Raw genomic sequence first — 278,958 nt, 5'->3', positions numbered from 1 at the left:
TGTTGCAGAGGAAGGGGAAGTGAAGATACTTACTGAGAATCTATTCTAAAGCCACAAGGCTTTTAATTAACAGAAAATAAAGGCGTTCTAACAAGAACACATAAAAGCCAGTTACTAACCTGACCTACTCTCTCCAATCCAGTTCGAAACCACGTGCGGGTAAATCTGAAAAAACCTCCATGGACAAGGACAGCAACGCAGCAGCACTTGCTTCCAAAAAGCCACAATGGAATGGAAACGCGCCCAACACCGAGCCAGCGAAACCTGCGAGTCCTTTGGCAAAACAAGAGGTTAAAAATAGTCCCAGAGACACAAAGAGAGAGATGGCCAGCATAGAAGGAGCAGCCCTGACCGAGGCAGAGGACCACCCAATGCTGGAAGGAGAGGCAGCAGAGTCCCAGTCTCAGAAGGTAAGGAGACCCCCAGTCGTACTTACAGTGCAGAACCTTGGCTGGTGTTTAGCCAAATGCTGCCTGTTGTCTGGGGGTTGCTGCGTCTTGGTAATTCGGTTCTGCACGTGGCGTTTCAATGGAAGCAGCTTTCGCGGTAGCAGAGCTGCCAAAACCCACCACTACCGTGTCTACCTGTAACGCTGGAAATACTCCCAGGTGGCAGGTGCATTTTACTAGGAAACACTGTAGACTGGTAAAGATTTTAAAATGGCAAAAGCTTCTCTGTCACACGCAGTTTCTTACTTCTATAAATATTGCATTTTCCAGTTTCATTCCTTATTTTTTGGAGCAGTTTCTTGTACGGAGAAGGATGCCATCAGTCACACCTTCCATAGCTTAGCAACAGCTAGCGACACTGAAGAGGACTTCGGCAGCTCCCAAGTTCTCTAGTGACACAGCGCGTTTGAACCCAAGTGAAGACTATCGGGGGTTGCCCTGAAAGATAGAAGTGTATTTGACATGGTAATTGCGGAGCTGGTTCTAGGTCTAGAAAGACGTTAAATCGCAGTTCTTCAGCAAGCCAGAACTCGATGGAAAATGTTTGTGCGGGGAACGGCATTTCACAAACACCCATTCAGAGAGTCGGGGAAGGGGAATGTTTGCTGTTCGTGTTTAACCACCAGCACTGGGCACTCTAACACTGCTAGATGCTGTCATGATGCAATATAAATTTAGGTCATGGTTAACTAGATTTGAGCTTCACTTTGGACGTTCAGCTCTCCAGTACCTTCTCACCAGAGAATTCAAACTGGGTTATCACTTCAGGCAAATTAAGCTGCTGTTGTGAGGTTCAAAGTGCTGGAAAAATAAACCCATCCAAACACGTTATTGCTATAGAATAGCTGGTATTTTTACAGAAACGTTGTAGAACTAGCATTTAACTGAATAACCAAAGTTGTCATAGAAATGCATTTAAAAAAAAAAATAAAAGTGATGTTTGACAGCATGAGTTTGAGGCGTTTGTGTTCCAGACCCGCGTTATTCCTTTCCCTCTCCTGCCTCTTCCTCCAAACGCGCGTCTGAGAACACGGTGCCAGGGTCCAACAAGAGCCCCCCACCCCAAGGACCGGTGGCTGCGCATCCCTGCGCCGCCAGTGACATTGCTGCATTAACGAACAGAGCTTTGGCAGTCAACTTTACTTTAAAAAACACATTTTAGTATAAATACTATATTTATTAAATATCTTTACAATTCATTTAAATGTATTTACAGAACTATTCCTGCATAAGTTATACCTCAGACATGAAATTCACATAATCGCCTCTTAGGTAAGCATAGATGATAGTCTCATTTTAACAACAACAAAAAAGCATCCTCATTAGATACAGACTCAGATTCGCTTCATTATTTCAGCTATCTTTGTAAGAAACTACCTCATACAGTCTGTTTCTACACACACAATCTGTGTTTTCCCCTGGAGAAGGGACGTCCGTTACCGAGAGATGGAGATTCCTTCACACAAAATCCTTCACATCTTTGCCAGACCTTCGCCTCCCCCTTCTCCTTCACTCAGTCAACTGTCTGGTCCCAAAATCTATTTTTTTTTTGTTGTTTTGGTTTTTTTTTTTTTTGGCCATACCTTCTTCATAAACACAAAGAAAGTATATTTTGAGGGAAACTGTATGCTGCAGGTCTCCCAAAGATAGCCATAAAAGTAGCAAGGAACCACAGAGTTTTTCCCGATTCATCACATCTTAGCCCTGTTTTACCCAAATCCCCAGTAACGCCGCTGCAGAAATCCCAACTCCTGCCAGTCCTGGGACGTTACGCAGTTACTGGTGTGCAAAACTCTTCCTTTTCCTTCAGATCCCAGCTCCCGAACCACCAGCTCCTGACAGCAGAAACCCCCCCGCCCTCCGCAGCAGCTGACGGTCAGCCTGTGCTCCGCTCACGCGCGCTTCTGTGTCAGGGAACACCTTTCTTGGACGTTCCTCTCGTGAATAGTCACAATAATCTAATTCCTAGGAAGTGTTACTGCTTCATGCATCGCTTAAAATTATTTTGATAGTATGGGCCCTGTCATTTCCTTTTCCAAAAAATCTGTTGTGCGCAGACAGCTTAAGTTCATAGGAAGAAATTAGGTTTGATATGTTTAGAGTGCACATCTTAAAAAAAAACAAAACAAAACAAAACAAAAAAAACCCAAACAACCAAAAACAATCAAGCATGTGATAAAAATATCAATTCTTTATAATACAGTATTGCTTTATAAACAGATGGAAAAGCTATACGCTTTACTGGTCTTTGGTGTGTCCAGTGAGGGATAAACTCATGATTCGTAAATCAAAATCCAAATTTGTTCTTTATCAAAAAAAGAAAAAAGTAATCATCAGGGTGTGTTATGAGGCAAATGGCTTTGGAGCTACTGCTCGGCCAAGAGCGGCGTCAGCGTGGCCTCAGGCCGGGCAGCAGAGTCCGGCCTCGGCCTCTCCCCGCGGGGACGCCGGAGCCCGGCCCAGCAGAGGCAGCACCTTCCCCAGACTCACCCTCTGACCCCCCCCCGGCTCCCAACAAGGAGTTCGAGAAATTGGTGGGGGCAGAAATAACGAGGGCTGGGGATGAAGGTGCCGAGAGCGAGGGGTCAGAGTGCAACGCAGTCCAGCTCCACAGGGGCAGCCTTTAAGGTAAGTTCAAGGGAAATAAGAATTGATCAAATCCGCTCTAATGGAGAAGCTGAGGGTAAATACTGGAGAATAAAATGTCAAGACACCCAGATTTGAGAGACCCCCCCCTCCCAAATGCTAGAAACAAAGCCCTGTACTGCAGCGTGAATACATTCCTCCTAACGAGACAGCGAGACACAGCTTGTTCAATTTAAAAAAAAAAAAAAAAAAAAACCAACAGAAAAACCCCAACAAGGACTGACAATTTGTGCAAAGTTATCCACCGCTCACTGTTCTATGGATGGCAAAACTAATTGAGTCGTCTTCATTAATATAATCCTCCCCATACCCTCACCAAAATAGTATTTTGGTCAAGTTAGGGCAGTTAAGGCATTTTGACAAGTAATTACAAGGTGATTTAAAATAGATAGCTAACGTTATGCCAATTTAGGAATAGCAGATAAATTACCAAAGAGCTTCCAAATTAATCACTTCTTCTTATTATAAATGAAATGCCTGTTACAAGCATGATGCATTGAAATATAGTAAAATGACATGTACATGGTACATGTTAAATGATCTTAAATAAAAGCTTGACATAGTTACGCAAATATACAGTACAAGTCCACAAAAATTCTTTAAACAAGTTGAGGTAACCTCAAACTTAAACAGTTTTAATACAATAAACCAGGTCGTAAAAATCTCCTCTTGAGAGCAGGTAAGATTACTTACTGACCAAGTTTAACTGCACTCACCTAAACAGCAACATTACCCGACTTTTCATATATAAAAACATGGCTTTAATTTATTTCTACATACTTTTCTACCAGCAAAAAAGTTAATGAAAAACTGACCAAAAATATATATATCTTTACAGCTATCAGCTTTTTGTATGAACCTCAGGAAAAGAAAAGGAAAGCTCGCTGGAACGGGGGGGACAAACGTGAGCTACTGTAATTCAAAAGGAAATGTAATATTGCAAAGTGGCTGTTAGATACCTGTAAACATCGTTAAGGTTCATTCCGAAACCCCTAAACTTTAGTTACTGAAATGTAAAGTTTTGCTGATTATTCATGAGTAGTTTTGATTTCCGTACTTGCTGCTGCTGCCACAGCGTAAGCAAAGAGGTGCTTGTTTGAGAGTCAGGAAGATAAGGATCAACTGGACTTCAACTGGTGCAGCAGACTCTGTCCTACACAAGCGAGAGTGGCAATTATTAACACAAATTATGTTTCCTTAACAACAGAATTATCTACCGAAAGCGAAGACGTTTGGAGTCGAGGATGATCTGTTCTTTGTGCAACCTCCTGCTGCGGCATTTCTGCCCTATCGCCCCGCGCAGGCGAGATGGGTTAAAATGCTGAAAGGACCTCAACTTTGGCCAGCTCGGCCATTTGAGACCGAGGTAAAATTTTTGTTTTAAAAAAAAAAATAAAAATAAAAATATCCACAGCCAAAACATCCAGATACCAGGCCCATTATGGACGAATGATCTGCAGAACTTTTAAGATCACAGTTAAGCACCTGAAATCACAAACACATTTGCATCCATATAACTTGAACTAAGTATGATTTTCTTTTTTGAAATTCGGTACTAGAAAAGGCTCCTAGGCCGACACCATGGATGGCAAGAGCAGAATGTTTACAGCAGTTATAAATCTCCTGAAAACTGGAGCTTAGAAACACGAAACCTCAGCTATCACTGTTAACAAGACTATGCTTATGAAACTGTGTTCTGTAACATACCCTTTAATGAATAGTGAATGTTTCTAGTAAATAGAGTAATATGCCCTCTTGTAGAGGTTTTATCTATTGAATCTAGTTTGAAAGGTGATAAACCAATTCTACTCCTTGGAAAGTAAGTCACATTTCAAACGCAGTTAACGACGCGGGATCGATCCTCCCCCTTTTAAGGACAACGACAAAGCTCCGAAAGACATGCTTCAAGCCTTGGGCTTCTCCATTTCTTGCTGGCAGACGAAGACCAGTGTAGCAGAGAGTGGTTCTTGACAAGCACTTCACTTGCGTCTCGACAGGCGACGAGCTCGAGAACCGGCTGCTGTGATCAGCCGGGAAGGAAGGAAGGAAGCAATCCTGCCAGCAGGAGACCGCACGCGTGACGCGAGGAGCTCGGGGACAAGAAAACGTCAGAAGGCGACGCTCCGGGCAGATCAGTCTGTGTACTCGGCTACGATAGACAGAAGGACGGTGATGTCATCTGGTTTTCCCCCTGTGATAGAAGAAAAATGAAACTATTTCATCAAACCACGGTGGGCCATCTTCTTATAATCTGTGACACTCCCCCGTGGAAAGCCCTTTAAAAAAATAAATATTCAAACACTGCTTTGTGTAGACACAAGAGCTCTGCTTCCTCCGCCTCCTTTCCAAAATGCAACCGAGGGGGAGCGATGACATTTAACAGCAAAAAAGCGCTCTCCTTTGAAGCTGTAGTGAGAACACAAACTACTAAAAGGAGTACGGAACTTTGAACATTGTTGTTAGCCAGCGGAGCAGAAAGCCTGTTTTCTAGCAGACAATTCAGTGTTTGGGTTGGTTTTGGTTTGGTTTTGTTTGTTTTTTTTTAAATAAGTGTACAACAAACCTGACATTGCTTTGTTACAAGCAGCAAACTGCCATAAAAAAGTATCTTCTCAGGAATTTACTGTAAATCAAGCACCTCTTTAGCGTCTCCTCTAGCACTATAGTCCTGCATATCCAGAGGCTACTTAAGATTTTTAGTAGGCACTTTTCAAACGTCAACAGTGAGAGCAAAACACTCAAATCCCAGAGAAGCAGCTGAGAGAGGGGGTATTCTGTGATGCGGGGAGTCAAACCGCTCCCGCGGACTCGGATCTGCAGTTTCATGACTGAACCACTGAGCTCTGCAGCAACATGGAGCCTGAGCGCTACAGCTACTGGCTCGACCTTTAGGGAAGACACTTATGGGTCTTGCAGGAAATCCTGCCCTCCTGATACAGAGATTATGAATATCTTTACTAGCAGGATTATATTTATTAAAAAAAAAAAAAAAGAAGAAAAAAGAAAGGTGCCTGATAGGACCCTGAACTCTGTCAGGCGTTAGGTATTTCTTGAGTGTAGGAAACAGAACCAGAGAGATCAGGATGGGGATGGTACAAGGGTCAGAAAAGTGAACCAAAAAAAACCCAACCCAACACCAAAGAGCAGGCAGAATCTTGACTAAAAAACCATCAATAACGCTAGACCTTAAAAACAAAAAACAAAACCCAAATCACACCGTCCCACACAGCACCACCCACAGACCCCAGTCGAGGAACAAGTCAAGTACAGTCTCCCCAGGAGCCTGGAGAACTTGTGTCAGGCAGGATTCCTGGGGCAGGAGTGTACATATTAGATTAAAAAAAATAAAATAAAATCGAATTAGCATGCTGCGTTCTCTGCGTTCCAGCTGCTTCCCCACAGGAGGCTTCTGATCAGCCGCGGCCTGGGACGACCTGCGGCAGGAGCTGGGGTCCTTGCCAAAGCCGGTGCAATAGATTGGCGCCCTGCTGCCAACCACACCTCCCAACGCTCTGTTTTCCCACCAGATTTTGGAAGACCAGACCAGAACTGCACTTCACTTAAGGGTTCTCAAAGAAGGCAGCAGCGGGAGGAGGAGGGAAAAAAAAAAACCCCAACCTCTTACCTCTCACATTCAATCCATTGTCACATGCAAACTGTGCAAACGGCGACATGTAAGTGGGATCATATGCCAGCTCGTGAGCTTGCTCAGCAATGCTTCTTGCAGTCTGCTGTATACTCTCATAGTTGGAGTTCTAAGTTAACAAGGAAAAAAGTTTATTCTTACAAAAAAAGCCTACCGGTAGTTGCTTTGCTGATGCGTGTCAGTTTTACGGACCCCCGACTGCCCAGCCTCTCTCCCTCTCGCAGATGAGGGACCAGTCACCACCTTCTCTTCCAAATGGAACCCTCACCATCTTCTAGGCTTTACAAATCTGGGGTAGAGCTGCAAAGCTTCACAACTGAAGGCCAGAGCTCTGTTCCCTACCAGCAGCTACAAGACTTGGTTTTGGAGGATTTATAGAATTTAGAAACTTCCAAGACTAGTTAATACTCAGGCTAAACAGCCTCGCCTGCAGGACGCTCTACTGGCAGCTCACACCCAAAGAGCCGTCCCTCCCTCACACGGCAGGCTCTGCTGAAGGAATTACGTTTTATTTCAAACGGGAAGTCTTACTTCTCTGACCCTCTTACCCAAACCGATGAGAGCACACCTGGGGAGAAGGGACATTTTAAAAGTTAAGATGAGGAAAAATTTATTGAGCGTGAAAACTTTCTACAGACTGCGTTTTACTGCCATTTTGTTTTCCTATTTCAGTAACTCCACCGCTTTACTCCAAGACTTTTCTTGCTCAAGCCAACCATCACCCTTTTTGTTTGTAACTATTTTAAAACGCCTTGTCATTTCAAGAGCATTCCCCGCAGTTTGGGGAATTAGCAGGCATTTGCATGATTAACTTTTGGCTGAACCTCACGGGGAACTTCAGTGCCTTTCCCAAACGCGCCAAAAGGTGGAGCTCAGCATTCTTCCACAAGGAATTCCGTCTCCAGCATCTGCCCAGGCTTAACCTTTCGCAGCGAAGGAAGGTGGGAGCAGAGCGGAGAGGGTTGGTCTGGCTATAGCCGCAGTCACAGCCACCCAGGTTAGTGACACCAGGCCCTTCCCGACCGCGCGCCACCACACCTTCGTCGCTGTCGTTACCTTCACTAACCAGACTAAAGGCTCTGTGACAGCTTGTGCTGCGGAACGCTCACGTTTTCCACTCCGCAGCACAGCTCTACGCTTCTCCATGTCAGACCTAATACTGCACCGAGGAGAGTGACAGCGGGGACTGCAGAGGGGGGGACACAGGAGCCCGCCTGACGCGCAGACGCCTCTCAGACAGTTTGTCGGTAAGGACCCGCTCTCTGTCTGACGCCACCTCTCAGTTATGTAGCTGCAGGATAACAGCAGGCAAAATTTTTTAAAACCGCACTATAATTCCACGTTAACCTTATTTGCATTTCATAACATCAAAATAGTTTCCTCGGGGAGGTTATACATATTGATACCTCCTAAGTATACTTTCCTTTCTGTAAGTAAACAGCCTTAAGCTAAATGTTCTCATCCAAATTAACATATTTTAATGTATTTTTACTATTTAAAAAGAACATTTGTGGCCACTAACCTGCAAAAGTTGCCAGGAATTTTGTTTTAAAGAACATTAAAGATGCACACGCAACCCACAATTCACACAGCCCACACTTCTTTAGAATTACTACTTTATAAATCTCGAGAAAAGCTACAAATAATTTTTAAGCATACAGCTCACCCCCTCAAATAACCCGTAAGAGAATGCTGTATTTTCCTGTATATAACCTACAACCTGCGAGCACAGATAAAATGCAAGGTGCGAGCAGCTGGCCAAGGGCAGCTCTTCCTCCTCTGCCTCCCGCCACCAGTCAGTGGCGTGGCATCGCCGGCCACTCGCGAGTTTATGCCCAACCTGCCGCTTCTGGGCTCAGCCTGGTGCAGAGCCAAGAGACAGCGCTTTGGGGTCGACGTCCCTTTCTGCTGCTCACATGTAGGATTATCTCAAAAGTCTCTGAACAACAGCACTTTGTCGTGTGTTTTTTACTTATAAGACAAAAGTTACGCACATAAGAAGTAAAGGTAGTAACTAACGAGGGATAGATAACTGCGAGCGATTCGGAATACACACACTCACCTTCAGCTTTTTTAACTCCTGCAGAATCATGTAGTCAGGCATGTTGTCAAACAGCCCATCCGTTGCAGTCAAAATAATGTCCCCAAGTTGGACATCGAAAGAAGTACTATCGGCAGCATCAGGGCTGTGAAAATGACAGACAGGTTAAAGAAAAGGACTCCAGCTTTCCCTAAGGCACCAAGCGATGGCCATCGAGCTCGTGAACAGCTTTTGTCATTCACTACTGTTATGTGTTTTGCTGCAAAAGGAAGAAAATAATCACTAACTGTGGAGCTTTTGCACCAGGATGGCTTGTCAAGAAAGCTACAACAGAAGAACTGTGATTGCAAACAGGTAATGTTCCAGCTATTACACAAAGGATTTGCATTTACAATTCCCAGATGAACAATCCTGCAAACTAATCTGCTTCACAAGTGTATCTCCATGGAAACCATTAAGCAGAATGGCAGCTCGGGGCCTCCTTCTCACTCATCTTAAATATGTAAGAGAGCTATACTTGAAAGGACAATTCATAACAGGAATGGCCAAAACACTTAAGGATTTTGAATCACTTTCTAACGCGATGGATTATGAAATGTCTGGAAATCGCTACCAGGAGACCATACCTGGTTGGTCTACTTATGTCTAATACATTACACAACACCAAGAGGAGAAAATATCTACTTTGGCCATGAATGTTGCTGCAAAATCTCATTCTCAGAAGCGGCATAATGACAAACCCTTCATTTTTAAAGATTCTTCGGGGGTCTTTAAGAGAAACTGCGGCATCCCATGCCACTTGGCTACGCCAGAAAGCAGAAGAGCTGCTTCGCTCAACTGATTCCTAGCTCCAGGAAGGTTAATAGAGTCAAGATTGCCTGCCTATTCCCATATATAGCCAAATTTAACATTTAACTGGGACAGCAAATAAAAAAGAAGTACTGGAGAAGCATTTAGACAACACGCATGAGTACTAATTAACGTCAAGAACAGTGCAGAAACTAGCCAGAAAGCTATAATCATGATTCAGAACTGAAGTGTGGGAGCTCATTTATCTTGTGCTTTCCTTGTTACATGATGACTCAGATTACTTTGCTTTCCTGACTTCCGCTGGACATTATCAATTATCCTTGTGCTTTCTGTTTTTTGTCTTCCAATGGATGACATAGAACCTCGGAAAAATTAAGATTTTTATGGTTCTGGAATTTTGAACAATCGTTTAATTTTAAGCTAATAAAGAGGTTAGATTATTTAAGGTTCTCCTTTCAGAGCTCTACCCTAGCTTCCTCTCTGCAGTCTTATGATGAAGTAATAAAACCACATGCAAGCATGGTCAGGGGTTTCAACAACTTAACCAACATTTTCAAAAAGAGTTATTTTGGCATTGAAAGTTATAACCTTTACAAGGCTTTAAATATCAAGACTGATGGGGTATCAAAAACTTAAGATGCCTATTACATTCCTTGTATACTGCGGTCACTCTGAAGACGCCTTTATCACCCTCTTGTATTCAGTGCATATAATGAGTGTATAAGCACTGATTCGAGAGCTGTATTTTAATACATATTTGAAAGCTGGTTGTTTTATTAAAATATCTTATTTTACTGGTGAAACTTCATGAAGTCAAAGGATGGATCGGCCTGACATTCTAAGGGGAAAACACAAGTACAAGTCTGCCTTTGAAAGGACTCATTTCTGTGAACAGATTGTCCCTTCCTAATACTCTCGTTTCCCAGCTTGATGTTCCGCCAAACCGTTTTTTTTTTTTGCTCGTTTTGGTCAAATACAATATGCTGCGGGAAACACAGCTATTTGGAAACACAAGTTACAGTCACATGTCCCTCTGCTCTATTCTTCAAGTACTTGCTACCTCACTGCCAAAATATCTAAATTAGCGTACTCCAAACCAGTCTCAGGAGAGTACAGACAGGGACTGGGAACGAAAGCCACTGATAAGAAAAGCCACTCATGCAGGATGGCCGGTGCAGACACCAGCTGTAGGCTTACTGCAGCAGCTTTATTGAGTAACGCCTTTCCATGCGTGCACATGCCTAGTGCACACCGTAGACTATGGGAATATGCCGTCATGAATGAATAATCATTAGCCAAACATATTTAGACTGTGCAACAGCGGACAACGTTTGTTAAGCACAAGGTGAGAAACGTTCACATTACCTAAAGAGAGGGGGCAGGCATAAAACCCTTTGACTCGGTACATGCTTAAATCCCAGGCGCTACGCTGCCTGTAGCAGCAAAACTGCAACCTTTTGGGAGTTATCACATACACAGATTAAAAATTTAAGATCCTCTCCCATCTTACCTGTCACTTAAGACAACTCCTTCTGCTTCTGGTGGAGCTATTGACAGTTGGAACGGAGTGTTGAAGTAATGCTGTTGCTCATCAGATCGATGTACTACTTCTCCTCCTCTAACCACCAAAAATCCAGAATCTCCCAAGTTGGCTGTATGTAAACGATGACTTGTTCTGTCCAGAACTACTATACACGCTGTACTGCTTCCTGGAAGCAAAGAGAATACGGTAACTGGAGTTAGCCTTACAGAAATTGTTTGTTCTTTCACCGGTTTAATTCATTAGTCAACTATTCCAATTATTCCAATATTTATCAAAGCTTACAAATCAGGACAAATGGAAATACTCAATAATGCCAACATTAATATATACTAAAACCAGCAAAATGCTAGAAATCTTTGCCAGACAAACTATGATTTTTATATAGAACTTATTTTTCCTGCTTTGATTTCGGTAAACACATTATGCTGACAAATACCTGTTTTGTTCCACTTTATTTACAGTTTTCCATCCCAACATATGTCAGCACATTCTGCTATAGGACTGGGTTTACAGAACTCACATAAAATACTGAAATTCCAAAATCATTGAGATAATAGAATTCTAGTAGCATCCATACAATGCTAGGTGCTCTCCACACAGTTTCACTCATCAGCTGTAAATAAATCACACCAAGTAAAGAACTGCTTGCAATTAAGTATTACGTATTATTGCATTACTCTTGTCAGAACACTAAAAAGCTTTTCTTCATAGTACGGCTCTGTAGAGCTATCTTCATGTTTAAAAAAATAATAATGCTGTCACATCTTCAGGATACTAACTTCACAAGTTTAAAGAAAATACGTTTCAGAGACAAATACTATTCCAGCTTAAAGTTAAGACAGAACAGAAGCATATCTACTTGTCAGCCACGCTCAGAACTATCCCAGGCACGCTTGAGGGCACTGAGGAATTCTTGATTCATTCACTGGTAAGTAGCCACCAACTGTGCTTGGTTGCAAGCCACAAAAATAACTGTATTGCAAAGATACCCATCCACAGACTGAGTCCTTCACAGCAATCAGCAATCGCTTAATCTCTGCAAGTACATCCACCAAAAGAACTTTCATTCCTGAAGAGAGTGAAATACAGCTAAAGCATTTCTTCTTGAGTGCTGCCTCTAATGCAAATCCCCGTATGACCAGCTGGTGAACAGTCTTCATCCTCTATCCTAACGTTCTTCCAGCAGAAGTCTCCAAGCGCAGCTACATGTTGGACAGGCCACAAGCTTGCAATGAGCTAAACTTGCAATCAGGCTTGCTAGTGCGGGAGTCCAGCTGGCTCTAGGCATCCCCTATTCCAGATGTTTCCCTTTCTAATACAGGGAGTTCCCTGCAATACACTTGCACTTAATTTGTTCTCTAGTGAACGTATAGGACCTTCTCTACTCTTAGTGAATGGTAAGTCAAAGCAGTATCTTAGGAAAAATTCAGATTTTACGTGTGACAGCGTCCAAGATTGTTCTGCAATACAAGAAGAGTGTTTAAATAAATGGCATGGTTTCCTCCCACTTCAGTTTCATTTTAAAATATTTGCTAGATTCAATCCTGATGAACTAAGTATCAAGACTTAGAGCACGACAACAAGGAAAAGTTATTGCCTAATGAATCCTCCTTAACGAGGTCATAGAATCATAGAAAGTCCTCTCCCTTCCCTTTATTTTAAATAAACTCTAAACGCTCATTGCTGTGGCAATTCCAGGGTTTTATTTCTACTTCTAAAAATACTGTTCTCTGTTAAAGGAGAAACACTAAGGATCATTAGTTTCAAATTCTAACTCTATTAGCAGAGTGTAACTAGGAGGCCACGTGTGGAATGCAGATCTTGTGACTCAGCATATGCTGCTTTTCAGAATTCGAAAGGTCAAGCCAAGCAGGGCTGCCTCCGTCTACAAAGCCGCTGTGAGAGCTCTCACCAGTGGCCCGCTTTATAGATCACTTACAGCTACATCTGCTCTGCACAAATAAGCGCTATTAAACACGCAAAATCCTAATGTAATTACCAACCACTGCTATTTTAGTGATACTTAAGGTCACTTCTGAGGTTCAAAACTATTCTTTAGGCATATAATGCGAGAACATCTGTTCTGAAGCTCAGAAGACAAGTTAAATATAGCTTACACAGCACTCTTCTGGCATAGAAGTTTAAGGTCAGGTGAGAAGCATGCATATCACGCAGGGTAACACTTCCTTGGTGCACGCAAGGTCACATGCCCTTTAGAAGAGCATTCTGTTTTCAAGGTTGTCAGCTGAGGCCAAATGTTACCTCTCTATCTGCTAACTATTCCAAAGGCAGCTGGATGCGTTGACTAAAATCGAGTTTGACACAGAATACACTAAGCACCTACTTTAGTTTGCTTTCAAAAAAATCTGTACTGATTCCCCCTCCCCCCCCCCCAAGAATTATAAAAATAATATACAGCACCAGTGATCGTATGATATAAGCTACTTAATGAGGTTTAAAGTTCATTGGACATAAAAGGCAACAGGAGTAGCAAGGCAAGGAATGAGCAGAACTGCATCCAATTATCGTCAGAAAATATTTTCACTTGCATAGCTTAAGCAAAATGCCACAACCAACCGTTAAGAGTTTTCAACAGAGAACAGTTATTTATACATACGTAACCCAGAGAATGAGCGCACATGCCACTGTGTTTTCTACTGCCTAACTTGTTTTGCAAACTCTCGGCAAGAACTGGTGAATTACCGCCCTTTTTAAAAAATATATATACATACACACACGTATAGATATACACACACAGAGGAACATTCTCTGTATTACTGAATGAAGATAGTTTTTAAACAAACCTTGACAAATATACATGAGAAAATAAGGATGCTACCAAGACAACTACATTTCTACATTTTTTTTGTTAATTAAAAGAAGGTAACTGCCTGCAAATTTATTGTAGAAGCCGGCAACAGCTAAGCGACCATGACTAAGTCTATGTCTAGGTAACATACAACAAAGATCCAATTTATCTATTTTTGCTCTCTTACCAAGCAAAGGTACTTTGTTCTGCAGCAGCTCACAATAACCTGCGGTGAGAATCCCAACAGGATTACTTGGTACAAACCGTCCTTCTTTTACTAAACGTTCACATGTTCGCATAAGAGTCCCTGAGAACTGAGAAGGGTCGACCCCATAGTCTCTCCAGCCACCTACACCATCTGCTACCCCTAGAAGAAAAGAGAAAACAAGAGTTATATGAACAGAAATGGTTTCCAAAACAAGGTTTTTAATTTGGGACATCATTTGTGATATTCAGTAACTAAAAAGTAGGACATAGCCCTTGCTTGAAAAACATTTTGGATTAAGAAATAAAAAATTAACGAGCATTTATAAGTTCTGACATCAGCTCCTAGACAAATCTCTATAATCTGAATTGCCGAAGAGAAGGTAAAAGTCTAATGCTGAGAACTCTGTCAGGAGACTGACTTCACTAGAGAACAACGGAGAATTTGGGGGGAAGGAGGAGGATTCAACCACATTAACCTTTGATTAGCCCATTGAAAAGCAAGAAGGGTTTTTATTAGTTTTAAATATAAAGGTTGTTAAGATTATAAACAGGACAGAAATGATAAAGAAATTCTTCCCTACTATTTAGCAGCCCAAAGTTTTTTCCTCAAGCTACTTGCTCATACGAACAGTAATGCTTTCTATTTGGCAATATCAATTTCTGTAGAAACTAAACCTCCATTTTAAAAGTGTGTTCAAAAAACCACGTAACCAACACAATGCTGGGACCGACCCCTGCAAGGACAGTTTGCTGCTCACAAATTCAGCCAAGCAAGAGAATGAAAACGGACTATGATCCAGTCAGTTTTCATTCAGTTATCCAAACCAACCTGGATAGCAGAAAATTGGACCCATTCTGCCAAAGCTTGGGAAACGTTTGAGCAACAATAGAGGCAAATAGTGAAAATGCACATAAAAAAGTGGGGTTGCGAGAGGGAGATATGACAGCCTGCTGCCAATGCGGCTAAAGTATTTTGGACTTCCTCAACTGGCTTTAACGATACAAGTAAAATACTGTCGGAAGGTATTTATGAGATAAAAATATTTCTACTTGGAAATTTTTCCAAAATTCTTTTTGATCCTCACTCTGAATGTAAGGGACTAACTATTTCAAGCACAGGTTTCTGTAACGTAATAAAGCTAAAATACTACGTTTATGGTAAAAGCACGAATAGCCAATTTCAGAGCTCACATTCTGCTGAAGAACAACAGCTGCCTCAGAAAAAAATGCCGCTATCATCAAAGGCATGAAAATCCCACTAAGAAAGTAAAACTAAGTTTGCCTCATCTACAAATGCCCTTCACATGGGACACCATCTGAAACTGAGACGGAAGGTTTAGAGCCGACCTTGGCACAAACTATAATCTGACAGGAGGCTATAGCCAGATTCTCAACAGCCTATCAACATTAATCAGATTTCTCCCAAAAATAGTGCACAACCTTTTAGACACCTGCTTTGTCCTTTTGCTTTCTTAGAAGAATGCTATAGGAAGGCAGATCCCTGTATTCACCTCTTCAGACCAGACCCTGGGAAGAGACTCGTAAAGGCAACCCTGACATTCTCGGAAATGCCTTTTCTGGTTTCTTCAAGAACAAATTAATCCTCTCTTTACAGGTCCCACAATTTCAGGTTAATGCTGGATTAACCCTTTGCTTTCCGCTGCCATGTAAATAAGTCTAGAGTAAGAGATTATTAAGAAAAAGTTCTAGATCTAGAACTTGAAATAGAAACTTAGCTTCAGTTTGGATGATAATGCCTGCTTTACATGATATTAACAGATGAGCAGCTTTTTTACCTTTAAGGTGAACACAATCCAGATATACTTTTGCTAGTTGAATACAGCATTGCTTCACTGACAAGAGGGCTAACGCAATGAAAAGATGCTGTTTGGCAAGTATTGTCCAAAGCTTTTAGCTCCTAAGGTGGTTACAAAACAAGCTCATCAGAAGTTACGGAGCTCCCCCGAGCGATCGCTAAACCATTTTTGCATTAGTCTTCTTGGGAAACAGTTAAACAGAAACACTACAGCATTAATATACAGCGCAAGAAAGCCATCATAGCAAGCACCTGACAAGGTTAATTATCAAAACTGATTTCAAATTTTAAAGCAAAAATAAGAGTATGCCACCTGATTGTCTTTGTTCCCTTCTTACTCCAGGCAGGAAATACGAATCCGTCATCATGGCAGCACACTTCATACTCTATCTTGAGCCATGAAATGGCTTTGTCTGTCTGCCTTCCTGTCTGCTTTTTGCAAGCTATAAACAGTTTTAAGGACGCTCTGCCAATGCCTTCCAAAACAATCATCCTCTAGACTGTCCACAAGTAGGTCCTCTGACTTAGCTTTGTACCACGCTTAAGAGAACAGATTGTCTGGTTAAGAATCAACAAGACAGTTGTGCGTTCCTTCTCCGTCGCTGGCACAGAAGCCAACGGGACCATCGCATTCACGAGCAGGCCCTGGAGAACGCTTTCACTCTAACACCTCCATGACACCTCATCAGCTCACTAATTCATGTACTACCGCAGGCATCTATTTCTTGTCCTTGCCCAAAAGGGAAAATGTGGGGTTTTTTTGCAAAGGTTTGAGGCTTTGGGGTTTTTTCCTCTTTTTTTTTTTTTTTTTTAAACTGTATCTCTTAAAGATGATAGGTCAGTTCATTTAATTTAAGCTAAATGACCTTGTTGGCTCCCAAAGCATGGCTCATGAACACTGCCAGAGCAGTCAAATGCTTCCTCCTGCTCCGGCACAGAGCCAGGAATTCCTACTGCCATCAAGATGGATGGCAGTCCATAGGCAAAGCACATTCAAGAAGGCCTATACCACACAGTGCCACCTAGAAAACATCCGCCTTCATTATTTTTGCCTTAAAAGACGATGTTTACATTCCCTAAGATCTTTAGCCATCCTGTCCTACCTTCAGCATGGTTTTAAAATAAAACCATCATCTTTACATTCTACATTCTCAACATAAACTAAACGGTGTTATGGGAAAGGAATATGTGATTTTAAAACAGATTGAATAAACTGCTACTGAAATAGATGAAATGTAAATAAGAATAAAGTTTAAAAAAAATTGTGATATTTGATATACAGCAAACAAGGAGCAAAACTATTTGTGAGATATTTCAAACTCCAGAAGTAGCAAGAACTGAAAACTCAACTCATAAAAATGGACTAATTTTTATGTAACAGCATGCTCTCCCTCTGTCACCAAAGGAAAATTCAAAGGTACTGCTATTGGCAGCATCACTGCCAAGGAATAATGCCAAGCTCTATTCATTTATATTACCTTTGTTTTCATCTAAGACCAAAAAAACCCTTGTAAATACTCAAAATAACTAGTTTTAACAAGTGAAAAAGATTACTCAGGTTTTTATTTTCTTACATTTCATCATAAAACATTAAATACTGTCTTCCAGTATCCACCATTTAACTTAAAATAACCATCTTACAAAACAGGAATCATGGGACATTTACAGCAAACTGTATGGCTAAGAAGAAATGCTGAAATAGAACTGTAAACAACCCTTCATTTTTTCTAAGCTAGTCAGTAAATCAGAAAATTTTATAGAAATAGTATTTCTTTAGATATTCCCTGTTCAAGTCTATGCAGAAATTACACAAATGTCCACGTGACACAGTGACATGCCCGTGGCTAGATGAACAACCACTGTAAATAAAACAATTGAGAATTTCACAATAAATTACTTCAAAAGAATAAATGCTTCTCAAGTGTTTAACTATATTACGGAGACTTTTCAGAATCTTTGAGAGTTAACACTCCATCACATTGCCTTCTGTTGGAAAATACACAAATACTACTGCCAGATTAAATACTCACTGCATGTGTCAGTCCAAAAACTGGCTCTTTCTAACTTCTCAAAGATTCAGCGTATCAAGATCTCTCAGGCAGAGACAGTTGCAATGAAGTTCCAAGGCAAAGCACAAGGGACCGACGCTGCAGTACTGAAACTGAGCAAGTGAACATACTGGCACTGAAACTTGTTAAAATTTATTTCAAAATGCTAAAGGCACCTGGGATAAATACCAGATGAAATGCAAACGTAAAGTTGTTTTGGCTGCCAACACATAAGGTTAACTACAGAAGCCCAGGGAAGAGCCAGCCAGTCCTGAGACTAGTAATATGTGCTTTTCACTGCACGCTTTCGTAAGTCAGATCCAGATGTTCTATCTAGTTCAGAGCAAATATAAACCAAACAGGCTTAAAGTTCAGAACAAAACCACAATACTAATCAAACCCCGTTTAATATAAATAGCGCTATGAGTGGAAGTTCTGGCTAGCTGGCAAACTAACCAGAGTCCAAAAGTATCACCCTGCCCCAAAAACTTCTTGAAAGATGGATACTTTCAAACGTTGCATCAGCTAATAATAATAATCACACACAGAAGCACCAGGCGTGCACAAGTGTGCCAGCAGGAATTGCTTTTGCACGCAACCACAATCAGCTTTGTGAGACACTCCACGCATCCCACTGAACTTTATATTTCATGAGATCCTTCCCCGAATTAGCAATGAATCACTGATAAAAGAACATCAAAAGGATATATTTGTGACTGAATGTGTTTTGCATCAAATACAGAAGAAAGGCTAAAATGGTAACAAAGCGCAACCTGTTGCACTACACAAGTTTGAAATACAGCACCTAATTGTCAACGTATCAGAATTGAGATAAACTGATAAGATTTCTTGTGTTATCAGCAATGAGGTAAATCACACACCTAGACAGGTTCTCTATCAAAGCAAGTCACACGCTCAAAGCCAGCGCTCCCAGCAGCATCACTGGCAGCGTGTACAGGATCATGACGTCACAGCATGTCTACTTCTCCCCCTGAGTTCTGACAAAAAAATAACCTGGTTAAATACAAATCCCTGAAGGCAGACTGTGTGACTGGTAACTAGTTACAAAAGGAAAGGTTATTTATTCACACTATGCATTTTAAAAGTTACAGCAGACCTTAAATTACCCTTGCATGAAATAGAAAGGTACTAAAAGAGTAAGTGGCCAAGTGGTAACGAGGAACAAAAAGCAAGAAGCGAAGTGAGAGATAATACTGAAGGAGGCTGAAGGAGAAACAAGGAACTGAAAACATTAAATTGTGCATCTACTTCCAGGAAAAAGCTGCAGTTCCTTATACTTTTTTCCCCTGCTACAATACACTGTTGTTCCTGAAGCGGGTTTTTACCAGTTAGGTCTCTTACCTGTTTTATTTAAGCATGAGCAATCACTCAGTGGATTTTGGGAGCTACAGGAGAACACTGAACTATTATTTATCTCTGAAAGTTTCATAAAAGCTTCCCTACGTAGTTGTAAACTACTTAATCTCTCAAGGTGTTGAGCAACCCTGGAACTTATTTCGTAGCCGAACTGCTACCGGTGGCTGGCGCTTAGATGCTGAAAAGGGACGGGTACTGCAGAACAGACACCAGCCGAGCTGCGCTGAAATTACTCACAGCCTCAGCAATCTGAGGCTCATAGCATTAATAGCGCAGATGAACCAAAGTAAGCAGTGTGAGATTTTTGCAGCATTTCCTGCACCATAGGTATGCTCGATGTCTCACCTACTGTATTGTGTCCAGCTTTGTTTATTTCCTTCTGTGATTTCTGACAGAACCTGCTTCAGAACCTTCGTTCGAGCTAAGATCTGCTATCAATGGAAAACTGTCTGCTATCAACAAGTATCAATAGCACTTACAATTAAAATAAGTGTTAAATCGCAAACTGTGATCAGAATACATTGCGTGCAATGCCCTTCCAGAAACTGTGGTAAAGAAAAATAACCAGATTTTAGTTTCATTCTCAGAAAGAGAGCAACCACATTTCTAAGAGGTTACATTCAATGCTACTTATGAACAGCTCTGCTGACATTTGGATTAGCTGTATTGACAAGAATGTCAGTGAATGTGATTGTTAATGGGGATGCTTCGCAACAATTTGTAGTTTCTCCACAAGTGACAGTACTTATGCTCCCATGTTAAAAAGAAAATTTCATTTGGTCTGTTACAAACTAAGACACATAAACAATTTTTTTTCAAATCGCTGATTACTCCCTCTAAGATGTCCTAAATTCTCCCGATAAAGTAAGTGAAAGGCTACTCTGAAGCAAGCAGACAACCTGCCCCCTTCAGTGTGATAACTTGTGATAAGGCAGCGATTTCTTTAACAGGTATGATGCCAAATAAACCACTTAACATAGTCTTACATGACCTTCAGGCATCAAAGTAAGAATCCCTTCCTCCTCTATAGTTGCCAGAACAACCTTGACATTTAATCTACAAATCCTTTTACGTTCTGTAGTTTACTTTTCTTGGTGACAGTGAGACTAACAATATTCCAGGGGCTTTGCCACTCTGGAGGTTTACATACCTCCTACTCAGGCTGCTGACAAACTGAATTTTCAAATAAAGCATGATTACTTTCAGTTTAGAGTAGCTGCCCTACAATATCCTCCCCCCCAGTAAAAATCAAGATTTACAGCAGACAGAACAGTTACCAAATTTTAACTTCGCAGTGGACAAACAGTACCCTGCTGCCAGACAGTTTTTTTCCTACTACTGCTGGGGGACAGAAATAGTTTGGAAGACTAGTCAAGTCACACTGGCTACACCCAAACTTCTACCCAGCACAGACATTGTATAAGTGATGCTGTCACGGGATGCGCATTGGCTGCTGTAATGTTTCAATAATGAGTCACACAACAGCCTGGAAAATCCATAAAAAAAAGCAAAGACATCAGGAGCCTGATAAGGCAGGAATAACCAAGAAAACGCAGATCCCAACAGTAGAGAAAAAGATCACCAGCAGGAGACATCTCAAAATTCATAAACAAGCTTGAATGTTTCGTTTTGTTAAATAAGTGAAATGTTTATATAAAGTGTTTAAGTTCATTTTAAAAATTTGTGGTTTGCTCCTTATGCACTAAAAATTCTACTCGCATGCTAATTAGGAAAAAATAGAGGCATTGATTTTTGAAGAGTTTGGGTTTTCAGCTTGAAAAAAAAGTGTTTCTGTCCTTAAAAGTTACAAAGGCATGCCCTTCAGATGTGAAGTAGTACATAAGTCTCAAGAAGATATTAAGATATTTGAATATTTTGAGGATCTGAACAACTAAGACACTGACAGTGAACATACAGAAAGGTACAATATGGTACAAGGAGCAGCAAAAAGGAAACATGGTCCTGAATTGTAAAGCTCTAGAGATTAGCATTAGTAGTAAAGCCATTTCCTTTTCTCAGAGCGATCCCAAAGGAAACACTCTGGTTCTGAGTTTCTTGTTTCTCACTGTGCTCAGAATGGGAGGAAAACATGCAAATTTGATGGGTACATCCCAGAAAAAAGTAAAAATAGGAGACAAAACCTCCAAGGGTTCAAGTACACCAGAAGCAGGCCTTATCAAGCCTTTAACAACTATGGGAGGACTGGAAATAACATAACTCTTCATAAGCTTTCTGTTGATCTTACTATGAAAGGATAAAGCACAGACTAGAAGACACTGTTAAATTTTCGGCCTTAAGACTATATGGTAAAGATATAACAAAAGAAGTGTTTAGCATTTTTCTATCTGCTATAAACACACCGCCTCGTCAACTTTTGTTTGGCCTAAGAAAATGAATCCCCAAGCAGTCATGCCAAACCGCTGGGAGTAGCTCTTTCACTATTACACCACACCCATATCCATCCCACACAGGCATGCTTCCCGTATATTGGTTCTAGAAAAGACTGGCATGGAAGAATTTTAAATTAATTATCTGGCATGGCTTTGTCACTGATGACTACTAGGGCAGACCAACTCTAAGTGATACACTTGAAATTTACTGTTCTCTAAAAGCACTCTTACTGTGTCTAGTGTTCACTTTGACTAAAACCATGTGAGCCTCTTAATTAAACTACTACTGAAAAATTATGCTTGAAAAGCAACAGTTTTGCTGAGGTGCAGAGTTAGGCGGGTATTGAGTTAGCACAAAATGTATGAGGGTCTTTTAAAAATAGGTACGGAATCTCAGATTGTGATGAGAGTAAGAGGAATTGAGGGCAGGAAGACACTGGTGCTGAAACTCTTTTTGCAGCAGTGTCAAAGAGCTGGTTGAGATAGGGAGAGCAGAGAGTTGATCGTAGTAGCAGAAACAAGGCAAAAACTACTATGTCTGTAAACTTAAGAACTACAGATGAAGTAAAAGCATCGAGTCAGATTTCACCAAAACCCATCCTGAGCATTACTGTTTGCAGAACGTACAGTGATCTTGGTTTTTTAGTTAGGTATATTAGAAAAGCAATAAAGAACTAACATGAAAAGAGCCTTACAGGGGAAAAAAAAAAAACACAAACAGCTTTTCTATTTAAATTATTTTCTTCTTGGTACTTAAGACATCCTGGTCTGAAGCCTTCTTTGCTGTTTGATCCTTAAGTGGAGTTACAATTCTGTTTGTTTTCAAGTTGCCATGAAAATTAATGCAAAGACCAACTTAGAAAAGCAATTCTCTGTTGATTCCAGCAGGAAGACAAGACAAGCTGTAGGTCCACAAATGGCAATTACCAAATATGGCCAAAAACCCCTAAACATCACCAAATGGGTCTAAATCTACCCGCTTCCCCATGCAAGGAGTCCACCTACAAGTAAAGGTTCTGCATTTCTGTTACAGGCAAACACCAATTGCTCAGTTATTTATCAGTACTGGCCTAGTATGAACTTTAAAGGCAGCCAGCCTTAGTCACACGTTAAAGTAAGGTTGTCCAACTGCTAATTCTAAGAGAAAAAAAGTTTCTCTGGAACAGGCACAACAGAAAAGATGCAAAGTACATAAAATGCATTGACCAGTTTTCCACATCTCCTTGAAAGCTGTAGCATCACCCTTTAGAGTAACAGCTCCCTCCAGAATAATCAGCAATACTGTTACCTAGCACCAAGTTAGAGCTTCCTAAAAAAATGTCTCAGCTATATTAAATGGCAACCAAGTTACAATGACAGCACCAAACTGTGAAGAATCACTAAGCACCATCACATCAGGAGATACTGCAGAGCAATCCCACCAGTTTTAAATAAAAATTAAAAAAGGGGAGGGGGGGGCAGGGAAGGAAGCTTTTCTTTTTTTTAATGTCAAAGTTTTGGTGAAAATTTACTTCTGTCAATTGCTTGAAAACTAACTTTTGCAGAGCGTCAGTTAGCCCGATTCAACCTTGACTACACGGGAGAAAGGTCACGCACTGTCAAAAGCACTGCTGCTCATAAACTGAAGATTCCATTGATTATCTATAATTATTCACTACTTCTAAAATTTGAACCCTTAAGATTCATTTCGCACGTGAATCCAAACCAGAGAGCGTAATCAGGACAGAACAAACACTGAAACTGAAGTTTGACATTTGAAACCGGTCTCAATGTCACTTTGCCTTTCACTTGACAAGGACACGGCACGCGCTAAAATCAGGAAGTGTCCCTTTCGACGATCCTTTACGTGGAAATGCAACACACACACACGGGGCTGGGACAGGTTTTAAGGTGAAATGCGCTATAAGTTGTTTCTCTGGCTTTCGGGGCCGCTAGGCCTTACAGGCACCTACAGGTGAACCGCCGACGCTGGGCCCCGGCCCCCACACCCCCATCCCACAGGCAGCTGCGCCAGGCAGGCATCGTGCTGCAGACAAGAGCTTTTTCTTTAGAAACTAAAGAAAAAGAGAGAACTGGCGCTGACACTGACAGGCAGGACCGGCTCCTTTGTCTGCGACTGAGCCGCTCCGCCATGTGCGGCTCAGGGAGGGGAGGTGGGGACACACCGACACCGGGGACACACCGAGGCCAAAGCCACCCCCGGGACGGGCCCCGCCGGCACTTACCCAGCACATCTGCCGACCGGTGCCGGGCCACGAAGCAGGCGTCATCCCCGTAGCACATGCCTTTCTTCAGGATGCCCTTGCGGAAATCTTTGCCAAAGCCACAGCTGGCTGTCACCAAGCTGTAGTCACGGGAGTCCGTCTGCGAAAGGCCGCCCAGGACTGCCCGGGCCACCAGCCTGCCATAGGAGAGCACCGAGAACATGGCGTGGGGCGCCCAGCAGCCCAGAGCCAGGAACGCGGGGAGCCACCGGCGCAGCCGCCTCCTGACCTGCGACCGCCCGCCGCAGGGAGCCAGCCTTCCCCTGCCCGCCGGCCGGCTCGCCTCAGCCGCCGCCGCCGCCCCTGCCCCTCCTCGGCCCGGCCCCTCGCCCTCCCCCCCCCTCCGGCCCGGCTCCCGCCCTCGCCCCCGCCGCCCGCGCTGCCCCTCACGGCCGGGTTGCCGGCAGCGCCCCCGCCTTCCGCACCGCCCCCCCCAAGGGGGGCTCTGCCTCCTCCCCGGCCGGCCGGCGCTCTGCCCCGTGAAGGCCTGCGGGCGCCCTGCCCGCCTCGCCGTGGAGCGGCCCGGTCAGAGCCGGTGGTGCCCGCTGCGCCGCCCCCGCACCCCGCCGGCCGCCGCCGCCGCCATCTTCCCCCCCGCGCGTGCTGAAGCCCCGGCACTCGGCAAAGCGGGCGGGGCGGGCGGCGAGGTCAGCCCCGCCCCGCCCCCGGCGCGCGTGCGCGGCTCCCGGCGCGCGCTCCCATTGGCTCCCCGCCGCGCCTCATTTGCATGTTGCGGGACAATAACACCCGGCGCCTCCCGGCAGCCCCCGCGGCCCGGCGGGGCCGAACGCGGCCTGTCCTCCCCCCGGCTGCCGCCCCGGGACCCTCCGCGGCCGCCGAGCGGGGCGTCGGCGGGGAACGGGGAGACGGTTCCCCGGCTGGCTGCCGCTGCCACCCTAATTACTGCAATTACGCTTTCAACAGCCAGGCTGCGCCTAACCCAGATACTTGCCCCTCCACGCCCATATCGGGCCGCGCGTCTCGCGTGCTCCACATAACTCGAAGGGACTCGGTGGCCGTTTGTACTTTCTGGCTATTACGGACGGTTATGTGAGTCATACCACACAAAAATTTATTTCTAAAGAACAACTCGTCCTGTTTTCCCTGGTGGGGCGCGGTTAGGGGCAGTGCCAGCTCACTGTGGCCTGTGATGTTTGTGTGGTTTCTGTGGAAATGCATGAAAGTGCGGAGCATTAACCCATTTTTGGGTAAGGGATATGAAATGCCAAACAAAACCTTCACGAGAAGGCCATAGTATGCAGTCACCACACAAAACCCACTAAAATTATTTTAATTGCAGGTGAGCGTGGTACAAAGGCGGTGAGATGGCTTTAGGGTGTCCCCCCAGATGACTTCAAAGCCACCAACAACTTCAAGGCATCCACACTTTAAAGACCCACCATGTTCAAAAAAGCCCAATTCCTTCTCTTTTTGCAGCTCAGTTTTCCATGCCGCTTGTGGGCGTGCAAAATGGCTTGTCTCTCTGGAAGCTCTGAGCAGGCAGCTCTGCACGACAAGCGCAAATTAATTTAATGCCTCCGCATACACAGGCATAAAAAGGCTGCTACTGCTGCATTCAACAACCTGAGATATGTAAATAACAAAAACAATAGGCAGGTGTAAATAAAGCAGAGGTAGGTGTGAAACCTGAACCCCAAGCTGACGCCAGTGAAAGGAAAAGCTGTGCGGCGTATTCCACCGACCCAACCCACGAGGAACGTTATTGAAGCACGTCATTATAATAGCATTAAGAGATGGTAGGCATTTCACTCGCTGTGTATGTTGACGGAGACAATATTCCTCCCCTTTAAACTGCTAAAGGCTTAAGCAATGCCTGAACATTTTCTGCCTAAAGCTGAAATTGTATTCCAACTTATTAAAAAATTCACCTGCCCATTAGAATGGAGAGAAGGAAAGTGCAGGGAACACAAAGAGCAGCCCAGGCCCAGCCTTGGTGAATTAGGAAACTGCCGTAGAGCCGAATTTGCCAACATGCTGGAGATAAGTGTGCTGCTGCCAAGGCCCGTCAGGGTGTGTGAGATGACAAACAGAAGGTGGATCTCCACAGCAGCAAACATTGCTGCCTCACCCCCTCCCATATCTCTACCGGGAAAGGGAAGCACATACTTCAGAGTTTCCCCCACAGAGTCACTCTTTCCCTGCCCTTATTCTTCCTCCTTCTTGTCCAGGTCCCTCTCAGGGTAAGTCCAGCCTTGCCTAAGGTATTTTTCTTGAATGCAGCAGATTTCAATAATGCCTGAAGTGCCACGGTGCCCTGAGGCAGCTCTGGTTAGCGCAAGGTGATCTGTCCTTCAGCGGCTGGGTGTGCATTGCATCTCAGCCTGTGATCCCCCACCACACTTCCCACTAAACCCGAGTTCTCCGTTCTGCCTCATCGCAACGTGTTCCCCAGAGCTGGACAGGAAGCTCTCCGTACCGCTTTGCCGATCGGCCATGGCTCGCAGATTGAGATACTCAGCATGAGCGCAAGGCTGTCCCACACACTTGGCAGAGCGTGACTCTGTGTTTCGGTACGGGCTCCCAAAGCCAAGGCACGCCGTGAGCAGTTCGTACTCCCTCCATCCCTGCTCACCCACCCAGGTCTGCCCAGACAGCCAAGGAAGACAACATCATTTACATGATAATTAGTAACCTTTGCTGAACTCTTTCACTCCTGCACGATGACGCGGCGCCCAGATGAAAAATTGCTATTGTTTTTCATTCAGAGAATCACTTGGCTCCTGTGAGACAAAGAACAATCATTTTTAGTGAAACAGGACCGAACTGGTTTTTCCCACTGCTCAGTACCAGTCCTGATAGATCTCCCTGTATATCCCTCCCAGTACATGCCCTGCTGTCTCGCTCAGTATTATTCTTGTACCCTGAAGGTCGATATCCTGCCAAGGGATATTTGTTTAAAATTCTCGAATGCACAAATTTGGCACAAGATCTGGGGCAAAGGGCATCCCCCTGGTTACTGCAGCTGGGTGGAATCTTCCCACCTCAAAGTCCAAGATCCATTTACATCAGTTCATTTAAGCTGCAAAACAAAATGAATCCTTCCTGCTAGGCTTGCTCAGACAGACTAATAAATGCAACGGGGAGCGCTAAACAGAAGTGCTGTGCAATGTAATCAACTGTTGAAGGCACAAGCAGTTTTTCAGCTTGTATTAAGACTGATTCACTTGTAGCTGACGTCAATCCGCCCTCCCTACTATCTTAGCCTTGGGACTGGAGTATGATAAATATTACCTGTAATGCCATCTGCTGTACAGAGACAGCCCAGGCTTCTCACTATTTATTTAAGGGCTAATGTTGTGCTAGACCAGAATGCAGTTTATTTCAGCCTTATTTGACTTTGTTTTGACTCTTAATTAAAAATGCCTGTCCACTTGAATTTTTGAAGTCATCTGTCATAGAGCAAATCCGATGTTTGCCTTTATACGACGACGAAGTTCAGACAGAATAGTTAGCTTCAAATAGAAAACTAACATGCAAAGGACAATGATACCAGACTTCTCCACATGGAAGAGTCAAGAGAAGATGCAGAGTCAGAAGATCACCATCTCAGGATGGGGAACTAGGACCTTCCAAATCCTAGCTGTCTGAAATCCCAGAGAGATGATTTATTTTGTGTATCAGTTTTTCCCTCAATTCCTTTAGAACCTCACTCAAGTCATCCAGCTTCTCCATAAAATACAAACTATTGTAGTTTAATGGTGACTCTGACTTTTGGTCAGTGGTAAAATTGTTTTGAATGGCATCAAGCTGAAAATACATATATAGATGGAATAATGCACATAAAAAACTGTTTCCTCTTACTATTTTCTCCTTATTTAAAAAGTTTAAAGTAACAGGAATTATACCAGATCCTAGAGAAGCTGTCTCACAACAGTAACACTGTTGAGCATTTTTTGTTACTACAAACTTCCTAACAATAAAACCCGAGTCAGTTAAAAGCCTTGTATACGGTGTATTCAGAAAGAGCTGCACGCATTCAACCAACAAAGAGCGTGAACACCCTGTCCATCATAATTTATGAAGACCAGGGTTATTAAGCTAATTCCACTCTGAGTTAGTTTAAATGTCCAAAAATAAAATTAAACTGTTTAATCAAAAGGATATATGTCCATGGGCAGAATTTCTGTTGTTGTCCCACTGCAGAGAAGCAGGTTGACTTTACCAGTTTATTCACTTCAGTTTGCATATTTGTAGATATGTTCGGGACAGATATTGATGCACTATTCTGAAAACTCTCGCGTCTTTTGTTCTGAGGAACAGCAATAATTTTGTATGTGTAAAAGCAATTAAATTATTTAAATCTCAAATAATTTTAAAAGCAAAGGGCTGTGGTGAAAGTTATACAGTTAAAAATGTAAATTTAACAGAATTATTAAAATAATCTTGGATGAGAGAAACAAAAATATAAGTAGTGCTTTTGCTTAGTTTTAGCATTTCATAAAAGATGCCTGCATTAGTTTTGTGTTTATAATCAGTTACTTCCCCTGGTTTTGCTGTACTTGATGGGACTTAATCCTGCAATATTTGGATTGCAAATGGCATGCTATAATGCTTAAATGCATATAAAAATCTTGCTACTTAAAATATAATTAAAATAGTAATGCACAAAATCCCTTAACATGTTTTTTAATAGACAGTAATGTACTGCATCTTGAACTGCTTGAATTTTCATTTTCTAGGACCTCCCACATGCGGATCACAGTGCCCTTTTTAATTATTAATTAACTCATGTTGATAGGATAAATTAAAATCTCTCTGATGGAGAACATGCATTATTTATTAATGTCCTGATCTCGTCCTACACGCTGTGGAGTTTGCTTTTTGGAACCTGCTTCAGAAGTCTAATACAAGGGTGTGTTTTGTGGTGGTAGGATTTTTCAAACGGTTTCTCTTATACTCGGCTTTCGTCTTGCCTTTCTTCTCTGTATGACAAAGTAGGTTGGATTTTTTTTTCTTTTTTAATTTTCTTTACGTTTCTTTCTGCAGGGACTTACTACTTTGTGTTTATGTGTACATATTGCTGGAGAGGCATCAAGACTTTATTGAACTATCACATCCTACAGTTAAGGGATTCAGAGTTAGTTACTTAAGCATTACTAACGGAGGAAACCGAAGTGACGCAACAGCTATGGTCATCCTATTCTTTTACAGCCAGTATTTGGGATGGGTTTAGGTGAACTGTTGGTCTAAGTAAAGCCCTAACTTACTTCTGGAATAAAAAAAAGGTCATGAGAAAAACAGATTAATTATGTTACACTTCGCTATTGAACAGTTGACCAGTTCTATTCTATTTCAGTGGCAGATGGAGTAAGAAATAATACCTCCTTATTCATCCAGCTCCTGCCCACATGCATTCAGGGTGCAATCTGTGGGAATAGCTCCCAGGTTTCAGCAAGGCTTGGTTTTCATCTAGGAGTCTAGTCCCCTGTGCACCATCAGCTTTGCAAAGTAATTCTGCATGCAAAAAGAATATATTAAGTTATATTTTCCCTTGTGCATTGTCAACAGCTCTTTTTACTGATTTTAAATCCATCAGAAATGCGTAAACTAACAAGTAGGGAGTCTTTAATACTAATTATCTCATCTCATGACGCTGCAGTTGCACGAGTGATACAGAAGACAGAATACAACCAGTGATGATAAATAATAAACTAAGCACTACTCTCCTGCCAAGCCTGCAAATAAATTCCAAGTTTCAAAATTTACAGGACTTCTAGGTAGGAGAAACATCTTCCTTGTTAACTGACGATATGTAGTATATGAGAGAAGATTAGTCAAGGAATTTAAAGGGAACGTAAGCCCCTAAGTCAGCTTCACCCGGAGAGATGTGTGATCTCAAACACACAGCAGTGAAGGAGAGAGCAGCCACGTGCTCAAACTGTTCCTTCCTGCAGGCTCACCTCTCCCAGCTGGGACGAGCACCACAGCAATTACAAGTAAAACTCCAAAATCTGTTTTACTTTCCCTCAAGCAAAAGGATGCGGAAACTTCACACACTTAGTAGTGACAAAAGTAAAGAGCTTCACTCGCCTTTTAACAGGCAGGAAAACAAGCCTCCTTTACTTCAGGGACTGTTCCCTGCCTAAGGCCTCCTCCTTCTTGAAGCTGCAAGATTTCTAACTCTGCTAGCTGCAAACAGGTCCTTGGCTGATTTCTACAACCTGTGCCTGTCTGCTTTACTAAGTAGGGCCAAAGTGCACCAACATCTGTCCTGAACATAGCTACGAATATGCAAATCTAAGTGAGTAAACTGGCAAAGTCAACATGTTCCTCTGCTGCGGGACTATTAAAGACACTGCTTTTTAAAGATCCCATAACTTCCTCCAAATATAGGCACATATTCTCTATGGCTGCAGCCAGTCCTGGCACAGCCTTAGTGAGAAGCATAAAGGAGGAGTCCTATGATGCCATTTTTACAGTCACTTTTCAAAATGTAAATATACTTGAAGTTACTGTTACTCTTCAAGCCTGAAAAAAAAACCCCAACATTAGTAACATGATTTAGGAGACCTTACTGAAAGGAAATGCATGAATGTTCCCAGGTAAATCAAAATAATCTCAGAAGCAGCAAAGAAACAGACATCAGTTCTTCCCCAAGGAAGGAGGCAAATACAGTAACTTTGGTTTATACTTGTTTTAACAGAAGGAATGCAGAATGGAGACCCAGGTGAGACAATGATTTCATGTAAGGCACACAGAGGTACAATGGAGTACACTGGATTCTCACCTTCATGTCACCATGTCCTTAGAAAATGAGGTCTCTCCGAGGGGAAGGAGGACACCAGGATGTTGCTGTGTGATATGGAGCTATTTCAAACCCATCCTAAGTTCCAGCTCTTTGATAATATAAAATGACCTTGGCAGTCTCATGCTGTGCAAGGCAGAAAATTGTCTTGTGTAAGTCATCAACACCTTTGTTGATAATGGCTCTTGTACAGCAGAGGACAGTGCAAAGAAGTGACAAAGATGCTGTATGCACCATGGAATTATTTCAGTTTTCAATAGAAGCAGCTGGAACATCTTTTAACATACAAAATTTGTACGCTAGCATGAAGTTGGGCTGTTCAGATGTTGTGACTGCCACAGGGAGCAGTCAAGTTTATTAAACATAAAAACAGAACGTGCCCTCTTGTGGTCTTAAAGCTTTTATTGGCTTTCCTTCAAGAGGATAGGAACAAACCTGGTCAGGAAAATAAGAAACACTGTGTAACAATGTACTTGTCAGGCTGATGCACCAACAAATGTTGTACAGTTGCTTTTGATCAGATAACGCACAAAACAAACTTCAGCAAGACTGATTTTAAAAAGTTGTCTCTTAGTTGGAACTGAAGCCCAGATATTAACATTTGTAAGGTACCTTAAAGAACTTTATCATGTAGTCACTCTTTAGCTCAGTTTTTCCAAATTAGCATAAAAATACCTCTAGATATTGCAAGATTACTAACAAATTAATTAATGAATATGCACACTGAGCAGTAAGAACCCGTGGCATTTTCAAAAGGAGAAAGAAATTGGTAAGACTTTAAAAATTAGTTTAAGCAGATTATTAAACCCCAAAATATTAGCAAAAACATGCTAAACAGAGGATTTTATAGCTCACAAGGAGCCATTCCCCACCATTTTTTTCGTGTATGGCCTTCCAATAGCATTTTTACCCAGAACATGTATATGGCTTACATTTATGTAGCTACACCTTAAGCCCTTTCTTAGGCTTTTCCTTCGGCTTGCTACTGCCGGGCCACTGACAGCTGGATTACCACCACACTGGGCTCTTTCTGAAGGGGCTGGGTGGTGCGAGCGGACACCTCAGGCCACCACGACAGCACCAGTGAGTCCAGGCAAGCGGGGTGGCCTCACAGGAGACCAAGTTTAGCCAAAGGCCCAGCGTTCAGCCCCGCCGCGGCCCTCCCTGCGCAGCGGGAGGCACAGGGAGGCGGGAGATGGCGGCCTGGCCAGGGCCCGGCCTCCCCTCGCCGCCCGCCATGGCGCCCGGGCCGCGCGACCCACTTCCCATCATGCCCGGCGGCCGCAGACCCCCTGTTTCCCGTGATGCTCCGGGGCGGGGCGGACACGCACTTCCCGTGATGCCCCGCGCTCCTTGGTAACGGCGCCGTTGCTAGGGGCGGTGCGGCAGCGGCCGCCATGGCTGCGGCGCTGGAGCGCGGGGCCTTCCTCCTCCTCCTCCTCCTCCTCCTCCTCCTCCTCCTCCTCCTCCTCCTGCCGCCGCTCTGGGCAGCAGAACCGAGCGCGGAGCCTGCCCCCGAGCCCGTGGACAGCGCGGCGGGTCCCGCGGCGCCACCGGAGACGCGCGCTGCTGTGCGGACCCACAGCGGGCCGGCCCCGATCACGGACGGTGGGTGCCCGGTGGGGCGGGGTCTCCGGCTCTTCGGCTCTTCCCGGGCCAAGGGAAGCCCCACTCACGGCCTCTCTGAGGCATTCAGTCGTCGATGAGCTCTTGGATCCCCTTCGGCTCCCGTTGCAGCCTGGGAGGCCCCCGTTGCAGGCCCCCGTTGCAGGCCGGCGCCCCCGGAGATTTACCGGGGCTGTGCTGCGGCGCTGCTTTGAGCACCCCACTCCAGCCGGGGCTCAGAGCGTCCTCCGACAGGCAGGCTCAGCAAGCCTCTACACAGCCTTCGGGTACTGGGCAAGCTGATCCCAGCACGTACAGTCCCGTGAGTTGGCGCTGATGGAGGGCAAGCTCTCCTGGCCACCCAGCACCCTGCTCTGAGCCCACAGGGCAGAGCCTGGCTTCACAGAGGAGACCCAGACTCACCCTGTATGTGCTTGGAGATCTCCACTTATACACTGAGCTGGAGGCGCACACAGTTTGCCCCAAGACTCCTAATTCAGCCCCAGCTCTGTGGATATATAGTGGTGCTGTGGCAACATAGATTACACATTTTTGTTATTGTGTTTCCAGAAGGTGTTTTCCATTGTCTTCTAATTGGCAGGTATACTTTTATTTAACTTTTGATTTCCCAGTGTTGTTGCCATCGATTCTGCTTCCCTAGATTACTTGCCAAATTAAACATGTCCCAGTGCACACCTCCTTGGGGAAGAGAGACTTAAATGCCTGATCTCAGAGACATAACTGCGCAATCTGATCATCCATGTTTAAACTTCTGTTGTTTACAAGGTGAGCTAAGGATTCCAGTGTTAAACTCAGCTGACAGAACAGTCAGAACTTCAGAGGTTCCAGGAAATACCTGGATACTGTTCAGACGGTCAGAGAGCATCCAGGAGGCCATAGAGAAATAGACAACAGTCAAGTTGAAATAAAGGAAGCAATAGTTATGAAAAGGAGCCTTCTTTGAAGGTCTTGTGTATGGGGTGCTGGTCTTAATGTTCTTTATTCGGTGCTATTCTCAAGTCTGGACTTGTTACAGAATAGCAACTCTCAAAAACAGTTCAGTAGAGTAATATCTGTTCTTTGAATTTATAAACTTGAAAACCTAAGAATGTTTTAAGAAGTTGCCAAATGTATTTTATCAAGACAGTTTACAGCATTGCTAGCAATTACTTTCTGTATTATTACAATATTTCATAGTATCTAAAGACAGGGAGAAAACACAATTTCAAAGAAGTCAACTATGGTAATGTTGGCACATCAGGAAAATATATTACTGGGCCCTGGGACATGCTCAATACTGGTAAACATCTCACTGCTCTATCAAAATGTTCCTCTTTTTTTTTTTGGTGGTTTATTTCCTAATAAGCTGAAACAAGCAGATAAGCATATCTTGTTTGTATTTCTTTTTTTTCCCCTCTGCAGGGCTGAGTACATTTTCATACTTTCAAAATTCCTATTAAGTTGCTTTTTTGATTTCACAGAGAACACACCATCAGATTTTAGTATGCTCTTGGTTTTGTTGTCGTGTTCCAAATAGATTTGCTAAGTAGCAGAAAAGATGGCTTTTAAAAATGACTTAAAAAAAACCCCAAACCAACACGTGAATTTGGATATAGACTTTTAGCCATTGTCAAAAATAAGGCGGGGTGAAAAATGAAAGTGTTAGGGAACATGCTGTAATGTGTAAAGTTCCAATTCTAATTCTAATTTAAATCCCCTCCAGTTGCCAAGCTGTGTGTTTGTGATCTGTTGGTGGCACAGTGTGATGTAAATTGCTGCTGTGACCCCGATTGCAGTGCAGCCGACTTCAGTCTCTTTACTACATGTTCAGTTCCTATTGTCACGTAAGTGGATAAATAACTATATGAAATGAAATAAAAAAATCTTGTTTTATTTGCTGCATGTGTTTGTATGGGCTATATTCTCCCCTTTTACCAATTCCTGACCCCTCTGCCATCCTGACTCCTGCCTGCCCTTTCACCAGTCCCTCCTGCGCTAAGCCTGTAAACTTTTGGCCCCAACCACACAGAAGAGCAAATTGGCCTCCCACCCTTTTCTCTTTCACTTAGTCCCTCTTTTCTAAACTCACACTCCTTGCTTTTCTTATGTTTCACTGTGCTACTGTCTATGGGCGCTTAGGTGGTGATGCCTTCTGTTGAAGGGAAGAATAATGCATCTTTAGACTTTCATCAATATAATGCAGTGTCTGGAAGTTAAGAAGGCTGATACCATGGGACCATCTGGCCGCCTCTATAGGTCATTGGCAATTTATCACTAACCTCTTTCATTACAGTTTATGATATCAGCTAGAAACTTGATCAATTCAGGGCGTAATGAAGTAGCATGAGCATTGTTCTGATCCTAGTTTTACAAGTTGGCATCCCAACCTGCTGCCTCATGCCAGTCTGTCACTTTACAAACAATAAAATGTAACATCATATCAACAATGTAATGCCAGTAGTTGTTTATTTGCTATTTACATTTTATCTGAAAACACCTTCACCCAATTTCATCTTCTCAAAAAGGAGTTAAGAAAGCTCACTTCAAAATCGTAATGTAAAAAATCTCTTAGTGACTTCTCAGAACACTAAGTACAGCTCTTCAACCCACCTGCTGCATAAATTATGCCAATCTGAACACTGGGGTTTATTCTTAGTGCTTTAAAATTTGAATTAGCAGTCATCCCAGACTGTAGTTTCTTATTGTTCTTGCACACAGCACACAATGACTACTGCTACCCATTTATAGATATTTATATATATCAGAAAGGTCTAATCAATGCCTTCCTGAATGACAGTTTAATTGTCTCAGGTGACAATTCTGTCTTTCTCAACTAGAAACGCATAAAATTAAGTTATGTTTCTTTCCTCAAGTTCTTCTGTGTAAAATGTTCATTTTGCGTGAAAATCCATGGGATTTTCAATAACTGCAAGTATTGTGAATCTCATTATTTACACATCTAGATTTATATACATTTGCATAATTCTGTTAGTTACTGAAAGGGTTTGACTGATCCCAAGTGAGAGGTTCTGTGGCTTCTGAAACAGAGGAGAAGTGGTGTTTGATTTATGATGTGATCCTACTAACAAATGGTTCACCTCATGCTTAAAAAGTAATTTCTAAAAGTCATTTCACTTCTTCAGTGCCTGCCCTTGACTGCTTTAACCCTGCGTGAGTACCTGTTTCCCCAAGGATCATCATCTTGTCTCTCTAGCATGTAGGACACACCAGTACTCTTCAGGGTATGAACTGGCACATTCACTCTGCAGCTACTGCAGTTCTGGGCTGGTGGTGATGAACCCACGGCACATCTACAAATACCTTTCCCAGATTGGATGGGTTATTTCACTTCCCTCTTTCTCACTCTGCCATTTCTTTTACATGCAGCTCAAGCAGGACTTTTTCCTGTTTCCCCCCTCCCCCCCGGCCAGTGAATATTATCGTAATATTCACAAAACTGACCTTTTTTCTGGCCCACATGCCATCACGTTACCCTAAAGGTCATACTTCCCACTTGTGTTGTATAAATAAAAGTGCTTCTGAGCTGTGTATAGCCTGTGGTGCACCCTGCATCTGTGGCGTCTCACACCATCTGGATCCCATCCAACTTCTCATTTTAGCTCTAATATTATTACTGTCAGGCTCTTCCCTTCCCGCTGGTCTGTCTCTTACCTTTCTTCATGTTGCTGCTCACACAGTTTTCTCTGCTAGATAAAACATGTTGGAGAATTCTTTTATTTATTACTAAGCACACAGTATAAAACAATATAAACCTTGTAAGGATGCACAAATGCTATACAAATTGTGTTGAGTAATCTCTTTAGTGCTTTTTTTGATGCTGCCTCAATACCTGAAAAGAACTTTTAAATATGGTCAATACCAACTTCCAGGGGATTATTGATTTTATTGTTATTGTTTGTAGAGGTGACAACCGTCTTTGTAGTCAGAAAGCTGCTATATATTCACTTGATGTTGAAGCAAATCCACCAGAAAGGATATTTAAATTAATTGACCAAGTCAATCCCAGTGTTTTCTGCATTCATGCTACAAACTGTAAGTAGACTTGTTGCCGTTGCCAATATTAAGCATTGTGATGTTATTTTTGTAAGCTCTTTAGGTGCCAGAAACAGACTAAAATTAAAAATAACTAAACCTGTCAGAAAACTGGGTATTCTGCCTATGTTGTAATCCTTTCACTTACGAAACTATGCAGTTAAAACACCTCATAGTCCTAACTTTTAGTCTTCTCTGTTAAAAAAAATAAATATGCTTTTTGGAGTGGGTTTGATGTATTTTTTTTATTTTTTATTTTATGTAAATAATTTAGCCTCCCCAATAAATCACATTAAAGTTCTCATGGGAAACCAGCTCCTTCCTGATCTGTTACTGTAAGAGGCACTGTTGGCACTAATCCTTTATGGCCAGCTTCGAAGTCACTTGCAGGGAAGTAAGAAGTGACCAGTGCTGTGTTCTCTTAAGTTAATTAAGACTGTGCAGTAGTCATCTGAATACTTAGCATTGAAACTGTAGACACTAATTGGCATGTCTTTGTTCTGGAACATCTGATGCTGTTAGAAACCATGATTTTGAAAGAAAGAGACTTACCTCTTTCCTTAAGTTTAAGTTTGTGCTTTCATAGATCTGGGTGAAATGATGAATGAAGACACTGCCTAGGTTTTCTCTTAAAGGAAAGAGAAAGCTTTCCTTAAAAAATTAAATAAAATGTTTTGGTATTTTTCTTTCACTGTGTTTTAGCAACTCCAGAAGGAAAAATATTACTAAATAACCTTTCCATATCTTTTATCCTAAAGGTTATCTCATTCTTTAAATAATGTTTTGACAGATAAAGAAGCACTCTCCTTCAGTTCCCCTCAAATGCCTACTTCTGAAAATTTTGATCAATTGCTTAAAGAGTTTGAAAGTGCTACTTTCAGTGCTGAGCCTGACAGCTGGAATATGAACACAGATGCTCAAAGTCCTTCTGACGCAAATGAAACATATAGATATGAGGTAAATAATTACATGATTCAGTTAGTATTATATTGTTTCATAAAAGAACAAGTGAACATTGTTTGCATATGCTTTTAAAAAAATTGCAGTTCTTCTGGAAAAGACAAACTTTATTTTGGTCTTTAAATATAGAAATGTAAAAATAAGAAGTGTAGCATTTTTTGTTAGTTTACTTAAAAAATGAACTAGATTTTTTAAGATCTGTGAAAAATACGTAGCTGGTTGCTATCATAAACGAAGCCGTAGCTTAAGAATTGATGCATAAAGCAGTATACAGCATTGAAAGATATAGTGGAAATAAGAACTTCTTTTATTCAGATTTATTGTTAATATAAATGCTCTAAAACTTCACATGGACTGAAACACACCTGTATACTTGAATGTGTTGTTTTATTCGGCAGTATGGTGTTCCTATACAGACGGTAGATGCGTTTCTAAGGCTGCCTAGTCCTGTGGTCTCCTCTTGGTGCTCTGATGCGAATCCTGCAGGTTGGAAAATGCGTTTGAATTCCAGTTTATTTGCTTTAGAGTGTTCTGCTCTGACCTGAACTTGATCAATCAATAAATTGTCACACACACAAATGTAAATTCAGATAGTCATGAACAAATATTTTCCAAATAGCCTCTGTTTCTCTGGTGGTGGTTTTTTTCTTTTAGACATCGATTGGAAGTTGCATTGCATCTATATTAAACATTCAAAGTTAGATATGGAAATCCTTGAGAGTCTTGTTAATGGGTTGTTTATCCAACAGCAAAACATCCTATTTGGCATAATTGGTTGAATAAAATAGTACAAGGGTGACACCATGAGGGAAGAGGGTATTACACAAAGCAAGACCTAACTGGGCAACTTCTGTAAGGTGTCCCTCTGGTATAACGAGGTTCCTTTCACAGCCTGAATGCAACTCAAGTCAGACTTGCAGGCTTGAGCTCTACATTTTAACCTTTCACACAGTTTTCTGAAAATCAGCAGGGGGGAAGGGGGCGGGGGGGAAGCCACAACCACAGCCAAACCCCACACCTGCGTTTTCCAAACCCCACTGTTATTATTAAATAAGGTATCATATCAATCAATCATGATGATGATGATAGGAGAACCAAAGTCTCTTGTGAAAGAAAAAAAATAATCTTATGAGATCTGAAAAATGAAGTCCTAAATCTTCTAGCTTTTATTAAGCTTCTATTGTTAAGAAGTAATATTTTGTCTCATAGCATTTTGGGAGAATCTAAGAAAGTATCATTCTTTATAGCTGACATAAAACCTTATCTGCAATAGAAATTATGTTTACTTTCACTTTTGCTTATATTTGAAGTTTTTATATTGTTTTTTATTTCTGCTTTTTGTAATTACTCTTTCATTTCATTCAGTAATACTTTGTGCTTTTTTTTCCCCAGGGTTTTTAGTAAACCAGGCTACAAAATGCATTAGATCAGTAAGTGTGGAAAACTGTGGCAACATTCAAGCAGTTAGTATGCTATTCTATATCAACTCCAGCATTTTAGCAGTAAGTATGATTTGAAACACTCATATAGATGATCATTGATATTATGTATTGTTTTGTGTCACCAGAATTAAGTAACTCCTATTTACTAAAGGATTTGGTTTTTTTATTTGGATTTAAATTGTGCGTTGGGAAAAAGTCTTATACAGAAAGCCTTTGGAAATGTTTTTACTTCAAGCTTCAGGAACAGAAGAATTTACTGTTCTCTGCTTAGCCAACAAAAATAATGGTCTTGAAGAGACAAGTCTGTGTCACTGAGCTAACGCTTGCTGCAATGGCAGCACTTTTGTGCTTTTATGCACGTCTGAGCTTTTTCCAAGAAGCCTATTACCAGAGTGCATAATTCTAAGAAGTCTAGGTTTTAAAGAGCTGGTAAGCCTTTGTACTTTAAGAAGAGCCTGTAAAGTTTAATCCTCTGCGTATATACTTTTGTTACAAGCCTCAATTTTTAATAGTGAGTTATTGCACACACACACGAAGCTTTCCTTATACTCCTCAAAGAACATGACATTTTACCCCACTGAGAACAAATTTGTTTGCATCCAACCTACTACCAAATCCAGTGTGTGGTTATTTTTCAAAGCTAAGCTTTTTCATTCCTTTTTGAACCAGAGGATGACATCTTATGTATAAATAAATGCCCTTACAGATATTCAGGAAGACAAAAGAAATCACACATGCAAAATTGAAACTGAAATACAGAGTACCTTAAGCTGACAGCTCCTTCCAGAAGCCAAAGGTCATCAAGAAACAGCCTACTCTCCCCCATTAAAATTTTTTTAATTTATGTAATTATTTACATTCATTTAATGAGTGAGTCACTACTTAAAGACCCCTTCTAGTCCCTCAGATTCCAAAGCTATCAGCAGTAAAGGGAAGCCCACTAAGTAGTTCACAGTCTCACAGGTGGAATCATTCTCCTGCTCATTGAGGATCTCAAATCAGCAAAGGGTTGTTCACAAATGTTATCTTCCCCTTTGTTGGGGAAGAGGTGGAGCAAACTCTGTCTCAGAGGGGTTTTGAGTGTTCCCATGTGCACCTAAAATTAGAGTTTGTGGTGGCTGCAGAGCCAGAAAAGAAGCATGCCTCAGGACAGGCTCCAAGCAGGTGAATGTTTTTAAATTAAAAGATGAATTCCCCTTCGTCACTAGAACAGTACATAACACATTACCCACGTGCCGCTTGCCAACTACAATGGCCCAGTTTAAGAGAGGTCAGATTTCTGTCCAAAGTATGTTGGACGTTCAGAAAGGATCAAACGCAATAACTGGAGAAGGCTGAATAGGTGCTAGAGATGGTCTGTAGGAAGCTCCCATTCCCAAAGGGAGCTGAAGATGGGATATGACAATAGAAAAGTGACTTGGCATTGGGGACAGGGTGGTCACAGGGCAGAGCAGGGAGCCCTGCCAGTGCCAGCAGGTGGAGCTGCTGGCGAAAGAAATGGCAAAACACATCAACGCAGGAAGGCTTGCTGGGAGCGCTGGGTAAGAGGACTGGTACAGCAGTTTCTTCAGAAAACCCCGTCATTATGAGCCCAGACTCACTACCAGGCTGGACAACTTGTGTGATATGAAAGTCCTGGTAATTGTGGCAGTTAAGCTCTGCTCTCTACCCTGTCCTGTCCAGCAGACCCAAGGGGCATTGGGGATGCTTGGAACCCCCTGCTAAGATACTCACAACATGATGCTTCACACCATGGTTAGCGTGTACCGTGCAGCTGCCAAAACAACGCGCTGCCGCCTGCCCCTGCTCGCCTCCCTGGCTGGTGGGAAGATGAGTCAGTGGGAGGCAACACTGAGGCTGGAGTCCTGTCTGCCCGTGACTGACAGAAACACAATCCGTCACCCCAGCCACAGATAAATAGAATTTTAGGTGTGATCATTCCCTCTACCTTAGTCAGAAAGAGCATGCTTCCCTGAAGGACGAGTCTAATCTTTATAAACGCATTTATTCACGCAACCGATTCTGATGGCTGAGCTGTACCTCAGCATGTTGATGTAAATACGTGATAGTGTGTGACAGACTTTACCTGCATCACCTTCAGGTCTCCATCTCATAGGAATGCGTTCTCTGACAGAATGTTAGATGAGCAGACTGGTCTTTGTATCCTCTTGTAATTCCGCAGAACTTGCTTCATGGTCAGAGGTCGATTTCTGGTTCCTTCCCAAAGATGTGAATCAAAGACTCATTGGGAGTCAAAAAAATAAAACTTTTGAGAAAATGGTGCTCTGTGTGAGTATTTTGCAGACCTGATTGATGACCTTGGTCTGACATTTCTGCCTTTCCATGAAAATTTGGTGGAAATTTTCCAGTGAGGCGAGCGTGCATGCTGTATAACAAGAGGGATACTTGCTTCTCATTTCTTTGTTTAGAGACTGTGAAACTATGGACTCGGCACCTTCAGAAAAAGGCAACAAAAGCTCCTCATTTCTTCGGGTACGAACAGCCTGGCAGGCTATGAATAGTTCCAAGTGTTTTTGCACAGATCTGCAATAGGAACAATGTTCTCTGACGCCCTCAATAGGTCAAACGCTATGATGCACAATAACAAGCCATGACAAATTGAGATGCCTTTTTTTGCACCTTTCTGATGCAAGTAAACTTTTTCAGTGTTTCCTAGTTCTGATGTGCAAATAGAGTGTCCAAGGGAAACACTAGCTGTGTCTACTACTTATTGAATGCATTGTATATTTATTGGGAATGTAGTCAAAGCCTGATGGAAAACTGATGCAAGTCACTCAGAAATTTTCCAGTTACTGTGAGAGGAAAAAGAGGATTGGACTGTAAGATTTTTGCCTACTGGCCACAAAGAAGGACAGTTATTTTCACACTGCCTGGATACTGTAATGTATATTCAATCACTTACACAATGTAAAAGCTATTGTAATGATAGAGAGTTAAATAGGCAAAGCAGTTAAGCCTTAACTGCTACTTGTAATAGGTGATACCTTGGCTGCTGTTTGAATTTGTTCTTTTATTCTTCTCTAGGTGCCTAAATCAAGTCAGATGGTAAGTATCCTTCTAACTTAGTTGGAAGAGCTGGGGGAAAAATCCTTAACTATAGTCAGTGGGAGTTTTTCACTGATTTTATCAGAACAAGGACTTTACCTATAATCTTTACATTAAAAAATTTCTATCATTTGTTCCATCATCAGTGATGGTACTTAGCAACGCCAAGATAATATGCTACCTGCAAACATTAAGCCTGATCCATTCCCCTCATACAAAACACTCTCTTTGTAAGTAACTCTCTAGTTACTTAAAAATAGAATCTTTTGTTGAACTTCATCAATACACGTAACACAGTAGTCGTTCAGAGGATTATTGGCTGCTGCCTCTGTAAAACAGAATCTGGAAGGGCCACAAATATAATAATACAGAAAAAGCAAAAAATAATTACACACAATATTCAGAAATGATATTAATTTGTTTTTCAGGTTAATATTACTGTCCAGTCCGTAGTTGTCCAGTCTCTGAATGGAATGTGGACTTTACTTAATAGTAGTGATGTCCTCAGGCTCCCTATGATTTTGGATGAAGTGTGCATAAATATCGTTCTTGGGGTAAGTATGGCAGGTCTCTTCTTCCTCACGTTTGACGGCAAGCATGTATGCATCGAATCACTTCTGATTCACAAATTGCAAAGCTGTGAGAAAGGCCTTGCACAGTTTCCATATATTGTGACATCTCCAAAGCAAATGTGCTCTGAGAAATGCCGACTTTGGGATAAAAGAGAGTGTTTTGCAACAAAATAATAACTACATGCAACATAACATGGAGACAGGATGAAATCCTTTTCTAGTATTACTGTCTTTATGACATAACAGACAATAACGTGAGTTTAGAATCTACATTATGCTTGGGAGAGGCTGACTTCAGGCACAGTGGGGCACATCATCTCATCTTTGAATCTTGAGTAGTGGAACATTGGGCTTATGCTTAGGAGAGGTTTATCAAGAAGTCAGTTTTGAAGAGGCTCCAGCCTCTAGAGGATACAGTGTATTTCCCGACATGTAGTCGAGTGTTTCTTAAGCAAGGAAGAAAGAAAACAATACTTACATAGTTTTAAATTCCTTTTTTCTAGTTTCATACTCTTATGCATTTGTTCTAATTGATATCTAAAATGTTTAATTTTCAGGTGAGTTATCACATTACATACACAGATGCAGGAGAAATAATAGAAGCAGCTGCCTCTTTTGTTTTGGGGGCAATTAACAAAGAAGCACTTTCAATACAGCAGAGCTTTGAAATCAGCTTTACTCAGGTAACTGCTAGAGACGTTACGGATGACTTGTTGAAAGACATTTAATTACAAAACTTATTAAACTTGAATCAGATGAATTGTTAGCAGCAAGGTAAAATGTAACTTGCCCTGGGTACGCAAATGAGGCAGAATTTCAGAACTGGGCAATAAAGGTCTCCAAAGTCTGTTTTTTCACATTTAGAAGAGTCATCTTGTGACTCCGTATATCCAGTGAAAGCAAAGCCTGCCCCAACGTTACAGAGCTGTTATAATCTCATTGAGCAGAATTACTACTGTCATTGTTCAAGGCAGTTAATAATCCTAAAATATGTGAAATATTTCTGTGTTTTCCAACCATTTCAGTACAAGAACTAATACTATATGTTTGCATTGCAGGTAAATACAAAGCCAGTTCCTCTCAGTGGTAATCCTGGTTATGTTGTCGGACTGCCTGTAAGGGCGGGCTTCCGGCCACAAGGATATCCTTTCCCTGTTGAAATTTTGTTTGTAGCACTTAATCTGGTCCATCTACACAAACCCTTTCTAACATGGACATCTGTAAAACGTATCTGTTCTTTATCAAAAGTAAAAGCGTGCTTCTTTGGCTGTGTTTTAAAAGTAGCGAATGACTCAGTCCTGACTGCAATCTCCTGGGTCTTTTTAGTGAGGTAGATTTAGACCTTCATTGTACACTCTAGTGCTTCTTCGCAGTGGAAGAGGAGTCTTGAGCTATTATAGCGTTTTCAGATATATTTTTAGGACATGATTAAGGATTCTTTCTTCACGGTATACATTACGTATTGAATTTCCCTTTGACTGTGTGTTACATCTGCCATCATTCAGAATACTAACAAATATGGTCAACTTACCATTCTGCAAAGTACATCCAACCAGGACTGTCTGGCGGCACAGGGAGCCAGAACGCCAGTATTATTTGGTTATAACATGGTATCAGGCTGCAAGTTACGGTAAGAGGACATTTCTTTTTTTTATTTATTTAGTGCTTTTAACCCTGTGACAACCCTTTCCATTAGGATCTGTTCAGATCCTGGGACATTTATACTGCTGTAGGAGTATTTAATTACCAAAAATGTCATTTAATTAACAATGGTCTTTCTCTTGAAAAGCTTGGCTACATTAGCAACTGCAGCCAGAAGGCTGGAACGGTGCATGAGAGCAAGGAGAAATTATGACTGTGCCCAACCAATAGATTTTGCTTTAACTCATCCTTTTTTCTTTTTTTTTTTCTCTGGAAGAATTACTGCAGCTATGAAATGTCAGCCTTTGACTCAGACCCTCCTAGATTTACTGAAAGGACAAACCTTTCCTGAATACGTGGCCTCATTTGGAAATTCTCGAGCCCAGGATGTGCTCGACTGGGTGCCGATAACTCACTTCCAGACTTCAGAACAGGTGAAAGTTACACCACTACCACTACCATCACCCCCTTCACTCTTACTGCCCTCTCTCCTGAAATCTGTACCTCTGCTGCAGCATCAGCTTAGGTTTCTCAGACCTACGGGGAAAAAAATAGCAGAAACAAACTGGAGGAAAGTCCTCCTGGAATATTCACAAATGACAAGTTCACTCTTGCTGTAGAAGACAGGTTTCCTTTTAATCAAGCTGGTATCCAGGCACCTCAGTTATGGATCAGGACAACGTATTAGGTACAAAATGAGTTCTAGCCACAGTTTAGAGTCTTGCTTTTCAGATGGGATAAAGCACAAGAGGTAAGGTTGAAAGAGTGAAGAGAATCGGTGTTTCTCCTTGGTGTTCTTATGCCAGGTTACAGGAAGATAGCAAGAATCCTTTAAAGCATGAAACAGTATATTTGAGTGACCCAAACACTACGTTTATTCTTAACATCTTCTATAGTAGCCCTTTTCCTCCCGATGCAGCGCAGTTCCTGTATCGGTGGTAGGCAGTGCTGCTTGGCACGTGGTGACTGACAGCACCTCCTCAATGACAGCTTGTATATAGGTTTCTTGTACGCTTCTGCAACTAAACAGTGAATGATTTCTGTAACCAGAAACTTGACAGTCCAAGAAGAAATACCTAAAAGTATTTAAGATTGCAGGCTTCAAAATTCTGCCCTGGCAGAGTAAAGGATTTTCTAGCAGTATTACCGAAATAAGTCCTCCTACTAAAAAGAGCCAGCTCAGCACTATCACGAAGAGCCAAAGTCCTGCCCTACACAGGCAGAACAGCCCTGCCTGAAGCACAGGTACAGAGTCGGTTTGTCACCTATGGAGAAACAGCAGGGACAGCCCTGGGCCAAGGCTGGAAGCACCTGTGCTGCCTGCACAGGCACAGTCCAGGGCACAGGCATGGCGGAGTTGCTCTGGTAACCTCCCGGAGCAAGCTTTCTGCGGGCATTCTGCCAGTTTAATAAGATGAATAATTAACGTGGTTGCTTCTATGCAAGTCAGACAATGAGAGAATTTATAACACTTTTCAGAGCTCATGCCAAATACCAATATCACTTGAAATAGAAGTGAAGTGGACTAAATATGGATCCCTAGTCAATCCACAAGCCAGAATAGTCAACGTTACAGCAACGATCACTAGCACCACATTGAAGCAGGTACGTAATTAAATTATAGGATTTAAGACAAAAAGAATGGCTTGTTTTGCTTCGGTATCAGCTGTGTAAGTGTCCCAGTTAATCTCTTTATCTAAAGGTAGCACTTCATATTAGAGCGTATTACACCTAACAGTTTCTGTTCCAACTCAAACACAACTGTGGGCTGCTTGCCAAAACACACTTCCATAAAAATCTATACATCATTCATGAAAAGAAAAATCGAACTGTATATGAAAAAAAAAAAACTTTTTACAAATAACAGCTGAAAATATAACCCAGGCCAAACAGAGCGGTCACACGAAGAGAAGACTGAAGCTAATGTCCATTTCTATTTTCTTTGCAGCTTCCCTCAGGAAGGGAAAGGACTATTCCTATAACAAGTTCTGTTGTTTTCACTGATATTTCTTCACCTGCAGAGCCAGGCTATAAAGCTTGGCCCACCATTAATGTCAAGTTACCCTTTGATTTTTTCTTTCCGTTTGTCTAAGGTAAGTGTGCATCAAAAAACCCCAAACAAACCATATTTCTGCTTTTTCTGCTTTTTATCCCATTTCCTAAAGAAGTGGGGCTTATACAGTCACTGTGATGGGCCATCAGTTTCTTCTAAATTGTAGACACACTGGCTTAAAATTGGCCAAGAGAAAAAGGGTGAGCCCTTGTGAGGGTTCTTAGAAGTTTTAGGGCAGAAAAAAACCCACATTAAGTAGAAAGTTCCCAATTATACCTCTGCCAAGAGGAAAAAAAAAGGCTGCAGTATGACCTTGGTGGTGGCTCCAGCTGGCCAGTCAGCACACGTGCAGCCACCAGCCTTCCAGCACCTCGGCGGCTCTGAAGCGGCGCCAGCCCGAGCTGCCTGCCTCGCAGCGCGGAGGCAGGAGGGGAAGGGAGGAGCACAGGGACACGGTGCGGCTCCCCCAGAAAGCAGGCTTCGTTGTTCTGCGAAGAGCAGAGCTAAACTGTTAATTAAAGTAATCATGTGCTATTAGATATTGCCTCTGCTCTATCTATTTTCATAGATGAACAAACTGCATATTTCTAGCTATTTTTCCCCAAACCACTAATTAATTACCTTTCTTTAAAAATCCGAACAGTTAAGTGATGTTTTCAGAAAAGCTCAATGACCCTTCCAGCTGACTCTGGCTGAAATCAGTTGGAGACACCTGCTACAGTCAACACCTTTCAAAATTCCCACTTATTTAATCTTACTCTTCAACTTCAAAATAGTCTCAACCCCAGGGACCTTCTAGTACCTGAAAAAGTTCACATTGTGTTCGAACACCAGCCTGGTCCTTTAGAATATGCTTCGAATGGCTTCTGGAGCCTAACTGTTCCCAGCAGTCCACTCACCTACATCTGTTCTTACACATTCTAATTCTTTTAATGTGCTGATTTATGACCTGTGGAAGCAGAAAGAACTTTGCAAACCAGCAGGCAGCAAACGAACACTTAAAATGGAAGAAGAGATGAGAGAATGCAGTATCAGAACTCAAATCTGCTGCTGAGAACCAGGCATTTGTTTGACGTAAGATGGCACGTGTTTGCCTCTATTTTGGTGCTGATTTGATTGTCAACTAAAGGAGTGGTATGTTGGTATTTTTTTTTTAAAACGAACGTTATATAAATCACAAAGTGGCACAAGCAGCAACAGAAATGAGGAAACTACCAACAACGTGAAAAGAATGGTTGGCAAAGAAGAGACGTACTAATGATGAATGGCCAGCTTGTAGAGAAGAAGTGACCTTTTCAGCTTGGGTTCTTATCGTTTGTACTGCAAGTTTCTACAAGGTGTAGCAAACAGAGAACATTATCACGGAAAAATTCAATTATGTTAAATAAGTGGTACTTTTGTGGATGTATAGCTTGTGAAGATGTGTCTTTATTAAATTACTTTGCAGTTTTGACTGTACAACTGTACAAGAAAGGTCTTACGAAATCACTGTTTACAGGGAATACGTGTGATTAATTTTCCAGCAAAACTATTTTTGTGATCCCAAGATCTAATCAAAGAGTGGTCAAATAGAAAATGTTTATAGACAACACTATACAAGAGAAAGCAGAGAGACAGGGAAGCCTTTCAGGTCAAACGGGTAGACATCAACACTGCACTCTCCAGGGCAGACCTCCCCACCTCAGAAAACCGGCCTTCTACGTTTGCTCGCTGAGGAGTCCGTGCTGTTTTAATATCTTGTTCAGCCTCTCGATTTCTTGCTCCTGTTGGAGACAAAAGTCAAATCATTAATACGGCCCTTACATTTCAGCGGTGGGAAGATCTGTGGGAACCCGAGAAACTCTTTTAAGGCACCTCCCTGCAGTAAAACAGGACAACCAGGCTAAAGTAAGTAGGACAGAGGCAGCCGTCGGTCCTTTGCAGCAAGAGGAGGACAGGCAGGACAGGCAGGGCTGTGGTTCACCCCACGACTTTCTGATGAGGAAACCAAGCTGACGGTGGCAACCTTGCAAAAGGATCCCAGGCCAGCTCGTCCCGGGGAGCAGCCAGCGGGTAAACCTTGTTTAAATTAAAAGTGTTTTCTTACCTTCTCTATGCAGCTGCGTTCCAGTTGTTCGACCTTTGTTGCAAGTTTCAGGTTTGCTTGCTTTAGCTTGGACACTTGTTGTTCAGAGCGGGTCTTTACCGATAAAATTATTCCTGTGAAACAATTCACAGTGGGTTGGTTTTACAATGTAAAACAGCCACGAGCAGGAGGTTAAACAGTACGCAGGGTCTGTGCTCAAGGAGTTAAACGTGTTCCTCCCGAGCTCTGGTTCTGTCATCTTCAAACCACCCTTCCCAAGTGTTTTTCTTAATGAGGAGGGTTTTAAATGAACGACCCTGGGGATTCAGATACCGATACTCTGCTGGGAAGAGGCAGTCTGGCCTCCGAGCTGAATTAATCAGGCAGACTGTCATTCAAATCCTGAATTTGAATTTGTTCCCTTGGCAGAGCCTGGGGGGAATGTAACTGGCAGCTTTGTTGTGACGAGGGGCTGCGTTTCAGCCGGTTTCATGGCGTCGGGAGCCTTGCTCTAACAGCACTGCGTGGCACAGCCTGGGGCACGAGGCTCGTGTCCCCCGCCCCGGGGCCGATGGCTCCTGCCAGCTGTAACGGGACGTGGCACATCCTCAGGTCCTTCAGGTTTTGGCTTCACCTTGCGCGGCTGCAGAAAGGGCACGCACTTTCTCATTACAGCAGAGGTGTCACTTCTCTGCTGACATATCGTAAGGTTATTACATATGAACTCAGCCCCCACAGCAAAGGCTTTTTCTTCCCACCCTTTTCCAGGGGGAAAAAAGAAAAAATAGCTCGGTAAGAGCATGAAGAACATCACGTTCTTCCTACCCGACAGAGCTCTCCTCCGGCTGTTGACAGAACAATGTGCACGGAGGCAGGCAGCAACACGTGCCCGCGCTTCTAGCGCTACAGGCAGCAGCCTTGGGGTTCGGGGGTTCATTTCTCTGAAGACAAAGCAAGCGTGCTGCTTATTTGCATTGATAACATCAAACAGTCCCCACCTGCCGTCACCCGGTCCCTCTCAAGCCACAGGGACTGAAGGCAGCGAGCCATGCCTTGGCTCAGACACGCAACACAAAGCTTGGGGCAGGTTTTCTTTGTCCCCTCTGTTGCTCCAAGTGGGCAGGCAAGGTGAGAAGCTTGGGGGGAAAACCAGGAACACCCAAGGGTAAGGGGATTTACTTGTTTTTCTGCTGTAAAACAGTGTGTTAAGAGACGCTGGGGTTCCTGTGTCTCACCCAGCTGCACACAAATCCGGTTTCTCTCTGACTTTCACTCCGAACTAAGAGCCACAGTCTGCTCTCACGCCTCCCCTTGTCCTGGCCAGTGCCACCGATCAGGCACGTTCTCCCCTTCAAAATGGCAGTGGGGGCTGCAGGTGACAGACTCGCCCCCAGCCATCCTTTCTTTCCTTTTATTCCAACTAAAGACTTTCATCTGCATCAAGTACAGAGCACTCAGCAAAGCACACACGTAGGCACAGGACAGCTCTTGGGCTGAGGTTTCACACAGGAATTAGGGATAATCCCACTCCCACATTTTTTGAATCCCAAAATTCTTTCCCAGAGAAGGAAGGGGAACCGGATGGGTTACATCCAAGAGTGCTGAAAGAGTTGGCAGACGTGCTTGCCAAGCCACTTTCCATGATCTACCTGAAGTCATGGCTAAACTGGGGAGGTCCCAATGGACTGGAGGGTGGCGAATGTAGCGCCCATCTACAAAAAAAAGGCAGAAAGGAGGATCCGGGAAACTATAGGCCTGTCAGTCTGACCTCGGTAGCAGGGAAGGTCACGGAGCAGATCATCTTGTATGCCATTAGAAGTCATATAATGGACAAGCAGGGGATCAGGCCTAGTCAGCATGGGTTTAGGAAAGGCAGATCCTGCCTGACAAACCTGATTTCCTTCTATGACAAGATGGCCAGATTATTGGATGAGGGAAAGGCTGTGGACACTGTCTACCTAGACTTTCGAAAAGCATTTGACACTGTCCCCCATAGAATTCTCATGGAAAAACTGGCAGCTCATGGCCTGGATGAGCATACGATCTGATGGATCAAGCACTGGCTGGATGGGCAGTCCCAAAGAGTGGTGGTCAATGGAGTTAAATGCAGCTGGCGGCCGGTCACAAATGGTGTCCCTCAGGGCTCGGTGTTGGGACCATTTCTGTTCAACATCTTTATTGATGACCTTGGTAAGGACATAGAGTGTATCACCAGCAAGTTTGCAGATGACACGAAGCTAAGCGGGAGTGTTGATCTACATGAGGATAGGGAGGCTCTACAGAGAGACTTGGATAGATTGGACCGATGGGCCAGTGCTAATGGAATGTGCTTCAACAAGGCCAAGTGCCAGGTCCTGCACTTGGGCCACAACAACCCCATGCATCGCTACAGGCTTGGGGCAGTGTGGCTGGAGAGCTGCCTGGCAGAAAAGGACCTGGGGGTTCTAATTGACAAGCGGCTGAACATGAGCCAGCAGTGTGCCCAGGTGGCCAAGAGGGCCAATGGCATCCTGGCTTGTATTAGAAATAGTGTGACCAGCAGGAGGAGGGAGGTGATCGTCCCCCTGTACTCAGCACTGGTGAGGCCACACCTTGAGTATTGTGTCCAGTTCTGGGCACCTCAATACAAGAGAGATCTCGAGGTGCTGGAGTGAGGGCAGAGGAGGGCAACGAAGCTGGTGAAGGGCCTGGAGAATAAATCTGATGAGGAGCGATTGAAGGAGCTGGGACTGTTTAGTTTGGGGAAGAGGAGGCTGAGGGGAGACCTCATCACTCTCTACAACTACTTGAAAGGCCACTGTAGAGAGGTTGGTGCTGGTCTCTTCTCACAGGTCATTAGCGATAGAACAAGAGGGAATGGGTTCAAGCTGCAGCAGGGGAGGTTTAAGCTGGACATGAGGAAAAAATTCTTCCCAGAAAGAGTGGTCAGACACTGGAACAGGCTGCCCAGGGAGGTGGTGGAGTCACCATCCCTGGATGTGTTTAAGACTTGTTTAGATGTAGTGTTAAGGGATATGGTGTAAGGGAGAACTTTGTAGAGTGGAGTTGATGGTTGGACTCAATGATCCCAAGGGTCTTTTCCAACCTAAATGATTCTATGAAGAAAATGTTTCCAGCTACAGTTGTTTCAGAAGTGTCTGAATTTATACTTATTTGCAAGTTACAATTACAACAGCAGAGTCAGTGAAGTCGGATTTTGGGACGTTTATGTTCCTCTTTTTACAGTGGGCCCTTTGAATCCAAGCAAGAAAGATCCAGAGTGAGATTGGGACGTTCCCTGCTGCATCCCTGGGGGGGATGACAGAGTCACAGCAGAACATCAGAGCAGGAAAAGCCGCTCTGCTATAGAAGTACATTCAGAAGGGCAGGGTTTTGCCCTGCTCCCCTGTTAGACTGTTGCCAAAAGGATCCTACGATGCAAACTTAAGAGGCGAGCCATTCCCCTCCAGGAGGGAAGGATACAAGAACAGAGATTACGGGTTGTTTTTAGGGGAACGTGCCTGATGCTGCTGCGATAGAGTTGGGCATCTCCACTAGCCCAAGCCACCTGCTGTGCCCCCGTCACCAAGGCATCGCACCAACACAACCAGCAGATTGCGGCTGCTCCAAAGAAATTCCAGCCTAATTAAGGCCACACTCCAGCACTGAAAACCACACGGGCAAAACTCTGAGTTTGCTGGGAAGCAAGACCTCAGGGTCCCGCAGATGGCTTTGAGAAGGGAACAAAGATGCGACCCCAAATAATTCAGGTGAGGTTGGCAAATCCATCCCACGCGCAAGGGAAAGCTCCCGACCGGCCGCACGCACCTACCGTTGATAATCCTGGCCACACGCCACAGCCGCAGCAGGATCAGCAGCCCGACAGCTTCAAACTCGTGCTCCCGAAAGATGAGGACGATGTCGAGGATGAACGACACGACGACGACGATCCCGTCCAGCACTTCAAACTTGTGGTGGAAGAACTCCCGGCGGTAGACAAAGACTTTAAACCCCACCTCAACCAGGAAGATGGTTAAAATGGAAAGGGAGAGGTAGTGGAAGACCTGGGAAAAGACAGCGCAAGTTTAGGGCCAGGAACCCTCCTGTGTGCGTGCAAGCGGAGCAGGATGGAAAACCTCTATGGCTCAAGGGCACGGCTGATCTGACTCTACAAGGAGGAGTGCTGGGGACTTTTCTTCTGCTCTAAAGGACAACCAGAGTGAGCACATGGCAGCCAGTGGCTTTGCGTAACCCGGACCAGGAGGTGTGAAGTCAACTGGGAGAAGGGTAGCGAGAGCGATTCAGCCGCAGCCCAAGGAAACGCGAAGCTACTGCACAGACTGACATGAGCCGAGCCAGGTTGGCCCCGCTCGCCGCAGGGCTGTCACACGAGTCCCTGCAGGACCTTTGTGTGCCTGCGACTGCCATCTCGGCAAAGCTGAAGGTCCAGGTCCTGCCTGCCTGGTCATCCCACCTAGTGGGCTTTGAACCATGAAAGACGGGAAAATTGCGGTTCACATTGACATTTCCCTGCATTTTACCTTTGGGGTTATGTTATATTTGTCCGGATGGATGATTTTCAAGTCCATAAGCAATTCCCCGAGGACCAACAAGGCATCCAGGATGACCAAGGAGACAACCAGGATCTGTTGGAGGAAAAGAACCGATGTGAACCCCTTCCCAGCATCGACAGATCAGCAAGAGGGGCCAATGCAGCCTTCAGCTAAACACGCCCCGAAGTCCCCAGTTTGGCTGGTAGTATTTCACGGGGCTTTCTGCTGCTCCCACCCAGGACTCCCCCAGCCCCTGGTCGCTGGGTTATTCCTGCAAAGTCTCACCTGTACCAAACCGCTCGGCTCCCCACCAAACCCAGCTCTTTCCCACCGCTTGGCGTAGGGGGGTCTCGGGAGAGCACGTGCCTCCACCCACACCGTGACGAGCGTGCACCGAGGCTTGTCGCCGCTCAGGAAACATCTGCGCCTGCTTGTTTCCGACAGGACGGCCCAGCTCGGAGACAGCAGCTGCTCTCACAGGAGCCGCAAGCGCTCACAAGCTCAGCACTGCTCCCAGCCCGCCACTGCACGCTCCATCCCACACCAGCTCTGCTGCAACAGAGCCCTTGGCCAAGTCTCACCCTCATTTCCCTTCGGCCTGCGTTTGTTCTGCCTCACCTGAAACCTGTGAGAGCTGAAGAGCTTTTTCATCATGTCCTGGAAGGAGACACGGCTCCTGGTAGGTGCCAGCTTCATCTCCGAATCCGACTGCTTCTCCCCATTCTCCCCAGCCTCCTCCTCCTCCTCCCATTTTTGATAGTCGTTGCTCCACTGCACGGGGTCGTCGCCCACCACCGTGAAGTGCTTCAGGTACCTGGACATGGCTCTGGATCAAGCTGGCATCACCCTGCCAATGTCTGAGGGACAAGAGCAGAGCGTCACCTCCCTGCTCGGGGCTGACTGAGGATGCCAAATCTCCCCCGTTCCACCACAGTGAGCATGACAAGAGCATGACATTTTGTTCAGATGTGGCCGGGCAGCGTGGACGGGCCCTGCTGACGGGAAATTGCTTAACGGTGGTGCCACTTGTTTTGCATCACCTCCCATGGCGCGAAGCAGAGCTCCCACCACCCTCCCTGGTGCTGCTGGCACCCCGTTGGGCTGCGCTACAGCAGGGAACTTCCTCGTGAGGTATTTCCAAACATCTCAAAACAAAGCATTGATTACAGGAGAAAAAAATGCCAGCCCTTATCTCGCATCTCATGATGCAAGAGGAGGCAGCTGCCGATTTCCCGTTGGAAAGAGCCATTGTGTTTCTATTAGACACTGATCGATGGAGGTTATCGGTCAGAAGCTGGAAGCAGGCGATTTCCTTCCCTTCATTGGCTCTCTTAGCCCCTATGCACCGGGGCAGGCTGCTGCTAGCATCGAGCCCCAGACAAACCCTCCACCGCGCTCCCAGAGCTGCCCTTGTCCCTTCAGGTGGCAGCGGTTGCAGCCCAGCTGCCCCCGGGTTAACTGGAGCCTCCTCACCCTCTGGCCACACCACCAAGCTGAAGAAAAGCCATAATTCCCCTTCATTAACATCAGGGGCCACTATTATTTCAGCCTTCGCAGGCCAAACAAGCAGGGGATCCCCACATTTCGGCCTGGCTGGCGGGTGATGCTGTCCTCCCCCATCTCCTCTCCCTGCATCCTCCAGAGCTGACCTCACCCCGAAGCGTCCCAGCTTCAGCCCGTCCCTGCGGGCACCCAGCGAGGGGCAGGACCAACCCCAAACGACCCCGGCTGCAGGAGAGGCTCCATCTGCGCCCAACTCTCATGATCCTCTGTCGCAGCCCCACCAGCTCATCCTTCCTCTTTGGGCATCCCGGCGAGGCTGCCTGGCCCACAAACCCTGCCGAAAACCGCTCCCGACGCCCGCAGACAACCACATCCCCCGGGCTGGCGGGACTCTCCGTCCATCCATCCCGGGCCAAAGCCGGCCGGGATGCCAGCACAAGCTGCTCTCGCCCCGCCGGAGCCGCCGCGGGTCTGCCCGTGCCCCCGGGCTGCCCTCCCTCCCCTCGGCTCCCCGCCAGGAGAGGTCCTGGGGGGCCACGGTGGGATCCGCTCCCAGCGGCGGTGGCTGGTGGGGGGCGTGTGGGCTCCGGGCCACCCCGGCACCCGCTGCGGGGGACGGAGATGGCCCCGCGCCCCCCCTTCACGGCGGCAGCACCTTCATTCCCAGCCGCGGGCGCTGAGAGGAGCCCCCCCGGGAGCCGCCCGGGGCGGCGAGCCCCCGGCCCCTTGCGGGACGGCCTCGGGGCTCGCCCGGGCCGCGGGGCCTGGAGCCGCCGCCGGCGGGTGGAGCGACGGGGACCGGGACCCCCCAGCCCCCCCGCGCCCGCCACGCCGGCTCCCGCAGCGGGACGCAGCCCCGGCCCCCGGCGGGACCCCCGAGGGGAAGGACGTGGCGGCCCCGGGGCGGGGTGGGGGGGGCGCCGCTGCAAACCCCCCTCCCCGGGCCGGCACCCACCGCGCCGAGCCCCGGCCGACCGCCCCGCCCGCCGGCCCCGCTCCCCCGTACCGTCCGCGTCCCGGCTGCGCCCGCCGCCGCCCGCCGCCTCCCCCGGCGCCGCGGGGCCGCCCCCGGCCCGGCCCCGCCTCTCCCGGCCGGGGGCGGCCCCGGCCCGGCCCCACCGCGCCCCCCCAACACCCACCGCACCCCCCCCGCTCCCCGAGCGGGTCCCGGAGCCCCCGCGCCGGGGTCGCTGTTCCCGGGTCCCCGCTACAACATTTTCCGTTTTCGCAGCTTTTTTTTCCCCCGTCCCTGAGTGGGAGCTGCCGGAACAGAACACACCGGATGGAGTTTAAACTCTTCTTTTTTTTTTTTTTTTTTTTTTTTTTAAATTTTTAAAAACTTTTTGTAATCGGTCTCCCCCAAACCCGCCCAACGAACCCAGCGGACATCCAGGGAACGGAATGGGGAGCCTCTGGCGAGATCAGGGTCGGCTGCTGAGCGGGGACACAGATTAGTCCCACAAAGAAGGGTGAGGTTCAGGGATCAGGAGGATTACAAAAACCTAATTCCTAGAAATTAGGCCTGGATTAACCTGCCTCCATTTACAGGCTCGTGTTTTATGGGCTCTTCTTATTTAGGGTCCCCCCCATCTTTCAAACACAAGCTGGTTTTGGAGGTGCCCTGAGCAAACTCAGCTGCAAAAAGGATCAGGGACCAACTCCACTGCACGTCTCCTGGGAGAAACCTGAAACATTTCCAATTCTCCCCTAATGAAGAAACACCTCACTCTTTTTACACTTTTAAAGACTAAAGACATTTGTTTCTTGGAAAGCGTTTCTTCCTGGAGAGCGCCAGAACTTTTCCTGGATCATGAAAATTTTCCAGCGCCTCGTCCCAAAGCACACAGGCCCATCCCCCTCCTCCTCCCTGGGGCAATGGGGAATCGGCACAGGCAACACCCCCCTGGAGCTCCAAAACCCCCGTCCCTCACCCCAAACCACCCACCTGCAGAGACCAGCCAGGAACCTGGAGTTGGACAGCAAGGCCAGCAGCAGGGAGGAGCTTTATCCTGGGAGTTCCCAGATAATTAAGGCATTTTGTTCTCAGCTGACTCCAGTAAACACCAACACAACCAGCTAATGATGGAAGGCACCAGCTCAGGACTAGCACTGCAGATGGCGGGTCTTCTCCTGAGAGCTCAACAGACCCAACCCCCTTTTCAGTAAGGAGTGCGGGTTTTAAGGAGAAAACAGGCCGGTTCTGCTTCTCCATGAGCTGAGTCTTCTGCGTACCCAGTGGGCTCACCTGGCCCTGAGCACAGCTGCTGGGGTGATCACAAATGTGAATGAAGCCTCATCCCCAGAATTTAAATAAAATCCCAATAATCAGCACACGCATGCAGAGCTCCAAAGAGCCATGAAGCTCTTGGTGAGGACCAGGCTGGTGCTGGACGCGATTTAAGGGCAAATCCAGCGTTACAGGACTGGGGCAGGGGGAGCTCAGCTGCCTCTCCCCGGGGCCTCACCTTAAACCTCTTCCCAGCCTGATGGTGGGTTAAACTCCCCATTTCGACCCCTTTTTTTTTTTTTACAGTAACAGCATGCTTTTTGACAAGCGAAGTCAAACGCCCACGAAAACGAGACCAGAAAGATGTGGTCGAGCACAGAGACCCCCAAGGCTCGAGCCCCTCTTTCAGTAGAAGCAGGAAGGGTAGAAAACCCCGACTGCTTGGAAAGAGCGCGACCTCGGCAACTCACCAGCTGCCCAAAATCCCCAAGGAGAGCGCGCTTTGTGTCATACCTCGCAAGCCACAACTTTGAGTAAGAACCGCTGTAGGTGGCACCGCCGGGGCAGCGCACGGGTAGCTCAGCCCACCTCCCGCACCCCCCATCGGCCCCTCGCCCCCTCCACGGCCCAGGTGCTGCAGGGGCCAACTCTCATTCAACAATTCCTGTCGGTCAGAGTTTAAACACGGGTCTGAAGCACACGGTACACATCGGGGCTCGTGTGTCCGAACGCCTGTGTCCTCCCGTGGAGGCCTGAGCGCCGTTAGGGATCACGCCTTACACTGCAGGCGAAGCTAATGCCTTGTTGATGGTTTTTAAGTAGCGCAGCTTCACCCAACAACTCGGGACTGAAAGCCACGATGGCGCTGACGCATCCTAAAGCAAACCAGGAACCGCCAGAGATGCCTGTGCTGAGAAACAGCCTTCCCACGGCCAGACGCGAAAGGGGCCTCGCCTCATTTCAGAGACTCCGCTCTCTAGAGTAACATCCGAATCGACAAATAGTGCCTCAGATCTTACCGCGCTTCTCCAGAGTGACACAGTGACGTTGGACGCAGGCAAAAGATCTCCTGCAAGATCTCCTGTGGAGATCTCCAGCAAGGCCTGGGACCCTCCCTGCTGGTTTGCCCTTCAGGGCTTCTGCGGAGCTTCGGGGCAGCAGGAAAAGGCAGTGGGGCTGCGGAGAGAAGGGCCTCAGGAGGCTCATGTGCCGCTCTCTCCATTCCGCATGCAAACTAGATGTTCCTACAAGTTTCATCACGAAAAAAAATAGGAAAAGGGCAGCTGCTGCTCCTTCTCTCCCTCCACTGATCAAAAAACCCGTAAAAAGAGGCATAAAATGTGCCTCTGAACCTCTGATCACCAACCGTAGCGAGATCAGCAGGTCTTTCCTTCCGGCCACGACGGCGCGGCAGGAACCTTTCCACCTCCACCACCGTGCCGTGGGACTTCCTTCACCCCGAGCAGCTGGGGGGACATGAGCCACCCCAGGGGAATGCAGCCAAGCAGAACACGCAGCCCAGAATAGGCGCCTGTGTCACTAAAACTGCATTCGAGGAGAGAAAAAACAAGTCACGGAGGAAAAAGGTGTGACACGGTGACACACGGAATGGTTGTTGAACTCATGGTGGCGGGGACAGGTCAATGCATTCCTCTGGATACAAGTCAAATAAAAATGGGTTCCATCTGTGCGCCATTATTCACCCGATCAATAAAAGACACGCACGTTACTGTTTTACAAGGAGGGAGAAAAATTATAGAGCTATGAAGAAAACCCACAAATGTGATTTAAAGGGTGAAAGTTAAGTTTTTGAGAAAGCCTTTAACAGGCAATCTCTGACACCTTATCTAATGAGCTCATCAAAATTTGCCAAGAGGTGGTTTGATTAATTAGCTTTAGAGGAAGGGAAAAAAAAAAGCTTTCGGAGTAGAAAAAAGGTTCTTGGATTTGTCAGAGAAATACATGAAACCCCCAAATCAATGGCTGGGGACTGCCCAGAAGATGCACGTTTGTCAAAAAAGTTCAGCTCGTTCCAGAAGTGAAGGGACACTCATGCGCTAAGGGGGACGCCAGAAGAGAGCTGGTGGTTTATGGGAGCTGGGGACTTCAGTGGCAGCAGCTCCTTCTTCCTAACCAGACTCCACCAAGCACCCGCCGCCCACCACCGCAGCTGTTCTGGAACAGGCCGAACAACCCACCTCCTTTGACTACTAAAAATCTCGCAGTATGTTCCACAAGGCACGCGAGAGGAGGCAGCGGATGAAGGGATATGGACCAACGGGGCACTCTGGCCAAGGCTGAGAGCCGACTGCCCAGAGCTGGCATCACACCTCGTCCATCACCTTCAACTCAATCCGCTTCAGGTGGCGTACGCCAAGCCTTGCTACCAGGACAGACAGCAGTGGTAAAGTCTACTCAATTTCCCTTCTTTACCAAGAATTTACAGTTCTTTAATTAAAAACCAGAGGAAATCTGTCTTTTCCTCAGCCAGGACCCTCTCAAGTCCGTGGTCCCAACACAGCAGGACTTGTACTCAAGGCAAACCCCACTCAAAACACGGAACAATAAACATGAGCGTAGATGAGCGAGTCCTCCCACGCACATGTACCTCTGGGAACCGCTGCCGCCCTGACCACAGGGCTGTGAAAAACAGAAGTTCAGATACCGGCGTCTTCTGTCGCTGAACTGCAGCGTCCTGACTTGCCTGAGAGCTCTGCATGGAGCGCTCTGGTAGCTTCATGCCTGCGCCCACCCCCTCTGGTGGGAGGGTGCCTGTATTTAAGGGCAATATGTGCATTAAAGCTCCAGAAACAGGTGTGGATCCAACACTCCTGTTTAAAAAACGTACCTCCAGTGCCTGCGGCTTAGACAAATCCAAACCAAGAAGTTGTGGGTTTCCAGAACAATTTATTTATCTAAGTCAGCTCCTCTGATAGCAGTAGTGTATATGTTGTGATAAACTGACACTGAGAAGATTTAACAATTTCTTCATTTAATAAGTGATTTTCACTACATGGTATTGTACACTGTTATCTGTTCAAAAAAAGATTAACAGTTTTTAAAAAACAAGATTCTGTGAGAGATTTATATAAACCGGTGATCGAGATCAACGCCTCTGGTTGGCTTATCAAGCTATTTTCTACGTTTCTTTGTAGAACAAAGTCCTTCGGCTAAACCGCATGAGCCCATTCAGGCAGATCTAGAACCATCTCCGTAACTCCCATCTTTCTGACACTGGCTGCCACAGGACCGATGCCCCTGTAAAACGGTTCACTTGATCCAAACATACGGAAACTGTACAAAAATGTGTTTACTTTTGCCAGGAATAGAATAAACAGCACAGCATTTCTACTTGCTATTTCAAGTCAGGACTTCCTTTTGTCTCCAGGAGGAAGGCGTGAATGGAAAGCCCTGCCAACTCTGCGTGGTGGGTCGTGTACGAACAGTTTTCTAAGCGAACTTTGGCTTCAGGAAAGACACAAACACTTAAAATAATGGCTTTAATTGTCATTTGAAGTATACGGAGGGGGATGTGTGTCTGAATTAAATATACATCATACCAGTGATGCTGGCAAGTTGAAGGTTATTTCTAATGTTGACAGCAATAAAACTAACGTGTACATGACAAGACATTAAAAGAAATGCAATCCCTTTAAAACAAAATTTAACGTAAAAAAAGTTCACAGTGGTTTGTATAAACAGTATGTGATTTCTGACAGTAACAAATTTCTACTCTCACAGCACACTAGTGCCCTCTTTAGATCCTAAAGAAGAAAAACAAGCATTTACACTACTCATTGTACAGATTCAGAAAGTCAGTTGTACAATTACCCATAATGACAGGATAAGATGCTGTGGAGTGTACAGCTGTAACACCAACGAAAGGGAAGTTTAAAACTCTTTTCCTGGGAGAAAAGTCTTTCATTCGCTGTTACAACCAGCAAATGCCATTCATCAAATCAAAAGGAAAACCACAAACACATTATCTATTTTGAGCAAGCTGAACAGTACACATTACAGTTTTAAAAATGGAGGTTATATACTATAATACAAGTCCCAACAAGGCAGCGCCAAAGTGACTATTTCTTTGCTTGTTTTGTGATCATACCCCTGGGAGGCGTTACAGGTCTGCTGGAATTGGGCTTCTTTTTCTCTGCCGGTTTCAAAATCTGAAAAGATAGTGCGGTCACTTAGCAAGAAGTTTTAGCTTTCTTACAAACAAGCAATTAATTCACTAGTAAAGGCATTATACAGGTCAGCTGGACAAGTCATAAATGTGCCAATAAATAAATGTTTCCTACTCACAGCTACAACAGAACTTAGAGTAGCTGATCTGAGAGCCCGTGGCAACGGACACAGGCTGACAGCTTTGCTGGGATGATTTAATTGCAGGGTAAAACAGTTCACCTACTCACACCAGCAAGGGCTTATCGCATTTTTGAAGACACGAGTGCAAGCACAGCCCTGTCTACATGTGGTATCTGTAAAGATCTATTTGACACAAGCATTACGGTTTTGTAACAGTAAAGGATCAATTCAAATTAGAGCAAATTTAAGTGTGACTGCACTACGTAGGAGGTAAAATCTTCAGATACCATACCTGAAAAGAGCACATTAGAGTTTCATCCACACTCATCATGGCACCCGCATTATCAAACTCTCCACAGTAATTTGGGGCAGAAAAGAGAGTTACCAATTGCCTTTTTGCAAAAAACTCATATCCATCTTCAACAACCTTTAGAGAGAAAAGCAGAAATATTAGACTGGACAACTTCTTTCTGCCAAGATGTAAAGCAGCTTTAACAGAACCAGCAGTTAAAAAACTGTCTACAACTAAGGAACACGAGTTCCTAACTTTTATACCACAACAGGAAGACCACTGCAGGATCCAGTTCAGCAACAGAGTCCATTAGCAATAAGAAAACCAGGATTCTGCTAGGCTCAAGACAATCTTGTTCAGGCATCAGAGACTCAGTTTATGTGTGTTAAGGGAAAAAATGTTCATTACAAGGGTTGTTAAACATTGGGACAAGTTGTTCAGAGCCAGTGAAATCTCAATCCTTGCATATATTTAAAACTTGGCTGGAGAAGACCCTCAGCCAGTCAGGCTTACACCGGTTTGTCCTGTGTTGAGTACATGTGTGTAGGGTTGGAACAGATGACCACCTCAGATCCCTCTGAACCTGAATTATTCTATGGTTTAATGTACAAAATTAAGATACCTGATGAGCTCTACATATGAGATCCAAATCATGTTTATGGAGAAACTTAGCAACCACTTCAGCACCAAAAGTGAAGGACACTCCTCTGTCATTTTCACCCCATCCTAAGACATCCTTGTCCGGGTCAGACCACAAGAGATCACAAAGTAGACCCTGATCTGGTACATCAGTGGGGCGCATAATTCGTCTTATTTGTTCCATTGACTGAAGGTCTGGTGACAAACCTGTTCAGAGTTAAGACACAGACAGTTCACATTTTAGTCCAACTTTGCTCTGCAAGACTGAGGTATTAATTCAAGACCAAAATAATTTGCATTCAAACTGATTCACCATTGCAATTTTACGTCATTCAGTGGCAATGTTAACTGACATTTTCTTAATCCAGCATTTGTTTTAAAGCTTTTGTAACAGAAGACAAGTCACTTTCTGTAAGATTTACTAGAAGCAAGATAAGCAAAGCTATTTCCACATTTTAGAGGATTACAATAATCTCACTGTAATATTTTGCAAATGTCTGTTAAAAGAGCTGCTAAGTAAGAGAGGCATTAATACTAGAAATCACAGGATATGTTTATTTTAACGATCAGGCCTAGCAAGATGAAATACAGCATCAAACAGACCCCATACTATTTTTCACTGATACGTCTCCCTGGGCAACTGTAATTACTTGCAAGTGATAAAGCATTTAAGGTGCAATATGTATTTTATTACTTTGAAAAGTTGCACGAAGCGGTATCACATAGCATAACAGAGCCAATTGCTACAAATGGAACTCCAAACTCACCAGGTTGAACGGGGCTTTGAGCAACCTGATCTAGTGAAAGATGTCCCTGCCCACGGCAGTGTGGATTCTACTAAATGATCTTTAAAGGTGCCTTTCAACCCAAACCATTCTATGATTCTATGAAAATGCACATTTTCAGAATGTTCGTAAAACTCCTAGTCATGTAAGTCTAAAAAAACCTACAAGGATTTTTTACTCAAAAGGAGATGCTATTAAATATGCCTTTTGGTATAAAAGGGAAAGCAGATTATTGTATCTGAAGTTACAAAACTACCAGCTCAATGATTCACAAACCTGACACTAATCAAGCTCAACCCTATCTTATACTTGACCCAAGTCAGAGAAAAATCCCTGAAGTTTTGAAGCTTCAGAAACATAAACATGAAATTGCCATGACTGATACTAGGGTATTACAGTTTCTCAAATATCAACTACAGAACTGTTACTTACCCCCATGACAGCAGAATATTTTCTCATCCACAATAGCTGCAATTGGTAAACAGTTAAAACAGTCTGTGAAGGTTTTCCACAGCTTAATGTTGTATCTCCTCTTACCTAGAAGACATTTTGGAGAAAAAACAGTCAAGATACTTTTCTAACACAGCTACAACCAACCTAATATGGCTGCCCTAAGTTTACTAAGACTTGCAACAAGTTAGCATTAAAGCCTACACACAATTTGTCTTCTCTGATATCCACTAATACACTTTATTGCTTCCACGAAAGTTGCAATGGTCTCCTTCAGTGTGGCAGGGTGCTCTGAAGCGGCTCTGAGGATAGCCCAAGTCTGTTCAACAGAACGACATTCCACTGTTGGCAGCCAGACTCTTCAGTCCCAACTTTGCTTTGGAAAATTACCCCTTGGAGAATTTGATCCACTTCAGAAAACCCTGCCATTTGCTGTTTTTTTTTTCAGGGGAAGAGAGCAATTCTTGGAAAGCACATTTTCTTGAAACTTCTGCTAGTTCTTTGCCACCTAAAGTCTCTCTACGCAAAGAAACAGGACTGAAAAATGAAACTGCTACAGTTTTACTTTCACAGGGACTCTTCCAACAGATATGAACTCTGAACATATTTGTGATATATGACTAAGCCTGTGATTAATCTCTGAGGAGTCAACTCTGAAATACCACCCATCTTTATTTCCTCACCGAAGGAGAGCAAGACATGGCAAGTACATCTTGTAAGCTACAAGCCAAGTATGGCCCATAACACAAGTTGTGAGAATGCTTCAATGCACAATTAGTTTAACAATTTAATCTCCTCTACATTACCTGGATTTATTAAGTCACATCTTTTGAAACATGAACATACACTTCTACTTCACAGCTAAATTACTTGTTATATCAGGGTAATGTCTACATACAGTCTCTGTCACAATAGACCTTAATGCATTCTGCAGTGACAGAGCTGGTACGTTAACTGCATAGCAACATTTGTTCAAATGGAGTGCTCGTGATGCCAAATACATATAAGCACATTTCTTCATTAAAAGGCTGACGCACTGGTTCAAGTAACAACTTCTGCAGCTGAAGCCACCTACTGACAGAGCAAGTATCTGGTGCTCAATCCAAGCATGCATCACACTGAAGGCTTCACACATGCTTTGCCCCATTTAGCAAAGGAAATATTGGTTTTGGACAAAACTAGCACACAACACAGCAGTACTGCATCCAGAGAAGGGCAAAGTCTTTTTTTTAACATTACAAAGTTACAGATTGCAAGCAGCATTAACATAACCACAGTAAAGATCAGCCCATTCTCCATGTTAAGTTATAACACAAGCATGTGTCATCATCATCCCTCACATGAAAGAAACAGAGGTGAACTTTTGTAGGGCACATCAAGTAAAATTCTCTCATCTCTCATTAGATGACCGTATCTTAAGAACTTCAACAATATGTACTGGTGAGAACTGTTAGTTAACATAGCAGCCAATAAATAAAATTACCCACTTGCATGCTGCTTTGTACTGTGAGGACTGGACTCCAATACGATTAGGGAAAGGACATGTTTCCCTTAGCACAACAGGCTAAGGGCCCCCCTGAAGTGCCCAAAGGGAACTGCAAGTTAGGAAAGAACCATTAACACCACAACACTAGCACCTCCTACCCTGCCTTCCCAAGCCAAAGATGCACACATCATCACTATTACTTACATTCATCATAAAACCCATAAATTCTATTGATGCTGGCACATTCATGGTTCCCTCTGAGGAGGAAAAAATTCTCTGGATATTTAATTTTGTAGGCCAATAGAAGACAAATTGTTTCTAAAGACTGTTTTCCTCTGTCAACATAATCACCAAGGAACAGGTAGTTGCTTTCTGGTGGAAAACCTCCATATTCAAAGAGCCGAAGCAAGTCATAGTACTGTCCATGGATGTCACCTGTAAATAGTATTCAGAAGCAACATATAAGTGACTCTTTGCTACATTCTTTGATTGAATCTAGAGAAAGAACAAATACATGACACTTCAGAAAGAAAAAAGCTTGCAGTTAGATACTGCGCACAACACAATTAAAAATTACAGTTTATCTTATATAAAATGATCACATTCTGAAGTTTGACACCTATGTAACGTAATGGTTAACTGCACTAAGATGAAGTATGTAGCTACTTAAAAATATTCATACGCGTCTAAAACAAAATCAAGATTTCAAGAAACCAAGTGCATGTTCAAATGAAAATCTGACATCCAGTTAAACCCTTTACTTGACTAGTAATGGCTGTGAGATCAGGAACCTTTACCTCAGTGTTGGTATTTCCACACAACATTACTAATACTGATGGAAAACTGACCACCTGGGGAACTTGCTTTCCTTTGTACTATCTCTGGTGCATTCTTGACACAACTAGTAATTCAAATTCTAGCAGTGAGGTTGTACAAAAATGAAACTGGCATTTCTGTCCTTGATTTAAATCATGGATTTGTTTCTGACAAGCAGAACACTAAATCATGGTTTTAGACTACCAATGTTATAAATACTGAACAAGCTACTTCAATTTGAAGTAAATCCTCAATGTTAGAGTACGATAAGATACCGTTTGCTGGAAGCTTTTTAAAGTGCATTTATTGAGGCTTTTATTTTGACATTCTTCATTCTTTTAGCATAACTACATGTGTATGTGTGTGTGCAAAATGAGCACCACTGTGTACAAGTACAGTGAAACCAAACTAGAAGGTAATTCCCAGAAACAGTACAGAAATCTAAGTTTCCAGAAGGATTTTAAAATATTGTCAAACCACTGTTCAACTCTGAATAGCAGCTACAATAAACTACTGTAGTTCTCCTTTGTTTCCCCTTGTTTAGTCATGACTAGGACAAACATTATTTCATTGATACAAAAACTCCTTTCCAAAGCTTCATGTGAATCCCCTCCCCAAGAGGCCTGGTGAAACTGGACCAGTTACTTTTTGTGTTTGGATTATTTTGGTCCCCACTCCAGTTCCTATGTTTGTTACCTTTTCCTCAACTCCTCCACCCTAAGCATGCAGCAGGGTTTTATCTTCCCTTTGTTTATTAGTTCCACTATTAATAAGTGACAGGAGCATCTGGCATTTGTCCTCTGCTTAAGGTCTGCATTTACCTGGCACCCCTGTCCCCCCAGGCATCAAATCATAATCTCAGTACTCACCACATATTTTCAGTGGAGCTTCAAGTTCTAGTAGAATAGGCTGACTCAGAAAGATTTCTCTGGATTTCAAGCACAGTCCTCTAATTTCATTCTCTTGAAGTTGAACATTTTTGCCTGGTTTTGATCCTCGCACTGTCAGGAGGAGTCAGAAGTCAGTTATCAAAATCAACAACATCCCCAATGTTATTTTAAGAGCCTGACTAAATGCCACTGTAATACAGAATGAGAAGATAACAGGGTAGTATCAGTCTGCTGAGGTGAAACTGCACTGCTGTGTTACCAGAGAAAGGGTAGCGTGTTCTGTTTCAGTTGTATGTTACTTTCATTTAACAGAACTCATGGCTCTACACTTCCCCCGTTAAATGACACATTTTAAATAGCATCAGTTTAGTCCTATTTAATTATAAAACCTACCTTGGACAATGTGACTATATATATGTATTATTATTTTATTTTTTTAAAGTGAAGCAGTTATACACTTGTTCTCTGGAAAGCTGTGTGAACTTGAGAAAAGAAAGTCTCCTATTTAATCATCAATATCATAGCTCATATGTGCAAGCTTCCAGAAAACTACCATATAACCTTGCCTAAGACAGTATCTAAACAAACAAGACTACGGTACCAATAAATACTGTACTGCCCCATTCTAGACTGCAGTTAGCAAACATGGAAGAAAAACAAGCATATGATTAGGTCAGAACTATACATAAAGAAACATTTTTGGATCACAATGACAAAACTTGTCTTCTTATCATTGCCTTTGAGTACAGCAAGACAAGCTAGTAGTAGATCTACCTCCCAGCCTCAGACCTCAGAACTTTAGCCTCAGATGCCTGGAAACAGCCTGACAACACTTCCAGAAACAAAATCACTACACTGGTAACATTGCCTAGTCAGGTGACCTACTGTGTGCAACCCATATGGTATTGAGACTGAAGAATATACGCTCTTATCCAAAAAGGCTTGGTCTTTACATCCAAAAAACACAAGCAACAAGCTCCACATCCTTTCAAACACAAGAACCTATGCAATATTACCTTTCTGAATTTCTAAATCACCTCTTAGATAGCATTTCAGTCTAATGCCCTTGACACTGTTTAACCTCAGAGTGAGATATCTGGAAGGTACAGATGACTCTAATCTCTGTACTGTCACTGTGGGCCTTGCACTACATGAAATCAAGAAGTGAGAACTGCAGTAGGAAAACACTGGTGGGGGGGCAGGCAGGGGGCATGTTTTAGAAAAAGTAAGAACGAAACCAGTTGTCTTCCAAAGGGATTACAGTTTCTCATTAGCACAGAACTTTCCTACTTTTGTACAAGCCTCTGATCAAGAGTAGAGAACATTGCTCAGTCAGCATGCATCTTATCTAGATCGAGAATAAAATGGTTGTATAATACCCATCCATAAAATCAAGCGTCATTGGACACAATCTCTACCAGCACTTACAGTGTTACAACCAAAACAATTCTACCCTTCATACTGACTCCCAGAGACCCTAGTCATGGTGGCACAGGCTGCCCTACAGAATCACTGACAAGACCCTAAACCACACAACTTTTCCTCAAGCAAGCTTCAAAATTAAACTTTAGTTCAAATTACAATGTATACCAACAGTGACATTAAGTTAATTGTAGGTCAAAAGTCACAGCTTTAATAATGCTATCTTTCAAGCAATACATGCTTCTTTATTATTCACTGCCTATGTATTATCACTCAAAGCTGACATTACACAGCAACACTGGGAATTACCACTAAACTTCATGTCTTCCATTAAAATATTCAAAGTAATGAAGCATATAAATGAAAGTTAAATCTTTGTCACTGCAGTTTATCAGGCATGAAGCTTTTCATCCATACAGTAATTTTCCAAACACTCCTGAGCAATGAGCAAGTTACTCAAAATGCCAAATATCCAGAAGCAATAAAGAACAGAAATTCACAGTATAAAGTGATCAGCTGGCTGAATTATAAATGTTAAATTTTCCCCTACAATTCAACTTTGTTTTTGAGATAATACAATATACTTGCATTTAGTTTTCTGAGAAGCCAAAAGAAATAATCTAACTTTCCATGATACGGTCTGGTTAGAAATTGCTAAAACCAAACTCTGTATCTCACATCCATAAATTAAGAAGCATAAAAATTATACAGACTACGTAATGCACTGAGTCACTAAAGCTCATGAATAAAGCATATGCATTCATTTTTGCTGAGGATTAAATGAAAATCTGAAAACTGACTGTTTCAGATACAAATTTCCTATGTTTCTCCAATATACTTTCATTGAACCAGTATAATCTTCATGCAGTCTTAGTCATCTGCTTGTAGAAAACCCTGACAAGATCAAATAATGCTCTGATGCAATTCACAAATTCACTATCACAGATACCAGAAGGATGAAAGAAGAATAGGACAATTTGATTCAGTTCTGTAGCATGGTGCCTTGCCAATGACATTTTGACCACTTTCATCCAACATGGAATTGGCACAGAAGAAAGGAGAGTGTTCAATTTCTTCTAACATTGACCTACATATCCTGAAAAGCTGGGAAAAATATTTTTGGCTTCAGAAGAATCAAGTATGCAGAAGTGCATGCTGGTTTGAGGAATCTATATTTTTAGTGCAAGGATTTTGTCATCCACAATGAAAGAGCTGGCAAGGAAATGCAGGATGCTCAGTCTGAATGACTTCTTAAAAGATTTCTCCGAGTCTTCAAGTTACTTAGTCCACTAAGAAAGGCAAAAATAATACCCTATGAAAAAATATGTGGTGTTTACAGTTTCTTTTCTCTGCTTTGGACAAAAACAAGGCAGCTTGTAGAGATCAGACAGTACAATACTAATTGGCAGCTTGGTCATAAAGTCAAAAGAGCAGCTCAATAGTACTGTACATGCACATTTGTTCTTTCAATGCATAAAAAATAGCCTCTCTCAGAAATGACAGTGTGGAACTGACAGTGGAACACGCTAAAGATTCATCAGGTGAAGAAAAAAGTCAGCCCATTTCAAATAATATTTTATTTATGTCTTGTCTCAACATATTGCTGTGCTATTTCCAGACAGTAATATATTCCTATCCTCTTTCAGGCAGAGATGCTCCTGTTCTTAAAAATCATTTTTCGAGAGCTTGAATTTCAATGTCCAGTCTGGGTAGTCTTCTAACAAGTAAAATCTTCGCCACTGCACAAGTATGAGAAGTTTTGGAAAAATAAGCTCTCCACTGGATGGAAAAGACTACAGAAATGATCCCTCCCTGGAGTCTGTATGATCTCTGAAGAGATACTGACTTGAACATCGGTTCCAACTAGGAAAATTAACATTGCTTTCCAAGTCAAGAAGGAAAACTGCTGGAAAGCAACAACAGATACCAACTCTAAAATGAAGGTGCACTATTAAGAGAGGTGAGCGCAGTACGACAGCAGCCGCCCAGCGGGGGTGGGGGGGGGGTGGGGGAGGAAGTAAAAGGAAGAGCAAGAACTTCATGGCACCCCTGTCATTTTGGTGCAAGCAAACAGAGCTAGAACAAAGCTTAGCTGCAGCTGCCAGGAGTCAAAACACCACCTGACACCCAGGACAACTTTTATACATTTCTTTGCGAAGGGTAAGTGGGTCAAGAACTGTGGGATCTAGAACGTAACAGTCAGACGACCACATGCATGTACAGTACAACAGGCTTCTATACCACTTCCCATCACTAGCATTCCTCAATGCTCAGTCTGGTGCCACACAATCCTTTACCTATGCTATTACAGAATGGGTATTACCTCATTCAAGGTTCATATGAAAGGGACAGATACTTAGGAATGGATCCAAAAATAGCAGAATATTAAAAAATACTAGAAATTTCAGTGATCCAAACACCTCATTTTCCTCCAATATTGCATTAAAAGAAGAGGCAGAAATTGCTGTCAAGTGAAGTGGCTAGAATCAAGTTCTTGTACAGAAAATGTTGTAAAGAAAATAGTCTATCAGCAGGTCAGTTCATTTTTTGGCTTATTAAACATTCCCCCAGTTTTACCATATTTTACATTCAGATGTCTGCAGTCCTAGAGACATTTCCAAAAATACTGCAGGTTGTTTTTAATCTTGTTTTTAGCAGTTCCTGATGACAGTTTCACATTCAGTTTTGCACCATAGGCACAAAGGGAATAAATAACTTGAAAGTGGTTGATATAAAAAAGGTTTTACTTTACTGCAGGCATTACCAACTTTGATCAGATCATTTCAAATTCAAAATTGAAACTGAAAAGCAACTCCTCAGTGCCCAAGCCTCTAAAAAGAAGTTGTTTTAGTCTACTTTTTAGTACAACAAAAGTTCACAATAGCACTATCAAACAGAAGATTCTGCATGACTGCAAAATTTTCATCCTGTAACATACTTCCACACTGGAGAGAGCTTCATAGCAACAGGTACTCACGCTGATCACTAATACTCAGAGATGACAAATTCCTCCACTTCACTGACTGGGCAACAGACACGGAATTTAACCAACTTATTTGGATCCACAGCAGTGATAGGAATCTAATCCTCATCTTCCAAATGGAGAACTATTTCCCATTATTAGAAACTGCTGCAACACAGCAGGAAACAATTAACATTAAGCTGCACAAACTATGGAAAATTATATGGTCTGAGGTCAAAAAGTGCTGCTTGTCTATTAAAAACTTTATGGTAGTATCCCAACTCATCAACAAGTGAAATCTAACCACATTTCAGATTAACATCTGTGAGAATCAGACACAGACATATCTCAGTATATGAAGCTAAACAGAAAGCAAGCCTTCAGACTCATCATTGCTGTATTTAGCAGGAAATGTAAAAAAAAAAATCCGAACCCTGCATTTGCAAGAAATAGTCTTCTCTAATGTCAGCATTAGTTTATCCATACTCTTTGACTCAACTATTTTTAATAACTCTTTCCCCATTTAAAGCAAATTAGAGAGAATATCTCCTTGACAGCTATACAACAGGCTTTACCGGGAATAGAAATCTGTGGGTGTACAAACAGGAAAGTTTGAGGATTTGGAGTCTTTTTGCCGATTTTAGCGCACTAACCAGGATTTCAGCTTTCATAATGGCTATCACCATTCTAGCCTCACATGGCTTTATCCAAAGTAGCCTCCATTCATTACTTAGTTTTCTGTTAATAGCGTTTGCAGAGGCTGCAGCACAGAAAAGATTTTGAAAAATGTAATTCAACTTGGGTTCCACATAGGTATGTTGAAATTGTGTTATTTTACCCTGTTATTTATCATTACCATGGTAAGACTAGTACATTTCAATCTTGTTTTCTAGATATGTTACTATGAGCTCCATTTTCAAACCAGACCCTACTTAATCTGTGAAAAACTGCCAACGTGCTAGATGAAGGAAACGGATAAGTTGCTTAAGTTATAGGGAGAACATCTGACATGACACGGAAAGGAAGCCATGCTCACACTCAGGGAATCTCGGGATTTGTCACTCATTCTTTGCCTGGTGCTGAGCAGGAACGCTGCCATTTCCTGGAACCCTTTCCATGACCGTGCCACTGATTTTTCATCTTACGGGGAGCTTTTCTAGCATCTTCTTTTCTACTGGCAGTTTTGGCTTAGCAGACATGCTCAGCCACAAGCTCAGAACCACGAAGTTAGTGCCTACAATACTCCTCCTAGGAGAGTAATTCACTCTCAGGTTTGCCCCTTCTTACTCCTCAGTAAAGTGAGTTAGTTCCATAAATATTTGAGCCTTTATCCACTATCAGGGACACTTACGAAATATTTCAATGCTGTCATTTACTATACTTTAGAAGCCTTATTCTTGTGAAAATTATTGTTAGTACAGTTACTAGAAGTGGCAAAATTAGAGAACTTGTACTCATGAAATTGTTCCTAGCAGAACAAAACCCCAGTAGTAAGGAAAGTAACAAATATAAATTCAATTACAGCAAAAAAAAAATCAGTATGTTCAATGTTTTCACTGTAAGTCCTTCTAAGGCTGAGAATAATGTTACCGAAAAATTATCTTTTTTTCCTGACATTTCAATGCCAAATGGCTCTGTACTATAAACATTTGGAGCAAGACAGACTCTTCAAATATTTACCTTAGAATGAGAAGCTGAATATGTACTTCCAGGCCTTTTAAAGTTCAAAATAATAGTTTCAGCTAACTAGCCTAATCTGGGTGGAAAAGCATCTGGGGGACAAGTAAGAATAATGTAATTTGATCAGAGAAGTCAGTACAGAAAGCAAGTAAAAACCCCCTCACAAATACATTATTAATGCCCTATATTAAGAACAAAAGCAAGAGTAACTTATTATTCACCCTTGAACCACTTCACCTCAACCATTAGACTAAATTCACTAATGGCGTAGCTCTCTTGGTCCCTTCCAACAGTGCAATGCTAAGGCATATTATAAAACACAAATACCTGCTTAACCATATTTTCTCACTGATTTGAAATATTTCGCCACATATCTCCTTAATACTTGCATTTATTACCTTTAAAAGGGGATAACGCCCCCTGTTACATCATTTGCACTTTACTAGCAAAATCACCTGAAGTTAACTGTTACAAAAATATGTAAGTATACAGTTTAAAGACAGCTGTAATCAAATAACAAATTTCTCTAAAAATCAAAGCTTGCACAAAGATTTGGGCAACTCAGTTTGAGTAATCTGATTATTAAAACAGGTTTTGCAGTGTTTTCATGCTTGAGTATGATTTTAATCTGTGTGCAACCTTGTCTGAAAAGGTTATCACTTGAAACAGAGTTCTGGTACAGGCACACCAGACTTTGTATAACTAACACTATGCAGTTGTTCTACGAGAACCACACCAAAAAATAATTTCTTTTTTTGCTCCAAATCTAAGTAGGATGAGAATCCTTACACATACTTCAGATAGTTTTTTCCCTCCATGCAGATCTCCACCTTGGAAGTTCAGTCCAGTCACCTATGTAGCCAGACTGTAGTAATTTCAGGGAAAGGATGAGTCTCTCCAAAGAGAATGGCATTTACACAGTAATTCACACAATTTAGCACTCAATCAAAAATGCATGTTTGCTAAAATGACATATCATTTTGCCCTTTCTGGAAAAAAAAATAAAAATGACAGAATGCCACAAAGGTCAATCATTACTCCGTCTGGCAAAGATGTTTATAATAGGCATTTAATAAGCAACGAAAAAGCACTAGCATAGGTTACTAACACTGGTAATTGTTTTAAATATTTAAAAGACAATCATTGCCTCAAGGAATCCAAAATCCCAGCTGAAATGTCAATAAAGGAAAAAATTTAATTTCAGTTCTGGCAGCTGATGCAACCTCAGGTAACATCTTTAGTTGCATGAACCATCTCTGAAGAGATCTTGTCAGAAAGCTTTCTGAAGTCTGATTTATGAACTCCCATCTCCTCCAAACGTATAATACAGATATAAGCTGGGTAAGAATGTAACATAGTGACAGAGTACATCTTACTACTTTTTGAAACTTTAAACAAGAGAAATAATTCAAATATCTTTCCAGGATTATCTTATTCCATGTCTTTGATATTAAGAACTTAGACTTTGAGAAAACTGCCCTAATTACACTAGGGGAAATCAAGTAAGAATTGTAACTAACACCTGCAATAAAACGGGGCATACATTAATATGACGCCAAACGTATGAATACAGGAGCTGACATCTACAAATTGTACTACTAGAGTTTCAGGAAAATCGTGGTCTAAATTAATGAAGGGAAGCCTTTAAATAATTTAAACCAGGGCAGTTTAAATTCGTAACAGGCAAAACCCAAAACGGATCAGAGGAAAAGCCCTATTTACTTTTACTTATTCTAGTTCAATAATCCCGTAATACATCTACAGGATTTTTAACTCCAAATCATTTCTGGAGTAGCTGTATTGTTCCTCTGCCTGACCTTTTGCTATCCAAGTCATTACACAAGCAAAATCTCGTAAGAAGGAAAGGGTGTAATATAGCTGGAACACATTTCTTCACCATTTCTCTCAGCAACATCTCAGATGACTTTGTGCCAAATGGAAAAAAGTTAAATCCCTGACCAAGCTCTTCAAGCCTAAGTCCAGATGAGATGCCCACCCTGACATATGTGAAATGAGGCTGGATCAGGCTAGCTTCCTTCTCTGAATAATTATGATTTTCCTTGATGCCTGCAAGAAAATTTGCCATTGACTACTTCTTAGCCTTTTGCCCTAAGAAAGATAAATCGATAATTCTAGTCCAGTCCCGACCCCTGCAACTGAAGGCATGATGCCGAAGACACCCCCTGCAACTTTGAAGTCCTCCTTTGATTTAGAAACTCCCATGCAACTCTCTTCAATCCAAACCACTGACAACACAAGACAATAAGCCCCTCCACAAACTGTCTGAAACGCCAAAACCCAACCCTTTATTCGCACCTAAAAAGACACCATATGTTACGAATTAAGAGCCAAAGTCCTACAGTAGCATTAATGCAAGCAGCCCATCAAAGCTAAAACCACGGTATCCTGAAAGCCATGCAAGTCTCCTCCCGACTTTCTGAAAAGCTGCCTCAACAGACTCTTTAAACACGCTAGGTCTTATTTCCAGAGCCCTACGACTACCCAGCCAAGCACAGACCTCATGTGCACGTGTGGAAGGCAAGACAACACCCCAGGGTTTTTTTTAACTCTTTCTTACGAAAATAACACTAAATTAAGCATCTCCTTAGAGCTGCAGGGGAGGAGAAGGAGGGCAGCCGGCTGGTCCCAACGCCGCACCGGGAGCTCAGAGGGGATCGGAGGCCAGGAAGGGCTCGGAAACACATGGTCTGAGGGACAAGTTGGGGCTGAAGGCCAGAGCCGCCCGGGGCGACGGCGGAGACGAGCCCCAGGAAGACAAAGCGCCTCGGCGCCCCTCCATTTTGGTCCCCCCCCGACCCCACCGGGCGGGCAGGACGCGGTGCATCCCCCGCGGCGGTGGCTGAGGTGGGACCACGAAGGCGCCGCATGGACGGGCTCCCGGGCACCGGCCCGGCCGCCACCCACCCCACGGCCACCCGCCCCATGCCTTCCCGGACCCTCACCCTCCAGCAGCCGTTGGATGATGCTGTCGATGTTGAGCTTGTCTATATCCGCCATCGCCTCTCAGCGGCCCGGCGGACCCCTCCCCGCGGCTCCCCTCCCTCCGCTCGCTGCTTGAACGGCCCGACTTCTCTCCTCGTTCTGTCTCGTTTTTCCCCTTCCTTCTCTCCTCCCCACTCTCCTTCTTCCCTCTCTCTCTTCCCCCCCCGCCCCCCCCTCGACCGCCGGTCTCAGCAGAGACCCAGCACTGAACAAAATGGCCGCCGTCTCCTCATCGAGCTCGCCCGGCGCACGGATACTACGAGCGCGACGCGGCTCACCGGAAACCCTTTATAGGCCGGGCGGGAAGAGCGGGGCGGGGAACTCACTGCCGCCGTTCCGCGCTCGCGGGATGCTTCCGCTCACGGGAGGTGAAATAGTGCGGCGGTGCCGCCTCCCGGCGTCGGAGCTGTCACAAGGCCCGGGCTCCGTCCGTTGAAACCTGGCCGCGAGCTGGGCTAGCGGGCCGTTTGGCTTCCGCCGATGGCGGGAGGCGGTGGCTGGGGTCGGGCTTCTGTCAGTGTTGCCTCCTCATAGGACCCGCTGAGAGGCTCTGTTGCCACGACCCGTGAGGCGGCAGCTCGGTGTGAGGCAGTGGGCATGAGGGGTGTGCTTCCCCTCTGTGTAATGGCTGCTTCCCCAGGCCTAAAACAGGGTGAATGGCACCAAAATGACACCTGCAGCTGCAACCTCCCTCGCAGGGTGCTGTGGCCTGTGGGGAGGAAGGCCTGTGTGGGGCCATGCTGCTTGTGAGGTGACCAGGGGAAGGCGGTGGTGGCCCCTTCCAGCTCCCTGTAGGCCCCAGCCTGTGCGACATGGGCCCGCAGGAGACCGATGGACTGCCACTCGGTGCTCACCACGCTCGGTCAGAGCGTGCCCCAGTGCGCGGGCGCTGCTGGGCTGTGAGCTCCCGTCCCCGCTCCTTCTCCGGAGTTTCTGCAGCCTGAGCAAGGCCTTTAGCTCCCGACCAAATCCTGTCTCTGCCCCCGCGAATAAGTAACAAACGTACAGCTCTGAAATCCTTACGGATGAAGAAATTAGCCTACCCTTTCCAGAGCATCTTGCTATTTTATTTCACACTTCTGCTATTATTCTATCTGTAGCTACAGCTTGGCTACAAGCAGATGAGGTTCTGCCCGTAAATTGGCTTGCATTTGCAAGGGAGATGGGCTGTGCGGGCCTTTCCTGCTGTTCAGCTTGCATCTGTGATTAAATATTCTTTAATTGCTTTATTTACTCGTGCTTTAATTTGCAGGGATGGCTCTGTCGACCTCTCTCCTCCTCCTCTCCCTTCCCCGTATGAATTGCTCCCACTATGCATCCCGGATTCCTCCTGCCGACAGTTATACAATATTCATAACAGCTTATTACCCTGGTGGGGCCAGAGCAGAGTTCAGGTATGTGAGGGCGATAAAGTGAAGGACTTGCAGTCTCAGCACACCTTCGATCTGGCGGGAGGAAGGAGATAAGAGGACGCAGAGTCTACCCGAAGCGCAGGTGCGCCTGTTGCAAAACACAGCTTCAACGCTCCACTTCCCTGAGCAAACGCGTATCGTAATGAGCACGCCCAAGCCGATATGCTAATCTCGGTCATGCTGGTGTAAGCCCAAAGTAACCCCGTTGAAGACAATAGAGTTACTTCAGATTTACTTCAACGTGACAGCCTTTGCAGATTTACATCTATTTCTGCCCTGCACCTTCCTGGGGAGCGACACCCCCCCCCCCGGCTCTTTTGCACCGAATGCTTTCCTTCACTTTCAAATCCTTTCTAATTCTGCAGGGAAAGTTGTTCTCTCGGACTCAGCTGAATTATTTAAAAAGGGAAATCGGTTTTATGTTTCCAGAGGAACCTTCCTGGCCTTGTTTTCGTTGCTGGAAGTCTCTTCATCTTATCTCATCTCATCCATCAGCTGTTACCCCCTGTTACTCCAGGGATGAGTCCTGCGAGGATCTGAGCATCTTTGGTGGGGTGCTGAGTCCCTTTCACTCCTGTGAATGCTCTTGGAAACAGCATGGAGGAGGAAAGCTCAGCACCTTCCAGGGTGTGACCAGGGAGATGTACTTGGGAATTCACTGGGAACACTGTACTTCTGGAAGGAAGGATCCAGCCCTTCAAAAGAGTCCCGTCAGGGCAAAGAATGTATCTCACTTGCTGAACCACATCAGCACTGTCAATTCTCTTTAAAACAGGCATAGCCAAAGGGAAGGGAAAAAAGTGACAGATAAAGGCGAATCTGTCGAGCCCCCATCATCACCTTAATAACCAACGTGCTTTGCTACAGCTCCCCGTCTCGACAGCAGCCGCCAGTGCTTGGTGTCCTGTTCAGAGCGGGCTGTATTTTTGCACAGGGCCTTTTGCATTTACATAAAAAATAAGGACCTTTACTTAACAGCAGTAAACTCTGTGACACGCCAGAGATATTAAGCCACTGCAAAATTATCTTTTTAATAAGCTAACTTTTCTCTGCTGGAAATAACAAGCCTCGCCCCACACCAGCTTCTCTGATTAGAAAAGGGACCCAGCCAAGGTGTTATAAATATCCTGAAACTATTTTGTTCTCCGGTGTTGCTCACAACAATGATTTATTTCTAGAGGGGGAGCAATCAGGGAAATCCCTTTGTCCTTAAACCCTGCACATAGGCTTGAAACATTCCATAATTTTGAAGCTTATGGTTCATATATGGCCCCCCCTTCTTTCTATTTGTCTACAATTTGCATTCTAGTTTGCTAAATACATGAGTATGTACGGTTTAGCTCTCTCGAAGCTCTGAGACCTTTGTGTCTTTTCCTTCTCCCCCCCTCTGAAATTCCACAAATAAATCACTGCTTTGGTAACATTCCTTGGAAGCCTCTGTGTAACATATCTTTCCCCACTGATTTGTCCTCACTGTCTCATGCGCATGCCACTTCTCTTTATCGTGTGGTTGCTCATAATCTGGCTGTGTTTAAAAATACATATATTATATATAAAATACCCACCTACATACACGAGCAAAATAAGGAGTTTTTCATTATTGTTCTGTACATATATATACACATAATAACATGCACACACATACATATAGAGTGTGCATAATAGAATATGTATATACAGTATATATACGCACATATGTACGTGTATATATATGCAGCTAATAATGAAATGCTCCTTATTTTGTCCCTGCACGTAGGTGGATCCTAAGAAATGCGAGTCACCCACACTTCCCCTTGCCTTAGATTACATATTTGCTAAGTCCGTGAAATTCAATGTGTTTGTGTACATTTCAAACAAAGATCTACATGGACTGTTCAAACACTGCAAAAACAAGAACGGGTGACTTGTGGGTCAAATGTTATTTTTCCTAACGTGATACACAGCCCCGATTTAAATGTTTTCATAACTCCTACTGTTTGCATCCAGATTTCCTCGTGTTACAATCAAGATAAACCTCTTATGCATGCTTCTTGCCTCTGATGTCTAAAATATTTTTCTGACCTCCACATTTCAGATGCTGCAGAGTTTTGGGGGTAGAGGGTGCCAATTTGTCAGACAAAAGAAGAGCAGCTGGAACATGCCGCGAGGCTGATCTGGAGATGTAGGGGTCCGTGTCCGGTTCGGAAGGGAGTTGATGACGCACAGGCAGGTGTTTTCTTAGTGTCATATTTTATTTACAAAATACACAGTGTGATGATCTCCCTCCAGCAACAAAACCAGCGAACTGCAGGCAGGAGGCTGCACCATGTGGGACCTGGCGAGGAGCTCGGGGCTCCGGAGCCTCTGGCTTTGCCGTGGGGCTCACCGAGGTCTCAAACCATACGCAGAAGCTGAATGAAGCCCCGTCCCCAGATGGCCAGCAGCAGGATGCCTGCCGGGGACTCCGTTAGACTCCCTCTTCTCACTGGTGTACCCCGCATGCCAGAGCCAGGCCTTCATTTCCACTGAGCCGATCGTTTCGCAGTCTCAACAGCTGGTTTCTGTCTGAAATCCCCAACAGAAGCTGTCGACAACCATGACAAGTCCATTTCAAGTTTGTTAAAAATCACATTTTTGATAAAAAATGTTAAAAGATTCTGCTTGAAGAATCTCAAGACAGGCATGGGAGAAATGTGATTTGCCATTCCTCCCCTCCTACTTCTTTTTTCTTTTTTTTTTTTTTTTTTTTTTGTGAAAGTTGATGTACTTCATGGGTTTCTGATGAAAGGTATTTCCAAATGGAAAAATGTTCTGTTGGTGAGTTTTGGAAGGTTCATATTGGTGAAAATACTATCAATAAAATCCTTCTCCTATAAAAATGCCCTAAGTCGCTTTTTTTCTAATATAGCAGTGACCACATAGGATTTTTTCTGCTGTAGCTATTTAGATTAAGAAAGCACAGCACATTCCACCTTCTTGGTGAGTTTCTTATATGAATCTGAATTTTAAGTCTAGAGCAGGCACAGGAGCCATTTGGAGAACTAGTCGATTGATGTGTCCTGCCCCCACTGAGCATCCCTGGGCAAGTGTGGTGGAGGTCTGCTCCGTCGCTTAGAAAAAGAGGAGAAACGGGGCTAAAGGAGGCTTTGTCTTACTTTAAGTGGAGAACAACCGTAGTGGATCAGTTGACGCTGCTTTGGCAAGGAGCGGAGCCCCTGTCTTCCCCTCTTTGGTCAGGAATCTCCATGCTCCGCCAAAGCCTGGGTTTCATAACCAGCTAGAAAGCTCTTGCAGGTTTCCACGGGCCTCAGCTGAGCCGTTCGCAGAGGCGGAAAGGGAAAAACATAGGTGGCAACCAGTACTACATACCCAGCAAAGGGCTTTTTCGCCCTTCTTCATCTGGTTTATGGTGGGATCAGTGTAATTTGCCTTTTCTCTTCACTGCACGAGGGGAGATGCGCTGGGGAGCGGAGTGTCTCTCTGCTCCGCTCACCTCGGTCTGCCTGGATGTGGTTTCAGAGGGATGTGAATTGTCCCTTGGTGCGGAACAGATCTGGCAAGATGGGGGGGGCAACTGCTTCTCAGAAAGATTAAGTGTGGGAACATTTTTGTGCAGCTTCAGCTTCATGTGGCCTGAAGAAAGCACTTTGTGGACGTTCCTTGTTGCGTTGGCCAGAAATGCACGTTAGCAGCGCGGGACGTGGCTGGCTTCTTTGCTTCCTCTCATTTTATCCCAGCATACCTCTGCTTCATGGATGAGCTGCTTCTCTAATTAAAACTGAAGAAAAAGGAGGACCAGGAGGGCTGCCAGGGGAGTGGGAAAGTGGAAATAAGGTGAAGGTCCATTGATTTGCTGTTGGTCAAATGGCTGCTGTGCCTCTGCGGGCCCCAGTGGGAGACACATCACTGAAAATGGGATGCAGGAGCGAGAAAGTGATCTTTCACGCATCTGGGGACCCCTAATTCTGCTGGGGATTTTGAAATGCAGATGAAATACATGGGAAATCCCACCTGCAGGTGGGTGCAGACTTCCCAAAGCTGGCGCACCAAAGCCTTCCCAGGCCTGGGAACAAGTGTTCAGAGGGCAGTGGCTTTGCTGGTCTAGGTTTTGTTTTCCCTTACGCTCCTGAAAATCCAGAACAATCCCACTGACGGCTCTTGGTCACCTAAAGTTTCTGCTTAGACGCAGCGTTTGAAAATGTGGTCCACTGTGGAGGTAGCTGCCACGTGTGCTTATTTATGTGTTTCTGTTCTCACCTCCTCCTTGCTGCTCGCCACTCGCGAGCCTGGCAGGTTGTCAGGAGCTGGGCTGCTCTTACCTAACACTGCACCAAAATCGGTACGAAAGGATTTGGAGGAATCCATGGCTGGAATCACTATTCATCCTTAAATTCCCTTCTGGTTTCTCCGCGCAGCTCAGGCACGCTGTTGCGAGCTGCTGCTTCGCCCTGGGGCGTCCTCTCCCTGTCAGCACCCCTCAGGACCAGGTGTAACGTGGAGCACGAAGTCTCCAGCCGCGCCGCTCGGCGAGTGCTGCCGCAGCCGCCTGCAAGAGCAGCATCTCCCAGCTCCCCGAGAGAGCGTGGCCAGAGTTCAAACCTGTATAATTAATGGCAATTATCCAGTTGAGGCAGTGGGAATGAAACCGATTTAACTCATGCGAAATCCTCAGCCTGAGTCGCCGCGTCCTCGGCTCAGCAGAAATTGCACCCGTGTCCAGAGGATGCTGTGGGGTGCACCCAGCAGGGAGGTGGGCAGGGTTCAGCGCAGCGCCCGCAGCGCTTTGGGTGCCGGCGTGAGCTGGTTTAAAACAAACGTGACCCCCCTGTGTGTCGCAGCACAGACAGACCCAAAGCGATGGAGCCAGGCTGTCTCCTACACCCGTCTCCTTTGGTGATAAATAGTGAGCGTTTCGGTTCCGGTGCAGTGATAAATCTAAGGGCTGCGTATGATAGCGTACACAATAGTGGGTTTTAGCCAATAAATTGGGCTTTTACGTAAATGCTTCCATACACACGTACACTGTCAGGTGGCAGGTGAGACAGGAGAGTCAGAAACATTATTCTGCGGAGAAAAGGGAGCCTTGGAAACTTGCCACTTTTGTTCCAGTCTCTGCTCTCCGGGAACTCGATTTTTGCCTTCTTTTCCTCCATGTTTTACTTCACGTGATTTTTTTGCCTTTTAAAAATAGATGCCTCATCTGCAGTAAGAACACCCTGCGCGGGTTTGCGCAGCGGGCGGGATTCAGCCCAGTGTGAGACTGGGATGGGGTGAGACTTCAGCATCGCGTGGGCTCCGGGTCAAGCAGCCGGGCATGGGGGCTGATGTTAAACTTCTGCCTCAGAGGGAATGGCTGTGGGCACGGGCAGTCTGTTTCTTCCATTTAAAAAGAAAAAAAAAGATGAGAGGACGCGTCCACCCCGCAGCCGCAACAGCTTTGGTTATCCAATGAAGCATTTAGGGTTCAAATTTGTCATTACACCTTGTTACTGAATTCCCGTCCTGCCCTCCCGTTCCCTTCCAGGGGATGCTCACCACTGAATTTTGGCGGGTTTGGGTTTATTATAAAGAAATTAATGTGCTTTTTGGGAAAGGGAAAGGGGTACAAAGGTAAACTACGGGCAGAAAGTGAAACCTGATTGCGTGTGGCCTTGGACAATCACGGCACACCCCAAAAGGGAATGAGCGTTGTAAAGTGGAGAGGACTGTACTGGTCTTTTCAGCTCAAGCACTCAGCGCTGCTGTGTTGGATCCAGCTGTGGCAGAGGGACAGACCTCGCGTTTCCATCCAGATGTGTCAGACAGGACTCACGGCCAGCCACTGGGAGACACATCAGCTTGGCCAGGATGTGCCCCACGACAGTAGCCATCACATCAAAGCTGGAGTGGGGAAGAGATGCTCCATGTGAGGATCTACAGACCCGCGAGGATCACACCAAACCTTCTCATGGCACCTCCTGACACTCAGTGATTCAGCACACGCAGCGTGCCCAAGCCCACCATGGGGACAGGTCCGCTCCTGTTGCACCCACTGCAGGTAGCCAAGGAGGAAAAGCTGATTTCAAGGCCAAGAGGCAGTATTTTAGAAGGAAAGTAGTTTATGAAAGTTTATGCACACCTGAAGGTTTTACCCAATGAATGTATCTTGAACCATCACAGCTTCTCCTCTGTAGCTCCATGGAACACTCTTCCCAACCCAACTGCCTTTTTCCAGATAGTTCAGCCTAAACCACAAGCATCCGGTGGCAAAGCAGGAACATCTCCAGAGAAGCAGAAACTCCGCTGGGGCTCGGAGAAGCCCCACGCACCCGCACAGCCTGCTTCTCTGCACCCTCCACCGAAGGCAAAAGCCTTGGTGGCCTCCAGCCCTTAGGCTCGCCTTTCACTCCTTTTCTGACATCGTTTGACTTCTCTGCACAGAGTTCCCCCTGTGCTAAGCCTGCTGTGAATTTAACTTTTCTAACACGGGGTGAGGAAGGGACCAGTGAGAGCTGCTCCGGGGTAACTCCATGCACAGATGGATTTACACCACAAGCTCCCCAGGATAGGGCTTTGCTCCGGGCAGTGCCTTCATGGGAGATGCTTCACCCCATCTCCTGGCTCAGTGACCCCCACTCTGCAGAGCTGTCCTACCTTGCCACTTCTCCCAACACAACCTCAAACAAGCGTTGGGTATTTTTTTTTCTTGGTAGCATGTAGGTCACTGGAGAGCCTTAGGGACCTGACAGCTGACATTCATCCTTGAGTCTGGATCCGTGCGTCAAGCTTTCTGGAGGCGATAGAAGTGTAGTTGCTGGTGAGACTGACTGCCTTTTGTGTGGCTTCAATTAAATGTCTTTCTCGGCGTGGGATAGTTGCCAGAGCTCTTTATTTTTTGTTGTTGAAAGAAATGGTTTTATATAGATATATGTAGAAAAAAGTCCCACCTGGCTTTTTGGAAGGGTTTCAGCTGGAATGTAACAGATCCCATATTCTTCTATAAAAAGGTGATCCGTATTTTTCAGCTGAACTTTTCTCCCTTTTATAGCTGTGATTTGGCACGCAGGAGGCATCAGCAGCGGCAAGGTCGCCGGCCTTCCCCAGCTGAGGAAGGAAAGCTGCGGCACGTGCCGGGAACTGCAACACAGGGGCAGCTGCCGAGGACAAGCCTGGGGAGGAGACGTGAGCTGTGGGCTGATCCCTGAGACCTGCTCGCTCCTGGGGTCTGCGCAGGAGCTTTGGGGTGGCTCCAAGACCCCAGGAGATGCCTGTCCTGGCTGCTGTGAAGCCTGTCCTGCCGATGAGATGCCTTCAGAGCCATGAGCTCCAGAGAGGACCCATGGGGACAGTCATGGCAGAGCATGTGCTCCTTCTCCCAGCCTTTATTTGCTTTGTCTTCACTGCTCTTTTAAAGCAGGCTAACACCATCTCTCTCTCTATTTTAACAACAGTGTAAGCATGGGCAACAGGTTAAAGCAAGGCAAGCAGACACCGTTGCCTCCGTTTTCTTTCTTCCTTCACGTTTTTAAATTTTGGTTGCTCAGATGACCTTTTCCAGACCTGTGTGTCCTCCTCCCTCGTGATCCGTGCTGCCTGGTGTCCCCAGGTGTTTCAGTCCCCGCTGCCCTCTGCGGAGGAGGAGGAGGTGGTACAAGCCAGCAGCCCTTTGCGCTGGTGTTACATTGCTCGGCTGCAGATGCGTTTTAATTAATTTATTAAATTATTTTTTCTCGAGGTTGCACCTATTTTTAATATGCATTTACTTCTCGAGGGTGCACGTTGCAGTCTCTTCCCAGCCCCAGCTGGCGAAGCAACCTGCCCCGTCCCATCCAGACTCGCTCCTTCCAGCGGCAGCAGGCGATGCCAGCAACGCTCCCAGGAGCCGCAGCACCTCGGCCCAGTGTAACATTTGCATGAGAAAGCAGGGAGCGGTGAGGAAATGAAATCCAAAGGCAAAGAGGTGTGGAAATGAAATCCAAAGGCAAAGAGGTGTGAGTCACTTGGTGAAACTGCAAGTACCGCTGCTGAATTCCCTGGGGCTTAGAACTGAGGAGTGACTGGAAATCGTGGGGTGCAGGCAGGCAGGGTGGCGAGAACACACTCCATCCTTGTGTGCTGGGAGCTCGGCCATGCTGACGAGCTCATTTCTCTTTGGTGTTTTATATTGTGCTCTGATTAATATGGAATTTGTCATATATGCCCATGGTGGGTGACGGCGCATCCCCGTGATTTTACTGGTCCTGCTCTGAAAATGCCTTTTGGGCTGCAGGGTGTCCCTGGCTCTCCTGGGAGCACGAAGCGATGCTTTAAATCCTCCGCTAGCTGCTCCCAGGTTCTCCAGAGCACAGCCTTTAAATGCTGTGCCGTCAACTGCTTGATTAATTAATGCTCTTCTGTTTCACTTGTTTGATGATGATATTCAGTGATGTGACTGAAACTCACCTCCCAGGGCGGAGAAAGTCTCACGGACTGGAACAGGCTGGACGTGTATTTTTGGTAAAACAGTATTTTCAGCTCAGGACTTGAAGTTTCTGGTCATTTCCTCGTCTCAATCTGAGTCACACACCAAGTCCTTTCTGTTGTTGATTGCAGATGTTGAAGGTTACAATAATCCGGGAGTTAAGTGCTCGGCTTTTGCGGGGAGGAGGAAGCAAGGAGCAGGACGAGCTCTCACTGCTCCTCGGCACCTCCTCCTCACCCGAGCTTATGCCAAATCTTCCAGGGTGCTCAGGTTTATATATATTATTATAGAAATAATGTATTGGAAAAGGCACATGGCAGGATTTAAGGCCATTCTGCGTTATTGCTTGGCTCAGATGAAAGAGGTGGGGGATTGGCCCTGTTGTCCCAGCCAGGGGATGAGTGCGGCAGGACTGTCTGTCCATCCGTCTGTCCATCCCGGGCTCCCGCTGGCTGGTCCCAGGCTCCAGCAGCAGGAGGCTCACGGCACCGGAGGAGCTGGGGGGGCTGCAGCGCTGGGTGGTGAGCCAGGGTGCCCTCCTCTACCGCCACTTCAGCAAATATTCCTTAATGTGGCTTCTCGCCTCTGCCTGCAGGCGAGGATTTAAGCCAGAAACGCTGTCAGTCGGGTTTGTCCTGCCAGTGTCAGCTCACCTTGGAGGTGTCAGCCCTGCAACGGTGCTTAATCCCCAATGCACCTCCACAGCCTCCCAGGATGGATGCCGGCACCTGTTCGGGCTGGATCCTAAAAGCTGGATACCCTGGTGTTTCCCTCCTTCCCCTTACGCCCCGGATTTCCAAACTCTTCATCAGTCAATAGACATTCAGAGCATTGAGAAGTTTCAACACAGGGATGGGGCAGGGGGCTGCGGGTTGCCAGCACGCCGGGCTTGTGCCGCAGTGCCAGAAGGGAGCAATGTGCCTGTGGTCTGGTATTTGCCTGCTCTGCTCTGTGCTGGGACAGACTGGTGTCCCCCGGCAGAACCAGCTGTGTCCGGGGAGGATGCTCGCTGACGGAGCTGGGGAGCTGCTGGAAAATCTCTCTCCCAAGCCCAGCAGCACCAGTTTGCCGCAGGCGGGGGGAGCAGGCTGAGCTCTCACGGTTAGGCAACGTGCTCTTCTCGCTCCGGTGCGTCCGTGCTTAACTCGCCGGCAGTCGAGAAAGAGGACACGTGTGGGGACGAGTGTGTGTGGCAATGCGGGGCCTTCCCAAAGCATCGGGCTCTCGTGTTGGGCCGGGGCGGCAGATCTGGAAAGGACCAGACAGGCTGTCGGGAGCATTGAGCATCAAAGATGCCGTGCAGCCGCTGGAGCTTTAGGGCTGGGTTTTTTTTCTTGCTGGGGGTGCATCCCAGGGTGTAAAGCCCCCATTTCTGATGCATGGAGGTCCACAGCCCTCCTGGTGTGCCGGGGGTGGGAGCAGCAGGGATACAGGGACCATATGGCAGCGGGGCCACCCCCTCGTGGTGCTGACTGCCGGCTGCATCGCCACAATCACCCCCAGCTTTGGAGACACCAATTTTTGCCGGAGGGATGGGTGGGATTCCCTGCAGAGCCCAGCTGGGCAGAGGTGCCCGGGTGCCCTCCCTCCCCACCTCCCTTTGGGGATTGCAGAGCCCGTTGGACCATTGTGCAACCCAAAAAAAGAGGTTTTCCCACTGGTGGGGGGCAGCGCCTGCCCTCCAAGAGCGGTCAGTCCTGCCACCTCCCTTCCTGCTCTTGCAGGAGCAAAAAATTCAACACTGAAAATGGAGCTGACGACAGCGGTAATTGCTTAGAGGCAGCATGGTGGCCTGGGGCCGGGGGCACGGCACACCATGGGGTTTTAAAAACACAGATGAGTGCCTGGTGGGATATTTTGCCAGCTCAGAAGGAGATGGGAGAGGGGTCTTGCGCTGAGCCGGGGAATACGCTGCACAGGCGGGTTTCTGGAAGCAGCACAAGTTGAGCTGGTAAATTATAAAATGCCACGCTCGAGGTCTGTTATATAACGTCCCTTTACAGAACCTGGGAGCTAAATATAAAAGAGTTACGTTTTGGGCTGGTGTAAAATGATGCTCCAGAATGGGTTTGTGTGGGAAGGAGTGCTCTGCAGCGCTGCGAGAAGCGGAAAGGCTTTCGGGACTCTGGGTTCGCTCCCAGCCTCCGTCGCTTGTTTTCTCTGCAACCTTGTGAGAAGCATTTGCTCCCCGGGTCTCAGTTTCCCTCTCTTTAAATCGTGAACAATAAAACCTCCATCTCTTTGCAGCTGCGTTGTCAAGATTATTTCATGTTTCCAAAGTGACCTGAGAATCTATAGAAACCTGAACAGTATATCATTATCCCCATCTAAACTTGGCGCATAATATCAGCGAGCCAAATTCCCCTCCCACACTGGAGGAGAAGGGGTTGTGTCAGCGTAGCCTAGAGGAAAATTCCAGCCACTGCTCCTAACCAAAAAATCTAGAAGAGAAAAGCCTTTTCGGGCTGAGACCATTTTGTTTTCCTTGAGGAAGTTCCATCCTTCATTAGCTCCGAGCAGAAGGATCAGCAAACTCGGCTCATGCCAACATGCGGAGGGGGTTAACGGGAGTTTTGGGTGGCTCATCCTTCCTCTCCGGGATGCTAATGGTGATGCTGGGCTCCTGCAGGACTTGCTGCGCCGTCACCAGCTCTTGCAACTTGCAGGTGACAAAGCCAGGAGCATCTCCCATGGGAAACACAAGTGGCAGCGGAGCAAAGTGAAATGCAGAGAGATGCTGTACGTGCTGGGATCCAGCCTACTTGGCAATGACTGAGGGACATTTTGCACTCCGTCTGCTCCTGCCCTTTTTGTCTTCAGATGTATTTTCACCACCAAACCCGGTGTGGCCCTCAACGTCCGGCTCTGCTCGGAGGATGCTCCCTCTGGTCCCTGTTCTCCATGAAATGCTGGGAAGAGCCCAGCCCGTCTTCCTTCTCCTTCCTCTCTGCACACAGAGTGAAGACCATAGATGGTTGGCAGTCACAGAGGAGCTAGGAGGATTTTCAGGTCAGAGTTGACCATTCAGTTTGGGGGCTCAGAGAAGCCAGGGACAGGCTGAAGGCCAGCAGAAGCATGAGACATCAGGGGAAAGCCTGGTTGGGATGAGCAGGGGATGGTGCTGCCGCAGCCTTGCTCCCGCAGTGATGGAGGGACGCAAAGATTGAACTAGGATCAGCCCAGTTCAGCTTCTCTCTCAGCCTAGAGAGAGCAAATGGAGGGCCTGCCCTGGCCAGTGGGACCAGGGAGCAGCTCACCTGGGCTCATGTCAGCTGCTTATTTCCCCCCCCCAGGACAGATCATGCCCCATTCAAGGGTTGCCTGAAGATGGGAGAGAGGGAGACCGCTGCATCCCCTCTCTTTTGCTAGGATGTAGGTGATGCAGAGCATCCGGCCCCTGAGCAGAGGCAGAAATGGGGATGTAGGAGCCCTGGGAAGCCTCAGCAGCCCCCTTGCAGCCCCCCCCGCTGTGCAGTGCCCATCAGGAGCCTTGTTTCGCAGCCCGTGCCTGGCTGCATGGCCGGCAACTGGCCAAAGCGGATGCTTGGCCCCTCCAGGTACCATGTGTCATATCTTAAAACCACCTGATCAGCCAGGCCTGATCCTGCGCCTGTGAAAGCCATCCGAATCGCTGGAAAAAATGTGTTCTGACAGGATGGAGATTTGCAGGGGAGTTGCCAAGCAACTGGCGCAGCTCTGCCGCCGCCTGCTCCTCTCCTCCCTCTGAGCAGGGAGCAGGCAGGGGATGCTGCATCCCTGCATCCCTGCATCCCTCTGCCCGGCCAGCCCAGCACTCCCTGGCCATGCCAGCCTGCCTCTGCCTGCCCAGGGAGGTACCATTGGGATAGTGTTATATTTTGAGAAAACCCACAGCAGTTTATTGTTGTTGAAACAATTATTCTATTGCCCAATGTCCCCTCCCCACCTGGGAAGGGGAACTGGGGAAAGCAAGGAAACATGAGGGTTAAAATATAAATAGACTTAATAGGATAAGACTAAATAATTAACAATAATAATAAAGAACCAGTATCGATCCCAATACTGATATAAGATATACAAGGATTGTACTCAGCCAATCATATCAGCAGGAAGCTGTGCACTCCCAGCAGGGGACAGCAAATGTGGGACACTGCGAGTGCTGCGGCTTAGGGAGGAAGGGAGAAAGCCGGTACCGGGGCAAGAAGTTCTCTGGGCCCCCACCACCAAGGAAGAGAGAGAACTTCGCAAACCTTCTGATTTATATTGAATGTGACATTCGTGGCACGAAATAATCCTGTTGGCAGCTTGGGTCAAGTGCTCAGGCCTCGCTCCTCCTCATCCCTGCATCTGGCTAACTCAAAAACACCGAGACCTTGAATCTCGCATAGCCTAGCTGACTATGAAGTAAGTATTTTCACAAATTCAGACAGTAGAGTCTTCTAAAAGTGTGCTTTTCCCAAGCATTAAAAGAGAAGTTAGTCCTGTGTCGCTCAAACCAGGACAGAAAGGCAGGGACCGCTTATGGCTTGATGGGACAGGATGCTCCTGGCCGGTAGGGATGGCCACTCCTGACCTGACCCATGGTAAATTGTCATCAGCAGCAGGGTCAGAAACAGGCTGTCTCTTCCAACCCATCTCCGAGCTGTGCAGCTTCCTTTTGAACCAGTCGCAGAAATGTGTGCTAACGCAGAGCAAAACACCCAGGAGGACTCATTATAACCCGACTTTGATCAGCGTCACCTCTGCATTTCCTTGGGAGTCGCTTCAGATTGGCACTAAGAGAAATATGCAGACCGAACCCTTGGGGTTTTCTTTTTTAAAGCTTCAATTTCAATCAACTCTTGAGTAACAACCGCCTGTTACAAAAAACAGCCGATGTCTCTCGTAAAGCCTTGGACCTGCAGTGAGGGGCATGAAGCAACGGCTGACGGGAGGGGAGGCAACTAATAGCTGCGATCTTGCAAAAGATCAGTTGCTGAGCGAGTGGCAATAAACAGCAAATCCAGCCAGCTCGTAGAAATGGCAAATGGACCAGACTGTTCAGAACAAACTGTTCCTTCTTCAGAGAAAGGCTCTGGTGCCGGCGGTAGGCTGGGAAAGCGGCTATTCTCGGCATGAAGCTGGTCTGAAATCCTGCTTCAGAAAAATGGCAGGGCAAAGACAGGGTAATTACCAGGAGACGTGTCCTAAATCAAATAAAAAGGCTGCAAGTGGCTTTGGTGGGCTGACTCTTCTCCCGGGAGGTTTGTGCTGAAGGAGCCCTGCTCTGCCTCGTCCCATGGACCTGCTTCGCTGCCGTGCCCACAGCTTTCTGCTCCAGCATCCAAACCGATGGTCGGGCAGGGAAACCCTCCTGATCCACCTCGGGTCGGCAGCCTGCGTTTGTCTGTGCACTTTGCTGTCTCATACCATCATCTCTTTAATCGGGCATTAATGTCACTGAGCCAGAAGAAGAGCAGTTGGTGCACCCAGTTTCTTGCTGTGATTGTTGTTGGAAGGGGACACCCCAGAGTGTGCAAACCTCTCCCATAAAGCCAAAACTGGGGAGACAGAAAGGTCTGGGGGTGTCCATATTGACACCATGCGAGGCTGGACCTGGGGTGCAATCCCTCCAGGCAGATTTATTTCAGTTGTCCTGCTTTCCTTGGGGCTTGTGGGCTCCCCCAGGACCTTTTGCTCCAGTGCCCAACCCAGAGATCAAGTAGCCTTCATTTGATTTGGAAAAGAAAACTAAAAGAAGATAAATGGAATGCAGATGGTGCAGAACACCCATACAGCAGTTTAATTAATTGCCTTTAAATGTTAATTCAAAATAGTTTCCCTGAGTGATCTCATATAGGCAAATCCTCAGTTGCCTTAAGCCACTTCCAGAGTGTGTTCAACTAATAAGGTATTCTTAGTCCTGATCAAGCGCAGTGCACGGGATGGTAATCAGGAATGATTAATTGGAAATAGCTCTTCTAAAACAGGCTGTACTGTGCTACCCAGCTCTGCCCAGAGCTGACGGGGAGCCTTTGGAGGGCACAGGGAAGGGACTCCCCCCGTGAAGTGCTGCTTTCTCAGCCACAGATCGCCCTCCCACCCCTCTTCCCAGTGCTCTCCAGCAAGATCTGGCACGGAGGGTTTCCAGCACGGCATCTAGATCGGCCAACAGCCTTCCCTGGAGGAGAAGGGGATCTGGGAGGTCACAGCAGGAATTTATTAGCTCGGCTTGGCCATAGCCAAGCTCTCCGCTGGACCTTCAGAGCTATTGCATTGCATATCCCGCCCCTGAGCAAGACTGCCTCCAGCTCGGGTTTTATGCTGTAAGAGGGCTGTGTCCCTCCAAAACCGCTGAGGGATCAGCAGCCCTGCTAAGAGCGTTACTTTGTGCAGCTTTGCCTAAATCACAGCGAAAATAAATCTCTGCACAGAGAACACCATTCCCGGTCAAGCAAGACCCCGTGTGACAGCAGCTTCTGCGATGGCTCTGTCCTTGACTCCTCTGTTCTCTTCTCTTGCTTGAGCTAAAATCTTCCCGCGGAGTATGAGTGCTTGCTACGTGCCAGGTTTGACCTCAGGGCAGTGAAATTTTCGGAGGTCTTTTCTTGCTTTCAGACGGCAGCACGTCCTCAGCTATTTTGCTTCTGTGTTTTCCCGCCCGCGGCGGCAGCCTTTGAGCAGTAATTCAGCACGGCATACCTGCTGCAGTCAAAGGCGTCTGGAAGTTAACACAGAGGGATGAAGCAAATCCATGTTATTAGGCTCTGCCGGAGGGGCCGAGCCTGCAGTGGAAAAGAGTTTTACTTTCCCAAAGTCAAGGCCTGGGGAACTTGCTCCTACAATGACCCTTTAAAAAATACCAAGTAATGCCACAAAGGAGTCGGTTCACTGCTGAAAATCACATTCCGCTTAGTGTCAGCAATTCAGAAGAAACCCATCTGCAGGAAATTATGATGACAATTTCCTCTCTGAGTGAAGAGAAATTACAGCTGTAATTCCTCTTCGCTGCAAGCGAGGAGGCAGCGAACAGCCTCCTCTCCCCTTATTTAATACCAATTACTCTTAAAACTTGGAGCCATGTGCCCGTAGAGACGTCTCTATCCCACGGTGCTATCTAGAGGCCGTTGCGGCGGCACTCTCAGGCTGTCAGGAAAAACATACCCAGAGGTGAAAACCAGCTACTTTTGTGCTATTTTGTTGTCTCTAATGATAGATACGCGCTTGTCATTTTTACACTGTAAATTTTCAGTGTGAGAAGGGTGGCCTGCTGCATGCTCGTAGAGTGTCTGGCATGTTTGGCTCTCATTTTGTTGCGATTTTAGGTGTCAAATGAGGAAAATAGCATCAGAAGTTTGCGGTGTTGTTTCAGATGCTGGGCACAAGAGCCTTCTCTCCCCGAAGGGTGCGTGCCAAGGAAGGGCATGCAAGAAGAAGGGGTATTTTGCGGGGGGAGAATGGCTTTGCGTTGGAAGACTAGACGGCGTGTATTTTGAAATAAACCTTTTCTGTAAGGGACAGACGGAGCAAAACTGAGGCCAGTTGCAAGAGGCTGCAGGTCTGCAACTCTTGATGTGTTTGCAGTGCTTTTAGGACCAAAAACTGGTCTTGCCCATTGAAGGCTGGTATGGTTCCCACACATATGAAGGTAACCATTCATCAGAGGAAAGAAATAAAAACCTGGGTAGGGAATGTGCTCATGGGAGGCCATTCCCAAGCCAAGTCTGACTCCCAAGCCAAGGTATCGCTTCAGGTCCACAGCATGACATCTCAGCAAAGATGGACCTTTCAGATGTCTGAATTCGGGACCTCTTCTGTAAGGTTTTGCCACTGGACTGCTGGCTGAGAAGATCTTTCCCTATCACCAGCTGCCTTAGCAGTTGTCAGCATCTTCCTGCTCCTCCCAGCGCTCCTGCTGGAGCTGACGGGAGTTTGATTATGATTTAATCCAGGCTTTTAGAGGAGGGAAAAAAGAAAGTTTTGACAGTTCCATATATAGTGCTCTGACTCACAGATTTCATGTGTCAAACACCGAAGACGGGTTAAGTAGAATTAAGTTCTGGATTTGTTATAAATAGGCATTAAGTAACATGAATTTATTACATTTGCATGAAAATATGGGCCTGATTCTTTAGCTTACCCCAGAGATTTGCTTTGACGTCGATGGGACGCTCCCAGGTAGGTGAGCTCAGATCAGAGCCAGCCCAGCTCTGGCCATCCCCTGCAGCCACCATTTAACTGGACCTGGTGAAGCGAAATCGGGAAGGATTTACGCTCCTCGCACAGATCAGAATTTGGCCCTTAAAATAGTACAAGCAGTTTTAATCAGACCCCAAATCTGCAGCTGAAGGAATAATTTCTCCATGTCAATCAGTGCTAAATGTACCTATTAGGGAAGATGGGTTAAGATTAAAATTGCATAAAAAGTCACTTTTCTTCTCTTTCTCCCAGAAGATGAAGATTTGTTGGATTCAGATGTTACAGATGATCTTGTCCTACTCTGATTACTGTTCTGCTCAGCCACAGCTTAAAGGTCCATCCAGACAATGAAGTCACCCTCACTCAGAGCAAGTCTGACAGTTGAGCATTGTTTGGGTGAAAACAGTCCCCTTTAGTGAAATAAATGCTTCTGCAATGAGTGTGACAGACACAGACTCTACCAAATCAGATCCCTCCTCAATAGGTTAATTTACTGACTTGTTCTTTGCTTAACAATTGAGAATTGGTCCATGGAGAAGGAACATAAAAAGGACAGACAATATGGGCTGTATTTTGAGGCTGGACTAGTCCAAGCCAAGGGGAACCAGGCGTTTGAGCCACCCAGTGGCATTGTTTCTGGAAAAATAATGTCCACCCCTGCAGCTCTACCTTTATTCTGAACTGGAGGTTTGGCCCTATTTCTGCTGAGGGTGAAAAGAAGCAAACCGGAGAGAAGGGATCTGCAGTGTGACACAGCCAGGGCCACCGAGACGGAGTGACAGTCTCATCCCTGGAGAGGTTGTCGTTATTATCCCACGGAGCCGTCGATCATGCAGGAACAGCATGAAAAGCTCTGGGAACTTCCTGCGGCCCCGGTGGGACCCTCAGGCTCTGCCCAGCATCGCTCTGCCCTTGGTTGCGAATTTTCTTATCTAACACCACATTCTGCTTTCTGCCGTGAAAACAATTTCCAATTAAATGCATCCTCAGAGCCTATCTGGCTGTGAATTAGCCTGGAACTTGATGGCTGGCTTGTTAGCTCATCAAAGTCTAGGGATAATGGGGAGGCGCAGCCTCAGGAGCGATGCGCTGGTTGGGGATTTTGCTCATCGCCTTGAGCTCACCACAGCCCTGCAAACTGGGACACGGATGCCCTTTGCTCACCTTCAGCAGCTCTCTATTCCCCTTCATCCCAGAGCTGAGAAAAGCAACACCGAAGCTGCAAAAGACAGCCCTGCTGCAGCCTCCAGCGCTATCTCGTGCTTCTGCCCTCTGGGGATCTCAGGGCTTGCTGAGTCCCTGGGAAGGAGCCGGCCACGCGCTCCAGCTTATGGGGAAGGGATTATCATGGCTCTTGTGATTCAGCCCACTGCTCCCGTGTGCTTTCCTGCATGGAAAAGAGAGAAGCTGGTCTGAATCCTCAATTTGTTCCCTGTATTGGTCCCCGGAGACCTTCCCCAGGTGGTGGTGTCTGGATGCTGAGGGCAATGGCAGTGATGTGGTCACTGCAGCCTCTCCAGGAGCAAAACGGATAGAAACCAGGCAGGGAGCCCACGGAGCCAGCTGCAGGGCTGGCAAGGAAGGGAGGGAACTGCAGCTCCATGTCCCCGAAGTGCTGCAGGGGATGGTTGAGCACAGGGTGCTGCTCTCTGGTTGGAGCAAAAGGCTTCAAGTCCCAGGTTATGGGACGATTGAAACACTCCAAAGAGAAGTGGGAACCAGTAAAATGAGGGTTTCTGCCTGCTGTGGACATGTGGCCAGGGAGACATCGGAGAATGCACTTGGGGGGGGGGGGGTTGGGGCGTGGAAACCCCTTTGGTCCATGTAGTATGGGCTGCCAGCACCCCCCATGCAGTTGGTGGGAGTGCCCTGGCCCCCCCCCCCCCGCTCCATCCTCCTTGGTGACGGTCCCCTTGGAGAACCCATCCACACTCCCGATGTGTTGATGCTGTCGTGGCAACCAGGCCAGTGCCTGTTCCACAGAGCCTGGGGCAAGACAGGGCCAAGGACTGGCTCCCTGTCGGACTCTCACCTCTCCTGCGCTTCCCACTGGAGCTAAGGGCTGTTCCTTGGGAATACCCAACTGCTGCTGCGGTCCCATCCCTTGGCTGGAGAGGAACCGCAGCACCCTGTGGCGGGGTGAGCAGCCTTGGGGGAGGCGGGGGAGCCCTGGGGAGCTGCTGCGGGGCTGGGGGGGACCATCTTTGGGGGGGCCATCTTTGGGGCTGAGGGCTGCGGGGTCGGCCCCAGTGCCCTCCATGGCTGCAGAGGGACAGGGGCTGAATCCAGGCGATGTCCCCAGCTCGGGCTCCCCAGGGGCTCTGCCCACCGGCACGGGGGGCCTGGCCTCACCAGGATTTCTATGGAAACCCAGGTACCGAACGGGGTGGAATAACTCAAACCATCTGTTCTTCCCCTACTTATAAACTCAATAAGAGGAGCGTGTTTCGCGATGACATCACTACAAATGCTCTCCTTTTATTCATCACGCAGCCATCTGTGACGGTTTCCTCATGTGCCAAACACGCGAGCGGGTGCTGAGGGACGGGCAGAGGGACGCAATCACCCCCTTACCCCATGTCTCATTTCTCCCCTTGGAAAGCAGGCCTGGCCCCGTGGAAGCTTCCTTGTGCCCTTCCCGAGACGTCTGCAGAGCAACCGGCGGAGTTAGCTGGCAGAAATGAGGGGCTTAAAGGTAAAAACTCAAGCGCAATCTGAAGCTGACCTTCTCCACAGGTGCTATGGAGGATCTGCCGTGGGGATCTCACCTGCAGAAATAAATGCCACAGTGGGGTGACCAGACCGGCAGTGGGGAGCCGGGCTTTCTTTTCCCAGCAAAGTGTTGGGTTGTGGTGGGTCTGTTTCTGCCTGGCCTCCTGTGCCGGTGGAGAGGCTGTGGTCTGAGATTTGGGTGTTGGGGGAGGCAGGGTTGGGGAATATGGGTCAGCTGGGGACACAGGTAGTGGTGGATCTAACTGCCACAGCTTCAGTGCCTACCTGTTAGGCGGTTTCTCAGCTAGAAGTCACCTTCCCTCAGCCAGGCACGTGAGCACTCCTGTTCCGCTCCTGGGCAAAGTCAGCTGGGCTCATTCATGTCCCCAGCATCGGTGTGTTTGATTCGGACTCACATGGTCCTCCCAGTCACGCTGGGTGATAAAATAGGTGACAACCTGCCGCCACCTGCCCTCCCCGCTGCTGGAGGTCTGCGCCCTGTCCTGGAATTGAGGTGCTGGCTGGGGCTCGGTGGTCAACGGTCAGTGCGCCATCGTCAGCAGGCACTGATTTTGGTTGCTGTTAACACCTCCTTGCCCTGGGGGGTGGTGGTAGCACGGGGGTGGGTTACCCAAGAGCAAAGCACCCGTTGGACTTTGCTCTGAAGTGGATCCGAAGTGCTCATGGAGTTGGTTTGTGTGGCTCAGTGTTTCGGGTGGTAAAGAATATCTTGGGTGGAAGCGAAGAGCTGAAAGTGGTGACAAACAGCTGGAGGTGGTGGTGCCATTAAACCGCTCCCCTGTGTCCAGCTCTGCTGTCTGCTGCTGCTGGTCGTGTTTCCTCAAGTGACCAAACTCTCCCTCTCTGTGGCAGCGGGGGCGGCCCTCTTTGAGGAGGAAGCTTTCGGACTTCCCCGTGAAGGAGCAAGAAAAATTGGCTGAAGCCGATTTCAGGAGACTGCAGAAACAGTTTCAGATAGCAGCGGAGAAGAGGAGATCTTATGGTGCCAACGTGAGGCAGCAAATGCAGGCTCAGGAGTGAGTGCAGCTTCGCTCTTCTGCATTGTGCTTGGAAAGTTCCTCCATGCCGAGATCTGGGGAGCCTGGTGCTGAGGTGGGGAGGGGTAAGGACCCGCTCCGGCATTGCAGGTGGGCTGTGCTAGATGTCATTTGTTGTTCTGTTTTTACAGAAAAGAAATAGCGTCGCTGACTCAAGAACACCAAGAGGTGTCATTAACACTGAGCCAGATCACGTCTCCGAGAAATGCAATGCTGGATGACAGAAATTGTATGGACGTCCAATGCCTCTTGCAGACCAAGTATCAGTATGATTCTCTGATTAGAGACAGAAAAGCCCTGTTAGCTGACCTGGACAACCAGGTAAGAGCATCTGGACCGTCCCCTGGCTCTGGCTGAGCATGGTAGAGCAGAGCAGAGTCACAGAGTGAGTCCTCCTTGATGCAAAATGCATATAATTCAGGACTTGGAATATAATGCTGCCTCCTGGCAAAAGACACATGACAATGACAAATGGGTAGAGCCAGGCCCCCATTCAAGTCAGCAGCACTGGCTGGAAGAGTAAGGTCTGACTCTGAACCTTGTTGTCCCACCGGTCTCTGTAGCTCCTCTTTGATGGCACACACCTGCCTGGGGTCACACAACATCCCTTTGCTTTTCTCTTGACTTTTTTTTTTCCTCCTGAAAAAGAGGCAAAAATGTAACTTTTTTAGTTGTGCTGCCTGAGACACGGCAAATAGAGGAGCAGCAACATCTGAGGGATGTACCATCGCTTCTCCTGAGGATAGCCTGGTCAGATTTGGTCAACGGTGGGCTGGGAGGCCAAGGGAAACCCAGTGCTACTGAAGTGACAGGTCCCTGCAGCTTTCTGCTCTGGACAAGCCACCCATGACAGAAGTCAGGAAACATGTTCGGGTAGTTTAGAGTTGCTAGAGGTGCTGCAGAGCTTTCCACAACAGGGTGAGCTTTCGATCAGGGGTCGCTTGGCTGAGTCATACCTCTCCCACCTGCCCCCGGCTTCGTTGTTCTCCAACTGCTTCATTCTTCTCGTGGATTTATTTCCTCTGGCAGCTCCCCACTTCTGGCAGAAGTTTTCCTCCACTCATTCCCAGGGAGGATTGCACAGATCCCTGTCTGACCAGCACAATACCACCATGAAAAAACCATCCTCGTTGCCTCTTCCACTCTACGCAGAGTGCTGCTCTGCCTTGTTCAACACTTGCCGAATTTCTCTCCAGACACAGCTGCGTTTCCTTCGTGACACGAAAATAAACCCATTCGTAGTTACAGTTTATGTTCCTGCGTGTGCAGGATGGGATCCTTTGGGATTAAAGCTGCTTTTATAACTGTGAGCTCATTAATGACATGGTTGCTGTAGTTCAGGTCAACAGAGGGTATTTTCTTTGGCTAAGTGTCCTGACAAGAGTCCAGACTGTAGGGGTGGAGGTTAAACGTTCCTTTTTTTTTTTTTTTTTTTTTTCTCTGTGTGTGCAGATACTAGAGCTGGAAAAAAAGATTGTGAGGGAAAACCAGATAGCAGCCAAGGTGAAGCAAGCGAACAGTAGCAAGCAGCTGCAGAAGCGGATTGAGACGCTGGAGATGCATCTAAACAATGTAAGCAAATGTTTTGCAGATCTTTGGAGACCATGTGAAGGACTACACTGGGACCCGTGTGCCAAACGCTTTTTGGTCAGGACAAAAGATAATGGTGCAAATGCATTTGGTTGACGCAAGCTGCATAAAGGACCTGGCTTGTTCCCCTGGCCTGATTGCTCCCAGAATATCTCAAAGGCTCCTTCAAGCTTGGTGACCCAAATGCAGCACTTGTGCCGTGCCAAGAAGCCTGAAGGTCTGCACCTGTTTTAATGACAAAACCGAGCTGCCTGAAGCCACCTTGCCTTTGACAGTGCTAGCTCCAGGTCTCTGCCGTGATCGGCCTAGCCTACTGTCGCCTCCCCTGTCTTGGGGAGGAGGATAGTGCAGAACCAACTTAAAATCTCTTGGGCTGTGTTTGTCCCAGCCCTGGTCAAGGTCTTTCAGCAGAGACCTGACCCCCCGAGTTCTGCACCAGCTTCAAACTTTTTGCTTCCCTCTCCCCAGGTCACCGTCCATTTCAATACCATCCTGACCAGAAATAACAAGCTTCGAGAAGAGATTGAAAACCTGCGAATCCGGAAAGCTACTTTGGATAACTTCTACTTGAAGCTCCATAAGAAGCTGGATCAGCAGTGGAGAAGGATGAACACTGCCGTTGAGCAATCCACGCAAGCCTACGAGCAGCGGTACATGGCCTTGTGAACCCTCTGTGTCAAACTCGGCACCAACGGACGATGCTAGTGATGAGTACTGATGTAAAGAGAGACCAATTGCAACTTCAGAGAGAGGATTCACTGCTCTTGTCTAGAGCTGGGTGCTAAGGGTTACGTGCCTGGTCAGTGCAGGGAGGCTGGTATCTCCAAGGTAATTTACTCCACCTATCCTAGACGTTTCTCAGGATCAGGTGAATTGCCCCATGGAGAAGTCTCTTTCTTCTGAGTCCCACCTGAGCCTGCATGGGGAGATGCAGCAGACCTGGGGCACTGGCCAGCCAGCTCCAGTCAAAGTAAGCCTGGCTGCCACAGTTGGGTGCTGTGTCTGAGTACAAAACCCACCAAGAGCTACGTTAGCTGCTCCTGCTGGCCTTGGGCTAACACAGCTGCATCTGGATGAGAGCTGGGCAACGTGCACAGCATCATGGAGGCTTTGCTAGGTCAGGTACAGAGATGCTTGGGAATGGCCAGGAATACAATTCCTTGTACCTAAGCATGGTGTAACCTGCTGGTTTCCGTGTGCAGGATGGAGGCTCTGGCAAGGTTTTCTGCCATGAACGAAAGGCACAGCAAAGACACTGTCCAGTACAATGTCGAGCTGCAGGAGCGGGAGCGTGTTCTTGACCAGGAGACCAAACTGAAAAGCTTCACGCTCACCAGATTTACCGATCGCTCTGAACTGGAAGAACAGGCCAAAAAGAAAAAAGGTATCAGATGAGAGAAATCACGTGCAACTGGGACCGCAAACCAGGAGTCTGCAGGGTTGGCGAGGGGGCTGCTTATAGCACTGCGCCCCAAAGGCAGGACCTCTCCCCTGCCCGCGGGCTCCTTCCCCCACCCTTTGTCCTATAGAAGAAAAGGATGAACAGTGATAACCAAGTGAGGACGCCCAAAACCATGGGTCTTGGGGGTGTCCTTGGGGAAGAGGGAGGGACAGGGAGACAGGGAGCTCCCCTATGTGAAACCTTGGCTCCTTTTATCCTCGTGGGGATGGATCCAACTGTGTTTGCCCCATTCCCATGATGACAGTGAGCTCCCTGCTTAGTTTCCAGGTGAAATTAAGACATCCTCTGCCCCTCTGGTGCTGTTCCCCCCTGCCCCGAGCTCCCTGCCAAATCCCACAGCAGCCGCAGGGGAAGTCTCTGTAAATGGCAGCCTGCAGGTACATGCACAGCCTGGATTCTCTGTCTCACCCTCAGCCTTGAAGGCAGCCCAGCGGGCCAAGCAGAGCCAAGGGGAGAGCTTTGAGAGCCGGGAGGTGGCTTACAAGCGCCTGCTGGAGCTGGCAGAGGACGGGGACATTGACCGGCTGCTGAATGGCTTCATCGAAAAGGAGGAGAAGAACTTTGCCTGCTTCAGCTACGCCACCGAGCTGAACAACGAGATGGAGAAGATGCAGCAGAAGATCAAAAACCTCCAGGTCTGTTCCAGGCTCTTCACCTCTCCCCTTTCTCAGCTGGGGTGCTTTTGGGCTGGGGTGGGTTTTTCCTCTCCCGTGTGTTCAGCATCACTGCCCACATCAGAGCCCAGCTCACAGCCTGCCACACGGGTGGGATTAGGGGAACGCAAAAATATAACTCCCATAGAAAAATGCTGCGTTCTCAAAGCTAAAAGTGTCTCAATGCTGCCACCGTGTACCCAGCAAAAATACTGCAGCATCCAGGAGGGCCAAGAGCTGCCTCTGTTGAGCGTGGGGCTGCCTGGAGCGAAAAGTGCTGTGGGGTCATCACCTACCCTCCTGGCCTGGGGACAGTGGTCGCCAAAGAGGTCAAGTGGGTTGTCCCTGCTCCCAGGGTGGAGAGATGGTCCCCCAGCCTCTGTTAGGCACGTCTGGTGGGCATTCAGCCAGCAGCCCCTCCATGTGCTTGTATTTAAACAGGACGAAATTACGTCCCTCATGACGGACCAGGAATATGCAGAGAGCAGCAGCCTTCACGTCGTGCGGGAGCTGGAGGTATGGCGGCTGGGATTTCCCTCTCCAAGGGCAGCAGACCCCTGGCTGTCCCGGCATGTGTCCTGAGGAGTCTGGTCCTGTCAAAGCTGCTCTGGCCAACAGCTGTAGAGGCACGGGCAGAAAAGGGCCCTGCATCGGCTTCGGCAGCCCTTTCTCCCAGTGCGTGGTGAGAAGGTGACTGCGGGGCTCCTGCTAGCCCTGGTCCTCCAGTGCCTGGGGCCTCATCTGCGACATGGGGAGCTTGGGATCCCCTTCATAGAGCCTTTCCCCTGCAGGGATGGAAGCATCCCACAGTCTCTCCTGGGATATCTCCAGTGTCCGGACTGGAACTGGCCAGCACTGCGGGGGGAGGGAGAGCAGGGGGCTGGTGTGACACCTAGCAAAAACTCTGCTAATAGGAAAAACTAACGGAAACCACTGAGGAAGCCAACTGGTATGAAGACCGATGCAAAGAGAGCAGCAAAGTCCTGGGCCGGCTCAAATCTGGCATGGAGGCCCTGTTCAAAGACATCAACTGCGATGCTACGGACATAATGAAGCAGCTCGGAGAAAACGGGCAGGTCACGGATCTGAACCTGATGCAGTTTTTTGGTGGGTCAGAGCTGCCCATCTTCCCCTGCCACAATGCCCAGACCTTCTGTGCCCATTACCCACTCGCACTGTGTTTTAATCAGTGGTTTTTTTCCCCTGCCCCGTCATGCAGGGGTGTCCCTAATGTGAATTTGAGGTGCCAAATTCCCAGCAAATTCAGGAGCTAACCTGGCTGTATAAACATCCCAGCGGACCCCCAAGCCCTCATTTTGGCTCTGGGTGTGGGACCCAGCCTTGGGCCCTTGCCCTTGGGGAGGCAGGCTGCCCGACGGCACTGCCTCGGGGAAATCGATGGATCCCGGGCTCAGCAAACAATTGGGGGTGGATTTATCATGGAATGGTTAGAGTTGGAAGGGACATTGAGGATCATGTAGTTCCAACCCCCCTGCCCTGGGCAGGGACACCTCCCACCAGCCCAGGTTGCTCCAAGCCCCGTCCAGCCTGGCCTTGAACCCCTCCAGGGATGGGGCAGCCACAGCTTCTCTGGGCAACCTGGGCCAGGGGCTCACCGCCCTCAGAGTAAAGGTGGAGGGGTGCAGGGACCCGGTGCGGGGGCCCTGTGGGACAGCGCTCCCTCCCACCCAGGTCTTGTGGAGAAGAAGACCAATGAGCTCCTGCTGATGGAGTCCGTCCTGCGCTACACCTCAGCGGATGGCTCGCTTTCAACCCCGTCCTTCACCAACCCACTGCTGGATGGCGCCGGGCTCCTCCGGCTGATGGATCGGGGCCGGCTCTGCCCGCCGCCCCCCACCCTGGACGGCACCATCGACGCCATCGACGCTGGTGAGTGTGGGAGGTGGGAGGGAGGGGCCGTGGCTGCGCAGCCAGCCAATCCGCAGTTCCCCCCTGCCTGCCCGGCCAATCCCCCGCTGGCAGCTCCCCTCCCCAGCCAATCCCAGCCAGCCTGCCCCACCCTGCCGGGTATATAAGGCCCACGGCGCTGTGCGTGACAGGGCGGCCATTTTCTTGGGCAGTGGAGGTGCCGCTGGACCATGACCAGCTGCGCCAGCTGATTCTCCAGAGCCAGGAGAAGGAGCAGGGCAACGCCGCAGGCACGGGCAAGAAGGGGAGGAATAGCGTCAAGGTGTGATAGCCCGGCGGGAACAAGTTAAATAAACAGTTTCACTTTTGAGCTCCCCCTCTGCTTTTTCGTCCCGGCTCTCTCGTTCCAGCTCCCTTCCCCTCTGGAAGGAGCCCAACACCTTCTGCAGGCTTCAAAAGCTCGCTGGGTGATATTTCGGCATGTCTTCACCTGCTGCTGACAGCAGCCGCAGCCAGGGCTGGGAACAGCTGCTCTATGGTGAGGTGCTGTCCCCATTGCACAACCCAATGTGCTTCCCACAGCTGGGAATTGCATGGCTGACAGGGAGGAGAGGGGGACCACGGTCCCAGTCCTGCACCGTGCCTGCCCTGAGGGGTCTGGGGAGGGTATGAGGGGACACAGGGAGGGTATGGGGGGATGCAGATGGGATGGGTGCACTTGCTGGGTGTTCCCTGCTAAGGTGGGAGAAGCAGGCAGGCATAAAGAAAGGCTGCGCTCGCTCCTGGTCCTGGGCTGGTGGGACCAGATGGCTGCTAGCCACAGCCCACTGTGAAATGGCCTGTTTGGGGCTGGGAAATGGCAGGGCAGAGGCATCCGAGAGCAGGTGAGGGTGATGTGCGTTGGGGCTGGGAGGCTGGGGGCAGTGGGGTCTGGGATGGGTCTGGGGGCTCCCGCTGGGAACAGATGCATTGCGCAGACACACGACACAAACCCAAGCACCACTCACACCAGCAGCTGGATTTCCTCTCGCCAAAAGGCAGTTTAATGTGGAGGCCATTCATGTGTTTCCCAGGGGGAGAGGCAAAGGGAACCGTCCTTCCAACCTAGAGAGAGGCGATCTCACGGTGCCAGCCCCGGCGCCAAGCATGGGCTAGTCCTTCTCTTCGCCATGCGTAATGACATGGACAAGGTTTTTGTAATCCAGGTTGCCAGACATGTCTGGGGGGAAGGCTGCAAACATCTGATCGATCTGCCAGGAAAAAGCCAGGGTGAAAAGGCAGCACAGAAGGGGTTTGTGGCTGGGGCTGGGAGGAGGGATGGGGTTTCTGTTGGGATGGAGGGCACGGGAGGCTGGCAGAGGGTGGGAAGGAGCTCGTACCTCTTCCTGGGAAAACCTCTCGCCCTGCGTCATCAGCATTTCTTTGATGCTGCAAACAAGAGAGCGTGGTAAGCACTGGGGGGGGGCTCGGTGGGGATGCCCACCCTCCCACCCCAAGCACCCCTGCACTCACTAGGCGGATTTCAGGCCTTTTCCCTCTGGATCAAACACCTTGAATGCATTCAGGATCGTCTCCTCCGGGTCAGCACCTGCAGATGACACAGCCACGGCCGTCGGAGGAGGAAGCCAGCTGCAGCCTCCTGCTTCCCCCAGCCTTTGGGGGGAAGACGGGGGGTGCACTGGGAAGCAGGGAGCCCATGGGAACGCCAACCCTGCAGCTGGGACCTCAAGCACAGGTGGTAGCATGTAGAGGAGCAGATGTAGGGTTGTGGTGTGCCGACAAAGCAGGTGGTGTCGCCACCACCATGGCATCCGGCGTCTATCTAATCTTTTGGGTGTATTTATAGAGCTCCAGGCACAGGCCCTTGGGGCCGCGTAGCCTCCTGGAGATCTGCGGGGAGGCTGCATGCCTTGGGTTGCGTCAGTGCTACAGGGTGCAGCCGGATGGGGCTGTTGGGTCAAAGTCACTCTGTAACCACTCACCTGGAAGGGTGACGGAGACCCCAGGAGTTGAGTGGCTTTCCCAGGTGGGACAGGATATTGTTGGTGGTGTGGGTGCCCACAAACACCCGCCCCCCAGTCTCCCCAGGTGACCTCTCACCCTTGAGTTTCTCCCCAAACATGGTGAGGAACACTGTGAAGTTGATTGGGCCGGGTGCCTCCTTTATCATCTCATCGATCTCCTCGTTTTTCACATTCAGGCGCCCTAGGAGAGAGCAACGTTTGGTGAATCGTTTGCCCATGTCTGGCTGCAAATGTGTGCAGACCTCTGGGCTCTGCTCTATGTGCCGGCGGCTAAAAGACACACCAGGGGGGCCTTCCCATGGAGGTTTTTTTCCACCCAAGGGAAGCAGCACAGTCCTGGGGAGGCACTTCTGACAAGGAACGGCAGTAGCAGAAGTGAGGAAGGGAGAATCATGTGCTAGCAGAGGACAGGTGAGCTGGACATCTCCAGCTCTAGTTTCTCGGGCTCCAGGATCACAGAAGAGAGGGCTGCAAAGGGCTGAGCTGCACTGCTTCCTTCCCTTGCCACACTGCCCCATGGATCAGCCAGCTTCAGCCCTCCTTGGAAGATGTTTTGGGCCAAAACCATGAGTGCTGTGGTCCCCCCAAGTCCCCAGTGTCAGAAGTGAACAGGACTGAATGCCTACATCCTTTTGCCTGAGGTTGGTTGTCTTTGGGACTTTCTGTCCCCGTTACTGGTTTGTGCTGGCCTCCGTGATGCAAGAGCCAAGCTCACAACTTCACAGCTTCCCACAAATCCTGTAAATCCCCCTAATGCCCATAAACCCAGGGATGCCGTGGGATGGGCACAGCCAGGTGCTTCTTAGCACGTGAGGAGACAGGGAGCATTTGGCTGTCTATGATCCAGGAGCTGGCTTTTCTCTCGTACCTGCGGGATTAAACACCCGCTGCTACAGCAGCAGCTCCGAGTCACCCCGCGTGGGATCTCACCGGCTAACAGAAGCGGTTTCAGATCAGGAGGTTTTCCGCAAAACAGGAGATCTGGTTAACCACTGGGGCTTGGCTAAGTGGAGGCTCACAGCTGGTTTCTCACTGAATAGGTCTAACGTCGTCAAAGTTGTTGGGGAGGGGAGGGTCCTAAAAGGGGGCTCACCAAGTGCAGCAAACGTGTCTCTCAGATCCGCCTTGTCGATGAAGCCATCCCGGTTCTGATCCATGATGGTGAATGCCTGGAAGCACAGGAGGAGAGCAGGGAGCTCAGGGATCGCTGTTGGCCTTTGCAAAGGCTTTAGTACTGTCCTCCCTTCGACTTGGGTGGGACAAGGGCACTTTGAGCCCTGCCTGGGATGGGGCTTCAGAGGCCCTCGCCCAGTGAGGGAGCAACAACTCAATCCAGCAGCAATCCTGGCTCCTGTGCCCTTGGGCAGTGCAGGGTGACGGCTTCCTACGGCAGCCCAAGCCCTAATGCCCTACAGACCCTCTGCCTTGGACAAAGTCCTCTCGCCAAGTGGGGAGGGCAGTCTGAGCCATCAGCTCCCCCAACTGGGACCAGTTATCCCTGTAACTGGGATCTACAAAGGACCGTGTGCCAGCCGTGCAGGGTATGAGTCGTGAAGAGCTCCTGGCACAGCAGGTGGGAGCTGGCTGGGAGATGTTCTCCTGCTCTCCTGGATGCTGCCGGCTCCTCTGCGGAGTGCAGGCTCCTGGGAAGCTTCGAGGCAATGCCATATTTAACAATGTCACCAAGTTCTTATTTGCGCTTTTAAAATAAAATGACTCAAAACCGGGCAAGCTGCCTCTTGTTGCAAACCAGCTGTCACCGATCTGAAAGTGCTGAGGAAAGAGCTGAAGGTCACATCGCGTCAAGGACCCTCGGTCATTTCTACCAAACCCACCTACCTCTTTGAATTCCTGGATCTGGGCCTGCTCGAACATGGAGAAGACGTTGGAATTAGCACCTTCAATCCTCTTCTTGGCTTTCTTGGGTGCCTGCAGGGGTTCAAGTATGTATCACTAACTCACTGGCTTTTTATGGTGTGGAATAAAAACATGAAACTACCCTATTCTTAGTTGTGAGTCCTTCAGGGTAGCTCTGAGCTGCTGCTGCTGCCGCTGCACTTGGGTGCTTGGTGGTTTTCCATTGCTCAGGAGCTCTGGGCACACGCAACCCTCCAAGATACTGAGGGACGTTAGGATTCCTGCTTAAATTACAGCTTCATCTTTGCTTTCGTGAGGAATTTAGGCAAATAGGTCTGAGGAAAGATGAGTTGGGAAATCACTTCCCCACCAAAGGCTACGGCAGGTAAAAGGATCGGCACTGGGGCGAGTGCTGCTGGGAGGGCTGCTGAGGTTGCACGCAAGGGCTGTAGTTGGTAGGTGCTTCCTTGCCTTTCTGAGCCTCTCGCTAAGAACACAGCACTTATTAGGAAGTTTACTTATCTAAAAAAATCTTCGTCCTCCTGTACGGAGGCTTGAAACAAGCAGAAATGGCTTGATGCGTCTTTTGAACAGGAGCGGAGGACAGAGCCGCTCGCCCTCCCACCCTGCCCATTGTCCCTTGGTCCGGCCGCGCGCTCCGGCAGCCTTTCCCTCTGATCGGAGGGATCCAGGAGGAGGCAGAGCGGGAAGGTTTTGGGGGACACAACGGCCCTTCCTCTGGCTGCATGAAGGAAGGGAAAGCAGAAAGATAGCATTTGGACCCCAAAGTGGTCTGCGCCAGTTAGAAAGCTCTGCTGGCATGGGAGACGCCTCTCTGTTCGCCATGGGATGCTTTCAGTGCAGCCAGATGCTCCCTGGCTTGCTCTCTCCCTTTCTGGGGCAGGAGGGATCCTTGGCTGTTGCATCCCTGTTGCCTCCATCACTCTCTGCCCGTTAAAGCTACCCTGGTGAAAAAGCTAACAGATTTTGCCTTTTCCCGCCGGAGGTTCGGGCTCTCGGTACTCACCATGGCTTCCCAGAGCTGCCGATGTCGCTGTGAGAGGTGTCTCGGAGGCAGTCCCTCGCTTCCCCTGGGCTGAAACAATAAATACATCCCACTCCGGGTTAAAAATAACCCCATGCCCACTTTTGGCAGTAATAGGTAAGTTAGCCGCCCCCAACCCTGTTGTCTCTGACTTTCTCTGTCCCTCTCTCTCTAATCTGGAATAGCAGCTTGTTGTTGTCACCGGCTGACGTGACATGTGAGACAGAGAGGGTTTCAAGGTTAATGAAGTGCCAGGAGGCCCCGCAGCTCCCACACTGGAGATGCTGACCCGCAGCGGGGACTGCACCGGAGCAATCCCACCTGCGTTTGTCACTCGGGCTGCGGCTGGGCTTTTCCCCTCCTCTGGGACATGCAGGGAGGTCTTGGCCCGGGGGAACCCCTGGCTACAGTCCCCCAAGCTTTGAGACATGGATGTTTCCCCCCGGTCCTGCCAGCTGTCTTTGGGAGCCTTCATGCCCCATCACAGCGCTGGCATGGCAAAGCCAGGTGTTGCTCGTCTGCTGGAGGTGCAGGAGCCCCGCTGCCCTGGGTGCAATGGGGTCCCATCGCTTGTGATGCTCGAAGAGCAGAAGGGGCTGCCGGCCACTATGTCTCTGGACAAAGGGGACCATCCTGCCACAGCGCCAGCTCAGATGCAGCACCCCATCCGAGAGCACCGGGATGAGGCCTGAGGTGGATGCTGAGCTCCCGCAAAGGCACGAAGGGCTTCTCTGTCATGTGTCACCCCCCACCGAGGCATCTGTCACTCAGCTAAGCCAAACACTTGCTCGCCCTGGTCCCGACAAGACGTGCACGATTAACTCTCCCCATCCCAGGCGCTGGCAGCCCCATCCTGCAGCATCCAAGAGTGGTGGCACTCACACTGCCGGCCACTGCGGTCACCAGCCCGGGCACGGCACGGCTGCCCTGGCCAGAAGGAGCCACTGAGTCCGCAGGCAGGCAGGCAGCAACCCTGCAAAACCTCTGCCGGCATCTGAGACTTTTCCCTGGCACCCTCGTGGAGCAGAAACGCTGGCGATCAGGGCGGGGGGGGTTCTGTTTTGTCTTCAGTATTTTTAGCCTGTTCATTTTATCTCCCCTCCCTCTCTCCTTGCCCTGGCGGCATGGGTGTGCTGGGCTGGGAATGGTGTGGGGGGTCCAATGATGCCTGCCAGCCCCCCAGGCTCTGCCATCCCTGCACGGCTGTGGCCCAGTGGCTGGGGCGCAGGGGGCTGCTGGCATGGCTTGGCTGCCCGCACCCCTGCCCGGCATTGTCCCCTCCGTGTGCCGAGGAGGCCATCGGGAAGGGCTGGGACAGGGCTGGGAACAAAGGCGGCGTGAAACAGGATCCCTGGAGCTCTGGGCTGTGCCCAGACGCTGCCCTCGTTCCCCCAGAGGACACAAATATCATGTTTAGTCCCTGGCACTCACTGCTCGGTCGCACCTCGACGCCCGGCCGCCGTGGCCATGCCAGCGAGGATGGCATTGCACAGAGGGTTTAACTAGGCAGCAGGGAAACGGGTAGGGAAAAGTGCCTGGAGAGGAGAAAACTCCTGATCCAGGAATGACTGCCTCATCTGGACGGAGCTGCAGCTGAGGGAAGGGATTTCAGGATGGGTTTTGGGAGCAAAAGGGCAGGCGAGAGAGCTGGGGGGCAGAGCTGGGGCGAGGACCAGCCCTGGGCACGCTGGCACAGCCGGGGATGAGGGGGATCAATCTCGGCATGGACGCTCCCTCCTCCTGCCAAGTTCAGCTGGATTCATCGGCCAGCCGAGCCCAATTACCTTAATTTGTGGCATTAAGGAAAAATCCATAAGCATCAGGGAAGTGATGTGTAGCGGTTTAACGGGACTGGTCGGCTGTGGAGCCGCTGGTGCCGCCTGGGCACTGGCTCCATGTCCGTGCCAGGGCTTGGCTGGTGGCACGGGAGGCAGCCCTAGAGCCATGGAGATTTCCCAGAATTTCTTTTTTGGGGGGGTGAGCATCATTTTTGCCTGCCCAGCCTGGAAGAGACCAGATCTCGGTCTTTCCCCGCTGTTGCCCACGTTGTGGTTGGGGGCGTGATGGTGGCTGGGGGCTTCGAGGGGCCGGCTGGGCACGCAGGGGCCGAGCCGGGCACAGAAATGCTGGCCGGGGATGGGGTGCAGATGGCTGCCTGTGTTTCTGCCGTAATTTGTAAGACGACGCATCTGCTCCGCTGCTCACTTCTTGCCGTCAGATGGAATCCTCCATACTGCACGGGCCGGATCCTGCCCACCCCCCCGCTGAGGACCCCGGTCCAGCCTGGGGATGGAGGCAGCTCCAGGAACATCTTTTCCTTCCCCTGATGTGGGTATCAGGGGACTTACTGGCATCCGGGAAAAACTGAGTGCTTTAAATGTATGTATGTACATATACGCATACGGAGCTCTGTGGTGAACAAAAGAGCTGCTGGGAAGCGGCTGCAGCCTGTGAATGGATGTCAGGGAATAACACACGGATCTGTGCCATGGCCAAATCAAGCATCGTCCCTTCTTATCTGCAAAAGAGCCTGTGTTTTACATGAAAAAGCCTTTCTAATTAATAGGACAGCCCCTCTTGAGCTCGATAAAAAATGGAGTCAAAAGGAGTTGATTAACCCCGGCCCTTTGCACGGCGTGCGCTCTGCCTGAGCGAGACGTGTGCCTGCGCCCGCGCCAAGTCCTGCCCGCGGCCGATAACAGGCTCCCGCTGTCCCAGGGAGCCCAGCAGCATCGTGCCCACGGGTAACCCCAAGTCTGGACATCGACGGAGCTGTTTTGGGGGTGTCCAGGCCCCAGGGCTGGCCGAGCGCGGCCGCGTCGGTGTGCTGGGATGCTCCAGAGCCAGCCCGTGCAGCCGCTCGCCCCACGCCGTTGTGGTTTCCTTATGAATATCTTTTGCTCCAACCGATATTTTTTCCTGCGATCAGATACATTTGACTAAACTAATACATATGTATACACGCCGGTACATTCCCATTCAAACCAATGTAAATTACCTCTGACCAATACATTTTCCTGGGAAATCAATGCATTTTAACACTGGATAATATTTATGAAATTGAATTTTTTATTGAAGCTAATGCAATTCTCTTCTATTTTATGCATTTTTATTAAACTAATGCATTTTAAATTAAACTGTTGTATATTAACTACAATGGCTGTTGGTACTTACAGTAAAATAATATATGTTTGCTGAAATCAATACATATTCCAAACCCAGGAATTTCCAGTTAACAAGGCTATATCAAATATAACAAATGCGCGTAGCTACTTAATTTGATGCTTATATACACTGGCTGGAACATTTGTTTATTGGTTATGATTATTTTTAAAGGGGAAAAGCTTATTAAAGGTAGAAAGACGGATTCCTGGGCAGCTCAGAGCTGCAGTTTGAAGCCAGCAGTGGTGGCCACCCCGTCCCTGGTGCTCATGCCGAGGGGGCCATGGGGGTGGCCCGTGTGGCCCGGTGCTGGCTGGTGGCTGAAGCCCATCTCCTGTGCCACGGACGGCCTCTGTGTCCTTGGACACATCCCTGTGCCTCAGTTCCCAGTGTGGGGGCGTTTGGGAGCATCCTTCCCTTTCCTTGGAATCACCCTTGCTCATCCCCCCCACTCCCCAACCCCGCAGCCCCTTTCTGGGGGTCAGCGTCTTCAGGAGCTTTCTGATGGTTTTATCCGTCTCCCCTCGGTTTTCAGAAGGTTCCAATGTTTAATGGCTTATTCCAGACAGACTTAATTTAGCAGCTTTGCCTGATTCAGCTCCATTTTCTCTCGGAAGGATACATCGCCGCAGTAATGTTCAGGAGGCATTTGCCCAGCTCAGGGGTCTGGGGAAGAGCTGCCGCTTGCAAAAAAAAAAAAAGCTGGGATCTGGCTGGCCTGAGGACAGGGCAGGTGATGGGGACAAGGACAGATGACACCCCTATCCCTGGGCTGCTGGCCCGTCCCGGAGATGTGCCCTGTGCTGTGCACAGGATGCGGCCCCAGGAGGAGGCGGCCGTCCTGGCCTCCCGAGCCACGGCATTGACGGGAGAAAGCCATAAATAGCAGCATTATCGGCTGCGCGCACGCCGAATGGCGCCATAGTTGAGATAATTTGGGCGAAGCAATAAAAGAGGAAAATTAATTAAAGAGCATGTGCTAATTGTAGGGGGAATGTGCCTGGAAATAAGTAGCCTTGGCAGAAACACGGCCAGTGGAGAGGCCCGGGCACCCTCCCCGCACATCCTGGGGCACCCAGGGGGCACCGAGGGCCGAGGCCGGGCACAGCTCAGCGCATGCCCCGGGGAGCCGCGGTGGGCACCGAGGGGAGATGGAGGGGGCTGTGCCCCCCGCCGTGTCTCAACCTGCACTCCTGTGCCCCCCACGTCCCCCCCCATGTCCCTTAGTGTCCCCCTCGGGCTGTCCCCCGGCGGTGACCCGCCGTGCCCCCCCTCAACCCTCCCCAGGGCCCCCCGTGTCCCACCGTGCGCCCCCGCCCCGGCCCGCTGGGAGGCGCTGCAGCTACCGCCGCGGCCGCCAGGTGGCGCCCTTGTAGCGGGCGCGGTGCGGGCGCTGCCCGGTCCCCGGCGGGGCTGAGGCGGGGGGGGAGAGGGATGGGGAGAGGGATGGCGGGAGAGGGCAGGGAGAGGGGCACGGGGAGAGGAACGGGGAAAGGGATGGGGAGGGGGGCAAGGGAGAGGAATGGGAAGAGGAACGGGGAGAGGAACGGGGAGAGGGGCAGGGGGAGGGCAGGGGAGAGGGCAGGAGGAGAGGGGCAAAGGAGAGGGGCTGAGAGGGCAGGGGGAGAAGGACAGAAGGAGGGATGGGAGAGAGGGAGAGGGGACAGGGCAGGGAAAGGGACGGGGACAGAGGAGCCGGGAGAGGGCAGGGGGGAAAGAATCAGAGAGGAGAGGGGCAGGGGGGAGAGGGGCTGGAGGGAGAAGGGCAGGGGGGAAAGGGGCAGAAGGGAAAGGGGCCAGAGGGAGAGGGCAGGCTGCGGGAAGGGGGGAGATGGCCATGAAGCTACATTGCCTGCGGTGATGGGCTTCCGCGCTATCAAACACTTTAAACAATTTGTGAGAATGTGGGAAAGAGACGGGAAGGATCCCGTATCCCCCAGCGGGAGGTGGCTCCTGCTTCCCGGGCTGGCGCAGGCCGGGCAGAGCCAGGCATCGCTGGGATGGCCCTGGCCTCTCCCGCCAGAGGAGGCAGCGACCCTGCACCGGGGGCACGGGGGAGGCGGCAGGACCCCCGCCAGGTTTTCCTGGGCCCCATGTCCACTTGGTGACAGCTGACAGGGGCTGTGCTGCCTTCCCCTGCATGGGACGGGGACGGAGCTCCGGGAGCAGCCATCTGGATCTCCACCAGGGTCTTTCTGCTCTGCGCCCAGGGCTGAAGCTGGGCCTGAGCTCCCGGCCAGCCCCAGGGCCTGATGCGTCCCTGCTCGCCCTGATGGCACTGCTGTCCCTCCTGCTGTCCCCCTGCCCATCCTCGGGTCAAGGTGGCTGAGCAAGATCACCATCACCCAAGCTCGCCACCACCGCCGGCACGTGGCTCGCGCTGCCGTCGCCCCTCGTCCGCCTAATGGGGCCGGATCACCGCACAAAGGACTTATCATGTGGATCACAAATGGCAGGAAGGCGAGAATAAATTAACGCCTGAAATGGGAGTGTGCTGAAATCTGACTTCTTTTTTTTTTTTTTTTTAAGTACACAGAAAAGCCCCTTCCATATTTTAATTAAAAGCCTTTCAGAAGAGGAGGCAAGGGGCTGCCATTTACAACGGGCTATTGTCAGGCGCACAAAGCAAACCGGTCTGGAGACAAACTGATTTATTAACCTGCGCCTCGCAGCGCTGCCCGGGGGGGGTGAGCCCTGGGGGGTGGGGGAACGGTAAGACCGGGGTCCCCCTGCTCTCCCCAGGGTGTCCCGGGGCCAGCAGGGCAGTGCCCCGGGGGGACACAGGGGGAGCAGGTACAGAGCATGCCACCCCGCAGCTCCTTCCCTCTGTGCGGCACCGGGCGCACGCCCTCTCCTCTTCCTTACGGCTCCCATTGATTTATTAATGATTTGGCCAAACAGAACCATTCCTCCAAAGCCCACAATTTAATTTGCTCACCAAAGATGCCAAGTTTAGTTTTATTTCTGATTTATGAGCAGGCTCTTCTGCTCCCTCAGCGGGAGAGCGGGGCAGTGATTTACGGGCGGGAGATCAGCTTTGTGGGCGCAGGGAGAAGGTCCCTTTGCTGGGAACCTGTCTCTGATGGTGTCCAACAGCAGATGCCTGGAACATCTCGGTCACGAACAGAACAAGCCATCCTCATTGCTGGCACGGAGAGGACACCTTGGCATCAAACAGCAGAAACCAACTCTCGCCCCAAGGAAAGGCCATCCATCCCACCTGAGCTTATTGACCCATCGTGTAAACAAACCTCCCCCTATGCACGGTCCTGAGAGAGGGATGGAAATGAATTCCCATGGGGAAATCCCCCCCTTGCACAGCTTGTGCTCTCACCCTTGGCTAATTACAGCCTCATTAAGCCAAAGGAGAAGCACCTGTCTGGCACCACCAGCAGACCCAACCTCACTACAAATCTCAGTGCCTGCCAGCAGTTTGGGCTCTCTGACTTTTGTGGTTGTGGTGTTAAGAGAGCAGCTATTTCTAGCGCTTGGGTTCCCAGGGCAAACTTGGGTGCACCCAAGTAGGGGCAGTGCAGAGGCACCTGATGGTTGCGGTCTCAGAGCCTCCATGGAGTTTGCCACTGACGCCCATGGGGTCAAGATTTCAGCTCTGTGTTTGCAATTGCATCTGGGTTTCGCTGGTTCCAGGTGGATGTGTTTATTGCAGCACCATGTGAGGATCTGCCATGGGAGCCCCCTTCTCCAGCCAGCTCTGGAGGTGGGGGACAGGAGAGAGGAGAGGCTGGAGCAGGGCTCGTGAGGCATCCAGGCTCTCTCTAACACAAACAGCCTTGGCTCTTGCAAATCCTTTCTTTGAACTTTGATTTTCCGTTCATTTGTTCTCCTGCCTGAGGCGTTTTGCAATTGTGGGATTGTGAGCAGCCCTGAGTTTCTCTGAGTGGAAGAGATGAGAAGAACGCGATCATTTCCTAGCTGTTTGTGCTACAGCATGGTGCCAAGGTCACTTTGGGTGTCTGCCTTACCCTTTTGGACAGTTTTCCTGGCTCAGGTGAACTTCAGGCGGCAGGAAGAGAAGGAGCAGACCTGTCCCTGTGGCAGTGGAGCAGGGTGTGGTTTGAAGGACATTCCTTTTCTTCGGTGTCTTCTGAACTCAAATTGTTGCTTTTTAGTGGAATCTCAGGATTCCTGCAACGTGCAAGTGGTGGCAGCAGGACAGTACCTGGGCTGCCAGGTGGGGCCAAGCCCTGGGATGGCTGAGGAGCCGCTTCTATGTGCAGAAGGTGGCTCCAGCACCACGAGATCTGCTGCAGTGAGAGGAGCTGAGAGCTTTGGGGCTGGGGCGGTGAAGGACTGCGAGTGACAGCTGCAGGAGCACTTGTCCTGGGTTTGCTGGCATCCGTGTCCACGGATAGTGGAGGCAGCCCGTCCGAGCGTGGGGATCTCTGCGGCGGCGAATGGTGTCAGGTAAGACAGTGGGGACCAGTGTGATGGTGACCGAGGGAGCTGCTTCCTTTCACATTTGTCCTCTTTGCGGTTTTGGAGGCAAAGCAGCACCTGTGGTTTGGGAGTCCGGGGCAACACTTCAGTACTGCCTGCCCCTCCGTGGCGGGGGTGGCCCCAGGGATGCTATCTGGTGTGTCACAGCCTGGCAGGAGCCCCCGAGCTCTTCCACGTGCAGAGACGTGCACGTGTCTGCACGGCAGCTCAGGGTGTTACCTGTTCCTTAGCAGGAATACTAAAACGCTGCGCTTGCTTGGTCTGCAAATACCCGTCTGCACAACGTACCCGAAGGGGCAGCTTCAGCCTTTCCGCGCTCAGAAGCGAGTCGCGGCCAGCGGCGCTGGGGTCCCTCCAGCGCAGACGCGGCACCGCTCTGCTGGCAGGTCATCGCTTTCCCCCAGGAAAGGAACCGAACGCTCAAAGCCCTTCGGATGTCGGTGTGGTCAGTACGACAGGATATGGGGCAACTTGGGGCAGAAACCATAAAGCTCTCTATTTATTTATTTTTTTGGTGGGGAAGCAAAGGGGGTATTTCTGGACAGGTTTCGTTACTGCCCAAGCGCTACTGGCTGTGCCCCATTCTTCTGTTTAAGTTATTTGAATTCTTCAGAGACCAGCCTTGTTAAGTCATTTAAAAATACAGTCCTAAACCAGTCTGAATTTGGGGATTTTCCTGGCGGCGGTGCGCTGTGAGCGTGTTTGCTGTGGCAATTCCCACCAGGGTCAAAGGTGCTGGCTGTGTCAGGTTAGAGGGGGGAGAAAAAAAAAAGAAAACAAAAAAACAAACCCAAAACAAAGCTGAAAAAGTTTAACCAGCAGCTTCCGGATGGCGATTTTTCCCACCTTCCCGGCGCCGCTGGGTGTTTGTAAAACACGCATTTTTGTATTTTTTTTTTTTTAAATAAATCAATTGCACCGAGGCTCTGCGCCCCTTCCCCGGCGGAGGCCTGGGGGGGGGGGGCGTCCCACGACCCGCATGGGGGCGATGCCCGCGGTGGACCCGGTGTGTGTGTGGGGGGGTTGGCCGCCCCCTCCATCCTACCCCCCCCCCCCCGCGCTCCCTCCATCCGTCCCCGCGGAGCGCGGGCGGGGCGAGGCGGCGGCGGGGCCGCCCCCGGCGGTGGGAGGCGGACGGACGGGCTCCTCCGCTCCCCTCCGCGCCCCTCCGCGCCCCTCTGCGCCGCCGGTCTCCCCCAAGATGGCCGCCGACGTGGGATCGATGTTTCGATACCGGACGCGGTTTGATGTCCGCCGGCTCCAGGTTGGTGGCGGCGGCGGCCGCGGGGCTGGCGGCGGGCGGGGGTGGGGGTGGGGGGGGATCCGGGTGGCCGCCCCCATCCCTCCCTCTTCCCCCCCCCCCCCCCCCCCGGCTGCCTCCCGCCCTCCCTCCGCCCGCCCTTCCCCATCGATAGGTATCAGAAATTGATCCCCGCCGCCGCCGCTCTTTGTTCGGCGCCGCCCGGGAGCATGGAGCAGCGCTAGCGGCAATGGAGCCGCGCCGCCCCGGCCCCCGCCCCGCCGCCCCCGAGGTGACAGCGGGGCCGGGGGGGCGGCCGCCGCTCCGCCCCGGCGGGAGGGGAGGGAGGGAGGGAGGGAGAGGAGGGAAGTTGCGCGGGATGAAGTTGCGGGGAGCGCGGTCCCCCCGCGCCGCTCCGCCAAGTTTCTTGCCGTCCCCGCCCCGCGGAGCGGAGCCGCAGGTGCCGGCGGGCTGCAAAGTGTCCCCGGTGTGCGTGTCGTTCCCCCACCCCGCCGCCTCCCCCGCGGTAACGGGGCCGGCTCCCTAACTGCATCCCCCGCTCGTGGCCGGAGCCGGGCGCCGGGAGGGCAGAGACTCTTCCGTGAGCCGGTGGATGCGCGGTAGCCCCGGGGATGGCGGAGCGGGGCTGCCCGGAGCCCCGCCGCGTTCCCATTGTTATTCAGGGCCGGGGGTTGGCGGCGCCGGTGCCGGGGCTCGGTCAGCCCTGAATGACAAGGAAAGGCGACCGGCATCGGCCGGCTGGTGGTCCAGCGAGCCGGCTGGGGCGAGGGCTGGGTGCCGGCGTTCGGGACGTGTGATGGATGCGGCGGGAGAGAGATCCTTTGTGGCTCTGGGCAGGTCACGGCTGCCGTATCCCGCCGTAGTGCCCTCGGTCTGTGAAATTAACGGTAAGTCCTTTGTTAACGCGGACGAGGGAAGGTTTGGCAGGGGATGCTGACAGTTTGTGACCTTAAATACGCACCTATGTAGCGGGGAGGCGGATAATTAACACAATAGCTCTCCCAACATAATGGGATGAAACCCAACCTGGATCTACTACAAAAGCCGAAACGCTCATTTACATGGATATTAAATGGGTTTATCCCTGTAGGATATTACGGAGTTTAAAATGCAGCATGCTTCATAGGGGAGTAAACAAATTGAAATGCGATTTATGGGGCTTCGGTACTGTATCAACAGTTCCAGCATTTAATACATTTCGGCTTTTAAGCAGATTACGTGCTACATCTGTGATACGCGACCCTAAAAGTAATGCAGGTACCGTGGCCGGTCGGCTTGCCATGACTGCTCATTTATGGCATTGTGGTCGGAAAGGGATTACGGGTCTAAGCGCTTCGGATACAAAAGCATTCCTCGCTACATCACGCTAATGACTTTTCCTGGGTGCGCGCAGACCTTTATTTAAAGACAAATATTGGCAGCTACTTTTCTGTGGGTTTGTCGGTGGAGAGACGGGGAGGGGGGGGCACTTTGCCGGAGGGAGAGGTGGGCTGGGAGCTGGGAGGTGGGCAGCTCTGCTTCCCCACCGTTCCGCTTGGCCGGGTGGTTGTGGCTGGGTGCGGAGCTGGAGAGGGAGCAGTGGGGATTGACTTCTGTCCAGGCAGCAGTTCCGCCGCCTCGCCGGGATCACGGTGGGAAAGGTGACCTTGTGCCAGCTTGGCCTAATGCCCTCTATTTAAAAAAAAAAAAAAAAAGAGAGGAGGAAAAAGAAAAAAACCAAAAAAAAAAAAAAAAGGGAAACAATCCATTTATTCTTCTTCCTTGAGCCTTTTCCTTTTTTTTTTTTTTTTCTTCCCCCCCCCCCTTCCTTTTTAATGCATGTGTCTGAGCAGCTCTGCTGGCCTGGGGCTGGCCGGGAATGGCAGAGTTTGAGCAACCCTGATGAATGGTGGGCATATGTAAAACATGTAGATAATGTGCTACTCGGCAGCACTTTGATGGAAACGGCGTTGAGCCTTTTTACAGCAAATAGTCTCGGAAATGAGAAGAGATAAAATTCTATCAAAGATAATACCAGACATATTTCACTGGGTTATGAGATTGTTTTATTGTGTACATTACTAATGCAGTATTTTTTTTACAGCTTTCTTGTGTATAATAGTCATAGTGGGATTCGTGCCGTTATGGGTTTTTTGTGTTTTAATTTGCTCTCGGTTTATTATGTTCCGGTTAGCATTGTATGGATTACATGCCCCGCGTGCCGGATGCCGCTTTAATCTAACCCGTTCTGTGTTAAAATGGCAAAAAAATGGGAAGAGTTGTGAGCTACTGATTTGGGATAATAAATACAACCGCAAGTGAGGGGAGAGAGACCGATTATAGCCATCTTTTATAAATGTCTTCACATCTCATTATGCAGATGAGCTCTGGCTACACGGCTCCAGTGTTTGGTTCCACAAATAAAATGCACTTTGTTTTATTTCCCGTAATGCAAATGCTCTCCGCGTGCCGGGAGCGGAGTTGGGCAGAAACTTCGGTGGTGGCGGCGGCGGCGGCTCTGCCGGATGGCGATGTGCCGGCAGCCTTGGAGGGCGGTGTGGCTGATGGAATGGGGTTTTTTTTTTGTTTTTTCTTTTTTTTTTTTTTCTTTTGCTGTTCAAGGTTTAGGGGAGGGGAAAAAAAAATAAAATAATGTGGATGTGATTAAAATATTATAACCTTATGATATTCTGAAGTGCATAAATTTTACATATCAGCTACAGAGGGAGTTTAGACATCCATTAAATGATATGACAGCTTGACTTATCTAAATGTGCTATCATTTAACAATGTGTCAAAATTCTTCTTTATATAGACGACAGCAGTAAATAAGCTATCAGTCCTCTTGGCTGAAGCTTAATTCCTGGAGCCTGGACTAGTAAACTTAACTGCACTCTTGCAGAGCAGCCCATGGGCAGGATAACCTCGGGGGGGGGAGGCCGAGGTGTTTCTGGGGCTGTGAGCCGGGGGGGGGACTTCACTTCTGCAAATTCCCTGGGTCTCCTGTGGTTTTTTGGGCTCTCATGGAGAGACTGGTGGGATCTTCCAGTTTCTTCCCGCATCTCCATCACCCAACGCTCTCCGTTCCCGCTCCTGCTCCACGGAGGGTGGGGTGGTGCCTGTGGTCACCGTGTCCGTGGGGAAGAGTGGGGGGAGCCCAAGGGGGCTCTGGGTGCCCCCAACTCAGCGGGATTTCATCCCTCCAAGCGGAAATCTCAGGCTTTGTGCGAGTGCAGCCCATGCTCGGGGCTGGCTGAGGAGCGTTGTGGGGCTGTGAGTGCATTTCGTGCTTTCCAATGGCTCCAGCTGCTCCTTGTGCGTCAGGGCGTGGGCTACAGAATTGTCCTGTTTGAACAATTAATAGGAATTTAGGGGCAGTGGCACTAACGAAGCCTGGTTCTCTGCAGCTGCCTGCCTCGGGACTGGGTTGTCTGGTGGTTGTGTGTTCCCCTTGAGATGCTACCAGTGACCAAGGTGTTCATGATGGCACTCTTCATGCGGATTCTCTGCCGTCTCCTATTGCGGCTGTGCTCTGTAGCCCATCTCTTGGCAGGGGCACTAGCGACGTTTCTTTCCTTCGCCCGGGAGCCCTGTTTCCTTAGAGATCCAGGGCTATGGCAGCTAGAAATACTTGTCCCTTCCATGTGGCACCAAGGAGGTTCAGCTGAACTGACCACCAAAGCGTAGCTGATGCTCCAGCATGGCCCGTTAAAACCTCAGTTGCCGGGGGACATACGTGTCTCTGGATGTCACTATCATTGACCACTTTGTGGTGTCCCCTTCCTCTACCCCTCTGCCACAGCTCCCTCTTTGGGACAGGCTGAGGTGCAGCGTCCATCCTGCATCCCACCGTTTCTCCCCCCCCCCCCCCCCCAAATCCTTCATTAGAAGCAAATACTTGATATTTCTAATATTTCCAGTTTCTTTGTGAAGGGGAGAACGAGATGGCCCATGTTCCTGGTTCCACCTGCTGTTGAGTCTCAGCTTTGTGCATTGGCAGAAAGTCGGACTGTGAAGTTCCTGAAGTGAAATGTGGTTTTTTTGGTGGTGTTTTTTTTTTTTTTTTTTTTTTTCCTGTGGCTGAATAATTGAGATGCTGCCAGACAAGAGGAGAGCTGCAGAAAATGAGAGTTTATCTTTAGCTCCACAGCTCTCACTTTAGAAACTGGTGACCCCAATTCCAGCCTGAAGAGTGACTTCTTCCCTAATTAATAAATCCATTAATTAATTGTGTGCGTGCTGCAGCCCATTAGAGATGTACGCGCTGGCCTCCTGATCCAGTTTAGTGGATTGTCTCTGTGGCCTTGGAAGGGGAGGAGGGGGGAGGGATTGTGACCAAGAGGCAAATAGGGGACAGGGATGGAAATATAATTTGATTTTTATGGGACCAGAGGGAAGGGTAGCAGCCCTGCCACCTCCTGGTGGGTTTATCCAGCTTGGAGATGGACCTGGGGACAGGGACAGAGCGCTTGGGGGTTGTGGTGCCCACCGAAATGGGGGAGAGTGTGGAGGGGGGTGTTCATGGGGTTTGACTCGGACCAACCTGGGCGGCGGAGGAGCCTCCTGCGTCGATGCCCCGCGTGGCTCGATGGCAAGAGCGGAACCATTTCGTTGGGGTCCCCGGGCTGCGCCGACATCTCCCGCTGCCTGGCGGGCGGTGAGTTTGGCGGGGCTCAGCAGGGCTTTTGTGCTGCAGGTGGAGCTGAATGTTAAAAACGTTTGGTGATCCGTATTATTATTTATGACCAGATTAAGCAAACAGTGCACTCCCAGCCTGCGAGTCCTTTAGGAGGTACTTGCTTAACTAGATAACCTCAGCGGAGCATGCAGAACGCGCTATTCATCTCCCTCCATATGTTGGCACCGGAGCTGCTCCCTTCAGTTAATTTTTCTTGCTGTCTGCAGAGACTTCAAATAAAATTGCAGGCATAATTGTTGTGTGCGCTGGTCCCATAGCTACTGTTTTCTCTGCTGAATGGGAAGTTAACTGTTGGCAAAAGAAGCACCATCTTTAAATGCAGAAGGCTTTGCTTGCCTGTGGATTTGAGGGATGGAGCGGCCCGTCTCCTCCCCCGTTTTCCCTTCCTATTTTTGCTGGTTGGAGAAAAATGGTGTGTTTGGGTTCCCGGTGGTGGCTGCCTGTCCCGTGGGACGGCGGCAATGCTGTTCCCTTCCTCCCTTGGGCGCCGGCGCAATCATGGTGCTGTACGTCCCCGGCTGTGGGAATTCCCACGTCTTAAATTTCAGGGAATTATCCCGGGAGCTGCCGACACGACATGGCAAATTGAAAACGCGGGGCCATTGTTTGCAGGGAGGGAGGGCAATGGCGAGCTGCAGCATCCTGCTCCCACAACAGCCTGCCTTGAAACCAAATTAATTTAGGGTTCAAAAGTGAGGGTCTGTGCTCCCCCCTTGCCAGACCTTGAGATAGAAACCACACCGCGGCTCGCCCGCTGTGTTAATGGTGTAGCAGATCCCCTCTCGGATTGGAAAAGGCACATCAGAGGCATCCATTCCCCCCAAAAAAAGCCTGGGTGAAGTTTCTCAGAACATTTTGTACCATCCTGCTCCTATTACCGAAAGATGTAATTCCCCAACTTGGGAGATAATAAGCAGGTATTGACTTCTGCTGGGGTCATTATCAAGATTTATTCAGTCAATATGGCTTCTTGGGTCAATAAATCTTGAGGTTGATAAAGGAGGAATATATACTTGCAGACTTTATTAAAAAGTTTTCCCCTTTTGTAACACTTTCCCATGCGTGTTGCATTAGGATCTGTGACGGAGTTTTTTTTTTTTTTTTTTTTTTTGGTGGTGCATGCTTTCCTGCAGCTTTTGGTGTGTCTTGCCAAGACAGCAAAACCTGGGAAGCAGGATTTGTCCCTGTGGTGGGTCTGGCTTGCTGGAGCTCACTGTCTTGCTAAAATCTCCTTCTTCTGGCTCGGCTTTGGTGATGGGGGCGGGGGGGCTTGGGGAGAGCGGGGTCTGTGGGTGCCTCACCCCATCATCTCAGGGCTTGGTGGGTGGGGAGGATGGGGCTGGGCATGAGGCTTTTCTACAGGAGGGTTAAAACTGAGGATTCCTGGCCCCAGCCCACTGTAAAAATAATGGGGTTGTGTCCCCTTCCCCATCGCAGGCTGAGAAATCTCTGTTATTCGGGATGGAGTGAAACAGCTACGGTGCTCTGCGCTGGGCTGGGCTCTGTCCCACCACCCACTTGCTGCCTTGAGCCATGGCTTTGTGCCTCAGTCTCCCCGCTCGCGAGGCACAAGGGCTGGAGTATTCCTCCAAACCAGCATCTTGGGGCAAATCGCCCCGAAAAGGGACCTGGCAGCATCCTGGCGGTTGTGCCCGTGCCCTGGGTGTGCGGCTGTGCGCTTGTCCATCGCCTCTGTCAGCGAAGGGCCCTCGGAAGGGTTGCGTGTGCCACTTCGGTTGCCCATGCAGAGGATTTCGGGGGGCAGGCATCTCTGCAAAGAGGTCCAGGCTCTATCAGTGCAATGAAGATCCAGCTCTTGAAGCCAGCAAGCTGCCAGCCACAGGGGGTCATCAGCAAAAATCTAACCAAAAGGCTTCGATAGCCTGGAAAGCTGAAGTGCTCGTTATTTACTGCAGTGCTTGTTAATGAGCAGGGGCGCAGCAGCATCCGTCCCTTCCCGGCCAGCGCCGGCACATCCCGGTTCGGCTTTGGGGTGATGGGGAGCCCCGGATGAGGCAGGCAATAACTGCTCACCCCCAGCTCGCAGGCAGGAACCCCGTCGGAAGGGCAGTGTGCGATGATGATGATGGGCTCCTTCAACTTCATCCATATAATTAACACGATTTATTTTGGCCATGTCTGCCAAAGAGCTGCTTTGCAGCATTCCCGCCGTTGGTGGTTTTTCTCTTAAGTTGAGCTTCCCGATTTCACGCAGCTGAACACGCTGAAACCTCCTTCCAAAATGGTTTCAGTGCTCTCTCTTTTTTTCTTTCTTTTTCTTTTTTTTTTTTTTTTTCTTTAGTACGGCCTTGCTGTGTAATTATTTTTTTGACTACTTTGGTGTAGCACTTAATGATTTCCCCAAAGCTGCAACAGGACCCCAGAGTATTGATTTAGCTGCAGTTTAAGCGACTCGCCACTAACGCGTGGCCGTTTTAATATTAATTGCTTGGCGTGTGCGTGCTAGCGAGTTCTTCTGCAAGACGGATTTCTAAAAAAGTAAATAACCAATTTGAACCCCATGTAAATATTCCTCTGGTGGGAGCTGTGCCGTGCGTCAGCCGCTCCGAGCGCGCTGCCGTTGCCTTTGGTAACGCTCCTGCAGTTTTACACCGAAGTCAGGACCTCGGGCATCCTTTGTTTTCTTCCGTCGGGATAACATAATAAAGTATTACCTGGCCCTGGCAGCGGGTCTTGTAATGTGCGGTGTAAGCACAGCCGCTCGTCGGCGCCGGAGCTGGCGTGTTATTGCTTAGCCTGGCTGCAGAGGACATTTATTCTTTATTAATCACGCCGACAGGGAGAGCTGCCTTCGTCTGCGGCTCTCGGAGAGGTTTGCAAACATTGCTTCATCCCCGGGAGCTGGGTAATTATTACCCCTCTCGTCCCCCGGTTTGTCGGCAGAGGGGGGAGCGGTGAGCTCTCCCCTTGGGGGAGCAATGTTGCTAAATGCCCCCCGTGATGCCCACATGGGATGCGGCAGCGTGCGGTGGCTGGGAGGGGGTGATGGGGAGGACGGTGCCCTCCAGGAGGAAGGCTCCTGGCGACCGCTGCCTTTACCCCCCCAGGATAGTGGCTTGCCAGGCTCCCTGGTGGGGCAGAACATCACTCTGCGTCCCATGAGGTCCCCTCAGTGGCACCTTGTGGCCCTGAATTCAGCGCCCGAGGTGCTGGTGGAGCCTCCTCCATGAGGTCTCTCCCCTGGTGAGCGTTTGCTGATGCCGCATTCGCTGTGGGGGAGCGGGATGCCCTGGCCGTGCTGCTCCAGTTCCCTTTCCCTGGCACCGGTGATGGGCTGTGATCCGCTGGTCCCGACCCCCTCCTGGCTCCCCAAATCCCAGCCCTGGCAGAGGCGAGGGTTGTCTGGGGCTGGTGAGTGCCCGGGGCCGGTGGGACCCAGCCCAGGGCATGGCTCCGGCATCCAGGACGGCAGTGGCCATCCAGGGCCAGCAGCTTCGCCCGCTCCATTCTCCGCTCGGCGCACGCCGCAGAGGTAGCGGCGTCTCCTGCCACTGCACTTTTCTTTCAAATAAAAGCAGCTAATTAACATTATTCTTTAATTATTGCCTTTATCAACAAGGGGTCTGGTTTATACCAGCAGGATAGTCGCTTTCCCTTCCACTACCCAAGCGAATGCTTCAATTCCTGTTGCTTTTGAAATGAATTTGATGTCATCTGCCCATTGTCACTTAATGGGGACACTTGGGTAATGATTGCGCGCTCCAGCCCTGTTAGCAGCACTGCGAGCGTGTAATTTAGCCCCTTAGGCAACGGTACTTTTGAAATCTCTGGATAGTTTTGAACTCTCTGTTCTTAATTAAATATGCAATTTTTCACGGTAACCAGGTTAATTCTTTTGTGTTGTGTTGTAATACTGTTAGGAATTTTCATAGTTCTTATTAAACATTATTCAGGCATTGTGAATTCCATAATTAAAAAAAATGAAAAGAACAAAGCTTGATTCACTTCTTTCTTTTCCCTGGTTAATTTATCAAATGAATTTTGCAAATTTTTCTTTTTCTCCCCAGACGGCGTGCCAAGTGTTTTAAAGGGGAAGGATTTAATTGCTCTGTAGGGATTGGTTGGTTATGAAGGATTTGGCTGTTTGATTAGTAAACCCTATTGGGAATGGTTTAATGCTCCATGATCTTAAAAATTGTCTGATTGTTAGGCTCTCCAAGGATGTTTTCTCTTTTCCTTATGTACGGCAACCGCTTCACACAAGTGTGATTATTAGATAGCGAGGAGGGAGCAGAGGGGTAGATGGCCGGTGCCGGGTGAGCCTGCCTGCCCCAGCACCGCCGATGGAGCCACCGCGGTCCCCGGAGCTGGATGATGATGATGGTGAGACAAACCAGCGGCTGTTTACGTGCATCCCTGCCGATTGCGGAAACGGACCGCTGGCTGTGCCGGGATGGGGCTGCTGCTGGGTTGGATCCTGGGCTCAGTTTCTCTTCCAACACTCGTTTCCCATTATCTATCTTGTAATATAATGAAGTGATATAGAAGATGTGATTTACCAAGAGGCAAACCCCTCTGCCTTCTCTGAGCCTGAATCACCCTGGTACCCCACCGGGCAGCATCCCCGTAAGGATGCTGAGGTGCAGGGGGAGGCCTGGCCGGGGGTACCGTGCAGCCCTGGGGCCGGGTGCGCAGCTCCGTGTGCGAGGAGGGATGCGGGGCTGCAGCTGCCAGGGGTTTAATCCAGGTACCCTGGCACAGGGGGGCTCGGAGAGCCCCAATCTGGGAGTTACGTGGGCGATTAACCTGCTCAGACTCCGGAGCCTGGGGATGTCCAGCCTGAAGCCTTTAACTGGGGAGGCTTTAAAGGGAAAAACAACATGAAAATGCACTGTTTCTGTTTTTTTCTCTGGCGGGGATGGTCCCCCGTACCCAGTTCCCGATGCTTTTTTATTTCTCCCATCCCTGCGTAAGAGGGGGCTGTGCCCTGCCCTCGCACCCCCAGCCCCAACGCCTTCGACTGAGATTTGGATGCAAAATCGATGGAGGTGACGTCTGTGCACTGACGTCGGGACCACGGGGACGGGCTGTGACTCCAGCTCTCCCAAACTCCTGCTGGGGAGGAGCCTGGCATTCGCTTCCAGGGCGGCTGGGGAGCATCCCTGTGGGTGCTGCCGCTGCCAGCGGCTCTCTGGGTTATTTTTAAAGTGTGTTTGGTCTTAATATAGGAAAAAAAAAGGTAGTCAATATCTAGTGTTTCTAGCCATGCCATGTCAGCTGGGGTCCCCTGGCTTTCTCTGAGGTTGTGGGGTGAAGGATGGCGATGGGGTTGTTATTATACAATGGAAAAGCTCTGGGGTGGTGCTGGCACCCAGCGGTTTTTTTTGGGGGGGGGGCAGGAGGGGTTTTGCCTCCCGCCTGACACGTGGAGCATCCCCAGGGATGCCGCTCGCTGGGAGATGGCAGCCCAGCCGGGATCGATTGCGGCCGGTCTGAGGGCGCTCCCCAGGGCTTATTCGGGTTTTAAGGGGAGGTCAGAGAGTCATTAAACTTATAAATATATTACGATTTAAGAGAAGAGCCGTCGTTACCTTTGAGCTTGGTTTCTGTGGCGCCAATCTTTCGCTGTTCTGGTTCAAGCCTTTACGCCGGGTGGATCAACAGGGCTGGTGCTGCCTGCGGCCGGGGCGGCACCTGGCAGATTGGGGCAGAAAATCAGTTCATCAGTGCGGGGCAGGGGTTCTTTGCTTCGAAAAGCATCAAAACCTGCACTTAAAACTGCTACTTCTTCCCTCTCCTGCCCCCAAAACTTGCAGAAAGACGTTGATTTGAGGTTTGGGGACCCAAGTGAAGCTGCTGCGGCGGAGATCCCGGCGCGCTCCGGCTGCTGGCAGCGGTGCAGGGTGGGAGGCTGGGGCTTCTCGGTGTCCTGGGTGCTTCTGGGTGAACAGGGATTTTTTGGGGAGGTGCAGGTCAGTGGCGTGCAGGCGCTTGGACTCGGCGCTGGGGACCCGGCAGAGCCTGGTGCGTGCCAGCTGGGTGTCCCTGGGCACGGTGTGACCACAGAGAAACGTCACCAACCCATAAAGCACGATCCAAGAGACAACCCGCAGGGTAACGTCCAGCGGTGGCACCATCCCAGTGCGGTGTCTCCATCATTGTGTTGAGCAGTGCGGGCAAGGAATGCAAGCGGGGCTTAAAAATAATGGTTAAAACTTAAAAAAATCCCAATTTCTGCCCCATTTTCCCTGTTCTGCCATGGTTCTTTGCAGCAGATGTGGCAATGTCAGGCTACGGCTAAAGCAGGGATGTGGAACCGCTTGTTTTTCATCTCTCACCTCTATAAATTTTGCTTAACGGCGGGGACCGGCCGTGCCCACACCTCTGCCTGGGCTCCATTGCAGCGCCGGTGTGGGGCTGCTCCCGGCGGCGCCGTGCTGAATCCAGAAAGTCATTTTAAAAACAAAAAAAAAAAAAAAAAAAAAAAAAAGAAAAAGGACTAGACATTTGCAAGGCGAAGCCGGTAATGTATTCCCAGGCATGACACAGAGTGGCAGCGTGTCGTGAACCGCGTCCCCGGGGACCCCCGGGTCTGTGATATTGGCTTTAACCCCCACCGGCTCCGGTCGGGGCGTAAATTCATCAGGCTTACGGGTATTGCTCTCGGACTACTGAATAATTTACAGTTGCAGAGCCCAGCCAGGTTCAGGTCATCGGGGTTCATGGGTTAATAACAGGTTTGGTTTTTGTTGTCAGCAGCTGCCTTGATAACATATGAAAGAATCCTATTCTGTTGATTAGATTTTGAAATGGATCAATTTTTAATCAGCAGAACATCTGACTCACTCAATAAAGAGTAGTGTGGTGGAGACAGGACGAGGGTCTCGTTATTTACAGGATTGTTTGTTTTTACTAATACGCAAATCCTCGCCGGGGCCTGGAGCCTGCCCCCCCAGCCTTCCCTCGTCCCGGCTCCCCCAAAATAAATGGTCGGGATTATCTGCAGCCTCGCGCCAGGTGTTTGATTCATCTACTGATTCGGTAGGAAATCCATGATGCTGTTTAAGAGATCCGAGGGCACGCTGGAGCTTTGATTTAGCTATCTGTTGTTATCGATGGAAAAACATTTACTTACCCATCACCAAATCTTATGTATAAAAGCACTTTTGGTGGTGGTGGGGGGAAGACGACAGGGACTCACCCCTTCCTGAGCATCCCTGCGGGGTGTCCCCTCCCCGAGGGCCACCAAGAGGCACCTTCAAGATGAGTTTGTGGGTGCTGGGGGAGCAGGGGACAAACCTCAGCAGGATGCGGGAAGGTCCCGGCCACGTTTCTGGGGGGGAGCAAAGTTTCAGGGGGGATTAACTTTGATTTCATCGTTAATAGCAGAAGAGCTGCGTTCCTATTAAAAGTTAAGTACTGTGTAGGGACCTGGGCCGATACTCCCCCCCCGGCCCCCCCCCCCCAGTTTTATCTTTTTGTTTACTTGGGGCACAAAAAGCATCCCAAACTTCACATATTGCATTGCACCTTGATAACCGCACGCGTTTCTTTTTGTAAAGATATGCATAAAATATGGGTTTTTTTCCTGAAGTAGAATCCGCTGGGTCAAAATTTGGACTTGAAGCAAGCGTTAAAAACCACCATAACTGGACTCCCTGTAAATTAAACTCTGTTTTTTTTAATAAGAGGAAAGGTAAATCTCGTAAAGACAACATTTTGCAAAGAGCGTCGCCGGAGTCCAGCTGACCGCGGCGCTGGCTGGGGGCGGCCTGTTGCTGGCACACATCGATATAGATAAGAACTCGGTTACGACGGGAATTTGCCTGGGTTTTTGCCCTGGGTGCTTTGGGATTTTACTTTTAAAATTTGGGCCTTCTGGCAGTCTCCTTAGCCTAAATAAATATTTTCCCTTTTGCCGCGGATCAATTAAGATCCTGGCTGGGGGGGGGGCTTGCTCCTGGCAGGGTTTTTTTTTTTTCCTCCATTTTTCTTTTTTTTCTTGAAAGAGTTGCCTCTTATTTAAAAATACGTGTCTATATGGATTTATATATATAGTTGTTGCTTATTATGAATTTATATAGATATAAATATATAGGGGTTTTGGTTGATTTGATGAGGTAGTGGTTCAAGCACCAGGAAAGGCGCGCTGAAGCCTTGGGCTTCCCTGACCTTCACCGAGCACCAGCCACGCTCCGAGGTCTCCTCCGGGGCTTCGCAGCGCCCGCTGTTATTGCAGCACCACGAGCCCAGGGGCTCATTTCTGTAACCTGGAAATAACTCCGCAGGTAATAGGTGTTTGCCAATGGCCGCAGCGACGGCTCAGGGGCTCTCGCGCCCGTCAGCGGGCACGGGCGATGTGTATCAGTTTCCGCTAAAAACATTAGCGACACCAGAAGGTTAAATATGCATATTATATCATCCCTGGCGGTTTTATTTGCAGGAGAGCAATGGGTGTCACGGGTTCACGACTTCAAAATTAAGTTTGTTTTAGTGATGGGAAACGCGCTCCTCTGTTGAGCACCCGCTGCTTATTTTCCGAGACGAGGTGAAAGAAAAACATTTTTGCAAAGAGTAGAGGGGCAGCTGACCTGGTTTTTCTTTAATAACGGGTGCTGAGGAAGCATCGATGGCGGTGATCGGTCTTCAGCGCCCGGCGTTGGGCAATGGCGAGCTGCCCAGATTTTGTGCCTGAGAAAGGCAGCGGCTCCTCTGGTAACTTATTAACTCTCAAAATTGCCCCTGTGTTTAGCAACTGAGTAAACGAATCGCTGATGGGTCCCTGGGTTTTAGTGTCGTTATTCCGGACAGGATTGACCCCAAAGCTGCGCCGGGACCAGTTCTGCTGGGCCTGCGGTGGGAGCGGGTGAGGAAAATAGGAGGAAATTGCACTCGCAAGGGCTGAAAATGGTGCTTTGCTGCTTCGTTTGCGATTTAAGGGCATGGGAGGGGGTTGCTCCTTCGCAGTTGGGTGTTCGTTTTTGGGTCTATGAATTTGTACTCACAACCCTGCCAGGGCTGGCGGGTACAGCCTCTTGTGCCGCTCGAAGGCTGCGCTGATTTGATCCGGAGTTACCGAGACCAGCGCATAGTCCCGTCCTCTTTCCTCCCTCATTTTAAAGCCGTTTATCTAGGTAGGAAGCTCCTACAATTTTGGGCACCGCAGGGTATTTGGCTTTGTTAAGGGTTAGCCACAGGGGACATGCAGATTGCCTTTTGGCAAAAGTCCCCCCCTCTTTACCCATCCCTTGCTCTGTTGTTGAAGAACCCCCCCTTCCTACCTGAGCCTGGAAGGGTTTCTATGTTTCGGTCTTTTTTTTTTTTTTTAGGCTAATAATTAAACAAGAACCGAGCCCAGCATCAATTTAAATAAAGAGCAGATGGAGCATCCTGTGTCTTAGCGTGGTCCTGGCTCCGACAGTGCCAGCGAGTCCCGGGGTTCGGGGTTTGGACGTGCCCCCCCCCCCCAAGGACGACGTTATTGGGCTGGCAGCGGGCAGCAGCCCCGCGGGACGCCGGCTCTGCCACTCAAAATGCCAAGGGCATCCTTAGGTAGAGGTGAGCCGAGATGCTTTTCCTGCCTTCCCTTCCCATCCCGCGGCTGAATCCTGGCGAGCTGCTTCGAAGAGCACTTTTTGGGCCCCAACGGGTCGTAACTCCTTCCCGCCGTCTGAGTCGGCAAAATCCGGCACGCCGGGGCTGGTCTGGGTGTCGGGCGGCTCTCCCTCCATCCCGCCCCTGCGAGGAGCTGCGGCTTTTACGGTTATAACCGGCGCGGGGGTTTTTTTGGTGACGAATACTTTATAATGGATAAATCCCAGTCTGCTACTTTAAAAAGCTATAAAAGAGAATAGTGCAAGCGCTGGCTGCTGAGCTCACCCGAAGCGGGTTGCTGCCTCCTTACCATCGCCCATGCAGAGCCGCACCGATGCAGTCGGAGCTGCAGAGGGTCTGGATCAATCACCACCAAAATCCTTGTTTTTCCCCATTTTGTCTCTATTTAGCAACTGCGTTGCCTGCCTCCCACGCTGATTTCTCATTGAAATGCCCTATTTTTATTTTTTCCTTAAGCAGCTACAATTGATAATTTAGCTCTGGATAAAGCAACCTTAGAGGTTTTTATTTCTCAGAGGCCAAACATTGATGTTGTGTGAAATGGGAGCTTTGAGGAGGCTTTGTATGGAACTTAGCTTCCTGAAAAATTTATTTACTGCGACTGTGATCTGCAGGAGCGAATTGATGTTTATCTATAGTAGTTCTTGCCAGAAAAAAAAAAAAAAAAATGCATAACTGCACTTTCTTGGGAAGCCTTGAAAGGCCTTTTAAATAAGTGTCTAATAGTAGGCTCTCAATAGCAAACAGCCAGCTTGATAGACAGTATACAGTATATTATTAACTATAAGCAGGCTTAATCTTTTTCTCATGTTTTAGAGAATGCTTTATAACCTTGTGGCCAAAGAATTCGTGATCGCCAGGTATTTGAAGCTAAGCAAAATTATACCGGCTGTTACTGCCGGGCGATCGATACTGCCGGGAAGCGCGCGGGGCCGTGAGCTCCCGCTTGCAGCCGGCGAGCTCCTGCTCGCAGCCCGTGTCCTGGCGGCCGCCGCTCCCAGGCGGCCCTGCCTGCGGAGCTGGGATTTAGGCGACCCTGGAGAAGGATGCTTGGGGGCGGGGGGTTATTTATTTATTCTCTTTTGCAACTGCCGCGCGGGAGGCGGGGGTCCCGGCGGCGTGCTGGAGTCGTGCGCGGGTTCCAGCTCGGCGATGGAGCCGCGTCGGAGGGTGGGATTTGGCGCCGGTGGGATGGAGCCAGCTCGCCTGCCTCTCTCCTCTGTTGGACCTGGCAAAAAAATAACAGCAAAAGTTTTCTGGCCGGCAGCGTTCGCCCCAAGACTGAAGTCCCTGGCGAGCCTCCGATCGCTGTCTTCGCTTGCAGTCGAAGGCCTTTGCGTTCGCCAGGGCGATCTCAGCCGCGCGCGTTAGTGCCCTCATTTGCAGTTGTGTTTTTCTGCTTTTCCTGCCCGCGCTGTATCGGATCCTGGGAGCCCTGGCCAGGAGTCAGGGAATCGATAGATGGTTAAGGTGATAAGTGGCTTTGCTAAAAACCAATTTTGCAAGAGGAGTTTGCAAAGAGGTTAGCGGAGAGGATCTGCATCCCTGCCCCAAATGGCTCGCTCCGGCCAGGAGCTCGCCTCCGACCTGAATTAACCCGGGAAGCATCCTCGGTGCAGGTCACGGATGCTCTTCTGCATCTGTAAATCCACGTGGATCCCACGGGAGGGTGAGCCCGAGGAATAAGTCTCCTTCCTCCAGAGAGAGCGTTTAGGGAAAATTAGAGGGGTGAACGTGCCTGAAGGCAATGTAAAATTAAACAAGCGTAATTTGCTCAGCTGATAACTTCTAGCCAGTCTCGGAGCCGGTGGCTCTGCCGGCATTACGGTGGTGGTGTTTACATAGGGATGAGGTGTTCCCGCACGGCTCCTCCAGTGCGGCCAGGTCTGAGCAGGCTTTTCTCTAATCTCCACCACGGCTGGCTGCTGCTTCCAACTCTATTTTCCCTTGAAGGGACTCGTTGTGCCCACTGTCGAGAAGATCCCGCAGCCCACTTGGGGTGCGCTCACTGGTTTTGGCATAGCTCGGTGGTGCCGGCGGGACGATGCTGTGCAGGGACACCGTCCTGCCTCCTGGCACAAATCGCTGAGTGCCCCCCGGTCTTCTGTCACCACGTAGCCCCCGACCATGTGTTGCTGCAAGAGATGGACTTGGGAGGAACGGGCAGAAATAGGGAGTAGCACATCTCGGGGGTGTTTCACCAAAGCATTTTCAACCACCACCAGCAACTACATGGCCTTTTCAGAGGAGGTGATGCTGATGGCACCTAAGATCTTCCTTTCTGACTACATTTTACAACTAATTTCTGTCCGTTCCAAGAGCAAAAGTGCTCTGCGCATGTGATGAGTCCCTTAAGGCACAATCCAATTTGCTGCCATCCCTTCTGCTACATCCGAGGGGTCCCAGCTCCCTCCTGGGGCTTTGCTGACCTGGTCCTGGTTTCACAGGTGGCTCCACTCTCTGTGGAAGTCCCTGAGCCCTGCCTGCTCCTCAGGGCTGAACAGTTGGGGTGGTTTTGGTGGCACCCCATGGAAAAAGCCGGCTTGGGCTGCAGATCATCGGGCTTGTGATTTATTTGAGGGCGTTGTAACGTTTCTACGGTTCATCCCATCCCTGGTGCATCCTTATCTCCGCCACGCCGGGGCTGCGAGGTGATGAAGGTGTGGGCTGTCCCACCTATGCATTTTATTTTCCGTGGGCAGAGAGATGGGGTTTTTTTAGGCTTTCTGGCATTTCTCAGGCTTGACTCATCTTTTCCCACCTGCCAAGGCCAGGGGTGTCCCCCAAACTCTTGCTTCAAAGCTGGGGCACTGAAGCTGATGGTGGGATGAGCTGGTGGCAGCATCATCCTCCCCTTGGGCAGTGGTTCTTTATTTTCCCTTTTTTCCCGTTTATCAAGTGAGATTTCCCCTTGGCCGGTGACCCCAGAAGGAGCGTCGTGGGATGCTCCTGCGTTGCTGTTGGGCTCTGCTTTCGTGCCGTTATTTATTACTACGTCGCTTCATTAACGCATCCGCCGTTCGAATGCTGTGGCTGAAACCACCTTATTTCATTTTTTTAATCATAGTGGGGAGGCTGTTTCTGGATGCTGATTGATGGAAACATCTTATCTCCTCTAGTCAAAGTGTCTCCGCTTTGCGTGGTAATGAAATAGTTTGACACTTTGACATGAGTGTCAAACACTTTTCCGAGGAAGCAAACGGCGGAGACTTTGATCTAGGTGCAAACTGGTTTCCTTACAACAAACAGACCCCCCCCTTTCATCCGGAAAAGAAGATAAGGGGTTTCAATCGGTGCTAGCTAGCAGCTGCTCTTAACGATTTTAAAAATAAAAATAAGAAGAAAAAAAAATAATAACAGAATAGTTAAGCTGTTATGTCATATTATAAACTCGCCCCAGTGCTGTGGAGTGAAATAAGGTAGGCGTAATACCGACAGTAGGAACGACAAACATGAGAGAATCCTCCTAAAATAAAACAACAGAAATATTCTCTTTTGGGAGATGTTCAGATTTGTTTTTCCCAGTATTTCAAGCGAGAACATCTTCAGAAATGCCTTTTTCTGGAGAAAATGCATCTTGTTTTTCATAAAAGTGGCATTTTCTGTGGAAAAAACCCCCACCACTTCTACTATTAGCTTTCTTTTTAATCTTCCCCCCCCAGATTTTCTCCCGGCCAAGCCTGGAGATATTTTAAGTCCTGGTGGGAGGGTTGAAGGGAGAAATCCTGAGCATACCCTCAAGCTGACAAAATTCTGCTCGATCACGAGCTTTTCTTTTTTTTCAATAGACCATTTTGAGTAGAAATGGGTAAAATTCCTCCCTGCTGTGATGAAGTCGGCGTTAGGCTGTCCTGTGCCTGCGTTTGGCCCGAGTATGTCTAATTAAACGCAGCGGCACCTTTTTTCTATTTCGAGTGTCGAGATTGTGCCCAAATGCCCTGTGAGCAGCTGAAGAGAATTTACGTGACGTGTGGAAACCGTTAGGTTACAGCAAATCCTGAGGTTTACGAGAGGGTTTTCTCTCCGCTCTACGGACACAAGTGGCATCGGCCCGGATGCTGCGTTGTCTTCTCGCTTTGGGAGTTTTAACCGTTTTCGTAGAAATCTCTTCCCTCTGAACATCTTGGGCTAGATGGTCATTGTAGCTCCCTTCCAACTGCACTAGCCCGTGTCCTAGCCCGTGTCCTAGCCCACATCCTATCACGATACTCGGTGCTGGTGGCCCCAGCACTGATTTTGTCCTCTGCCCTTGGGCATTGTCCCCCGAGATGACTCTGCCCAAAGCCATTGGGTGAAGAAGCACGGAGGTGGTCCCACATGGGCAGAAGCGCTTAATTTAGTGCCTCCTTAATTAGCACAGCAATTCCTGCTCCTTGCCCTCATCCATGACCTCTCCATGCCAGGGCTGGAGCGCAGTGAAATCCTCCCCGGGAGATGCTGTATTCGGAAATGACAGGGGATTTGGGGCTTAATTTTAGCCAGAACATGTGGCTCGTTTTCAGATGCTTCTCAAGTCAAGTCGCGCTGGCTTTGTTATATTTGGCAAAAGGAAAAAAAAAAAACCCCAAAAAACCAGAGAGGCGACACGGTTTAGATGGTATCTCTCCACAGATGGAGTTACGGAATTTAATACAAGGAAGCTTTTGCGCGTTGCCCGGTCTGCGTCGGAGCGCGCAGAGCCTGTGTTTGAGATTAAAACTCACATTTCATTTTTATACACTGTGCTTAATCCAATAATGATTCCGTGTTACAAACGGCAATAATATCTTTCAGCATAGTTAATCAGAAGAGACTTAATGCTGTCACTATTTATTAACCTTTGTTGAAAAGCAAGAAGTTTTCTTACTAATCTGCGATTGTTGCTCTTGTCAGGCTCTATCAAGTGCAAACCAGATTTGGCATTCGTTACAGGGGGAGGATGCTGCCGCGTTCCCTGCCGTCTGCTGCATCCGACCCCGTGCAGGGACGTGGTCCCATACGGTGCCGGGGGGCGGCCAGGCTGGTCCCCCATCTCCCATCCCCATACCTGCAGCTGCCAGGTTACAGCATCATCTGCTCCTCCAGCCGCACGGACCCTGGTGCTGGGGTAGAGGCAGCTTTACCCCTCTCAGGGTTATTTTTTGGCTGCCTGACCCACGTTCCTGCATCCAGCCCCCCCGGGCGCTGTTTTCGTCTCTGGCATGGGGAGACGCTCTCCTGGCTGGGTGCCACTGGGGCAGCACCATCGCTCTCTGATAGTTTGAAGAAGGTCAAGTGACTTCCAGCGCCTTCTCCAAAAGCTTGGGGATCCCCCCACCTGCATCCGTGCCTGGGGGAAGGGGGTGCCCCTGGGCGGGCCGGGGGGTGAAGAGGGTTTTGCGAGGATGCGGTGGCAGGGGCTGAGCCGAGGCACGTGGAGGTGGCTTGTCCCTCGCATCCAGAAAGGCATCCCTTGCACCCGAGCATCACCCCGGTCCCCGGCAGGGGCAGGCAGGAGGCTGCAGCCAGCGCTGCCCTTGAAATCACAGCCCTGCGCTGGCGTTCCCAGGACAGGGGCTCGCGTGGCTTTGCGACGCCGATAGTCGAAATGTGGGTTTTGGGGAGGGGAGCGGCGGAGGGTGCATGTTTTTTGAAGCTCCGTGGTGATAAAAGGTCGGTACATGGAGGAATTTAAGCCTTCGATATTCTCCCGTTTGTCTCCTGTTGCAGGGAGGCCGGTGCTGGAATTGGCTTGTAGGAGCACCTGGAATTAATGAGCCAGCTTGGTGCCGTGCAGAAATCGATGCTTCCTGCATTAATTGCGCTGTGTTCGAGCTTCAGCTTTTTATTCTGAGTTATGTAGTTACAGGGAGAGATGTCTCTCTTCGGCGCAGCCTTTCCGTCCCATGGGAAAGGGTCCTTCTCCCGGCGCCCGTCCTGCCTGGGTGTGGGTGGCGCGTCCCGTGTCTCTGCCGGCCGTGGGATGGGGATGCCCAGCGCTGGCTGAAGCGGGAACACCAAAAACCACAAAGGAAATAAACCCCGAGTCTTTGCTACCTTCCTCTATAATTGGCCAAAGGAAGAGACCCCCGTTGACGGTCGGGCTGGGTGGGAAAGCCCCTGGCACCCACCTCTGCTGGGTCCAGCCCTGGTTTGCGGTGGGAGGTGGACGGGCAGGAGCGGGGTGGTCTCCACAGAAGGCTGGCGTCTCCTCGCAAGTGGGTTTGCAGCAGCTTTTGCATTTATTTCCAAATTATTTTGCCCTTAATTGCAATTTATTTTTATTTTTTTTGCAATGATTTGTGATTTCTGTAACCGAGCATCCATGCGGATGGGGAGCAAAGTCCGCCGGACCCTCGGGGCTCCAGGAGCTGTTTTGGAAGAGCGGGCGTTGCTGTTATTTCTTATTTTTAGGGTAGACCAGCATTGAGCGCGCTTCCGATCTCAGCTTGGGCACTTGAACAGGTGCAGCCGTGAAGAATCCCGCTTTGCTAATATCGTTAAAGCCTAAACATGGTATTTATATTTTTAGCAAATTGTTCTTTATGGTATTGATTTACATGTAATGTAGTCCTTGCATGAATAACTACTATAAATCTGGAAGCATTTATTATCCGAAATAGCTGTGAACTCAGTCAAATCCTTTATTTGTTAGACACAGTTATGGAGCTTAAATTGCGAGGTAGAGGGTAAAACGTAAACTGTGTTTTCTGTGACCAGCTCAGAGTTTCTGCCGGCCAGCCCATTGATCTGTCGGAAGAGGTAAGGGTTAAGATAGTTTGGTGAAATGAAAAAGTAGGGAATAAATTACAATGAATGGGATCTTTGATCTGGCCTGTCGATATTGGGGATGGTGCCTGCCTCTGCCTTCCCTGCCCAGCCGGAGAAATTAACTTTTGAACTCGATGGCTCCAAGCTTTTTCTCCCGACTTTGATCCTTCGTGCTGATGGGCAGCGGGGCCGGGCGCTTATTTGTTATCCTAGTGATACTGAGCCCGGGAAAGCCGGGCTTTGTGGACCCAGGGCTTACAAAAATAGTGTAAATCTTGTTTGGTATTTGTGAAACAGTGACCGTAAAAAAAAACCAAACCAAACCAACCACCGCCAGCCCCAGCTCCCGAGTCCTCACTGGTGCCGTGTGCCAGACGCGGAGGGCTGGAGGGCTTCTTGTTCTAAATTTATCCATTTAAAAGAAGATTATGAACTATCCACTTGGGACTTTTAAAAAGGCTTTCACAATAACTCTTGAAAGCCTGATGCCTTTAATCCTGAACTTTAATTTAAAATAAAGAAATCTTTTCAACTCGCCTCTTTCCCCTCCTCCATCCCACTATTCCAGGCTGAGGTTCTCTCCAACTTGCTTACGGAGCAAAGATGTGCTAAGCTCTTTTAATTTCTTATGAAGATATTTATTTTTTAATAGAAAGAAAATCAAGTCAGCCCTCGAGAGTATACACAGCAGTTTACCGCGATAGCAGGAATTAATCAGTCTATAAAGTTCAAAATGTACAAAGAGGGAAGAAAAAAAAAAAACCCCGACTGATCAAACAGGAGGCTCTTCTCTGAGATGCGAAGATAAAAGCCTTTTCCTCTGCGAGCTTCTCCACTATTGGCAGCCAGTGGGGTCAAGATTTATTTTTTTTTTGTTATGGAAAGCTCGAGATAATTAATGTTGTTGAAAGAGGACCGTTGGGTTGGCGTCTAGCAGGCTAGCCCCCGAGTCTGGCATCTTGTGAAGCAGCAGCGAGTCGGAGGAGGCGGGAGGGGGGGGATGGAAATGTTCCCCACCGAGGGAACTGCCAATTTAACGGAGCAATAAATAATATCGAGAGATAAAAAGAGCATTTAGAGAAGGGACGCGGTGCTGCTGTTGCTGGTGTTGAGCCTCTGTTCCCCGGCTCAGCGTCGTGTATGGGTGTTTATGAGGACCGCAGCCGTTTGGGATCTTGGAATGGGCTTCCTAGAGAGGCGGTTGTTGCCCCAAGCCTGGGGGTGGTTAAGAGGCGTTCGGACAATGCCTTTAATATTTTGCTTTAACTTTTGGTCAGCCCAGAAGAGGCCAGGCAGTTGGACTAGATGATCATTGTAGGTCCCCTTCCAACTGAAAATATCCTATCCTATCCTATCCTATCCTATCCTATCCTATCCTATCCTATCCTATCCTATCCTATCCTATCCTATCCTACTCTACTCTACTCTACTCTACTCTACTCTACTCTACTCTACTCTACTCTACCTGCTCAGCATTATTCCTCTGTATGCTTTTGCAGGGCCAAATACCTTCAAACTCCTCCTGGATACCGGGAATTGTCGGCCGAGGCCGTGTAGACCCGCTTGCTGCATGCTTGATGTCTCTCGTCTCCTAAAGCTCGTTTGGACGTGTCCTATTACGGTGCTCGTGTTAAATCTGCCTGCACTAATAATCAATAGACGTATGGTCACCCAGGCTGTTTATGTATCTCTTCTATCAAAGCCCTGACAACACGAGATCAAGATGCGAGCAGGCAGGCTCATACATCGAACGCTATTTAAAAAGCGGGATGAATTAATTACCGCCATTAATGACTGGGGAGAGACTTTAGGAAGCTTCAGCTGATGGTTTGGAGCCTCGAGCATGAGGCGGACTGAGGAGGTGGTATCTTACGGTGCTTTGCGGCTGGTGTTTCAGTCTGGGATGCTGTGGTCCGTGGTCTGCATCCTTTCAGGTGGTGGTTGGGAGACCGACTGAAATTTGTAGGGTGTGATGAGTCCCTGCAGATCTGGGAGGGAATTAACTTGGGGAAAAGATACATCTAAATGCCCTCGTTCCTAGCGTTCCGCTAGGAACGAGGGCATTTAGATGTATCTTTTCCCCAATCCCTTGGGTCCTGCATCAGCGAACCTCCCTCCAACACCCCTGGCCGAGCATCCTCCTGGGATGATGCACGACCGATGGGCTGGGACGGTCCCCAAACATCCCACCAGCGCCCCGGGGCATCGTTCCAGCAGAGAGCGGTCGCGGTTGGATTTGCCCCATCCCGCTGCTTGCTCAAAATTGCGTGAATGGTGATTATTTTTTAATTGCTTTGGGCGGGGTATTTCTGTCCTTTCCCAGCCCCCCTTCGAAGGAGCCGAGACAGCACAGCTGATTGTCCCATCCTCCGCCGCCTTTTCTATTCCAGTTATTTATTATGCAGCATAACCAGAATTGCTCTCAGACAGGACTTGTCAGCTATAAAAGACACTGGCAAATTTTATTAGTTGACAGAAGGGTTGTGTTGTGTGTTGTTTTTTTTTTTTTCCTCCTCCTGAAAATATTAAAAAGTCATTTTAGTTTAGAAACCTAATTTTAATTTGGTTAGGTTTTAATTTAATTTAGTTTTTAAATTCATTTTCCGGCAGAACTCAATTTTTCAAGTGCAATTTGATGCCGTCAGTGGCTATAATGTTTAATGTCCTACCTATAAATTGCGAGGATGGCTTTGAGATGATTTACGGGATTCAGGGGGATAAAGCCGTCTCCTGACCCTGCACGTGGGAGAGGCTGGAGAGAAAATGGTTTTATTGTGGCAGCCGCAGTGGACGGTGCTGTTACGTACAGAAAGATGGAAAAAACCCTTAATTTTCATCCAGCGCTGGCTGGGGATGGAGAGGGAAAGGGATGGGGACTGTGCTGGATGGGGATGCTCCAGGCATATTCCTGGGTATTTGTGCTCTGCCTGTCTCTGTGCTGGGACGAGAGAGGACCCCGACGGAGGCAAAGGGGGTTTGGGATGGTGGCACTACCCCACAAACCCACCCGCTTTTCAGAAAGCGAGCAGAGCCCTTTGTGGGCAGCAGGATGCAGACAAGAGCCGACCGCTCGGGGGGTTGAAATCAGGGCAGACCCTTGGAAAATACAGCGTGATTGCGAAAAATACCGTCCTGCTTTCATCCATCCGAGCGTCGCGTCTAATTACTGGATTAGAGAAGTCTTCAGACCATGTATCGAACATTATAAATGGGGATAAGATTATTGTGGTAATGGCTTAATAAAACAGGGGAGGTAGCTGAGGCTGTCTGCGTACAGCTTTGGGTCGGGGCCAGATCAATTTGGCAGAGGAGGAGAAACCCCTCGGCGCTTTGGAGAGTGTGGCCGTGGGGAGGGTTTGGTTTTTCCTCTTGGTTTTGGTTTCTGAGTAGCAGCAGTTGGCTCCTTCCGCTGTCTGGGGGATGCGCCGGACCCTGGGAATTCTTGCCTTGTGGAATACGTCTAATTTTTTGGAAAGAAGCAGCCAAGCTGTGCGTTCACGGGTAGGAAGGGAGCATCTGGGGGCAGCTCCCCGTGTGGGGTTTGGGGAGCCCGGCGGCGGCTGTGCCTGCCCATGCGTCACCGGGGAGGGCGGGTGGTTTTGGCCATGGGTCGGTGCAGCCATATCTCTTCTCGTAACCAACTTTGGTGCAGTTGTGGTTTTGCCCTGGTAGGACCTGAGACATGTGGTTGCCTCCAAACTCGGTGCTCAGGGGGCAGACGTGATCTGGGCTCGCGCTGCCGGTGCTTTTCATGGCTTCAAACCCACCAGGGGCTGCGGAAACTCATGGAAGTTGCAGTCTCTTCCCAGAGGCAGCCAGTGGGAAGCAGAGGAGGGGTCTGTGTTGGCTGTTCAGACCCCAAATCGTCAGCTCATGCCAAGTGTATGTTTCTCTAAACATGAGAGTCCTTCCTCTGAAGACATGTGTTCCCAGGTCGCTGTGCTGGGCAAAGGTCTCCATCCCAGAGGATACAGATGGAAGGAAAAAAAGCTCATCTACATGGAGAGGTGCAGCCTTGGACCAGAGAGGTGCTGGGACCGCCATCCTTGAGTGTCTTCAGAGCTGACTGAGACGTGGCCCCAAGCAGCGAGGTAGGCAGAAGCCCTCTAGCCGTCCCCCCTGACTGGCGCTTGTGCGGAGCAGGGTGCAGTGCCGGCTCCCCAGCTGTCAGAGCACCACCGGCCCATCACGCGTCCAGCCATGGTGAGCTCCATGGTGTTCATCCCCACCAGCCAGCGCCATGTGCCATCGGGCAGGGAGCCCTGTCCCCTCGTGCCTGGCTTCCTGCAGGGCTGAGACTTGTCCTCGGTGTCCATCCTGCCTCAGTAACGTTGGATTCCTTTGGTTAATTTTAACCCAATTACTGGAGATGTAAATGTTGTAAGAGATATTCCAAAAAATTTAATGAAAATGGGCTGTTAGGGGAAAAAAAACCTTAAATGATTGTCCTCCATCAAGAGAGAGGGTGCGAGCAGCGGCATCATATTAGACACTGGAGAATCCACATGAGTCTGCCATAGCCTGGGCTGTGCCACCGTCCTTTGGTGCCACCAAGCTCTAGAGATTCTCCCAGTGTCCCCACGCTGACTTTGGGTTCCTGCGTGGTCCGTATGCTGCACGAAGGGGTCTCGCCATGCGAACGCCCCCCATGTTCAATCCCAAGGCTGACGTGCCGGCTCCAAAGGTGAAATCCCAGTGCCCCGCTGGGGTGCCCGACTCTCCCGGTGAGATGCCATCGCTGCCCGGCGTCCCCCGGGTTGTCATGGTTACTGACGCATGGGACCCCAGAGACCTGGCTGGGAATTAATGGCAGCCCGGGATAAAGGATTCCTGTCTCAGCCGAGTTGATGGATTACATTGATGTGCCATTTGTCATACCGTAATTGTTCTGGCAAATGTAATACCCACTAGTATAAACATTGTGCTGCTTTGCTAATAAAACTGAAAATAGGAAGAGAAAGGATGATGCAGTGTTATGGTCAGTTAAAGAGACACTGCCTCCACTCCGCGCTGGCACCGGGGGCTTCTGCCTGGAAACCCGCCCCATCCTGCCCTCTTCATCCATGGAAAATGGGCAAAGCAGATGTCGAGATCCTCGTGGGATTCGTGTGCGGCTGGGGCGGCTCTCGACATCGCTTTGCCCATCGCAGCAGTGCTGGATCTGCCTTTGTTTGGGGGTGGGGGGGAGCCGGACACCTTCCTCCCCCCCCCAGTGGGCAGATAGGGAGCCGGGGACCCCGAGGGTGCCCTTACCGGGGGCTGAGCCCGTCCCTCCCCTGCCTTGCACAGGCTTTAATCGCTTTGTGAGAGGTAAACGAGGGCTGCGGCAGGTTTGGCGGCTGAGGGGGCAGCACTCACCTTGGCGGGGCTTTATAAATGAGGGGCTGCCGCCCCCTCCCCTTGTTTCGGGGGCACCAGGGTCTCCCCTGCCCCTCTGTCTGACAGCGCCGGGAGCAGCCGGTGCCCGAATCCCCAGGTGGTTTTGCTTTCTGAGTAATCAGCCCATGGATTAGGAGCCCAGCGGGGATTTCAGCTGGGGCTAAATTGCTCATCCTGCCGTGAGCGGGTCCCGGTGCTGGCTCCGGGGCAGAGGTGATGGAGAGGGGTCGGAGATCCCCTCCAGCTGCCACCGGTCCTCGCCTGAGGGACCCTCCGTCGCTGTGGGATGATCCCGTGCATCATCCCCACAGCAAGGCTGGGTGTTGGGTCGTGATGCTGTGCCCACGTTTTGGGGGCAGTGGCCGGAGCAGGACCCCAACGGGACCAACTCATCCCTGTCTTCTCCTGTCTTGCTGGCACGAAGAGCAATGGGGAGGAGGAAGAGGAGGAAGAACGCCCCATCCCACCCCAAATCCTGGGGTAGTTCAGAGGTGTTGCGGTTGATACAATCATATCTCCGAATGTTTTTAAAGTTTCTGGTTGACCTGATTCATAGGGAAAAAAAAGATAAACACCCTTTCTGTGTTTGCAGTCATATGTAATTTTTATCTCTTGACCTTTAAACGTAAGCAGCAGTAAAATGAAGAACTATGGCAGTCATTTAACACCCTGCCTGTACTAACTGGTTTCTGCCTGTGAGCCGTGGTTTTAAATTGGCTAATGCAGAATACTTGCAGAGCTAATAATAATTCAGATTACTCCTGTCAGCTATTCCGGTTTCATGGGTAATTTAGTAGTTGAATAAATTTTTAAAAAAATTCATTCGTTCCCATGCACTGTTATGAATCAGTAGATGGTTTACCATTGGCAGCAGTAACTGTAAGAAGATTTAAATTGCTACTGAAAAGGATTTGAGTGAAGGTAATGTTTTATAATGTTCTAAGCCATATGCACTACTTTCAGGCCTCATCAGTTTTACATTGATTCCTAGTGAAGTGTTTAATTGCATCATGAATGCAATATAATTCAGTTCTTTTTGCTAATATGGTATATATCTCAAAGTGATATACAGCACTGACAGTGAAGACTCGGGATTTTCTTAGGATTTTAAAACATGTGTCTGTGTGTGTGTGTTTGCACACGCGTGTACACATCTGTGTGGCCAGGAGCTCTTTTCTTGGGGTAACCTCTGGGTGCCGGGTTGGGCGCTCAGTGATGAGGGCTGCTGGCTCTCCTGGGGTGTCTGCATGGGCAGCAGCAAGTAGGGGATTTTATATATATATATATGTAGATAGATAGATATACACATAAAAATATATATAAAAAAAATATAAAAATATCTAGAATGTGCTGATCTTACAGCGTGACTGCTCTGATCTTGACCCATGCGCGAGGCTCAGCTCCGCTCCGGCCCCGATGCTGTTTCGGTCCTTCCCGGTGCCACCGACGCCCGCGGTGGGCGATGGCACCTCGGTCAGAGGCGCCGGGCCTGGTGCCATCGCAGCCTGGTGGGCAGCGGATTAAAAGAAACATGCTTTCATGTTAATGCGAAGACAATTTATTTGAGTCCATAAAAGAGCTAATTAGGGATGCGGCACGTCGCTAGCTGTTACCCGGCCGCGCTGCACCGGCGGCGGGGAGACGTGCGCTGGCGATGCGGCTCGGGAGCCGCTCTCCCTGACATAAAGCCCATTCCTGTCCCGCTGCCAAGCCGAGCTGTGCGGGATCGGCCCCGGAGCTGCCCGTCTGTGCCTGCCGATGGCCCTGTGCCCTTCACTCCTTCCCTGATCCCTCTGCGCCCTGCGGGACAAGGACCTTTCTTGTGTCCTCCCCCCCGCTGCCTCGCTGCTTGTGCTCATTGCAACTTCATCAGCTAATTAAGGACTGGGGTTTTCAGGGCCCTTTGTCATCTTGATGGGGAAACTGAGGCAGGCTCGGTGCTGGCTGGGTTTTCCCATGGGAGGATGCCGGCTCTCAGCGAGCATCCCCCAGCCCCACTGTAACCCTGACCTACCCGGCTGCATCCCGCTGTCTGCTCGGCTTTTAATTCCCAAATTGCCATGGCTTTGCTGGGAGAGGAGCACCCATTGCCACCGGGGACACATCCCCGGGGATGGGTGCTGTTAGGCTGCTGCCATGCGACTGCAGCTTTCGCCTTTGGGAGTCTTTTATTTTAGCTGAACGACTTACTCGTTCAGGATGCGACACCTTTTATTTCGATTCTCATCTCGCCATCCTGAGCGGGGAAACCTGCCCTGGCCGGGACCTCGGCCGGGACCTCGGCCGGGAACCTGGGGGAAATTTGGGGGAGGTCAGTGAGAGCAGGATCCGGCCCCACATTTGGAGTATTCCCGCTGGAAACTCCTCTACGGCTGCGGTGCTCCCCACCCGGCGCTGCCGGGGCCGGGATGCACGCCGGCGGTAGAGCCTAATGCGATATCAAAGTCACTAACATGATTATGCTTATATATCATATTAGGGAAAATGAATACTAATTCAATACAAACTACTAATTCAGTAGAACAGAAAATTGCTGAGAGAATAGAAAATCGCTGAGCGTGCCGAAGCTGGGCATTGCTCGAAGGAGATCCGCTGCCTGCCTCTCTCCGTGCCGGAGCTCTTCGCTGCAGCGCTTGGTGGCATGGTTGGCTGGGGCGACACGGAGCATCCCAGGGTGGGTGCCGATGCCGAGCCAGGAAGCGGCTCCGGAGACGTCTTGCCAAGGAGCTGGGGCGAGAAACCCCGCTTTGCTTCCGAGCCTGAAGCTCGCGGCCGGGAGGTGTTAGGTGGGACCTGTGGGAGAACTGAAGCAGAAGAGCAGGAAAATGGCTCCAGGTGCTGGAGGCGAGGGGGAAATAAAGCTGGTGCGGGAGGCTGAGCCTCGCGGCAGAGGCCGTCTGCCCCAGCCGGAGGCTGCTGCCTGATGGAGCCAGTATTTAAGGCGTTCGGTTTTTCCGATGCATGCATCGTATCTCATTCCTGAGCTGGTGCTGAGCTTGAACTCCCCGCGGTCCAGGGGAGCATCCCTGTCTCGGGGACCACAACGCTCACTGGGGCTTCCCGTGGTCCAGCCTTCCTCCTCAGCCAAAGCTCTGGATTTCCTCCTCCTCATGGCATTCCTGCCTGGGGTTGTTTCCCCCCTTGGCATCTCGGGTGCGATCCCCACGCCGGTCGCTGCTGCAAACTGTCCACGGAGTCTCCTGCTCCTCGGGACGGTCCCGGTGCTGCGGCTGCTCCCATCGGCGCCGCTGGGTGCTCGGGGAGAGGCAGCTGCTAACGCTGAAACCACTCGACAGGCTATCTGGTTTAATTGGATTCCTCTTTCAAATTATTATTGCTAGCACAAGTTTTCAGGCCGCGGTGTTCCCCGGTCAGGGTGGCTGGCGTGACTCTCCATCCACCACCACAGCCGGGGGATCCCGGTCCCGGTGAGCCGGTTGTATGGAGGGGGGAGACCCAGATTTCACTAATTTACTTCTGAATAAGGAATTTTCATTGCAATTTAATGCATCTACTGCAGGTCATCTGCACCGCGAGGGCAGAGCGGGGTCCTCGGTGTCCGACCCTGTGCCACGTCCCGCCGTCCCATGCCTGCACCTTCGGACAAAAACGTGGCTGGTTTTGGAAATGCCGGATATTTACCCGGTTCAAAGAGAGCCGTAACTGGGACACACAGTGTTTCTGTACTAATACGGTAGGAGAGTCTTATTGTATTAGCAATTTCCCATCAGATCATGTCATATTAGTATTGTATTGTATTAGTATTTGTTTTCACTAATGTGATGTGAAAGTTGCTAATATGATAAGACTCCTGCATTGTATTAGTGAAAACAAATATTAATATGATAGGATGGAAAATAGCTAATAAGAAACTAAGTTGCTAATCTGACGTGATGGATCTCCTAAAGGAATTGGTTGTAGCTTTCCTGTACTTTTCCAGAACCACCTTCAACCTCGGGGGCGGACGGGAAGGCGGCGGCAGCGATGGATGCTGCTGGTGGCTTTTAAAGGGGTGAATCCACCCGGAAAGCGAGAGCGTCTCTTTTGGGTTTAAATCCCAAGCTTTTTGTTGGGCGAGGAGAAAAAAATCCCATCCTTGTGGGAAAGCCCTTGTGTGCCAGGAGCCCTTCCCGAGGGTCCTGGGGCGAGCTGGTACCCAGAAAACTGGAGCAAATCTGAATTTAGGCGGAGTAGAGCTATTCCTCCGGCAGGCTGGAGGCCGCCCCCAGCTGCCGTTACGGCACAGTCTAACTATGATGAGAAGTAACCAACAGTTTCCTAATTTTTTTATTTTTTTATTTCCCCAGCCAGCGGAGCACAATATCAATTTCTAACATGGAGAGCCAGAGTAGGTGAACCGGAGCTAAATAAAAATAAACATTAAACAATTATTGGAATTTAGGTTGATTTAAAAAATCAGCAGGGTTGAGGGAAACGAGCCACCTATTAGCGGTGGGGGGGGGCGAGGGAAAAAAAAGCTATTGGGCTTTTTAACAACATGCTGTTTCTTGGCGGAGGCTGGGATTTGGGCTGCGCGCGCGGTGGCAGCCCTGGATGTTATTGATTAAAGATGATGTAGCAGCAGCGCAATTATATCACAGTTTGCGCTCGCCGCGGTGGTAGCGTTGGCCTCTCATTTGTCTGTCGGAGATTGGTTTGTTTGCCTTGCCCTTCCCCGGTGCCGCTCGCCGCCCCGATGGGTCGGGTCCCCCGGCGCCGGCGGAGGATGCTCGGGGTGGATGGCGACTTGGCTTGGTCTCGGTAGTGAAAATATTTTTAATTGCTTCTCGTCCCCCGCTATTTTTGCATTTAACGGCAATTCCGGGTTCTGCGCTGTCAACTGCGTCGATGCAAATAATTGGGGAATATTGTGGTTTTTGGGAGGAATCGAGCTGCCCGGGCCGGATTCACGGTGGCACTTCTCCTGCGCCGGAGGGTCCGGCGTTTCCCCGAGGATGGGGCGGATCCTGCCCTGCAGCCGATGCTCAGGATGCCGTAACGGGCAAAACCACGTGGAAAGGTGGTTTTAAAGCGTTTCCAGAAAATTCTGCACAGATATAGAGGCCGACATAGAGGCGAAGGGGCTGCGCGGCAGCGAGCGGGTAGCTTGCGGGGAGCGTGCATCTTCGAATCAGTCTATAATGCAATCAATTCTGTATATCCCTAGTGAAACAGCAACATTTATTTAACGTCTTTTATAGAGCAGCTGAGTTTTATCACAAATCACATTCCATTTCTATTCATCGGGGACCCCTTGAAGACTAAAACGCACTTACTTTCCTCCGAGGAAGTTTACCAATTCTTCAATAAAGCCCCATTTGCCTCCGTATGTAAAATTGACACATTTATTGAATATTAAACATTTGCTGGTTGCTTCTGCGCTTCTTTCGACTTTATCTGCTGCCCTTAAAAGTCGTTAAGGGGAAGGATATATCAAAGTCGCAATAAAGGCGTGTTTAGGGATGGAAAGGGGATGCTTGAATCCGCCGGAGAGGCTGGTTCATCCCATTTGGTGGCTCCATCCTCGGAGCAGCCCTTTCCTCCGCCGTCTCTCGGCAATAACCATTTGGCGGCGGTTTTCCTCTGATTATTATGAAGGATTTTCCGTGCATAGAAGCTGTTCCGTGTCGGGTGCCGGTCGGGGTTGTGCCGGGTTGCGAGGGATACGCTTTTCTAACCCGGAGTCAGTCGAGCTAATTAGCAGGAGGTCCAATAAAACAAGTTTTTCTTTTATCCCTGTTACTAAGTGCTGTTGTAAATCAATTAAAATGTATTCTAGTAATTCTATTTTTTCCTTGGCGACTCTGTTTAAAGAAATACCGAGCCATTAGCAGTATTTTGTGTATGTTTGTGTGTGCGTTTATGGGAGAATATTGAACTGTCGCTGTCGAGTTCGGTGCCCAGCCATGAGCGTGCCCTGCCCCGCTTTCTTCCCACGAGCCACGCGAGTCTCTGCCCGTTTATTTGGAGAAAGGCGACGGTTTTTTGAAGGTAATAAAGAGGGAATTTTCTTTCCCTTGAGATGTGGCTACTCGTGCCAACGGTCGTCCTGATTATTAATTGCTAAAGATGTAGCTGCGTCCTTCGAGCCTGTTCCCAGAGATGTTTTTGGTGGAGTATTAACTCAGGAGGATGCGAGAGCGATGTCCAACGGTTATTGGACCTTTAGGACCATTCCCTAAAGACACCACAGCCTCTGTGCAGTGGGAAAACCCTCGGTGGCTGGAGTAGAAAATTTGCCAGAAGCAAAAAATTGGGGATTCACACCCTTTCTGCCAGCCGTCGTGCATCTCCCTCTCATTCCCCGCCTTTTCTCTGCTTTAATTCACATTATTTTAAGGAGAATTGACAAACTTGGGCCAGCTTGCCCTGCTTTATGGCTGATTTATCGCAGTCCACTGGCTAATTGAGGGCGCGTCGTTAGACGGGGAGGTGGTTGCCTGGTGGTTTCGATGACTCTTGAATCTCAGCAGGGCACGAATCGCCATTTACTGATGGCCGGCTTGAAGTCTCAAGTAAAGACCTTCCTGCTCTATCATCCTGGAGGGATGGCTGGGCTACTAAATCCCGTATGGAGACAAAGGTCCTCCCTGCCATGGGTTAACTCTTTAGCCCCATCCGGGATTTATACTGTCAGCATTTGGGAGAAATGTCCCCAACCCATCCTGGCCCATCGGACGTGTTTATGAAGAATGAGCTTGATAAATTAATACTTTGCTGAACACTGGGATAGGACCGAACTATTGGGGGGGGGGGGTGTTGCTGATGTTACCAGCAGGAATAAGGAGATTTGAGATTTAGGGGTTCCTTGGTTGTTTTTAAGGGTTGAATTTTGTCCCTCCTTCGGAGCAGGGCGACCCTGGCGTGCCGCAGGGATGCAGCTGGCTGCAGGATAGGGTCTGGCTCCCGCTTTGCCCTGATTGCGGCTCCATCTCTGGATGCTGAATTATAATGCCGGGTTGGAAAATGAAGCTCTCAGGGCTGAGACACCCCAAATTGTCCCAAATGGAAGAGCGAATGGCTGTGCGAGGGAACCAGCCCCCCTTTGCAGCAGAGGTGAATTTTCGGGGCACTGTCCGTATTAATATGTAAAAGAAGCTGGCATAATAAATGTCACCTAAACAGAGCTCCGGTAAACATAGCTCATCTTGAGTGTATAATAAAAATAATATACGGCTGCCTCTCGGCAGCTCCCGTCTCAGTGCCGGCCGGGAGGAGAAGCCCCTTTGCGAGGATCTTGCGGCTGGCATGACCCTCGTCCCCGGCAAGAAATACCCAAAAGCGCCTCCCGGCACAAATAACCTTTCCAGTGCACCGAGAGGCTCTTCTTTATGGGTGAGGGAAAGTGCTTAAAATGCTTAGAGGGAATAAACAGCTTTTAATGAAGTTACATTGCCACATAATGGGTATCATAAAATTGCCTTCATAGTACAGGGTCCCAGGATGGCTTTTATTATCGACTGAGCAGGAATCCTGTCTGTAAAGCTCCGGCAGCTGCAGAGAGGAGAATGCAAAGTCTTCTTAAATTACCTGATTGAAATAACCGGCAAATATTCTGCTTTGCTGCTTTGTTGAAGGCAAAGCTGCCTTTGGGGTGGTCTGTCAGACCTGGTTTGCAGCTTCTGAAGAACACAGGAGTTTCATTGCAGCAAAACAGATGTTCATCTTGTTTCTCTATCGGCTGTTTGATGAGAAATTTATTGCTCTTCTGCTGGGCTGGAGCTCCTCTGCTGCGGAGTCTATTAGGCAGCCCGGGAGCTGGCGGGGAGCCAGGGAAGCCGCGTTTTGATGAAACCCATGAAAAAGCCTCAGCTTCGAAGGCGCCAGTAATAATGCATCGGCTAGACTCTTCGGATCGGGCGATTGATTGCCCGTGATTTGATTTATTGATCAATACCCTCAAATTTGGCGTCTGAGAAGCTGAACTAATCTTTAACTGCTGTGAACATCTCTGCCTGGTGGAGAATTAGAGCTGATAAGGAATGTATGAAAGGAATCTGAGCTTATCTTAATCACACAGTGCCCCGGCGCTGCCTGCGCCGAGCGGGAGTGGATGTGTGCAGAACACAATCACCAGGCAGAACAGAGCAGATCTATAAATTGATGGAATTCAAAGCCTCCAGCATCGATTACCATTATAACAAACAGTGGCGCGCTGAATGTCTGATTATTTTTAGACAAAGATTCTGTGCTCTCAGCAGCAATTTTGCTGATGCTGTCACTGTGTCAGATGTCTGTTGTTGATTGCAATTAGATGCGATACAAAAAAAAAAAATAATTTAAAACTATCTCTGCCTATAGTTTTATTTCCACTTATTAAATCTCCTCCTTTGTTTGCCTCCTCCTAATGTCTGCAGCTGGATGAAATATTGCATTACCAGAAGAGATCTCTTATATTCAGTTGGGTATAATCACTTTACAGATCATTGGATTATATCTGATATGGTTCAGATAATCCTGGGGAAATGTGGGACATTTACTCTGCCTTGGTTAAATGCGCCCTGGTTTAGGGTTTTGAATGCGAATCTGCATAACATTTGGGTTTCTGAAGCAGGTCTGCAACCCTCCCAATGATCTAATTCTATTAAAACACTAATCAATTCCCCGTGACGTCAGTCTGCTTTCCTGCCGGTGCTGAGCGTTAGGTCCAACGTGGATTTATTCTGTCCTTTTTAACCAGCTTTTGGAGCTGCCGCGCCATCGGCTTTCATGGTTTAAGGAATGAACGCCCCGGAGCGGTGACGGGGTGTGGGCAGGGGGGCAGCAGGGCACACCGGGCACCGCGGTTTGGTTTGCCAGGGTTCTGTGTGCCGGGATCCCTCTATGGCCAAGGGCATCCATAGGTTTGATGCTTCCCAGCTTCTCACCAGTGTGTGGCTGAGTGGCAGCGTTTGGGACCGGTCGGTGCTGCTGGAATGGCTTTGCCAGGGGAATGCGGCTGGCAAAGGGCAGTTGCTGAGATGGCTTTTCCCGATGGGGAAAGCTCTTTGGGAACCCTCCTTGAAGCCCAAATCCATGCTGGGGGCTGCGGGTCCATGCAGGGATGCAACGGCACTGGGACTGGGGGGTCCCTTGGGAGCCCCGTTGGACCCGGTTGGGGTCTGTCTCTCTGCACCCCACGGTGATGCCGCTGCAAGATATTTGGAGAATTTCACATTTTTGTTTCAACCCCAGCGGGGAGGACAAGGTGGGCTTTGCCGCGTGGCGAAGTGGTGGCCGTGGCCCTGGCCCTGACCCGGCCGCCGGGGGAGCGGGAGGTCTCCTCTTGAACGTGACCTCATCTTGCGCAGACACGCGCGGCCCCGGGGCTTGATGGAAAAATGCACCGCGGCAGAGGAGTTATGTGCTGCTGGCAGCTGGTGTTTTCTTTCTTTGGGAAATCTAATATATTGATTAGCTTTCTTCAGAACAGCATCAATAAAGCGTATAATGGCATGGCTGGTGCCTGCGGCGTCTCCTCCCCTGGTCTGAGCCCCCCTGGAGCCGGGAAGGACCTTGGCTGCTCCATGCCAGGCTCCGCGTCCCGCCGGCTGCTCCTCCCTTTCCTGGCAGCCACGGGCCCTGCTCTGCCCAGCAAACGTGCTTGGCCAGACACCCCGGTCCTCTGCATGGGGGTTACCCCAGGCAGCCTTCCTCCTCCTCCTCTTCCTCCTCCCATCCCATGCCTCCACAGCACGGCTTCTGCTGGCAGCTTTGGCTCAGTCAGCTCCAGCATGGAGGCGCTTGGCCAAACGCTGTCAAATATCTCCAGGGTCTGGCTACGCGGTGGGGCACGGCCGTGATGTGCTCCTGTCCTGGTCATCCCTGTCCCTGCGCAGCCAACGTCACCAGCAGAGCCACCGTCACCGGTGGTAGCACCGGCGGTGGTGGAGTGACACCGTGCTGGCGGACTCATTGCATCCTGGATCCCTTCCAGGTGCACATGGATGCTCTGCTGGTCCCATCGCGGTCTCCGGCGTTGTACGGACCCTTCTGGCTGCAGCCTGGCCTGTGCTGCGTGGATTGCTGCTCCAGCCCCGCGGTCACGGCCGGGGAAGATGGAAGGAGATACCTTTTCCATTAAAGTGTCTAAGAGAGTTTAGAGGGTGGTTTATTGTTGTTTTTGCGGTTGGGGTTTTTTTTTTTTTTGAGCTGATTGATTGCGATAATGAATGGAGCCCAGAAATCGGCTGGAGCGGCGGCTGGAGGCCGGCTGCTGGATTTAAAGTCCTGGTTGGCTTCAGACCCTCTCCACTATTTCAGCTTTCATCTGTAAAATACACAGAAAGCGAGCGGGATCTTATTTAGGGCTCTCCCAAGCCCAGATCTGCCCTCGGATGCCAGTCTCTGTAGGAGCGGGTGCCTCGTGCTTGTGTTATATACCGTTGGCTTATTTATTTCTCCATGGTTCGCTGGAGAGTGAATCCATCCGGGGGGATGGATTCCACCATGGGGCACCTTGGCATCGTGCAGCGGGTGAAAACAGCAACATCCAGGATTTATCTGGCTTACAGATGCTTGTATTTTTCTTTCAAGTCTGGTCCACTTCTAAAAGGGCTGGAGGAGCATCCTGGTCCCCCAGCGCCCTGGGATGGAGGTGGCCGGGCTGCATCCCGCTGGCTGGGAGCCGGGAAGGGTTTTCTCTGCTTCCTGAGCATCTTGCTGTGGGCTTATTTCAGAGGGAGAGATTTTCAGGGAAAATTGACAGCTGATGACTATGGGAAGATGTTTTCAAAAGGAGAAACAATTTACAATAATTAGAAATTTATAAAATGTCTTTAAACATGGTGGTAATAGGGATAAGAAAACACTTGCTGCAATGTAATCAGTTATTAGCAGCTGATCATTTATCTCGATGGATAGTTGCTGCTGGTACATGAGACACGTAATAAAAGGACTCTTGATTAACTAATTTGAATATCTTTTGAGAACAAATTCTGAGTTCTCTTTTTTCTCCATTGTAACGGATCCGTACATCTGCGAGATAAACACTGAATGAATATGGTAATGAATATTATTCTGGAAGTGTAGCCCTCGAACGCTACCGTCGCCGTCCCAACCCTGGCCTTGGGAAGCCGCTGGAATAGATGTAATAAGGAAGGGGCCCTTAACGATGCCAGCCGGGAGGGGGCAAAGCTGCAGGATGCAGGAGAAGCGTGGCGGGGGGGTTGCAGGGATGCGGGGTCTGGGAGGGCAGGACCAGGCTGGCCCCCTCCATCAGCCCCTCTTTGGCCTCCGGTGAAGAGCAGGATGGCAAAACTCCAGGTCGGTGGAGCTGCCCACGAGCAGCCACCAACACGGCACGTGAGATGGCAGCCCTTGATAGATGGGGTTTTTTAAAAACACAGCCGTTTCCTCTCTCCCCGGGAATGGAAATCTGATGCGCGTCTCAAACCTCTGGCCCCTGCACGATCCCATTACGGCTCTTTTGATAACACGCTGTAAACCCTGATTCCATTTTAGATGCCGAGACCTCGCGGCTCAGCATCTGTGCTGCGGGACCGTGGACCGCTGGTGGCCCCGGGATGACGGGCGGCAGCAGCAGGACCGATCCCTGCTCCCTCCCGGCTGCCGTGCCCGCACGTGCCGGTGGTTAAAGGATGCGGACACAAGTGCGCAAGTGTGGCATGGCCGAAACAGCCAGGAAAACAGATTCACAGAATCACAGAACCTGACAAACATGTATTTCTCCTTCTTGGCGGAGCGGGCAAAGGGAGGAGGCGGGTGCCGGGTGGGTTAAGTGAGGTCCGGTCCCAGCCCCGGTTGGTTTCTCCGGCAGCTCCCGGCCCGTGGTGCCAGCCCTCCGTGAACTCGCCAGCGGCTCAGGAGCGGTTCCCGCTGCCTGTGAGTTATTCATCGTTCTCAGCCGCTAATGGACTCCATTCAAATACCTCTCCCTCGCTCCCCCCTCCCAAGTGTTCTGATTCACATCGTGGCTGAAAGCAGATTCCTTTTGGCAGTGAGAGCCCCAGTTATTTTATATTTACGCATCATTTTCTTCCCAGGATCCCAGTTTTCCCCTTCTTTCATGTCCCCCTACTCCTTTTGGTTCCATCCCGGGTCGGGTCACGCCGTGGCTCCGTCTCCATCACCCGCCGTCCCCTCGGCACATGGCTGTGGGGGGATGCTGCTGAGGGACGGGGGGCTGGATGCAGCCGCTCCTGCGGGGATGGGAAGGTGACGCCCCGAGAAATTGGCCCTGCGCCTCCTGGGTTGTATTTACTGCGGCAAGGAGCAAAGCCCACGTAGCTGTGGATGCAGTTTACAGGTAATTAAACTCAGCTTGGTGAGGATTTAAACATTAATATTGATGCTAAAGTTTTTAATAAAATATAGGTAGAGAGAGAGAGAGAAAGAGGTATCGATTCCTATAGGCTTTTTATTTTTTCTTCTCTCCTGCTTTATTGTTGCAGGGAAGGGTTGATATATGGGTGAGCAAGAAATAAGGATGTCCCGTGCTGGCATGGGGGTCTGCAGGTGAGGACAGATGCGATCCCAGAGGGATTGGGGAAAATATTTAGGAAAATGCATTTGGGATTGATCCGTATGGCGAGGCCGTTCCCTGCCCGCCCCTCCTGGGCATCCTCCGCGATGGGCACAGGCTCATCCCTGCGCTTGGGGACAGCATCCGCTTCTTGGGAACGGTGCCCAGCCTCCGAGGATTCCACGTCTGCTTCTGCATCCCCTGTGTTGCTCTCCAGATCAAGACACAACCCCTTGGCTGCCGCCGCCGCCACCATCCGTGTGTCCGGGCTGCGCCGCTGGCATCGCTCCCGTTCCCAGCATAGTCCTGGTGGGTCCAGGATGGGGGTTCCCGGGGTCCCCCGGTCTCGCAGCCCCACTGCCGTCATCAGACCCCCTTGGCAACCCGTGTTCCCGTACCGCACCAAAGGCCGTTAAAAAGATGCTGACGGCCGTTTTTCACTCCCTGCTTCTCTGTATACACACAGGACTCGGGTTTATCTGCTTTCTTGCCAATATTTTTTTATATAACAGTGAAATATTTATATTGTCCAATAAAAGGCAGTAAGCTTGCAATCTCCCGCAAATTCATTTGAGACCGGGAGCTTCGTTGTCTGAATTTTACACCCGGCAGTGACCCCTGGTAATTGGCTCCATACATCTTGAGCATCGCGGATTTACATAAGGCGTAGGGGCTGATTGATGGCCGGGGTCACGCCGCCTGCCCCACGGCCCATCTAGCAGGGGATGGTGGTGGCCACCCTGCACCATGTCTCCTCCTGTCCCACCAGGGCACGACCTGGCGGGTTTTTTGGTGATGCTGGTGAGAAGGGGAAGAAGGGTTTGGACCCCCGCAGTTTGGGTATTTGTGGCTTAAATCCCCGCAGCGCCAGGGTGGATGGCTGGCTCCGCGCCGAGCGTGGTGGTCACGGTCCTGAGGTTTTGGTGGGACGTGAGGATGGAGCAAACTGCAGGTAATGGAGCAAACTGCAGGTCCTGCAGCCGGGACCAGCTGCTGATCCTGGGGGTGGCAGCTCCCTCCGTTGCAAACCCTGTTTTGCCCCCCAAAGTGCCCAGTTTGGGTGTTCGGGGTGGGCAAGTCGGGGACGGGACGTTTATCGCCGGCAGCCGGAGCTCAGGGCACAGCCGAGCTTCACGCAGTCACCTCTCGACCTCCGCCACCAGCACCTCAGCCCCCAATTTATCAAAAAGCAATTAATACCCGCCCCCCCCACCCCTCAGGTTTTACGGTTTCTGTTTCTTCCCGCCGACTGCAGGGCAGTAATTAGAGTCTGGCTAATGAGGTTTTCATGGGGGGGATACGGTCTCTCGCCCTACCTCCCCACCAGACAAAGGCTTTGCCACCGTTTGTGGGGCCGGCATAAATTTTTTCTGTCTGTTTTCACTGCGATACAAGCCAGATTGGGACCGGGATACCCCCCGTCACGGCCAAGCCACGGGATTTACCGGGAAGCACCCGAGAGGTCGCATCGCATCACATCAACCCCATCATTTTTATCTTTTTTTTTCCCACACACCCCCCTCCCCACATTCCACCAAAATTAAAAAGCCATCTATATCTTAAAAACCTTATTTATGAACACTTAAGCGTAAGTAAGTCATCGTTGGACGGCTTCCCTCCCTGCTGATGGATGTAATCTGGCACCGGGGTGGACCGGGAGGGAAATCTGGCAATACAATATGCTGTGCTTGACTATTTTGACACTCGGAGTGCGATGTTTTTTTTACAGTTACTGATGAGCTTATGGCACTGCTCCTTTTGGAGACGCGAGGAGGAGGCTGGGGCTGAGAATATTGATTAGCAAGCTCCTGATTATCTCAACAACCCTCTCGCCTTGCCTTTTCTTTTGCGAGGAACACAGAATTTCTTCAATTATTCATATAAACCCCCTTGTCGATATTGCCAACACGCCGTGGCTGCGCGACACAGAGCAAAAGCAGTCCGGGGGAATGATATTCTTGCAATCTTAAAACCCAACCCTCTTAAACCACCTTTATTTTCGTTTTTTCCCCTCTTTTCCTCCCCCCCCCCGCCCTTTTGTTTTTGTTTTGTTCCAGAAGGAGCTTAATTCTGTTGCTTCGGCGCTGGCAGCGCGGCGGGGGGAAAGCGCACAGTCTCATAAACATTTAATTGAACTCAGCTGGGAATTTAAGAAAAATGTACCTGAGGTACAGGAGATTTGCTGTTAGAGAATTAACTCGGCAGGACGGCGGATTTCCCTCCCCAGCAACTAGATTTTTGAGAACCATAGATGTAAGTGACTAGCAAGAAGGGAAGGTAATTAGCCACAAAGACAAATCATAGCCCCTAACCTTGGGTTATGGGGATTTCTGGCTCTCGCTGCCTCTGGTAGCCCCTTTGGATGGGCAGAGCTGGGTCCCGGAGTGAGGGGGACACAAGGGGTTCGTGGGGGGACAGAGCATCCGCCTGGATGCGGCACCCGCCTGGATGCATCCCGGCAGCGCGGGAGGAAACTTTGGGTTCCGAGGCGTTTATAAAAAGCAAATGTTGAGTATTCAGCGCCGAGATGCTGGCACCCAACTCGCAGCCCAGATGGGGGGAGATGTGTTGTTTTTTAAAAAAAAAAAAATAAAAAATTTTAAAAAGACGAGAAGGGGGGAAAAAAAGAAGAGCAACTCTAAAATAGCTCTCCTGGGAGGCCGTGCGGGGAGGGGTGTTTTCTGCCTGCCTGGGTGGGAGGAAAAACCAGCAGCGTTAGAGGGGGATGCTCGGAGCAGAGGTGGGCAGGGGAGCGGGCAGGACCTGCCCTCGCCCCCGTGGTCATGATCCCGGCCCCTTCCCACCCCGTCGGCTCTTGGGGGTTGAAATGGGAAGTGGAGAGCCCCAGGAGGGACAGACTGGACGTGGCTTGGTGTGGACAAGGCACAAAGTCACCGTCCCTGACCTCTGTGGGGTTTCTGCAGCTGATAAAATCCTTCTGCTCTGCCTCCGTGCTGGGTGGTCCTCGTGCCACGCAGGGGCAGGGGTGCGGGCAGGGCCCTGATGTCCCCTGAAGGACATCAGGGATAGTGGCCCTGCCTGGAGAGCTTCCAGGCAGGGGAAAGAGCCATCACTGACGGGAGGTGGTGTGGCATGGCTGGGAGATGCCGTGATGTGACCAGGAACTGCCATGGTATGCCTGGGAGGTGCTGTGGTGTGACTGGGAGGTGGTGTGGTATGGCTGGGAGATGCCATGACATGACCAGGAACTGCCATAGTGTGGCTGGGAGGTGCTGTGGCACGGCCAGGAGATGCCATGACATGGCCAGGAGATGCCATAGTGTGGCCGGGAGATGCCACAACATGGCCAGGAGATGCCATGGCATGGCCAGGATGCACCAGATGAGATTGCAGTGGGCAATCTAAGGCAGGAGCTGAGCAATCAGGGTGGGACGACGTGGTCCCAAACCACCACGTTGCTGCAGAAAGCATCTCACTTCTTCATCCTCCAGCCTGACCCAGGTGCTCCCTAGCCCCGTGCCCCTGCCACATCCCCGGGGGCTCCGTGGATGCCGTTTCTTTGGTCCCCGATACCGGTGAGAGATGCGTTGCACTTCAGGATACATCTCCTTCTCCCTGGCTTTTTAATGCTCTCTCTTCAGGGGCTGCTTTCTCTGCTCCTCTAATGTGCTTCGATGGAAACCCCTGGAGAGCTGCCGGTACTCCGAGCTTGCCAGCAGCGACACATTAGGATCTGTCATCTGCTGAGCATTACCTGATTTTAAATCTGTCTCTTTGGAGCTACGGAACTGCATAAGAAAATATTAAAGTAAACAATAAGTGGATTTACACAAATGCGACTGATTTCCATATTTTTCATCACTTCATTTTATTACTGGGTTTACTGATATGCTCATTTATTTATAGGGCAATCCAGTATTGATTCATTCCGATGCACTATGCATAAACACATAAAAGAGAGTGATAACAATAGGAATACATTTTCAGTCTTTTAAATACTGCATTTTTTCCGATAGTCTTCATTAGATCCGCTACGAGAATATGAGCTATGTCCTTCGGGGAGCCCCAGCCGGTCCCTCCGCCCAAGTGGCTCTGGATTTATGGGGGTGTAAGGGAGAGCAGGATGCGATTCCTGCCTCGGTGGCAGCTCCTTCCCCAGCTCTGCTGCCTTTCTACCCCCCCAGGGCTTTTTTCCACAAGAGGTTTGGGGTGATTTTATCCCAAAAGGTGGATTCTGATCCCCTGGAGGCGGGTTCCTGGGCTGCGTCAGTGCCAGGCGGTGCGGGATGGACACTGCGGTGCTGCGGCTGCTCCTGAGGTGGGGCTGGCTGGGGCCTTCCCCCCTCTTTTCCTTCCTCTTTTCCCCCTCTTTTCCTTCCTCTTTCCCCCCTCTTTTCCTTCCTTTTTTACCCCTTCTTTTTTAATCTTTTCTGTCTCTTTTTCCCTTCCCTCTTTTCCCCGCTTCTTCCCCCTTTTTCCCCGCTTCTTCCCCCTTTTTCCCCTCTTTCCCCCCCCCCTTTCCCCCCCTCTTTTTCCCCTCCTCTTCCAAATTTTTTAAAATACTTCCTCAATAGATTTTTTTCCCCCGCAAAGCACACTTTTCAGCGCTGCCCATGAATATTAACCAGGGAGAGCAGAGCGCTACATCATCTGCGTCACGGGAAGGAGCCCATAAAAGCGCGGTGATGAATGGCGAGCCTTCCCCCTCCGCTCCTTCTTGGAAATGGGAAGGGAAGGGGGGGGGGAAGAAAAAACAAAAAAATCATTTTGAAATATTAACCCGGGTGGGGGTGGATGGGCTTTTTTGGGCCGTTTCTCTCTGCCATTCCCAAATCCATTCCATATACATTTAGGTTCTTATATCCTTCCTATATAATTTTTTTCCTCGAGGAAGGAGGAGCAGGGCCAGGAGAATAAACCGTACCCACAGAGAATAAACCCAGCTTTTATTCCCCCCCCCGATTAGCTATAGGACAGTTGCTTTCTCTCACCAAAAGCTGCCCGTGACAGCAGTTTAATGGCAACAGCTTGAGACGGACAAAGTTTGAATATCCTTGCGACGGAGAAAAGAGCAAAGCGAAAGCCCTGCTAATTACAAAAGTTGCTTTATGAAAGATAATTCAAAGCAATAATTTAGCAAACATAATCAAGTAGCGCAGATGGGGATTTTGATGAATAGTTTGCAACATGCAATTAGCAGCTCTTGCAGTTACATATCATTAACCCTCAGAGCACAAAAATTATTTTCTCATTATTAGATGAAAAGGTAAAATTAAGCTGACTAGACAGTAAAGGAACAAACTACAATTAATTACCTTCATTTATTACAGTCATTATTTTAAACTTATTTTTTTTTACTCTGATAGATAGACGAAAACATCTAAATTAAAAGTTTTGTTCTGCTAAATGGGAGGTGAAACTTTGCGATGCTCGGGACGCGCCCGTGTGCCGAGGCCATCCCAGCTCCATCCCGGCTCCATCCCGGCCCCGGGCACCAGCGGGAACCCCCTCATCACCCCTTTTCATCCGCGCTGGGGATGCAGAGCCCCCCGCATCCCTGCCCGTCTCCACCGCCGACCTGGACCACAGCCTTTCGTTTCGGCGCGTGTGCCGGTAGCAGATGGTTTGAAGTTGCCAACTGTCAGCAAATGCACTGAGAAAATAAATTAAGGGGGGAAAAAAAAAAAAATTAAGGAAAAAACCCAACTGAAACCAGCCAGTGTGGGGGGGAAGCGTATTAAATTATGTCGGTGAGGCTGGTAAAATATGCTTGAAATATTTTCCCCGCCTGCTGCGTCGTGATGGGAGGCTGTAGCTCACCTGGGGACGGGCGTCGGGAGGAGGCAGGAGGATGCTCCTGCCCGGCAGCAGGCGGGGGGGGGACAGGGCCAGCACCGATTTGGGGGGTCATCCCAAGAAATCCTGCGCTGCGGAGCAAGGGAAGAGCTCGGGCATCTTTCCCCTGGAGCCGGCCGGGATGGGATGCCACGGAAAAAGAGGTGGGGGGAAAAAAAACCTAATGAGCTGAACGTCCTCTGACTGTGCTCTCAGGAACTTTGCCAAAGCGTCATTGAACTTGTCAGGAAGTATTACAACAAAATTAAGAACCAGCAGCAATTTTCTTGCGTTCGGGATCCTATGCTTTATAAAGTAAATTATTAATGCATTTTTTTTCTCCGTTAAGCAGTTATTTGCAGCAGTCTCGGTATATTTCTCATTAGAAATAACATCATCTGAAGAACTTATATTGATTCTTTTTTTTTTTTTTTTTTAATCTCCGAATCATGAACGTGAACAACATATTTCTATGACGTTCCCTTTAACTAGAATTCTCAGGCTTTATTTTTATATTATTGATCTTTTTGACATGAATTGCTTTTTGGCCTTGTGAAAGCGGTGTGAGCTGCTTCTGCCTTTGGAGGAACGGGCCAGGGGCTGCAGTGGGGGAAGGAGTGGGAAGGAGGGGTGTGATGGGTCTGGGCGTAGGTGTGATGGGTCTGGGCATGGGTGTGATGGGTCTGGGCATGGATGTGATGGGTCTGGGCATAGGTGTGATGGGTTTGTGTGTGTGTGATGGGGCTGTGAGTGGATGTGATGGGTCTGGGCGTAGGTGTGATGGGTCTGGGCATGGGTGTGATGGGTCTGTGCATGGATGTGATGGGTCTGTGCATGGATGTGATGGGTTTGTGTGTGTGTGATGGGGCTGTGCATGGATGTGGTGGGTCTGGGCATGTGTGCGATGGGTCTGGGCACGGGTGTGATGGGTTTGTGTGTGTGTGATGGGTCTGTGCATGGATGTGATGGGTCTGTGCATGGATGTGATGGGTCTGGGCATAGGTGTGATGGGTTTGTGTGTGTGTGATGGGGCTGTGCGTGGATGTGGTGGGTCTGGGCATGTGTGCGATGGGTCTGGGCACGGGTGTGATGGGTTTGTGTGTGTGTAATGGGTCTGTGCATGGATGTGATGGGTCTGTGCATGGATGTGATGGGTCTGGGCATGTGTGCAATGGGTCTGGGCACGGGTGTGATGGGTTTGTGTTTGTGTGATGGGTCTGTGCATGGATGTGATGGGTCTGGGCATGGATGTGATGGGTCTGGGCATGGGTGTGATGGGTTTGTGTGTGTGTGATGGGTCTGTGCATGGATGTGATGGGTCTGGGCATGTGTGCGATGGGTCTGGGCATGGATGTGATGGGTTTGTGTGTGTGCGATGGGTCTGGGCATGGGTGTGATGGGTTTGTGTGTGTGTGATGGGTCTGTGCATGGATGTGATGGATTTGTGTGTGTGTGATGGGTCTGTGCATGGATGTGATAGATTTGTGCGTGTGTGATGGGTCTGTGCATGGGTGTGATGGGTCTGTGCATGGGTGTGATGGGTGTGTGCATGGATGTGATGGGTTTGCGTGTGTGCGATGGGTCTATGCATGGGTGTGATGGGTCTGTGTGTGTGTGATGGGTCTGTGCATGGGTGTGATGGGTGTGTGCATGGATGTGATGGGTTTGTGTGTGTGCGATGGGTCTATGCATGGGTGTGATGGGTCTGTGTGTGTGTGATGGGTCTGTCCATGGGTGTGATGGGCCTGTGCATGGATGTGATGGGTTTGTGTGTGTGTGATGGGTCTTTGCGTGTGTGTGATGGGTCTGTGGGTATCCAATGGGTTTCTGTGGGTGTGCAGTGGGTCTCTGTGCATGTGTGACGGGTTTGTGTGTGTGAGATGGGTTTGTGTGTGTGTGATGGGTCTTTGCATGTGTGCAATGGGTCTGTGCATGGGTGTGATGGGTTTTTGTGGGTGTGATGCATTTATGCATTTGTGTGATGGGTCTGTGCATGGGTGTGGTGGGTTTCTGTGGGTGTGTGATGAGTCTGTGGGTGTGCAATGGGTTTGTGCGTGTGTATGATGGGTCTGTGCATGGGTGTGATGGGTTTGTGCGTGGTCTGATGGATCTGTGTGGGTGTGTGATGGGTCTATGGTTGTGCAATGGGTTTGTGTGGGTGTCATGGGTTTGTGTGGGTGCGGTGGGTCTCAGTGCATGGGTGTGATGGGTTTGTGTGGGTATGATGGGTCTGTGGGTGTGTGATGGGTTTGTGTGGGTGCGATGGGTCTGTGTGGCTGTGTGATGGGTTTGTGGGGGTGTGATGGGTCTGTGTGGCTGTGTGATGGGTTTGTGTGGGTGTGATGGGTCTATGTGGCTGTGTGATGGGTTTGTGTGGGTGTGATGGGTCTATGTGGCTGTGTGATGGGTTTGTGGGGGTGTGATGGGTCTGTGTGGCTGTGTGATGGGTTTGTGGGTGTGCGATGGGTTTATGGGCCTGCCATGGGTCTCTGCGCGTGTGTCCCTGCTCTGTGTCCATGTGCAACGGGTGCGTGCGGCGGGTTTGTGTGTGTGCACCACGGGTTTGTGTGGGTGTACAATGGGTCTGCGGGTGTGTGCGATGGGTCTGTGGGTGTGCGATGGGTTTGTGTGGGCGTGCAGTGAGTCTCTGCGTGTGCGACGGGGTTTTGTGTGTGTGCGCAACGTGTCTGTCCATGTGCGATGGGTCTGTGGGTGCGCGATGGATCTGTGCACGTGTGTTATGGGTTTAAGGAGTCAGTCGGACGTGGGCCACCAGGAAAGCAGCAAAGGAGCCCGGCACAAGGTGGGGGCTCCCCGGTACATGGCCGGTGTTGCACGGGGGGTTCAGCCCCCATCACCCAGAGCTCTTCCCCGGGAAAGCGGCCCTCTCCCAGGCCCCCCCCCTCCGCAGCCCTCCCGCTCTCCCCGACTTCTTTACACATCAGCAAAAAAAGGCGAGGAAAATAGCGAAGGCTTGAATGAATTTTTTCATCAGTTTTCTTCAACATTTGGGGTCTCTGCTGCCGCTTTCTCCCCCGACAGCTGTTCCTCTCCGCTGAAAAAGAGCTCATTTGTGGTTTACTGCCACCGGTATTTAGATGGAAATAACCCGCTACTTATCCTGCACTTGATCTCATGGATATAAGAATAAACTCACCGCCGGTGCAATGCAAATCCCGCGCCTTTGGAGAGGAGATGCTCAGACAGTCGGTCCTCGCCATCGTACCAGGAGGAGGACCGGCTGCGCCGGGGGAGTTTTACCATTTTGTCAGTCAATTATAATAATATTTCTGCTTCCAAATGTTTAAAAAGTTGGCTTCGGAAGGTATAATCATGGCACAGAGGCCAGCCTGACAATAGTAATTAATTAGGCTATTACGCATTCTACAGTGATAATTGCTTTGCTGGAAAGTCACCAGCCATGAAAAGGACCCAGCGCGTAAATGTAATTCATCACGCGGCGGCGATCCCGCGCCGCTGCCGTGCCTCACCTTGAGCCCGTGGATGCTGCGGAGGGAGACGGGGACGGGGGGGGAAATAGAAATTAATAGTACGTCAATATATAACGTGGTGGCAGAGCTCGCCGCCGGCCGCCAAGGGCTTTGTGGGCAGAGGGAGAGCGGTTGGCGGTGGGTTTGCCGTTGCCGATGGGCATCGTGGTGGTGAGGGGAGCGGGGATGACACCATCCCGACCCCATCGAGCTGGGGCTGCTTGCGGGGACGTTCAGCTCCCCCGTCTTTAGCAATTTTCTCCTCTTTTTAGCAAGATGAGGGTAACATCACCCTCTCAGATGCTTCTGCCCCGAGGAAGCCAACATTTAGGTTGTTTTTTTTTACAAAACCTTGATCTTATGGCTGATGTCGGCTTTTTCCAGGGGTTTATTCAGCTCTACGTGAGGAATAACAGCGGTTTCAGGGTTGGGGTGAGCTGTGCTTGTGTGGCACCTGGAGCTGCTCCGGCTGGAATCACCCCTGGCATTTTGGTGAATTATCCCCATCCGGAAAAGGTCGCTGAAAATTTTAAATATCTTTTTTGCACTGACATTTCCTTGATGTTTAGTGGGACTTGGAAAGAGCAGAGGGGACGCTTGGCTCGCTGTCCCGCCGATCGGCTGCACTGGTGATGCCCCGGCACCGACATGGGCTGAAACGTTCTGGCCCTGAGGCAGAGCCCAGCGTGGGGGGACAATGGGGCAGGAGCTGGGGCTGGTGAAATGGCCCCCAAATGCCTTGTCTCATGACATGCCCCCAAATGCCTCCTCACCAGCAAACTGCGGGTCCTGCGGCTGCAATTAAGATGCTGATGGTAGTTAATGGGTGGAAAGGCACTACACCGCGTCCTCCAGTGCTCCGTGGGAAGGTGGGCTGAGCGGTGGGTTCACCCCTTGCGTGAACCAGGAGGAAACGTGGATCCGTCCCCAGGGAGCCCGTGGCGGGTGGCCGTGGAGAGGTGAGGTCCATGGGCCACGGTGTGGGGATGCTGCAGGCTCCTTCCTGCCCCGGAGCCACAATGTTCCTGCTGGGGGATGCTCCGATCTCCATCGGGATTGCTGAGGAGAGGGAAAGGCTTCGATGTTTCCCCTTGAAAAACACTTTGTCTCTGTGATGTGACTTCAGGAATAAAACTCAGCAGAAGCAGCCCAATTCGAAGGTCTAGGCCGGCTCCTCCTCGCTGGCACAGGTTGGGGGTGCGCGCGGGGGGGCAGACACGGGTGATGGAGGGGTGATGGAGAACACATTAGGGCTGTCTCTTTGCTCTGCACCCTTTGGTCGATGCTGTCTCAGGGGAGGTGAAGCTCCTCTGAGCAGCTCGGGCAGGTCCAGGTGTCCCCGGCGCCCCGCGGCAGAGCCGTGCCGGTGGGCTGTGCCCGCTCCCGCTCCTCTCCCGTGCAAGGTCCGAAGGGTGTGGGAAGTGAGGGGGGGGTCACACAGGGCTGATGCCGTGGAGCCCCCCAGCACCGCTGTGTCTCTGCAGCCTTACGGACCCCCCGGCAGGGCTCCCCGTGCCACCCCAATGCCACGTGCCACCGGCGAGTTCGGCAGGCGCGATGCCATCCTGCTACAATAGACAGGCAGTGCCGCTCGCCGTCTGCTTGCTGCTCCCCCCGGCCTTTCCCCACTTTATTATTATTATTTTAAAGCACCCTGAAGCCAAGTGTTTTTTGCAGAACGCTGAAGAAAAGCCCCCAAATTCCTCCTCTGCTGGAAGCACGGCGCCGAGAAAGTAGGTTTGTGTACGAGACGCTATAAAAAGCCCGGCTTATACAATTTTAACAATAGAAAAATGATCTTTGTGCTCCAGTGCCTGCGAGCTTGGAAGGAGAAGGCGGTTTGCTCAGGTGGCTGCTGGATTACAAATGAGCGGTTTGCTTTGGGTTTGAATGACAAGCAATCGCAATCCGGGCTGGCGGGGTGAGCCGGGAGCTCCGCCGGCACAGAGGGGATGGGCGGAGGGAAAGGATGCTCCCGTGCGGGAGCTCGGGACCTGCCACCGGGCTGAGGCGCGAAGTTTGGGCTTCGTTTAGCCCATCGGTGGCTTCAGAGTGGTTTAATTGACTAGTCCGCTGTTGGTAACGGTGTGTCTGCCAGCACTGAATGCCGGGTGGGCACCTCTTCCTCCATCACCATTTGGCACGGGCAACCGGTTTGGATCAAACTGGGTATTTTTCTGCGGGGAATGGGTCACCTCCACCCCTGGCTCCTGTGCCTGGGGTGGCAGGGATGCAGAGGTCTGTGTGTTCCACCGGCACCCCATATCATCTGCTGCAGGGGTAGCAAGGGGACCCTTGTCAAACAAAATGCACTGGAGCCTGGTGGGCAGCAGCCCCCGCCCCGAGGTGTCAGCACGCCTTGAAGAATTAAGGGGAGTAAATGATTCATGCTCCTAAATGTTGGATGGGAGCAGGCGGCAGATTAATATGTTGTTCGGTTATTAGTCATGCGATGTGCCGTCTGCCCACCGCCCAGCCGGCCTGAGCATCACCAGCACCCCGGCAGCCGAGGGGGACGGGGACACGCTGTCCTGGTCCTGGTGCACGGGACAAGCATCGCTCCTGCCCATGGCATCGTCCCAGCCGTGCCGTACCGGGGAGGGTGACCGGGGAGGGCTGTGTGCTGGATCCAGCCCAGCAAGCACGACAACAGGCAGGCTTCTTTATTTCTTATTTAAGCGCCGACATTAAATTATAATTTTCATTTACTCAGAGCGCATCAATGATTTAGGGCGACGTGACGTGGCAGCGGCGCGAGGAGTTTAGCCAAAGGCAGCGAGCGGCTGCGGGAGGCGCAGAGCCATGCCGGGGGGACCCATGTGCCGGTCACGGGTGGCACCAGTCCCGGTGGCCCGGCAGAGCTCGCTCCCGCCCCGAAGAGCCGGTTCCCTCCCCCAAGGCCATTTCTCACCCCCTTTTTCCATCTCCCTGCAGGTGATTGCACTTAGTAAGAGAAGCAAGGAGGCTGAGACGGCTTTCCTGAGCGTTTACAAGCAATTAATCGAAGCTCCAGGTAAGCAACGCGGTGGCGACCTGGCTGCCTAACGAGTTGCGTGCCGGCGCCGGTGCCGAGAGGAGCCAGCGAGGACCGCGGCGGCGCTGCCGGCCCCATCCCGGCACGGCACGGCTGGCATCGCCGACCTCCGCTCGCGCATGGTGCTCTGGAAATACCAGCCGAAGAGAGGAGTGGAGACAGCTTTTGCCATCGCTGTGTTTCAGCCCCTGAGCCAAATGCATCTTGACATTAGGAAAGGAATACATTTGCTCAGCCCTTGTAATAACACTGCGGCTATCCCCAGTTGTCTTTTCGACGGTAAGTTAACCGAAACGATCGAGTGCCGGCTCGCAGCACGGCTCCTGGCACCGGCTGCGGCCTGGGGACGGCATTCCCTGTTTCACCGCCGTGCCGGGGTGTACCCCTAGTCTGGGCGCCGCTTGAAGTCTCGGGAGGGGGAAACTGAGGCACAGGGCAGCCGTGAGGCTTGTGTTGGCAGAGTCGGTGCTAGGGCCGGGTGAGGGGACGGGACCCCCCTCTCCCCGCTGCTCCCCACCGTGGGCTCTGCCGCGCTCTGAGCCGGGGCTGCCAGTTGTGCCGGGCACGGCGACGGCACGGAGCATCCCCCGGCACGGCGAGGACGGAGAGCTACAAACGGCTGAAGATGCACAGAAAGGCTCCTGCAGGGCCACTAATTCATTTTCCAGACATTTAGGAATAACAAAATGTTTTAATGATTTCTTAGGGGAATTAGGGAGACATATTTTTGTCCTCATTAAATTTTCTCCTGTGCTACAAGAACCAAATGTCAGCTCGCTTTCCAGAACCCAGTTATCTTCCCTCCCCACCCCCCCGTGCCCACCCGCCGTGCTCCTCCCGCTCACACGCGCGTGCACATGGATGCACACACATGTACGCAGATGCACACGCATGCACACCCCAAAACTGCTCCCTTCTTATCTCTGCACCCCCCTCCTCTTCCTCCCCTCTCTCTGCTCTCCTGCAGCATCCATCCCTTGCTCCCCTCTCCCCTCCTGCTCCCCAAACCCTCCCGCCCGTCGTTTTACCCCCGTCTGTTACATGTCCGTGTGTCTCTCGACAGGCGAACTCTTTGTGGAATACTTTACAAGCGCCACATAAGTCCTGATTCGACATTTTTTGCTTTGAATGGCTGCTGTCAACACAAATCTCTGGCAGAGACTGTAACGGAGCCTGATTGCTCAGCAAGTATTTTGATAAGTGAGCTGGCTGTGTGTCTGTAATTACGGGAGAAAACCGTAAATCTTTTGGATATTGTTCACACAGATGTGGCGTGAAGGGAAGGGGGGGAAGCAGTAAAATGTGTTAAAAGCATAATTAATGTCATTGTTGTTGGGGATGATTTGATTTAAGGCTGACTTTGACTCGTGGAGGGATTCGTAGGGCGCCGGTGGATGTGTTTGAGCAGGTTGGGATGGACGGGCTGGTGGAGGAGGTGCTGCCCTGGTGGGAGAGGGGATGGCACCGCGGATGTGCCGTGGAGGTACCGTGGATGCACCCTGCGCACACATGGATGCACCGTGCACACGCACACACGGATGCATCGCAGATGCACCGTGGGCGTACCACGGGTGCCCCATGGGTGCCCCGTGCTCCCCTTGGAGACGGGCAGCAGCGTGGAGCAGATGTCACCCTTCAGCCCCCAGCACGGAGACCTTTGCGGAAGGCCAGGCCAAGCGGCCGGGCACAGGGATGAGCTGCTGGTCCCCAGGGACGTGGGTGCTCCCTGAAGCTGTGCGCGGTCAGGAGAAGGTGGTGAGCACCCAGGGCCCCTCCTGCCCCATCCCACCATCCCACGGGTGCCTCCAGCTGCTCCAGCGGCTGTGCAGCGGCTGCACGATGCTACAATGGGGGTATCCGGGACCGGGTCTGCTGGTGGCCCAGACCCCCTCCAGCATGGGGAGAGCCCCCCAGCCCCACTCCCCCGTGCTGGGGCTGGGGACACCCAAGAGGGACCCCTGCCCACCGCTCCTGTCCCTGCTGCAGCACTGCCAGTGCCACTAAAGGACAGCCAATAACGCCAGCTAGTGGCAGCACTTATTATATAGCTAAAAAAATTATATATATATATATATATATGTATGTCTGTGTGTGTGTATATATATATATGAAAAAAAAGTATATATATAGTGGGTGAGCGTATGGAGCGGTAGGTAAGCGTGCCTGGGCAGCGGGTTCCCTTTGCGGCAGGGACTTGCCGTGTCCCAGGGGAGCCGGCTGTGCCATCGGTGGGTGATGCCGCGCCGTGGCCCCTGGGCGCGCGGGAGCTGCCGCGGGCAGATGCAGCGCCGGAGCGCGTGGCACCCCGAGGTCCTGTTTTGGCACATGCCTCTCTCGTGTCACCCGTCACCCGGCTGTGCCACCGGTGAGTCACCGCCACGGTGGGGCTCACAGCCGCTCGGCTGTGGCGTCAGCGCCGTCTCCTCTAACCTGTCCCAGTGGGGGCCGTGACCCACGGAGGAAGGGACTGTCGCTGCGCCGTGGGCGGTGGGGGAGAGCGTGGCTCAGAGCGTGACGGCACGTGGCATCGGCGGTGCCTTGGCGCGAGGAGACGATGTGCTCGGTTTCAAGCGGGTCCTCTGCCCAGCCCTGCAGCAGGAGGGGTTGTGCACTGGCGGCACAAGCACAGAGCGAGCACGGTGGGAGCTTGGCGTGAGCTTGGTGTCCAGCCCCGGCAGCCCTTTGGTGCGTCCAAACACCTCACATGCTGTGGCAGAGCCGTCCCCGCAGCCGAGGACGGCCCTTTCCCAGTGGCTGGGTGGTGTGGCATCAGCACAGTGTAATGAATCCAGCCGGGCGTTTTGCAGCAGCGTTGCCCCAGCAGAGCCGGAGTGTCGCTTGCTCTTTTCCCATCTAAAAGTTCCTCTCCTGACTACTTCATCCCGGGATGTCGGCTCCGAACACTGGGAGATCGCCCCGGCTGTGTTTCAGCAGTAGGGCTGCGGCTCGTGGGAGGGGAAACGCTGACCCGAGGAAAATCCCCGGAGCTTTTATTGCTCGGGCCAGTTCCTCCCATATTATTTCTTATCACAGAGGCGAGAGGAGTTGCCGGCGCGGATCGGACGGGGCCTGCCCCGGTGTTTATCCCTGCGGAGGCGGCTGGCAGGCTGGCACAGAGCCTCCTGCCAACACCCCCAGGGCCGGGGGAGCGTGGGGGGGACCCCGGCCCCCGCAGCCGGGGAGCTGGGGCCTTGGAGCGCAGGGTTTAATTAGCCGTATCGTTATCTCAGCTCACGTACTTACGGGTGTTATTAATGGCTGTGAGAGCATCCAGTCCGGTTCGGGACGAGGCCGCATCGCTGCGACGCCCTTCAATGGCATGCTCCTTGGATGGGGAGCCAGCACGAAGGATGCCAAGCTGAAAGATGCCATGAGCAGCCCAGGAGTCACCGATTCGGTGCCAAAGCCGGCAGCGTGCCAGCAGGGCTCAGCGCCCACCTCCGGCTGGGTCCCCGCAGCCAAGCTCTGGGCACAAAACTGTCTGTGGGGTCTCTGTGATGTCCAGTAGAAAGGAGGGGGGACGTTCCCCATGGAGAAGGATGCTCGGGGGGCTTTCGGCATTAGCGCAGGGCGTCTGGCAGTCGCTGGTCCTGCGGGGAAGCCGTGTGGCGAGCAGCCTCACTCATTTGGAAGGAGCATCTGTGCTGGGCACTTGCAGCGAGGATCACAGGCCAAACCCTGCGTCTTTCGGGCAGGTTCACCCCCGAGACGCCCGGTGCTGCGGTTGGGCTGTGCCAAGGCAGCCCCAGGTCACCCCAAATCCCGTGGCACAGCCATGGTGGTGCCGGGCCCCCTTCGTCCTGCACCGTTGCCGACTCATCCAGGGACTTGGTGGGCAGAAGACTTGTTCTGTGTCCCATTCTGAGCAGTGGCAGCCAGTTTGATTTTTTCCCCATCACCGTTATTATTTTTTTACCCTTGGATGCGTGCCATGTGTCCGTGCCGTACAGTAGTGCATCCGGCTCCGTCCCACTTCCCTGTTTGTCTAACTTTTTGACCCTGGAGAATTCAAATCTATTTTCTTTCCTCTTCTTTTCTAAAAAAAAAAAAACAAAACACAAAAACACCCAAACCTATATTAACCTGGCTCAATAGGAGGCATTTTCTTGAACTTATTAAAAAATCCAGACTTGTAAATTAATTTGTTCATGTTGTACAATGGCAGTGCAGATGGACTCATTAGCATGCACACAACAAATAATTATAGATGAATTTTTAGCTGGCCTGCTTAATGGGCTTGCTGGGTTAATTATGTCAATGTATAATTACATCAGCCCTGGGAGACATAATGGCACACCCTGCTGAGCAGACACTAGCTAATGATGGTGTAATGCTGACAGAGGGAAGACGGACGGCTCTGAATGCACCTGCTTACCTCGGCACAAACCGCCATTGTCTGCGCCCAAACGGGCCAGCGCTGGCGGCACCGTGGCCACCGGTGCCGCGGGTGCCACTGGCTCGCTCGGGGATGTGATGCCCCCACGCAGCCCTGACGGTCCCTCGGAGTTGGCGATGGAAAGCGTGGGACCGAGGGGTGCCCCGGGGTCGAGGGGGGGCATCCGAGCTGGTTTTAAGTAGGGTGCGGAGGGACGCTGCCCGGGGGTGGGCGGTGAGGAAGGTGGGCAGCGAGTCCCCGGGGAGGTGGGAGAGGGCTGGTGGTGGGCATCCCTGCCGCTCACCGCCGTGTCCCCTGTCCCGCAGACCCCGCTCCTGTGCTGGAGGCAGCCCGGAGCCTGGAGGACCGGCTGCAGCAGCTCCAGCGCCTCGAGCCTGAAACCACCCCCCTGAAGGACCTCAGCCACCCCTGGAAGAAGCACCCGGAGCTCGTTGGCACCAAAGGTACCCCCCGGCTCCGGCTGCCCCAAGTGGCAGCAGTGGTCCCCAGCCGGGTCCCCCCACGTGCCTCCGAGCATCCCCAGGACACAGGGGGTCTCCAGGACAGGACCTTTCCCCTGGCCTGTGGTCCCCCGTGGCCACCGCTGCTGCCCCCCACGCAGCTGTGTGATACGTGTCCCCCCGCAGAGCGCAGAGAGGGGACGTCGCCAGCGGCCGGGCTCGCGGCGGCGGCCGAGCCCCCGCTCTCCAGCATCGACGGCAAAGCACTGTGCGCAGAAACCTTGCTGCAGAGAAATGAGGCAGAAAAACAAAAGTACGTGAGTAGCAGGGACAGGGCTCCACACCCCGCAGCCGGGGTCATGGCAGGGTGCCGGGGGGACACGTGGCTCTGTCCTTTATGGGGATGCCCCTCTGTCCTTCCCTCTCCTCCTTCCCTTTGCTGTGCGGGTTGAGAGTGGACGCATCCAGCCTGGAAACTGGATACACAGTCCCGGGTGCTCTGAGCATCCATCTGTCCATCCGTCCCCTCTCCCAGGTGGTTTTTGGGTAGCGTCGGGCACAGGCAGAGCCAGGGCAGGTCCCTCCTGCCAGCCCCTCGCCCCGTCTCCTGGGCACGTGGCTTTGCTCGGACAAATGGGTTAAATCCAGGTCAGCAGATGAACCTCATTAAATGGCCTTTTAATTTGGAGGCTCCCGGCTTTCCCGCTGCCTTCATTGTTATTCCTTAACACGCTGCATCGGGAAACAAATGAGGAATCTTTAAACCCTAAATTGCAGATCTCTGCGAGTAAGTTCCTGGCAAGTGCAGGCTATAAATAATGCAGAATAACTTTTCCCTGATTGCTTCCCCCCCTCCAATTAACTACAGGCGGGGGTGGGCTGCCATCTCCCCTATCGGAGGGGTTTCAGCAACAGGGATCAGGACTATATTCAGCCCAAAGTGAATTTTTTACACCTGGAGCAATAAACCCCTTAACATCGGGGGGTAACACGGCTTGAGCATGTCCCGACATCCACCGGCGGCTGTTTCTCTGTTGTCACTGAGTGATGGGGACACAGCGAGGGGGTCTCCGTGTGCCCTCGGGGGACTGTGGGGTCGGCATGGCCGCGGTGTCGCCGGCGCATCGCTGATGCCCGTCTCTCGCAGGGGGCTGCAGGAAGCACAGGTCACTTTGGCCGCTCGGCTGGGGGAGGCAGAGGAGAAGATCAAAGTGCTCCACGCAGGTAGGGGGGCCGGGGCAGGGGCCGCCGGCCACGGGGGGCCAAACCCCCACCCCACGGCTCACCCTCCTCTTCCTCCTCCCAGCGCTGAAGGCCACCCAGACGGAGCTGCTGGAGCTGCGGTGTAAATACGACGAGGAAGCCGCGTCCAAGTAAGCTGCCGGCGATGCCCGGTCGTGCCCGTAGGCTGTTGTTGTGCCCAAGGCTGAGCTGAGCAGCCTGCGGCAGTGCCGGCACATCCCCACCGTGCTTGAGGTGCTGAGATGCTTCAAGTGACCATCGCAGCATCCCGAGTCACGGGGGCTCCCTAGACCTAAGGCAGGAGCCCTCGCCGGCCATGGAGGGCTGTGTCCTTGCCTCCACGCCGGCTGACGCCTCTTGCTTTCTCGTCGCAGGGCAGACGAAGTAGCCATGATCATGACAAACCTCGAAAAAGCCAACCAGGTGAGTCGGGAGATGATTTTCCAGCCAGTGCAGGGCACGTACCCTGGTCCCCCTCTGCTGTGCTCAGCCACAGCCCCCCAGCCACTGTACCCACCACAGCACCCCAAGCATCCGCATGGCCTGGATGTCTCTCCCCAAAAATGGTACTGGGGTGGCCAGACTCCAGGACTGAGAAGCCCTACAAAGCGGGGGGCTCTGGTTTCCTTCACCCGGTGGCTCCTCCAAACCAGCCCGGTGGGACCCCCTGCCCCATGTTGGGGGTCACTAGTGTGTTTGGGCTCCCGCCGCTCTCCACGTTGGCTGCTGGAGCCGGCATTTGTCACCTCCAGCCTCTGACGGCTGTTTCGGGGCACGACCCACACCAGCCTGGTGCTGGTTTCTGACGCAATTCCTTCCGGTCTTACCCATTCCTCTGCACTAGTTTTATTGAATTCTGAAAACGTAGGTACAAATGAATGTCCGTGGATAATGACAGAGATTTAAAGAGCAAATTGCATGTAAATACGGCCTTTTGGGTAGAAAAAGGCAGCGTCCTGGAGGTGGGCTGCTGGTGCCCAGAGATCGGGACTGGGAACCGCGTTAGGATGTGGGGAGCCGAAATACATGGAGGGGGCTTATGGTGACGGTGGTGGGAGGAGGATGCTGAGGAGAGGCGCAGGTCGGTGCAGGTCCTGCACCGGTGGGGTGGGATGAGCTGCGGGTGCCCGGCCTGAGGCGCTTTCTGCTCTCTTGCAGCGAGCGGAGGCGGCGCAGAGGGAGGTGGAGAGTTTGCGGGAGCAACTGGCGGCCGTGAACAGCTCTCTCCGCCTGGCCTGCTGCTCCCCACCGGGCGCCACCGCGGTGAGGGCAGCACCCCATCGTGGCCAGCAGCACCCCATCGTGGCCAGGATTACCCTGTCAGGGCTGGCAGCATCCCGTCATGGCCAGCAGCACCCCATCGTGGCCAGGAGCACCCTGTCAGGGCCAGCAGCACCCCATCACGGCCAGCACCACCTCATCATGGCCAGGAGCATCCATCACATCCAGGAGCATCCCATTGCACTTGGGAGCACCCCATCATAGCTAGGAGCACCCCATAGCAGCCAGGAGCACCCTAGCATGTTCAGGAGCATCCCGTTGTGCTCAGGAGCATCCCATTGCGTTTGGGACCACCCTTTCGCACCACCATGTTTGTGAGCAAGCTTGAGGTGCCGGTGACCGAGGCATTTTTCCGCCGTGGGCTGGTAGCTTTGGCCATGCCCTACCTGCAGCCCCAACCTCCTACGGGGAAGGGGGCCGTGCACCCCCATAGCACCAAGATGTACCTGGGAGATCTTTAAGGGCAGAGGAAAGGTCTGTCCCTCCCCAGGACCGTGTCACCCTGGGTCCCCATCCCACAGGGCTGAGTCCTGGTCTCACCTGCTCCCCGTGGGGATGCGTCTGATGGGGAGGGTGGCCCTTGTCCCCACGTCGGGCGGCTGGGACTGACGGTGTCCCCTCTCCCGGCAGGACAAAGTGAACTATTCCATGTGCTCAGGGTCGAGGCTGGAGGCGGCTCTGGCTGCCAAGGACCGGGAGATCCTGCGGCTCCTGAAGGATGTCCAGCACCTCCAGAGCTCGCTGCAGGAGCTGGAGGAGTCCTCTGCCAACCAGATCGCCGAGCTGGAGGGGCAGCTGGCCGCCAAGAATGAAGCCATCGAGGTGCGCCCATGGGGGCTGGAGACTTGCCGGGGAGGGGGGGGTGGGTGCGGGTCCAGCCGTGCCGGGTGTGCACCGGGAGCCGGCTGTGAGGACTCCCCCCCGTCTGCTCCGCAGAAGCTGGAGGAGAAGCTGCAGGCACAGGCGGACTACGAGGAGATCAAAACAGAGCTGAGGTATGGCTCGACCGGCATCCATGCCTGCTGCCTGCCTGTCCCCCGGCCAGCCGCGTGCCGCCGGCACCCATGGCACACTTCGGCAGCCGTAATGCTCGGCGGCTTGACGGCAGCAAAAAGCCATGCCCGCCGAGTCACCCCCCTTGTCTCCCTCCCAGCATCCTGAAGGCGATGAAGGTGGCCTCTGCCAGCTGCAGCCTTCCCCAGGCAAGTGCCGCGGTGCATGCCGGCACGCTGGCCGGGCTGGGGTGTGTGTGCCAGCCCTGTCGCCAATGGTTCCGCCGCCCTTTCCCATCTCGGCTTGGCTCCTTGCAGAGCATATCGAAGGCGGAGGAGGCCCTGCTGCTGGGGAAGGAGGCTTTCTACCCCTCGCAGAAGTACCTGCTGGAGAAGCCCAGCCTGCTGGCCAGCACTGGTAGGGTCCCAGGGTCCTGTGGCATCCCCAATCCCACTGTGAGCATCCCTGGGAATGTAGGCAGCAGGGCTGGATCCTGCCCTGGCTCTGGGAAGGAGCCTGGGGCCAGCAGCGGGTGTGGGGGATGGACGAGGGGTGGGATGCCACCTGGGGAAACTGAGGCAGGAGATGCTTTGCTGCGAAGCTGTGCCGGGGCCGTCGGCCGGGGGGACTCTAGTGCGTCTCCCTCTCTCTTGTTCATCTCTAGAGGAGGATCACTCCGAAGACGAGTCGGGGAAGGATTCGTTGGGCATGGAGCAGCCGTACCCGTCCCCCCAGCACGCCCCGGCGGATGAACCCGCCTCCCCCACTCCCCTCCCGCCTCTGCCCGGCCCCGGCCTGGCCCCCGACGGCCCCCGGACTTTCTCGCTGTCCCCCTTCCCGGGGGGCGAGCGGCTTTCAGGGGACGCCAAGACCCCCCACCTCCCTCCGCCCGCCTACAAGAGCGAGAGCGCGGGTGGGGGGCCACCCTTCTCCTCCGCCTTTTTCGGGGCCAAAAGCGGCACCGTGCCCCCCGGCGCCGTGCCTGCCACCAACGCCGCCAGCCCGCCCGGCGAGCCGTCCGAGGGCAGCGCCGGCAGCTCTGCCGACGAGGAGCAGCTGGACACGGCCGAAATCGCCTTCCAGGTGAAGGAGCAGCTGCTGAAGCACAACATCGGGCAGCGGGTCTTCGGGCACTACGTGCTGGGGCTGTCGCAGGGCTCCGTCAGCGAGATCCTGGCCCGGCCCAAGCCCTGGCGCAAGCTGACGGTGAAGGGCAAGGAGCCGTTCATCAAGATGAAGCAGTTCCTCTCCGACGAGCAGAACGTGCTGGCCCTGAGGACTATCCAGGTGCGCCAGAGAGGTGAGTGGTTGGGGTGGCCCCGGCCTCGGGGGTTGTCCCTCGCGGTCCCCCCGCTCACTGCGGGGTGGGCTGGAGCCCCGGCAAATGGTAGCGATTAACAAGAACCCTTCGTGGAAGCTGCATCCCTGGACGTGCTTTACTCGTTTATTCTGACAAGTGCCATTTAATTATTCATTAGGCTGTTTCGTGGCGTATGAATCAATGTGCTCGGGAATATTTTGTTAAAATAATGAAGTCTTAATGCTACGGGACCTCGGCACGGTGTCGGCACCACCGCGAAACGGTGATGCCCTGCCGCCTGCACGCACAGCTCCGGGGACGGCGGCTCCCGGCCTCGTCTCTGCGGTGGCAGCGGTGGTGGCCGGTCACTCGTGTCCCTGCGGTGGCAGAGGGATGGGGCGATGCTGGCCCATGCATCTGCCGGCATTTCAACCTGAAAGGGCTCAGATTTATCCCCTGGATTTGATTCAGCATTAAATCATCTCCCGCAGGAGGGCGCGATGCCAGGGAGGGGGACTGTGGTCCCTGTGCCCGTGTCTCCGCTCAGCCCCAGGTACATCAGTGGGGAGCAGGTGCCCTTGGATGGGGTGAGCAAGGTGGCCAAGAGACGCCGTGCCGGAGGCAAGAGCTGGCCGCGGGGGCTACCGGGGCTCCCTGTACACCGGCTCACGACTAATCGGGAGTGACATTTGTCTTAAAACCAGCATCCCTAAAAATAACTGAACATGAGGAGCAGTAAATACTTCCTGACACACAAGCGGAGCTTGTAAAACCAGCGCCGGTGACAAAGCTGTTATCCTGCCTCTTTGATCAGGTAGCATCACGCCGCGGATCAGGACACCAGAGACCGGCTCTGACGACGCCATCAAAAGCATCCTGGAGCAGGCGAAGAAGGAGATCGAGTCGCAGAAGGGAGGTAGGTGCCGGCGTGTGGGTGGCCGAGCTCCCCGTGGGAGCAGCACCCGGAGGGGTGCCAGCGGCTGGGTGCTGCGCGGCTGCGGGTCCCACGGCACGGCGAAACACCCGCAAAACCGACAGTGTCCGGCACAGGGGTCTCTGCCTCCCCGAGGAAACTTTAGCCAGACCCTGGCAAGCCTGGATCTCTCAGCATGGTCCTGGGCAGGGTGGCACTGGGTGCCGGGCAGCAGCCTAACCCCATGTCTGGGCCAAAATGGGCTTTATTTGGCATTTCTCCCGCTGACATCCGTAGAGATTTGGGGCGCGATGGGAAGAAATGCTGGTAAATACTGTTAGGGATGAAAGACTCCCCGTGCAGCGGCATTTGTACCCGGGCTTTCAGAAACTTTGGATCTACCCTTTCCTCCCCCCTGCCCCAAAACAGATGATTAAATGAGGATGCACGATCCATCTGGCACAAGGAATCATTAAAGCAGCTGCGCTCGCAGTCAATTACAAGAAATGAAATACATTAAAACAGGTAGTCTGCTGAGAAAGCAGAATCCCGGAGAATTAAATTAGACAGGAACAGTGGAAAGACAGACAGGGAAAACAAACATGTTTGTCTATTGCCGTTGTTGGTAATGGGATTTATTTTGCAATTGTCGAAAAAGAAGCCTGTTTAGAGCTGGGGGTGTCGCAGCTTTTGCTTTTTGGGTGCTGCCGGTCCTTCTTCTGATCTGCACCCTCACGGGCCACCTGCTTGATGGAGAGTGCTCCCAACCAGACTGGGCTGAAATCTCTTTTTTTCCTGCCATTTTGAATGATGGCCACATGGTAAAATGCTGCGTGCTGCACCTTGGGGCTCCCCTCACCCCTTTTCTTTGCAGGGGAACCCAAAACGCCATCGACGTCGCAGGCGGTGGCCAACGGGGCGGGCGGCAGCAGCTCGGAGGACGCCATCAAGAGCATCCTGGAGCAGGCGCGGCGGGAGATGCAGGCACAGCAGCAGGCGCTGCTGGAGATGGAGTCGGGGGGCAGCGGGCGCCCCGGGGACACGCCGCCCGCCGAGCGCTCCACGCTGGCTGCCGTCAGCCAGAACATCGTCCCGACCTACGTCAAGCAGGAGGAGGGGAGCGGGGCCAGCCCCGGCCCCCCGCAGACCCCGCTGGCCGTCCTCTCACCCGCCGCCTTCGTCCAGAGCATCATCCGGAAGGTGAAGTCGGAGATCGGTGATGCCGGCTCCTACTTCGACCAGCACTGGGCATCAGAGCGGAGCCTGCTCAGCCGACCCTACACCTCCGTCTCGCCTTCGCTCTCCTCCTCCTCCTCGAGCTACTCCAGCATGGCCAACGGCAGGGGCTGGCCGCGGGGCGAGCCCAGCGAGGGTGGCGCCAACGAGGACGAGCTGCCGCTGGCAGATGACGAGCCCCACCGGCTGACAGAGATGAAGACGGAGGGAGCCAGCACGGAGCCGGCGGCTGGTGGTCGCCTCTCCTACTACCCCGCCTACGTGCCGCGGACCCTGAAGCCCACCGTGCCACCGCTGACGCCCGAGCAGTACGAGATGTACATGTACAGGGAGGTGGACACGCTGGAGCTGACCCGGCAGGTCAAGGAGAAGTTGGCCAAGAACGGCATCTGCCAGAGGATCTTCGGAGAGAAGGTACCAGCCTGGAGGAGGGGGGTTTGGTGTCCCCTCTGCTTCACAACTCAGAGCTCAGGGCTCACTGGCTGCCTCTGACAGGTCCTTCCAGGGTCCCCCCCTCTCCTTGGTGGGTTTCCCCTTGGAGGATGCTGAGTCCTCAGGGTCTGGCCCAATCCCAAGCAGTCTCCCAGTGGCCACCACCCACTGGTTGGTGGCACATCCCACCAGGAACACCCTGTCCCCTGTGCAGAGCCCTGTGGGGACTGTCCTCCCAGCCCACTGGGTATCCCCGGGGGACCCACCATGGTCCCAGCACCCGGCGGCTGGGGCCAAGGGGTCGGACGTGCCAGGGGGCTGTAAGCACGGCAACGGGGGCAACCTGCTTCCCCTCCCTCGACGTGGGGACGGAGAGCAGGCAGTAGCCTGGCACTGGGGGGAGCTTGCCCTGTCCCCAGTGGTGATGCCTGCGTGGTGCCTAGGTGCTGGGGCTGTCCCAGGGCAGCGTGAGCGACATGCTGTCGCGGCCCAAGCCGTGGAGCAAGCTGACGCAGAAGGGTCGGGAGCCCTTCATCCGCATGCAGCTCTGGCTGACCGACCAGCTGGGCCAAGGCATCAGCCAGCAGCCGACACTCTCCCAGGGTAAGTGCCACCGCTGTCCCCGTGGTCCCCACTGTCCCCGAGGTTTCTGCATCTGTCCCCCACATCCTACCCCCACCCCAGTGCCGGGGAGTCCTGCCACCCCCAGCACCCCAATACTGGGAAACCCCTTTCACCCCCCCCCCGCCGATGCATCTGGCTCATTTCGAACCCCCTTAATTAGTCACTTAGATGATTTAGGGCTGTTAGATCCTCAAATGTTATTTTGTGGAGACAGGTTTTGGAAGTCATCTAGTTTTAAAAACAGAAAAAAGGAAAACCACAACAGAAATCCTTGGCTTTGTGCCTGGCGTACAGAAGTAACTGGTTTGGTTTTTTTTAAATTAGTGGTATTTTCTCTCTGCTATTCCACTGGTTCCTCCCACTTAGCCATAGCCGCCGGAAAAACTCATCTGGCATCCCCCCTCTCCGGAGGGCAGAGCCACGGGCATCCCCAAAATAACCTTTCCGCTCCCGCCGTGTCCCCTCTGCTCTCCCCTCCTGCTGTCCCTGTTGACCCCTCTCCCCCGGTGTCCTGCAGCCAGCCCGGCAGAGCCCCAGCCGTCCCCCTCGCCGCCCCCCAGCCCCTCGGAGCACGAGAAGGGCTGCCAGGAGCCCCTCACCCTGGCCTTAGAGAGCAGCAAAGAAAACCAGCAGCCCGAGAGCCGGTCGACGCCTGCGCTGGGTGGGAAGACCTACTCCAACAGCCAGGGACCCGTGGGCATCCAGGAGATTGTGGCCATGTCCCCCGAGCTGGACACCTACTCCATCACCAAGAAGGTCAAGGAGGTCTTGACGGACAACAATTTAGGTGCGGACCTTCTCCCCGCCCGGGTTTTCGGGAGCCGCTGGTGAGGCTGCATGGATGCATCACCCCAATTCCCGTAGCCGCAGATCCCCCCCTGGTTCTCTGCGGGTGCTCGGGGGGATCCCGGCGTGCTGGGGAGGATGCTGGCTGGGAAACGGGGTGCACCTGCTCCGTGGGGGGACTGTAGCGCCCGCCCTGCTGCTCTCCCCGGCTCTAACCACCTCTGCTTCTCCTCCGCCAGGCCAGCGGCTGTTTGGGGAGAGCATCCTGGGCCTGACGCAGGGCTCGGTGTCCGATCTCCTCTCCAGGCCCAAGCCGTGGCACAAGCTGAGCCTGAAGGGGAGGGAGCCCTTCGTCCGCATGCAGCTCTGGCTCAACGACCCCCACAACGTGGAGAAACTGCGCGACATGAAGAAGCTAGAGAAGAAAGGTGAGGGTCAGGGAGATGCAGCTTCCGCAGGTCGAGGGTGATGGCCAAGGGGGGGCTCCCCAGGCTGGGGGGCAAGCGACGCGCAGCTGGGTCTCCTCTCCTGCAGCCTACCTGAAACGTCGGTACGGGCTGATGAGCGCCGGCTCGGACAGCGAGTCCCCCAGCGCCCGCTCCGAGTGCGCCAGCCCCAGCCTGCAGCCACAGGACCTCAGCCTCCTCCAGATCAAGAAGCCGCGAGTGGTGCTGGCCCCGGAGGAGAAGGAAGCCCTGAAGAAAGCCTACCAGCTGGAACCTTACCCCTCCCAGCAAACCATCGAGCTGCTCTCCTTCCAGCTCAACCTCAAGACCAATACTGTCATCAACTGGTTCCACAACTACAGGTATGGGTGCTCCCAGACTTTGGATGTCTCATGGTGCCGTGTCACCAGTCCTCTTCCAGCCCTCCCAGTCCCTCTTGCCTAGACAGAGAAGGTGCAGACCAACACGTGGTCACTGGAGGTCCCCAGGTGCAGGATTGCAGACGAAATGCTGCGTGTGCCCTGGCTGGTGTGTAATCAAGAGGTGTCAACCACCCTGACCAAGTCATCTTGATGACTCAATGATCTTAAAGGTCCCTTCCAACCTAGACAATTCTATGATTCTATGATTCTGTGATCTTGAGCATCTAAAGAGGTTACTGTGCTCATGTCCGCCTGCTCCCTGGTGCGGTACTCCACCTGCCACTGAGCAGGAGCTCCACGATGGGTGGGGGAAAGCCTTATAGAGGCTCCTGGAGCACAGACTCCATCCCCACAGCAGCCCAGCCCCAGAGAGCAGCAGTATTGCAGATGGACACGCTGCTCCTGAATCCTCCCCAGACCCACACCAAGAGCAACCTGCTCTGTCTCAGCAGCCCCGGTGGTGGGTTGTGCCTGCTCCCCGGTATAAACCAGTATAAGAAGACATAGAAGTGCTTGTCTGAAATCTGCCTCCGACTACCTCCAACTCCCCCTGGGCAGCGTAAAGTAGATGGTCAGTGTTTATGGGAGCTGGCTGAGGCTTCTCACATGAAGCGATCGTGTGGGAGCGTGGGGGAGTGCTTGAAAAATCAGGCTTTTTGGTGAAACATTGACCAATGGGGTTTTTAAACCCGCCACCTTTCCCCTTGCGTGGTTCCAGGAAAGCCCCTCCTGCTCTCAGTAAACAAAACCACCCTAAAATAAACCTTTGAAAAATGCTGTGTATTAAACAACAACAAAAATAAGGCAGTGGAAAACATTGGCTGGAAACAGTCCAAAGTGTTGCAAAATGCAGTTCCCGTGTTCAAGCAGCACTGATTTTCCCCCAAAAAAAGCGTTTTGAAGGCCAACAAGGTGAGGTTGTACATCTCAAGCGATGTCAACGCGTTTTTCTGGCTGGAGATGCATTTTCGGGACGTGATGGTTGGTGGTCACCAACCCACCGCGCTTGTGTCCCGGCAGGTCGCGGATGCGCCGGGAGATGCTGGTGGAGGGCACGCAGGACAACGACACGGACGCAGAGCAGAGCAGCGGGGCGGCCATCCCTGGGCGCCAGGCCCCTCACAGCCCCGATTCGGATGCCGAGGACCGTAAACCCGTGTTGGGGAAGGGCGAGCATCCCTGCGCCGCAGCGCCTGTGAAGGTGAAGGAGGAGCAGGGGGAAGCGGGCGGCTGGGGCCGCCGGCGGGACTCGCACAGCCCGGCCGGGGCGGCCGAGGGGACCGGACCTCCCCAGGAAGAGCGGGGGGCAGCCCCCCACGCTGCCGCCCCTAGCGCCGGCAGCCTCCCGCGGCGGGGGGGCCGTGCCGGTGCCGCCACCGGGGGACCCCCACCACTGCCGCCGCACCCCGACAGCTCCCAGTCCTCCGCCGGGTCGTCCCGTTGCAGCTTGGAGGTCTCCCCGACGTCGCCCTCGGCGGCCTCCTCGCCTGGCCTCGCCGGCTCGGCTTCCCCGGGGCCATCCTCCGCCGGGCCGGTTTCACCGGCACTGCCGCCGGCTCCCGGCCCCCGGCTCAGCACCAGCGTCCAGCGGCGCCACGAGAAGATGGCCAACCTCAACAACATCATCCACCGCCTGGAGCGGGCCGCCAACCGCGAGGAGGCCCTCGAGTGGGAGTTCTGAGCCCCCACCCCACCCCACCCCCCCCGCCGCCCTAAATATATATATACACACCCACATATATATATATATTTTGTTAAATGCAGCGCGCACCGAGAGGCGACAGGCGGCCGGCGCCACGGAGGGGAGCGCCCGTGGAAAGGGGGGGGGGCCCCCACTATGAAGCCGCCCCCCCCACCCCCCCGGCTTTGTTTTAAATGTGAAAAACTGGGAACAATTTTAGAAAAGAAAAGAAAAAAAAAGAAAAAAAAATATTTATAGACCTCTTTTAGATATTTTAATAAAAGGATACTTTGGAATTTATTAACAGCTTAAGCTGCTTTGATATTAAAGATAGCTATAAAATCAAGATGATGTAGCAGTTGTGTCATTAAATGTACACTGAAGTCTTGTAGTTTGCCACTGGATGAGATTAAAAAAAAAAAACAAAAAAACAAACAAAAAAAACCCCCACAGCAAAGACTTACTGAGCAAAGCCATCAAGAAGCACTATGAGACTGACCAAATTTAATAAACTTTTGCCGAGCGGTTTCCACCTCTGTCTAAGACACTGCATCGCTTCTGCCCCAGCCAGAGACTGCGCCATAGTCCCTGAAGACTCTAAAGCGAAAACCTTGATGCCATCGAGTATGTATTTAGTTCTGGTGGTTTATGTTTTTTGAAACCTTTGTAACACAGAATGTCCCGTGCGGTTGTATATGTTGTAGAAATGTCTGCCGTAGCCTTCTGGAACAAGATGTAGCATGGTCCGAACGCCGTCCCTCACGCTTCCTCCAGCCGGCAACCGGTGGCAGCCCTGATACGGCGCGGTGTGGCTCCTGCCGGCTCCCAAAGGAAGAGAAAAAATAACGCAAAAGCAAAGGAAGCAACCCGTGTTTGCCATTTTGGGAGCGAGAGGGTACCCAGGGGTGATGCTCGAGGTCGGCTCTGGCTTGCTGGGGATGGGCATCCGTGGCATCCCAGTTCCCTGAGCTCTGCTGTTGTCCTTTTGGGACAGAAAAAGACAGATCCTGTGAGCTTTGCACCTGGGGCACCAGAGCTTGGGGTCCAGCACCCAAAAATTATGAGTCGCCCACCTGTGGGGGCCGAGCTGTGCTGGGGGCTGCTCCCAGCGCCACAGCCAGCTCTTGCGGCTGAAGCACTTTGTTTTTAGGGAGAGCACCCGGGCAGGAGGTGCAGCCCCTCACCGTGTTTGTGTCCCCAGGCGGTGGCTGCCGGTGAAGCCGGGATGAGCCCTGGGGTGTCACGCCAGGCTCCTGTCTGAATTGGGCAAAGCACCACGGGGCTTTGGCTTGCTGGGGCTGACCCCGTGCGAAGGCGCAGGAGCTTGGCGGTGGCACCATCCCGGCGTGCCCCCCACCACCTCCCCGACCCCGCTGCCACCCGTGCTAGCAAAATGCCTTTAACCGAGGTGGGGTGGACTGCGCTGGGCTGCTCTGCTCTGTCCCCTCCCCACACGGCATCAGCCATCACCCACCGAGGCCGTCATCGGGAGGGCTCCCCTGCCAGGCTCCGAGGCTATGCATTGACTAATTTTCCACTGTATGCATTTTTATCAGAATAGAAGGTATTTTTATATTTGAGTGGTAGCTGATGAGCGATGCTAAAAGCGGCTCTGCGAAGGCACGGCTCTCCTTGCCCGCCTACCCTGCCCCCATGAGCCCCAGCTTGCCCACGGCCGCTCTTTTCCCTGCCACCGTGCTGCAGAAGGTCGAGGCACGACCGTTGACTGCTCTTCTCCATCGTGTGCGAGCGGGAGCTTTAGCGGAACGGGATTCGAGGAAGCACTTAGGATCGTCTTGAACACGGCAATTCTGTTGTATTAAAGCTAGCGGGACATACCGGTCACGTTTTTGTTAGGCTCATGTACTGTACTTCAAAAGTTTCTATGAGATCGATGAACTTTGTTTAACAATTTTGGAAGGAACAAGTTCTGTAAAGAGCCACTAAATACAGAAGTTGGATACGACTCTGGCCTCGGGGTGTGTTTTGTCTGGAGGGGGCTGGGATGGGAGCTCCTCTCGCCTTCGCCTGCGTTGGTGTTGGCTCCCTTGGGAGTCGCAGCCTTGCTTTGGGTTTGTGGCAAGAGCTCTCACTGCCAAAACATCTCTCGGTGACTGGGGGGGGACAGAAGAAGGTGGTAAATGGGGTTAGTCAGGCTCAGGGTGCGATCCTGCCCCAGGGAAGTCCTGTGCTCCTCCCTGCTGCAGGTTTGGTCCTGCCCCTGGGGTAACTCAGCATCCTCCGGCGTGAGGTTTGGCTCGGCATTGCCCGATGGTGCCGCACCCCGGCACGGCTCTTCTTCAGAGCCAGCCATCGCCAGGCGAGTTCGCAGCTTCCGACGCGAGGCGGTGGTGTTTGCATTCGATGCATTAATAAATCCGTGTGTTGCATAGCTGTTTAAGCTTGTTTGTCAGCTAATACGTTGGGAAGGATTTATTTTTAATGAATATCTGAACGTCTGGAGAAGCTGGGCTGGCTGCCATGGAAACCGGAGTCTTCCTCTGCAGCCGCCTGACAGGGCCGGGTTAACCACCTGGGTGCTGCGGGTGTAGCTTCACCCTGGCTGCCCTCGGCGGCACCGCTCCAAATGCCGAAACACCTAGCGTGGTGCCGTGCATGGCCAGGAGCAGGGCTCGGCACTCCGCAGGGCTCTCGGCGAGCGAGTCACCCTGTCTGGCTTCGTGCCTCAGTTTCCCCAAGAGTCTTCCCCCCCTCCCCCAGCCCCAGCCCAGCTGCAAGACCCCGTGTTAGCAAGAAGCTGGAGACATTCATACAAGTGGGATGCCGCAGGCAGGGACATGGCATCACGTTGGCCACTTCCACAAGGGCAGGGTCCCCGCGGAGCACTGACACAGCCCCAGGAAGGGGACAGAGATTTGGCCCCTGGCTAAAACCCCTTGCAGAAGGCTGGGGAAGTCCCACCAAGGGCAAAGGGCCACCTGACGAGGGGCACCCAAACCTGGGTGGCATCAGGCAGTGCTGGCTGTAAGCCGGGTTTTGGAGGGATGGTTGTAACACCCCATCGGGCCTGTAAGGCACCGGCAACTCACGCCGGGGCACCCAGTGCCTTTCCCACCGGTGAAACCGTGGGAGGGTTGTGCTCCCAACCAGTCTCCCAGCTCTTTTCCAATCCCCAAACCCTCGTGTTGATCACCTGTGCCTGGCTGTTCAAGCTGTCATGGAGGGCAGAACTGTGCTGTCCCTGCTGTGGGACCATCCTGATGCTGTGCGTGTCCCAGTGTCCCCAGAGTGGCACCATCCCGTTCCATCCCATCCCATCCCTGTGGGCAGACAAGGGGCTCCAGGGCACTGCAAGACCCTGGTGTTGTCCATGTCCCACTCAGGTGACGCAGTCCCTGCCTGACCACACACAGACATGGTGGGGGCAGGAGGGGGATTAATTACCACCTGGGCCCCCCTCCCCAGGGGCTTAAAGGTGCAAACGAGAACCAGGGCCAGGAGGGAATTTCTGAAACAACTTTTATTGTAGCAACATCCTGTGCCTGTCCCAAGGGGTCCAAACCTGGGGCACCCTGACTGCTTCCCCCAGGCCCAGGGTGGGTCACCCCACCTCCCGGCCAGCAGATTTAGTGTCAATAAAAACCGTTGGGGAAATAAAAGAGAAACACCGTCTTTGCTCCGGTTTGGCACATGAATCACTCGACACCCTCTGCCGCTGACACATACGTTCCTGTTTGCTGCCGCAAGTGATGCTTCCCCTTGGTGAGCGAGCCTGGGGATGATGCCCTGCCCCAAAATATCCACCCGGCAAAGTGGTGCCTGCAGCCACCGCGTTGTTCCCCTTGGGTCTGCCACCCTCCGTGTTCGCTGGCTGGGCTGCAAGCAGCAGCCACCCTGTGCAAAACGCCCGGGGCCGGGTGTCACCAGCTCTGCGGGGAGCCGGGGCGCACGGTGCTGTTGTCATTAAGGAAGAGCTGCGCTCGCTGATATTTTCTTTTTCAAACCACATCCTGCTGGAGCAGAGGGATCCGGCGGAGCTCGGCTGACCTCAGCCAGTCGCTTGTGCTGGGCAGAGAGGGGAAGGCAGGGCCAGCTCCCCAGCTGCGAAACACCCGCACAGGGGCTCAGGTGGGTGAGATCCCATCAAAATCCTCCTCCAAAAGCATTGTCGGTGCACGATCCCGCTGCAAGTGCATCAAGAGGCCCCACCAGACCCAGTGCTGTGGTCAGTTCCCAGGAGGCATCAGCCAGCAAGTGGTTCGTAGCTTGCTTGCACTGGGTGGACCACCCCAACCCCATACCCAGGCACAGCTGGGGGGCTGCCCCCCTGCGGGAAGCACCCACTGCCTCGCACGGGACACCCAAGAGCCTGGCAGCCCCGAGAGCCCAGGGGCTTCATGCCTGGCTGGTGTCAGGCTGAGCCCAGCTGCCATCGGTGCCAGGCTGGCATTTCGCCATCACGGAGCAGCACTGGTGTCCCTCAGTGCTGGGCCCTCGGTGGCACCATCAGCAGGTGTCCATCACCGCCACGGACAGGGCTGCACATCCCGGAGTGAGGAGGCGACCGAGGTGGCACCAAGGGTGACCACCTCCTCCCTGCCATGGGTCCTGGCGGGTCCCCAGGGCTCGGCCACCTCTCAGGGCCGGGGGCCACGCCGCCTCTCCAGCCAGTCCTGCCGCAGCCGGGCCACCTCCTGGCCATACCGCTCATGGAGCTGGCAGAAGGTAGACGGGCTCTCCGCTGCGGCCACCCCGGCACTGCCTGCCTCACTGCTTGACGCCCGCCTGCGTGGTGGCAGCGGTGGTGGCCGTGGGTTCCCCTCACTGTCATCCCCACTGCAGATGGAGGTGTCAGGCGGCCGGTCCGCTCCTGGCACATTGTTCCACACCGCGCAGCCGTTCTCCTTTGGCAAGATGGCGGGCAGAGCTGGCAGCCGCTCCGGAGACCGCTCCGGCCCCGAGGGCTTTGGCTTCCAGGAGCCGGGCAACTGCCGGCAGCCTCCGCATCCACTGGCCGGCCCCCAGCGCATCTCCTCCAGCTGCTTCTCCAGCTCCCGCACCACCAGGCGCATGTAGTCGAAACTGGCCCGCGAGAGCGACTTCACCCACGACTCCATGGCGGCCTGGCTCTCAGCTGCCAGCACGTAGGTGCGGGACTTGGTGCCACTGAAGCGTATGGCAAAGGCGAATTCCTCAGCTGAATCGCAGAGCTCCACGGTGCAGCCCTCCAGCACGATGACGCCCACCGGCTCCCGGCTCTCCCGCTCCTCGAAGTAGAAGAGCATGTTGCCCTTCAGGACGAACCAGCGGCGATGGTACGCCGTGTGCCGCTCACCGCGCTTGTAGAGGAAGCCGGTGTTGTCAGCCGGGGAGTCGCAGGTGGCATAGAAGGCCAGGCTCCGCTCGTTCAGTTTCATGGCTCCGCGCCCTGCGGGGACCGAGAGTGCTCAGCCGCCCGCCGGCACACAGAGGATGGGTGCGCCTTAATTGCACGGTAATAAGCCGTCGGCTTTTTGTTCCCGGCGGCACTGGCCTTGGCGCCTAGGAAATGGAGACAGTGAATAAACAGCCCCGTGATAGCAGCCGGGATAAACCCGCTCCCAGCCAAGGTGCTGCGTCTGGCAGGTGCCGGGTGGGTCCAGGCTCCCCAGGGCTCCCTGGGGAGGGGGTTTCTCCCCCAACTGAACGTTTTCCCACAGAGGAGGCCCGGACAGGGCTCGTCCCAGTGCCCCACATCACCCAGTGCAGGTGACCTTACCACCGGAGCCGTGTTTGCCCTGCGTCGCAGCACTCCTCCCCGCGGCACGCAGGGAGCATTTATGGCCCACGCCACCAATCCGGCTGCCACTCCAGAGAACCTTGGCCATGGAGCCTGTCACCCGGTCAAGGCCACCTCTCCCCTTGTCCCCTAACCACCGGTGGCCTTGTTGTGCCAGGCTTCCCACCTACCTGGACTCAGCCTCTAACTCCGGTCTCCGGGGACTGCCAGCATCAGCGATGGATGGGTGGTCGTGGTGGTCGTGGGAGCACTGGATCTGCAGTCGGCCGGTGCAAGGGGGCCGTGGGGGCCGGCACCCCGCTGTCCCTGCTCTGGCACCTCACTCCAGCCTGCAGAGCACAGGGCGGACGTGAGCCAGGGTGATTATTTTCCTATTAAGCCACATCGCAGGGTTCAAGGAGATGAGACAGGGGCTCTCGGGGCGCCCAGCGCCGGCGGCAGCGGGGACCCCTTTCACCCAGGCAGCTCGGGGACCTCTTTGGGGTCCACTAAAGTCCTGGGGACGTTTGGGAGCAGAGGAGCCTCCCTCCCCCCGCACCGGGCGGCCCCGCTGCGGGTCGGCTCCCGCCCGCTCGGTCCCGCTCCGCGGCGCCTCCGGCCGCCCCCTCTCCCGGCCCCGCTCCCGGCCCCGCTCCCGGCCCCGCTCCTGGTCCCGATCCCGATCCCGCACGGCCACCTTTGTCCTCGGCTCCCCGCCGCCCCGGCTCGGCCCGGCCCGGCCCCGGCGGGCGGAGCGCTGCTCCCGCCCGGCTCCTCCTCCTCCGCCGCCGCCCCTCACCGCCGATCGGGGCGGCCCGGCGGGCGGGGGTGGGGCCTTTCCCCCGGCCGAGGAACCGCTCCCCAGCTCGGATCCGGTGCTTGGGGGTCCTGGCTCGGCCCAAATTCCTCGGCGGGTCAAAGCTCTGGGCACCGGGGCTGAGGTCCGGACGGTGTCGGGGAGAGATGGGAGCAGGGATCCGGGAGCACAGAGGGACATGTGCACGTCCGTGGATGTACGTGTGGATGTGTGCATGGATATATGCGTGGGTGTATGTGTGGATGTACACATGGATATATGTGTGGATGTACGCATGGATATATGCGTGGGTGTATGTGTGGATGTACACATGGATATATGTGTGGATGTACGCATGGATGTATGTGTGGATGCGTGTGTGGATGTGCGCATGGATGTATGCATGGATATATGTGTGTACGTACGCAAGGATGTATGTGTGGATGTATGCATGGATATATGTGTGTATGTACGCATGGATGTATGCATGGGTGTGCGCATGGATGTTCATGTGGATATATGCACAGATGTACACATGGATGTATGCATGGATGTACACATGGATGTACGTGTGGGTGTATGAATGGATGTCCACATGGGTGTACGTGTGGATGTACTCACGGGTGGGAAACCTGGGAGCTCAGTGGTGAAAGTGGCTGCACAACAGTGAGTCAGCTTTTTGGGGCAGAGAATGGGTGCTCAGGAGCATCTGGCAGGGAACGGGCAGAGCTCGATGGCTGGGATGGATGAAAAAAGGAGCTGAGGCAGGAGCCGAGTGCTCTGGATGGGTGTCCAGGGGAAGGTGACACTCGTACAAGGAGCTAGAAAGCAGGGGTTGACGATCCGTTAGCTGGGCGCTGGAGCTGCGGGGTGTTGTGCAACCGCGTGGGCAGAGATCGCAGCCCCCTCAGTCCTTCCTGACCGCGGAAGCCGCATGGCACTCGAGCTGCTGATGCGCTCTCATCCGGGTGGTCAGCGCTTGCCCCATCCGGGCCAGGGGTGAGCAGGTCCAGCAGTGCCAAGCACTGGGGCCTGGGCTGGATTTCCCGCTGCTGGTACCCACGTCCCAGGACAACCATAAACCTTTTGGCTGGGAGAAGCCTCCGGGCTGACTTCTGCTCCTGGTTGGCCTTCCATGCTGAAAGTGACACCAGCCTGATGACTACCTCGGCAGCGCTGCCGTCCTCGCCATGTCCCAATAAACACCAGCGTCAAGGATTTGCTCTCCTTATCGCTGTCCCTTTCCTCCAGTTTCTTCGTTCCCCCGCTCAGCTGCACAGCAATGAGTGTATTTTAGCAAACAAGGCATCGGCGCTCCTTTTGCAGGCCCTCAACTAAGAAATCCCGCCACAACTGCCGCTGCCCGTGGGTTGTGGTCCTCACTGCTCCCCAAAACCATAGATGCCGCCACCACCACCCTACATGGCTACTCGGGGCTTCGCAATCTTCCGCTCATGGCAGTGGTTTTCGGTTCACTGAGGGTTTTCCCTATCACCTGCAGACTTTCACTTTCACACTATAAAAAGGGATTCAAACCAGCAGTAAAACCATCTGGGCTTTATCGTCCCTCCCGAGTGGAGCCGCTCTGTTCAAGGCCACTGGTGGGAAGTCTCAGGTCTCTGCACCGCTTATCTCCCTGCCTTGCTGAGAGGTGCCCTTTCACACGGCAAGATTAGGAGAGGAAAGGACCGTGGGGAGAAGCAATATCTTTATTAGACCAGCTGGGGCAACTGAAAAAAGGCGGCCGCCTCCCAGCTGTGCTTTCCCTTGCCGGGATTCCAAAACCCCAGCTGCTTCTTGCAGCCCCATCGGCTGCTTTAGCAGAGGTTGTTCCTCCACCGCAGCCGCTTCCCAGCGAGCCTTTCGGAAGCTGCTTTGGAGGATGGCCCCAATTCCTCAAAAACCACCAGCAAAATTCCCCCATGGGTTTTTGCTTCCCGTTGGGTTTCCCTTGGGACAGTCGCGTGTCGCTGCACAGGCTCCAGCACTTCCCCTTCTGAGCAGCCCCATGATATTTTCCCTGTTGTTCCCTCCCCCAGCAAGGAGCCCACAGCCAGTGCCTCAGTTTCCCCTGCCAGATCTGGCTGGGAAAGACGGGAAAATGAAATCCGACGCTGAGCTTGCCCGACAGCAGAGAAAAAAGAGAGGAAAAGGGTCTGGAAGGAGGCGAGGGGCTGCCGGGCGCCATTTGGGACGTGTGCTGCCCTTGGCCTCCGCTTCCTGCTGTTCCCATGACCGGTGACTTGGCGGTGGCGGTTACGCAGCGGCGGGTGCTTGACGGCTCAGCGAGGTGAGCTGGGAGCTCTGAGTCACCGCCGCTGCTGGCTCCGCTCATGGAAATCTGGGGGTGCTGGGTGGGGGGGGAGGTACCGAGAGGCTCTGTGTGTCCCCAGCCAGCACAGGGAGGAGAAGGCGTGCGGGTCTCTGTCGCGAATTGTCCCCACATGGACCCAGCTGTGCCCGGGGTTCAAGGCGAACAAGTGGTGACACCACCACCCCCCCAACCCCCCCGCCAGTGTGGGGCTGGCGCGACCCTCCACGGTGGCATTTCGGGGTGCGGGAACCCCTGTCCCGCCCCGGGCCCAGGCAGGTCTCCAGCCCGAGGGTCGGGCACCGGGCGGGAGCGCGCTGCCCCCGCCGCCACCCCCCACGGCTGCGGAGCGGGGCCGGGAAGGGCCGGAGCCGGCTGCAGTGCGGAGGGTGCCCGGGAGAGGGCAGCTGGAGCCCGGCGACGGCTGCGGGACCGCTGCGGGCTCGGCGGGGCTGCGGGGGGGGGCAGCAGCCCGTGGGGCACCCCCTCCATCACCACCCAACCCACCGCCCACCCTGCCCTCTGAAGGGGCTGCGTGAAAGCCAGGCTGAGATTTCTGGGGGGCACTGCCAGCTCAGCACAGACCACCCCCCCACCCCCCCGTAGCCGAGCATTTCCAGGTGTCACCCCCAGACCCCCTCCGGGCAGATGGAGGGGGGACCCTCATCTCACTGAGGTCACCCGCAGCCGATCGCATCCCACCCGTCGGGAAATGCCCATGTGCCGCTTCCAAACCACCCGCCGCACCCTGAAAACGAAGCGGGCCAGAGGGTGGGAGTTGAAGAGAGAAGTGGGAAGGATGGTTGGAAGCTGCGTAAGGCTTTTACAGGAGAAGAAAGCAGCAATGGTTAAAAGCTGAGCCCGGTGCAGAGCGGAAGGGAAGCGGGGAGCATGTGTGTGTGTGTGTGTGTATGTGTGTGTGTGTACAAGGGCATCTGCGCAGCTCTGCATAAACAAACAGAAAAAGCAGAAGTCAGTGGTAGTGAATTAGCAGTTAGGGACTGTAGAAAATCCATACAGGAAGTAAAACAAAAGAGAAATCTCAGGCCATGGGGGCTGAGGACGCTGAGAGGGCGCTTTTGAAATAGATGAAGCTCATGAAGAAAAGTGTGCAATAGCTGCGAGCTGGGACAGCCGCCCGTGGGAAGGAGGGCAGGCACCGGGCTCCACCGACTGCTCGTCCATGCTCAGAAAAAAAAGGCAGAAAGTGCAATTATGCATAAAACAACAGAGGAAGGAATTAAAAAGCAGCTTTTAAGGTAAGATTTTATCACGTCAGCCACTCCCAGCCACTTCCCTGTGGGGTTTGGGGAGGGCTGGCTGGTTGCAGAGTCACTTAGACCCCTGGAGCAGGCGATGCCGAAGGGGAGTGAAGGGCTACAGCCCTGCAGGAAAGCTCAAATCTAGTCTGGGGCATTGTTGGGTCTGGAGCAGGGCAATGCGGCTGTGTCCACATTGGGAGCAGCCCACGGCTGTGGTCTGGGGATGGCCAGCCCTGAGCCCAGCACCAGCGGGGGATTCCGGTCTTTTCCTCATGAGAAGGGGATGGATTGGGAATGGATGGGGCGAGTGACTGGGGTGTACTTTAAAGCATCACCGAGGATGGAGCCAGCTGGTGGTGGCACACAGATGCCCCTTCACAAGCAGCTCAGCATGCCTCAGCCCTCTCTCCAAGGGCAAATCCCGCAGCTTCTACCTTCCCAACACCCACAAATTGATCGTGTGGTGTCTGTAAAATCCCAACTGCCACTTCCCTGGGTTTCCCTGGCTTGGCATGCTAGGTGAGCACCAGCCCCCAGGGCAGTGCTGCTTTGCCGTGGCTCCTGCATGCCCGGTGTGAGTGGCACCTGTGTGGGGGTCTGTGGGGGAAGGAGAGCCCCTCCATCCCCTGTGCTGCTGCTGTTTGGGGAGGATAAAGCCCCAGAGGAGCCCTCGGGACAGCCGGTGACGCAAGCGGGAGATGTTGATGGGTCAGACGTGACGGTACAGACCACAAACCAGACCTTTCCTGGAAAAAAAGGTGCAGTGAAGGTTTATTTTCCTCCCATGTCCCATGGCTCGCAGGGTGGGTGGCTGCAGCTGTGCCATGCTCCCCTGGGACGGGATGGCACCAGGATGGCAGCACGACGGCTGAGCCTGGCCTGTGTCCAAAGCCCTGCTTGGGACCGGAGGGACACTGCCACCGCTCTGTCACGGCTGAAGCCCTCGTCTGTGGTGCAGGACAACTGCGGGTCCTGTGGCCTGATCCACTCCCGGCGGGCGTGGGCAGTGCCCCGTGGTGCCTTTCGCAGCAAGATAATTTCCTCGACCGAAAGGCAGAGAAAAATGATGAGAAATGAGGTTTGAGATGGTGTCTCGCCCACTGCTGCCACCGCAGAGGTCTCTTGGGTCCCAGTCTGCGGAGCCGTGGGAGGACGCCACCAGGCAGGGACAGGAAAGCGGGGTGTTTTCCTGCACACGCCCCTCCGAGCCCCCAGACGACCTCGCACCCAGGCTCCCTCCTTCCTCCCGAAGGGCAGGGACGGGGCGGGGGCGGAGGAGGTGGGGGGGGGGCTGCAGTGCCCGGACACTCCCAAATCCACAGAGAAAAAATTGCAAAAGTCATTAAAACTAAAAAAAAAAAATATATATATATATAATAAAATAAAACCAACCCCCACGAGCGCAGACGGGCTGTTTATGCCGCTGCCTCCGCGGGCGCGGATGCGATAAGATAAAGGCACCGGCGGGGAGGGGCGGCGCGGAGCGCTGCGCACCCGCGGAGCCGGGGCGGGCGGGCGGACGGACGGAGAGAGGAACGAACGGACGGACGGACGGACAGTCAGACGGCGCAGCCCCTCCGCTCCGCCCCCGCGCAGCCTCCGCCCTCGGCCGCGCCGCTCCGCTTTACATAACCCGCCCGGGGCCGGGGTCCGCGTTCACCCCCCGCCGCCGCGGCTCCGCTCGGCGGAAATGCGGAGCCGCCTGCCCCGGTTTCCTGCTTGAGCCGTGCCGTGCCGTGCCGTGCCGTGCCGTGCCGTGCCGTGCCGTGCCGTGCCGTGCCGTGCCGTGCCGTAACCGAGCTGCCCGCCCCGTCCCGCCCGCCCCGTCCCGTCCGGTTCCCGGGCGCTCCGCCGCGCTCCACCATGGGCGAGCGGCAGCCGGACGCCTTCTCCTGCAGGTAACGGCGGGCGCGCACCGGGACCGGGACGGGCTGGACCGGGACGGAACGGGACGGGCGGGACCGGGACGGGCTGCGAGGCGTCCCCGGGAAGCGGCCGCTGTAAAGCGAAAGTGGCGGCGGCGGCGGGGTCCGGCCGGGCCGGGGGAGGCAGCGCGGCAGCCGCTCCTCCTGCCGCTGCCTCCGGAGCTGCCCCGGGAGCGGATCCGCTCCCCCTCCGGCAGCGTGATCCCCACGTCTCTGCCAGCCCCGAGCCTCCGGATCTCACCTCACCCCCCAGTACCCCTTTTCTGCTGGGTTCACGCTTATCCCGGTCCCCTTCCCCTTGTTCCCTCTGACCGGGGGCCGCAGTCACCCTCGGGGACCCCTGTCCTCCCAGCACTAGTTTCCCCCGTGGGCACTCCTTATCCCAGGGGCTGTTCCCCCAATTCTGGGGACCCCCATATCTCCAGCACCCCTTTACCTTAGAGCACTCCCTCTTCTGGGGTCCCTGTCCGTCTCAAGGTCCCCCCATTTCCCAGCACCCCTATCCTGGGGGGCCCTGATCCAGGGGTGCAGCAGGCACGGAGCCAGCCCTGACCCTCTCCTCTGCCTGCCCCCAGACCCCTCCAGCTCCTGCCATGGGGGTGTCCCCCTTTTGGAGGGCACGGGACCCCGCGGGGTGATGCCCACCTGCCCCAGCCACCGTTGTGGGGTGTTGCCCTGCCCGGGGGGGCCGTGCCCTGCCTGCCCGCCCCGCTGCCCCCTTCTCCTCTGCCCCCGTGCCCGCTGCGAGTGCCAAGCGGAGGTGCCAGCCGGAGCCTGCCAAGTGGCTCCTCTGGCTTTCTGCTCCCTGCGGACTTCGCTGGCTCGCAGGCACTGCCTGGCTTGGCAGGCGCAGGGGCTCGGAGCACAACGCCATGCACCGGCGGGCAGTGTCCTGGTGGCCTCCCCGTGCCCTGCCGGCATGCCCAGTCCTGCTTGTGCCAAGCCCCGGCGGGGTCACCCGCAGAGAGCCCGGACCCGCTGGCTCCGACAGCGGCAATAACACGGTCATTGCTGCCCGGGCTGGGATTTACTGTCAAGGAAACCGGGACGAGTTGTCGAGCTGCGATTTCGATATTGTTGTTGCAAATTGATTCAAGATGTTGCTGGAGTTGTGGGCTGGTGGCCCGGGGACTTTTCGAGTTGCTGTGCTTAGGTAGGAAAAGCAGGCGGAGGAAGAGGTTTTTGGCGTGGGGACCCGACGCTGCCGGCTCTCGCATGTCCCCGTCTGCCATCGGGCTGTGCTGGCAGGTTACGGGATTGGAGTTTAAAGGCCTGTGAAATTACTGGCAGGTTTCACTTTGACTTTTGGGACTAGATCAACGCCTCGGATTTCTTTTTAACTTGCATTTGGTGCAGGAAAGCCTTGTTCCCGTTCATTCCCCCCGCCCCCGAAACTGCTTTTATTTTCTCCTTTGCCTTTATGTATTTATTGCCTCTGAAAAGATCCGTTTTGGTTTCACTGGAGCCTGCGGGGCTGCGGCTCTGCCAGCATCGTGCCAGAGAGATTTGGGTGCAAGTTCCAGTGGCTTTTGAGGGGTCTTACCTCTTTGTCACCCAGGGCAAACCCTCCCCACCCACGCACCCGTGGGGCTGCCGGGGAGGGAGCCTGGCGCTGCGAAGACGTCGGGACAAATCCCAGCGGGTGAGACGAAGCGCACGAGCTCGGCGCTGGCGGGGTTGGTGGTACCACCAGCGCTGCCGCAGCTCAGCAAGGAGGAAGAGCCGAATCCTGGGGGAGACCGCTGCGGTGGGGGGAGAGCGCCGAGTCGATGGGGGGACGCTGAGCTGCCGACTGCTCCCCCCTGTCCCCGTGGGCGAAGCCGGGGACCCCCAGCTGGCCGCTCCCCCGGGAGAGCTCCCTGCCCCCGGCTTCTCCCACGCCTACACCGCAGCGATTCATTTCGTGCTACAAAACAAACCCTGTCGAAAGAGGCCACACCGCTGCCGGGCTTTTCCCCACAGGCAGTGGGTGTAGGAGAGCGTGATGATGTAAATCGGTCTGCAGGGTGCCAGACACCGCGGTGATGGGCACACGGGTGAATGGAAGCAGGCAGGTCTTTGGGGAACTGGGCTGGCCACAGTGGCTCGTCCCGGTGAGCTCCTGCAGGCCAAGCAACACTGGAGCTTGCGTTTGACCCGAGATGGGCTGTCTCCATCCCAGCTGTCCCGGTGGAGCAATCAGGGGAAGGCAAACGGGTGGATTTCCCCTGGATTTAAAGTGCCATAACATCAGCCATGTCCCCAGAGGTCTGCAGCGCAGCTCAGCCCACGCACAGCCGTAGATTAAGGCCAGCTCTGGCCTTTAATATAGCGAGTTGTGTAGTGCCAGGTGGTCAAATAAGGAAGGGGGGTGTGTGTCCTGTGAGAAACTGGGGATAGGACAGGAAAATCAACTCCCCCCCTCCCAGCCCCAACCTTCTGGCTTTTAACTCAATTTCCTAAGAAAACAGCCTACGTCAGCGTGCAGTGGGGTCTCTCTGACCTGCTCCTCTGTCGCTTTTGAGTTTGTCGGTTCAGTTCAGCTGAAGGAGAGGGAGGGGAAGGTCCCGAGACCCCCTGGGACCCTCCAGCTTGCGTGGAAACAGCCGGCAGGTCGCGGGGAGCGGCAGTGCTGTGCCGTCACCTTCTACAAGACCCCAGAGAATCCACACCGCTGCAGGGGGCTGCTCTCAGAGAGGAGAGCAGGACGGTGTCGGGCCGTTTCTGCCGTGGGTTGTGCTGGCCTGATTCACAAATCGCCTCTGCTCTTCTATAGGGATGCCGTAAATACGTGGGTGCTGTTTTGGGGGGGTGATAGGGGCCCTGTCACCCTCCTTGCCTCCCACGCAGTCTCCATGCTGCCCTGGGTGCGTGGGCTGGGGCCTTCTGTTCTGGTTAGGGGTAAATCAGCAATATTTACCCCCCTGGTGAAAGCGGGCTGGTGGAAGGGAGAAGAGGCTCGGCTGAAGGGCAGCGTTAAAACTTTGTGGGGTTTTCCATGAGCGTGGAGTCGGGGCTGCTTTCCACGGCTGCGCTCGCCCTGCGGTGAGTGCCCAGGGCAGGGGACGTGCCGTGGACACGTCGCGTTGTGACCCACCTCTGAGGAGGGTGTGGAATCGGGGTTGCTCCCATCCATCACCCCTGCGTATCCCGCATCGGGAGGCTGCCAGCCGGACCTTTTCCCACCTCTCCCCCTGCACCAGCCCCTCCTCCCTCGCTGAGCAGCTGCGTCTCCGTGTCCATCCCCAAATGGCCGCACCGCCCCGTGCTCTCGACCCAGGGTTGCATCCAGATGATCCTCCAGCATCCACCGGGGGATCGGGATGCAGAGAGGGTCTATGGGCCTGCACTGGCACCATCCCAGGGGGATGCTCCACACCACCCCAGCTCTTGCGAGCCCACCCCCGGTGTGCTGCACCCCCCCCCCCAACCCCTGCCCACGGGGACCCTTATCCCCCTGAACTCCCCCGGGGACCTGCATCCCCCCGAGCCCCCCGCACCGGATGCTCTCCCATTGAAAAGTGCTGTTCATTGTAACCCGGCCTTTTATAGCCGCCTCGCGAGCGGGCTGCGGGGCCGTGCCAAGAAAGGCTGCTGCCGGCTCAGAATAGCTCTTTTCATGGAGGACATCCTGGGAAGGAACAATGTTCCCGCTCTTGGGATTGTGGGAACTTTGTATTTTTGCCACTCGGGAAGCCGGGAGCTGCGGGGCTGGCGAGGGCGTCTCCCAGCCCCTCGCCTCGCTCCCTCCTGAAAATAGTCCTTCGGGGTGAATTTTGAATAGCGTCGTGCTTATAAAAAGGAGCCGAAAATGCCGCCGGCTGCTTTTCCTCCGGTTGGGGAACAGTTGTTTCTGGGAGAGCCAACACATAAATCAAATTTCCTATTTACGTTGCTGGCGTGCATTTTCCTGGCATGGAGAGCAAGCGGCGAGGAGTCGGGGCCGGTTTCATTTTCGATCGCGGCGCGCTGGCTGCGCTGCACATGCTCCGGGGCAGCCGGTGCATGCAGGCGTGTGTCAGCAGGGCTCGCTCGGCACCGGGCACGGCCACGCGCTTTCTGCTTCCTAACATTCCCCTTCCAGGCTGGATTTGCAGCGCTGGCTGCTGGGGGGTGCCCTGCCAGCCCCTCCGCAGCCCCCTGCGCGGCTCTTTGGTGGGAAGGTGTCCATGCAGCCCCTCCGTGGCATGGAAAACTGCTCATCCTCCAGGAGCGGGCGGGAGAACTGTGGCGCTGGCTCCCGGCGCTGCTCGGTGCTGCCGTCTCCTCTGGGTGCAATTAAACAACAAATGCATCTACTGGGATTTTTGCTACCACGAAGGCGTAAATAACCCATTGCCGGATCCTAGCCATGGGTTATCGTCCCGGCCGGTGCCGGCACCCACTGCTGCAGCAACACTCACCAGGTTGGGCAAGAGTTTAATGAAATCTCCCGGGGGCGGCTCGGCTGCAGGGCTGGATCCTGTGCAAGCCGGGGCTTGCCGCCCCAGCCCGCATCAAAGCCAGCCCATGGCCGGTTGGTCCCATCCTGCTCTTCCTTGAGGTCCCAACCCAGCACCCCAAAACAGCCTTGAGACAGGGCAGGCTGGGTGGCATACAGCTCTTCCAGTGGCTGGGGGGGCATGTTAGCCCCCATCCCAGCCAGCCCATGGTGTGTCCGAGGGTGGGCTGGATTGGCTGTTCAATTCAAATTAAAGCAATTAGCCGTTTTGACGAATCCTTTGGCTCAGCGGTGACCTGCAGGATGGCCAGGAGCCCCTCATACGGACACATGGGGTATAAGGGATGTGGATGTAAAGTCTGCCTTAAAGCCCGTGGCTGATGAATTCCAGCATCGTGCAGCGTGACGGGCTGGAGCAGGGAGAAGCCCACGCGGCAGCGGGCGCTTGCATCTCTGCGGCATGTCCCTGTCGAGACCTGGGGCCAGGTGGAGGAGTGGGATGCTGCTGCAGTAGCTCAAGCATGGATTCAGCCAGGATAGCCGGAATAGCCATTTCCATGTGAGAAGTGTGCCGGGCAGGAGCAGGGAGGACAGCATCACGGTTTGTACCGGTGCCGGCAGGAGGAAGCGCTGGGGGTGTATTTCCCATCATCGTGCCGGTTGGAAAAAGCATGTTGCTGCCGGAGGTGGCCTTTGGCTGCTTCCCGCCGCGTGGCACAGGCGAAGCCCAGTTTTTCCCACGCCGCAAACCTCTCCCGAAGCCGCCGTGAAGGGAGCCTGAAAACTTGGAAGGCAAATTCCCTATTCTGGGAATCTCCCGCCCTCCTGATGAGCCGTCCGTGTGGGCGTCCCTGCTGCCTTCTGCATTTTGAGGGAGCATCCTGCCGAGCGTGCCGGCGGTGCTGGCAGCTGCGGCGGCGATTCCCGGGTGCTGGAGGAAGCCGGGAGCTCAGGGGAGGATGCTGAGTCACGGGCAGGCTGGCGGCGCTGATAGACGGCCGGGCGCGGGGCCCCGCCGGGGGGTTCGGCCAGGCCATGGGCAAGCGCACGCCCGGCATCGCCGCAGCACTGGCCGGCCCTGAGCCTCGGGCGGCTCTTCTGAGAAGCCGGGCCCCGGCGAGGCTGGCGGGGGACAGATAACATCTCCCCTGGCCTAGAAGCTTCGCAGGACGTACTAGGAAGGGCGGCGGGTGGGCAGAGATAGAGGTCCGCTTCCCGGCGTTATCGCCTCCCTGGCTGCAAACCAGATCCGCTGCGCCGGCACGTTCCGCGTTGCCCTGCTCCCTTCCTCCCAGCCCCTCGTATTTTTTTTTTTTTATTTTTTTTTTTTTTTTAAATTTTTCCTCCCCCTGACCAATGCAATCACTTTTCCTCCCCTCCCGGCTGCCGGGGCGCTGCCGCTGGGCAACCGGAGTTTCGGGGAGGCGGCGGTGCCCGTGCCGGCGCGGCAGGATCCGGGTGGGTTGGCCGATGTTTCCTGCCTGAGCGGAGTGCACGGCCCCGATAAGTGCCGCGGGCGAGCACGAGGTTCGGCGGTAAGCAGCGGGGTGCAACCGGGCCAGCCATGGGGAACGCTGCTGCCGGGCATGCCAGGACGGCTGCACGCCGGCCATGGGTGCCATCAGATTGGCCTCGCAGCGAAATCTGCTCGGGGCAGAGATACGGCGTGGTTTGCCAGAGCCCAACGGCCCCTCGGTCCCACAGGCGGCAGAGCATCCCCCTGGGGATGTGTGCTCACCCCTGGCCATGCCAGCGGCGCGGCCACGTCTCCCCGGGCTGGTGGGGCCGGCTGGATCTGGCAGGCAAGGCAGCTCCGTCCCTGGATTTCTCCAGCTTTTCATGTCGTTTCCTCCTCCTCCCGCCCCCACTCCGGTTTTATCAGCTCTGTTGAAATAGGTCCCTGGAGGGAAACCCGTCGGCGGGGCGAAGCTTTGGCAGGAGGCGAGCGGATGCGGGCTGGCCGGGCGTCCCCGCGGGGCGGCGGGCAGCTGCAGGCAGCTGCGCTGGCAGGAAGCCCCAGAGACGCCCCGCGCCGGGACCTGCCGGCACCCCCACCTTGCAGGTGGGGAAACTGAGGCACGGCCCTGCAAGGTGGGGATGGGGATGCAAGGTCCTGCGGCGGGGCTGGGTGCTCAGTGGCTTGCACAGCCATTGCCCCTGCCAGGGTGGGGGGTCACGGGCTGTAGCGGTTGCGCGTGGGGCCGTGCCGCTCACCAGGGAGCCGGCTGACCCCGGGCCAGCTGCAGCATGTGTCCCCATGCTCTACCCAGGTGGATGAAGTATCTTTGATGGGGGCCAAGCTATCCGCAGCAAGCCCCGGGCTGCTTGCCCTGTGGGTATGGATCTGGAGCGGTGTGCGGCCGCGCTGGCCGGGGGCTCTCGGGGTAGAGGGGGAGGTATCGGGGCATTGGGGCCACCCTGACGCCGCGGGTGTGCTCTGTCTTGCAGTGCGGCCGCCTCGCTGGAGCCACGGCAATGAATGGGCACGCTCTGCCGGCCGGCACGCCAGTGCATCCCCGGGGCTGGCATGAGTTCTGCGAGCTGCACGCCATCAGCACCGCCAAGGAGCTGGCACGGCACTACCTGCGCTTCGCCACCGAGCACCCGCACCATGACCTCCTGGCCGCCGAGAACTTCTCGGTGCAGTTCACTGACCTCTTCCAGCAGTACTTCTGCCACGAGGTGAAGGAGGGCTTCGCCATGAACCAGCTCCGCATCCTGCCCGCCGGGCCAGCACGGGATTACCGGGACACGCACCGGCGGCACATGGACGTCTCCTTGGGCACGGTGGCCACCAAAGCCGAGACGGAGCCGGGCGCCCGCCCCGAGCAGCCCGGCCGAGCCCCCGAGGCTGCCCCGATGGGGCTGCGCAAGTCCTGGAGCTCGGAGGAGCTGGCGGGGCCGGCGCGGCGGCCCTTCTCGCTCAGCCAGCTGCGCAGGAGCTGGCGCAGCCTCTTCCGACGCCGTTCCTCGGACACCCTCCCCGGGGACGGGGATGGGGAGGCAGCGGCGGAGGTGGCTCTCAAGCCGGGACTGGGCAAGCGCATCCTGCCGTGGGGGCTGTCGCGGGAGCAGCCCCCCGAGGTGCGCAAGGAGGGGCTCCTCAAGTACGGGCTGTTGGACGAGACCTCCCTGGACAGCGGGACGCGCTGGCAGCGCTGCCGCCTGGTGCTGCGGCGAGCGGGGACGCCCGACGGCGAGGAGTACGTGCTGGAGCTCTTCGACCCCCCCAAGGTAAGAACCTGCCGGCTCTTGCCTGTTTCAGCCAGGGTGATGCTGCGGGTCCATTAGCAGCGCGTTGGGATGCTGGCACATCCCGCCGGGAGGAGCGGGGCCGTGGTGCATCCCTGGTTGCAAGGGTCTCTCACCGTGGGCAATGTCCGGGCCGTGGAGACTGCACCCTCTTTATTTGAGACCTCTGAGAAGGAGAGCAGTGGGCTCGCGTTTGGGGGGGCGAAAGATGCTGTCAGCATGTGCCAAGGGTGGCACAAATGCTAATTGTTGCAGTCACCCAAGATGCAATTGCATTTCTTCCCCCTGGCTTTTCTGGCTAGAAGCAGAGCGCCCGCCTTGCCCTCAGTGCGGAACTGAGGATAAGGGGCTGGTGGCCTCCACACCGCTCGTCCCCGGCCTCACGGACCCGTCCTGGCAAGGCAGGGGGTCGCTGGGTCTGGCGAACCCCAAATTCACCCTGTCCCCGCTGTGCCATGGCTTCAGCAGCCACGGCATCTGCTCGCCTGGGCAGGCTGGGAAAGGAAAGGGAAAATAGAAATTAGGCTTTGTGCCTTCCTCTGTCCCCCGTGGGACCTGTAAGTGAGTTCAATTTTATTTTTTTGTAAGTACTTTTGTGGCTAGAAATTCAGATCCCGGCTACCCCGGGGAGCTCCCGTGGTGCTTAGACGCCGGCTGGAGCGGAGATGATGCAGGATGTGAGTGACCGGGGAGCGATGTGGGGGTGAGCCGTGGTGTTTAATCTTTAAAAAGACAGTTCCTCCACATGGCAGGTCTTACGCAAGCATTATGGGCTGGGTTTTCTCTTTCTTTTTCCTTTTTTTTTTTTTTTTTATTTTTTTTAATTTTTTTTTGGTGCTTGTTTAACTTTGATGACCAACCTGTACTTCAGAAGGAGGGAGGCTCGGTAAAGCCGGAGCCTTGCCCCTGCCTTCGGGCTGCGTTTGCCGCTCACGGCAGCGACAGGGCCGGGGGGCAGCTGGCTAAATTCCCGCTACTTCTGTCAAACCACTCCAATATTGAATTTTTTTTTTTTTTTTTTTAAAAAAAAAAAACCCAACCCTAAAAACCCAAAACAACACCAGAATTGTCAAAAAAGTAAAAGCCGGTTTTGCTCCGTTGTGTCAGGGCTTGCAGTTGTTTGTCCCCGTGGGAGCGCCTGTCCCTGTCCCGGGGCACGGGGAGGTCTGACTCCAAACGGCACCGTTTTGGGGCTCTTTGAGGGTGGTCGCAGCAGCCGGGCAGGGCGCTGGCGTGGTCTGGGCCCCAGCTCACCCCCATGGCATTGGGCACGTCGGACCCGGCGGTGGAGAGGGAGGCGTTGGGCTGGTGTTCTCTGAGACCCCGCTCTGCACCCTCGGTGGCATTTGTCCAGACCTCCCCCTGGGGGCTTTGCAAATAGAAGCCAACCAAAAATAGAAGCGAAGCGAGGGCGATGTCCTCCCGGGGGTGGCTGTGCTCCCTGGTGCGGGGGGGATTTTGGTGGTTGCATCTGAGGGTGCCTCTCCGTGTTCACCCACCTGTGCCCCCCGCCACCCGGGCACCAAGCTCCTGCGCATTTCCCCCCCCCGCCCCGACCGTGCACATCAGGCTGCAGGGCATTCGGCCGCCTCCACGCCAGGTGGAATCCCCGGTGACCCGGCACAGCCGTGGGGGGAGCTGAGCCGTCCTTTCTGCCGAACCTTTTGCCCCAAAGGGCACAGCGCGGGCAGCGGAGCCGTCGCACCCCGGGCACTCGCGCGCCGCAGCAGCGTCCTTGTCCTGCAGGACAAGCTCTGGGATGGGACCCCGCTGGGTGCTGCCTGCTCCCGGGACCTGGCGCTTGCAAACGCTGCTTTTTCCCTTTTTTTTTCTTTTTTTTTTTTTTTTTTTTTCCTTTTCTCTTTATTTCCCCCCCCGCCCTCCGTTTGGGAAGCAAGCCCAGTGCACAGCACATTCTTCCTCTCCCCGCAGCCCCTGGCCGGCTTTGACCCAGGGGCGGGAGGCATTTCAAACAGGACATTTCGCGAGTTCCCCCGGCGCTCGGCAGCGTTATTCCTCGCCGTTTGCAACAAATCTCCGTCCCACGGAGATTTACCCGTGCATCCCGGTCGCCGTGAAGGCTGGGGACCCTGCGGTCCCCGAGCAGAAGGGTTTCTCCGCCAGGTCCGCGGAAGGCGGGGGGATGTTCCTCGCTGGATTTCACGAGTCTCCCCAGTAAATTGCTTCCTGTGCAAATATTCTCAGGGCGGGTCCTTCCTTTCTAATTAACTGGGCCGAGGCCAGATCGTGTCTCCGTTACAGCAGAATCAATCCAGCCCCTTTCCCAGTAACTGCGGTCGAATTCCAAGGGTGCTGGAAAACCCCCCATGGTGCTGGTGGGTCCCGCTCCCCAAACCCAGCAAGGAGCAAACCTTGGAGTGGTGGGAACAGAACAGCTTGTTGGTGGTTATCTTTTTCTTTTTTTTTTTTTTTCCTTTAAAATAACTAAATAATAACCAATAACTTCTCAGGGAAGGCTACACGGAGCCCCCTCCCCTCCATCGTCCAGCCCCGGGATGCTCACAGGGCTTTGCCGCAGCCTTCTCCCCGGTGTGGTGGATCTGCTCCTGATTTAAAGATGCCATTGATCATCATGAAAGATTAATGTTTTTAAATAGGCGACTGTAAAAACAGTCCCTGGGGGCTTTCATCCCTGGCTGGTCTCCCCAGAAGCGCCCTCCCCTTCTCCCTTTCTACAAATTAAATACTACTATGTAAATCGAAATTCAGCTCAGCCTCCCAGCTTTGCAGCATCAAGCCAAGCCCCCAGATATATTCAGCGCCTTGCCATGACCTTGGAAGCGCCGGGTCCGTGGGGAAAAGAGGGGGTGGCCCCACGCGTGCCCCACCATGGCTCGGCTGCTGCTCCCTCGCTCTGCTTCTGGCAGCTTTTATCTTCTTTTCCCCCAGCGCGCTCCGACGGGGCCTCTCAGCCTAATCCCGTAACGTGCCCGGCATCAAAGGGAGCAGGGCACTTTGAAGAGCCCTAATCCCATTTACTGCTTGGGTGCCTGCGGCCCGCGCTGTGCCGGGCGAAGGGGTGAGTGCCGGCAAGCCGTGCCGGAGCCGCCGGTGATCCCCGCGGCACTGCCCGACGTGGGCATCCCGTCCCCCAGGGATGGGCCGTTCTTGCGTGAGCTTCGGCCGGATGAGATGGGGCTTCCCATCCTTGCAGCTGCTGCTGGGTTGGTTTTGGCATCGCTCCTTCCTCCCTCGAGCGCTGGAAAAACGATGTTGCGAAGGAGGGGTCTGGAGGCGACGGGATCCGGGGCTCTCCCGGGAGAGGGTCACAGCCTCCCGCAGGGCAACGGTGGGCTCAGGGCACCTGACGCAGGGTGGGGGGCACCCGGACCCCCACCCTGGGGAGATGCTGGAGGGTGCTGGTGTGCTGGGGAGAGGAGGGGAGCGAGGATGCCGTGCCACCGATGCTCTGGGCTGGACTCCGCGCTGTGGTGGGGGCATCCTGATGCGCAGAGCGCCTGGAGCAGGGGCATATCGGGGTATCTATAGTACCTGTACGTATGGGTGTATAAATACATGTGCCCAGGGAAACCCTGGGTATGGTCCCAGGCATGCGGACCACGTGGATTCTCTGATGTCTAGTATGAGGGCGATGCTCACAAGTCCTCCCTGCTTTCCATGGAGGCGCTAACGGCTTTCTCCCTTTTCTACCGTCTCATATAATTTGTAGGATCGGGGTAGCCCCTCCACCTTCATAAATTTAAGCCAAAGCTGGCAAAACAGGTTTGCATGTTTTAGGGAAGTCCTGCGGAGTTTCGGGGCTGTTCATCAGCTGAGCCCCAGCCCTGAGTGCCTCTTACATGGCCAAGTCCTAAACTCCGTGAAAACTGTGATTTGCAACGGAAATGTCCCAGGCTGTTTCTGTTGACCAGATGTTTTTACAGGAAGGGGAAGGGAAATGGGATTTGCATTTGTGCTGGATTCTTTATAGCATTTTAATGAAATCCAGTGCATCCCGTAAATTGATGGCATGCCGAGACAAGCCAGGAAGACTCCTTCCGCTGAAAACCCGTGGTGCCTGTGTCATATAGCTCGTACGTCTTCAGCCGTGGCCGCAGGAGGAGCAGTATTTTTATCTCTGCTCGGCGTGAGACTGCTTTGACTTCCTTTTTTTCTTTTCTTTTTTTTTTTTTTTTTTTTTTTCTTCCCCCTTCCTTTCACCTGAAGCTGGTTTCTGAGAACTGCCACCTCCTGAGCAAGCAGGTCCTGCGCTGCTGGGGCTCCGATTTTCAGCGCCTGGGGCTCTGCGCAGAAGCCGGCCGGGCATCGTGGTCCCCATCCCCAGCTCCTCCTGGAGCTGCTTTGTGCCTCCAGGAGCAACTGGGGCTGCTCCAACGTGACCTCGAGTGACTCAACCGAGGATATATGGAGAGGCAGTGGCGGAGGAGGAGCTGCCACCCGTTCCTGCCCGCAGGGATGGAGAGGCCATATTTTGGGAAGCCTTGACCCCAGCAGCAGCTGTGTTTGCATCCCTATCCCAGGCAGGGACTTGAGCAAACCCTCCCCCCCGTCCCCCCCCCCCCCCCGTCTTTTGCAGCTTTGCTTCCGATCTGAACCACCTTTCCTCTTACTAGTGACCTATAATTATCCTTAAAAACTGGATGCGCCAAGTGGGATGCATAAATGCCCTTCTCCCTGCTGCAGCCCCATGAGCTCCTCTGTTCCTCTCTCCATTCCTGCAAAAAAAAACCTGATGCAAAATGGTCTTCTCCTCCCAGGGCCACCATGAGCGGGGCAACCGCTGCCCGTGGGCTCCGGCAAACCCCTCTGGGGTTTGCCGGAGCCCACGGGCAACGGTTGCCCCGCGAGAAGGGATTTGCTGGTGATGGGAAGCATCTCAATGTCCCGTCGTTGTCCTGGCCCGGGGAAAGGCACCCTTGTGTCAATCTGGATCCCATTTGGTATCCTCCATCCTGCGAGCCAGAGCGGGCTGGACCACGTGTGCTCCTGCCCCGGTCCCCGTTGTTTGCCCAGGGGCCAGCTGGCTCGCACCACTTTTTTTTTTTTTTTTTTTTATTTTTATTTTTTTTTTCTCTCTTTGTTGCAATTAAAAAAAAAAAAAAAAAGTTAAACAATCCCAGGCTAGCAGGGGTTGCTGCCTTGATCCTCCAGCCAAGAGCGACCCTGTAGGATCATCCCTTAGTGGCTGGACAGTACATGTCTGGAGAGCTGCATCCCTCTCCGGGCATCCCCAGGGACCACATCCCTCTCCGGGCATCCCCAGGGGCTGCATCCCTCACCTGGCATCCTATTCCTGGCATCTGCAGGGGCTGCATCCCTCTCCTGGCATCCTTCTCCTGGCAACCCCAGGGATCACACCCTTCTGGCATCTCCAGGGACTGCATCCCTCACCTGGTGTCCTTCTCCTGGCAACCCCAGGGACCACATCCTTCTCCTGGCATCTCCAGGGGCTGCATCCCTCTCCTGGCATCCTACTCCTGGTATCTCCAGGGGCTGCATCCCTCTCCTGGCATCCTACTCCTGGTATCTCCAGGGGCTGCATCCCTCTCCTGGCATCCTTCTCCTGGCAACCCCAGGGACCACATCCCTCTCCAGGCATCTCCAGGGACTGCATCCTTCTCCTGGCAACCCCAGGGACCACATCCTTCTCCTGGCATCCCCAGGGGCTGCATCTCTCCCCCAGGGACCGCATCCCTCTCCCAGCAGCCCCAGGGACCACATCCTTCTCCTGGCATCCCCAGGGCAGGAGCCGGGAAACCTGCCACGGGGTAAGAGCCAGAGAGGTTTGAGTGTGCTGCGATTCCCTCGGGAGAGGCGAAACTGCACCCAAGGGTGCTGGGAGCTGCACCGAAACCCGCCCGCAGACTTTCACCGCCGAGCAGGGCGGGCGGCGCATCCCCTCGCTGCTTCGCTTTCGGTGCGGCGCCACTCGCTGTTCTTCGAAGGCACGCGGGGCTGGGCGTCCTTTTGGCTTTTTGAGATTTTGGTGGTGAATTTTTAAATATTCTCCCCCCCCCCCCGCCTTTTTTTTTTTTTTTGGTATCGGAGGGTGAGGGCACGCAGGGGGAGGGCGATGAGACAAAAGGTTATTTGTCATTTATTAACCACAACTTTTTCCATCCTTGGTCATGCACGGAAAAAACACTTCTAGCAGCGTAACCACAGCCCCGGCGTTAATTGCTGAAGAGCAGAGTTTCTTATTTTGGAAACCGTGTTGCTGGGATGGAGCTCGCCGGGGCTCGATTGGGTTGCGAGGGGAAGGGCGCGGGACGGAGCCCCAGGCTGCCGCTTCCCCCGGCGCTGGGGTTATGGGGCTTTGCAGGAGAGGGGCTCGGGGGGTTTCCTCCCTTTTGAACCCCATCCTTTAAAATCCCCCCTGCTGTTGCCGCAGTGGGACTGGGGGGGGATTGCCCCACTGCTCTGACCTCCCCCCCCGGCCCGGCTCATGCTGGTGGCTGCTCGCGGTCGGGGCCATGTCCGTCGCAGGGATGCTGCAGAGCTGCTCGGGTAGGAAAGCACCGTGTGTGAGCTGAGAAGTGAGCAAAAAATGGAGATATTAAGTAAATCACAGGAAAAGGGACTGGGGAAGCGCTGAAGGACCGTGCTGCTTCCCCACCAGCCTCCCGCAGCTGGGGGCGTGATGGGCCACGGGGTGCCGGGGGGTGCTGGGTCCCACTCAGCCCGGGTGCGAGATGCCCGGTGGTGGTTTTTGGGTGGTTGTCTCTTTTTTTTTTTTTTCTTTTTTTTTTTTCTTTTTCTTTTCCTTTTCCTTTTCCTTTTTTTTTTTTTTTTTTTTTTTTTTTTTTTTACGGCCCAGGATGTGGTTGTTTCGAGGCTGAGTGCCGCTTCTTTCAAAGGTAAATATTTATGAGAGGCTGCGCAGGCAGCGTGGGGTCTGGAAGGATTCATCCCGGCGGAGGGGGCTCGGCTGGGGATGGGACTCCCCAGGACTCCTCTCTGCCGGGCAGCCGCTCCCAGCTCTCGTGATGGGTGTCGTGACGTTCATCGTCGTCTTGAGATTATGGTAAAAACGAAGCATTTTGGGCAAGATCTCCTTCCTTTGGCCGGGCAGGGACCAGCGCCAGGCAAGGTCCTGCTTTGGGACCAAAGTACCCACCCGGGGGGCGGGGCGGGGGGGGAGCGAATGCTCCTCCTTGGGCTCTCAAAGCCCTTCCATGGTCCTGGGTGGTGCAAAATCCCGGGACATCCTGGGGACCCTGCGGGGTCCGTGCTGGATGCCCTCCATCCCTGCGGGGCCAGGCTTTGGGGTGACTCAGTCCCCGGCTGCGGCCGGCTCCCGCTCGCACGCAGACACCTTGTTTACTTTCCACGCTTGTTATTTATTCCAGGAAATTATTAAAGCAGCCCACGCTGGAAGCGAGTTTGGCTTAAAATAAATTAAAAAAAAAAAAAACTAAAAAAAAAAAAACTAAAGGGGCTGGCGAATGCTGCCTGTTTACAGATCCTGTTTATAGCCCCCGTCTTCCCCATCCCTGCTGTGACCGTGAGCCGCTGGGCTCTCTGCTTTTTTGGGGTGGTTTGCAGGGTTTTGGGGAGGGAAGGTCGCCTCGTTTGTGCGGATCTGGCGGCCGCTGAGGTTTATCAGTGCACAAAGAGGGGCAGTCAGCCCCGAGGATGGGGTGGGGGTTTCTAGCTGGACACCCCCCCCCCAGATCCCTCCCCACAGGTATGGATTTACCCAGCGGCTCTGGGGGTTGCGTTGTATGGCACCCTGGGTTTAATTTAATAAGAAATATGGGCTCGGTGGGTCGGTGGGGATCCGGGCTGTGTTTTCTTGTGTTGCCTTTCGCCGGCGCTCAGCAGCCGCTCGGGATGGGAACAGAAGGAGCTTTGTGCCCCAGCCGCCCCCGAGCCAGCGCTTCAGGCCGGCACAACGGTGCCTCTTGTCACCGCTGAGCCTGGTCCCCTCGGGGATGGCTCTGTCCCCCACCCGCGGGCTTTGGGGATGCCTCGAGACGGGGTGTCTTGGAAGCTCTTTTGTGCCTCCGGTGTCGGTGGGTTGAAGATGCTGGCTGGGGTTTGGGGTGGGCAGAGAGGGGGTTTTGGCGAGGTGATAGCCGAGGTCTTGGCGGGGGGAGGGATCACCTCTCATGGGCAGAGGTGGCACCTCCTATGCCCAGCACCCCAAGCCCAGAACAGAGAACCCCATGATGGCACTCGCTGCTGTCAGTAGGTTTCAGAGTGAACAGCCTCCGCATGCAGGCAGAGAGGCTGGAGTATGCCACCAAAGGGTCCTCTCCAGTGAGCTTTGAGGGGGTGAGCTGGGCTGGGGGGCCCTGCAGTGGACGTGGGGTGCAGAAGGCATATGAGAGGCCGGGGCTGTGCAGGGAAATGGCCCAAATCAGTGGGATCCCAGCCCCTGTCCCCAACACCAGCATTGGCATGGCGCTGCCTGGGGCAGACCTGTCCCCTTGGGATCAGCCGTGGTGCAAACGCCCAAGGAGGAGCATCGGGATTAGCTGTGCTACCAACCCCCCGGAGCGCTGGGATTAGCTGCCGGAGGACAGATGTTGGGAATAGCTGTGCTGCAAACCTGCGAGGCTGAGCGCCGGGATTAGCCGTGGTGCAAATCCCCGAGGATGAACGCCGGGATTAGCTGTGGTGCAAACACCCAAGGACACATGCTGGGATTATCTGTGGTGCAAAGTCCTTGAGGAGGAGCGTTGGGTTTAACCGTGGTGAAACCTCCCAAGGGCGAACGCTGGGATTATCTGTGATGCAAAGTCCCCGAGGACGAACGCTGGGATTACCCGTGGTGCAAATCCCCGAGGACGATCGCCGGTGCAGCAGACACCTTGCGCCCTCCAGCACCACCCTCGGTGCCCATCCCAGCCCCGCAGGACCCCCGGTGCCACCCCACTGCCCGGTGCTGGGACAATGAGATGTTATTTCCCCTCCAGTTGGCCCGGCATCCCCCCGGGACGGGGCTGCGTGTCTCCGTGCTCCTGGGAAACTCCACAAAACTCCCCAGGGCTGTGGGCATGGGATGTGGTTTTACATCGGCATAACCCGGCACTCGCACGGCTGCAGATTTCGGTGGCTGGCTGGCTGTCCATCCATCCGCCTGTCCGTCCACCGGCAGGGCCGGGCTGGGCTGGGCCATGCTGCAGCTCCGGCTGAGGTTTGTGCCGTGCCGAAGGGGTACAGGGCGGGCTCCGTGATTTACAAGAAGCAACAAATCTCGCCCGTATCTGTCGGGGACTTTGCACAAGGGCTCGTGGCGCTTCCCCGCCTCCCGCGGCGTGACTCAGAGTGGAAGCGAAAGAGCCGGCGCGGGGAAATCCCTGGCACGTGGAGGGGCCGGTGACAGCGACCGTCGCTCTCGAAGGATTTTCCCTCTGCCCCGCACGGTCTCGGCCTGCCGGCCCCATCACCGTGGCTGTCATCCCCATGCCACTACCATCATTCTGTGCCACCACCGTCACCCCCACGCCACTGCCATCATCCCCAGGCCACTACCGTCATTGCTGTGCCACCGCCGTTATCACCATGCCACCAGTCACCACCACCATCACTGTGCCACTGCTGTCATTGCTGTGCCACAGCCATCATCACCATGCCACTGCCGTCATTGCCGTGCTACCACTGTCATCCCCGTGTCACTGCCGCTTTTGCCAGCCGGGGACTGGGTACTGGCCAAATCCGCTGGGAAGGGTGGGTGGCTCCGGCTTCCTCCTGTGTAAACCAGCATTGCAGGCGCTGGCAGGGTTTTGGGGACCCGGCAGAAATGGGCTGAGCCCGGGGGTGTCTGGGTGGGCGGTGGGTGCTGGTACCAGTTGAGCCTAGGGGTGCCCATGGCTCTCCTGGCCATGGGCAGCGTGGCGGTGTGATTGCGCTCTCGTTCTTGGAAAGCTGGCTGCCTTCCTCTTTCCCCAGCCCAAAAAAAGCTCTCCCACCATCTGCCGTGTCCACTGCGCGTCCATGCAGGTCGTGCTCCGTACGGCAGCGACTCAGAGCATCGCGGTGAGAGCTTTCCTGGCATGTTTGGGCAGGTTGGGAGGAGTTTTGGTTCAAAAAAGAAAAGAAAAAAAAAAAAAATTAAAAAAAATCCCAAATATTCTGGTTGGAGAGGGACCCGTCGTGCCGAGCCAGCCCTCCTGGGCGGTGGTTTCCCCACCGCCGCTCACACGTGCGAGCGGCAGAGGCGGGCGGAAAGGTGCGCTGCGAGGGCTGCCGGAGGGAGGAGCGCGCCGAAAGCAGCCGGCGGCGCCCGGCGGCATGGGCAGCCCGCGGCAGCGTGGCGTGCCCCGGCCTGGCGTAAACACGGGGAGTAAAGAAAGTGGCGGGCGAAGGAGCTGCGGCGAGGGCTGTTACCGGGGGGTTTGCAAGGCGGAAACGCAGCAGCTCCTCTCCGCGCCTGCAGCGCCCGAGTGCAGCCGTGACCTTGGCCTGACCTTCAGTGCTCGCGCTCCCGGCACGACCACAGTGCCGAGCTGGCGTCGGGCTCCTTCCTATATTTGGCAGATGCCGGCAAACCCCACTTTCTCCCGGCCGCCCTGCCCTCCCCAGGTGCGTGGTGGCCACGGATGCCATGCTGGCACTCCTCGTGCCGTGCCAGTTCTCCCAGTGCCATGCTGGTGCTCCCCATGACATCCCCCCCCGCCAGTGTCGGGGATGCAGGGACACAGGACAGGGGGTGCAGTGGGGTGTCCCCCGCCCGGGTTGAGCGTTGGGCTCTGGCGGGATGCTCTGGGCTGGGAGCAGCCATCTTCCATCTTCCTCCATCTTCCAGTTTGCCACATGTCCCCTGGCAGTGGGGACAGCTCTGGCCTGGCTGGAGCTTTGTATTTTTAAACTCTAGAAAAAAATCCTCTGCAAAGAGCAAAAATACAAATAGTGGGGGTCAGGAGACCGCAGGTGGGAGGACACTGGTCTCGAGCACTAAATTTAAGTAGGCGCTGAGAGCCGTGTGGCTCTTGTCATGTGTCCCCATGGGTGACTCGATGTCCCCAGCAATGCCTGGCCACTGTCAGTCCCTGCAGGGAGAAGGGATCTGGGGGAGCCGGGCTGGATCCTGCTGCCGTCAGCCCTGTGAGCCGGACGTCACCCGTGTCACAGCCCAGGATGGCCGATTTTGCGTGCCAGGTGTCAGGACCGGGGATGCCACAGCTATGGCACGGTGGGGGCTGTCTTCTGGGGGCTTGGGAGTGCAGCTTTGTGGGACATTGTGTCCCCAGGTGATGTTGGGGGGCGTGTTCAACCTTGTGCTGGGGTGTCCCCCATGTGCACAGGATCCTTCGGGAAGCAGTGGGGTGAAATCTCTGGGGTGGGAGCTGGTGCTGGTTGGGCTGCGGGGCTGAGCTGGGGCAGCAAGCTGAGCATCCCATCCCATCCTGAGCATCTCATCCCATCCCTTCCCATCCCGAGCATCCCTGCCCATCCTAAGCATCCCTTCCCATCCGGAGCATGCCATCCTGAGCATCTCTTCCCATGCTAAGCATCCCTTCCCATCCGGAGCATCCCATCCCATCCTGAGGATCCCATCCCAAGCATCCCATCCCAAGAATCCCGAGCATCCCTGTCCATCCTAAGCATCCTGACCATCCCGAGCATCCTATCCCATCCTAAGCATCCCTTCCCATCCCGAGCATCCCATCCCGAGCATCCCATCCCATCCTGAGCATCCCGAGCATCCTATCCCATCCTAAGCATCCCTTCCCATCCCGAGCGTCCCATCCCGAGCATCCCATCCCATCCTGAGCATCCTGAGCATCCCAAGCCCAGCCGGCAGCAGGGGATACCCAGCCCCACGACGCTGCCGTGGCACCTCTCTTGCCGAGAAGGAGCCCGTGGGCGCCGGGTGAACGCGCAGCCTGTTGAGTGTGCAGTTTTGGTTACCGAGAAATCCCTTTCTCGGTACGGGCTGCCATCGAGCAGGGCATCTTGTGGTCAGGTGTGGTGGTTCGGGGGGGGAGCGGGGGCACCGTGCCTGCGGTAGGCACTTCTCCGAAGCCAGACTCGTTTTTCGGGCACCGTATCTCTCTGCTGCATCATTTCCTTCTCCCTTCACGCTCCCCGTCTGTGCGTTTTCCCGGGGAGGGAAGCAGGGCAGGGGGGGGGCTTCGCCGAACTCCCTTTTTCCTGGAATTTCCCCCTTCCTAGGAAAGCGGGAGGGCCGACCCCGCCGCTGTGCTCGGGATGGGTGCCGATAAAACCCGCCACGCCAGCGAGCCGGGGGGACGTGCCGGGCGTCACAACCCACGTACGGGAAAGCAGCCAGGATGGGCCAAAAACCCCTTGGGCTTTCTCCCCGAAAGGACTTTGCACAGGACGGGGGTTATCTTCCGAGGACGGCCAAAAAAAAAAAAAGGATAAAAATCCTTCGGGATAAAGCACCGGCGGCTCGCGGCACCCCCGGGCCCGTCGGCGACAGTGATTGCAGCTGTAGCTGCAATCACTGTCGCCGACGGGCCCGGGGGTGCCGCGAGCCGCCGCGGTAGCGCCCAACCCCGTTGCACGATGCCGTTCGGTGAGCGACTTCTAAGAACTTTCTTTTCGGCGCAGCTCGGCGCTGATAAGGGCTGATCCCTCTCGCGCTGCGTTTCCGGCCCCAAAAGTACACCGAGTCCTCGGTCGAGAGTGTCGAGGGAGGGAGGGAGGGAGGGAGGGAGGAAGGGGGGGGGATGGAAAAAAAAAAAAAAAAGAAAAAGAAAAAAGCAAATAAAGACAGTTTGGTTGGGTGACCGTGGAGAGGGACGGGTCCCCCAGCGCTCGGTGGGGACCCCCCTTGGGGTTGTGGAGGTGGCTGGGGACATGGCAGGGGTGGCTTTGCTGCCGGCGTCGCAAGCTCGGAGCACAATTAATGTGCTTCGGTTGGCAAACACCGTCGTGACTGGCGTCCCCGCGGGGACGGTGGCCGTGGATCGTCAAGGCGGGGAGCGGGGGGAATGCCGGGGCTGGCGCAGGGTGCAGCAGCTCAGCCTGTGGGATGCTGAAGCCACCACCGCGTGAATCACAGCCAGCCAAAATTTTGTCGTACCGTGCTGGCAGCAAGCCCAGCACCGGGGCGGGGGGACACGAGCTTGCCAGGCACATACCAGCGCTGGCTGGGCTTTGCTGGGTTGCACGGGGCGGCTCGCTAGCCACACGCTTGGCTCCGGCCATGCGGATGAGCATGGAGGGGTCAGCTCCATCGTCCAGGACCGGTGCAGGGGTCCCCCAGGGGCATTTCGCATCCAAGGAGGGTCCCTGGCACCCTGGATACAGCCCGGTCCCGGCGGTGGCGGGGTGGCTGCCATATGCCGCACGCAGCCTCGCGGCGGTCAGCGGCTCGCTTGCCAGCGCATGGGGCACGCTGGGCGGCGGCGGAACCGAAAGCTGTGGGGAGGGGTATTATTAGTCTTTCTGGAAGTGTTTGCTCAGCTTTTTGTCATGTGCCTGTGTCAGCGCCAGACCGGCCGGGTGGGCGCGGGGAGCTCTTGGCACGCCAACCCCTGAGCGCGCTGCCGAACCCCCCCAGCCCTGCGCCCACAACCGGGGTGCTCCCTGCCCGCACCCCAGTTTCCCCAGCGGTGCACACAGTCTCCCCAGCACACGCTGCCACGCTGGGAACCCCCTTCTCCCTCCTCTCCTCCACCCATCCCTCCGCTGCCAGGTCCTTGGGGGGGCCACCAAGGTGGGTCCCCACTCCGGGCACCACTCAGCCCCCCCCAACAGTGCCCTGACAGTGCCCCGACAATGGCCGGGTAGCGCCGTGCAGGGTATTTCCTTGCCACATGGGGTATTTCCTTGCCGGTGGGGTATTTCCCTGCAGAGCCGGGTATTTCCTCGCTGGCTGCCATGCCTCGGGTGGCTCCCGGCAGGCTCAGCCCCATCCCAGCAGAGCAGCGGGACGGGGGGTGACATTCTGGGGTGCAGGGGTGTTGGGGCTGAGCTCAGCCACCGTGTTCCCCTCCGCAGGGCTCCAAGCCGAAGCTGCACGCCGCCTGCTCCGCCATCCAGGAGGTGCGGAGGTGCACGCGCCTCGAGATGCCCGATAACCTCCACACCTTCGTCCTCAAGGTAGGGCCCGGCCGAGGGGGTCCGCAGCCGGTCCCGAGGCCTTTCCCACCCTCCGGGGCGCACGTGGCTGCCGAAATCTCCCGTGCCAAATTTCGGTTCCTCTTCCCAACTAGGGACAGAGTGCACGGGAGGATGCGGCATTCGGGTGGGGGATGCTCTGCCCTGGCCGGGGTCAGGGTCGGTCCCCAAGTGCGGGTGGGTGGGAGGGGGATGCAGATCTCTTTCTCTCTCTGAAGCCTCCTTGTCCCTCTCTCATGTCCCCCCAGGTCGCCAACGCCACCGATGTCGTGTTCGAGGCCGGGGACGAGCAGCAGCTCAGCTCCTGGACGGCCGAGATCCGGGAGTGTGCACACAGGGGGTGAGCGCCCGGCGGGTGTCCCCGAGCCTGGGGATGGGGACAGCCACTCCGTGTCCCCCAGCACCATTCCTGTCACCCACCGCCGGTGCTCAGCCTGGCTTCTCTTGTCCCCCGGCAGGTCTGACATGGGCGACCCTGAGCTCCTGGCGTGCCGGCACCCCGACCCTGCGGCCACCAGCCCCGCTACCAACACCGACAACCTCAGCCAAGGTGAGCAGCAGGGACGCCCGGGGGACCCTGGGGACAGGGCAGAGGTGCAGGGGACATCCCTCGCTGGGGGGGATCCCTGCCATGGCATCCCCGAATTGTACAGCAGGGGGGCAGAGCCAGAGGGGAGGGGACCGGGGGTGGTGGGCAGGGGTCCCCTTGTCCCCGGGGCACTCATCCCTGTGCCATGGCAGGGGCGACGCCAGGGGGCCCGGGGGAGGCGGCGGGACCGAAGATGGAGCAGTTCCTCTCCTCCTGCCCCTGGTTCCACGGGCCCATCTCCCGCGTGAAGGCGGCTCATCTGGTGCAGCTGGGGGGGCTGGAGGGCCACGGCGTCTTCTTGGTGCGGCAGAGCGAGACACGCCGCGGCGAGTACGTGCTCACCTTCAACTTCCAGGGCAGAGCAAAGGTACGGGCGGGAGAAGGGGCTGGGGCAGGGGGGGGCGGAAATCTCGCAGGAGTCCCTCGGGCGACCTCCCCACCGCAGTGTGGTCCCTGTCCCATCCCACCCCGTGGAGATGCTCTCCTTGCCTGGTGGTCACAGTGGGCTGGTGGCCCCGTCCCCGCTCCTGGCGGGGCAAAACACCCTGCAACGAGCAGGGCACCGCGGGCTGGGGGTGCAGCACGTCATGCTAAGGCCATTTGTCCCTTCCCCACCCCAAATATCCCTGTGTCCCTCCATCATCTCCTCCAGCAAAGGAGCCGGTGGAAGGGTAACAGGTCCGTGCTCCTCCCCGCAGCACCTGCGGCTGGCGCTGACGGAGCGGGGCCAGTGCCGCGTCCAGCACCTCCGCTTCTCCTCCATCGTGGAGATGCTGCACCACTTCCATCGCTACCCCATCCCGCTGGAGTGCGGCACAGCCTGCGACGTCCGTCTGTCCAGCTACGTCGTTGTCCTGCCCCAGCCACAAGGTAGGCGGGCAGGGAGGGATGGGGACGTTCCCGGGGGGTGCAGGGATGGAGGGGGTGTCCCGGCAGGAGGGTCCCTGGGATGGATGCGGATGTCCCAGAGCTGGGCCCTTTGGCTGCACGTGGCTGGGGAGGCCGGGAGAGGGGGGGAAGCGGAAGCGTCCGGGCAGCGGCACAAAAGGTGACTCCCGAGCTCCCGGCTTCCTCTTTCCAAAAAGGAGAAGCTGCCCTAAATCGCCGGCTGCTCCCCGCTGCGGCCAGGGCGGGTGCAGAATGCGCCCCGGACCCCCACCCTGGTACCCGCAGCGGGGGGCGCTGGGGCAGGAGCATCCCACCCACCCGCCGTCTCTCCCCTCCGCCCGCAGCTCCCGGCTCCGGCAGCACCGTCCCCCTCTCCCTGCGCGTTCCCAGCTGGAGCCCCGAATTCAGCCTCGCCCCCGCCGGCTCCTCCTGCCCCCGCGGCCCCGACGAGACCCCCCCGGGCCCCCCGCCGGAGCAGATCTTCCACCTGGTGCCGCCGCCGGCCGAGCTGGCGCAGAGCCTGCGCCCCAGCGGGGCAGCCACGGCCCACGGCCCCCGGCACCGCGATTCGGACTACGAGGTGGAGGCACCGGGCCGGGGCCACGTCCGTGCCATCGACAACCAGTACACGCCGCTCTGACGGGTGCCGGGATGCACTTTCGGGTGGAGAAATCCTAGAGACCTTCTGGGAACGCCAGAAAGAATGTACTTCGTTTCTTCCTTCTGGTTAGGGATGATTATTATATTTTTTGTAAGGAAGGGGGTAATTTTTCACTCCAGTACGGGTGTGCTCCCTCTCTTTGGCCTGTTAAAGGGCCTTTTATTTTTATTTTTTGTTGTTATTATGAAAGCTTTCTCATTACTGTTTACACACGCCGCTCCTGCCTGCCTCCCTGCGTCCCGAGCATCGTGCCATCAGGCTCGGTCTCCCGCCTGTCCCTGACACGACAGTGCCAGGAGGAGCCGGGGTCTTGCGTTACACCCCTATAATTGGAGAAAGGAAAGGGGAAAAAAAAAAAAAAGGGGGGGGGGGGTGGTGGGAAAAAAAGTGGATTCTAAATTCATCGACCAGTTGCTGCTCCGGGCTGCGCAACCCGCTGCCGTTGCCAAACCCTCCAGCAAAGCCCGACCTGCCGGAGCTGAGCTCCCGCGTCGGGCGAAGATGACGATCGCGATCAGAGCTGGGGCTTCATTTTTTTTTTTTTTTTAAGATAAGGCAAAAACAGGCTTTTCTTGCTCTTTTTTTTTTTTTTTTTAACCTAGCGCAGTTGCAGTTGCTCCCCGCACCAGCCAGACGAATACTTCGCCATTCGCCTTGCTAATCAAGACGTGAACACTAACTGCTCCCTCATTAATAAAGTCACTAGCTGAGAACTAACGCAGAGACTGACAGCAGGCGGCTCCTCCTGGTGATGAAGGTGCTTTATCCCGGTGGCGGAGGCATCTTATCCCAGCGATGGAAGCATTTTAGGCACAAATCTATATCAGTTTTTCCCCCAAGTACTTTTTTACCTCGCCAGCACAGGTGGCTGCCCCCCCACCCGCCGCTCTCGCTTGCCTCTTTTCCCGCCCCCCCCCCCCCCCAAACACTGTGTGACCAAGAGTTTGGTGGTATTTAAAGCTCTGCAGTGGCCTTCTGCAGGCAAGGGGGTGCCGTCGGCGTATGCTTCCCTGCCTGGAGAAGCTTTTTCCCAGCCAAATCCCCCTCCCCGAGCCCGCCGAGGGGCTGCACCCCCGCGATGTGCCTTAGGTGGGTCAGTACCCCAACCTCCGCTGCCGTTTCCAGGCTGTGTGCCCCCCCCCGAGCCCCGGTGCCCTTTACCTGGGGCAGCTGGGGCGGCCGCGCCGGGAGAGGAACCGCTTCTTAGAAGCTGCCGTTATTTTAAGAATAAGGAAGGGGCCGGAGCCGTTGCGACAGGCGGGAGGGGATGTTCGCCCCACTCCACTTCCAGATTTCTCAGCGCAGCCCGCATGGCCTTCCCCGGGATTTCGGATGCAAAACTTGCCTTGAAACGGCCTTACAGGAAAAAAGACTTTAATTTTTTTTTTTTTTTTTTTTTTTTTTTTTGAAGTGGAGATGCCCTCAGGAGCTCATTTAGGAATGAACTGCAAAGCAAGCAAACAAAAAGCCTCGTGGGGTCGAGTTGGGGTGTTTTGCAAACATCTAAGCCCCTCGGCAGGGCTTTGCCGGAGCCGGCGTGCGGTGAGCCCGGTTGGTTGGCAGCCGCAGCCCGAGGAGCCGAACTCTGCTCAAGGGCAGGAACCGAAGGGGACGATCACGGCGCTGGGGCAGAAAGGGCAGACGTAGCGCAGGCAGGAGCCAGGGGCAGACAGGGCCAAAATAACTGGGGCCAAACGCAGGCGAGGGACCGGCCGTGAGAGCAAATCTGGTTTTGTAAGTCGTAGCCAAAGGATGGAGAAAGCGGACACCATCAACTAGAGAAACAACTTAGGATTTCCATTTTGTGCCTCCCCGTCGCTCTCTCCCAGGCTCTCTCTGTACATTCAGAACAGGCAAGGTCTTTTTTTTCCCCCTTTCCCTTTTCCCCTTCCCTTTTCCCCCTTCAACAAGCTGAAAACGGGCGCACGGGGAGCATTCCCATATCCCGGCGGGGCCCGGCGTTTCCCGGCGCTCAGCGCACACCGTCGCGCTCGCTCTTGAAAGCGGAGGGTGAAGAGCAAACGGCAGCTCCGGCGCTGCCGAAGCCAGACAGGCTGCTGGAGAAACAAAGGCAGCCCTGTCCTCGGCTGGAGCTTCTCCGCCATATCCACATCCCATTTTCCTTCCCGGACCAGCAAAAAGGCTGCACCGAATGGCAGGAACATATAGCCGGGGCTGGTTTGTGGCCGGCAAGGCGCTCCCTTCGTCGCTAATAACTAATTGCCCCCGGTCTTGCATTTCTAGGGATGAAGAAGGGAAGGGGAGGAAGCGTAGCGCAAGTTGTTGGCTCCTTCAGCTGCTTGCTGCGTGGCTCCCGGGGCACGCGTGCCTCGGAAAAACCCACACGTTAAATCTTACGAAGGTTCAAAGAGCTGGTTTTTTTTGGTTTTTTTGTTTTGTTTTTTTTTTGTCCTGCTGAGCTCCAGGCAGTCCCATTCAAAGGGTTCTTTCCCCAAAGGACAAGGTGACCTCACCCGAATCACCCCAGAGCGTCTGCAAGAAGGAACGGGCTGGGAAAAGGGGTTGGAAAAGGAATCGCTATTCATGGCCGGCACAGCCTGTGCCAGATAAATCAGATGCTGCTGCCGCCGGGATGGGTTGTTTTGGTGCGCCGGGGCTTATTGTTTGAGCGCCAGCAACTAAACATGCATGCGCATGTGGTATTTTTAACCTGCCGTTTTAATTGCAAAGGGGTTTCTCCGTAGTTTAGATGGAAATCGCTGCGCTTGATTAGCAGAATATACATGGAGTTCATTATCGCCCCGTCAGCCGCTTCCCCTCTGCAAACAAAACTCCGGCGGACGCGAGCTCCCGTTCTCCCCAGCGAGCGCTGGGGAAGTGGCTCTGATAAATTATTTAATAAGAGTTATTTCCTTCTCGGACCTCACCACCAAGGTAGCCAAGGGCCGTTTCACCACCAAGCCGCTCCCTGCCGAGGGGCTCGTTTGGTTTAAGCTAATTTAGCCAAGCCCAGAGCTGCTGCTCTCCCTCTCCAGCCGCCCAGCTCGGTCCCCCCCACCCAACCCCAGCTGCACCAGGACCCGTGGCACGGATTCCGGGGCTATTTGCCCAGCTCCTGAAGGGCTGAGTTCGAAATCCCATTTCTCCTAGAAACCATCTGGCTTGTGACCCAGGTGAGAGCCTGACGCGCAGCCCTTCCTCCGCTCCTGCCAGCACCCATCAATCCAGGTCCTCCTCTTTATTACAGCAGCGGGAAAAGGGCATGAAACCGTTCCATTATATGGAATATAAGCAACCTGAAGGAATTTTTATATTCTAAATTTAGGAAAGGAGCCTAGGGCTCAGCAGGTTTAGTTCCCTGGCCCACGTGGGCTCTTATCGGCTTTATGAAGTAGCAGCATTGAGTTTTGGGAGGAGGGGAAGCCATGGGGAAAGCCCCCGCAGGGCTGCGGGTACAGCCATCTCCTGGGCTCCCACGGAGGAGAAAGAGCCTTTTCCTGGAGCTGAAATAAAGTGGGATGTGACCGCTGAGGGCTCAGCTTGGTCCTGGAGATGGACACATGCAACACGTTTGGAGCCAAGGCGACAAAGCCATGACCCAAGCCCAGCTCTCGGTGCCTTTGGCTGGAGCCTTTGCCCGGTGCCCGTTGGTGCCGCTCCCCGAGGGGAGGCCCAGCAGGGAGGGAAGCCCCATTTCAGCCGGCTACTCAGGACAGTTGTTTTTGGCAATAAAGATGCAAAACGGGCAGTGCCTTCGCTCTCTAGGACAGCAGGGACCTGGTTTAGTCCATAACCTGAGTCCAGCCAGATATGGAAACCACCCTCCCTATCGGTGGCTTTTGTGTGTCCCTACGGATGACAGGTTCTGAAGAAGTTCCTGACGTGAACCAGTATTTCATGTCTTCGTCCATCCCTCCCTCCCTCCCGCAACCCAGCCCTGAGATACGGCACCAGCAATCCACAGGAGGTCACCAAACACTGACACCCCCATTCCCTCACCGATGGCTTTTGCGTCAAAACTATTTTGGGGCAAAGCTTCTAAGAGGTCCAGGTCCGGGGTGAGGCCAAAGCTCCTCATTTCTTACAGTCTCCAGCCTACAGAACACTGCTGTCATCCAACCAACACAGTTTTACTCTAACAAGCCTACAAAGCCTTAAAATCTTGACTAACAGGTTTGAGTACAATATTCCAAATTTTAATTTAAGCTTGTTCAATCTGAACAGCCCCCGACCTTCACCAGCGACTACCAGAGGTGGGGGAGGCGACTGTGCATTCTCCGCCTTTAGCAGGATAATTAAAGCCAACAGTTTGTTGGATGAAAAGCAGATTGATCCGAGAGTTTTACTTTTCACCTGCACAATTCTTGTATAGTAGGTTTTTCTATATATTGTTTCTGTATGTACTGTACAAGTAACTTATTCTTGAATAATGCAGTTTTGACATAATATAAAAAAAAAAAATCTGCTCTTAATAAACTGTTTTTAGAACTTGTTTCTCACTTTGAATCTTTAGTCTGATTCTCTGTAGGTGCCTGGATATTATTTTAACAGATACTGAATTAATGGCTGCTAAAAGACAGAAACCCTCCCTTAGAAAAGTAAAGAAAGCGGTAACCTGCGCGAGGAGCCGTTTCTTCTCAGAAGACTCCTTTCCAGGAGTCCTGCCCCACGTCACCATCACGGTCCGTGACGGTCTCATGCCCCCTGCTGCCCACCTCAACACCAATTCACGACATTTTACTGCGCTGCTGGAAGGATTAAGGACCTGGAAGGATTGAGACAGAAGCTGCAGCGGTATTTGTTTTCCCGTGTGTTTTTCACCAAGCCACGCTGGCACGTTAACTCTGCCCGTGAAAGGCTGCACGCACCACGGCTTACTCGTCCTGCCTCTGAAACGCCAACACAGCATAATCCAGTTTAACCAGCATCACCGTTTGGTCAGCCGGTGCGGGATGCCTGCACCGTACAGCACGCTTCGGAAGACCGCAGCACTTCATAGTCAATTATCTTCTCCTATCCTTTTCCCCATCTTTTTAGCAGTCATTTTGCTAAGGAATGCTTACCCCGCTTCCTTCCCTTCCTTCTCCAGCAGCACCACCTTGTCTACAGTTTTGTCACCTTAAGCCTGGGGGCCCAGCTGTGACGCCTTCGGCGCCACCAGCCAGACCCGTGTAAGGCTGAGGCACCAGGGAACAGATCTGAACACAAGAAATTCTTTTAAAACCTCTACCGAACTCCTCATCTTGAAAGCCTTTGACTTGTTTTTTTCAACAGCCCTGCAAGTCAAACACGAGGGATGTGGTGTCGTGGGACACCCGCACACGCGCACGGCAGAGACACACCGCAAAGCTTACCTGGCGCTAAGTCAAACACTCGCTCCCATTCGGAGCGGAAGCTGGAGCACACGTTAAAATAAAATACTGGTAAAACAAGACGCAAACACTAAGTAGGTCAGTTTTTAAAACTTTTTTTATTTTTTAATTTTTTTTTAAGTTTTTATTTTATATTATCTACAAAGTAAAAGTTTTCTTAACTTAAAAGTTACATCACTGTCTCACGATAGTGATTATCTCATCAAACGTGATTTATAAATAATAATTCATCAGTTTGACGATTAGAATTTTTTTTTTTTTTTACTGAACCTGTTTCAAGTTTAGTTAGAAGTAAAAGGGATCTCCAAGTCTTGATTTTTAGTGATAATAGCAGCAAGAATCACTCTTGTTACTTCTTTTGCTAGCTGATGAGTTCATAACTTTGAAGGGTCATTAAAAAATAAATAACTTCCAGTTTTCAGCAAGCAGAGTTGGGGCACTTGCAGGACTCAGATACAGTGCATGGAATTATGGAATAGCCCACAAGTTCCTAAATGCCTCTACTCAGTCCGAATCTCTCCCACTGCAAGATGAACTGTTAGCATTCCTAGTGGATGTTACAAGAAATCAATTTTTTTTTTTTTTTTAAACAAAATAAAATGAAATTCTAGTTTTCTGTGCTTCCAGTTGGCAGAAGCAGTAGAAGGAGGGTATTTGGCCTACAAAAGGTATCCAGCCTTTCAGTTATTCCAGATGAGCCTTACAACTGCTGTTGGTGGTGGGCTTGTACTGTAAAAAAAAAGTTCAAATGTAAATAATAAATTGGCAAGCCACACAACAGTTTGCTAGTAAAGTGGTCACAGGACAACTACTGAGCTGAACTTTTCCTTTTTTTTTTTAATTTTTATTTTTCTTTCCTTTTTTTTTTTTTTTTAATAATGAACAAAACAAAACCCTGCATATCAAGATGTCCTTTGGATGGTTTTTTTCCCCTACCTAAACCCTCACAAAGCAGCCTTGTTCTGCTCACACATTCCCCCAGAAACAAAATCAAGGTAACTAGTTCAACTACAAAAGTTTAGAAGCCGTTTGGAAATGAATAATAAAGAAACCTAGGTAGGGTTAAATTTAAAGCAGAAAGAAGTCATACAGCACCTACTTTTGCCAAAAAGTAAAGCTGCAGAATGTTACTCTGAATTAAAGATTAGACTTCAGTTGTCACTTTACTTCAGTCATTAGAAGTCTAACAGCCCTACCCCCAAGCAACATTTTCACTCCTATCCTCAAGACCGATCACTTTAAATTTAATAAACCCCCCGAGATCATTATAAACAGGCTACGCAGACAGTCCATCCCCCACAGCAAAACCACAGCAAAACCTGGAAGAACACAGTCCCACAGTGCCAGAGTCTGCACGGTTATCCATTTCTCTACTTTGGCTAGAGAGAAGCAAAGTCTTTGCTAAATTAGCTAAATCTCATACGCTTATCTAAGCTCGCATTTGGGCTGGCAACGTATAAATGCGAAATGCAGCAACACTTTGCCTTCAGCAGCCTGCCACTACAAGGACATCTTAAGGTTGTTTTTCTTTTTTTTTTTTCTTTTTTTTTTTTTTTTTTGTTGTTCTTTTCCCCAAATCTGGTTCATAACAGTTCTCGCTACTACGACCTGGCTCAGTTACGGTGCAGGTCTCCCGGGCACACACTCCTCACCTGAAGGGTGCGTCATATAGGGGAAATGTGTTGTTGTCGAGACTGGAATGGGCTGTAGTGCACTTTGAGCGATGGCGGCTTGGGGACCACCAGGTGGCTGTGTCGTCATTAGCATCATTGGAGCATGGGCAGTTGGGTGAGAAGGAACCATTCCTGACTGTACATGAGCCTGAAACAAAGAGCTCTTTAGTATAATGGTCACAAGGAGGCATCACTCCTGGCCACATGACTGTCAAGTTTTCTCCAGCTGTACCAGTAAATCCAGAGATTTACTCCATTTTAACTAGATTAGCTACAGGGATTAAGTCAGAGATCTTAACACAAAAAATAATAACTAAAAAAAAAAAAAAAACCCAAACAAAAAAAGGGCTCAAATCCTTACTGCTGGCTCCGAGTCACATTCTCAATTTTAGCCATTTGGACAGTGAGTGCTGGGAGAAACTGCCAGCATTAAACAGCGGAATATTTAAAAAACAAAACAAAACAAAACAAAAAACCCTCAGCATCAGATCTTCAAAACATTACTGTTAGTAACCTAGATCAAAGCACTTCCTATGCAGAAAATGCGCCGGCTACAGATACAAACTTCACAGGCGCTGGGAGTCTGGCACCCCTTCCCCAGCTGCTCATGACACAACTCCACGTTCTTTCATGGCTCCCTGGGCTAGAAACCACTCTCTCCAGTGACCTGTGCCCACATTATCGCTCGTCTAAGCAGTCACCCCTTTACACTGTTAGGTCGGCTTTGTTCTGTTTCCAGTTAAGCTCATCGCAGTTAAGGTCCTTGTGTAATCTAAGCAATCATCGTTAAGTCTCAGCGGAAAAAGGAGATTAATCTTTACGATGGCTGATCACCCTCTGGCAAACTTGTCAGTCGGCGTCTTTAGCTCAGAGCAGTTCACGACTCTAGAGGTCATCAATTTTCTGGTTTAAAAAGCTAGTAAACACTAGTTTCTTAAAAGCACAAAACATTAGGGAAATCTTAGGAGCTCTCGGTGGGTTTCTCTTGGGGGGGGCGGGGGGGGAAAGCATTTGTATCTAAGGTTTGCTTTGTCCTTCTACCATATCCCATGTTCAGAGCGCTACGGTGCAATAATCACAGCCTCCCAAGTTTCACATGCCAGTAAAGACAGATCGCAGGTAGTGGCTACAATTTTATTTCTTAAAGACAAAAAGGTTACTCGACTCATCACAGACATTCCTCAAACTCTTTATCAGACTTGCACTGTATTAGGAGCACTCAAGAAGCCTTTAAAGGCAGGAACTGCAATTCAAATCTCACTCTTGCTCTAAAAAAAGGCTTAGAAGATAAGGCTGTGAAACAGAAATACCTTTCAGGATCAGCACCATTTTCACTTTGACAAACATGCTGTTATAGCAGCCATCATTATGAAGCAGATATTCATACAGCAGCTGGATTCGATACACACATTGGATAAAAATTTCTGCTGTGGCTCAAATGCTTTGCAAATTGGCAGCTGACAGTACTCCGTAATGAATTTTGAAGTACTGTTTCTCAAGTGAGATATCTAACAGCTCAAGTTTCATCTGATAACCTAAAGGGAAATGCAGCTGAACCCCTGTGTTAGCCTAACTGAAATTCCTACTACGTGGTAGCTCAGAATTGTGTTCAGAAGCTGGAAATGAGGCTGCTAAGAAACTCTTAAATCCAGCGATTAGTTTCCCCACAATGGAATAATTACATGCGTTTAAAATTTCTTACAGACCTGTAGTTATTCCTTCATTAGAGATTTTTGAGGGAACTACTTCATTTTGAAAAGTCAGTTAGTTTGGTGTAAGTGTCACAGAGTACAGATTGTAGTTTTCATCCTAAAAAATTACAGCAGAAGAGACTGCGTAGGTCAAAAATCAAGGGGAAAACAAGCTTTGCCTGTGATTGCCAAAAAATCCTGACTAAGCAGTCAGTTCTGACTAAAAGTTGCGTCTGATTTGCTTTAGCAGAGTTTGCTAATTAAGTGCTTGGCACACAGAAAGGAAGGCAACGGTCGCACCCTATAGCACAGGCGCAGGCCTGGCCGTGACGTGTACAGCACAACTCATGTACGGTTTTGCCTTTATGGAGGCCTTGAAACAAACACGTTTCCCGTTCCAAGGCACGGCACTGCTTGCAGCAAGGCCCAAGGGTTGCATGTAAGGCACCCTGAGAAGCTCTACAACCTAGGCATTCACACCGGTGCCATGACAGCAGAGCAGAGCAAGTATCTCGTATTTCTGTACTATCAAGTATTTCTGGCAGAAACCAGAGCCTGGGAGGACGCAGCAAGACGCCACAGCAGTAGGCAAGTTTGGACATCCTCTCCTTATCCTCCCACAGTACAAAAGCAGAGAAATTAAAAGCCTAAAGGAATTAAAAAGCTGAAAACTCAACATCAGTAAAACAATCCCTAAATTACTATTAATTCAGTGGCTTAACTGACTGTCCCAGGGACCAAAGCAAAGATTTTATCAGAATTCTGCAAGGGACTGGACAGCTATTACACTAACCTCCCTAATTACAGTTATGATATCCCAAACTATTGGCAACCTGTATGAGAAGGCGTAAGCCAGACACCAAGTTCTTGGACTGAAGAAGAAATTGTGCAGGCAAACTACTGATGAATTGTCTGTTCCTTGACAGAGCTCACTAAATCCATGAGATTTAGTAAACGTCAAAAAAATCTTTGTAGCACTGCTTTACGCAGAGCGCTTGATTAATCAATCGTGTGCTTCCCTACCCAAAATCCTTCTTTTCGGTGAGTTGACCACAAGAGAGCAGTTAAGAGAAGTCGGTTTCTGATCCTGAAGCAAGGACTGTTGTTAAGTTGCCCAACAATCATCGGGAATCTTCTGTATAAGCAGTTCATTTTGAACCACACACAGACACACACACGCACACACGGTTTTCTCTTTCGGCAAGGATTGTCTTGCAGTCATCTGAACTGAATCTCACCTATCTCCTATCGCAGTGCCTGGCTACTCCCTAGTAATCTGGTGTAATATTCTTTACTGGATGTACTTGTATAAATTTGACTGCAATGCAGAACCTAAAACTGCCACCAAAAGCAGCAATTCAGCCTTCCTCCACTCAGCTCTCACCTCCAACCTTTCTGTATGCCAGCTCTTCCTGTGATCATGCAGTGAACCTGAGTAGTGAACTGACTGACTGAGCAATAGCCTAAAATGGGGGTACAGGAGGCACACTTCAGCTGAATCATGTCCCCAGTCTGGTTTGCTGCATGGCCAAACAGTTCTGTGAGCAGAATGGTGGGGCAGGACAAGGGTGGGAGCCGGGAACTGGGAAGAGAGCTCAATTTCTTTCAGTAGCAGTGCCAGCTTAAGATGTCTTCATTAAACTACAGTTGTAGATGCACTGGGTGTTGGAAGCTGAGGTCCAAATATCTTGTAAAATTCTAAATAAAGGCAATGTACAGACAGAAACCTAAATAACACAACAGGTAGTCTGCACTGAGAGGTGACAGAATGGAAATCACTTCAGCAGGCCCGACTGTCCTAACTTTGTGGCATTAAGACATTTAGTCTTGAAGGTTGTTAAACTGTGTTTACCTGGGGGACATGGGCCATGTGTGGCGGATTGGTATATGCAGGTTGAACATGGGAGGGATGAATGGTGAAGACTGTTTGTTGTGCTGTAGGAAAACTATTTTGTGGAGACTGCGTATTGGAGCCTGGCGTCATGGAAGGTGGGGTTGGAGCTAGACCTGCGTGGTAAATTGCCGACTGCTGTTGTGGGTTTGCCAGGTGGAGTGCCTGAGCAGCCTGGTGCTGATGATGCTGCAAAAAAAAAAAAAAAAAAAGAGAGAAGATCATTTAGGTCATGGCCAAGAAGCAAAGACATGTTTGTTCTGTAAACTAGCGTAAGAAACATTTGCAAAACCGCTCTCAATAGTGAATCTTTTAAATGGCAGATCCAAGGATCACTACACCTATGGCCATGAGGAAACTCATTTCAGTTCCACCTGGCTCATCTTCTCCTTGCACTAGGAAGTCATGTGGAGCGGGAGTCTGGAAAACTGAACATAGGCTGCCAGGTGAAAATAAGGAGAACCTGCAACCATGGAGCTGGGTATATGCCACAGTTGCGCTTAGCAGCCCAAAGTTATTACCGGTAGGGAACTAAGGCATGCAGCATTATCATGAGGCCTATTTTGTTTTCGGCTGCTTGTCTTTGACAAAATACAATCAAATACTTGCCAGCATTTATCTGCTATTTCCAGTTGTAGCTCCACTCATACTAAAGCCCTGCCAAAATTATGATCCTTCCTCAATTGTTACACGGAAACAAGCTATACCTCATCCCATGATGAGCGAGAAATGAATGGCTGGACTCTGATATCGGTCCTTACTAAGGAAAAGGGACTGCAACAAGTTTCCCTGCTAGCTTATCTAACAAACTATGTCATAAGCCTACCACCTTTTGAGTCCTAGCCACAGTAAGCAGAGAAAAATTAAATTATATAGCTCTACTTCCTTCCTTCCTTCCAGAAAACAGGGGGGCATCTAGGCAAATACTGCACGGTATCTGTCACATGTAGTTTGTTTGGGTAACTGCTCCATCCTACCATTTTTCCTCTCAAGGAAACCAATATATTGATGTCAAGCATCAGAGAGATGCCATACCTTCCAGCAGAGCAGATTAAATACAATTTAAAGACATTCCTTCACCCCCTTGAGTTCTGTTACCTGCACGGGGCTAGGAGCAGGGTGGCTTCCAGCATGTTGGCTTTGCTGCTGGCCAGTTGGTGTGGCAGAAGGCTGAGGATGCGGAGGATGCGGATGCAGGGTAGCATTAGGGTGGGCATACTGCTGAGCAAGTGAGCCAGTGGAAACTAGGATGAAAAAGAATAATATTTAACAACAGATACAGAACACGCATCTCATCAAGTCACCACCTGCACTTGAAGATTTCACTGTATCTCAAACATACTGTAAATATATTCCCTCCCCCTTCTAAAAAATATTTATCTTGCAAATAGCTGAGTATCTTACCTTGCTTTTGTGTAGTTTGGTTTTGCAGGAAAAGTCTATAAATAACCATAATTAGACAGTTCATCTTCCCTAGTTTGACAATGTAACAGATACTACATAGAAAAAAAGCAGTATTTCATCTTTTGTTTTGTCAAACAGACCAGTTTAAAATACCAAATTTATCATTTTCATACAATTTAGTTTTTCCTGAAATATACTTTTCAAAGGTGTTACAAGCCATTTTTATTTCCACCATCCAAAAAATTCTTTGGCCTTATACCTGGCTAACCTCACCATGCTACTCTTCTGGAAATTGCTCACAGTACAGTCAGTGTAAAGTATATACGCTGCACGTATGCTTAAGAGCTGGAGGGACACACAGGATATACGTAACAGCTGAGAAACTGAGGCTGCTTGAGCATCAAATTTTTGCTGAAGCCAGTATCTTGTGCTAAAATAACGTATCTTGCCTCTCCCCTCAGGGCCAATTAGAGAGTCTGTTCTGGATCACCACCATTCCGTGAGCTTCTCAACATTGCCATGACATTCTTAATTCCTTGAAACAGTAGCGAATAAGGTACACAATTCCAAAAAAGGAAAAAAAACTTAACAACATAAAACTTTCACACCAGTGAAACCACATCTGTTGCTACAGCCATACCAGTCTCCAACAACAAACTAACATCAACAAGTCCTTCCTTGAGGAGCCCTGCTCTGTTCTGCTTCAAAAAGCACCACATCATTTTATTATTTTTTTTTTTACTTCTGATGGAATCCACGAAACTACGTAAAGCCATAGTGATAGCAAGTCTTCCTTTACACACAGAGCGTACAACCGCAAACAAGACCCTAAGAAAATGAAGACGCTTCGCCTATTCCCCTCTATCGCTTTTAGATGTTGTGCAACAACCAGTCCACAGTTTGCCACTACATTCTGCACGTGACAAAGTGCACTTACTCGCCCCAATATTAAGCTTGTCAAGACCGAGGCTAGTTTCGCTGACAATAGCGCTAAAACACAAAACAGACAAAGCAAACTATCAACTTGCTCCTCAATCCTCCCTACAGCCGTTCGCCTAATTGGTCTGGTACCTGTTTGTTGTTCCCACAGAAGTTAATTACTGGTTACAGCTTTTATAATGGGGTTTGTGCCATATGAGGACTTGATGGCCTGCCTGCCGTGTATCTTTAGAAGCGACAGATTTTTCTAGCGCCCTAGTAAACAAACCTGAAAAGCAGAGCACAGGGAGACACTTCGAGTGCAACAGTGGAGCTGGAATCACCTGCCCCCTGTATTCATGGCTGGTGAGGTCTGTCATCTCACTTCAGCAAGTAACTGTTTGCTGCGGCTTCTGAAGAATTCCACTGTGCTGGGCTCTAAGTTCATGAATACACAGAACTGCCCGAGTGTATGTAAAGGATGAAAGAGAAGATGGGTGGAGAAATGGACAAAAACGTACCAGCATCTGAAAGCACAACAGTATTCAGCAAAAGCTAGTCTCAGAAAGACAGCAACCCTACTGTGCTCTGTTAACCAGCCCTGACACACTGCTACCCTGTGCAAATACTTGTTTTCCTCCAGTCTAGCTTGCTATAAAGCCTACAAAGACTAGTTCTAACGTATTCAAACTCACTAGAATACATACAGACAGTATCTTTTTGCCTAATGGAGATCCTTCCCCCCTGCACAGGCCGCTACGAAGGTCTTCTCCTTTAGAAAATAACTGTCTGCCACATTTCACTTAATCCCCCCCTGCTGTCTTGAAAGCTCGATTAAATCTTCACTGAGCAAATGCTCCAAGAGTGATGTGCGCTACAGATTCAGGCTATTAATGCAGATGAAATTCATATACCTTTGTAATCCTAAATTCCTGCACTCTGAGTTGATCCTAACATAGTTATCCATGAGCATGTAAGTGTATTCAAGCACGAGTGTACAAGCACACCCATATACTATCAGCGTTTTTGATTGAGAGGGGCTTTGAAAACACCTCAATATTTTCAATGCACACTGTCAAAACTACCAGTATCTTCTACCACAGCACTTCATTAAGCTTTGAAATGCAAGAAAAGCCTTTTTTTTTCCATATCACTACTAAAATTGATTTTGCAGCAGCATCCCCGCCACACTCCTATTTGACTTTCAAACATCGCTCCTTCTTACTACAACTATGTGAAAATTATCGGTGGAAACACTGATCATTTTTACAGTATGAAATTTACAGCTTCCTACAGTAGGAAAATTTCTCAATCTCATTATTATACACACTCTGAAGAAGGCCAAAAAGTTATTATCTCTGTCAAAGCAACAGAAATAAATGCATAGAGGGATTGACTTGCTTGCCAAAGGGCATGCTACCAGAAACCCCCCTGAGCTCTCATCCCACTGCCTCAGCCACAGAGCTGGCAACGCCTGACTACAAATTAACTTCAACTCCATTCAAGAGGTTTTAAAATGTATATGAAAATTAATTCCAAGTTGTAAGATATTCAAGGCTTCCCACATCCTGCCACACTACTTGTTAAGTGCCCCTAAAATAATGTGGTACTCCGTTAAACCATTTGTGCAATTCATCTTTCATTTCTTTATAGCCAAGAGAATAATAAACTAAGTTATTCTGAAGCAGATATATGGTACAATAAAACTTTACAATGAAGAATTTCTCTCTTAAGAAACCAGTTAAACCGAGGAACAGTTAGATACAGAAGCGGGGGGAGGATCAAGTTTTTGTCTAGTAGCAGCTCTTCCATAACCTTTTAGTATCTTCTATCCATAGCTTTGCATTTAAACTGCCAGATTTTTTATATTGAAGAATTTTTATTTGCCTAGCTTCTCCTCTCCCCCATTTTGTCTTTAACAAATTACTCTAATAAGATCTACAAGTTTGGTTAAAACTAGTTCAGATGCTGCTGCAAATTACATTTTAATAGTAATATTAAAAGTGCCTTTCAAAAAAAACGTTATTTGGACACTTATCTAAATCCTTGTACAGATACCACATACAGATCAAGAACGGTTCAAGACGAGCGGCAGCCAGTCTGAAATACGTGCACAGATCTTTTTTAGTTCAAAACTGGAGTTCAAACTTCAACTCTGGAAACGTATAAGGTTTTCCATGTTCAGCTAGTGCAATTAATAGTTTGCGACAAGCCAAAGAAATCTATGAGACCAGCAAGCCTGTGAAAGCAGTCTGGCAAAACAGTCATGAGAAATTCAGCTGCTTAGCCACAACTAAAGCACTTTCACTGTGACTTTTTCAAGAACTTTTGCCTGTTCATCAAAACAGCTCACTACACATACCAAATAGCAAACAAGATAAGACAAGGGGTGAAAAAAAAAGAAAAAAAATAATCACCAATTATCCAACATTTTCCCCCAGTTGTCAGTACTCTAGAGATTTTCCAAATAGCCATCTAGTATCCAAGAAAGTGCTGAGAAAGCTCCAGGAAAGGACGAAACAGCTCTGCGTATATCCCTGCTGCAAGAAACCTCAGCTCATTCCAGCACAAATACACTGTTTTTCTCACCCTTTATGACTCAAGTTGTTTTCCTCCAAAAATACTCCCTGGACCAACCTGCTTCACTTCAGCATCTTTTTGATCAAGTCAGTTCCTAACGTGAAATATTTAACTGCACCAACCTTGCAGGGATACCCAGTGAAGACAAGTGATTCGGTAATGAAGTGAGCAAAAATATCAGATGGATTGAATTACTGAATTCAACTCTACAAAAAGTGCAACCCATTTTTCTGAGAGGCAAACAAGTAGCAGTCAGCCACCAAAGCCACAGAAGGAGCTGAAATCAAAAGAGGTCAGAGCAGCAGAAATCAAGCAGAACTCCCAGCTACAAGGGTATATGCAAAAAACATATAACGTAATTTCATATTTTCCCTGGTAGGAATTTCAGTGCTGCCAATGGTGGTCATCGTTGGTCATTGTCCAAAGATGCACTGAAGAGACTACTTTCAAGAACTGACCAGTGAACAAACTTCAAAACTATTGCCAGACCCAGTAAGATGGTGAGGATAACTACATTTAAAAGACCTGAATGGTAGGAAGCAAAGAAATAGCAAATGTTTCTTTCATAATACAAACATTTAAAGAAGTCATTTTACACAGGTAGAGTGGACTTCACTTAAAAGATTATCCATGAAAGGAACGAGCTTATTAAAGTTATTTCAGTGCACCAAACCAAGACGCATGAAAACAGGACAGGTCAGCATCCTACACCACTAGTTCATGCAGAACCATGTCTGTACAAGAAACACAGGAAGTCTCTTCCAGAAGAGATTTTTGGAGAACAAGTGGTATTTCTCACATCCCTTTTGCATGAGCTAACTGAAAAAACCCAGAAGAGTGCCTGGCATAGGCTGCACGGACTTGGAGACAGACACAGCAACAAGTCTCACTGCAGGACAGGAGCAAGTACAAAAGTACCCTGAAACTGCAAGTCCTCCTTTCCCATGTCTTGGGTGACAGCTCCAGTTCATCCTGCAACCACACCCCCTAAAAACCACCTTCTTTAAAGCGCTATGATGAACATACAAGGCAGTATTTTTAAGTTATTCGCCTTTCCCAGTACATGTACACAAATGAAGTTTGCATTAGCTGTTGTGTACGGAGAGCATGGAGAACATCAGCCCCTCTCCCACCGCTTACACTGATGTAGCACACCAGCAAACCCACTCGGGAGCATCGGAGCCAGATCACGTAACTGATAACGTTCAGCTGCCAAGGAGGAAGCATCCGATGCTACACACCGGCAAGGAGCCCTTGTCACCCTCATTAGAGTACCATCAAAGTTCACTGTTCACAGCACTCCTTCAGTGGCACCAAAGTAACTCTACAGAAAGCTTCCTTTGCCTCAGCTGCAACTCAAAGTTATTTCCTCCCAGGGGCTCAGAACTTGAGCCACAGCTTTTTAAAGAGATCAGGCACAACATACTTCTCCTTTTAGGAAGCCAAGTTTTAAAGATCCTGTTTGGACCATGAAGGAAAAGCAGCGAGGCAGTTCAGCTAGGTTTTAAGCAGAGGCTATCCACATGCAGCACTCACTTCTGGTTGCAGACTGAAAGACTGGGTAGTAAAGTCACAAATTATTTGACATGCAAAATACATTTTAAAAAACTGACAAATCAGCTTCCTGTGGTCATACAAATCCGTTCAAGAGCTTCACCCCCCCCCCCCATCCATTGAAAGGAACCTTCCTGCGTTTTCCACATACTGGTTTGGTGCAAGGAAACTTGTTCCCTCAACACGTCCCATTCCTTTAACATCTGTTCTTTAGAAAGTGCTTTTCTGTACAATCAAAATTAGTACAAAAAACCCAACTCACTGGCAAAGTAGAAAGAAGGGCCTGTCTCCTTGCTGTATGGTATTTTGGGACATGCTGAATTTGGGAAATAGAAAGGTAAATTAGCCTCTTGCCACGTGCATACTTCCCGTCTTCTGGAAAGGTCAGCATCTTTTTTTTTTTTTCCTTTTTTCCTTTTTTTTTTTTTCTTTTTTTAAGATTGTAGAACCATGCAGATATTTTTATTTACTTAGGTGCTATTAGAGCTGGATATTTAGTTTTACAAATGAATGGAGATGAAACAACAAGTCTCGAGTAAGCCTTCCTTCTTAACTGTGACACTGAGGTCTTCAGTTCTTAATTAACACAAAAACAAACTTTATGTCAATTAATGGTCTATTACAGTCGACTGTAATAAGAAGGTTAAAACGTAATTACACTAAAACAGAAATTGGTCCCTTGCTTTTTTAAGCTATATCACTGTCATTCTTAACAGTTCCAAGACACCTTTGGTGACTGGTTCACTCTTAGTCCCTGGAGAATCCTCTGAAGTTTATATTATATCCACCATTGTACTATCAGGGTAATAGAATTTACTCTACTGCTGAGACAGAAACCAGATAAAGTTAGAGACAACACCAGACCAGTAAAACATATGCAGAAGGGGAAAGGGGAAGGGAGAATGGGGACAGGAATGAGAGCACAAAAAACAGGAAATGCATCTGTATAAAACCAAGGTCTGGTTTTACACAAGTTTCTTTTTAAACACAAAAGTTAAGTTTTTCGGAGGACTCCAGTTATCTGAAAACACAGGCAATTCAGCTACACAAGTTCATTGTCACAGGAATGCATATATCCACCCTCTAGTTAGAAAGCCAAATTTTCTACTAACAGCACAAGACAAGTTTGGGTCTTTGTGCGACAGACCAAGCAGTCAAAGCGTGGCCAGCAAACTCTACCAGCCCAGTAACATTGGTATCAGGGAGATCACACAGAGCCAACACTTTCGAGACAGACAGTACATTCGGAAACCAACGTGCAGTTTAGCAGGGTAAGAACGACAACTCCGCGTTCAGGGATGTGCATGTGGCAGTTAGAGGTGTGTGTACTGCTCTGCTTCAGCACTGCCTGCGTTTCAAACTCTCCTTGACAAGAACATCTAAGTGGCTCTCACGTCTCCAGAAGTTACGAGCTGAAGTGTGTAATGGACATTTTTATCGTCTGGCTGGTAGATGGGAAGAAAGATAGTTGCTTGAACATTGTCCTTCCCAATTGTGTTTTCAGCGGAAAAAACCCCATGATTTTAACACTCCTCCTTCATACGTTTAGATGGGTCTACTGGTGACCATGCAGCTCAGCTGCTCGGCTTCTCTTGAGCTCTTGTCAACAGCACGTTGTGAAACAGAAGCAGGACACTGGAACGACTGGCAAAGAAATCCCAGAAGCTCAGAAATATCCCGTTAAACAGCATTAGACAAAAATACTTTTCTTTAAACTGGAAGAGTGCTTATCAAAAAGTGTAGGTCACTGTATGTATTTTGGATTCAGCTGTCTCTTCCCGAGACAGGAAGGAAAACAAACCCCAAACTTTTGGCAGTGAGGGTCGTTCGCTTAACAGACCAACAGGCATTTCTCTTCACTGGCAGGCAGTTGCTACTTGCCACGGACTTTCAACTCATCCCAAGCCATTAGGGAAGATGGAGTTTCAGATCTCACCAGAAAACATTTCACACCTTAAGAATACTTCATAAGCAGCGCCCCCCAGCCCCCACGTCTCAGTGCAGTTGTCCTTGCAGACATCTTCTTTCTACCACATGCGCAGAAAAAAAATTGTGTGAATTTTGCAAGAATTATCTCAAAGAAAGCACTAGTACCTTGAAGGACAGAAGGGCACTATAGCCCACTGCATCCTGATATCAATGGGGGGGAAAAAATAAATGAAAAAAATAATATAAAAACCAGACAGCAATTTTAAAGAGACAAAAGGAAGTTGTTTGAGCAAGTGCTCCAGAAATCAAAAGCAGCAGTGGTTGCTGTTTCTCAGGAGGTCGTTATTCTGTACTTTCGAATTAGTTTTAAAAGAGGACCAGAATCAATGTGCATTGGTATATTTAGTTCAAAGATACTGTGGGTAAACTTAAGATTCCCAAAATACAGAACATAAGTTACGGATACTTTCTTATAGTCACTCAATCAGTTGTGAATGATTCCAGCACGTTGTTCGTTAGCAATGTACTCCATAAGCAGTATATATTTATCACCTTAGGCATATCTATATTTTTCCCAAACGTTCCCGTATCGATAAATGGAAGCTGAAGTGAACACATTACAGATGGACACATTTTGAGGAAACACAATCCATCTAGAGGCAACGTCTTCAAGTACTCAGCACATGGAGGACTTGCAAAAATCTGAATTGAGATAGTGCTGCACTACACCAGAAGTCATTTCGTGTGCAGCTGACTGTAAACTTTGTAGGTTACGGGTACATTTCAGCCAATTCACGTTCACTAGGCAATAAACACATCTGCACAAAAGTGTCTCATATGGAGTTCACGATCCAGTTGGGTTGAACGGTTTCAATAACAAGAATTTCAAGCACTTGATCGTTTACTGGGAAGGCAGGAGAATGTTTAGAAGAGTCCCCAAGTAGCTACTTGAAAAAGCACAGGAGGACATACAATTTCTGTCAAATCAGGTGCTCTTGGAAAAGTTATATTTAATTACATGGCAGGAAATACCAAAGAATTCTCAACTTTGACCCAACTTAGTTGTTTGCGCTGGTAGGTAGTCACATACCTACAACACACAAGCTGCAAAACCAACACAGAATGAGATCTAACGCTTGTAATTTAGAATATCAGTGAAAAAACTACACAGACACCTGATGAAAGCCAACCAAGGGAACAGGCTTGTACTTCAATGCTGTAGAACCCACCGGTTACAGAAGATAAGGATGGTGCACAATGGGAAATTGCTAGGAAGTCACATGCAACCATTCTGAATCAAATCTCAGATTATCTCATGTTTGGTTTTATTTTAATTAGGATTTGAGAGGAGAGTTTTCACCAATAAAGGTCTGAAAGCCTTTGATCGTTCACTTTATCGGAATTCTATTTAATCTAATGAAAAAGCAAACAGAAGATCTGTTTACATGGACACCTCAAGCACAAGAGTTGAAAAGATCAAAGTAATACAATTAGCAAGGACCTGTGAGGGAAAGACTTAATCTCTACAAGTAACTTCCACTTCAGCTTCAGGACAAATGAGCTGAAGTGTTCTTCCTCCAAGCGTCAAAAAAGGTGTCTCTCTATTATTTTTGTTTCTTAGCTATGTCACCATACCACTGCAGAGATCTGACAGGATGTTTTCAGATGGGTAAGACACAGGCTTTTAAAAATCAGAATTAATTTCACACTAAACTTCAGATTCTTAGTCTTTTAAGTTTTCATGACACATCATGGACTTCCATTAAGTAGCAGTGTAAAACTAAGTACCGGAAAACATACAAAGATGTCTAAAGGTAGAGAAAATCTTTTATTAGAATCTAAGTCAATAATATACGTGACCCAATAAAAGTCTTCCTCAGATGCTATAACAAGTATTGAAATGCCACGTTTTCAAGAGACCATCTGCTGTTTTGACATTTTATGACAATTTCCAAGCCTTCTAGCAACCTTGATTCTACCTCCTTCAATAGCAGGTTTTGCAGTGAGTTTTCTTCCTCTGAACTGGGCATTGATTTATCATACATTTATAACGCTTTAGTTGTTCTTTCACATTTTACTTTGTAACAAGGTAACCCACATTTTCAGCACTTCACTGTAAGTGAAATATGCCCATCTGATAATGCTGGAGACCTACTGTCAAAAGTCAGAGCAATACATGAGCTGTTTCATATACTTATTCTTGACTTACCAAAAAAGAAAGGTAAGCAACACAAGTTTTATTTTAACAGCAGTGTTCATACTGTTAATAATGCTAGTAGTATCATAAAGACAGCATTTCACTAGTTGTCAGAACTAAAGTCAAGTTTTGAAACTGAGGTCTTAGCCTTGCAATAAAACAAGTCCTAATTATAATCAAGAAACAATCAAGGGATGTTGTGTCAAGAGCATCAAGAGAACTTGAACAAACTTCTTTCAGCAGATATTCTTTAGCAGCTCCCAGGTTGAAAATTCATCTTGGTCACTGGCATCCTACTGAAATCAGCATACTTGAGTTTTCATTTTAACCAGGTGGCTCAGTTTTCAATGCTCTGCTCATCATCTTACGAAATATAAACCACATTTACTGGTGTAATCTGAGTGATACCCATGTTTGAAGCTTGAGATTAAATACATCCCTGCACAACGTAAGAACTTAAAAAGTTACATATAACACAAAACGTTTCCTACCATACATAGCATGCGTCTGTTCATGCGCACCATACTGTGTTGCAGAAGAAGATACTAAACCAGGCTGTGCGTGTGTTGGTGGTGCCATCATTCTAGCGTTGCCCTGTATTACAGGGCTATAAACATGAGGATGCTGCATTCAAGAAAAATAAGAAAACAGGCAGTTAACTGGAGGACCACCACAAAGAAACTAGTCTCATCTAAACAACAATTATGTATTTACAAACAGTAACGGCTTGGCCTCACTAAAGTGCAGAGCAAACTAAACATTTCATACTATCACAATTATCCTAATTGCTTCTAAAGATTTAAGGACATTTTTTGCAGTAGGCTAGAAACTGAGAAAAACCACTGGCATATCTAATTTCTGCCACTCTAATAACATAGAAAACTTACGTATGTAATAACATATTTATACAATTACACATGTATATTTAAAAGACTTTGAAGTAAGAGGAGTACAACAAATAGTTTATACTCAGAATATGTAAGTAGGAGATGCCCATGACCCGAAAGGAGTTCTTTAAAGAGCTAAAAAGGTAGTATCCGTAAAAAATGCCAACTTCAAAACTGCCCTTAAAATCTGTTACAGGCTTTGAAGCACATTACACCGCCACCAGGCATGCTCCAGAACACACAAACTGTTCAGAGTGAATTCTTATGACTGGAGACAACAGGGCATTTAGGACTGAGCCACTTACTTATTTCTGGTTTGACTTATCACGTACGCCAAAGGGACTCTTACCTGAGACTGGTAGTGTGGCACATGCTGCACAAGAGGCTGATTAGGAAACTGCTGGGGACTATATGCAACATATTGTGTTGAATAAGCAGGTGGCGTAGCTACAATTGGAGGGCCTGCTGCTGAGGCAGGATGCATCATGGTGCTCTGATGATGTTGGTCTTGCCGTTGCTGCGGCATATTTGGTACTACAAAGTAAAGAGTGCCTCACATTAGAAACACAGGACGAAGAACAACCATTTTCCTGAGAGGTTTTACATTGCAGTGTCACTGCGACCAGGTGAAATACCTCACCCCTCACCTTTAACCACGTATTAGAGCTCTATCAAAAAGGAACAGCACGAAAAGGAGTTCCTCCAAGAAACATTTGGTTTTCATCACTGCCTTTGAGCCATGTATATGGCCACAAACCCAGGCCTGCTTTTTTTGTGAAGGAAGGAAGAAAGGTGGAGGGAGAGAAAGACTGACAAGAATCAGTAACAGAAGAGAAAGGTTATATCAGGATACCTACATTAATCAGATTTGATCCTGTCCCCTTCAAAAGGCTTAATTCACCCTCTATGGGAACTACTCAGTAACTGTTCCATCAACTGGAAAGCTGAGTCTGTTAGAATTACTTGTGCTTATGGCTGAGGAGAGCAGAATAAAGGTCTCCATGCAGCCGTAATTTAAGGTATTCGCATCTTTTAAGCTCTGTGCTACCCCTCAGGATAGCAGAAAGCAACTTTTAGGTCACAGTCCACACTGAAGGGGACAAGTCAACCTATAAGAAGAGGAGGAGGAGGAGTAAGTAGAAGGATGAAAGATTAAGAGAGCAGAGCACTGTAGTGTGGGACTACCTGAGCTATCCTGGTAAGACGACCAACCGAACCACAGCAGCAAGGCACTCAGAACAAACTAATTCAGCCTACTAAGCAACAGGGCATGAGAGTTCAAGGTGAGCTCCAGCTTGCTGCAGTGAGACTGCGACTAAGAACTATGCTAACTCAAGCACCTGTAAACTCCACTGCCGTGTGCAATGTAGACAGACCCCTTAGAGAGAGGAAAGGAGGGAAATGTTGAAGATGTCAGTAAATTCACTCAATTATAATTGTATTTACACTGCAAATCACCAATAGAAAAAAGTAAATACAGGACCTAACTTGAACAGCACAAAGGCACTGAACTTTAACCCATGAAGCTCCTTCAGGACTATGCTGCACACAGAATGGATACGCAGAAAACAAGGAAACGTAACAAAGGAATTCAGAATGGGAGAGTGGCCTCCCACAGCAAGTGAGTCCACAGCAATATATTTCTGATTAAAACAACCAGTGTTACCAACCAGAAGATTTCATGGGTCAGGCCACAGTGAAGTTAGTGTGTTTTAAAACAGAAATACATTGCAGGTTTTTGTCTTCCCTACATTCGTAAAGGCTACTTGTTTATTTCTAAACAGCAGAACTGCTCTTTTAAACAATTTCCTCCTGCAGTGACTGGAGCTGCAGCACTGGAACCTATCCTCATGAACCGCTGAATAAAATCGCAAGAAAGCATGCACTGTGTAGAATTAGAGCATTATCTGAAACGTGACTATAAAAACAAGACCATCATTTTTCTGCTCCTTCGCTGCACTGCACAGAAGAGAGTGCATCTCGCCACACATGTTCTTGTCTCCACAGCCACAGGTGTCACTTGTTAAAAACATGGTATTGTTAGTCCAGCTGTTCAGTTACTGTTGCAGAAGGAATGCAAAATAAACTGGAACCAGCAGCAAGTTCCTTTCAGAAGAGTAGCATAGCATACTCCTTCTGAAGAAATAGCGATTTTGCTTGTTGACAAAAACACCCTTCTATTAAAGCACCACTCAGGGCTCTGCTGTAAACCAGTACAGAAAACCACTACAGAAAGTTCCCTTTAAACAAACCTGTAACATTTATGAAACGTAGAAGATGATCAGCTTACCCTAATGTTCCAAGTAACAGAGATGTTTTCCCATCTGTTAAATCACATTCCAAACCAAGCAACTCCCCATTAACTCAAACTTATCATGTTTTGTCTGAATTAGTTCATCTAGAAGTGCGTTAGTATTTCCACTTACTTCCCCTCATGAAAAACAGCATTTAAAATATCAATCGAAAACAAATTAACGTGGATTAGAAAATACACAAACATTCGTAATTTATTCATGCTGCATGCAGACTAAGAACCAAACAGGCAGTATTATTCTCACCTTTACCTGCTCTATATGTCTTGGCTTGGTTCACTGGCATGGGCGTCATGGGAATAGGATACAAAGGCTGAAAGAGAAGGAGGAGTTGAAGCTATGATATTCCTTTATAAAGCGAGTGTGCGTCTGGGTGGGGGCCCCACTCAGCTTTGATGTGTTTTACTCTGTTATGTTACATGGTTTAGTGAACTCTGCCTAACCTATGATATTTTCTTGGATGACTATGATTAAGACTGCATGTACAAACAACTAAGACCATATGGTTTGCAACAACCAGTCAAGTAACGATACTGCAGCTGCTTCAAGCAATGTACTAAATCAGACAGCTTTATAACAGTTAGATTTGAAATCCTAATTCCAACAACGACCAGAAACTAGTGGGATACAGCTGGAAGCTAAGGACGAAGAAACAGTTGCTTAAAACTTAAGAGAGTAAGACTATGCTTGGAGGACTAGGGAGGAATTCTGGGCAAATTAACAATAAATGTGACTAAGAACTGCTGGAATTTACAAGTGTTTGAGAGTATTAGAACATCTAGTTTGAGGGACCACTGGGTAAAGTCAGCTATGTAAATACTAAAACTGAACGACAATGTAACTGTGCCCATATTTACAACAGTAACATTTCACTGTTTTAACTCAGATCTCCCAAGCCTCCTCAACTTGCTGACAATCATCTGAAAAGTCTTAACAAGTGTGCAGCATACGCTGAGCTTTACCTGCACGCCTGGACTCACTGGAACCGGGTACATCATATTTGGTGCAAAACAAACAGGCTGAGTGTACACTGGGGTTGGCTGCTGATGACCCACCATGGAGGGGCTGGGTTGAGCTTGCGGACGAGGGGAGGTTGGTGTAGTAGAAGGTTTCGGCTACAAACAGAGTTCAGCAACGCACATGCAAGATTAGCTTGATTATCCTCCAAGTAAAAGGTTTGCTTATAAAGATCTACTCAAAGGCAACGTTAAACAGCATCAAATAACTTACTTGAGCAAAAGATCGAGGGTTGAACTCTTTTGCATTAGGATTAAGTGTTGATTTTCTAACTTGCCTAAACAAAGAACAAAAAATTGTATTCAGCATTATTCTTTTACAAGTGTATCGGCAGAACTCCCTAACAATTAAAATTTTAAAGAGATGAAATACCTCATTTCCATCTGTGAGTCAGATTTTTGAGAACTCAAACAACACATGGCATGCAAAAAGCCACTCTTACTATACTTGTCCATAAAAAAGTTTTCCAGTTGTTGTTACTACAGCTCACGCGAGCCAGGGAAACATTTAAATAAGCATTTATGCATGGATTAGGCATCAACAGGACCAGAGTTCTATATGCAGCTTTGCCGCTGACTCATGAGATGACTTTCAGTACCGTCACTTCACCTCTTGTTTTCTCCGCGTAACAGAGAGAACTTCTATCGGCCATATAAACAGTAAGATATTACACATTCAGAATAGCTTTTTCTACAAATGGCTAAATGCTAATAACAAACGTGCTTATTCTAAAAGGCATAATTACTCACTCAGAAGTATCTTTCTTCTCCTCTTTATCCTCTTTATCTTGTTTACTTCCAGGCCCAGATGTCTGTACACCTTGTGAAGTTACCTCAGGCCCTCGCTTTTGCTCAGAACTATTACTTATTGAAGGAGAAATACTTGGACTATTAGGTTTGCTACTGCCACCATTAGAGTTAGTATTACTGCCAGTTTCTATGATAGATTCTTTAGGGGTTGATTCTGTCTTTTCTTTAACTACATCTCTTGATTTTTCACCTTCTCGGGTTTTGTTTAGCAGCTGATCCACTGCATCTGAAGAAGAACTTGACTGTAACTGAAAAAAAACCAAGGAATATATTCAGTAAATTGATATACAGAACTAGGGAAAGAATCTAATGCTATCACATACACAGAGTAAAATACATTCCCACAGGCCTCAATATCTGGAAAACTACTTTGTAAAACACACATTTCCATTTCTACTAGAAAATAAATCTATGAACGTTGACAATGTTTCAAGCCTACACTGTGAAAGAAGCTATTTAGCGACTCAACTGACCTATATGTTGATTAGAAAGTGACAGGAAAGCTTAAGACAACCCTCTCAACTCATCCCCCTGTGTGATTTAACAGTAACGCTTGAAAAGCTAACGTGATTTAATAAACCATTGTAACTAGGAAATAAGTAATATGAATTCATCTTCGATTTTCCTCCACAAAACCCCTTAGTTAATTTTGAAACAGCTCTTCCATACGGAGTGTGTAAATGTGATAATAATTTGTACCTAATGATCAGGAAGGTTTCAAGTACTATTTTCAGTGTACAGTCAATATGCACATTTACACGTATTAGGCAATTGTACTAGTAAGAGTCAGCATTGATTTTATAATATCTAGCACGAATTCTTATAGATATTTTCATAAATTAAGCACGAGTAGCAAGGACCTGTTTTTGTGTTAACATATGCAGTGTATTCAATTCATTAAAATAATCTGGATGCACGTGAGAACTATGATACCATTAAGTTAACATTCCAAGAAACTTACCCTAAAGTCATTCTTAAATTTCTTTAAATCATCGATCTGTTTTCTATGTTCTGAAACAATTGGAGATACACCTGCCAAATATAAGACCAACGTTGTCCAAGCATTTCTAATACAGGTTTTATATACAACCTCTACACATTACTGAGTTGGAAAAAAGGTAACGTTTGCATATCCAAAAATGAAATACTGTGATGTTTCAGCTGTAACGTGGTATAATTTCACGAACTACGTGCACGAGCACACAAAAATACTCTGTGAAACCACAGCATTACATAACTGACATGTCTATAGCTCTAACGCATCGTAGCAAGACAGAAGCCCTGAGGTGCAGGGACTGCAGAACTCAGCTGAACACAAAGGAGCATGCAACAAAACCCTCAAAACATAATGTGCCAGCATTTCAAGACACAGCAAGCAAAGGTGAAACACTGACCAAGGTTAGGTTTACGGTTGGACTTGACGATCTTAAAGGCCTTTTCCAACCTAAATGATTCTATGATTTTAAGTTCAACAACATGAAAAGATTTTTTTTGAGAACTGAATGACAAACAATGCTGCAGAGAAAGCCAGATTTAAGGCATAATACGAAGAAGTACAGTTACAAAAAACTATGCCAATCACAATGCTCAGAAGTATTGTGAGCGTAGCTCTAAGTAAAAACACCCATTCAGTCCAAAGACAGCTGAAAAACAGCTTTGTGAGCAGGGAAAAGAAAAAAAAAAAAAGAAAAAACCCCACATGAAAATAAATCACACCATCCACATGAGCATCTCTACACATTTGGTTGATGAAAGGAGTCAAGAAATCCATTTAAAATTCGCAACTGCATGACCAAATTTTCGCTGTAGAACACCCAAGCCAGACTGTCTCCACGTCTTACTTAAAATGCTAACTAAAGCAGTCATTATAGCAGGTTTAGTGCTTGGAATTCCTACATTACTCAAGTACATATGAAAAGTTTTCAATACAAACCTTTGTTTTCAGGTTTGGGAAAACTAGGAGAAGTCTCACTTGGCTTTATATTCTCCTTGTTTCCGGTTGCAGAATTTTGCCTCTGGTCCTGAAGCCTAGTATCTTTAGCTAGAAAAGAAATTGCCAAAGTTATTCTCTTCTCAAACTGACCAAAGGGAGATTGCAAGACAGAAACAGAAGAAAGATTTAACCATGTTTACTTACGAAAGAAAAACTGTTAAGTTACACATTTTGCGCTACCTAGTTAGGGCCTGGAGGGTTATCCTTCCCCATTCCCCACCAAATGAAAACGTCCCAGTCAAACACAGAACCTCAGCCAGGCTGAAATAAATATAAACTGAGAGCAAATTACCCTCAATAGTCCAAGCTCTTGATACAGAATGCTACAAAGATTTAGAGAGTTCTTAGACATTTCACTGTGCTCTTGAATGTTTTTCCACCCCCCGCTTCCTTTCACTATGGTCAAATATCCTTTGAAACCAGTAGGCTACGTTTCTTTAAATCAGAAAACAGCCAGGAACTCAGTTTGAAAAAAATCCTCAATTAAGTCAAACACCTAAAAGCCCATACTCTTTGAAGTGCATAAAAAATTAAGCACACAGAGTTATCAAAAAGCATCTCCAACCTTAGTGTAACACTAGCATCATGAGAAACGGGGAATTCACTACACAGTAAAATTAAATGCATCGGAAGTTTTCCCATCATTTAGAAAGCAGCTTTGCTCTTCTACAGGCATATTCATTGTCAGAGATTAGTGAAAGGGAGCATCTCCAAGCTAGCAAAGGGTACTTACCTTCGCTGGAAGGGGTGACTGCTCTGTTGGATGCAGGGCTGGCAGGTGTAGGAGAGGCAGCTGGAACAGGCATGGCAACAGATTCAGTGGGAATAGTACCAGGCTGAGGAGAAGGCAGAGCTGGTCCCGTGGGAGTGCTGCTCTGCCTTGGAGACCTAGGCCTGTGTGTTTTAGGGGATAATCTCGGAACTAGAAACAAAGAGGAAAAAATAGTTATAGGATAAGTTTCCTCAGCTGCTCAGCAGTTTGCTTATTTTTAAAATGACTAAAAACATGCTTTAAAATACTTAGTGGAACATTATATAGTAATTGAAAACCTGTTTACCTTTCAGGTACATCTCCTAGTTCCTTACAATGCAGCATTTCACATAAGTGGTGTGATTTTTCTGCAGATTGTCCCCTAATATACACCACTGCCCTGCAGTCCCACCATGAAACTGCAATATGCTCCCCAGCCCCCCAGAAGTACAACTACAACAGCTCACATTAACACAGTTTCAGGCAGAACAGAAAAGGTGGCCAGGTCTCCATACAAACAGATGTAAAACATTTTTAAAAGGGCTGAAAAAACACATCCATTTTACAGCGTCCTCTTTTGGAGGTTTGCCAGCTGAAAAAAAACCAACATATCCTATTGAAAGAGGATTATTTGATGTATATTTGTGCCTCTGTGTTAAAGCAGCAAGGAAAGTTGTATATTCTTTAAACGGTAAGTTGTACCTCCTGCTTCCTGCTCATCCCACTGTGGCTAGTTTGTTGCTTTACATTTTATATTAACTTCAAGTGAGCAAGGAGAAAGAGGGCTAAGTCATTTAACAGTCCTACTTGCATGATAATAATATATAAAGTGGGGGATGGAGAGCAAAGATGAATCAGAGATAATGCCAGAACAGAAGAGTTGAAATCTTTTCCACAAGGCAATGGGTCTAGGGGGGGGTCTAATTCATACCTTCCTTCAGAAAAATGCATTCCCACTACACTCTTCTAGAATTCTAGCCCTGTTAAAGAGTACCAGACTCTGAACTGTCACTCACTTCCCCTTCAGTTCAAAAAAGCACCCAGCTGCTGTCAACTCACTAGAACATGGTCCCAACTAAAAAAGCTCAAGACTAGGGCCTGTGTCACAAGACTGAGCTTTACATTTCAAGTCAAATATTAAAAAAAATAAGTTAACTGATTCAAAAAAGAAGAGACACTGACTATATCCGCTACTACAGTACTTAGACAAACACAAAATGACCACTTAAAACCTGCATCATCTTAAAAGGAAAAATACATCCAACTTAACTTGAATATCATTTCATCTTCTCTATTAACACCAACATTCCTCTACCCAAACACCTCCTTCATTTGTAAACCACAACCCAGTTACGCTGCCATTAACCAAGTTCAGTGATGCAATGGAAAATATATAGCTTTCCTTCCTTTCAGTAACTTTCCTGAAAATAACTTCTTTCAACAACTAATTCCACATCTTCCCTTCCTTTCTCTTCACACACCATCTGACTTAACTTCTCTGCAGTTAAGACAATATTGCACTTGAAGGACCAACTCACCAACTACTTTACTAAGCTATCTGGGTACATCCTTCTCCCACTTCATTTAAGCAAGCTAAGTTAGCAGACCAGTGTTTATTCAGAGCCTGAATTGTCTAGAAATGCAGTATTCTGCTTAACATTCACACTCTAAAGTAGCCCTGGCAAGCCATCTGCAATAAGCCAAGCTTTACCTACCCCCACTGACAACTGATGACCACGTCCCACCTGAAGGGCTGCCTCGTGCCACTGCAGTAGTAGATGCTTCCCCTGGTGCATTATGAGATACAAATTCTAAGCCACTTGAAATTGTACCCCTACCAGTAGAGACTCTGTGACCTCGAGGGTGCCGTTGTGCCTTAGGAGACATCCGTGGAGGCCCTGAGAAAAAGAAGACAACCCCACACAATAAGTACTTAATGTCCATCACTATCAGTACCCAAACATACCGTTTTTAAAACTGGATTTAATCTATTAACTCTCAATAATGTAGTAATACAGTCAAGCCATTTACACTGACATCGACTAGAACCAGGATCCCCAAGACTAAAAAGGCCAAGCCATTGGTCCAGCCAGAGTACTAACACACTCATCGCTTCAAGTGAGCTGAGCTGTGAGCTACGACAGCTCATATTCATTGTTAATTAGAAGCTTTATCAGAATTGAAACAGGTATGCAAGTCCTGGATTTAAAATATTTGCATCCAAGCATCCAATATTGCTTACTGCAAGACAAGCCAAAAAGGGTAGTGGCCCGGTTCCCTCCGGATAAGCACAGTTCCAGGCTATCAAACATTCTCCAGAAAAGAAAAAAATTTCATCCCTTTTGTCAGGTGGTCAGTGATACCAAACGTGTATTTACAGAGTAGTCACCACTGGATGACCAATGCTCTTGGGGAATTTCAGCAGAGCTTTCTGCATCGAGGCTGAATTGCCTTCAGCAGGTCACAATTCATTTACAAGTCAGCAAAACTGCAACTAAACAAGTTACTGTTATCCCAAGGTTCAAGTCATGCATATTTAACACCAGAAGCTAAAGTCATAAGTGAATACAGTAATTCTGAACAGCTTCTACAGCTGCCATAGAACAGTAATGCTCAAGTCTAAGCAGCAATACAGTCTGTACAACCTAACAAACTTTTTCTTTACAAGACCAGACTCAAATGTTGGTATTTCAAAAGGAAAAACTGTGTATGAACAGAAGATAATCTGTCTGATTACAGTTCATTTTTAATGTAGGTCAATAATAGAGATCAGTTCAGATAATGGCTTTCTGGTTTCAGATAAGGTTCTAAACCATCAAGCACCTCTTCTGGTTACATAAATCTTTATAAATGTCAGCCTCTATTTCAACCATGAATCTAAAGTACACTTCAATCCAAATTACATACAGGCAAGTATTTTAAAGAATACACACTTTCCAGCAATCCTCTTCTAGTAGCAGAAATTAAACGTTGCAGTAAGCAGCAGTTCACTGCATGCCTGACAAATCAATCGCAAGCGCTAAAAAATAACTGAATTTGCATGTGGATTCTCAATATCTTACTACATAAAGAAAAGCTCACATCATTGATAAATTGACAGTAGCACGCCACACAGACATGCCTACTACCATCCACCTTCTGGTTATGGACCATCTCGAGCATTTATCAGGCAAGCTGTGGAACAGCGTTACTGATTCAATTAGCGGGACGACTGTTCTCTCCCCCGTGGCTCCAGTGGAGCCAGCTCCAGCAGAGACTGCAAGTTTCCAGTGAGTTTAGTATAACCGGTTTGCATTTTGCCAGGCTTGCTAGACCGTGCTGTGCAGGACAGTTTTTAAGTGCACTTAAATAAAATAAAAAATTTAAAATGTGTTCCTTAGTGTACCCTCAGAGGACAAATAAATTTAGTTCAGATACTTCTGCAGACAGCTACCGAAGCCTCACGGGTTAGCCTTTCTCTGCGTATTATTGACCGCCAGGGAGCTGACTTACTGCCCTGCCTCAATGCAAACAGATCTAACGTTTTCTACAGATTCGCCTTTGAAACAGTTTATCCTACCCCATGCCACAGTGCACTTCTCTGAATACAGCATTCTTAATTTTTATAATTATTATTATTGGCTTTTTACAAAAGGTAATTAAATTATTTAGTTAAATTTGAAACTGCTTTTTGTGAAACTGTATTAAAATATTTGGTATTTTATATAAATTTATATTCCTAAAAATGCCCTCTAAAGTTATCAGGTCCTGCATGTTGCTGTTGGTTAAGTTAAGACACTGAGCAGCGTTTACAAAGCTGAGTTTATTTCGTACCAACTTGGGCAATTTCACAGCTTTATTTTGTTTTTGTAAAGTTCTTCAAATAAAAAGGTTAATAGAAATAGTCTGATAAACTAAAGTTAAACACAAATTATAGGTTAAGTAATGAAGAGGAAAAACAATTTTGTAATTAAACTCACAAAGGAGTTAAACAAAGACAAACAAAAACATGAACAAATCGTGGTATTGTACCTTCTGAAGACATGCGTTTAGGCATAGTAGAGACAGGAGCTGGAGAACCATGAGCAGAGGGGTGAGACGGGGGCCTGGAGGGCCGCGAGGGGGGCCTGGAGGGCGGCCGTGTAGGGGTGGCTGCCCGAGGTGGAAGAGAGTTGGGACCTGACTGGTAGCGAGAAGGTGGGCGAGAGGAAGGAGATGGGCAAGGCGATGGCCAGGGAACACCTGACAGAACAAATGATATGAAGGAAAGTATAAAAACTAAAGAAAAATTATGGGGAAAAAGGTCAACAGAAAAAAAAAAGTAAAATATGACAAAATGATTTTTCATGTTTAACCCTTTGGGGATAGATTCGTTTATTTCTGCAACCAATAAAATAGTCTCTGCAAGGTTATTTCCTCCACTGCGGGTCAAATTTAACATCTGAATGTCACAAACTCCCCAAAGGGTTAATTAGAATCTACAAATACTACTAAGGAATAGACAGTAAAGTTTGATCTGTTAGCCTATTATATATATGTTCTACAGTATGCATCACTCTTGACAAGGTCTTTAAATAGCTACCAGAGGTTCTCAAACAGTGGTTCACATATAGTATTCGCTACACAAACTGCTACTTTCAAACCAAATGATGAGCAATATCAATTCTAGGAACTGTATCTTTACAAAAAACAGCGGTGTTCAGTGTCTGAAGCCTGACATTTATGCCTTTATCAGTTATCTGAAGTATTAATGTAGTATTTTAATCTAGGATATAGGGTTCTTTGTTTCCAAAACAAAGAAATTGAATTCACAAGCCATTCTGAATATTTTGTGTATATGATGTTCATTCAGCAGAGTAATAGGATGACAGAAACCACAAATACTACAAACAAATTTCAAGGTTAGCATTGTTTGGGCAAGACTCAGCTGTACACCCTTTATACAGCTGACTCGGTATTTAAAGAGGAAGTCTCACTTACCTTTAGATGTTTCTCAGACTTCCTCTCCAGATAGAGGCACTTGAGTATTACACATTTCTCATTTATTTGCAGCAATCTCATACTACAGCGTTTTTAACTTATAAAAATAATGCCTCAAGGACAGGCTACTGCTGAAATCCATCTCAAAAAACGGTGTTTGGTTTATGAAACACCGACTCCTGCTATACAGTGCCCAGTGATGTCTGTTTATAAATATTACCCATGTGTATAGCAGAAAATACTCAAATAGCTATTTGGAGAGAAGGCTTTTGATTCCTTTTCCCCTAACACTTCTCTTATTTTTCCAACAATTATTTTTCTCCCCACACACATCACTGTAAAGTCAGCAAGTTGCTTTATTCTTTTTCATGGGAAACAGAATTGATCCATGCAGCAGAAAGGAAGAGTGATGCTTCCGCAGCTGCCACCTCCCTTTCACTAGGTGTCAGCATTGCTACTCCTCCACACGGAGCTTTGCAGAAGTAACACATAAAGAAATTTTTAATCTTTAAAACTGCATATTGCACCATCATCCGAGACAAAGGTGTTTGAGAAGGAAAACGAGGGACATTTCTGCTCCGCAAAGCTACATACAGTGCAGTCAAATGTGTGTTCCGTTATGAGGAAGTTAAGCCCAAAATCAAAATCACAACCTCTGTCTTAAATGATGAATGCTAACCTAGCTTATGAAATACGTCTCCTAAGACCACATTCATATGCAGTTTCAACATAATTGACTGCAATTTTATAAGGCACATTCATTTAGACCTCAGATACTTACCTCCGTTAACTACTCTTTGATCTGCTCCAGAGTTAGGATTGAATTCTGAAGTGTGGGATCCAGACCTTGAAATTGGTGGGCCCGATCCAGACTGGCCCATCCTTGGTGAGTTTTGTCTTCCACTTCCCCAGGACAGGACATCTCTATTCCTCTGTCCAGGTGGAATGTATTTATTTTCTCTGAAACACAGCAAATTTCTATCAGTGTTAAGACAGGACTGAAAGACAATGAAAAGTACCTGATCAAGTGCTCTGCCGATATTTTCTATCTTTCTCAAATCAAGCTAAAGGAAAATCCTAAATACTATCAGATGTTGACCTAACATTCACCTCATGAATTGGCTTTTGATACTGACCACACAGTCCACGTTCTATGAGCCCACAGACACTGAATGATTTAGTACTAATGCCTGAAATTCTCCGTGACATACTGAAACCACTGCCCTTTCCTGTAATTTGGTATGAATTCACCACAGTGACATATCAAAATGGGGAAGTCTGTTTCACTACAGAGATAATACAGGGCCAGGCGGAGGTGTACACGTTCACATGAGTGCCAAAAACAGCACATGATTGTTTACCCAAGGTTCCTAACCTAATGAGCCCTGCTGAAAAAGCACAGTTTCAATGAGTAAATTGCTACTGTACCAAAATATGCACATCATTTAAATAAAAATACTATTCACAGTATATGCAAGTACCTAGTGTTCACACCATGTCCTTCTCGTTCATTAGCATTTCTCTGAACAGCAGTATATTTTTCTTCTTCTGTTCTTTCATCATTTTCCAAGGCAACCCGAGCTTTGTATTGGGCACTTGATTCAATTTCCTCTGCTAATTGAGTTGCTCTGGCTTCCCGTTTTAAAAACTCTTCTGAATTATCTCTTTCTAATGGCACCCTAAAAGACAATGGAAAGGAAAAGAATCTCTGAAATGCATTCAAAAGCACAAAGGAGCTACAAAAATTACATAGTGTTAATTCTAACCAAGTCAGAGTAAAAAAACTTGCTTTTAAGTCAGCAGACTCACTGACTCGCTGTAAGTATGTCAGTATTCCTGAACTGGTTTGATATTATATGCAAATTTAGTGTCATTTACCTGCCTGGAGAGGTCAGGGTGCAGAGCTTTTCCATAGGACTTGCAAAATCCCCAGTCCCTAAAGCCGTGCAAAGGCTCCAACTTTTAACACAGTTGAGTATATTCATAATAAAAAGCCTTAGTCTGTTGCTTAGATAGGAAGCTACCGTAAAAGACCAAGTTTGAATTTCTTCAGCTATTTACACATTCCGAACAGACAGAAGAGTCCCCAATCCTACTGAAATTAGAGAGTTACATGCTTAATTCTTTGATAATTCCAGACGTAGAATTTCAGCTCTTGCTGTTATGAATAACTGCAGGAAAGGTGAATGCAGTACATGAGAGCACGGGATGAGAAACCCATGACTTATTTGCCACGTCCAAGGACCTCAAAACCATCCATTCCATGTATCTATATGAGGTAATAGCATATCACAAAAAGCATATGTAGCTCCCTTAGGAAAGCCACCAAGTAGGAATTAGCAATGAACTACTGAAAGAGATAACTAGAGATGGACATCGCACCTGGCACTTCCTTCTGTCCACCCACGGTTTTGGTTTTCACCTGTTCTAATTTTTGTTGAAGTACAGGTTTTATAAAACAACTTTGCGCTTTGTCTTTGATTCTAATTTTGAGTTCCAAGAGTTGTTTCATCCAACCTTACTTCAGAATAAACTACATAAAAATACAGAACACAGTTGAAGCTGGACCACACTACGCTGGGCATTATATAATCACTACTGCACATATTTTGAATAATATAAAAATGAAGAACAAAGAAAGCGGGTGGAGATACAAGCCAAGCATGAAATAATATATGCAAGATTACTCAAGTGTTGGTCACAGAAGTAGGAAAACAAGTGGCTTTGCCAAATTCCAAGCCAGTGCTCAGCTACTGCATCACAAGTTTTTCCCCCCACATACATTTTTGGCCAGCTGGAACATTTAGCAGGACATCTACCTTAACAATGGTAACTGTGAGGACACTAAATAAAAACCTTACCCTTCAGCGTAAAGCTTTGGCTCAAATAAGATACGCATACAAACCTCGCTCGCCCTGTATTGAGCACACAGACAAGAGAGGAGAACACCCAACACATCCTAATTTATTTAAAGTGACTGAAAAAAATGAAGGGATGTATGCAGTAGGACTGATGGCAATCTAATTAAGCAAAAGAATGATTGTACATTTTCTAACAGGGAAAGGGCCCTTAAAGAAGAAACACAGGGCTGGGCAAGATGACATTGTTCAGAACCCTGTTGATGGGAGAAGCAGGTACAGCAGCTGATGAACATACTAATGCAGTACGCTGCTAGAACACAAACCTGTACCCTTGTGCAGTTTGACAAACGGTACCTGCTAACACTTAGCTCCAGGAAGAGAAAACAATCAACCAATAAATCCTTTACAATCCTTCAGCTGCAGATATAAGCAGTTAGCTACACTGCTGCTCGTCACATACTTGGAGAATCAGGAAAAGAGTTTCCCAGTTTAGCAGACTGATACGCCAAGAAGCTGCTCGACTAGGAAACAAGGGAATTTGTCTCTGGCAATTTAAAGCCACCTTCATGTTTTTAATCTGTTTCCATTAATATCCATGAAGCAGAAAGATGGAAGACTAAAGTTCAAAAGTACAAAAAGTACTTAGAGCAGTGAACTATACGAAAGAACAGCTTCCCCAGGATTCAAATATAAGCCGATTAAACCACTTTGATTATCACCATGTTACAGGTCTATTTTAACAAAATAGTAAAAATAAGATCGTTGAACCAGAGACCTGTAGACAAGTGCTCCAATTCTACATAAAAATCAAAATATTCACTGCAATTCCTGGATGTTCAAAAATTAGTTTACGCTTTGGGGGTTAAAAGAGTGGGAAAACATAAAAAACATTTCACAATGGCTGTTGAACATCTGCAATTAATTTGTTTTGCAGTTGCAGTTAACATTATAGCTGCAGACTACTGGGAACAGGTCCACACTGCCAAAATAGCCAGAGCAAGCTTTATACTACTTCTATCTTCAGGTTACTACTACACTGTAACTGAAACTTTAGTTTAGATCTGGAAAAGTCTGTTAAACAAGTTATCCACAGCACACAAGTCCCCCTCAAATATCAACCTTTCAACATTCCAGTAACAATCAGATCAATTGACTCAATAAAATTAGGGTTAGTCAAACTGTTGCGCTAGGTTAAACACAAACTATGGGTATAGCAGCCATGTAGAGACAGATTATAGTTTCACAATTTGGTATTTTCCACCTTATTCATAAAAGATTTTCTAAGAAACAAGCATTATTGCATGCCTAAATTCAGAAAATATTGCAATGGGAATGAACTGTGCCCATTTAAGGGAATATATAACGGTTACTACATCTAACTATTCACAGAACGCTGGCAAGATTTCTTAAGCACTATTCATTCATTGCTTTTTCAGTTATTCGATTCCACAACTTTAGAAAGCATGTAAAATTATCTTCAGAATATAAAGTTTGTCAAGCCAGGGAGAACATTAAATACAAATCTAGTAACAAAATATTTTGGAACTTACGTATAAGAAGATAAACTGCTGTCATAAGTTGATACTACACCATAATTTTCTTCATTGTAACGAAACATGTCATTGGGATCCCATCCATTAGACTAGAAGAAAATGATGCTTGTTTTTCAAAATGACACTGGAAACACATTCCCTTAAAATTAAGGGCTGATGGCAGAAGTTAAACCTCTTGCCCTTTTTCCTGGGCCTATGAATTCACTGTCCAGATTATAATAAAGTTACTAAAGCCACAATTTATTTCAGGGAACTTTGTTCGTCAGATGCACAGATTTTTACCTTCAAAAGCCAGTTTGTTGTGTGGTGGTGGTGTTTTGAGTACCATGCCCACCCTGTACTAGAAGATTACTGGCTAGCAAGAAATAAAATACATGAATGCCTTTTCCAGAAAGTGCAAATTGACACTTCTGAACATTTTAAGTGTCCCTCGCTGTGGCAAGTGCGGAACCTTTCCAAATGCACTAATGCAATTATCTGAGACACACACACCACAGGCAGAAGACCCCTGTTGATCTGCACAACTTCCCCACTTTAGTGAAATTGCTATTACAGCACTCAAGCACAACGATAAATGTTTTGAATGTTCTATAAAAGCACTGACAGTATTAAGTATTCTAATAATCTCAGCTGTACAATATGTACACTAAAATTGACAGGATAACTGTTCTACCTAAAGTTAACACGCTCCACAGTAACATGACTAGATTCTCCTCTAATCAGTAATATTATCTTCTTTCTTTAACATACTGCAGTCTGAATACCTTGCTAAAAAGAATTCATGGTTGAGTAAAAGCTGACTTGCTATGATATATCAGGAAATGTCATTTAAGGCCATGTTCCTCATCTAACGATTCATAACCATGTAACTGTGCTTATTAAGTCATGGGTCAGACTTCCATTAATTTCCTTCATCTTAGCTCAGAGACAGTTAGCTAAGCACAATTTCGCCATAATTTCCAAATGCAATGATAGTCAGACAGGAATGCTCTGATTAAACGTAAATCACTTCAGAGTATTGCTGAATTTGGAGTCCGTGAGTCAAACAAGTCCCTTACCACAGCAGCTGCCATTTGTCAACATTTGCCAAAAGCGGCATTTCAAATCCAGCTATTCTTATTCAAATTGTAAAAAAAGTACTGTGGCAGCTGCTAGCAAAGGCTGAACATATATCCATACAATGTAGCCCAGCAATTTTAGTCAAACGTTCATTACTAGATTAAAATTAAGGAATCGTTGCAAGGCATGTCCAGAGAAATCGCTTATTTTCTATAGACTGCCACAGATGATAAAAAAGCGTTACTTACAACATCTGTCTCTAATGCCTCAAGCTCCTCAGTAGCGGTGGTCTCTCCTCCATCCCATGGTTCAAGATCCTTCTCCTTGTGTTCACCATTTACTTTAGCACTGATGGCTGAATCAGTAAAAGCATCTACAAGGGAGTGGGGAGGGATGGGGGTGAAATCAATTTGGTTAAGCACAGAAGACATTGTACACGCTAGTTTACCTGAGGAACAACCCAATACAGCTGAATCGCAGGCACGTTAAATATCATTCACCTTCTCTTGTAGTTGCTGTATTCAACAGGACTGCGTTGGAAAGGTGCCTAGTTCATACTTAGGATAACTATGGAAGTACAGACTAACTTCTAATATACCAAAGAATAGCAGTAATTACTTTCAGTTATTTCAAAATATTTTACACAAACTACATGGATGTTTTTGAAAAACAAACAAATAAAAAACCCCAACTACCTGAGGATCCCCATTCCTCTAGAAAACCCCAGACTTGTATAATATGCTTTTCCAAACAGCCCAGGCAACTGCACGCTAACATATTATGCAAATATCAAAAAAGCATGAATGTAACCCAATCCCATTCCCTAAATAAATGGGCAGAATGAAAGTTTCCCTTCAAATACCCGAGTTTCTTCTCTTTCCACAACTCTTCAGCACACCAGCATGCACGCACACGCTTTTACTCCCTTTGTAGCGTAACTCAATTATCCATTAGCTTGGTGCACCCGCTCACTGCGAGATGAACAGAGATGTCCTCTTTCCGGCAAGAGCTATTCAAAAAGCAGCTCACCCAAATCGCACAGCGAGATTCTGAAACTCTCTACCTCTTGTTCTCAACAACATATGAAAATAAATACACCATTAGGTGCATTAAGCAGTAAGGGTCTGCTATTTTTTATATAAATTATAAAAAAGTCTATAAAAAAAATAAAGATCATGAGCTTTTATTTTCACTTGTTCATGTTTCATTCAAACCAGACTCAAGAAGGAATAATACTAGAATGTTAAAATGCTGTTAAAAAAAAAATAATGTACAAAGCCATTCATCAAGGAAGCCAAGCTTTTACATTTGTAAGCAACTAAATCGCAGAGCTGCCTGCAAATTCTTACATTGCTTAAACAGAAGGAACTTTAAAAAAATAAAATAAGCTTGTTATAAGCTTATAAATAAATAAATAAGCCTAAAATAAAAAAGCCTTCAATCTAGAATTTCCTATTATTCTACTGATAAAATAAGGAGCAAACATTTCAGGCTTTAGAAAAGATGAGAGGAAACCACCAGGCAGTGCCAGACATGGAAGAATGTGGCTTAAATTAACTTTTGGCAAGATCTGAAATCTTACTAAGAAAAATGAACTTTAAAGCCATCGTGAAAAGAATTCACAACGTATAAAGTTGGCCACTGATGTTACAGGTTTTAAACATTTTTTAAAGGAGACTGCTGACATTACTTATTACTCCTGTTTTACCCAATTTCACAGTGAATTTTGCACATCCATTGGTATGATCCATCCTGAAAGTTAACTGTGCATAGTCTGTCTAGTAATATGCAGCACTATCTCATGAAATGCTCGCTCAACTCATACACAAAGACCAAAGGAACTATGGGTAAGCAATTAAGCATTGTTAATAAGCTTATATGAAACAAAACATTATAGAAAATGTATGAAAAATAAGATCTTATTAGCTAAACATTCATTTCAAATACAAAAGAATCAGTAAAATAAGAAAAGAAAGCCAAATGAAAGAAAGACACCTAACCAGGCACACCGCTGTTAGGGCTCGTGTGAAATTGCAAAAACCTGCGTCAATCACCTTGCGAGATGTCACAGTCTGCCAACCCAAGCTGTGACAATACCTACACAGCTGGAGGTTAACACTGGAAAGAGAGATTATATTTTAGCTCCTCACTAAATGCAATGCCTTTAGCAGGCACGTTCTGGGATTACTCGTAAATTCTCCCGAAACAGAGCCGTCGTTATCACGGTACTACCTACGTGCTGATGCAAAATTTCAATCGTTGCATTTTCAACTGTTCAGAATAGGTAAAAATCAAGGGTGAGAACAGAAGTCACCAACTAACTGCAAGATAGTCTAAATGATTCTGTGAAGTTACGCATGCATGTTTTATAGTGCCATAAATGTGCGAGCAAAGATATTAAGTTTCCGTTATATATTATGGTAACAAAAGCATTATGAAAGGCAAGATGCAGAGACAGAGAGTGACTGCCAAAAAAGTTACCTGTTTCTGAAGGAACTACAACAGATATGGAGAGAGAAAAAATTGGAAGACGTCAGATATAAATACAGGTGGATTTTTTCACATTATATGGCTGAATTCAGGCAAAGCTTTGAGTCGCTCTCACAGACATATTCAACCTGATTATACATCTCCCACCTCGCAAAGATCATTTTCATAGTAAAACTTCAGGAATGTTCCCACCCATTAACAACCCAATGCATTTCCCCATTTCGCTTCACAAAAAAACCCCTCCAAATAGCCTGTAGATGTCTAAGGTATACCAACTTCAAAGAAAACGTCTCTGTTTCCCTTCACACAAACAGCTTTTAAGATATACTATAAAAACAGAAGATACATTTAAATTTCATCTGAAACTACATAGTAACACAGTTCTACCTCAATCCACAGTTAAGTAGTAACAAAACAGAACATTTAACAGCGAGGCAAGAGTAAAGCACTTGTATTTGGAAACTCTACATTTACCGTATCCAGACCCTGTAGCTCACACTGCCATAACCCAGACAGACCAGTGCTGCTTCTGTGCTTAACATCATTAATTCAGTGTTTCATGTCTGATTCTCTCAGATTTTACACCACATGCAAGCTGGAGGCTGCTTATGTCAGTTAGGAAACTGAAATTTGCCTCTACGCTACTTCATTGGAGAAGAGTTCCCTCTACTGCCAGTGAGATTAGATAAATATGAGTTAGGAGGACTGATAACAGCACCTGGTGGAGGTAATCTTCTGTGTTTCTATTAATTTCTATTAAATTACTTCAGACAAACTCCATACACTACTGGGCTATTTCGGATACCATGAATAAAATACTCAGTTAAGACTCATCTATTCAACCCACTGATTTTCTTATTTAAAAAGCCACATAAACATTCAGCAGGGTTCTTTTAAAAATTATAATGATAAAGATGAACTGGGGGGAAGAAAAACAAGTCAAAACAAAATCTCCACTACCTAATGAAGGCTACAGATCTGAGTAAAGCGTGAACAGTCAATGCTAAGTTTCCCAGTAGGATCCAGTATACCATGGGGCACAGCAAGCTTCACTGCTCTTCCTTTCTCTCTCACTTTAGAATGAAAGTCACAAGTGAGACTGCAACATCAGTTTAACCTCTACAACTCAAAGAAAATCCACTTCGGAGAAATTCAAGTGATAAAGGCAGACTTCTAGTCAGACAATATGGTCTCATGAGCATCCAGGCAAAGTTTAAATGTAGCAGAAGGGTACCTCAAGGCACACATCGCTATTTTCCTGGAACAAACAGCTAGGCAGGCACGTGGCACACCAAGATTAAAAATGCGGCAAGTCAAACAAGACTTTACCAACATTAGCGAGCAAGAAAAGTGAGAACATTTGTAAAAAATAAATTCACCTAATTCCAAAAAAATACTGCTCTTAAGATTATTAGTAAAGTAGCAGCTAAAACATGAAGTGCTGCCACGAGTGCCGACTGGCAGTAATAACAGACAAGATACTGACTGCCCAGGCTCTGCCTCCCCCTTATCTGGTGCCTCATATCTCTGAGCTGTTGAATGAGCAATTCACATGACACCTTGACACAGCCAAATTTTTAATCAATTCCTTTTCTACGTGGTAAAACCCAAGTTAAAGATCAAATGAAAACTGGTCAAACAAAGAGCTTGAGCTGTAACACTCAATTAGCCCCCACTGCCTCTGTACCTGCTTAATGTGACATCTCCTAAGCAAGGAAGTTTAGACATCAAAGACCTTGCTTCTTGTTTTAAAGCCTGTTAACTGGAAAAAAAAAATCCCAAGGACAATTCTATGCAACAGAAATTCACATTAAGTAAAGGCAAATTAAAAAAACACTCTGAGAAAAACTCAGTTTAGGCAAATTCTTCAAGTATGTGCTATTAAATGAGTTAAAGAAAAAAATGCCAGAATAGAGCAATTAAGAGACCAGGTTTAATTAATTTCAGTGTTTAACATGTTTGTTTTCGCAAACATATTTTGAGCTACTACTGGTGAAGAGCACAAATATGCAATTAAGTAAAACTCTGCAGTTCAAATGCTATTAAACCAATCGGCGTTACGTGCCAAAGGTGCCCGTGCTGCACACTGCGAGCTTTAATAAGGTTTAGCATGGCCCAAAGTAAACTGAGGTTTCATCTTAAAGGTTTCAACAGTAAACTCTCATTTGTTTTGTAACTACTTACTACTGATTTGAAACATTAAAACCAGTTACAACCAGCTTTGCAGAGCCAACATTTCCTTCCTTTGTTCATAATATGCCTACTGCTATTCCCCTTGCAACACTTTCTCTGGAAGGATGCCACTTTCAGTGCTAATTCAAGGAAAAACTGAAATAGCCAATTCTCTTCTGCCTGTTTTTTCACTGGATTTTAGTAGTTTTCTCAGAGTGCAGCAATGGTGCCAAAAACACAATAAAAACATCGTAGAAGCCTTTTACTTTAACAGTAGTTATGATGTTGAATTGTCTTGTCTTTAAAGAGAAGCCAAGAAGGCAATTCTGAAGCCTTACTCAAATTTGAATCATATGCAAACAGGGACTCTCCACTGATCAGTGCTTAGGACTAGAGGAAACACTGCTGGAAGCTTGTTCGGTAGGACACGGGAGAAATATACCCTGTTTCAATCATGCAGCGCAAGTAATCTGGCAACTAGGAGATCTAGGCACTTCACATGCTAATGTACAGCCAAGGATTTCAATATGCACATTCGAGTGGATTTTTAGCAGTCGATTCCCACTACCGCAGGCAGAAGACAGTGCCTGTCCCTCTTTAAATGCAGACCGAATAGTCTGAAAGGGGGATGATGGGTATAATACAATTTCACCTGAGCCTTCCAATGCATGTTTCATTCATCAGCCTGCCTGTAATGCAGAAAGCCCCAATTCCACAGTGAGAGACCCTCGGGTGACTCCTTTCCATTTGTTTTGAAGCCTAACAGGAATCTAGACGAGCACAAAGTCTATGCAGACTGACAGAGTTGCAAATAAGGGCCCAGGAAGTAGGGACAGATTGATTTATTAAACATAAACTGTTAGAACGTCCCTATCCATGCAGACATACTATTTTTTCTCCCAAGCCTTCCAATTTCTACAATCTGGGCAGGCAGCACGCTTTCTCCACTGGTGCGTTTAAAGGTGCCATGTCACACTTGGCACAAGCAAATCTAAGACCGCTGCTTCCAAACGGGGTGGTTTCACCCACCCTGAGCCCAGACGATCGTTACCTCCCCTGCACTCGCACCACTGACGTAGCTGCAGGACGAATTATCAGCTCACTGCTCCAAAGCTGCACAAGCCTGATAGCAATGGAAGATGCTTGGCAGGCTATTTCAGATGGTTCTTTCAGAGACAACTGTATTTTCCACTCCTCACATTCCCTTTCTCCCCACCTGCTGCTCTTTTCCTGTACTCTTCCAGTCTCTCCTGTCTGACTTGGTCAGGCAGGCAGACAGTGCAGCTAACACCTCTGCTATTCACGTCTGAGGGCAAGTCAGAAGACCAAGACCCACAGTCAGGAGCACCCTTTGTCCACACTCCTCCAGCTCAGCAGAGAAGCGAATGCCAGAATAAAAATCCGTAGAACTCCAGATACTTATTCTGAACCAGGAAATCAGGGTGCACTAAAATTTCCAAAAGAGTATCTTTTGCAGAAATTATGTTTACTTCAAGGCCTCCTCAAGTCTAGTAATCTCCCAAGGGGTAGGAGAAACTATATACAGAGACCCCAACAAATCCTACTGCAGGTGAGCATCTCCTATGGCAAGAGTGCTTGGGAAGTGCCCTTTTGTTTGACTACATTTTTAAGGAAGTAAGAGCAAGATGCCTTTCCAACCAAGTATGCCCAAATTACCTACGAACTTATCTGTGAAAGCCAAAACCCATTGATTTTAAATGCCAATTTAAATGGCAATATGGCAATTTTAAATGGCAATTTTTAAATGGCAATTTTAAATGGCAATTTTAAAATATTTGCTCCTGGGTAAGTGCAACACTGTCAAAATTCTCTAAGCACCAAACAGTAGGCATTCCCAGTACAAACACGGCAAGGAGCACAATCTCCTCACCTAGGAGTTTAGACTCAGTTTTTACTATGAATCACGCAGGTTTATGAGACTCGGAACGATGAAGATTAGGGTTTATTTATAAGAACAAAAGGCTGGCAGCTCCTGCATGCATGTTCATACACTTCCATTCTTTTGAATCCTTGCTTATTTAATTTCCCAAGAAGCAAAGGGCCCTTCATTGCTCTAATTTCCAGGTGTGATCAGAGACTGACTTAACACTTTCAAGTGTCATTTCAAGATATTACATTTTTGAGACAAAATGGAAAGCAGATTAATTTACCCACTACAAGTTATCAAATTTTGCAGCCTTCCAGTTTATCTTGCTCCAAGTCTCTACAGCTTTATTTCAGCTCTCCTCTCCAGCTACTTAAGAGATTTAGCTTCGAAGACATTCCACCTAATAAAGCAAACCGAGAGACTGTTCAACCTGAAGCAGTAATTTTCTTCTAGAAGACTTCCATTGAGTAATTATTCCTAGAAGTAGTAGTATATTCTTCACCCTGTCTGCTCAAAATCTTTAAAGATTGGGTAATGGAGGCCCCAGTTTGCATTTACATTGAAGTGACGTTCATAGCAGACCCATTATAAAACAATTCTCGTGTAATTTAAATTCAAAGTCCCAACCAGAACCTGGAACTTATCTGCATTTCAATGCTACATTCACTCTGACATTATGCATCTTCTTCTGGGAAAAGCAAATTCCTTGAAACAACAAGCCTCTCATTCCTCAGCTTTAAATCAGGCAAGAACATATGCACGTACAAACACAAGGTGAAGAGAGAAAGAGCTCATTAAATGTCCACCAGCCCCTACGCATCTCTAAGTCACCGCTACATGGGAATAAAGGACATGCGTTATAATAATCACAGCTCCCAGTGACTGTCATTGATCAACCTGGAAACGTACACATATGCAATTTCGCTCTGTGGCACAGAAAGCTATGTATTCACTTTTATTCTTTAAATATCCTTAAAAATCCTTAAAAACTCCAGCAAGTCAGGAACCTAAGTGTGAAAACCCTTGAGATTTGCCACCCAAAAAATACTAACAATAAAAAAAAAAAAAATCTGCAGAGGAACTAGAGCTGTCTTGACTTATGAGCCTTTTAGGTTCCAGAAAAATAATTAGGGTCTTGAAGATTAGACATTAAAACAAAAAAGTACGAAGACTGCCTGTAAAATAGTTTAATTCTGACAGTTTCAAGTCATGTCTTCAAGATTTTAAGACCACTTGCCTGACACCTAAGTTGTTCTGTATTTTGGAGAGCCTTACCTATAGATCTACAAGGAGTAAAGCAGAAATTAAAAACACAAACAGTGGATTTTCCTAAAGAATTTTTAGCTGTTTGCAGTACTATTTTTAGAGTATTTATATGAATGCATGTTTAGAGACAAGTTACTTAACTAACTATAGACTTCATATATATACCAACTCTGAACAATAACTTTTTTATAAAGCATGTGTGTATTCATAGCTTCTCATATAACATTTAATAGACTAATTTAGAAAGACAATTACAAAAAAAAAAATCTCCCACAAAATTCTGTAAAATGTTTTATACCACCACTAAGGATTTGCTTTCCGGACACCTAGAAAAGCCGTTCAAAGCGGTGCGCCCTCACAGAGGTTCTGCGATCCATTTTTTGATAAATTACTAATTTTGGGAGGTACTGCGCACCTGCTCTTTCCATTGACTTTAACAGGCTATTTGGATTCTCCATGCTCATTAAGAATTAACAGTCTAAATGTGAACTTCAGGTTTTGGATTCTAAAACATTTACTTTGAAAATCTTGACTTACGATCTTAAGACATAGAAAGCTTTAAAAACAAGTATACCTCTTCTCGCATAATTGGTATCCATATCCTTAAAATGCACCATAACAAAATCTGAAGACTTGAACAAGATACTCTCTAGTATGTCTTCGCGTTTTGGCCCCAAACTGGATTCTGCAGTTTTCCGATGAGCAGCATCAAGCACTAAATCACACTATTAGAGATATAAAAAGAATACGCTACCTTAATGCAGAATAAGCTACTCCATAACTTCACGTACTTACAAAAAACAGACATTTACAATAGTTTGCAAAAATGAATCTGCTTGTGTAAACCTAGACAGGAATAGTCAAAATAATTCATAATACATATCCAGATTTTAATCAAACATTGGTTATTCAGTATCAGGATATTTTAAAATAGAGAACAGCCAAAATGAAAAAAATTACCTTAGGACTGTAGGTTTTAAAAACTCCTTCATATATACCACCATTTTTCACCTGTACTTCACATTTGGATCCCTAAAATGCAAGAAAAATGAAAATACAGCTTTCTACCAGCCTGACAAATGACATTTGAGTGATTTTCTCAAAGATATATCTTTTACGTAAGTACAATGTGTCAAAATACAGCTCAGTTTTTAGTCAGATCTACTCATTGAGTATTTGCCCATTTATAAATACACCACTGTGTTCAGCAGATGCAAACAGCTGGGTGTGTACCAAAATTTGTTCTGAAGGGATTTAAAGATACTCACAGAAGCATATTTGGTACTCACAAGACTCTTGACCAGTTATGCATACAAACAAGTCCTTGTGCAAAAACAAAATCTGTGTATGTGTTGGTACAAATAAGGATGAAGGCTTATCCTGGACTCTAGCAGATGTGGGACGGTCTCTATTACTTCATTTTGGCATCTCAGGACTTCCCTTAAAATTTGGGGGAGAGAGGCTTCCATTCCCTGTACAAAGACTCATTTTATTTATCCATAACCTCTCTAAAGACAGAAAATTCAAAGTAAGACCAGCGTATGTAAGGAATTTGCCCTACCTCTGCAAATTGTATTTGAGCCTTTTCAAGCCGAAAATACAGAATAGATAATACTGTGATTCTCTGAAGTCCAATCTTGGGCAAGATGCCTACTGTTAAAGTTTAATATTCACTCCATTATATTGCAATTAGTGGACTAGTTAACAATTCTATGTCACTATAGAAACTGTTTACCCTCCTTCCAAATATGAAGACTTACAACAACTGACGTAAGTATGTGAACCATTCTCATGTTTGCATAGATGCCATCAAAAGAAATCTGAAAAATAAAAAAGACACTGTCAAGAATATAGGAGAAACGCTTCTAACAATTCAAAAAGTCAATGCTCCCAAAAATAACGCAGGCTTTCATCAGCACATACTAGTTCCTCGAAACACTGATCCAAAAACCTTACTCAGTCAACACACATAGAACTTAGGTCAGATGAGATTTCCAGAGGACCCTTAACCCCTTTTTCTGATCAGTTAAAAGATCGGAACTGCCTTTTAAACAAGACAAACATTACGGAGTGTCCCTAGTGTCACTCAGTAAGGACATTCTCTTGCTGGTTGGGTGAAGGTTGTATGCACAGACTCCTAACTGGAAAAGCTCTGCGAACACCCCTCTCTGGTTTAAGACCCATCAAGAGGATAAGGTACTCCAACTGCTGTAGAAGTAAAAAGGTGCTTTCAGGGCCTGCCGAACTACATCTTTTCATCTAACAGACCTGACTACGTGCATTAACAGAAGCTAAAGTCATCGAACCACAGAACGCCAGAGAACTACAAAACCTGTCATAAAATTAGTCAAAAGTACTTCACTGCAGTATCAGAACCGAGATCCTATCGAGGAGAGCTGACCTAGTATCACCCAGGTTCCAGATAACACGCTCACATAAGCACACGTGAAGTGGCACAGATGTCTGTGTTTTGTTGCAAAATCTGGTATTTCTCCTTGTCAACTTCACGCTTGTGAAACAATAGATGCTGAAACATGACTTCACCATATTTTGAGCTTTTTAACTGACAACATATCTTTTAAACTGTCAGCTACTTAATTCACTTACTCCTGCATGTTAACCATGCTCCCTGGCCTAAAAAGGCACGTTTAAGGACGTTCCTATGCTCAACACTCAGTATGGAGGACGTAAAAACTAACATTTTTAGGATGTTTAGTGTTTGCATGTGACCTTTTTCACCACTCTTCCTCAAAGCTTCTTTATTTCTACTGAAGAGTCTCGGTATCTTCAACAAACATTTATATAAGTAAACTGTAGTCCTTTTAAACCTTCCTACTTCTGCCCCATTCCCCAAAATTAGTTATCCTTGAAAATCAGGCCAATAACAAATTAGCAAATATTTGATTAGTGCAGTTCAAAGATTCACTCTTTAAATTGAGACCCACGTTGTTAGCTTTGATAAAATTATGTTCTACAAGTCAAGCCACACCTATACTACAACAATATATAGCCTCGATAATAACTAAAGCTGCACATTCAGGTTACTGATAACACTGGGTTAGCTATTTTATAGTAAAGCTAAACAAAATTGCTATTTTTATTTAATTGAATGCTGTCTTACTGTCATCTGTTTAAGGGAGAAGCCAATGTTAAGAGTCTTCAGATAGGAACTAATTCAAAAGCATTGCGTTAAGTTAAATCTTATCTACAACTGTAATTGCAAGAAAATGCAGAAGATTTATATTAATTTAGTCAAAAGTTTAACTGACCCTTCCCCTCTTCACCCTCCCAGGAGACTTAAATGAATGCGAGATGCTACATCTTCAGAAAAGTGTATCTCAGCCTAAAATATTCATCGTGGTATCCAAAGGAAAAAATTGAGAGAATATTCCAGTATCTGCTATTCTTACATTGATACTTGAGTTCACTGTATGTAAATTGTTTCCTCGTATCTAGAAGTGGTACAATGAGGAAAAAAAACATACTTACCGTAGGCTGAGGCGGTCCTTTGCCACTGCTGCGACCTCTGAAATTAAATATATACATGGGATATGATTACAAGAATTGCCGAAACTGGTTAATTTCTTAACAAGTAGGAATTCAAAACCCCACCTTAATTTAGTGTCGAGAGTGGGATCAGACAACTACAGAACCCACAGCATTTACCCTCCGAACTACTGACCTTCAAGCAAGAAACATTGGTTAGTAGGCAAGAGAGTTACCTACAATACATTAAAGGACAAAATGAAGAAAATACTAAGCCGATGTCATTATAAAAATCCAAACATACTACCTTTTAAGCAGAATCCTGTAAGTAAAGCAAATTCCAAAACCAAAAACCACTTTCAGGCCCAATCCCTACTTAGCACAGAGTCCCTTCCCTAAGACGAAACACTCAGTATATCACCACCGTCCCTCTGATTAAGGGCCACCCAAATAACTGACCCATTCTGCAAGCTACAGAGGAGCCCTCATCGTCAGGCCCTGCCTACAGAGCTTGCTTGTAACTACCATCACAATCCAGCAAGTGAAACTAATTAAGTCTGTCCATCCCCTCAAAAACATTAACTACTTTTAATGCAAATCTGTCAATGTGTAGCACTCAGGACACTTCAAAAAGCTTTTAAATTAACCTGTACGCTCTTAAATATCTTGCAAACTGCTATGTAACACTCCGTGCCCTCCACCTCAGTTCTTGCAGTCCCAGCAGCACCCCTGCAGCCAGAAAGTCCACAACAGCCACAATTCTTCAACTTCACTGGCATGCCTTATTTCAAAGTTATGTCCTTGCTTTAAATATTTCTCACAGTGATTTAGATTTGTATCACAACTTCAGGAGTGCACACTGTAATGGGAGGCAAAATTAAGCCTTCTGTTTTATTTTTAAAAAGTCAATTTTTTTAAATAGACCCACCTTACAGATGCACAACCATTTAATTAGAGAGCCAAAGAATCATGTCTATGTTTCAAAATATCCATTGAAATCTAACTGAATGCCAACTGCATTCAATTGCTTTTGAAAACACTATGCTGACGTTGAATGCAACCTTGCTCTCAAAACAACATGTCCTTATAAATAGGGCTCTTCAGTTAGTCAAGAAATCAAAGGAACTTCTCCCAATGAACATAAATATCCCTCCAATAAATTCTGCAGAATTAAGCAAGTCCATCAGAGAACCATGAAAGGCCTTAATGAGGAAAAAATGAAAAACCACTAAACTATCACCTGACTCGTCTAAGAAAACAAGCTTCTGAAACAGAAATGTGGCCTCATACAGCGTCACGCATGCTGATGACATTTGCCGATTGGCAATAACTGCAGATTTCAGATGTCTAGCTGACATTTTCAGAATACTTGCAGAGTACTAATCTCACGAAAAAACCCTACTGCAAATAGCCTTTATTTAATTACCTATCAGCCTTAACTTTCCATACGGCAGCACCACAAGAAGACAAGGAGTCTCACCATTCACTAAGCCTGCCATTTAGCAAGTGGCTACCTACAGCACAGTGAGTCCTCCATGACCCTGGAACATAATTTTTGCATAATATTCAGAAAAATGATCCTCTTCCTTCTGAAAGTCATTTCACAGATGTGAAATACCCAAATGAAAGAGAGGTACAGTCCAGTTCTGATTTTTCCTTTTATTACAAGCAACAGTGTCAACAACATGGTCTTTCAAAGAACATGGCCAAAGTCAGTTCCCTCTGTTGGTCTCAAAGATTTTAGAAGATATTCTTTCCTACATCAGCTATAGAAACGGTCAAAAGTGAAAGAGTTTGCTGTCTTTGAAATAGAAAGCACTCCCATTTTTAGTGACAAGTATTCTTAGAACTTAAATAATTGGGTTGCTAGACTGGTCAGAAAGTTTGGAGTATTCCCTTTAAGCACCAACGTAAGTGTTTTAGATGTTCCATCTCCTACCACATTTCCAAAATTACTGTTCCTACCCACATTTCTTCAAGAAACAGCCTGATTGTGTACATACACATTGGCAAGAGGTCCTAACTTCTACATCAGACCAAGAATAAAGAAATTCTATATACTATTCTGATCTATTCTTTAGAGACCTGACCTCTTGTTTTCCAGCTACAACTGTTAAACACAAACCATTAGAAAAAAGCAAAGACGTTCACCAAGATGAAAAAAGAGACATTCACCAATTCTGCCAATGCTACAATTCAATCAAAACTGTGTGTATCTTCAGCTAAAACCAAGGCTATCAACTTGAGATTTATATTCCAACGGGCGAAAAATCAAGTTCATACTACACTTTCACACATCTTTGATGCATCATATGAAGAAAACTAGGACCTTTACAAAAGCAGGAAGTAGATGGTCTTTTCCAGAAATTTACCAAGATTTAAAACAGAAGAGTAACGCTAAGAAATGGGGGTGAGGGAAACTAGAATGGTCAGTAGCAATTTGGCACTGCTACCTAAAACCACATCTTGATTACAGTAAGTACAGTAAATTAAAAAAAAAATACATTTTTGTATTGCAGAAATGTGGTTAAAGGTAAGCCTGGAAGAAGGCACAGCAGCTTGGCAAATCCAACTTGTAAACCCTTTGCTTTGGGGTAGCAAAGCCACAAGTCAGAAAAATGCTGCACCAAAGTAACGACCAAGCAATTAAACTTAGTAGCCACCTCATCGCAGGCAGAGTTACACCTTAAGAGTGAAAGTCTCCGTAAGGGCTTAATCCCAAATGCTGCACAATAAACATTTTTCCCCAGCAGCAACTTGCAAATTTTTTTCTATTTTTATGAGCACTTACTATCCTATTCCTCAGCATCCCTCACCTCCCACCCTAATGTTTACATGCCAAGTAGAGCGTTTGTATAAGAAAAACAAGGTCACGCATTTATATTTTTCCAGTTAAGTGAAAACTAATGCAAGGGACACGAGTCCTTCCAGGATGTGAAAGTAAGTCTCGGGTTTTCTCTCCAGCAGCATCTTCACTTTGAGACTAAGGAACAAATGCAACCATACTGCAATCAATGTCTAGAGCAGAAGTGCAATTACAAAGACTTTAACAGAGTGAACAGATGTTTCTGGAGCACTGGCTGACATTAGTATAGCTTTGAAAACAAATTTACAGGATACTCTAAAGAACTTTCATTGCAAGTGCAGAGAGCTGGTAAAGCTTTCTTCTAAGGGAGAAATCAGAAGTACAAAGTTTCATTTAAGTGCAGTATTTGGCTGTATAAATCAAATGAACTGAAACCGTCAAATTAAGATTATACAAGAAGTCCTGCAGCATTGTTTTCTGTAGTTTTTCCCCAATACTGGTATGAATAATGTCAACTCCTGTCTCTTTACAAGGTGACAACCTCTGTAGAGTCCCAAGAGGTAAGTAACATGACGCAAGTCTGACCCAGTGCACATCCGTAGCCTGTGGATGGACTTAGTCATTGAAGAATCTTCTCCATGTACACTGCCATGAATCAGCTGTTAAATTAAAACTTAATCAAAAGCAGGTATATAATCTCATACTAGAGTGCATTAAGAGCGATAAGGAGAGAGACCTGCAGTTATCCATTCATTTCGCTCAGCAGTTTAGCACGGTTGCATTAAAACTGACACACACAAAGATGTTAGAACAAACTAGAAAAACTCTGAATGGCACATGTGATCAAACCTCCAGAACAGCCACTTCCATTATATCCGAGCGCCTCAGCACTCGACATTCCCAATTACTGCTGTCTGAACAGAATGGACACCTCTCTTCTGCCCTTTACTTAAGCCTTCAGTTAGACTAATAAAAAAGGATGTCAAGGAAAAAGGAGAAGAGTAGGCAAGAAGTGTTAAATCTCAAAAGCAAGCTACGCAGCATGGGATCATTTCAATTTTAACTCTTCAATGGGCAAAGCCATTTATAAAAGACAGTAACTTACAGTATTCTTAAAGGACTCCCAAGCCCAGTTAGGCAAAAAAGTTACCAAATAAAAAGGAAAAAGACCTTCTGTCACAATTGTAACTAGACATGTAACCATCCAAGACTTGAGTCTGAGGTGTTTTGCCTTCAGGTAAAATAATAATGGGGAAAAATTGATAACAAAAAAGGATGCAGGGCTTGAAAGAATGCTGGGAGGACAGATGCCACTTTCAATCACAGGACAGCTAACCTTCCTGTGCTTGCATAAGGGCAAAACTGAGCTAAACCACAAAAAGTAGATATTAGATAATGTTTTGACTAACACATCAGAGCAGGTTTGTGTATGAGGTCTACGTTTTCTCCAGTTACACTTCAACATGCTATTGGCATCCCCCTACAGCCCCATTTCCCATCTGCCATATTGCACATGCAGTTGCTATTAAACAAACATAGCATTTCACTTAGTGCCTCTTTATAAAAAAGGTATTAATCCTTATTGTTTTTCTTGAACATCTTTAAAGATACCTTAATTTGTGATTTTTCTCCTTACATAAAATAAATTAATATCATGAAGACAAATATGGGAATGTCTTATTTTTTCACACAAGATTTTACCTTTTCTAATATGAAATGCATCTATCCATCATTATGAAACCACGGAAACAAAGGTAGTGAGCAAAGCTGACCCTCTGCTCATTACCAGATGTAGAAGGACCAGGTGCTCAGCCCAATTAAGTCTTACAGTAATAAACACACAGCAGAAAATTAGGTCCAAGACAGTTAACCATCAATGAGACTTCTATCCAAATCTAAGCCTTTAAGAGCAACTTAGCCATGAAACGTAACATTCTTTTGCATCTCAAGAAGATAAGAAAGAGAATGCTAGTACTGCAGGGAAATGAGCTGCAGGAAGAAAGCTTGTCATAAACTGGAGATGTTTACGTTCCTGTTTAATATAATGCTTCAAACTGAAACCAAAATGCAGGCCAGCTAAAACAAAATTAGATTTTTCAAACAGAAAAGCCACTTAGCTTTTAATTTACATGAACAGGTTTGCAACATGAACCATCTTTGAATCTGCACTCCCAAAAGACAAGACTTTTCTTTAGGACAGCAATAGGAGTTCTCTGAAGGTGTTCCACGGGGCTCCATTAGCCTAGGGACTGTGATTTTGCAGACCTTTCATTCAGAAATAACTTGAAAATGTGATTAACAAAAAAAGAGAGCATGAACACCTCTGAGGGAGCACGCCGGTTGTTTTGCAGCCCTACCAGAACTTCCTAAGGACTTGTGAAGTGGAATTTATCCAACAAAACTAGAAAGGCAACACTGGTAGGAGAAACCCAGGGGCTTTAATCTTAAAACTTGAGAGAGGAATTGAAGCTCAGATCCCCTAATCTCTAATCTACTGAGAGAAGTGCTCACGATCATACTGAATTTAAAAAAAAAAAAAAAAAAAAAAAAAAAAAGGCAGCTGTAGGTTTTGTTGCCCTTCACGTTAACCTCTACGGTGCCACTGTGTGTTGGCAGGGATAACTGTTTAGCAAAGCACAGTAAACATCATGTTCCATCTCGACAGCCATATGTAAAAACTATTAAACTATTTCAATGTAGTATTGAGGTATTATTGTTGTTATTTAAGCTTACTTTGTGCTTTTCAACCCTACCAAAGCTTTTCCGCTTCCAGCTCCACAGACTGGTAACAAAGTAAAACCCCATTTCCAGCGAGGTCCAACAATGGGACCACTGTAAATTCTGTTTTATTGCCAAATGCACAAAACTAAGGAAGGATAAAAAGTCAAGTTAAAGAGCAAGATGAATAAAACTTGAAATGAAACTGCTGTGAGTGACTATGACCTTCAAAATTGTTACCATCCTGCTCTGATTGTTTGTTATGAGCCCCAAAGAACTGGAAAAATTCACAAGACTAGTAAATGTATTTTTTTTTTTCACCCTCCTCTCCCTTAAATACGTGTGAATTTTTATAGCTAAAGCTCTTTGAGCAGGAGCAGGATCAGTCTTCCAGAAGCAGTGTGAGGCACCAGGGCCTCTGCAGCGTGTGTGGGGAGGGGGGTGGGGACATGGGGAACCGGGGGGGGGGACACGGGGGAGGGACACGGGGAGGGGGACCCCAGGCTGCGGCAGAACCCCGACTCCTCGCCCCCCCGAGCTCTGAAGCAGCGAAGCCGCGCTCGGAACTACCATTCACCGCCAAGGCCAACTGGCGCTCCCGCGGCCTCCCTTCCCGCGAGAATTTTATTGCGATTTAAATAATAATAACGATAATAATACATATATTTTTAAAATAAATAAAAATCAAGCCGATTACGCTGACTGTGCTCCACCGCAGGCGGGCCTGCACCAGGCAGGAGCGCTGCCCCCTCCCCCGCCCGGGACGGCCCCGCCGCCCCCCGGCCCCGAACCCGCCGCCATCGCGGCCGGCACCTTCCCGCCGCCGTCCCCCCGCGCACGTGCGGCCGCCGGCTACGGCGCCTCGCCCCCGCCGCCCCTCGCCTCCCCCCGCCACCGCCTCCTCAGCAGGCGGGTCACGTTGGCCCGGGGGAAGCGGCCGCCCCTCGCCCCCCACCGCAGGCCCCGCCAGGCCGCGGGGGGCTTCGCCCGCCGCGGAAAAATGGAGGTCCCGCCGTGCCCTCCGCCGTCCCCCCAGGCCGCCTGAAGGGCACCCGGGCCGCGGCCTGGCCTCGCGGCCTCGCCCCGGCGGCACTGCGGAACCGGCGGGCCCCTCGCCGGGCCTGCGTCCGCCCCGCCCGCCGCCATGCCCGGCTCCCGCCCCGCCGGGCGGAGCCCCCCGCGCCGGGCCGGGCCGCGTCCCCCCGCCATGCAGCAGGCCCCGCTCCCCCTCCCGGCCGCGCCGCCGCCGCCCATGGAGGCCGGTGCAGGGGAAAAGGGGGGGGGGGGAAGGAGGCGGCGGGGGAGGGGGAGCGGCGCCCGCGCCGGGCTCTCCGCGGCGGGGCCGGGGCCGCGGCCGCGCCCGCCGCCGCCACGCACCCACCTGCCCATGTTCTGCCTCCCGCCGCCCGCGGCTGACGGGAGGCCGGGGCCGCCGCCGCCGCCGCCGGGGGGCTTGCGGTTGTTGCCGGCGGCCTGCGCTGCCGCCGCCGTTTGCTTGAGAGACATGACGAGAGGGGAAGAGGGACCGGGGGTGCGCGCCGGGACTGGGCGAGGGCCGGGTCCGCGGGGCCTCGCTGCGCTGGCGGGGCCGGGGCGCCGCTGGCTCGGCCGGTTGCTCCCAAACAGTGCGAGCGGGGCGGAGGGAGCGGAGCGCGACGCGGAGGGATCCGGCTGAGGGAGGGGGGGGAAGGAGGGGGGAAGGCCGGACCGGGCCGGCGGGTGAAGGGAACGGCGAGCGAAGGGGCTCGGCGGTCACCCCCGCCGCCTCTCGGGTACCCCCGCGGCGGCAGCGGGGTGGCGGCGGGGCGGGGGGAGCGGCGGGGCGGCGGTAGCGGAGCGGGCGAGGGGGGCGGACTCTTTACGGGAAGTCGGAGGGCGCCGCGGCGGTGCTGCGGCGGGTGAAGGGGCGGAGGCGGGAGGCGGGGAGGGGAGGGGGACACGTGAGGCGGCGGCGCGGGACGGCGGCGGCTCCCGCCGCAGCCCCGGCCCCGCTGAGGGGACGGGCTGGGACCGGCGGTGCCGTGAGGCCGCCACCGGCGCAGCTCCCCCACCCCCAGTCCTCATAGCCCGCGGTAGCCGCACGGGCAAACCCGAGCCGGTGCCAGCCGGGCGGACACCTCCGGCGAGCGCTGCGGGCGGGGACGGAGAGAGGGGGAAGGAAGGAGGGAGGGCGGCCCCGCAGGCCTCGGCCCCTGTGGGGAGCGCTCCCCCTCGCCCGGCTGCGCAGGGGCCTGGGTTGCGGCCTCCGCTCCGGGCCGGCCAGGAGGCTGAGGCCTGGCTGGGGCTGGCCCCGCCCGCCCTCCCCCCGCCGGGCCGCCATCGAGCAGGAGCGGGAAGGCGGCGGGTTGGGCCCGGCAGCGCATCGTTTAAAAGAAAGCGGTCATGGAGAGACAACAAAATTCGGGGGGGGGTGGGGGGGGGTCGGAAAATGGCCGAGCCACGGAGTAGCTGTGAAAGGCGAAATGGAGAACCCCAGCCCCCCCCACCCCCCGCCCTCGCTAGCAAAGCCGCAGACCGGCTCCTGCCTTTTAACCACAGAGATACCGAATTATCGCCACTGAACACATCCCATCGCCCTCCTGCTCGTGGAGCCAGCTGCAGGAAAGCAAGATGGGGCTGAAGGGATTGCCACATCCCTTGCTGGCAACCCCTCAGTATTACGGATTTCTGGGTTTGCTTCCCCACCCCCCAAAAATCGCCGCAGTCCAGAGAAATTAAGTTTTGCGTTGCGCTGACAGACAGAGGATATTTAAGCCCAAGATGCCGGTTTCCCCATCGCTCTGTGTTGTTCCCCATCCACCATCACCGGGCTTCCTGCAGAAATTTAAGGTGCAGCGACTTGGTACCTGCCTTATGCAGAGCGGTGGTTTCCCCGACTGGTACCAATACATGAAAATAAAGTCTGGTCTGTCCTGTTAAAAAAAAAAATAAAAAAATCCATGTACATCTAGGATTAGTAAGAGCAGATGTAACATGAAAACCAAGAGCTAAATTGATTTATAGCCATGGTTACTCAAAATGCTCCGAGTTTATTCATAGAAATGCTCTCGAAATCCCACAGGATTCAAATGTAATAAAAAGGAGCGGTGCTTTTAGGCAGGCATTATTTATACACCTTGCTCGTAAAGCAACAGTTTCCCATGCGGTTGGAAGAGTTGTGGGTGGCAACACACAA

At 49.9% G+C, this 278,958-nt stretch overlaps 11 protein-coding genes and 2 long non-coding RNA genes across 53 annotated transcripts in view; 5 read left to right on the top strand and 8 right to left on the bottom strand.

Annotated features, from left to right (window-relative positions):
- The window catches only part of RAD9B (RAD9 checkpoint clamp component B), an 8,701-nt gene extending 7,398 nt beyond the window's left edge, over positions 1–1,303 (top strand). Inside the window, exons 9-10 of the mRNA XM_063351132.1 lie at positions 143–410; positions 720–1,303. Of these exons, the coding sequence (XP_063207202.1) occupies positions 143–410; positions 720–842 (391 nt within the window). The 3' untranslated portion in view covers positions 843–1,303. The remainder of the gene's footprint in view (positions 1–142; positions 411–719) is intronic.
- Positions 1,304–2,377: 1,074 nt separating this feature from the next.
- Positions 2,378–24,663, bottom strand: PPTC7 (protein phosphatase targeting COQ7). The gene is made up of 6 exons (XM_063351122.1): positions 24,008–24,663; positions 14,132–14,311; positions 11,103–11,301; positions 8,804–8,927; positions 6,721–6,850; positions 2,378–5,286 (listed from the first exon to the last, which is right to left on the bottom strand). The coding sequence occupies exons 1-6, from the start codon at positions 24,207–24,209 to the stop codon at positions 5,228–5,230; spliced, it is 894 nt and encodes a 297-aa protein (XP_063207192.1). The 5' UTR covers positions 24,210–24,663; the 3' UTR covers positions 2,378–5,227.
- Positions 24,664–25,361: 698 nt separating this feature from the next.
- LOC134522847 (uncharacterized) lies at positions 25,362–32,262 on the bottom strand. 2 transcript variants are annotated; one of them, XR_010073149.1, is made up of 4 exons: positions 31,745–32,262; positions 30,795–31,247; positions 29,389–29,521; positions 25,362–26,787 (listed from the first exon to the last, which is right to left on the bottom strand). It is a non-coding gene; the product is annotated as an uncharacterized LOC134522847 (long non-coding RNA). The 2 variants fall into 2 exon arrangements; XR_010073148.1 differs by having other exon boundaries at positions 30,795–32,262.
- Positions 32,262–47,409, top strand: TCTN1 (tectonic family member 1). 4 transcript variants are annotated; one of them, XM_063351036.1, is made up of 15 exons: positions 32,262–32,420; positions 34,141–34,261; positions 36,340–36,470; positions 37,261–37,427; positions 37,829–37,916; positions 38,823–38,932; positions 41,918–41,938; positions 42,367–42,492; positions 43,068–43,193; positions 43,569–43,653; positions 44,002–44,140; positions 44,429–44,585; positions 45,631–45,756; positions 46,100–46,244; positions 46,848–47,409. In XM_063351036.1, exons 4-14 carry the CDS (start codon positions 37,293–37,295, stop codon positions 46,241–46,243), a joined length of 1,257 nt encoding a protein of 418 aa, XP_063207106.1. In that variant the 5' UTR covers positions 32,262–32,420; positions 34,141–34,261; positions 36,340–36,470; positions 37,261–37,292; the 3' UTR covers position 46,244; positions 46,848–47,409. The 4 variants fall into 4 exon arrangements, with proteins under 4 accessions (XP_063207106.1, XP_063207105.1, XP_063207103.1 ...); XM_063351035.1 differs by having other exon boundaries at positions 32,309–33,203; positions 47,166–47,409; XM_063351033.1 differs by having other exon boundaries at positions 32,309–33,203.
- Positions 47,410–47,828: 419 nt separating this feature from the next.
- On the bottom strand, positions 47,829–57,569 carry HVCN1 (hydrogen voltage gated channel 1). Of its 3 annotated transcripts, none has more exons than XM_063351037.1 (6): positions 57,551–57,569; positions 53,420–53,658; positions 52,790–52,894; positions 52,081–52,312; positions 48,291–48,403; positions 47,829–47,967 (listed from the first exon to the last, which is right to left on the bottom strand). In XM_063351037.1, exons 2-6 carry the CDS (start codon positions 53,621–53,623, stop codon positions 47,902–47,904), a joined length of 720 nt encoding a protein of 239 aa, XP_063207107.1. In that variant the 5' UTR covers positions 53,624–53,658; positions 57,551–57,569; the 3' UTR covers positions 47,829–47,901. The 3 variants fall into 3 exon arrangements, with proteins under 3 accessions (XP_063207107.1, XP_063207109.1, XP_063207108.1); XM_063351039.1 differs by lacking the exon at positions 57,551–57,569 and adding an exon at positions 56,250–56,359; XM_063351038.1 differs by lacking the exon at positions 57,551–57,569 and adding an exon at positions 55,311–55,367.
- Positions 57,570–60,017: 2,448 nt separating this feature from the next.
- PPP1CC (protein phosphatase 1 catalytic subunit gamma) lies at positions 60,018–75,414 on the bottom strand. Its single transcript, XM_063351181.1, has 7 exons — positions 75,225–75,414; positions 66,177–66,308; positions 64,696–64,926; positions 62,988–63,092; positions 61,754–61,977; positions 61,132–61,266; positions 60,018–60,700 (listed from the first exon to the last, which is right to left on the bottom strand). The coding sequence occupies exons 1-7, from the start codon at positions 75,277–75,279 to the stop codon at positions 60,611–60,613; spliced, it is 972 nt and encodes a 323-aa protein (XP_063207251.1). The 5' UTR covers positions 75,280–75,414; the 3' UTR covers positions 60,018–60,610.
- A 19,178-nt stretch (positions 75,415–94,592) lies between these two features.
- LOC134522714 (uncharacterized) lies at positions 94,593–96,279 on the bottom strand. Its single transcript, XR_010073114.1, has 3 exons — positions 96,250–96,279; positions 95,827–95,899; positions 94,593–94,639 (listed from the first exon to the last, which is right to left on the bottom strand). It is a non-coding gene; the product is annotated as an uncharacterized LOC134522714 (long non-coding RNA).
- Positions 96,280–96,380: 101 nt separating this feature from the next.
- On the top strand, positions 96,381–102,924 carry CCDC63 (coiled-coil domain containing 63). Its single transcript, XM_063351333.1, has 11 exons — positions 96,381–96,527; positions 96,838–97,001; positions 97,154–97,343; positions 98,475–98,594; positions 99,081–99,262; positions 99,815–99,996; positions 100,489–100,709; positions 101,169–101,243; positions 101,642–101,834; positions 102,420–102,617; positions 102,809–102,924. Exons 1-11 carry the CDS (start codon positions 96,381–96,383, stop codon positions 102,922–102,924), a joined length of 1,788 nt encoding a protein of 595 aa, XP_063207403.1.
- A 688-nt stretch (positions 102,925–103,612) lies between these two features.
- On the bottom strand, positions 103,613–107,633 carry MYL2 (myosin light chain 2). Its single transcript, XM_063351491.1, has 7 exons — positions 107,505–107,633; positions 106,460–106,549; positions 105,714–105,789; positions 104,697–104,801; positions 104,109–104,184; positions 103,976–104,024; positions 103,613–103,846 (listed from the first exon to the last, which is right to left on the bottom strand). The coding sequence occupies exons 1-7, from the start codon at positions 107,616–107,618 to the stop codon at positions 103,748–103,750; spliced, it is 609 nt and encodes a 202-aa protein (XP_063207561.1). The 5' UTR covers positions 107,619–107,633; the 3' UTR covers positions 103,613–103,747.
- Positions 107,634–116,263: 8,630 nt separating this feature from the next.
- CUX2 (cut like homeobox 2) lies at positions 116,264–185,707 on the top strand. 13 transcript variants are annotated; one of them, XM_063351068.1, is made up of 23 exons: positions 129,937–129,952; positions 130,372–130,600; positions 141,320–141,477; positions 167,450–167,528; positions 167,735–167,828; positions 172,251–172,388; positions 172,572–172,698; positions 173,533–173,609; positions 173,692–173,758; positions 174,002–174,050; positions 174,786–174,890; positions 175,539–175,730; positions 175,845–175,903; positions 176,062–176,110; positions 176,219–176,318; positions 176,566–177,201; positions 178,016–178,117; positions 178,989–179,764; positions 180,226–180,385; positions 180,924–181,193; positions 181,432–181,620; positions 181,727–182,000; positions 183,081–185,707. In XM_063351068.1, exons 5-23 carry the CDS (start codon positions 167,747–167,749, stop codon positions 183,739–183,741), a joined length of 4,113 nt encoding a protein of 1,370 aa, XP_063207138.1. In that variant the 5' UTR covers positions 129,937–129,952; positions 130,372–130,600; positions 141,320–141,477; positions 167,450–167,528; positions 167,735–167,746; the 3' UTR covers positions 183,742–185,707. The 13 variants fall into 13 exon arrangements, with proteins under 13 accessions (XP_063207135.1, XP_063207127.1, XP_063207131.1 ...); XM_063351067.1 differs by lacking the exon at positions 141,320–141,477; XM_063351063.1 differs by having other exon boundaries at positions 167,450–167,828.
- Positions 185,708–187,236: 1,529 nt separating this feature from the next.
- PHETA1 (PH domain containing endocytic trafficking adaptor 1) lies at positions 187,237–190,201 on the bottom strand. 3 transcript variants are annotated; one of them, XM_063351027.1, is made up of 3 exons: positions 190,158–190,201; positions 189,652–189,810; positions 187,237–189,243 (listed from the first exon to the last, which is right to left on the bottom strand). In XM_063351027.1, the coding sequence occupies exon 3, from the start codon at positions 189,117–189,119 to the stop codon at positions 188,340–188,342; it is 780 nt and encodes a 259-aa protein (XP_063207097.1). In that variant the 5' UTR covers positions 189,120–189,243; positions 189,652–189,810; positions 190,158–190,201; the 3' UTR covers positions 187,237–188,339. The 3 variants fall into 3 exon arrangements, with proteins under 3 accessions (XP_063207097.1, XP_063207096.1, XP_063207098.1); XM_063351026.1 differs by lacking the exon at positions 190,158–190,201 and having other exon boundaries at positions 189,652–190,149; XM_063351028.1 differs by lacking the exon at positions 190,158–190,201 and having other exon boundaries at positions 187,237–189,130; positions 189,652–190,149.
- A 3,265-nt stretch (positions 190,202–193,466) lies between these two features.
- SH2B3 (SH2B adaptor protein 3) lies at positions 193,467–224,046 on the top strand. Of its 11 annotated transcripts, none has more exons than XM_063350891.1 (9): positions 193,467–193,826; positions 202,623–203,408; positions 217,329–217,430; positions 217,697–217,788; positions 217,907–217,998; positions 218,190–218,404; positions 218,690–218,907; positions 219,270–219,630; positions 220,194–224,046. In XM_063350891.1, exons 2-8 carry the CDS (start codon positions 202,650–202,652, stop codon positions 219,601–219,603), a joined length of 1,812 nt encoding a protein of 603 aa, XP_063206961.1. In that variant the 5' UTR covers positions 193,467–193,826; positions 202,623–202,649; the 3' UTR covers positions 219,604–219,630; positions 220,194–224,046. The 11 variants fall into 11 exon arrangements, 7 of the variants coding, with proteins under 7 accessions (XP_063206961.1, XP_063206959.1, XP_063206960.1 ...); XM_063350889.1 differs by having other exon boundaries at positions 220,189–224,046; XM_063350890.1 differs by having other exon boundaries at positions 219,270–219,651.
- A 952-nt stretch (positions 224,047–224,998) lies between these two features.
- ATXN2 (ataxin 2) lies at positions 224,999–277,438 on the bottom strand. Of its 11 annotated transcripts, none has more exons than XM_063350875.1 (25): positions 277,165–277,437; positions 270,263–270,299; positions 268,534–268,593; positions 267,734–267,805; positions 267,348–267,498; positions 259,206–259,330; positions 257,896–257,987; positions 254,966–255,163; positions 254,266–254,444; positions 252,537–252,746; positions 250,241–250,423; positions 248,508–248,696; positions 247,715–247,822; positions 246,743–246,813; positions 245,722–246,029; positions 245,186–245,249; positions 244,918–245,070; positions 244,202–244,268; positions 241,993–242,177; positions 241,248–241,380; positions 236,893–236,946; positions 231,273–231,418; positions 230,136–230,363; positions 226,572–226,740; positions 224,999–225,648 (listed from the first exon to the last, which is right to left on the bottom strand). In XM_063350875.1, the coding sequence occupies exons 1-25, from the start codon at positions 277,287–277,289 to the stop codon at positions 225,620–225,622; spliced, it is 3,336 nt and encodes a 1,111-aa protein (XP_063206945.1). In that variant the 5' UTR covers positions 277,290–277,437; the 3' UTR covers positions 224,999–225,619. The 11 variants fall into 11 exon arrangements, with proteins under 11 accessions (XP_063206945.1, XP_063206948.1, XP_063206949.1 ...); XM_063350878.1 differs by having other exon boundaries at positions 244,208–244,268; XM_063350879.1 differs by having other exon boundaries at positions 224,999–226,740; positions 250,271–250,423; positions 277,165–277,438.
- Between the last annotated feature and the right edge of the window lie 1,520 nt (positions 277,439–278,958).

This window comes from Chroicocephalus ridibundus, chromosome 13 (genome assembly GCF_963924245.1).
Source record: "Chroicocephalus ridibundus chromosome 13, bChrRid1.1, whole genome shotgun sequence".
NCBI lineage: Eukaryota > Metazoa > Chordata > Aves > Charadriiformes > Laridae > Chroicocephalus > Chroicocephalus ridibundus.
Note: the sequence above shows the minus strand (reverse complement) of the source record. Positions and strands in the feature narration are given on the sequence as shown.

Bases quoted from the DNA above. Each gene is read 5' to 3' on its own strand.
- PPTC7 (XM_063351122.1), bottom strand. From the start codon at position 24,209: ATGTTCTCGGTGCTCTCCTATGGCAGGCTGGTGGCCCGGGCAGTCCTG. The intron at 11,302-14,131 runs GTAAGAGAGCAA...CTTTGCTTCCAG, and splicing joins GAACAAAGTACCTTTGCTTG to GAAGCAGTACAGCGTGTATA. The intron at 5,287-6,720 runs GTAAGAGGTTGG...CTTCTATCACAG, and splicing joins CAATGGATTGAATGTGAGAG to GGGGAAAACCAGATGACATC.
- TCTN1 (XM_063351035.1), top strand. From the start codon at position 33,137: ATGCCTGATCTCAGAGACATAACTGCGCAATCTGATCATCCATGTTTA. The intron at 37,917-38,822 runs GTTGGAAAATGC...TTTTTTCCCCAG, and splicing joins CTCTGATGCGAATCCTGCAG to GGTTTTTAGTAAACCAGGCT. The intron at 44,141-44,428 runs GTAAGAGGACAT...TTTCTCTGGAAG, and splicing joins GTATCAGGCTGCAAGTTACG to AATTACTGCAGCTATGAAAT.
- HVCN1 (XM_063351037.1), bottom strand. From the start codon at position 53,623: ATGTCCAGGTACCTGAAGCACTTCACGGTGGTGGGCGACGACCCCGTG. The intron at 48,404-52,080 runs GTAGGTGCGTGC...ATTGTTTCACAG, and splicing joins TGTGGCCAGGATTATCAACG to GAATAATTTTATCGGTAAAG. The intron at 47,968-48,290 runs GTAAGAAAACAC...TGTCTCCAACAG, and splicing joins AACGCAGCTGCATAGAGAAG to GAGCAAGAAATCGAGAGGCT.
- PPP1CC (XM_063351181.1), bottom strand. From the start codon at position 75,279: ATGGCGGATATAGACAAGCTCAACATCGACAGCATCATCCAACGGCTG. The intron at 63,093-64,695 runs GTAAGTAATAGT...AATGTCTTCTAG, and splicing joins TTATGGGTTTTATGATGAAT to GTAAGAGGAGATACAACATT. The intron at 61,978-62,987 runs GTAAGTAACAGT...AACTCTGAACAG, and splicing joins AATATTCTGCTGTCATGGGG to GTTTGTCACCAGACCTTCAG.
- CCDC63 (XM_063351333.1), top strand. From the start codon at position 96,381: ATGGTCCTCCCAGTCACGCTGGGTGATAAAATAGGTGACAACCTGCCG. The intron at 99,263-99,814 runs GTACATGGCCTT...TTCCGTGTGCAG, and splicing joins ACGCAAGCCTACGAGCAGCG to GATGGAGGCTCTGGCAAGGT. The intron at 100,710-101,168 runs GTCTGTTCCAGG...GTATTTAAACAG, and splicing joins AGAAGATCAAAAACCTCCAG to GACGAAATTACGTCCCTCAT.
- MYL2 (XM_063351491.1), bottom strand. From the start codon at position 107,618: ATGGGGTTATTTTTAACCCGGAGTGGGATGTATTTATTGTTTCAGCCC. The intron at 105,790-106,459 runs GTAGGTGGGTTT...CTGTGCTTCCAG, and splicing joins AGATCCAGGAATTCAAAGAG to GCATTCACCATCATGGATCA. The intron at 104,185-104,696 runs GTGAGAGGTCAC...TGTCATCTGCAG, and splicing joins GTTTGGGGAGAAACTCAAGG to GTGCTGACCCGGAGGAGACG.
- CUX2 (XM_063351057.1), top strand. From the start codon at position 116,344: ATGGCCGCCGACGTGGGATCGATGTTTCGATACCGGACGCGGTTTGAT. The intron at 173,759-174,001 runs GTAAGCTGCCGG...TTCTCGTCGCAG, and splicing joins GACGAGGAAGCCGCGTCCAA to GGCAGACGAAGTAGCCATGA. The intron at 174,891-175,538 runs GTGAGGGCAGCA...CTCTCCCGGCAG, and splicing joins CCCCACCGGGCGCCACCGCG to GACAAAGTGAACTATTCCAT.
- PHETA1 (XM_063351027.1), bottom strand. From the start codon at position 189,119: ATGAAACTGAACGAGCGGAGCCTGGCCTTCTATGCCACCTGCGACTCC.
- SH2B3 (XM_063350891.1), top strand. From the start codon at position 202,650: ATGAATGGGCACGCTCTGCCGGCCGGCACGCCAGTGCATCCCCGGGGC. The intron at 203,409-217,328 runs GTAAGAACCTGC...TCCCCTCCGCAG, and splicing joins AGCTCTTCGACCCCCCCAAG to GGCTCCAAGCCGAAGCTGCA. The intron at 217,789-217,906 runs GTGAGCGCCCGG...GTCCCCCGGCAG, and splicing joins CGGGAGTGTGCACACAGGGG to GTCTGACATGGGCGACCCTG.
- ATXN2 (XM_063350874.1), bottom strand. From the start codon at position 277,289: ATGTCTCTCAAGCAAACGGCGGCGGCAGCGCAGGCCGCCGGCAACAAC. The intron at 255,164-257,895 runs GTAAGTTCCAAA...ATTGTCTTTTAG, and splicing joins AGCAGTTTATCTTCTTATAC to GGTGCCATTAGAAAGAGATA. The intron at 236,947-241,247 runs GTAGGAAACGTT...TCCCAAATTCAG, and splicing joins ACAGACGCATGCTATGTATG to CATGTCCCAAAATACCATAC.